Below are 256,080 nucleotides of genomic sequence, written 5' to 3'. Positions count from 1 at the left end.
TTTTAATATGATATTAATTAGGATTACTTTTCTGTCTGAAACTTCCTTTGAAGTAGCCTACCGGAACCAAACCTAACAACGAGATAAATGATGCTTACATTTACAAAAGCCCAGTTCCAAGTATAACTGAACTCATTAAAAAACGCATTGCGTGCGAGTGGCTTACAATAAAATAAAATGAAAAATTACGCTTCTCGGAGAAGGAAGAAACTCTACAACAACTTTGGTTGATTCGGATAATTACTTTATTTTGTATTCGTTTTTTTAAACTCTATCGATATCGCAAATCTACGATCCTCATCAACAAAGAATACCACCATGGAAGAAAGGGAGAGAGAGAGATAAAAATAAGCCTTCTATCTTCGATATCACTTACTTGTGGTACAAAAATGTTCAGAGAGAAACAGTTTGGCATAAAGATAAGAAAAGGCTTTACCAACTCTCCATACAAAATGTAAAAAGCTTTAATAAACGTTTGAGTTTGTGGAATAATCCAGCGAGTTTCCATTTTACGAATCGAAAAATCTTGTGAAAACCCAATCAATCTCCAAACACGACGTAGCGAATGCTCTTGACAAACATAGATCCTTTTGCTAACCCTATCTATTCGAACAGAGAGCGGTTCTTCGCTTTTCATTTTACCAATTACCCATTGCATGATTGCATGAATTGTTAGATCAGTGCTCCATAATTGTAGAGATCTACATCATTAGCGCCATCTAAGCATTTGACAGCTTCGTTTGTCAAGTGCGTTGATTTTAATAAAGTGGTTGCGCCCGTTTTGTATGCCACATGACAATGGGCTCTGGCTCTGGCTCGGGTTCGGGTTCGGGACATCGCTCATCATTAGCAGCAGCGGCAGCGGCATTGGCAGTGGCAGTGGCTGCGTCAACGTAATCGGCAGTCTAACATAAACAACAGCAACAACAACAACAACAGAATTATGAAGAAGAACGACAAGTGTCGCTGTCGCTCGCGCGCCATCAACCGCGGCACGCCGGTTGGCAGTCATCGGTCTCGGGAGCCATCACGCTAATATTTTGACATCACAACGTCAACATCATTATCTACTCAGCTCTCTCGGCACGCTCAACCAATCAAACACTTGTTATTATAGACGAAACCAAGTCGGCGATGTCGTTTTCACCTGTACGAGTGCCAGTACCAGTATTTGCCTCATCATCATGCCAGTCAGACAGACAGACGGACAGATAGACATACAGCCATACAGACAGACAGACAGACTCAAACCTAAGACACAAAACAAAGGCGACCGAACTTGACGTTCCCGTGCCAGCGCCGCCGCTCACGTGCGTTGATACTGATCCGGGTCCGTGGTAATTAGGGGGCTTACAAAGTGCTCGAGATGTACCCCCTGTCACAATTATGATCTCTAATTACATACTGTCAGTTGTCTTTGATTTGCCTAACATTCCCAATTATGCTAATTATGCTGCAATGGAAGTAATACGCGCACATAGATTGGAATCGAGTCACCCACATACGATCACCACACATACGGGGTCATACATACAAGTACTTAATACTAATTGACAACATTCCTCTTAGTTGCGGCAGTTAAAATTTAATTGCTCCACAAGCAAGCCAAAATTTAGGGTTTTTCCACCTCCGACAATTGCCCAACAACAAGGAAAAGTCGTAAAACTGACTGCCTCGACAATCCAATAGATGTACATCTTGTTTTGAGGCGAAAAGAAAGTCTAAATCAACTATCGTTGCATTAACACTAAATGGTTTCTGAGTTTGTAGTTTGTTGGTGAAAACAGTCAAAATATTTAATAGCGCTATTTTACGCCTCGGCGACAGGTCTTGTTTAGGGGTTGTCGCCCATCGCTCGCCCTGATCGTGCAGGAAAGGCGACACCGCCTGGAAAATGGGACATAGCTCGCGTGAACATTTGTATGATGGTGTGTTCCATTTAGTATTACGATAAGAGGGGGAAGGCATGGCCCAATAGGTGCTGCCTATGGTGAAAAGAGTTAAATGAAACAAGTTTTCCCAGAAGTCGACGATCGCATTCCATTGGAAAAACCAACTAAGTCATCGGTCAAATATAGCCGAGTCTCTGCCTTTCCTTTTTTAACAAGTATAATATACTTATAATTACATTGTAAATTGCACTTTTATTGAAAACAAGAAAACTTTAATGTACTTGCAAAGCTGCCTACTTCAACAATCATATTTGGATGAAATATAATGCCGATTTACATATAAGACTATACCGACGTTCTTTAGAAAAAGCTTGCAATTGTCCATCAACTGTTTAGCGCATTTTGTATGGGTGGTACATTAAAATAAATAAAGTAAAAATAATAGGGGCCGAAGTCCTGGTGTGCTATATTAGACTAAAAATACTTCAATGGCGATCCCCCAGGCTGTAAAAAGGCTTCTCAAACATGCTGAAGAGCTTGTCCTTGCAAGTTTCTCAACATTTTCTTTTCACAATCATCACATTTGGCATGATTACCAGGATAAGTTGTTATAATTATTTGGGATGGCGTCCCTGGCTACCAGTTAATATGTTGATCCTGTCAAGAAGACCAATGCAGCCCAATGATTCATATAGCTATCTCATGTAGAATTGTGTGATTCCAAATGCAGTTTCTTGTATCCCAGGAAGGGTAGATTTATATATTTACAATGTCTTTATAACTTTAGGCATAACATATTGACTTTAATGAATTTATGGGTATAGGATTTAGCTTGTATCGCAACTGCAGACAGAGCTGTAAGGCTTTATTGCTTTAAATAAAGACCCTGTCCTATGCTTTTTGGACTTAAGTATGGAGATGGAAAGGATATTCATATTTAAATCGGGTAAAAATTGTAAGCCACTGTAGCTCTTGGAATCACCTGTGATTAGTTTCAAATTGTCAACATCACCATATTGATTTTTCCGAATCAAAGCGCATTTTTCGAGCGAGTAAAAAGAAGAAAATTGGAAACTAACTGTAAAATGCATTGGATATTCATGACGGCAATCAAAAGCATATACAAGTAGTATTTATGCCGACTGGGAGCAATCAAACAAAAATCTGTGGTGCGAGACACTGGCAATTAAATGTAATTTCTAAACTTGATTTTTATGTTGGGTCACGACAACGACAACGACAACAAAAACAACAACCATAACTTAGAAAACAAAAACAAAACACAGAGGTGCTGCAAAGCCCGAAGTTCGATCATAGCTGAGCATAATTATAGAGGCCGACAATAAAAGCATTCCACTAGCTGTAGCAACTACCTAAAACAAGGTTCGAACTTCGAAGACAGGGCACAGTTACAGTTCCCTAATAAAAATACTTAACATAAATTTCTCATAGTGGGTCGATGCACGGAACGAATCTTTATTTATGGCATAATGATCGCCGGGCTACCAATTTAATTCTTCACTCTCCACATGCAGATACAGATACAGACACAGACACAGATGCAGATGTAGATGCAGAGAGGTGCTCGGGAGGGTTACACATTGGTTTACGATCAATATTCATGCAAGTGCCGCAGTCGAAGTAGAAGTCGCAGCGACGCGACGCGACGCGTCGGTCAAATATCATCTGTTCGTTCGGCTGCTTCTTCGATAATTTTTCATTATTTCTTTAAAACTTCACCTTTAATTAAGCACGAAACGAAATTATAAAATTGTACCTGCTTCAACTGTCGTGGCCGTCTCGGCCGTCTTGGCTGTCTTGGCTTGGCCCGGTCCGGCCGTCTTGAATGTTTCAGCCGCTGCCCACGGGAAATTTTTACCTGTGCCGCAGCATTAGCATCGCTCCCGCACCCGCACCAGCACCAGCACCCGCACCCTCTCTACCACTTTGGTTTTTGTGTCCCCAAATTCGATCAATTTAGATACAAACACACAAATGCACACACACGCAGATACACACCACACATTACCTTTCATTAAACTCGCTCGCTCGCTGTACATACATTCTATAAATGTGTCTTTCGCCGCTGACCTGGCGAGCTCTATGTGCTACCTTAATAAGACCTTTAATGGAATATTAGGCAGACCTTCGTCCGAACGAGTCAAAGACAATCAATACCAATATAAGATACAGATACATCCACATCAACATCCACAGCCGCAGCCACAGTCTCAGCCACATGGCGACACACAGAGCCACAAAGTCAACCCGAAGTTCCCTGTTTCTGTGTCTGTGTCTGTAGCTGTAGCTGTTTCTGTGGCTTTGTTGAGTGCGTCGCGCATGTTTTAGACCCGATGTTCAACTTATTTTATATTTTTTTTGTTAACACATACGCACACACACACTACGCCGCACAGACAATAACAACTCACACGGATGCGAGCATCACACGAACGGTAGGTTTTAGTGCTTGGAATGCAATAAATTTAGTTTTTTTGTACGATTTGATTCAAGTTTTATAGTTGGTCTGTTTATTGTGAGTAGGAGAAACCCACATACACACACACACACACACACACTCATGCTTATGTATGTACATATGACAGTATACCAAAAATAAATGACCACATTGTACATTGTTGCAGTAACACATCTCTCGCGTACATTTCATTCCACAAAAGGGAGACAAAAATTCAGAGATTTTATATGCATTTGCTACAGAACTATGCCTATAGGAAGCAACAATCAAACCGCTCTTATTGATAAGAAAGAACCCACACTGAAAGGGTATCTTAACTTCAACATCAGCATTTGAGCAGAGCTATGTTTACAGGAAAGGAACTAAATACTCCTAGAATGTATGCTAATGGGATTATCCTTTGTAAAGAAAGAAGAAGTGGCGCGCACTGAACTGGTATTTTAGCTTCAAATCAAATAATTACTACAGAACTATGCCTATAGAAGAACATATGTTCAAGGTTGTTTCATTGATAACAGAGAACCTCCTCATGATTCACACTAAAAGGATATTTTAGCTTCAATAGCAACTGAAGTTTTGAACATTCAATATTTGACTATATACGAGTATGTTTCAATATTTAGTTATATATTTTATTTCGTCAAATAAAATGTTTTTGTTAACAAGAAATCAATTATGATCTACACTTCAATGCTAGCATATAAGTAGTTACAAATTTAATATGTGTTGTGTTTTTTAAAACGATTTGAATACTAGACTTGTAAAACTTCTATCCAACAACCTTCTATCTAACAAAAACAAAATAACAAAAGAATTATTTTGTCCATCCATTGTAACCATATAACCAGTTTGATATGATTATTTATCCAAGCGGGAAAAATTGGCGCAAATATTTGTAACATACAGTCGGGGTGATAGCGAAGGATCTATTAAAGAGTGCCTGAGTGTGCCCTTTAAATTGTGTAGTTGTAGCTTTTGCTTTTATAATTCTTTCCAAGAACGGTCAGATACTCTTCTATCAACAAACAAGCTTTTTGACTGATATTAATTAAGATATTAATATTTCTCTACAATTATATGAAAAATTCGGAGCTAAAAGTTTGTATCATCAATTTTTATAATAAGTTCTTATACGAAAAATTGTAGTGGGTGGCAGAAGAGTTTGGAATGCGCGCGACTCAGATTTCCACTCAATTCGTTATCTAAAAAATTCCGTGCGACTCCATTAAGGCCCCCAATGCGGACTTTGTCTAAAGATAGACACATGTAAAGGTTTCTTTTTATGTATGCCCCTAGTAAGTAGGTACACACATCTATCAAATTCGTGGCTGTACCATTACTAAAAAGTGCCCGTCTTGCGTTTCTCCATTTCTTCGCATCGTCTTGTGTAATAAATACTTGATACTCGCACTAAATTCGAATTAACATAATTTGATCGAACAACTTGCCGCCCAAGCCGACAGCCGCGCATTTGTTATGCCCGCCCTTACCCTTCCATTGGATAGTTGTTGGTTGTTGGTTGTTGGTCGCTGGTCGCTCCGGGAAATTACTACGAGGAAAACGATACCTTTCCCCTTGCGCGGTAATAAACAAGACAAGACGCTTTCTTTTTATCGGTGAGGAGGATCACAGCGGTTTATTGTCTTACACACACACACACACACACACACACACCACACACTCATACACTTACACAAAAACGAGTGTACAGAAATGAACAAAAACACACCAAATAGACAAATATTATTACCAAAAAAGACTGCAGCAACAAACATACATTTGTACATATGTGACTAAATTTATTCAAAACCGATTCAAGAAACGTCGCCATCAACAAGACGCTGCGCTCTACCCTGTCTTCGTTGATTTCTTAAGATTGTTACACATCCACACACACACACACATACACACACCCACACACATACGCACACACACTTACATGTAAGCGCTATCCAACAATAGATGCTTGCTTAGCCATAGATATTAAGAGGCTGGCATTAGAGGAAAGTACCACTACCTCTGCTCACTACGGAGAGATGCCGTCGCACAGTGGTCCATTTACTTGTAGACTTGTACTAAGTACTAGGTACACACCACTTCCAGATTTCACTGTACATTTAAAACATACATTATGGCTAATGAAATATACATATATATTTATAAACAACCATTAAATACCGAATTAGGTGTAGCCTCGGAGTTTCTTATATCAACTAATTAACTAATGGTTAGTTTTTAATGAACTTGATCTATCCATCGATAGAAAAATCATATTATCCAGTTTGCAGGAGCTCTCTGCTTGGATTTCAAAGATCTGAACGTTCATAGATACGGACATGCTTACAATGGAGTTCTCTTTGCATACATTACGAACTTCTAAGTACCTTTTAACTTTTGTTAACTCCACTTTCTCTTGCATCTCTCTAATTAGCAGACACTGCTACTGAAGAGAGTGTTTCTTGTGTCCTCTTGGTTTCATCATAATACGAATAAATTAATAACAAATGTTATAAGAATATTTATAAATATGATAAGAATACATTTATAAGAATATTTTCAGAATACTTACTATGAACATATTTTGAGAATACATTTTTTCACAATAATATGGCTGATATAAAAAAATCACATTTAAAAAGTAAATTCAAACTGTGTTTAAATACGAACAATTATTCATTTCTACAGCTTTTATTATATGCCAATATAATTATTAAAATAATTACCTAAATTTTGAACACTGAGCATTGTTTTTCCCAAAAAACTAAAGACAAATATTTTCACCTTTACAACAAGTTCTAATCAAACGAACTACTGTGCACCCTCGAAAGCGTCGCAGCCCCAGTATCGTTCTCAATTATTCCATTTCTTCGCATTTGTTTCTGTTTCTCTCTCACGTGCAAGATTTATTACTTTTTATTTGTATTATTTTTAGTTGTTATATGTTAAATGAGGAACATACTCGAGACTAGATTCTTTAATGGCTAATACATACATTATAGTTAGCTTTTTAACGACCCACAGAACAACAGAAATGCTTGGGGATTGAAGACGAATGCGATGTCAAAGCACCCAACACTAATTAAATTGCATGTTGGGCCAAAGAAGGCCCTTTATCGGGATACAATGCCTTGCCTAATTTCAAGGTATATGCATACCTTGGAGTCGAAAATTATATTTTTCAATTTCAAATGGGTAACTTGATGTGTGGCTTTACTATTTATAAAAGAAATGAACGAATAGGTAAATATTTTCAAGAAGTAGTTAATACTTTCTAATCAAATTTTGTGAACATTAAATAATTATCTAAAAATCAATTATCGCATTGGATTCATGATCCAAAAACTGATATTAAATCCAAAGCAAACTAGACTATATGTTTTGGTAATTCATTAAACTTCTGTTAAAACACACACACCACACTAATAATTGAACACAAGAAATATTTAATATTAAAGCTATCTTATTAAATCAAGTGTTTTGTTATTCGACATATGTTTCAGTTATTTAATCACCAAAAATACTACGGTGTACAAATATTTCATTTCTTTGGCAGCTGAATGAAAAGATTCCATTAATCGCGACCTAAACTAAATTTTCGTTGACCGCCCAGTTAGTTAGTTAGATAGTTATTAGTACTGGTCATCGATTCCAACCAATAAAGGTATAGAAATGTTCTCGAAAGTGTTCATAATTCTTAGTTACAAAGTAGTACTCTATTGAATTAACGTTTTATTTGTGTGTTTGTTGGCCTTTTTGAAGTGGTGGTCATCGTCGCTTTTGTTTCTTCTTTATCATTTTTTTTGACTGTCCGGCTTTCTTTGGCTCGGTCATTCCCATTTGTATTCGAGTTCATGTTATGCTAATCGCTGACAGCGACTATGGAGAAGAAAAGGCCAAATTGCTGAGAAGCCTCAGCCTCAGCTTCAGCTTCAGCTACAGCGTCAGCATCGGCTTCGGCTTTACGACAACATTCGACATATCTCTGTATAAAATTAAATATATTTTGATTGCCGAGGTCTCCGTTCCCATTGCTAGTATAGAACTGTGTTCTTACTTTAACTCTTTTTTTGTATTTGTTGTGATTTCATAAAATATAAAATTTAAATAAAAGCAGAAATTTCGAAAGTTCATTGCTCTACTCCAAGTGGTCGGCATGGTACAAAAAAATTGATGACGAAATTATTTTGATGTGCGATACTGAAGGAAGCTGCGCTCATACAGAGAGAGAGAGAGAGAGAGAGAGCGAGAGAGATGGCGGTCATCTGCACTGTCAGCAAACAATGTAGAGTATATGGTATCTCTACCTGATGTTGGCAGAATGAGTATCGGAGCAGGTGTCTGGTGTCCACAGTTTGTCTTTTTCCAGTTATTACGTTTTGCAAAAAGCGCCAGTGGAAATAATTGGGTCGCAGTAAACAAATTTTCAATCCGTACGTGATTTCGCACGCCAGATAAACGCATTCACGTCCCACTCGTCCTGCGCACAGGCTCTCTTCGGGTTCTGGGAACAGCATTGTGTTCCCATTTCTATTACTTTGTGCAGCGCACGTTCTGCCAAATCGGACAGTTTTCAGATAAAGAAACACGCACATTACACATCACACACCACACACCACACATTGGCAACCACCGGGCGACTGTGAGTGCTCAAAGGCCTGTTCTGTTCCGTGCCCTACCTTTGAGATCTTTAAATTGAAAGATAGTGCAACGCCTCCCCTGGCGAGCCGTTCACATAGTTACAATAGTTTCTTATTGGCTGTGCCAATCGATATAATTGAAGCGTATTTAGATTTAAGATTGGCCGAATATTATGCAGGGGGGGCCTTTCCTGGAAATTGCATTTCATTAACCGCTCAGCGAGCACGTCCGAAGAATTGATATTTAGAATTCAGATCAAATGTAAATGCAACCAGCCATAGGATGCTTATGAAATGAAAATGTCGTTGGCCTGCATAGACACATTCATGAAACAAACAAAATGAGAACCTTTGCAATGTGCTTACATTATTTCTGCAATTAGGGCACTATTTTTCGTGAACCGAGTAGCCTAGTCGCAGTTCACTGATCACGACATAAATAAAATGGTCTCAGCAATTAAACGCCGCAACACCGAACACTCGCCTTTCACCTGTTCATTAAAGATGTGAGCGGCAGGTGGAAAATTCTGTTGACTTCAAACACTTTTCCACTCAAATTACGATAGACAGCGGCGAATATTCGTGTGTGTTCGTTGACAGACCCTCATGTGACTCAGATAAATAGATCAGAGATGGAAAAGGCGAATGTTGTATGTACTCTATGGCTGAATAAACTGCGTTGCAATCGAATGCAATCTGAAAAGGTCAAACACCATTTGTCCTTCACATACTCTCAGGTCGCAGTAATTCGATATCAGCCTAAATAAATCATTTTCGCTTAGCGACCACTTCAGTGTATTTGCATCTGGACGTCCTCTAAAGTGCAAACATCCTGTCCAACTGTCCAGCAGCTGGTTGCTAATATGTAGTTGCCAAAATAAATAGTATTTGGTGAGGATCCCACAGTCGATCGTGGCTCCGGAAGAGCATTGCTAATAAACAAATGAAAGTGAAAATTGAAGCGAAAGGACCTGCACACTGAATTAAACTACATTATATTTGTAATTAAAATATGTACATCTATCGCCTGAAATACTGGTGCACTATATCTATACTTCTGAATCAATCAAGGATTGGTTGCTTTGTTCTTCTTGGACTCTAAATTCGAAAAATAAAAAGTTCTTCATACAAAGACTTTTTCCAAATATGAAAATTCCTATGGCAGCTATATGATATAGTCTGATTCTTTTCCTAAATCTTGCCATTTCTTAGGAAGCTCTATTATATTCTTTGTACTCTAAACAAACGCAAACTTCCAATATCCAGTCACAAACAAAAAGGGCTTTCAAAACTGATCGTTTCACTGGCAGCTAAAATTTTTATACCCTGTACCCACAGGGTGAAAGGGTATACTAGTTTTCCTATACCTTCATCGAATCATTGTTATGGACAAAACTTTTCTTTAGCCGATCCTTCCTATAGCCGATTTCTGATATTTAAAATTACATTAATAAAATAAGTATATATGTATATGCATTACATTCGCATTTCGTTTGCTATTAAAAACAACTTTAATTTGAACATTTCTCATCTTGATTTAATTAATTTTGTTCATACTTGTACTTTCACTTATTCGAGTCACAAAAAGGCTTATGATTTAATTAGAATTAATTGTAGATATTCAGACCTATATATACCTTGATGTTTATCTATTTACATACATATTACAGGTAAATATTAGGATCACACCTTTAATATGTAGCTGATGTTATACCTATTATGTATATAATATGTTGTTAAACTTTAATTTCTAGTTTATGTGCGTCTTGCAAAAGTCCATCACATCCATCAGAGACATTTCCAAATTATGCAAATTATAATTATTATTATTAAATTATTCAGTTGTTCAACCCACCCGAAAATGAACGTACTTTCAAAAAATAAGAAAAAATAACAATAAAAAGAAAACGTTCACCTCCCCTGGTCCTAAATCATTTGTACCGGTCTTGTAAACGTAAACGGAAAATGCCAACAAATAACCGAAATATATAAACACAGAAGTTATTTGCCATTGTTGTCTGTGGCAATTGGTGTCATTGTTGTTGTTGTTGGTGGTGGTGGTGGTGTGGTTGCTGGTGGTGCAGCCGCTCGTTGCCACCATAATTCTTTTAATTATATGATCTATTACCTCAAACATAACGAAATACGCACTCACACACATGAAAGTAAATGCAGTCACACGCATATTTCTCGCACACTTGTAACACATTTTACCATATTTTATTAATTTAAATAATTCACGTCCACTGGCCGGCTAGATTAGAGCGTTGCGATAAAGCCACCGACAAGGGAGAAAATCCACAACTAAAAGGGAAATGCGCAGAAGTATGTTCAACGAGCAGTAACGAAATAGAAGAAGCCTCTCAAAAGGTGAAGTCCGAGGGACGGACGGACAGACGGACAAACAGCCGCAGATGAAAGTCAAACGTTGGGCGTTCGAAGTAAACTCAGCGAACCGACGAACTGATCGCATCCACCTCCACATGCCAGATAGTTGTACTCTCTAATAGAATTCAGTGGAAAACTGGCGCGTTTACGAACCATCCCATCCCATCCCAGTCGAGTGGAGTGGAGTTGGCCAAAGCGTAACTGCTGTGACGTCACAGCACAGCACCTGACATACTCGCAGTCGTTAAATGGAAAATACTCGTATTTTCAACCACAATTAGCCACTTCTTTGATTGCCTTGCTACGATCATTTATACAAACCAGTCGCCCAAATAGTCTCTGCTGCCGAGTCGCCACGCATGTTATGTATATAAGGTACGTTGATAGATTTGTCGGCACATTGTTCACTGAGTGGAGACATGACTAATTAATGTCATCTAAACGGTATTCAAATGAAGTCGTCCGACCTCTATAACCCTGTAAGTCCCAGGAACGTCTGGCAATGTAACTCGAAATTTGTGAATACTGGTTTAAGCTATAAATTTATAAATGAGAGATACTTTGAAAACATAACAGTTCCGTTTCTCTGGCAGATCAAGGTTCTCGGAAAGTGAATGTTCTGAATGTGGAGTTTTTGCTTAACCCGTAAGACTTAAGTAAGTTTTCAATCCCTCCCTATATGAAAATGATTTTTTAATATCCGTCATTTCTACTATATATTCCAAGCCTTTGAAATTGCAATTTCTTGATGGCTCAAGAATTTCCAAACAAGTTTTCTACAGGTCTGATTATTCAATTGGATTAAAAGATTTTATAATATCCGCCATTTCTACTATATATTCCAAGCCTTTGAAATTGCAAATTCTTGATGGCTCAAGAATTTCCAAACAAGTTTTCTACAGGTCTGATTAAAAGAATGTCCTCGCCTTACCTGGTGACTCTATTTTGCTATCCTTGATCCTCTAAGTGAATTGTACATAGAATCAAAAACATTCAAGTAAAGAGGTAATAAAGGGAGGTAGAGGATTCCATTGAAAAAATGCATAATCATTACGATATTCCGCCATTTTTAGAGCTTTTCATCTAGTCAGAGAGTCTGTCCGACCCTTCGTGTTTTCAAAAGCAGAATTATTTCCCTTATGCTAAAGACTATGCCAATTAGGATAGAAAATCAAAAGGGTGGGAACTATTGAGAAAAATATATTACATGGAACGTCTTGATAACCAACTTTTATACTTATGATAATTTTCCTTAAAAAAAAGAATGCTAGTTCCATTTTTTAAATGTTTTATTGGCCTCACTTAAGATTCGCGTTTGGCAAACTATTTCTCCAAATGAACACTTATGTACTGAACAACTAACGCCTTTTGTTTAACAAGCTGATTTAGTTTAAGTTTTCTGGCCAGTTCTATAAATACATCATGATATCATAGATACTCTTATTGTAGCTACTTAGCCAGCCAGTGGGCACATTGCGATGATGACCGTTTTTTAAAGACGCAACACAGCCAATCACAATCACAATAACAGTTCAGTTCAGTTTTTGTGTTTTTCAACTCGGTTTGCCGGCCAATTTAGTGACAAACAGATAAAAACAATAAAAATTTAAATATGTACATATCTCTGAATCCGCTTTGCGTTCGAACGGGCCGTGCTGGTACTACTACCTACCAAAGTAGTAAGGCGTATTCAAATGTATTTGTATAATTGGAAGAGCCAACCAAATACGCATAAATTTGCTCTCTTTGTTGAAATACTTTAAAGTTATTTGTACCATAAGATTTCTCTCGTGCGAAAACTAGACAACATTATAGAAAGCTAAGTGTGTAACAGAAATGGGGATCTTATCCCTCTTTCTATTTTTTTTATAACTAATTCGAGAGAAGTGTATTTAGTTTATGGCTTTAGAACAACACAGTATTTCTAATCCACGTGACAAGCTGTCCTTGTACTTGCAGATAGACTTTTCGTTTCTACAATTAGATAATCTTTATCTTAAGTTAAGTCGAGTTAAAAAAGCTTCGAGCGAAAACTTGCGCTCAGCAACAAACCGAGCCCATATAAATAAACAAAATTAATTATCTTATGTTCGAAAGTGTTCCTTGAGAGCTTCAAGCCCACGGGATTCCTTCCTTATCTCTTTGGCGATCCTAAGCTCAGCAAGCAGTTTTATTATTCTTACTTCGGCTTGTGTGGAAGAATTTTTATAAAATTATAAATTGTAGAATTTTATTATCCCTCTCACCCGACGTTAAAGTACACTATAGAAAATAAGAGTCCAATGCTTTATATAAAATAAGTTAATAATTTAAATTGATGATAAATAATTTTCATATGACTATTACAATCTCGTGGTTGTTTGCTATCCACAAAAATGTGGAAGTTATTAAAAATGTGTACTGCAATAAAAAGGGTGTTAAGCTTCAGCTTTTCATTACGTAATTGCTTTATGCAGATGGCCGAGGGAGGGGAGGAATTTCAAAAAACTGAAACTTGTGATGCCTATTGATTAACACATTAAAAGTTCGGTTGCTGTGGGTCGTACCGTTTCGGAAATACAGACGTTCATACAGACAAACAGACAAACTAACCAAAGCATGGACAAAAGGACAACCGAACGGACAAGACTGGAGCAACTATCCTTTCACATTGCTAAGCCGGAATAGAACTTTAAAGACGGAGACAGAAACCACTTTAAGGCTTTAGCCTTAGACAGTAGGGTATTCAAAGAACCATATTGTTACACTGCTTGTCACGTGCATACAAAGAACACATTTAATACACATTCACGTGTGTGAGCGTACTTGAGTGCGTGTGTGTGTGTGTGTGTGTGTGTGTGTGTGTGTGTGTGTGTGTGCAAGTGTGTTGGTGTATGAGCTTTGCATGTAAATGTTCAGAAATTCCCATACACTGCTATGTCTCCACTACCGGGAGCCACGCATCAACACTTTGTCGCAGGACTCCAGCAACTACAACAACAACAGGCAACAACAGCCAACAGCATTCCTCGACAATTTATGAGAAACACTTTGCAACTTACATAAATGGGCAGCGAGTCTCCGAGGTAGAAAAACTAGAACATTGCCTGCACCTTTATGTAAGGGTGTAAGTCGAAGGATATGCACTGAATGGAGCCTACGAAGTGAATGAGAGATCTGTGATGAACTCCTGCCGTCAAGTTGAATGCTTTTGTGGCAGTCAAATAAACCAAAAACCAGAGGCGAAAGACGAAGAGAGAAAAACTAAAATCGACCGACTGAGAATAAAGAAATGTACAGCGAGAGGTAGGAGCGAAAAATCAATTTGTATTAAGCATTAAATTCCGATTTTGCCACGAACACTAGACAGGCAATGACCGAATTTTATGTCTCTAGTGACCGGGCCAGCCACTGAGGTCGCAGCGAAAAATTTATACCGCGGTTCAAGCGAAAAAACTAAAAACGCTAACCAGCACTTTTCATGAAAATTCATATCGGAAAAACTGGCACATACTTTTGCATCCGTGGGGCAGCGTGGCGACCGTGAAATGTGCATCAATGCTTCTGTGGCCTTCCCAAAATCGAATTCAGGCTTGCTGGTGGCATTCACTTAAACGACGAGCACTATTTCCCCGGGGTCTGGCGGAATTAGAATTCACTTATCACCACATGATTAGACTCCCCCTAATTGGGTGATGAAGTACGGCTAGCCAAGAGGACGCACGGCCAGTATGGGCAGTACGGACAGTACGGGAAACTGGCACGCGGACACTTGCACTGAGTTACGGTTAGCGAGATTTTCGGGGCGCACGGCGTGTGAATTTATTTTTTTTCCAGTTCCCTTCTTTGTGGCAACGACGTTTTCGAGATATAATGACGACGACGACGAAACGTTAGCAACTAATTCGGATTGGGGTGAATTGGTGACTCAATGGCTCTACGCTCTGGCGCCCGTATGCATCTCTCGCTTACGTTCCACCACCGGCTTCCAATTCCAGGACAACGAGACACAAACCCCATAGTCGCTTTTGCAACCCCAATCAAAGCTTTCGCCTTCTCAAAGCTTCATATAGCCGTTCGAACAAAGTACTCGTAAATTAAATCATTAAAATAGCACTACAATGCTGCGACAATAACAGACAATAAATCTGTAGGCAACAAATTTAATGGAAGTGGACCCCAACACAACCCCAGAAAGTGTTCAAATAATATTAGATTCTACAAATGAAATTAAAGGCATGATTATCGCTTTTTCGATCACAAGAGTGGGCTAAAATTGCAGCCAAAATTTATATAAACAATTGAAATCATTTTTGTGACTACTCTGCCAAGGTATTTCTCAAAATATGCTTGAATTTTAAGAAGAAATTATTCAGTATGTTAAGAATAGATAGATATAAATAGAAGATTAAGCGAATCGAATATTCTATATTTAGAAACCTCCATTGATCCTTAGTAGGACTGGACTAATGATGCACTGTGAGCCTTTGAAGCGCACTATTTGTACAAAAATTTGCACATTCCTGAATCTATGAGAGCTCACTATCGCAGTTTGACTGTGTTTTCTCGAAAAGTGTGAATCTTTACGTAAATGGCTGCGAATCGGAGATATTTCTCATGATACCCAAAACAACAATCCAGGACCAAAATGCAGTGCAAATATCGGGGAAATTAAGCTCCAATTTATCGCTTGAAGAAGCGTTATTTTCAGTTTATAATTTAACGGACTTAGTAAAGCTCGCGACAAGTCCAGCACACTGCTGAGCACACCAATGTTTGAGTGCAGCATTAATCATATGTACGCCTTCCCAATCCGTGGAAACCAAAGCTCTCCGCTGTTGTCATCACACACGGTCCACAGGGTTCCAGCGCGCAGTGTTGGCAATGCGCAAAGCCGCGAGTAGCACGTGCCACAAATATTGTGGCACAGCAATTCGAGCGGGTCCATCTATTTTACAATGCATTACGCCGTCCAAGTAGCAATTGACTTCGCCAGTACCTCTTCGATGCAGCCAGCCTTGGCTCTGCTTAATTGGAAAACTGAACCCCCTCCCTTGACTGGGGGTTCACAAAGTGCATTTGCACTTTAATCTCACCACAGGCCAAGTGGTTTTCTCGAAGGCCTTGCTCCTATAATGTGACACAAACTCCGCAGCTGCATTTGTATGTGTTTGGCCGCGTGTGAGTGTGTTTTTACTGCTTTCGACTTTCCAAATGGGTTTCTAGGTCATCCCCCAAACTACTTCATCTGCATGCCAAACTATGCAAAATATGCGAATACACTCTGATCCTCAGCAGCCCCCCTAGTGCAGTAATTTAAATAAACTATTTATCTATTTAGAATGCGCACTGTTTCACAACAAGGGTATTTGCAATTATTTTTGTTAATGTTCTACATTTATTTATTGTATTACATTATTACTCATATTTATTATGCCTGTCTATATCACTGATTTTGGGGGAAACATTCAGGGCTGTTTTCATTTCGAAATCGAAATAAGCAAATTCGCAGTCATTCCATTAACAAGGTTATTGTTTTATATGATTGCCATCAGACTCAGATTCCGAAGAGTTCTTCATTATCAAGTTATATCTATCCCTCTACCAACAGAATAAACGGCTATAACAGATCAAAGGGATGCTCATCGTACCGCATAATGCTTACCGACGACGAGACAAATCGTCTGCCATTTTCTTCTGTCTGTCTGTATAAACGCAATGCAATGCATTCTTAAATATTATTGTTATTTTTTCTATTTCATAAACAATTAATTTGTAAGTAAATTAAAAAACATAATTATCAATATACACGTATAATCAACTATTGATTTAGCTGTAAAGAAAGGCTTTAATTCAAGAACATACTTGTACGAATCATAATGTAGTTAGTATATTATATTGCTTAAAAACGTAGTAATAGAATTGTTAAACCTCAAAAAATATTATGGTGTTGACTCATAAATCTTAGTATTAAAATGATTGTTCATAATCGCGTGCCCTTCGATTGTAAGGCTTACATTTTATGCAATTTGTTTTAGGAAATTTTCGCTAAGCTACGAAATTGGAGTATTATTTGGGATGAGCTTGATATATAACGCCTCTGATAACAAAGAAGAGAACCCTTTTCTGTTTAACATTTACGTCCTTTTGTAATACAAATTTATTAAACACTTTCCTAAACTTGTGGATAAAACCGACACACTGTGCAACGGCCGAACTAACGCTATCGACCGACATGTTTGTGGATCACAAAGAAAAAGATGGAATCTGCAAATATGCAGTTTGCTGTGAAGGGGGAATAGGGCCGATCGGGAGCCATATTATCGCAAACAATGCAAATTTCAAAACAGCAGTTTTAATGTTTGCAGATGCTCGCATTTTAATGCAGCTCCGGGTAATTATTCTCGTCCTAATAGCCAAATTTTTCTATGAGATGATGGTCGACTGCAGCGCCTGTGAATCTGCAACAAATAATGTCCTCTGTGCGACGAGGCAAGCATCTTGATTGGCTTTGAATTGGATTTATAGCCTTCCACTATCAACTTGGTCGACTTCGCTGGGGCCTGAAAGTTGGTTGCAGCTCGTTCATAAACAATGCGCAGCTAATGATTTACGGGCTCTAGAAGCAATCAATTTTTGGCATCGACCATACTAGCCTTCACCTCGACGCCGTTAGAATGGTGCAATCAATTCAATGTCCTTGCTATGATATCTAAACCTTGTTGACTTATGAAATGGAGTTTATGTTGGGGATTGATAAACTTCTTTATTTTTTCAGAAAATATTAGGCACAAATCCATTTTTAACAGAAGAATTGTCGTATAGTATCAATATTGTAAATTTTATGGAAAATTATAGAAAATCTTTTGAAGCACTAATTGTATTTCAAACACAAATCATTAATGCATATTTAATAAAGATAATGCTTAGATATAACTTCATAGGTGTATCGACTTAAAAGTTGACAGTAATTCAATCTTAAGAATCGATAGTGCTATACTAATGTGCTAAATACTCATTAATTAGCGTGTTAGTTTATTTGATTTACTCGAACTCTGTGAGTTAACAAAATATCAGATATAGCTCCACAATACTAATGCCGATGGCCAAATCAGTATAAATAATCTAAGGAGGAAAAGGAATGAAATGAATATAAAACTGACTGAATTATTATAACACAACATAAAAGTCAATATTTTCGTGCTAGAATTGATGTCTCGAGTTTTACCAATTTTGTGTGTTATTAAAAAGTATGTCTAACAAATAATTGTTAGCAAATCATCTGCTGGCTTGGCTCACTAAGCGCACTGTGGCCTAAGAGCACAACTGTACTAACATATTAATCTGATCATCACCATTTTGAAAGGCAGCTGAAAGCTAGCGGCATTTTATTCGTCGGTTGGTGGTTTCGTACAATACAAGACTCCATCCATACATATGTACCATACAGAAGCACGAAAGCGTTAGTACATACATACCATGTATGTGTGTGTGTGTGTGTTTGAGCGTTTGTACAATCAGTACGCAGCACACACACACACAACTTAGATACACTAGAGTGTATAGTACATATGTAGGTATGTATGGATATCTTTCCAGTCTTTTGCCAAGTATTTTACATAATATCCATAAATTTATATGCATACGTATATGTATGTATGTACAGCTTGTATATAAACACGTTCATGGCATACACACTAATACACGTACTATTAGTGTCTATTTGCGTGCGTTTTTTCAAAATAAAATTTAATCATAATTAAATTCATGGTTCGTGGTATCTTATATACGCAAATAATAAAAAAAAATAACCGTCTGTGTGATCTTTCTCTCTTTCTGTTTTAGTTCAAAGCGCAATCGTGTGTGTGCGGGCATAGCCGAAGTACATGCACGTGTGCGTGTGTGTGTGATCGTATGTGCGTCGCTCAATTTCAATGTGTAAGTGTATGTGCGCCACCGATCGCCGCAAGGTGAGTCGTCATTGTCGTCTTCTCTCGTTTTAATGCTGTGCGAGTGTGTGCGTCTCTATGTGTAGGCAGAAGCACACCAAGGGGCGTAGCCAGCTATCATTTAGGAGGGGTACAGATTTATTTTGCTACCGCTAGATGAAGCTAATCTTTTAGATACTAATGATATTTTTAGTGATATGTGTATTTCATTCTCAATTAATTCCTATATAATACGTTAGTTCTGTTACAGTTCAGAAAAATCAAGCAAGCAACTATTTCACCGTCTAATTCTTCAGTTTGAGGGCGGCTTGCAAAAAATACTCTTTTGAAACGACAGCTTCCGTAGTTAGTGGGAAATAATTTAATTTGATCCGCAATAATGTTATTAACTGACCGCCTTCACCCCCTCTCCTTCCCTCCTTCGCTGCACCCATGGGCAGAGCCAGAGGCAGGTTGACGGGATGGCGGCAGAAGCCTCAACCTCATGTAGATGGGTGTACACATGTACGAGTATGTATGTATGTATGTATGTCGGTAGGTAGGCGGCTGGCTCTCCACGTCTTCACGAACAACATTTGTAGCTGTTGTTGTTGTTGTAGTTGCTGTTGTCGAATTAATTGCGCCTCCGTTGGCTGAGTTCGTTTACACGAGCATTATGCCGTCCAATCTAATGCCGAGGCGTAATTTAACTTTTGACGAAAGCGCCACCCATTCGCCCGCTATGCGTCTATGCTGAGCCGCCGCCGCAGCCGCCGTCGCTGCCAGCAGAGCGCTGGTACTTCTCCAGCGCTGGTAATTCTGTCGCGCACTTTTCTTTAAAATAATGTGTTGTACTATACAGCTTGATAATTTAATAATCATGTTTCTATTTTTCAAAAAGATAACTTTTCCACGTGGGTTGCCAGCAGCAACACAAACTCCGGAACTGGAGAGCTTTATGAGCCGTTGCAGCAGCAAAAATGTGTTGCATCCACTTCCTCCTCTAGAACAATAAATCAAAAAGAAACGAAACGAAACGAGTCAAATGAAGAGTGATTGCTTTTCTCTTTCACTAGACAAAAAGAACACCCTTTCGATCTTTATTTATTTCAAAAGCTCTTCCAAAATGTTTTACGGGGATTGTAAATAAAAAAACACTATTGGTTGTAATAAATGTAATGTAAGAATTAAAAATAATACCAAAATAATGTAAATAGTTGCAAAAGTAATGATGCTTTCTATTCGTCTGCGATCCATGATTAACCATTTTGCAGGACATGGCGCTTAGCTTGCCGAAACTATCTAATAAATCCCCCCTGAGATCGAGACTATTCAAATTTCTTTTACAACTTTTTTTAACATTTTATTTCTTATGTTCATCTTATTTCTATTAATTTTTAACATATTTAATTCTTTTTATTCTTTTCTATAATTTATATCTCTTATAATTTCTACTTTTTTATTAATTAAATTTTTGTTATTAGGTCTAATTATGTCTCGTTTTTTCCTTACAATTTCATTTGCCCTGGAAATTGGGTCAATTGATCTTAAATATAGAATATATTTTTTGCGAAGTATAAAACATATTTTGTAAAGCGTCTTTGAACATTTTGAATAATGAATTAATAGTTTTGAAAATAATTTAAATTTTACTACTTTTAAGGAGAAACTCTCCTCAAATTCAGTGGTGGTTGTCCGAATAAAAGTCGACTCATCTTGTCATCCTGATCAAGAATATATAAACCTTGTAAGGGCTGCCTGAACTCCTTCTATCTGTTATATACACAATAAGCCATTTACCCTTTGGGTACAAGGTATAACAAGAATTCTTTATAAATTCTCTTAGTAACCAGATCGGTCTTTGCTAGTGAAGTGGTGCTTCCCTATTTGATTAGCTAGTTGGAGTTATTCTAAATATAGGGCAGCAAACGGGAAGTCATTAAGCTAAGATGGTACGAATAAATAAAGTTTTTACCGCAGTTGAGGGTCCAAAAAGCTCCTCACACTACACACATGTACAACAAAGTGATATCCAATATGCCGGCAATGGCATCTTTATTAAATCCGACAAACAGAAAGTATATATTTAGGCCTGAAAGCACTCGAGAAAAGACATAAAATTGTCGCCCCATTGCTATAAACACTCGGATGCAACGATCTGTTACCGATACGATACCTCTGGCAGCGTCGCGGCACCCGCGCCGCCCGCAAGGTGATCTGATATATATGTATATATATATATATATATATACTCATATATACATGCATCGGGCGGGCCCTCATACTCGTAGATGTCCAAAATGCACGCAGCGGCTAATGCATCTAATAGATACATGACAGCACAGATACACGGCGACACATATCGCGGCAAATGCTTCCAGCCAAGCATAAAACATGTATCTCACAGATACATGAGTGAGAAAACGAGAGGGCCAAGTCGACAGTCGACAGTAGACGGTCTATAGTCTAGAGTGTCGAGTCAAAAGTCCCCCTCGCCATGCGAACGAAGCTCGCTCGCTAGCTCGCTCGCTGGCTGCCTCCGCGTGAATATCTAATTAACAATAGGATTGTAGTACACGTTTAATTTATATCTTATTGATGCCCGCGACATTCGTATTTATTTTTACCAACCGCCGCCGCCGCCGCCGCCGCTCTATGCTCACACACTTACGCAGCGCAGTCGCTAGCAGCCCCCCTCCCTGTAGATGGGGGGATTGTCGCGTTGGATTCACTTCCCCATTACCGTGAGTACTGCGAGTGCTTCGATGTTTGGCTGTTTGGCTGTTTTGGGCCGATCGTGTGGAATTTTATTTTTATAAACATTTTGGAAAGCTACAATTTATTCGGAATAGGTGTCGCATCTTCTGCCGTCCCCTCACATTGTTGTCTGCCAGATTTTTGGGTATAATTATTATTGTTAATATTGCCGCTGCCGCAGCTTTTGCTTCTGCTTTCAGCCTCTCTCCCTTCCCCCATCCCCTCATGGTTGCTGTTTTCATTTTATTTATCTACATTCTAATTAAAATATTCGTGTGTTCTGCGTTCGCTTTATTTGCTTTCCTTGGGCTATATAATTTTCGAAAAAGTTCATATCGATGTTCATATATTGTGTGTGTGTGTAGTTGTTGTTTTGATTCTCGACAAGAAGAGTCGTGGGAGATTTAAGTTTATTTTTAATATTTTGTGTGCTATCTGCGCATTTTTTGATTATTTCGTTGCTTCAATGAGGTTTCTAAATACGTTTCAAATATTTTATTATTTCCCATCAGTGGAATCTATCGCAGCTAGTTTTGTTTTTTATATTCCAAGTACCGCTCGCACCTATCCATCCAGTACATCGATCGATCGAATATGTATTACTGAATAAAATAGTCGTGAAGCTTATGGGGATTATTCGCTTTTAATCTATTTCCTAAAGCCAGTCAAATTGCTACATTTTATAATTAAATTTTATAGGGATTAAATGGCGTAATTTGTGGGTTCGGGAGCTCAAAGTTCGATAGCTGATCATTTTCTGTCAAGGACCTAATTTGGTCATCCTTACTCCTTTACTCTTTAAGACCCTAGAGCTCACACACACGAACAAACAAACAGGCTATGTCTCTCTCTCTATCTCTCTCTCTGTCTCTCTCCATTTTGCCATGCTCTTTAGGAAGTTATTTAATTTATGGTCAATTTTAAAGAAATATAACACTAAAATATAGTTTGATATCATTCCGATATTCAACGCCAATGGTAAAATTGATAAACTTGCGAGAAAATAAGCCGGGCTTGTAAAAATTGGTTTAATCGAATTGTCAAGATGCCAGTTAAAAGTTTTGTCTTTTTCTTCACATACATATTCCGCATTGAAATGGACAACACTAATTAATCAAAATAATTCGAAAATTTCGCTAAAACTTTTCCTTTTTTCGTCAAAAATTAATATTTTGTTTAACCTTTTAACCATTTAATCCGTCAACTACTGGACATGAATTAATGTTGCCTTACACTTTGTAAATATTTACATACATACACATACAAATGTATGTGTATTTAACTGCCACGCCCCCCACATAAGCAGTTTCAATAAAACGTATGCGGACGCAATGGCAGATGATTTAAACGTATAACAAAATATAAAAAAGCCCAGAGTCTTCATTTCAATTTTCACCTGTACTTATGTATTTGAATGTATGGTCATACATACATACATACATATTTATGTATGCATATACAGTTGCATTTGTGGCTTTTCGGCCATAGCTTACGTACACACATACACAACTCTGTACATACAAACGTAGTTCAGTGTGCGTGTGCATTAGTCGATAGCCAGAGTTTGAAAATTAGCGAAGCATAGGCTAAAAATGACCAAACGCCTTTGCGTCGAGTCATCGAACATGCTCGCGCAACATGTTCGAAGTCGCACTTTTCCGACAATGGCCACACACAAAACAAGAATCAGTACATTTTCAGCAATCAGGCGGGCAGCAAGTGTGGTTGGTGGTGGTACAAATCGATTGTGTTTTTATTAATTTTGACTGCCAGTCAGTTGCATGTGTGTGTGTTGTGTGTGCGCGCCGCTCGCTGCACATGCAATTGGCAATTGAATAATTGAAAATTACGGTGAATACAAAAGCAAAAAACCAAAAAATATGAAGAGTGAAAAGCATCATTTAATGAAAGCATACAAACAAATAAACAACACGAAACGCTTAATTAACACAATTTATGTATGTACATAGTGAATAGTGTGAAGAAAAGCCGAAAACCAAAAACAAACAACAGCAACAACAACAAATCAAAAAATGAGTGCAAGCTGCGTTTTATTTGCGTATGCTTTTTACAACTTGATTTTTATGAATGAACACACACACGCACACACACAGTCGCGGAACGCAGCAAGCGTCGGAATCTCATCGGCGGATTCGCTTCAATACATACATACATCTACACATACATACATGCAAGTCGCGTGCACAGGAGCTGTGCTCTGCCCCGTCATCACTCTTCATCTATAACCGTAACAGTAGCCATAGCCGTAGCCTGCTGTTTGTCTTATTGTTGTTGTTGATGCCCCTCAAAAATTCAATATTCCGTTGCGTCCGCAACCCTACACTGCCCCCTCACCACCCCTCCACCGCCCTTCACGCCCACATGCCGTGGTGACACATGTGTTCATCGTCTCTGTTCTTGCAATTGTTTTGCTGTTGTCAACACAACCGTGGCCGTCGTCAACTACCCAGTAGGACGCCGTTGCATGCAAAATATAATTTTCACATCATCGTCCATTAAGGCAGGAGGGTGGCGTTCGGAAAACGGAAACATTTTATTAGTTGGATTATATTACAACATTTCCATTACTAGTGATATTGAAAACAATTGTATTTCGTGCGACATACCAAAGATCCTTAACGCATACTTTAAATGGCACTCGCTGTCACTTATTGTAGAGGCATTTCAGATTCCAAAGAAAAAATACAAGAAGTTCCCCAATTCTGTTTACATATCTAGAATATGCAATTGTACATATAGTATTTAATATTTATATATATTATTGCATAAACATGTACTTAGATTTTAAACATACATTTATGCAGAATAGTTTCGCTTTTAGGGGCCAGGCGTCCGCCCACCTCGCAAGGTCCTACTGCGTACTCGAGCTCAAGCCACAATGAACAGCCACGCTACGATTGTCGTTGTTGTAAAATTGATAACGGAAGTTGTGCATTTTGTAATAAAAACGAGACTTGCACATAAAGGCGGCGCTCCGACAAATTGCATACAAAATTCTAATTCTAAATCTAAATCCATGCGCGTACTCTTTGCAATCTGTTTTGTACATACATATGTAGATATGTATGTATTTATGTATGTGTGTGTAGGGTGTATATATATTGGGATATATGTTCACAAATAATTCTCATTGCTTGTAAACAAATAGCCGCGATTCGAAAGTGTTCATGAAAGTATATGTACGTGTGTTATTAAATTTTTACGGCAGAAGATAAAACAAAAAATTGCAATTGATTTCAAATAATCCCGAAGAGAGTCTGAGCCTAAGGCCGAAACGACTAGACTACAAATTGACAGACGTTGTCAAATTCGCCAGCACCAGCGGTAAGTGTATATTTAAAGAATTCTGACAACCAAAAGGTTATTAAATGCTTAACTGCCAAAATGTTACAAATTTCCCGGCCCATGATAAAAAAGTGAAATAAAAATTGGAAAAGAAATTAGAAAAAGTCACATAATCAGGAGCCTTAAAATCAAAATATAATTACAATTAATTGAATGGCAGCATTATATTATCTGTAGAATCGATAGAATTGTTATTTAAAATTCTTGCACCTACAATATGCTTTAAAATCTTTTTTATTTGAGCAACAAAATAATATAAACTCTTCTGGTTTTCCGTAAACCGTTAAAGTTTATATAAATCGCAAAAGGCCTTTATATTTTGTTAACATACATCCATACATACGTTTGCAACGAATCCATATACAACTTTGAAAACTAAGACACTGGCAAGTTTAGATCAGACCCCCTTATGTACTCGTATGTAGCTACTATAAAAGACCCTTTGAAGGATGGATATATGCTTTTAAAATTACTATTTAAACCCAATAAAGATTTTCATTATAACTTCCATTATTTGAGAACGTTTTATTTCCAATTAAAGAAATATTCGTAAAATTTTGAGAATCTATCTAAATTCGCAATTTATTATCAGAAAGATCATACCAATAAATAAATGAGTAAATCTTCGTTTTAAAGAAATATAAAACTAAATTATCTGATTTAGCTAATGATAAAGCTTATTAAATATACTTGGTTATCGTTCACTGTTTCTTTGCCTTACGTATTTTTCACCAAAATGGAGAAATTTCCATTCAGCCAGAAAAACTCAAAAAAATAGCAAAACAAATCGTTGAATTTCCTTTAAATGTGAAGACCGGTCATCCGCAGCTTGTGATGATGAGAGATGATGACTAATAGATAATTATGAATCAAGAATTGAAATACCAAGGAACTATGTATAATGTATTGAAATGTACGAGTATATTAGAATGAAACCCGTATGAAATGTACTCGTATGGTCGGCTTTTGAATTGGCTTGGGCTCTCAGTTTGCAGATCGCCCTAAAAGTGCTACCCTTCGTCTGGTTACGTTAATAAATCACAGCTAAAATTATCATGCGATTTTACTTGCTGAAGTATTTTGGCAGAAAATAGAAATATGCAAAACAACAACAAAATTGGTAATGGCAGTGGTAATAACAGATAATGAACGACCAGCGGCCCTCTTCGTCTTCGCTGGCAGGGTCAATGCGTCAGGTGTAGTTTTCTTTGTTCGTACTTTTTTCAGTTGTTTTTTCCATGTCTGTGGAGGCAAACAATTAACGCGTCGCCTTAATTACGGCGAATGCTGTGCTTGGGACTCGACTGGACGGGACGGGACTAGACTTACAAAATAGTAATCAATAACCCGCTAAAAAGCCACGGCAGCAGCGCTGACATGAGCCCAACTGATTTTATCGGTCATTGAACGTTTGAACAGATTTTCAACGAAATATTTTCTTGACCAAATGGCAAACGCCATCGGCAGCCAAAATCGTCGAATATCTGGTGCCATAAGCTCTTAGGTACCGACTAGAGTCGCCCCTTCTGGCAGCTGAGCGAGGTGTACATGCAAGACACGATCGGTTTTTAGTTAATTACAGTTAATTAACCCGTTAACTGTTACCAAACACAGTCTCAAGAAAAGCAAACGGCCAGAAACGAGCGGCTAATTGCGTAAAAATTTTGCGTGCGAACGGCCCAATCCTCCCACTCCACAGTCCCCCTTCCGCCAACAACCTATCAACTCAACTCCTCAAGTGTAGAGCGCGAAATTGTACAAAGAGGTAAGGGATGACGATTTGCAAACCATTGAATGTAATACCCTTTCGTTAAAGATTCAAGATTAGTAATCAGAATGGCCTTTCCCAACTCTAATCTCCACGGAATCAGCTAAATCGAAATTAAAAATTGTGCTTCCAGCGACCTTCTGTACGACAACTAGTACCATCTTGTGTTTCCAAAAGAGCTGCATTGCTTTCCAACTAACTATTTTATGAAAGCTAGTATAGTTCAATCGCGATAATTCGGTATCTCTCTAGCTATCTGTTGTACGCTGGAATAAGTTTCCTTCATCCGAATTTCACTAGAATTGTTTGGCAAGGTCTTTTTTTTATTTATTTTATGACGACATAGAAAAGACAATATAAAAGATGTAAACAAGTAAAAAAGCTAAAGTCGGGTGTCCCGACTTTGAAATACTCTGTACATATGTTTACAATAATTATAGAAAATAAAAAAAATTAAGAAAATAAAAAAAAAAATTTGATCGATTTTACCTCTCTCGGTATTCGAACTCACGTAAAGGGTGTATAATTGCACATTTACATAGCAATTGCGTCTGTGTGAGTGTATGTATGCCTATGCGCATCAATTCGTGTCTGTGTAAGCATTTTCGCAGTCAACCAAACAGCAACATCAACAACAGCCGCGGGCAGCGCTTGAGCAGCGCTGCAGCAGCGCTGCATCAGCAAATATATTTATGGCTATAACTTCTTGTTAAATCGGTCTATCATAATGAAATTTGGCATACGGACACATAATAACTAACTGGGGGTATTTCCAAAATTTTAGTTCGAAATTCCAAGAATTACGGGAGTTACGATTTGCGGGGTAGAGGGGGGAGGGAGGGGAATTCCAAAATATACATTTTCTGCGTATTCACATAAGGCATCTGGGACTAAAATTTGGTGTTCCTAGGTCTTATAGTCTCCGAGATATAGGCGATTATACGAATGGAAAATCGGGAAAACCCCCATAGGGGGGAAATGGGGGGGAAAATCCAAAAAATAAAACAAACTCGTATAGAATACACACATAACGCATCTTCGTGCAAAATTTGGTGTCTCTATCTCTTATAGTCTCTGAGATCCAGGTGTTCATACGGACGGACAGACGGACAGACGGACAGACAGACAGACAGGGCTAGATCGACTCGTCTCGTCATGCTGATCAAGAATATATATACTTTGTGGGGTCTGCCACGCCTCCTTCTGCCTGTTACATTTTTCAGCTCCCGCAAACCTAATATACTCTTGTACATTTCATGTACAGAGTATAAAAAGCCTTATAAGCTAGTCAATTGGAGGCGCTAATTGACCTATAAACAAACATTTTAAAAATAAAATTCCAAATGACAAGGAAAACTTATAAGAGAAAGGAAACTTGGAAGAAAAAGCAAATAAATTTAATTTAATATAATAAGCAAATAAAATAAAAAAGTTGTATCGAAGATGGGTGTGTGGTGCAAGATTCTTAAAGAAACACATTAACCCTTTCCGGCAGGGTACGGGAACGCAAATGTATTTATATTTATTTGGAAGTGGCGCCTTCGTGTTTTCCTTGACCGCTTCCCACGTAGTCGTCTCGCACAATTTATCATTAAAAATAAAAGTTTTGGCTTTTTACGGTCCTTTTCATTGACCGCCCCAACCGCCGCCCCATTCCAAGCAGCGCCCTCCACGCCCTCCCTCGAGCGCTCGGCGCGTGGCATTGTGAGGCGTTACTTTTGGGAATAAACTGTGCAATGCTGTTGTGATTCGCGCTGTGCTGTGCAGGATCTGCCAGGACATTCGTCGCCATTCTAGATAAATAAGCATTCTTAATTTTCCTTTTGCATTTCGGGCCCATTTAAAGGGCGACACGCTCCTCGCCAAGGAGGACGGGAAGTGGGAGGGGAGGATATTATAAACAATGGAAACCGCGCACTTAATGCGTCCTCTGCTTCAGTTAAGAACAACAGCAGCGGCAGCAGCACCAACAACAACATCAAGTATTTTTCTTCATATTGCTCATTATTATTTTTTGAATTTTTTTCTTCTGCCGCGCTTGGAGAGAGGAAAATGTTTTTATTGCCTGCAAAAAGGGTATAAAATAGCTTCGGGCCAAGCCGTAGCCAACGTCATTAGTCCTACATGCGTGTATATAAAATATATGTATATAGTATACCTATTTACGAGATACACCAAGCAGATCAAGTCTTGGTAGATATTAAACTTTAAGCTATCGGTTGAAAAGTAGTTTACGAGAAACTCACTTCTGCAGAACGAGAATATGGAGTCGACCTCAGTAATGTTTGATTTCCACTCCAAACACTTGGCCGTTTTTTTTCAATTTCGCTCACGAGGATTAACAGGACGCGTTCTGCACAATTGTTCCGTTTTTGTTTTCGTATTGGCGCCTACCTTCGGTTTTTTGTTCGACTGCCAAAATCATGAGTTAGCGATTTTCACAAAGCCTGGGTCCGCCCCTAAATCATCATGTGTGTAGAAAGAACTGTCAACAATATTTCTTCTGGCCTTTGTACCAAGACTTCCACCAAAAATTGCTGACCATGACTTGCAGAGGTCGATCAATTTCTACCTGTAATTACCAATAGGAAGGCTGTCCGGACCGTACTTGAAATTTCATGTACAATTGCTGCTTGAAAATGCAGAAATCAAGAGGAGTGCCTTCACAAATGAAGCCGATATATTATTGAAAGTATGCACAATAGAAACTAGTTTCGTAATAAGGCTAAAAAGGATTAAAATAGGTACTTCTTTGTTATCTTTAAATCTATTCTTTTCTTAAGTTAATAGGTGCGAAAAGATTATGTTTACAAATTTTGTAGATGTAGATTATGTATATAAGAATTAATGGATAATTACTTTTTGATAAAGGCGATTCATATTAAGTAATTAAAATAATAAGTGATAATTTAATTAATTAATTAAACAATGAGAGAAATTTTAGAACTCTAAGAAGTCCATAAAAATGATTCAAAATTGCGAAATATGTGAGATAATTCCAATCAAAGTTTTCCAGCACACAACTAATATCAAAGTCGAGAATCTTTTCATTTGGCTTTCGGTTAGCCCCCAGACCCCCTTAATAACGGCGGGTGGCTTTAGGGAGTGTCTATGGCTTTGTGTGGTTGTGTCTCTGTGTGCGCTTCTATTATAAAATGCAATTTTCTAACGCAGTCGCACTTTCAGCGTTAACACAAATATGTGCGAATGTGTGTGTGTGTGTGTGTGCATGGACAGCCAAAGCGACGCCAGCCGCCCCAGTAGCATGATCAATAACAATAAGGCTAAACAATTACAAATTTAAATGCAAATCAAATGCATATGAGGAGAAGCAAAAGGAAAAACTCAAAGGTGCAGCAACAGAAGGAGTAGGAGCAGGAGGAAATAAAATAACCAACCAGCCTAAAAACCTAAAATAAATTCGAATGCACATTTAACAACAAAGCAGGCTGCACACACATACATACATACATATACTTATGTACATATGTATCTAAACATATGTATCTAAGCGAAAGAGCAAGCGAGCAAGGAAGAGCATGTCAAAGCAGGCAGCAGAGAGTATGGGTCTCGAAGTGAGAGCGAGTTGGCATGCGAACAATAAGTGTTGGTCAAAAAGAGAGCATTTATTCGAGTAGGGCAGAACGGAAAGCTTATGAAATTCTATTAATTTTTGAACAAAACTGTACATAGAGTGCATGCATGCATCATGACACCCCCCTATCCACACACACACACATACACACTCCGCCCACCATCGGGCTTTTATTTTTAACATGGTCAACAGTCCCAGCCCCCTACGACCCAAAAATCAAACAACAACAATGTTGCATCCTACAGTTCTCCTAATCGTTGCCGCTCAGACACACAAATACTGGGGGTTCAGCTTTTGTTGTTGCGTTTTGTTTTTCACAAACACATACAAATATAGACATTGCACGTGTGTGTGCAGACTGCAATAAGCCCAATTCGCAACTCCACACCTTCACCAACGCACATTCATGTTTGTATATATGTATGTGTGTGCGTATTAGGGATGGCCCATTATGCCATTGTGGGCATACGAGTGCTCGTGTTTCACATTCCGATATCGAGCTAATTACTTTCGTATTTACTCAAAAGGACTCCGAAATGCTGGAAATAAATATATATATTGAAAAGTTCTGTCCATATAACCCTTCGATCAATGCGGCATTTTACTAAATCGAAAGCTTCGCGAAACATCGTACACTAAATTATGTCACTATTGTTTTTACAGCGTTATAAGAAATTTGATAATCAGGTTTACCCTCTATTAGAGCTTCTATACTGACAGTTCCACGATATACAAACATAACTGTGCACATACATTCATATAAATAAATAATTACCACTTTCTGTGCATGATTCGATTTAAAAAGCAATTTTTCAATATCCGTATACGAGTATTTATTAATTTCGTGTTGGGCCATGTGCTGACGCGTGTTACGAAATATGTTCGTCGGCTTGGGGACGTGGGGCCGCATCGTGACGGGCCACAAAAAAAGCCGGTCCAAGCCCATCTCTAATCTGCTTGTATGTGTGTATTTTAGGACGTCACCGTTGCGCGCCAAAACGGCAGTACCGCATAAACAATACGCAACTCTAGTGCACCTGCACTTCTCCCCTTCTCTCCACACCCTACCCCACCTCTGAAGCGAATTGACCTCTTGTCTGATTTCGCTCTTTTGTATTGCTTCCTTTTTACTCTCTCATTCTCTACAGCACGCTCTTCCTATCGTCCCCAGCCTTACACCCGACACCTCACCTTCGGCGCCATCGCCAATCGTTGTCGCGACGCGTCGGCTGCACATGCATTGCGATTGTGTTCCCGTCGCAATGTGTGTGTGGCTGTGTGGTTGTTGTTGGCACTGTTGTGGTTGATTTGTGATTTTTGTTTTAGTCCTTTTTTCGCAGCAGTCGTGAGTTTTCCACAAAACAGCTGAAAAAACACGTGTCATCGTCATCGCCTCCATCAGTGATTTTGCCGCTGCCGCCGCAGTCTCTTGTGCTATTTTTCAACGTATTTGTTTTTACTTTAGGCACAAGGCGTACATCATCCACACACACCCACACACAAGCAGAAAGGCACAGCAATACACCAACAACCAACGGTATTCGCTTTTCATGGTCGCCAAGTTGCTCGTTCGCAATTTTTTGGCAATTTCTTTTCGTGGCTACCCACCACTACCCTGGACTTAATGTACATCGAAAGAAATAATACAATTAAATTGGGCGAAAAAAGTTAAACCAATCTTTGTCATATAATTGTTATATATTAGAATATATAAAATTATTCTTTTTTTCATGTTTCGACAAGAAAAACAGGCGTGGGTTGGAAGCATGTCACAATATGTTCGAGTATGTTTCCAATTTTGTGATATGCATATTTTTGAATATTACTATTTGACCAAACTATTTATATTAAATTGATATACAAACTATAACTATTTCTCTCTGTGCATGTAAGAAAGCAGTATATGTATGTATTTCTATGCCTTTGGATGTATTTTCGATGTTGATGCTGCTTCGCGTCTGGCAGGCAGGATAAAAAGGGGAAAGCCGCATGATGATGCTAATTTGGTTGGATGCGATGACAGCCCGGAACTAGTCGGAACCCAACTAACATGTTGTTATTGCCGCCGTGGCTAACGGGTGGTACCCTAGATGCAATATTCATTGAAAACATGTCGCGTTCTTTTGTCGTTATACTATTATTGATTTGGCAACTGGTTTTAGTCGCATGCCAAACGCAGTCTCCAATTGGAATAATATAGCCAGAGCAATGTAGTAGGCCAACTACAATCTCTTTTGAAATCTTTATATTAAAACCAGCCAAAATCTTCAAGTTGCCTCTTTTAAAGCTCTTTCGAATCCTCTTGCTCTTAGGGGTTTTTTTTCAGCTGACTGAGGTTTATTATTGTTTTCTTGTTTATTTGTTGTTTGCCGGTTCGTATGCCATTTAATGAATGATGTTCTCTCTCACACACTCACACACACAACTGGCATTTGTACACCCGCGGTTCGTGTTGGGCACGATGTTGTTGTTGCTGTTGCTGTTTTTGTTGCCTGCACTTCGTGTTGTCTCGAACTTGTTGGATAGCCTTAAGTTTGGCGTACCGTAGAGAGCCGGCAACCATTTGGTCGCATTTTTTGCCAAACGCTCGTTTACCCGAAGGCTAAAAGTTTATTATGAAATCGTTTTGTTGCATGCAACCCGAATGCATCAGCACATCATCACATAGTTAATGGTAGGGAACCTGCAAGACCGTTAGTTAACATTTGGTAAACCCTTACATGAAGAATATTCCTTAGAACTTAATCTCGATTTCAATATCCAATTGGTTTTAAACAATGGTTTTTCAATAGTTCCAATAGTGGTTTTGAAGTTATAATTAGGTTTTTGTATACATTTTATAACCACAAAATATCTAGAAATATGTTATATAGTATAGGTCCCTTGAAGGCATACTGTTTGGCAACGGCTTTGCTCAGCAGATAGCTGGTAGCGCGTAATTTCGAAAACTTGAATAAGTTACTATATATACTATATTCTACTATTCATATGTACAGAATAACTTATTAATACCTAAAGTTTAAAAAAAAACCGCTTTTGAATTTGATGAAATATAATAAATGGGTTAAATACAAAAATAGAATCATAAGTATTGTGCATTAATAAAATAGTTGAAGAAACACGGCCGATATATCAAGAAGCGGCATACGAAGTGTACACGTATGTTCCGACGGCAAAACGCTAAATACAAGTATGACTGCTAACCGACAGAATAAATGAAAGGTGTATAAAAAAGATGTCCAAGCTATGTAAACAATAAACACTGTGTCTATTGTTAAATTCTTAAAGCGAAGGAATGGAATAGGGGAAGAGTGTATCGACGATTGTCCTCTCTGAAGCAGACCTACTTGATGTTACTGATAAAATTAACGAAATTTGAGTTAATATTTCATTGTTATTTGTTGATTTTCGGTAAAAAGTCTAAACGTGGTAGCATATGTACATACATATACTATACTATATGTATCATAACCTCGCCCTACTAACAATTAGTTAAAATAGTGGCGCTCTTACCAAATAAACGAGTATGAGGTTTTCGCAGTCGGATATCATTCACGACTTTATAAGCCCATATAACACAATTTATGGGCCGACCCCTTCGATTGATGGAAGTGCTTAAAGCTTAACACAGTCCGTTCACAATTAATCGAAATTATCCATAAATAAGTTGGCCGTAATTCAAATGGCCGCTGGGTCAGTGCAGCTTGGCAGGAACCGCAAAAATGAAGAAGCGCCGAGGCGGAAATGTTTAAACGCGGTTTGCGTTTTGATTGTTTTGGCGATCGTCGCTTCACGTGCTGTTACCCGTAATTAATGGTCAGCAATTAAAAACAAAAACTGAAGACCCTCAAAAACAAAATAAGGAACGCCAACGAGGAATTACCGCCGAAATGTTGGCAGCACTAAGTAAAAAAGTGAATTACTTGATAAAGGACAGTTGTCGATTCAAGGTGTGTTCCTTCTGCCAATGGCCAATGACATGTTGGGTGTGTGTGTGTGTGTGTTTGTAGGAATGAGTGTGCGCTGGTCAGCCGGTCTGTAAGCGTGAGCTCAGCATGAGGCACTACTGACAACATTTGCGGCACAGTGGTCCAAATAATGCTTCGTTCGATATATATTATTAAATATTTGTAAAATTATATTCAATCCATCTAGAATCTATGTCAGCATGTAGATATAAGTGAATAATATTATTAACATTTCCATAAGTCAAAGAAAACTGTTATCAATTCGACTAGGATATCAGCCACAATGGGACAAATAATAATTGATTATGAAGACACGACAACGAGAACAATTTAGAAAGAATTTGATAATGATCTTCAAATTTAAACAAAGTATATATTTAGTAGAGAGAGAGAGAGAGAGAAAGTAGAGTGTTTGTAAGCAAGCTCTATAGTTATATAAAAATCAAATAACTATTAATTCAAAAACTAACCAGCAAATAAGCAAAAGGCTGATTGTTTTGATGGAAGCACTAAGTGTTACTAAACTAGGCAGTAAAATGTGATAAAAATACAAATATTAATAGAAATGCTCCTCCTGATAATACTCATCAAGTCCTTTTATGAAGACACCCCCGAAGCACTAGCTTTAAAAATTCATATTGTATTTGGATTGTTCTTAATACTATCTGCGCTTCGTTGAAGACGCTCGTCTTACCCGACCCACGGTGCTGAGAACATTACGTCCCCGGGTTTCATGTTCTAGTCTGGATTGCTTAATGTTGTTGTTGCTGTAGTTTCCTGTTAAAACCTCATCAAAGCGTACTTATAGCGTATTGATGGATGGGAAAATGTGCTACAAAACGGGCAATAAACCCACAGTTCCGAAAAAGTAATACCTATATAAGACTGGTCTGGACTGTTAAAGCTGGGCTGTTGTTGTTTCTGTCGAAGGTGATTCACGATTCGCATAAATAAATCGAACTTCGCACTCACTATGTGCTTTGTTAGCTGGATTTATGAAATCCTTCCCGCGTTTCCCACTTCCGCGTCCCATAAGAGCTAAAGAAAATTGCCGCATGCGTACATACATGTGTATATATTTCTATATCAGTATGTACGAGTATACTGGGTGGCTCATAAATATGCAAATGACGGAAGAAGTGCAATTATCAAGCAGCCCACCAGACTAGGGACGGCCATTGAATTAATTGCGAAGGACGTTGTACCTGGTATTTATTTGAAAGTAAATTAACTCCCGGAATTGAGAAGTAAAAAATTTTATTACCAAAAATTACAACGTAGGGTGCAGCGAAATTATTAAACAACCCTCCCGCTAATTGTGTGTTGGCCGTTTGTCGGAGTCGTGGAGGGGGTAGGGGTAGGGGCAGGGGCAGGGGCAGCGGTTGGAGTCCACACAGCTAGGCTCGCGGCCCTTGATCCGATATGTGTTGGTGCGTGGATATGCGTGTATGTAGAATCATATCCTATCGTCAAATAAACACCCTACAAATAAACGAAACTACAACATGGCCAATGGCTGCCAGGTGGGGTGCACACACGCTGTGCCGGTTTATGAGTCCCGGTTTTTTATGTCCATTACGATTAATTTCATTATTAATTCATACATAATCCGTCTACTAGCAGTATTTTCCAAACAAAGGGTAGAAAAGGTGGAAGATTTTTGGGAGGAAGGCGTGACCGAATTCATAAAATATATGCTCGTTTGATCAGCATGTGGCCATCTGTCCGTCCAAGCGCAAGGATCTCAGAAAGTATAACAGCATAGAGTCACAAAACTTTAAAGTAGTATTTTTCTAAGTTGGAGAAAGGACCCATCTGTCTATCTTTTTCATCCTTCGATTCTGCTCCACCTTTTAGGTCCTTACGTACTCGTTAATCTTGGAACTATTCTTAGTTATCGCAATTATTGGTTAAGTGAAACGTTAAAGATTAAAATATTGTCCATTCCATCTTCAGTTTCACAAACATCTAAGTAAGCAAAGCCCGCATAATTACAAATCTCAGACAGAGACAAGGAGAAGAAATCTAAAGATCATTGAAAATCTATGACTTTCGGTAGCTTAAAGGTTTTTATTATTTTTATTTTTTGTTACTCTGCGCATCTCGCGTGTTCGTTGCGGTTGTTTTGTGAATGAGTAATTAATAAACTTTCTCGTATGTCTGTCTGTCTGTCTGTCTATCTGTTTGTGTGTCTGTGTATCTAATTTCTTAAACAATTTCACTTGCATATGTATTTGGGTAAAATTCGAAGTGCTTATGTAAACCAAACGCCGAAAAATCTAAAGACGAGTTGAGTCGCAGCAAATTAACTCACCAAAATGAACAGAAATCAATAAAATAATGGCTGGGGACGGGTGCGTTGGGGAGCGGACTGTAAATGCGAGTTAGTTTCGAATGATTAATATCATTGGACAGAAAAACTTTAGTTGCAGCATTTATATAATTGTTGAAATTAACCATAAGCCACATGCATTCGGGCACTTACTATATGTATGTGAATCGGCATTAGTACATAAATGTACATAAATCTCTCCATTTCGTCATTGACTTGACCGGCTGACTGATTCGTTCATTAACGCCCTATCCCCCTAAACTAGCGAACTTTGCTAGTGAAAGTGTATGTATTGGGGAAAGGTAGCGGAATAGCAATGCTCTAATTCTTAATCATAAGATTCTATGCAAAAAAGTATAAAGGGTGTCCCCCTTTCCACCTGAAACTGCACAGTTAAAATCAAAACTATTCGACAGTTCAGAAATTCATTAAAGGCTGTCCCCCTTTCCTAGTGAATCTTACAGAAGGTTTCAAACTCATTTGACTGTTCCAGAACTTGTACCTATGAACGAATTTTAGCACAAAAGTTACATTTTCATTTTTTGATTGAAATTGAATTTCGAAAATCTGATATACTTTGTAACCAGAGCGCACAGAAATTCCGTTTTGATGGCTGGGGTGTTGATCTTTCGGTTTTCCTGAATCATCCACCCACAAAACAATAAATCTTGTCATTCCAAACTTGCTCCTTCCTTCCTTTTTATGGAACCTTTTATCCTTTCTTTCATAAGCACGCATATTTCGTAATGGCTGAGGTCTTCTCACGTCCTTTACAGCATTCAAGCGGGCACTGTCTTGAAGATTTTGCTCAAGTTTGCTGGATTTCGAGTAATAATTCGGAGCGTCATAAAAATTTTAATTGCTTTGGGTTTGTTTTTTTATTTTTTGTTTTGGGTCAGCCAAGTGCCAAAGCAGATTTGGTAATTAACATTTAGCCGAGAACGTCCGAAAACGAAACGAAAAAAGCGCAAACATTCCACAACAACTCTTACTACTTGTATATAGGGCTGGTTAGTGAAAATGCGGTAACAGAAACCGACAAAAGCACCCAAAAATGGAACGCAAAGATGCGCGAGATGGGAACAATGAAGCAATAAAAATTGCAGCGCAATTCAACCACTCCCCCTCACCGGCCTCCCTCACACCAACATGAACCTAAATGGCTCCCAAAGCAAACCAAACAAACCTTTATCTTCCACGATATTCCATTTGAAATGTCAACACGTACTTGTAATTAGTTAGTTAATTTTAATGCCGCGCTTCAACTCCTTAACGGGCTTATTCCTACTATAGTGAATTGAAAATCTAGTAATATTTTCAAAGCATAACAATAAGCGTAGCAACAATAATTGATCATCGAACGCACCTGAAAGATTCGACATGGTCGGCAACAGTCATCCAATTAACAATAGGCGGTGTCATTCAAGGAATTCTGATGCGGGATAAAACACAAGTCTTGAAATTGAAAATTGAACAGTATTTGATATAACTGGGTCCCAGGTACAAAAAGGCCGACCAAACGTGGTAAAAATGTGCGCAATTAGATAACTGTACGAAAAAGAATAGAAGCCACAGGTAGAGCGTAGCAATTCGGGCACACAGGTAGGACTACGATTGGAAAAAGGGCCAAATCGAATACTTGAAATGGGACCAGAACGTGGCAATAAATTAAGAGCAGATCGACACTTTTATCGCTCGTTGTCGCCCCCCATGAACGATCCATACTTTATAATAGTTCCCATTTTATCCGAAGCTTGCACACAATTTTCTAATGTATTTATTCCCTTCATCTTCTCGCATTTTAGTGGACCCCTAACTAGGAAGTTGTCGTCGTCGAATGCAAGATTTTGTGTACTCTCCAGTCCAATTTATTGAGTAAGTATATCTTTCATGACTATTTTAAAGACATTTAAGTAAAACCCAAGCAGAAAATACTTATTACATAAATATTTTAAGTATTAGGTAAAGTAATAAAGTATTAGGTATTTATTAAACTAAAATTATCTTTTATTTTTATTGTATTTTAACTTTAATTCAGTTTCATTTTATTTTTCTGATTTATTTCACGAAAAATTGTATTTTTTGTTGATTGAACTTGAATTCAATTTTTTGATTTATTTTTTTCCTTTGCCTTATTTTTATAATTTTTTGTTTTCCTTATATAAGTTACTATTTAAAGAGAAAAAGAAACAATATGTTAGTTTTTTTAATTATTCGTTAAAAGAACACCTTGTTACTTATTTCATTTAAATAGTTCTTTCAGTTTCAGTTTTTAGTTTCTTATTTATTTAAATCTTAGTTCCTCTGGAATTTACTACAGTTTAATTAATTTACTTTAATCGAATTATTTATGTACCATTATAAAAAAAAATCTCTCAGCTAATGTAGAAATCTACCTTAGATACAATAATATTCAATAACTGCGGATGTGACTGCGACTTATGGGAGAAATTACAAAGAAGATTCAAAGCTTAAAATACAAAGCAATAAAATATAAATTTGCAATTTAAAATTGAAACAAAACAAGAGGGTATGTCCGCTCCTGTGGGGGAAGATGGACTTTCTGGTCCGGCAAGCTATTGCGGGCGCACGCGACTGAACTTGTTTTTGCTGCGATTGCGAACGGGAATAAAATCAAAACTACAATTAAACATTAAACGAATTTCTTCAAACGACAAACGAAGGCGTATGCCGTCCCCCCGATATCGAATGGTGCGTAATGCCGTCGGGGTGCTTTATTGGCGTCGCCGTCGCCAGCTGGGCGGCAATTTGGGTTTCTTCAATTGTCTGCACTTGAGTTTAATTCTGTCTGCTGGCTGGTCGGCATCATACATACATACTTGTATAGTTATATGTATGTGTGCACATACACATATTTTTTAATATCATAACTACTTAAAAAACTTATTAAGATGCAAATGTACTGCGCAAAAACAAATACCAATCGTCCCGCTTTCCTTTGGCTGAATTGGAAAACAACTAAGACACACCATTCTATGAATAATAAATTCTTGCTTTAGACTTTCAAAGAATAGAGTGCACATATGTAAATTTTTGAAGATCAATAAGTAGGAACAATAGAATAGTAAGAAGACGAGTAAACCATTCAATACTGTCTCTCCACAGTCCTAAGTAATATATTTGAAATCCTGAAATAACTTGACCTCGAGTTTGAAAATAGAGTAATTAAATTAGTTCAGTATATACTGAGAGATACTTTCGGGAAGCAGACAGATGCCTACGTGGGGACTATCGATTAATTGTATAATCGTTGGATCCATCATATCTGCTTTTAATTACAACCTACAATAGACTGTTACCATGTTAGCCTTTCAGCAGAAGTTATAGATTTAACGTGCTTGTATATCAATATATTAGGGAATCGGACTACGCCATAAATGTGATATATGTGATGAGTGACATGTCGGGGACTGGCAGTCGGTTCTACAAATGAAAATTACAGCGACTTAATTACTTTTAATAAAGACGTCCGCACAGTAAATTCTCTTCTTCATTAGCGAAATATTTTTGCATAATGCCTTATTATGGCGATGGGGGCTGGCGATCAAGCTTCGACAGTAAGTCGGTGCCAGATCGCACCGACTGTGATAAAGAGCGGGGCTGGGGGTGGGGCAGCAGGAGGCAACGGACTGGGCGCCTTAATACATACAAATTGAAAACAGATGAGTTTTTCCGGTGTGGCACAGAACGAAGCTTTCAGATGATAAATGCTGTAATTTATACTGTACTCAAATATCAATTAGTCCGGCCGTCCGGCCGTCCGTCCGTCTGCCCTTCTATCGATTGATCAAATGCCAATACAGAAGAAGAATGAAATGAACTTTGTAGGCGGCGGTTCTTCTCTCCTCCTCCTATCCTATCCTCATATCGGTCCATTTCAAGTAATTACTAATGTTATTAAGAACTTCAATTGAGTATTGCGCACTTCATTCATTCCGAATATTCATAATGTTTTTGGTTCGTGTGCGTTGGGGACATCCAAGCGTCGGGGAAAGCAGCAGAGAATTGTCTATTATGGATTTCTAATCGACCATAAACACTTGGAAGCGCACATCAGAACACACACACACACACACATACACATTCTATCTATAAGTAATGGTACAAGGTACTCGCCTGCACAAACCGTCCGTCATTCAGTCAGCCAGTCAGGCAGTCAGGCAGTCAGATAGTCAGTCAGTACGTCAGTCACTCAACCAGGCTGGGGAACGGATGGCTCCATTAGACGTTTGGGGCCAACGCGATTGATTCATCCGCGATGTTCCGACCCGTCCGTCGTTATATTTGGGTATTTGGGCTGCGTATTGGCTTTGAAGTTCGCTTACGTACCCGAGATTCGCACCGTATATGTATCTACTTGTACCTATCTATCTGGGTATGTTAATATGTATGTATGTATGTGTTTGTGTGTGTGTATCTATGTACATGCATAAGTGCTATGTGTTTGTGTACCGCCCGTAAACAATTCAAGCATGAAAGCAGTTTTTCATTTATTTTGGTTGAGCGCTTCATTTTTCTAAAATTGACTATAATAATAACGACGACGCGACCCAGTGCTCGGGTCGGGTGTTACCTTCAGAGTCTGGCTTGCACACCGATATGTGGGAAATTTATAAATTTGGATGCGCCAATGATGGTGCCAGTCCTCTACCTCCTCCTCCCATATAAAGAGAGACGCTACTCTACTCGTACGTACCCCTACCGTACAGGTTTGGGTTTAAAACAAACAATAACACTAAGCAACAAAATAAAAAACTCTTCAAATGCTGCCCTCAAAACCTGCAGAATCAGAATATCAATCAATTTCAATAATAGACCGTTTTCCTATCAGCAACAAGCGTGTTTTTAAAAATCAATTTTTAAGTGTTAACATTTTTGAAGTTGATTCCAAATGTAAACACCAATTTGTGCGTCGAATTTAGAATTTGAACTGAGCTTATCTTACTCTAGTCCTCTAGACTAACATTCAACTCCTATTATCTGTTTTTTCTTACATTTTTAAACTTTATATCCTCGGAGTATAATTTCAAAACTTAAACCATTCGAATATTTGGTAAGGAGTTAACTAAAGCTTATGTACCAATTATTTGCTAATGTACGCGAACATTGTAAAATAATTGCATCCACACAAAACTGTGTTTCACAGTGTATTCAGTCAGTTGGTTAGTGTTATAATTATCTCACCATATAGAGTGCGACACAAAAAAACAACAACAAAAAGGAAGTGCTTGGCTGGGCGTTAAAAATCGAGCAATCGAGTTGCTACCACAGTGAATAATGTGTAAGGGATTTCTGGATAATTTTATGAATTGAATTAAAGACCTGTTTACTGCAAACAATTTTATTTTAAATTTCCTGGTATTTTGTTCATCAACAATGAAACTTTGTTTCCAGCCATCTTTTTGTTGTTTAAGCCAAGTTTGCAGAACAATGAAATTGTTCAGAAAACGGATAACCTATTTTAATTATAATTAGAATGCTGGGGCCGTTTGGAGAGTTTTTACAATATTTTTGGAGGTACACTTTTAGTTTAAATCTGAAGATTTTGAAAATGAGTAATAAGTCGTCTCCAATCGATAAGAAGACCTTCCTCTCTTAAAACCGATCCATATGAAGACAAGTTAGGGTACATAGCAAGTATAAAGCTAAATGAGAATGGGCGTTCAAAAATATCACACTCTTCTTCTTGTCGGCGCATTAATTCGCATCCAAGCTTCAATTGCCAAGTTATAAAGCCACCAAAAAACAGAAAATAAACGACGAAATAAAAGAAGTGCGGCATAAAGGTGGTTGTCTGGGGAGGGGAGAGGATGGAAGGGGGGTATAAATAAATGTTAATGTAAAAACGATCGTAAACTGTTTTATTCAAATTCAGCAAAAGTAGCCGGATAAGTTAAAAATGAATCAGACGAAGGCAACAAAGACAACGGCAACGACAACGGCAACCGAAAACGTACGAGTATGGTATACGAAAAGAGATAATAAAAATAGAGAAAAATAGATAAACGAGTTGGCCAATGAAATTAAAGCAAATTCACTAACGAAACGCAATAACAAATTTCTTGGCCAATACAAGCGGCCACAATGCGTGCGATTCCATTACACATACACAAAGATGGATAGAAGCAAAAGCAACAACAACAACAGCGATAGATACAAAAACACAAATTACAATGAAATTTTAACAAATGAAGGAAAAATATTACACACCCATTAAGTACCATGTGGAAGGAATGCGAGAAACTATTGGAATAGTTGGTGAAGCAATCAATTCTTGAATGTACTCGTATGTATTTAAAAGCCTCTTGACCAACAAAGCACATCGAATTTAAACTGTCTGCCGAAAACTTTATTTTGCAAATTCAGCAATGTAATTGGGTAAACAATACATACTATATGTATGTTATTTAATAATCTGTAAGTTCCTTGCAACAATAGTCAGGAAATGGTTAGTCTTTATGAAAGCAAGCAGTGATTTTTTAAATTTTAATTTGCAAGCAGTGGAAAACAGTGGAAAGCAGTTCAAATGCGCTTGAGAGCTTAAAATGGTTTCAATCAGAAAATGATTTATACCTATAAATGAAATCATACTGTGTGCTCATTATATTTATGTGTACTCTCTTATTTGTTTTAAAATTTCATAGAAATATTTATTGTTTCAAGTAGTTTCCCTCTCTTGTAGACTAACACTTTATAGAAATTATTATTTCAATCAGAAACAACAAATTTATATATGTATAACAAAATAAACAGTTTGCTAATTATTATTTTGGTGGTCACGCACGACTCTTGGCTGGCTTTCAGCTTTTTTGTTGAATATTTTAGTGGAAATATCGAAGATGAAGCTATACGTAGTAGAAGCCAAATGTAAGAGTTAATATTATTCGTATTGTTGTTAGTGTTGCTTTCTCCTCTTGTTAATTATATTCAAATGACGATGCCCCAGCTGCGACTAAGTATTGCGCCGATACTTTTTCTACCACTTCGCTTTACCTAATTTAATTAATAGTCAGTTTATGGAAATTCAATACCATTTAGTTTTAGTTTTTGTACTGCTGCCTCACTATAATAAACAGGCTTATTGAGCAACCATCTTCTTTTTTCGTAGTTTCTTCGCTAGTTTTTATACGCATCTGTGTTCGTTTCTGGGCTCATTAGAATTTTACCTGAGCTTAGTATGTTCTCTCCTTTTTATGTCTGAATAGTACTAATTTGTATTGTGTAGCAAGGGGTTCGTTGACATTTTTTAATACATTTCTTTGAAACACATCTCCCCCTTCGTGCTTTTTTTGGCGAAAGAAAGTGTTGAAGAAACTTTTTCGCAATCGTTTGGCCACAAAACTCGCCACGCAGTCAAATAACCGAACAATTTTCGATACTCCAGAAATGGCATATTCACGTGGCAAGTTAAATGGGTCGGTTACCGATTAAAACTTTATTATATCCGTTCAACGAGCAGATAATTATTTGCTTGGAACATAGAGTACTTATTTTATTGACCTGTTGCCAAAAAGAAATATCAACCGCATTCTTTGGGAAACCAAAACATTCTTAATATTCTTTCTGAAATCAATCCATTCATGCAGACAGACAGACATGTTTTCTCACGCTGAAACTTACTGACATGTTTCCATTTCCGAATTCGATGATTGGCTGAAACAGTTTGAAACATTTTTGTAAATACATAATTCCACTAGCGTTCTCAAAGTTGAATAACTCAATCACTTTTTGATTGGGAACATTAATTAATTCAAAATTCTACAGCATGAATGTAACACTCTATAATGTATTGTTAAGTACAATTTCGAATAGAGGCTTTAAATATACTACATGCTTAAATTTCACACGTATTTTTGGCGACACAGCTCGTGCTCCGGACTTCAGCTCTCGATGCTGGAATCAAAGTAGCTGGATGGCCGTTTTTGAAAATCATCAATGCAATTATGTGACTCGACCGGGTCTTCTCATTTGGCTAATTATTATTTGAATTATTCAATTTAATGTCTCAATTTGAATTTTGAAGCAATTAAGGGAAACATTCCTGTTGCCAATGCTGTTGGCATTGCGCTGGTTTGTCGCTATTGCAGATACTTTTATTGTTATCTAAGTATGTATCTATGTATGTATTTGGGCGAACGTTTTTAGTTTTTGCACGCCACCTAAGTGGCACTTTTCTGGGACATGGGGCGTGGTAGAATTGGATGGTGGTAGAATTGGATGTAACAGAAAAGCAAGCCAATGAAATAATTACAAATTGAAAGTCTAAAGAAATATAAGCGAGGCGAGAAAAATAGAAATTGAAATTCACAATCAAAAACAAAACATTTGTTTATTGTTATCATTCCAAGCTCGTCTTCTATATTAAGAGAGAAGTTTCAACCAATATTGTAAATATCTCCTTTTATATGCGCAATGGCGAACCCCCCATATCTTCATAAAATAAAAACTTATACAAAACCTCTTATAATATAGGCCTTGAAGCTGTAGCGAAGAGAGCCCTCAGATAGTTAGGTATAAAAATGTTGCATCACTACGATTGGAAAAAGTAGACAAAAGGTGGAGGAGGATGCCAAAGAACGACTAGAAAGAAGAAATCGTATACAGGTTTCATTTGCCTATTTATATTAATTGTAAAAAGTTGCGCGATAGCCCCTATCTTTGAGCATTCTTAAGACTATTTGGTCAACAGCATTACTTTTTGCAGCGACGAAAGCCATTATAGGCCACTGTACGCCACTTGATTGGGCTTTAATGATCTTGTGTAATTATTTTGGCATGTAATTCAAAGATCGCCCCTGGCTCCAGCTTGGCTCTGTACCTGTAGCTGTACCCTTTCATTGTTTGCTGCTTGTAAACGGTTGATTTAAATTGATTTGTGTCTAATGCCCCCTACAAATAGCCAGCTCGGCACGGATGCTCGCGTTATTAATGATTTCATAAGACACCACAGAGAGGGCTGCCAAGTGGCAACCAAAAACCGACAACCGACAACCAACAACCGGCAACCGGGAACCACAGCCAACCGCAACCGCCAGAGTTGTTTCGGTACTTAAGTATAAATAATTGGTAATAATATTTAATGATTGAACTTACACATATTGCCTCTGCACTGAGACCACCTGCCGCCTAGCCAAGTGAACCCATGGAGCCCAGTATTTGACCTCTCTTCGACAACAGCAGCTCTTAAGCAAACTCGAAACTCATACGTGGGTCTCTTTTTTCCCCCTTTTTTCAGGCGAAGCAGCAAACCCTCCGTCCATGGCTACGGCTCCATAAATCACATGAAAATGGACAAACCACGCCAGAAATTGCCACATTTTTCGCCAAATTAGCAGAGAAGAAGAAGAAGCAGAAGCAGCAGAGCAAAACTGGAGAGCGGCGACGAGGACGACGGCAGAGTAAATATTTGCGAGCTCTGACAAAAGCGCCAAAAACAGACAAAAGACCATTTGGACCAATTTAATGCTTCCAAACGAAATCGCACACGCAAATCCAAATTGAATTTGTGTTAAGATATTTTCTGAAAAGGCAGCAGAAGGAGTCCATTAATAGCCTCGCACGGCACTTTTAAATGACCGAGTCCACTCAACTACAAACTACGGAGAACAACAACGCAGGCGTAGTTAAAATGGAGCCACCGCCGTCGACGACATCCTCAACGTCCTCGGTATCTGCTTCGCTTGCGGCAGCAACGGCGTCCGGCGGCACTGGCTGCAGTGGCAGTGGCAGTGGAACTGGGGCTGGAGCAGCGCTCTCACCTAATTTAGAGCAGCATCAGCGATCCACATTCCTGCAGTCACCGCTACCGTCGTTGCCACAGCAACATTATGCTCTCAAATGGAACGACTTCCAGACATCCATCCTCAACTCATTCCGGCATTTGCGCGACGAGGAGGACTTTGTGGACGTGACGCTGGCCTGCGATGAGCGCTCCTTCACTGCCCACAAAGTGGTGCTCAGCGCTTGCAGTCCCTACTTTCGCCAATTGCTCAAATCCAATCCTTGCGAGCATCCCATTGTCATATTGCGCGATGTGCGCAGCGACGACGTCGAGAACCTGCTTAGGTGAGTCCCTGGTGATAAAGTCGGCGCTGTGCGTTTAATTTTAAAGCTCTTATTCACTCGCAGCTTTATGTATAATGGCGAAGTTAACATTAGCCACGAGCAACTACCAGATTTCCTAAAGACCGCACACCTCTTGCAAATTCGAGGCCTGGCGGATGTCAATGGCGGCTATCCCTTTGATGCACTCAGTACCACAGCCAAGGCGCTTGCGGCACCGCTGACGCACAACAACAATAATAACAATAATAATACAAACAGCAGCAACAACAATAAAGTTAACTACTTACCAGGAGCTCTCTTCAACGCTTCCAGCAGAAGCAATAACAACGTCAGCGCCAGCAACCACAACAGCCAAAGCTCGCCCTTCAGCACCGGACAGACCCCAATAGTGCCGGCAACAGCGTCCTCGGGTGCGGCGGCAACCGCGTCCAGTCTACCCCTAACCAGCAGCAGCAGCAGTAACAAAAGCAGTAATAACAGCAGCAGTCAAGTGAGCGGAAACACCAGCGGACCACCTGCCGTCCAGGAGCTGAAAGCATCCGCACCGTCGCCCGTAAGAAAATCCAATCCAAATCCCAACAAAGTAACGTGGACTGTTCCATTAGCTTACTCTCGTACCTGTAACTGTTCGCAGGATACTCAAGAGCTCACTAACCACCCATCCACTATTTCGTGCCCTCCCTCTTTCCAATTGCAGGCGAGCTCCAATCACTGGGATCTCGGAGACATGGAGGGTAATCGCAAGAGCCACTTGACACCGCCGCCCCAGAAACGTATCAAGAGCGCCGATCTCTTCCGCGCCCAGCACGGCATCAGCCCCGAACGTTTGCTGCTCGATCGTGAATTCCCTGTAGCCGGACAGCACCCGTTGACACGCAATCGAAGCCGGGATGTCTCCAAGGATCGGGATCGCAGCCTTGAGTTGCGCGAATCCCTGCTTGGTCAAGCGCTGGAGAACAGTAACGGTCAGCAGAGCAGTCAGGTATGTCATTGGAAGCTACCTCTTTTAATTTCCAACCCCCACTCACAAGTCTCTCCTCTATGGAACAGAAACACGATCTCGGACAAAGCGCAGGCGAGGATTCAAACAGCAGCGACACTGAGCCCTCAGATCGCGGCGATGTCCATCATGATGGCACAATGGACGGCATGGACAATCAGCGTTCGCACTCTTTCCCAAGCGCATTCCTGGGGCTGCAAGGCATACCAGGACTGCTGCCCGGACCCTCTGGCATGGGGGCCAACGACTTTGGTGAGTAAACCATCCCATTGGATTTTTATTAGAACGCCAAGCTTGCAATTCGCTTACCATTTTTAAAATTGCATAATTGAATATTTGTGTAATGTATATGATTTAATGTTAAACTATCTACAAATATGTATGTATTTATAATTCGGGCATCTCTTCGAAATACTGCAATGCATTATTTACGTATTATTTGCATCTATACGTAACTAATTAGTCGGCTTCTGATAACTCAGTCTGGAAGCTTTTAAATCCAAATTGGAAACAACAAAAAATTTCAAAACTAAAGTCTCTCCCTTTGGAAAAGACTTGTGATCATTTGTAACTATATCATAGTCGATTATACTATAAGTTGCAAAGCATTATATTTAATTTCATTCAAATATCTGTATGATTCTAGCTTATGGTGAGTTCCCACTCTCTCGATATAGAAAAACGCACTACACATGATAGTTTTGAAAAGAATATGATTTTGTAGTAATGCATCCTTTTACTCAAGTATTTGCGAAGATGAGCTCCTAACTGGATTTGTTCCTATTATTTGAGAAAGAGCTGAACAACCATCGGTTTTTTAATAAATGTACAAAATTAAACTGCTACGAATATTTGTATGTGCTTCGCAGCCGTTGTTCATTTTCAAAATGTGGCTAAAGTTTCTTTCGAATTCCGTTCGACACCCAAATAACAGGAAAATAGTTGAATTCATGAAAAATAACATCGATAGTTTTCAGCTCTAGCGTAGAGGCGTGGAGCGTTGAATGCGTGAAAATCCACAAAAGAAAAGAACCACGATTTTCACACCTCACATAAACTTGGCTTACTAACACAATTGTATTCATGTTCAAAACTGCACAGAACGTATCACGTATTATGGCCAATATATACTTACGAGTATGTTATGGCCCGTACTGCTGCCCAAGATGGTTTGTTCTGGTACAGGGTACAGGCTACTTACCGAAAATGTTTATCGTTTCCCAAATATGATCGAAAAATTTGTCTTTAGCGTTACGCAAGAGATTTGCGGGATGCTGCCGAAAATCGAAGCCAACGTTTGGGCTGAAGGAGTCACAAGGCAACGAGCATTGCCGCCATTAGCGACAAATGTCACGCACCCAAAAGCTGGCAATCAACGCACAGCTGCCCACTAAACTAGCCCCCATAAACTCACTTTGCTGCACCCTAATAGCCATTGGCCATTGGGCATTGGGCATTGGACATTGGCTATCGAGGCATGTCATAATGTACATTTACGTATGTGCAAATGTGTCGAATAATGCACAAAAAAATATTATTATTATTGTTACGAGTATGATTAAAATTGGATATTATGGTATTAGGAGCTCCCAACTAACAGTCTCAAGCCGTTTGAAAAGCACACGCATGCACTAAAAGAAAAAAGTATTAAATACAATGTGCGGAGCGAAGAAACTAAAATCTTACACAAAACCCCTAAAGTGAAGCTTCGACAAATGTTTCTGCTAACAGAAACTAACAGGTTACTGTTCTAACCAAACCGAATTCGATCCCCAATCAATTCCTCGTTTAAATAGGTTTGTGCTACGTAATTGCTTGACTGCTCTACTCAGATGGTTTTTAACATTTATTTGTTCAATTCATTGATTGGAAACGTGTGGTGGAATGGTATAAAATTTTGCTAACTAAATAGCCATTACCCTCCACTGATTATTGTTTAAAGTATTGTCGAAACTGTCCTGACAGTGATGACTTGATGGTTCGAATTTGTAGCCCCTTGTCTTTAAGGTTCTTATGTTCTGAATTCACCCTCAATCAACAGATCCATTTACGATTGTAGAAGTGGGCATCCATGTTTTTAATTGTTTATGATGATAGATACTTAGATGGAGAGAAAACTGCGTTATAAGAAGCATCAAGAAAAGAGATCCCATGTGGAAGACTTATATTTTAAATTTCAAACTAATGGCTCAGAAACTTTATAAAGCGTCAAGCGCAAGAAATTCGGAATTTTCGAAAACAGGTTGCTGTCCGGTAACAATTCCCGATCTGTAGCCACATGACCTCACTAGTGATGATACTCCAAGCCATCCACGAAATATTCAAGCCAAGATACTAAGTGGGGGCAATGATATTGTACTATACGGGTATAAGTAGAAGGATGAACACTAAGGTGGTGTAATGTGGAGTAGAAGTGCCCATTATACACACTTTGTATAGCATCGCCAATGTCGCATTTATAGCGCATTATAATGGTAATAACGCCAATCGTTCGTTCAATTCCACGATGTGTCTAGGCTGGCTACCCAGCTGTCCGGCTGTCCAGTTGTCCGGCTGTCCAGCTGTCCAGCAACTCGGCCCGCACCGGTACCATTTAATATTCAACGCACATAGATCATTGCAGCAAATGTTGGGCTGCTCTCGATTGGTCAAGTAGGGGATGGACGAGGGAGGAGCAGAGGAACAGCGCTCGAACTAGAATGTGTGGCCCTGAAATCAAATTTAATAAAGCATAAGCATTCAATATGACTGAGCAAAGGCGAGACGATAACAACAACACCAACAACAACAACAACAAGAACAACAGGAACGATGGAAGTAATTTGAAATTCCGGGCAGCGGCTGTTGTAACGACAGCGGTAACTGTAACTGCATTTTTTTACGAACTGAGTGGTAGTTGTCCCGCTCGTTGTGGGCCCATACGAAAGCGAATCTAAATCTCCGACGGAATCGGAAATATTAACGACGCCGCCTGGTGGGCTGACAGTGGAAGTGGAAATGGAAATGGATGTTGAATTGGAGATGGAGGTGGAGGCGGTGGCTGCTGCCGGAGGTTGAGAAGTACAAACAGGCCGTCAAAATGGATAAAGTTTTCTACAGTGATAAAAATGATAAGTTTTTGTTTGCTGTTGTGTGTTTAGGTCAACACACCGTGCCCGCCCCGCCTCGCCTCGCCTCGCCTCGCCCCGCCCCGCTCCGCTCACCACTCTCTCGATTGTTTTGGCAACGCCACAAATGGCAAAAAAGGACGAACACACAACCACATGCATACACACAGACATACAAACATGGAGACAGACATGCATACATACATATATTTAGATTTTATTTTATTGCTTTTATGTGAATTCGATTTATTTGCAAGCAATAGGAAAAGTGGACTTGGAAATTGCGCACATGTGTGTGTAAGGGCTTGGTCTTCGCGCTCGTCCTGCCAGTCCTCCTAGTCCTGCCGAGCATTGCTTCTCTTTGCTTTTTTGGCACGCACTCGGTCACCATCTTTTCGAGAGTTCGAGTTCAATAATATGAGTTGGGTTTTTATTTTAATATATGTGTGCGAGTATCTGCCTCCTTTTTGGCAGACAGCAGAGCACAAGCAGTCACGCAAATGTCAGTTGAAAGAAGGCCCACAAAGATATCCTTACTCGCACATACTCGCACACTAACAAACAAATGAGGGCATACTCGTACGTACGAGCGAGCAGAAGTGGAATAGCAAAAACGAAAACACGAAATCGGGCAAAAACTCCAAAAGTTTATTTTGCAAAAAAATGTGCATTGCGCAAATCGAACAGTCGTCTCAGAAAAAGGGACTAATACAAAGGCAAGACGACACAGGCTCTGACCTTTACGATTCGTTCTAGACATCGTCGTTGGACAACATTTTACAATTAAAATAAAAGCAAGGGAATAGAGAAAAACCCAGGAACCTGCCCAATCCTGCCCAACCGGCGCCAGCTGAAGGTGTACTTCTAAGCAGGCGACCAACAAATACAAGTAAATGGCAGCAATACTCGTACAGCAGCAAAGGGAAGGTGTTGTTGGCTCATCGATGTCAAAGGCAACACATGTGCTGTTCCTCCGTAAGACTAGCAGGATGATAGACGGGGGCTGGGGGGCAACACACCACCCCAAGAGACGAATGACAACGGCAATTTCGATGGCGACACTTGTAATGAACTGAAAACAAATGGAAATAACCAAAAGAAATGGCAAGATTTTTGCCACTGAGGCAAACAAGGAAAGGAGAGGTCGATGGAGCGCTTTCATCTACTCTGTCGTCCCTGAGAACAGTTTAGTTAAGATAAAATAAAGATCTTCTAGGGACTCCACTCCAACCTTACAGGTTTCTTTACCCTAAAAGGCTTGGGAATGATATTGCGCCATGCATTCTATTACATCCCGTTGCCATATACTTGTAATAATGGTTTTGGCAGCTCGAAGAATTGAAAAATATATTGCTAAATGCACTGTATATAGTATTGTGAGAGGTGGACTTATTAGAATAATACTGGAACGAAACTAATGCGTTGAGCCAAGCGACTAAGAAAACAACCTCCCATAATATAGTACAATAGAAATGTTGCAGCACGACAGCGCTAGTTGCTAAGGTCGTTAAGTCCTACCTCGAAACATTGATGGGTGGGGTTGTACAACAGCCGCGGAATAAAAGCAAGTTGCGACTAGTAATGGACAATATAGCATTCTACTTACTTCTTTACAACTTGAGACAACAAAAAGGAAAGAATTGGCACGCAAACCCTCAAATATTAGGGATGGATTATTTAAGAGAATAGTTAATTACTACGTATTTTATAAATTAAGGCGTGTCTACTCATCTGCAATTTAATGGAATATTGCAGACACGTCAAATCTCCATGCTAAAGGCTATGGTCACATTAGCAAATTATTGGCACACCAACTCTCAAATATTAGGCAACTTAATTGCCGACGAACAATTAAATGACAACAAATATTATGTAAATACAACAGCAATTATTAAATACAATTTGATAATCTCGTTGCCATGGTATGCCATCGATTTTACGACTTGCAGCTGCAATTGGGTTCGTCCTCCTGTGTGACCAGCTCGGGACCTAGTTTGTGCACAAACCAAATCATATGTGTTTGACAAATGGCGGTAGATTCCGAATTTGCGTGTCTGGTCGCAGATTCGACCGTAAAATTACCTGCAGGCCTTCAACAAATGCGTCCAGAGCCCGCGTCAGCCCGCTTCCTTTATCGGCTGGGCAGGGCACATCCTTTAGTAAGCATATGTGCGTGTCAACTCTGCACGCGTATGTGTAAGGTGCGTTGGTGCGGGGTGCTTGGGGGGTGGAGGGCTGGGGAGGTTGCCTCCTTTTTCGGTCGTTAGCGTGTTTGCATTTAATAAATTCGATTAACAACGGAATAAATACGCTTAAATGCAGAAAGTAATGAAAACTAACAAAAAGCGTTTTATACGTCACCACTACATTCATTTTATCCTTCTCCGCTCCCAACCACCTATCCACACACCCCTCCCCCTCCGCCCTATTCAATCGTTTGTTTCAGTTATTTATTTATTTATTTTACAAGCTGTTGTTATTGTAGATATGTGTGTTTGTATGTAGGTACGTTTAGTTTTATGTATCTAAGTACATATGTACATATGTATTGTTTATCCGTATGTATGTATGTATGTATGCGTGCAGTGCCGTTGTTATTGTTGTTGTAACAACACCCAAATACATTACGTGAATAAACGCACCCGTTACTTCATTTCAACTATTAACGGTGACACGCTTGCTCGATGCTCGATACTCAACGCCCATTACCCCTGCCGCCAATCTACACCCACTCTATCACACACACACACACACACACATAAACACAATAGGGGCGACTAGTGGTTCCAGCTGCCGATTCGATTGTCAAATCAGAAATGTTGATGATAGCGCTCAAGCAAAAGTATACAAACGCTTAATGGCCAGACAAGCAAATAATTTGCACACACATTTTACAATTCTGTGGTACAGAATTCTTTAGCAAATTATAATTTTTCCTTTGTCATATAATTTTCAATAATTATAAAACATTTTTTGTGAAAACTATTCGTCTGTCTGACCGCAAGCCAAGAATCCTATTCTTTGGAATTTACGAGACGGAGTTTTGTGAAAACTATTTACAATTCTGTACGGGCATTTTGAGGACTTTAGTGAGGATTATACAAACATTTGTGTTGTGTAGTCCCCAACCGTTACTTTTCTGTTTCAACTTCATTGATTAAATATTTTTGAATAGCTCCCACGGTGCATTTATCTTACAGGCGATTCTGTTACGATTTCGTGGGGAATATCTCTTTTTTTGCAATCCTAGCTGAGCAGTTTTCTTAACTCTGCAGCTATAACTAAGCAAATGGTTTTTTACCGACCCAAGCAATATACATATATATAACTAAAATCGATTATAAAACTCTTTGCCGACAGCGTGGTTAGAATTTTTGTTGTAAAGCAATTACAAATTTCATATTTCATATTTTAGCTTATTGCATGCCTCCTTCCTGAAAATACGCTCGTGTATGTACATATGTATATTCTATGTGTGTAGTGGATAGTTATAAATCGCTTAAATTGCTGGGAACTACGGTCGCTGATTTTTTGGGAAAGGGCAGTATAGGAATGGAGATAGAGAGAGAGAGAGAGAGAGAGAGAGAGAGTGATGGTTTGGAACCCGGACTGAAAGCGAAACCGCAACTTAAAACTTTTAAGCTAAATTCTCTGTATAATATTTATGTAGATGAGAGATTATGTCATTGTGTGTGGACCAAGAATATCGTCCTTTGCATGACGATAACAACAACAAGTCGAACATACGCCCACATACCGCATCCCCAGCACCGATAGCCTTAACGGCTGAGCGACCCAACAGAAGCCCCCATTGCAACACTTGAAAATTCTAATTTTCTGCGTAAACTTCAAATGAAATTGTTTTTCATAGTTTGAAATAGATGCGATGCCCCAAACTAGACATATAAAACATTATTATTATGTATATATAAATATATATATATATATATATATATATATATATAGATGTACATACACGTACACGTACATGTGTGGATATATAGTATAGCCAAACAAAATCCCCCCACCACCCACCACCCACACCCAGTCCAAGGTATGAGTGCGAGTACGAATACAAATATATATGCACACACACACACACACACACATGTGTGTACACGTATGGGCTCTCAAAATCATTCGGAATGGAGCGAAAGAGACAGAAAAGAGTGGCAAAAGGACTGACTGGATAATTTAGCTTCCGCATGAGTATTTGTTATAGAAAATACATTAAGTTTAAACAAAATTTAAGCTGCTGCTGCTGCTGCGACTGCTATTATTATTACTTTTTGTTTGTATTTGTTGTCGTCGGTGCTGTTGTTGCTTCTACTTGAGCTTAACTACAGAAGTACACACAATTCCCCACACTCGATGGTGTGTGGTACAAGTATGTGTGTATGCAGAAGTCGAAGTCGACCCAAGCGAATGCTAAAATTTTGGGAAACTATTGGTTGGTTGTTCACAGACCAAGAACGCGGGCGAAGAGAAATGGGTGTGGAGTTGAAGGGGGTGGGGTTGGCCAGGGCGGGGCGGGGAGGTGAGGGGCGGTGTGACGAGCAGCTCTTTTTGCCACGCCGTATTTTAAATTCAAGTGGTCGTACGCACATAGTTACACCTACATACACAAACTGTGTGTATCCGTATACGAATCCGGTTCAAATGTATGTTTATTTCCACAAAATATTAAAGTCAAAGGGACGAAAGGGAGGGCGCCGAGCGGCATGGGAAAAGGTCATTTTTGGGCATAAACTTTACATAAATCCATATGTATGCCGACTGGCTCATCCTTGCATGGGTGCTCCTTACACATATACACTTATGCATGTGTGTGTGTGTGTGTGTTTGCGTCTGAGGGTATGTGCGAATGTTCAGTTGTAAGTGAGAAACTGAAGTCGTCGCCAAATAAGAGTCTATTTGAAACCCCTCGCCTGGCCGGCAGCCTTGTGCTGCCTTTCCTTGCCTCACAGTATCTTGAAATTACACGAAGCTTCAGTTGAAGCGACTTGTGTGGCAGCCAGTTGCAAAGAGAGAGCGCTACACTATCAATCTACGATATTTATAAGTAGATGCGCCGGTGGGTGAAATCCTTTCACCCAGCTCCCAACAGAGTGTGCGGTTTTTAAACGAAAGTCCACCACACTGTCGCTGACAAAGACGAAGGCACAGACGAAGGCGCAGGCTACAACAAAAGTAGCGGCTGGGTTGGTTTGTTGGACCCCCCGTACGTCCGCCTTAACCCTCTAAAGCTGACCCTGATTCTGCACGCTTTCGCCCTCTAATATCCTAAGCTTATATGTAGTCTTCGTTTCCATCTGCCGCCTGCTTTGTTTGCGGCTTCGACATCCCTTTTAATTGATAAATTGGTGCCGCACATGCTAAAATAGTTGCGTTCTTCGTTCACCATCGGAAAGGCGACAAGCGGCAAGACGGCAAGACGGCAAGGCGGCAAGGCGTCAAGGGGGGTGACGAATAGCCGGCGCTATATGTGTTGTAATGGCTTGCCGTTTCCTGTCGACTCCCACAAACGTATCTCATCGAGCTTTAGTTGCTTCGCACTTTCTGCTTTCCCATCGATCTAAATCCACTCCATCGACGCAATATATTATTTTACTTGTAATGTTAATCAAGGTCTGCATATGTTCTTGAATTACCTTAAGATTCTTTATCGAAACTAGTCGATTGATAGCATTTGGAATTGGACCTGAGCCTATCTGATAAAGTGGGGAAAAGAGCATTCATATTAGCGCAGGTAGGAAAGATAATGTCAAAATCGAAAGCAGTAGTAACCTAGCACTTAACTGTATGCACGAATATAATCTATTAGTGCAAGTTTTGAGTCTGAGAATAAAAAACGTATACCCATAAAATATAAAAAGCTATTGCGCCTAGGTCGTGTACTACTTGTATGCTGCAGTTATTCAAAGCCATCAATTGAGTATTTCAGTGTATTTATTGATTAGTTTATTGTGAATTGCGATTTATTTAAGCTGCACAGCCCGACGACGCAGGATGTTGGGGTGGAAGTTCTAAACAGCCCAATTCACACACACGTACACACATACACGTACACGTACACACTCATGTACGCATATAGAAATATCCACAAAAGGGTTTTTAGTTTTGTTAACAGAAAATTACACGCAAACAGAGAGACAGGACAAAGGGGAGGCGAATAGCCACATAAAATTACTCATACGCTCAGTGGCTCACGTCCACATGCACAGGAAGGCCAAAAACATAGTTGGCCAACGACAACAACGTCGAACGCACAACCAACCAACCAACCAACCAGCCAACCAACCGTCAACAGAAACGGCAACACCGACGACGACTACAACAAAAAGAATAACAAATAAATTTTAACACGATATAATTTCAATGCAGCACAAAGTTTCTAACACTTCCAAAATACACACATACACAAGCATCAAAAATGTTAATCGAAAGAGAGAGATAGAAATATATATATATAAGTAGCAACAACAATTGCTTTCCGACACCCACACTCTTCCCTTGAACCAGATGCCGCCTCAACTCTCTCGACCGCCTGATGTCAGCAAGTGGCGAACGGCGTGTAATTGGGAACCTAACATTTTTCCATTCCTATCCTGCCCCTTACCGTACTATACCCTGCCTTCTCCTTGCGTAACGCCAGCGTCCTGACGTGTCCCACAGCTTATATCTACGTAAGGGCACATATGTCTACAATACTTCTGCTGCTGAGTTATAAATAAAAGCATTCTATAAAACGGCTCCTTACGGACACACCAACGAACCTCCAATTACCCCTCAAAGATGAATTGAAGGAATACCAGTATATAATTCTTCTAAATAATGACTGATTTACATTGGTCAGATTGGCATTCTTCCCATAATGGTGAGCAATAGTGCGAAAAATATGTTTCGCAGATGGAGAAATTATTTTATTGTTACAAAGGCAATAGCAAGGCTCGCACAATTACTAACTATTTTGGCTTAAACAATGAGATCAGTTCGTCTTTAACCGCCAGATTTCACTCTCATGCTATATCTCAGATTAGATTAGCATTCCTCCAATTATGACGACTTAAACCGGTGGTTATTTTCTTCAGCGAATGAACAACATTTGTCTTTTTTAGAAGCCTCTCAGGTAGAGAAAGATAATAAGTACCTAAATTTGAAGCTGGGATCAACATCCCATCCTATAATGCTCGCACAGTTACTCTGTTCATGAGCCAAACCCCGTCCACTAACCGAAAGGGAACAAATCGTTTTATGGCCATTCTGGCATCACAAAATAGGCAGCGACCACATCGTTGATCACTCCTGAGGGTTACAGTGGGTGTTAAGGACCCATCGACTGATGGGTGGCTCCACAAATGAATTACGCAATCCAAAACTATGTACATTTAATTCAGATTCAGAAAAGTGTACGTCAAACTAACCGTTGCAGACGCACATGGACGCACACGCCGAAGTTGTATTTGGAATAATTTAAACGAAAGCAAATACATTTCAACGCTAGCTTCAGCGCCCAACCCCCTCAGTAGATAGCTGACCGAGCCTGAATCGGACCCAGACCAAGAGCCCAACCCGGCAATGGACATGGACACGGACCACGACCACCCTTCAGGCATGAGCCTAAGCAATGCGCTGTTACAGCGCTGTCTCTTTCATTGCTGTTGCCATTACCCATTACCCATTACCGACACCATTGGCGTCAACGTCAGCTTCCATCGCACATGTCCTTGCAATTGTTCTTGGTAGCTGCCCCCACCCACTGCGATCCTATCCGGCCGCATAGGACAGCGGCAGGACAGCAGCAGCAGCAGCAGCAGCAGCATGAACCCACCCAAGCACGAGTCAAACACGAGAACGAAAAGTCTGTGCAGAAAACAGCAACAGCAACAACAAAAACAGCTATATAAATATACACACAAACACAAAACACATAATATATAGATATATATATATATATATATATATATATATATAAATATATTATATATATATGCATTACATACATATATGTATATGTACTTTGCAAATAGGTTTGTCGATGATGTATTATACAAAATACCCATAAAAAGGCCCGCATGAGTAAACGGCGGGACATGGTGGTGGCCCCCTCCTATCCCCATCCCCCTTCCCCCCACTATCCACAAATGTGCGTGTGTGTGTGTGTGCAAGAATGAGAGCATCCGATGGCGTAATCATCGTTTGCATTTGTTCCAATGTGTGCGTCCTTTCACATCTAAAATGTCCGAGTGTGTGTTTGTTTGAGTGTGTGTGTGAGTGTGTGTGTGTGTGTGCCATGTCTGTCCATTTGTCGGTATGTGTGCATGTGTGTGTGTGTGTGTGAGCCACTAAATCGAAATGCCAAAATGCCTATTTCTATTCTGAGTTGGCCCTGCATAAGCGATACAGACATTTCCTTTTTTGGGGTAATACATCAAACTAGCCCCATCAATAGCATACGCAAGCGAACAGTACATACGAATCGTACTCTGCGTGTGTGTGTGTGTGTTTTTAGTTTGGTTGTATACACACACACACACACACTCTTACACATGCATGAGGCGTGTTGAAATAAAACAGCAATAACAACAAAAACAATAGCCAAGTTTTTCATGTCAGTCTGTATTTGTGTGTGCGAAAGAAGTCTGGGTGGGTGGAAGGATGGATGGATGTTGGTTAGGTGGCCTGGCATGGGTTGGGGGTGTGCGATGGCGATGGTGATGGTATGGGTGACAGTGTATGGAAAAAGAGTAAAATAATTCAAGCAGAAACAAACGAGCAGACGACACGACTGCTGCAATGGACTAAAAGCTCCAGCCACCAAAAGTAAAAGAGATAATCTTGGCCCGCAGCACCGTTGTAGAGTTTCAGTTTCACACAACGCTTCAGTCCCAAGTTGTTGTTGTTGCTGTACGTTCGCCTTAGCAGACAGAATGTTTGCCAAGACGAGAAACTTGTGTACGTCCATACCCATATGCTGGTGTACTGGTGTGCGAGTGTGTGGAATTGGAGAGGGAAGCTGACAAACGAAGGTCCTTCGTGCTGTATTGTAGCCGTGACTGAACTCCATTCTAATGACCGCCAAGATAGAATGACATTTGGGGCTGTTAGCTCTCATTGTTGGAGCTCTCCAGCGCCGCAGAAGCACGTGTGTGGTCCGTACCCGGACAGGCTGACAGACAAACAAACGGGAAGACCGGAAGGCGGGCTGCCAGATGTATGTCTGTTTGTATGCGTACTGAAGAAAACTTTAAGTATACAGAACCGAAGGAGTTGAATTGGTAACAAACCTTCGCACAGTGGGCAACAACAAAAAAAATTCAAGAATGAAATCAGACAGCTACATATTCTGAAATAGATTTATTACCTGGGTTTCTCTGCTAAGCAACAGAAAAGCATGTATTTACAGTAATAAATCTACTTGTTTTGTGGCTTATTATAAATGGAAGAGAAAGCACCTAATAGGAGATACTGATATCAGTTATCAGGGCAAGTGTTAAAAGGCACCTAATCAGCAATGAATTTTCTGTTCTCATTTAGAGGGAACTCTTCAGCAGTCAGAATGCATAGAACCCTAATTGCCAATCAGAGAGGCGAACAAAATAGTAAAATAAAAAGAATTGAATACAGATTAATAACATTCTATCCAATAAAATCTATTGTAAGCAAAACAGTTCTACTGGAATCTTTAGGAATTATAGAAGGCTGATCGTTGATTGCAAGCCATATTCCGTTTTCGATCATTCTACAACAATAAGTTTTAAGATGGAGAATTGACCAACTGACCCACTGTACAAACAAAGGGAAAAGAAAAGGCTACAGCATTGGGGCAATACGACGCCCAACAAATGTGGACCAAGTACGTGAAAATTGATAAATGAGTTATGGGCAAGGGCAGACCAAAGCCGCGTGTATACATTATGTATGCGCGTTTGTATGAGTGACCTCTACACACACACACACACGCACACAAACACACATACACATGAAGTAGTTGGATTTCAATGTGTGTACGTACACACATACGTATCTATACGTCTATATGTACATATGTGTGTGTGTGTGTGTGTGTGTGTGTGTGTGTTTGTATTTGCGTTTTGTAAGTAGCAATGAGTCTGAGTCTGAAGACGTTCAGTGTCTGTCCGACGGAATACTCGCATACACATATACATATGTATGTATATATATACACACATGTATGAACTTTTCTGGCACTTGTGTGTGTCTACTGTATGCATATACACGCACACACACGTGTGTGGATGAGAAAGGATGGGCGCTTTTCAACGTTTGTTGCCGGTAGCCGGGGGCATTAAAAGTTTTTGTATTTATTTTGTAGTCGGTTAACAATATTCCTTCGCGCTCTCCCAGAACGAAGAAGACGACGACGGTCCAAAATGCGGACCCACAAACCGACCGACCGACCGGCAGACGGACATACGGACCGACCGTATGTATGGATGTATGTATGTGTGAGAGCGTTTTGTAATTGTATGCGTGCTTTTGTTTGTGAACGCGGTCGGTAGTAAGTCTTGGATGTGGCGCACATATCATAGATTATATATACTAGAACGCCTAGTATATGTGCGTGTGTGTCAATGTGAGGGTCTCTGTGTGTTTGTGTGTGTATGTGTGTGTGTGTGTGGATGAGGCTCAAAACTTATGTGTAATACATCAATTGCAAAAAGATAGCCAAATGCTGTTAAGTTTATATACAACGAGCGCAAACACTTGGTCCTCTCAAAGCTGTTGCCCTTTGCGTATGTATGTATGTGTGTGTGTGTTTGTGTGTGTGTGTGTGTGCGTGTTTGAGTGTGTTTGTTTGTGTGGGTGGTTGGGTGGTTGGGCGGTTGGGCAGATAGGTGGCTGGGTTCACTTGGGGTGAAGTTACTTACGCCAACGCACAGCAAACTCGTATTTTGCAAGTAAAAGATACATTTATTATGTGCGATGAGCACAAGCGTTTTATCCTTTTTAGCTTTTTACTGTGGTCCTTTCGAACTGTCCGCCCACATGACGTTCGCAGACGCCCCTACCACATCTCTCCTTTCTGTTTAAGTGTGTGTGTGTGTGTACGGTTGCATTGGCATAAGCAGGCATCTATGCGAAGGGTGTGTTCCACAACAACACTTTAGTTGTTGTTGTATTTTGAAAGATCCTGCACTGCCCATCGTGCATCACATGTGCTAAACTTTTCTCATTTCGTTGCTAAAACAACATTATCGCAAGTGACATCAACATTCGTCACCCAAAATAAATTTAAAAGGACCAAACGAGCAAAACTGCGCCAAAACGGACGAACAAAGGACGGCAGAAAAAAAACTGAACAACTCTAGCGCTATTGCTTATGCAGAGGTTTTTATATTTCGAACCGACGACCTGATTCACTGCCACGCCCACATCTGATTTTGAAATACATTTGGCATCACTTACAATGTGGTGTCCCCTGCCTGCTGATACGTACGTCCTACGGCTTGGTTTTTTTTTTGTGTTAAGCAATAGTCAGTAGGCGAGGCACGAGGATAGTAGAGACTCTGAAAATAGTGGCTCCAGCTTAAGTCCTTTAAAGCCCACAGGCTAATTAGATAGGATTGGAATCGTTCCCTGCCACCTATCGTGATCGCTAGAAGTTGCAAAATACGCAAATTTTTGTAATTAAATCAATGCAGCGCGAAATTAGATTGGTTTCCCCCTCCCTTCGGGACATAAAACAGAAAATTTTTACACATTCCCCACACTGTCGGACTTCAGTGAATATGGGAAAAATCGTTGGGGTCAGCAGTGGACAGCTTTATCAATAATTCAATCACAACTTGTCCAGCGTCGCTTAACTGTCGTCATAAAACCTCTCCCCAACTGTTTCTATCTCTCAGATACACGAGTATGTACGTACTTGAGCGATGGATGAGTCGCGAGTATTATGTGTTTTATTGCAAATTTTCTGATACACATACCAGCGGACACAGAAATAAAATGGCTCATAAAAATTAATAAAAACACGATACTTATTTACCATAAAGTCCTGCGGACGATGTAAATAAAACATGTTTTGTTTTTAGTTTTATTATCAAAAATCAAAACCCACTACCCCAAAGACCAGAAAAAATTAAGTTCCATCTAGAAGTGAGGATGGAAAAGAAAGCAATAAAATGACAAATAATTTGGCAGAGTAGCTCAGAAATTGAGGAGTCAACCAAAAGCATTTCAACTTATTAAGCCATAAATTCCAATTAGGACAAAGCGCCAAAATTACAAAAAACCTAGAAATGTTTATGTACGAATACGTCGAATATACGGTCTTATGCAAAGCAAATAGCAAATAGCCATTGGTAATAATAACAGTGACGATAACGATCTTAAGACATCGAAAAACGGCCATAAAGGCCCTTAAACACACCTTACAACGACGCCGAGCATTTTCCGCCACCGCTCCCAGAAAGTCAGGCGCCCATAACGGAACGCAACCTTTTCGATGCGCCCATCTCAATAAAAGCAACAACAACAACAACAACAAAAACAACAAGCAAAAGGCAAAAGCACAGAGAACACTTGGGGTACCTCAGGCTTGCCCGTGCGAGTGATTTATTTCGAAAAATTCATTATTTGCGCCCCATCGGAGGACAAAGTCAATTTTCGAAATGCAAAACGATGACGATAATAGCCGCATGGCGCGAAAGAAAATATTTCAGTTACTTGCGACGACTGACTTGCTTTATCTTTAATAAAGCTAATTTCTATTGTCCTCGGCTACGCGGCAGGACGACCCTAACAGTGCTCCGACATGCAAACGGGCAAGTCGATGAGCTAAAGAAAAAAACAAAGAAACAGATACAACAACAACAATGGCAGCAAAGGTGGGAAAGTCGAATCGGGCGAATTGAATGATTACCGTTCCTTCGCATGGGCTAGTTTCGCCAGTAATTGATGTGGGTGTGGATACTTTTCCAGCTCACCAAGTGGTAGCCGCGGTTTCTTGACTTGTCTCGGACGAGAAACGTCATCCATTTGATGAAATGGTCTGCCCAGTTCGAGCCCATCAGAGCACACGACGCAATGTTTTTTTCGCATTTCCACCGATTACATATAATACCAGAACCAAGTTGTCTCAAAAGTAGAGCCCTTTTTAGATAATCCTTAGATAAATAACATCTCGGGCGTCCACAATGGGTGCTATCACTATTAATATATTATGTGTCGACATTTACAATTGATATTAGTTTGTTAGTTATCACACTTCTTAACATCCACTGTATTCAAATAGTCGAAGCCCCTTCAAAAATGTATGAGTTGAAAAAATGTGGTATGTTTTCCATCACTCTGGTACTCATGAAACCTTTTTATAGTCACAAGGCATGTCGCCAATTTTCTATCCACAGGATAGGTAGGTAGATCCTGAGGTGAAGTCGTATCGATATTCAGTATTTGTGCAGCTCCAATAAATCCATACCACTCAGCCATTACTCTGCTGCTTCTTAACCCACTTGGCTTTGTTTGAAGCTGCCAACTGCAGTCTAGGTGGCCTTTTCTCGACGCATCGGCAATGATGCGGCAATTCATGGGGACAACGCCAATAACTCAAACATGTGCAACATTTGTGGCTTGCACTTTATGTTTCATTAACTATGTGTGTGTGTGGGGGGAGGTGTACTGCGAATAGAAGTGGAATCCTTTCATCGGTTTTAACCCAACCAGCTGCACATCTGTTCGTAGCTGTCTTTTTGGGAGGAGCTGTTCAAAGATGCAGAAAGTCTTACGCTTAATTTGATCGGCCAAGCCATGTACCCTCGCCTACTGAACATGCCCCTTAGCTTTGTTTTCAATCAGCAGTGGTGGAGCAGTGGTGCTCTTCTTTCGGTATTCTCAAACGCTATTCAATATGTGCTTCGCTGGTCAAAGGACCCATCTGGCCCCGCTGCTACCACCTGAACCAAAATGCCGTCGGCTGCATTTAAAATAGACCGAGCACAGCCAGCCGCCCAACCCAGCCGGCTCACGAGCATGCATCGCACACAGACACATTTAATTATAAGTATATTGCACACATATTGCATTTTTAATTTTTAGAATTTTATCTACAAATATAGATATGTATGTATACTGTATGTATATTTTATTGCTCGTGCCATCTACTTGTATGCTATGTATGCTCTGCTCGGCATGCTCCCTGGAGCTGGAGCTGTCACGCACAAAGGTAGAAACAAGCTGTCTAATTTGATTTCATTTTCGAATCCGGTCCGATGCGGTCCGGTCCGGTCCAATGGCTCAATAGTAATCAAATTAGCATTAGGGAGACATCTGGACTTCATGAAACCAAAAAACACACAGACACTTGCTTTGTTTTCTCCCTAAAGCTGAATACCTTATCATTATTATTATTATTATGTAATTATTATTATTGTTAATAAATATTCATACGTAAATGCATAAACATATTCTAAATGTTTGACTATACACTCTTTAATTCAATAATCGAAAGATAAAATACTTATACTTGTGTGTCAATAAACTTATTTTTATTTATTTTATTGCCTGTGCCTTGCTTTTCAATACTTGTATTTCCATCTAAAAACTATATAATATACATATACTCGTATAAACTGTTAGTTCATAGCTACATCTCGGATAAAAAAGTGCATATTAATCGTTTCTGTACTCTGACCAAAAGTATTCAAAGAGTTTTTAGTTCGCACACCTTTACTCTCAAAGATACGCTTTATCTTCCATATTAAACGAGAAATGGGACCAGCTTTTGAGAAATAGATATGGCTTTCATTCAAAAGTTACGTACAAATCTTTTCTGCTCACAGCTTTTTAAAATTCTTTTTTGAATTCAACACAAGCCTTTTCGTTTAAAATGGCGCACTTGATAGCCACCCATAGTGCTTGTGGATTTAGAAAATTGTTTGACTAAATAGTGATTTCAATTTTGTATGTAAATAATTTTATTTGTACTATATTTTCACAATTGAAAATATTTAAGATTCCAGGTGCTTCTTATTGAAATTTTACCAGCTTTATACCACACTTTAAATATAACCCTAGAGAGTGTCAAAAGGGTGCGAATACGAGTTGCAAAAACAATATTGGTTTCGCCATTTCTAACCGAGATAGTAGATACGAGAAATACATACATACTTACGTATACATTTATATTCAAATTTGTTGCATTGATTGAGCTGTAAATCTGTAAACATACTATATAGCTTTAACATTAATTGGCTGTTACTGGACGAACGCTAATTGTGCACTTCCAAGCCAAGTCAAAACATAATTAACTGTTAGAACTGAACAAACCGCAAAAATAAAAAGGAAAATTGAAAAAAATTTCGATTAATTGGCCGCCAGAATGAAAGTGAAAACGTGGTGTGAACAAAATTTTTGTAATCAATATGACACTAATTGGATTCGAATTGATAGACACTATTCAGTTCTGCTGTTGTTTTTGTTATTGCTGCTGGAATCATAGACAGACATACAGACCAACCAACCAACCAACCCAAGTCACCAACCCAGGACATGCGTCAAAATTGAAGCGGACCAAAGAAAATTTTCAAATGCCCTTTTCTTGCTTCTGATTTCTGATTTCAAATTGACTTCCTCTCCCCGCACACTTCCTCCGCAATTGGCTGCCCATGTAGGTACGTTCATAAATGCGACAAACATCAAGGAGGAGATCACCAACGCCAACGACGACGATATGCAGGAGAAGGCGCACGGCGCGGATCCTCATCAGGATCGAGACCGAGATTCGGCTGAATGCACGCTGGCGAAATTGATTTATCGGCCCCAATTGCCACAACATTTTGAGCAGCGCAGCAACAACAACAACACAACGCTTAACAAAGGCCGCTCCGCGAACTCCTCGCCGACCCCTTCGGCCCGCTCCTGGAATGATAGTGAAGTTGAAGACAACTTTGGTGAGGATCGTTTCTCATCGGCTTCGTCAGCAATCTCGCTTACGGTGAAGACGACCCGGCCGGATTGCGAATCAACTCTCTACCAGACATTGCTCCGTAAGCAGGAGCAACATCAGAAGGCACACAATTTACAACAACAACCCCTTCAGCAGCAGCCCCCACATCCCCAACAGCCCAGCCAGCAGATAACGCCCCTGCCCCGACAGCAATCGCGCAACGATTCTGGGCACAAGCATTCCTCAAACGATCACCAAATCCATCATCAACAGCAACAGCAGCAGCAGCAACAACAACAACAGCAACAGCAGTACCTGGACGAACTGCATCAGTCCGTCTCCGTGTCGCACCAACAGCAACTGACCGCCAACCTGTTTATGGCGCGCACCATAGCGCTCAGTCGATCACGAGAATTTCCCGAGCTCTTTCAAAATCCGTCAGCCGCAGCCGTCGCTGCTGCCGCTGCTGTCGCAGCCAGCGCCAGCGCCAACGCCAACGCCAACGTGACGGGTAACAGCAACTCCGCCCCTGTTGGCGGCAGCGTGAACGCCAGCGGTAGCAGTGCCAGCAACTATATGCTTCCCTGTCCACTATGTGAGACGCCGCTGGAGCAGCGAGTCTTCCGGCAGCACCTGGACCGGCATTATCCCCGCGATAGTCCTGTGTGTCCAGTCATCGAGTGCGGGCGCCGCTTTGCCCATCCGAACTCGGTGCGAAACCATATGCGTATCAAGCACACCCTACAGTGGGCAAAGATGAAAGCAATGCGCTCCTCAGGAGGACCCTTCTCTGGCGGGCCCGACTTTAAATGAAACTGTGAGCCGGCCAGCTAGTGTCACAAAGACCGTATTCATTTAAAGCTTTCGAAGTTGCTAAGCTCAGTTAATGAGGACAATAACACACAAACTCAAACACTCGCATCTACCGTAGATAGGTGAAAAATAGCGTAGGTACAAGTATAGCGTTGATATGGCGTCTCTGCTCTACGACCCCCTAGCCAACGGCGAATTTCCTAGAACTTGTATACATCTGTAAGTTATTGGCTCTACATATTTTCAAAGAGCGGCAGTCCAGCTTTGGTAATTGGTATGAGTAGCCAGCCAATTAATAGCTATTCAGGATTTAAAACATAATGAACAATAATCACAACTAGACACACGCCCTAGAATCTAGACTGTAGAAATGCAGTGTCGCCCAGATACAGAAATTTCGTCAATTTGACATTTATTTTCTTATGGCACCTGTCGAAATCCTTGACTAGATCCTAGACTAGATTGTGCAAAAACGAAGAAGGAGTGTGCTGGCAACAACAAGTGAAATGTAACACTGATTTTCGTAATATATGTAGATATATGATATGATACAATATACTATAGAGCTGCTATCAACATATTGCTTGCCTCTTAGAAAACATACCGAACGTCCGATTTTGCCTTCAAGTTAAGTTTCTATGTAGAAGGGTGTCATAAGCTAATCCATCAGCTCTTAAATGACCAATAGTCTTGAACCAGCAATGGGTGCTAATATGTAATTTCTATACAAAATATTTTACCCTTAACCCGATACTCAACTAACTGTCAGTGAATATTCATTTATTGCCAACAAATAATATTGGCTCTACTATGTCCACAGATTTGAAAAACATAAATAAGAAGCTTTAAAGAATTTCATTTCATTCTTGAATAGTAAAACAATGGCAAACGGCATAGAGCTAGTCGAATTGTTTTCAATATATGTACTATATTGTACTTATTATGAAGTCGCCAGCAGTTACGAGTACATTCCGGCTTAGTCGAATAACCAAGACGTACAGGAAATATGCTTAGATTTATAGGAAGGGAAACCGGTTGGCGAGAAGGGATAATGTCTCATTAATTACAATGTTCCTATATTTGATAAATTGGTTTTGAATTTCTGTAATTTTAAAGAGTATGCTTAGATAAAGGAATAATACAAATGTGAATACACTGTAATGATAATTACATATACATATATATACATATATATAATAGGTAATAATCGCAGATTACACTTCCCGGCAAAGCCCATAGTTTATGATTTAATCATTTCTAAAATATAATAAATTTCAGTCGACTCTAGAAGTTGTGGTTATTTTGAAATTATGCTGTTTGATCAAATTCTTTCGGACTTACCACAGCTTGAGTTCTGAATTAAAAGCAGTTGGAAAACAATCTCCTGGAAACTGAAAGAATTTAGACCTCAGTGTCTCAATCTTTGAATAGTATGTCAACCAAACTTATTGATGCAAAATCCCAAAAGTATAAAACCAAATTCCAAATTGTTTGTATATTTTATTGCAAGTGTTATGTATACTCTTTCTTTTCCTTTCTCATCAAAGACATACAAGTAAAGCGAAAACCAAATGTGTAGAGAATAATAAATAAAATGCAATATTACATATACAAAAAATATAAAAAGTGCATGAGAAACAATTTCAACATATATATATATATATATATATATATATATACATGTACATATAGTATGATACAAGTATGTATGACCGAAAGACATGAAATGAATAAGTGGTATTATATACTATACACAAATATTTATGGAGCTCTGCGTAGCTAAAAGAAATAACGGAAAGGAAAACTAAAAGCATACGTTCAAATATTTACGACGTATAATGAAACAAAATAGAATGTGCCTGCATCAGATATATATATTAAGCTAAACTAAAGTTGATTATAAAGAACATACAGTAATATACAGATGAGTTTGTCTGCGAATGTATGTAGTATATGCGTGCGTGTATACCTAGTGTACCTAGTATTAGTGAATGCGAAATGAGGAGCTGAGAAATATAGAGTCCTACCTACTACTATATTTCAAAGAAGCCAAGAAGCTAAAAATGTTCACATTATTCCATTGCCGATTTAATTTGGACTTCACTTCCTCACTTACTTCAGTATTTCAATGCAGAAAGTAAACAGATAAACAACACTATTATATATAGAATATATATAAATACATACGTAAAACGGTTCCTATAATGTTAATCAAAAAGCGCATTAAGTAGATATCGAGCGAATCGATAATGTATTTGTACCATTATGTATTTCTATGCCGACAATTTTACAGTTGTAATTTATAAAGTTCACCCAAAACTTACAGTATATGGAGCAGAAATAACAACACTTTACTTGGTTAATATACTTCAAGCCCTGTTTCTACTAAGCAACAATTTCAACAATGCCTTATAGTGGAATGTTGCCAAATTAATTTAATTAGAGGAAAAGAACTGAAGATCATTTCAATACTAATTATTCTCACTCATTATTCTAAAACTAAATGTCCTTCTGATCTACAATATGTTCTTCAAAATTGTTATCAGGCAATTTTCAGTCTTACCCCTCAGCTTTGGAACTAGAAATATTGGAAATTACAATATTTCCGCATCATATATTTACCGTAAATATATTTTCAAACCAATTGGATGACAAATATAGATGCTGAGTTTAAATGCCGGATTCCTGTTTCGATGTAAATGACAATATCTTTAAAAAAAAAAAAGAAGCAATGGTGCTCAACAGCCTCTGTTTATAGTTCTCATATTTCCAACTAGAAGTTAGAATGTTGTACAAGTATAAGCGATATTAACGCCAGTGTGTTATGTAAACTTGAAAATATTTAACTTTTTTACTAAATTCATTTCAATTTCGAAATCTTCGAAATGAATGTTGAAGTATTTAATGTCTGATGCTGTATTTACAAACAGTTTATTAACCTGTTCTAATGTGTGTGTACCAAGACTTTAAAACCATCTACATATTCTCCATAATTTGGCATAGTAGAAACACGGCTTTGATAAAATGTGGTATTTCCAGTATAAATAATTGCAACTTCCTGGAAGAGCCTGAAAATGGTGAACTTCGTTTTCGCAATTGTGGTGGCTATGTACGAGAAGAAAAAGAAAAAAACGTTATTTCTGTTAGCCAATTTGTAGCACCGCTGTAAGAGTATGAGGTAATATGAGATGGCAAATACATATATTTTGGTGATTAATAAAGACCTAGGCATAAAAAGTGCACAATTTTATTTCATTAGCAGACTCAAAACATTTAGAAGGGTGGCGGGAGAGGGAGTCAGAGACCGCAGAAAAGAAACCAATGCTAATTCGCGTAAACCTTTCTTCTTTTTCTCCCCCTAGTTTCCAGACGTTCGATAGAGATGCGTGTGCGAGCCACAGACCCGAGGCCGTGTCCGAAATGTGGCAAGATTTACCGCTCGGCACACACGCTGCGCACCCACTTAGAGGACAAGCACACCGTCTGTCCCGGCTACCGTTGCGTACTGTGCGGCACCGTGGCCAAATCCCGAAACTCGCTGCACTCGCACATGTCTCGCCAGCATCGCGGCATATCGACAAAGGATCTGCCCGTTCTACCCATGCCCAGCGCCTTTGATCCAGACCTCGCCTCCCGGCTGTTGGCTAAGGCCGGCGTGAAGATATCGCCCGCCGAGCTACGCGCCAGAGCTTCGCCCACCGGTGGCAGCGGCAGCAGTGGCGGTGGTCAGCAAAAAATCGATCTGAGCAACACCAGTGGTGGCGGAATGGACGATGCTGAGGACTCCGATGACGATCCAGAGGATCTAACCACTAGCAATGGCGCAGGAGCTGGCGTTGGCGCCAGTGCCAGCGATCTGAGCCGCTATCACGAGAGTCTGCTCAGTAATTTCGGCCACGCCAACACAACTATTTCGCGTATTCGCAACGAAGCTGCCGCCGCCGCAGCCGCTGCCATCGGACAGCAGAAGGAGTTGGGCGGCAGCGTCCAATTACCTACAAGCACGGCCGCGGGTCAGTCCTTGCTGGACACCTACCTGCAATTTATCACAGAGAACACCTTTGGTGAGTATACCAGAACCTAATACCTAATAATTACCGCTCTAATGAACGGGGTTCATTACAGGTATGGGCATGTCGCAGGAACACGCGGCTGCGGCAGCGCTTCATGCCGCCAAAATGGCACAACTCAATGCCATGGGGCATGGACTCGATAAGCTGCCCGGAGCGCACTCTCAGTTCGACTTGTCAAATTTGGCCGGAAACAATCCGGTGGCGAATTTTTCCAGCAGTCCGAGCAGTGCCGGCTTAACTATCGAGCCAATACTGCGCAGGGACCAGCAGTCCACAAACTTCTCGCCAGAGAGGAGCGGCCCCGTCTCCTTGCTGACTGTCAGTCCGTCCGCAGCCGAACCGGACCCAAAACGCAGCTCGGCGGACCCCATGGATCTGGGCCTCGAAATGAATCAGTCGGGCAGCAATAATAATGAAGCCAACTCCGATGGCGAGGAAAATTATTCCGAGGACGAAGGGGTGCACAATACATAGACGCCGCATCTGTAATTTGCAAACTGAAGGAACTGGAAAGGGAGAAAATATTGACAGAATGATGCTAATATCGATTGGTATCAACTGTATTGTATACCTATATTTAACAAATTTGTAACGAGTAGCCTTATCCTAATGTATACTATTTATTAGTTTATATATCGTCGAAAACTTTATAAAAACAACCAGCAGACATACGATATATAATCATTTAGAGAAGCATATTTACGAAATTTGTGGACAGGTCTAGAAGAAATTTATGTCGTGCTTTGCAAAAACAAAAAACTAACACAAAGCAACCCCACTCTATACCTAAATATACTCACATATACACTTTGAGAAACATACACATACATATATAGTACACAAACCTAAATCTAAACCTCTACACCGATAAATTCTAAATACCTATACCTATTGATGTATACGCACATAATCATGTACCTGTTGTTGTGTGTTTACGCATACAAAGTACGGGAATACAATAATAGCTGGAATTGTAGAATTATTTTAAAGCATAAGTACGAGTATTGTGCACGACCTTCAGGAAATGAAACCTTAACCCCTAGATTAATAATGTTAACAATAACAATACTGATAAGTGAAAATATGTATAGAAAGGATAAACGTAGTTCTCATGCGCAATATGGAAATAGTACTTAAAGCACCAGAACGTGATAGAAAACTACGGATACTGTGTGGATACCCGCCCAAAGGGTTCTTCCAATTCAGAGCAACTTAACACCTTTGAAGAGTGACTGCACAATTGAATGTGTAAAAGGGTACACATACAAGCATATAGTATACTATAATAGTATATCAAACTTTCTCTAGATGTCAGCATTGATTAAAATTAATTCAGCTGTGCCATGCCGCTTATAGCGCACATGACTATGAAGATTTTTACAAAACACGCATAGTTTGTACCTATTCTTCCAATATCAGTTCCCAAATCACCAACAACATATATAGTACATACAAAGCTGTATGATTTGCCGAAGCTACCTAACATTTCTCAGGAATACGCACTTTAGTGTAACAGCCTTCCAAACAAACGACCGGAAGACACCGAGCAACCGAACTACCTCAATCAGTTTGTACGTCCATTGTATTTGTATTTGTATCTGTATCTGTATTTGAACACACCAGCATCGTAAACCGAGTCATCCAAATATTGTGACCAGACTTGACTCGACTCGAATCGACTCGACTCGACTTGACTGGACTTGTCTCCTATTGTTGTACAAGAACTTGCCAATTTTGCCGAGCAGAAGTCTTCTGCGTAGTTTAGGATTCTACATACATACATACTATTATACATACATACATAGTGCAACCATTTCTTATTAGCAATAAGTTACGGATCAATATCAAATAAATTTGCCAAGCAACGGAAAGTGTATGGATATTTTAGTAAATACCGAAGTACAGCACACACACATACATATACATACATATATATATGTAATATACACATATATATGAGCATTTGCTGATCGATCGCTGCGCACCTACTATACATATGAATAAATTATAAACAGAAAACCAGGCAGCACGATCCATGATGATTCGTACTTACAACTCATATTTCTTGCGCATGCTTCAAAAGTACATATACTATATATGTATACTTTTGACCTTATACCAAGTTTGAAATATTGTTTATCTTAACGGGCATTTATGCTGCCGCTACTAGAAAGCCCAATAATATTTGGAAGAAAATAGCTCCACTTTGATGATAATTTGGCGTTTCATTGCGACTTTCTAGAGGCGTCGGCCTAAAAGCCAAATTAGTCAAATCAATTATTTTATGTTTATCGCAGTTTTAGTTTCGAGTACACTATAAGTTCAACTTTAGCTACAATAATGACGATTAATGAAGATTAACTCTCCAAGAGTTGACCCACTTGCCTTATTAAATATACCTATGTATGTGTTATTAATTTTTCTACCTCAATTAATTTAAATGTACATGCACTTAAATTAGGAACTTTATTATAAATATTTAGTTTGATTGGTTTACCTTAAGAGAATTATTTACAATTTGATAATAAAATTTATATACATACGTACATAGATATGTACATCGATTTGTCATAATATACACACATACAATTTTCTATGTATGTACATTGTATAGTATATGTTTTGCTTCGCTTCAGTTTACTTCCATCTTTTTTTCCTTTTCTGATACTTTGATTGCATTTAAAAAAAGAGAGTGCATTTTATTCGAAGCGCAAAGTAATTGAATACAATTGCTAGATTTAAGCAAGTTAGTTATATTAACGACGTACGTAAGCAATTTAAGTAGACATTCATGTGCTTAGAAGGTTATTCATATTTATAGAATTGCAATAAAGCAGCGTTATAAAATATTTTTGTTTTGCATTCGTTTCTAGTAAATCTAGTAAAGTTGCCCTGAATCAAAGCTTTACTATCTTACAACTACTGGTTAACATTTAGTTTTACTCTTTTCAAGCTCGTAATAAACATGATCAACAAGCCATCGAGGTGATGGTTAGAAAAGGCTAAACACAATATGTGGTGTCTGTTTACAATATAACCATATATGTAGCTATGGCGATGGCACAAGCATTTACTATCAGAGATATTTTTCTTTCTATAACCGTTTAGACTAGAGTGAAGGGGTACGTACCTGTTTCGAGACTATTTTCAAGTTATGATAATTTAAAAAATAGAGAAACTTCGACGTAATATTCTAATCTCGTATGATCAAAAGCCTCCTGTTCTGCAACACTTTCATTTAAACGTATGCTGATTGGTCTTGTGAGCGCTGGAAAAGCATAGAAACTTATTAATACTCTTGTGAATTACAATGTCAACATTTCATAGTATTTCAAAAATTAGCTGCCGTTATCGATAAAAATATCTTGCAGCAAAGTATCGTTATGTTGTCGAATAGTTTTGTGTAATTTTCAAAACATCGATATATCATTATTTTCTTATATTTGCAACAGCCATATTTGTTGGATATTATTAGCCTGGGCCTACATACATATGTCAAAAACTATTTTTTATTTTCTACTATACATATTCTAATTATATGTTTCCTTTTAAGAACTGTGTCTGACACGGCGTTGCCACACCGAACCAACGAAAATTGTTATCAATTTAATTACAACTTAAAAAGTTTTTTCTATTTATAAATTACAGAGCGGGCTTACAGAAAGTTAATTTTGGCCTCCTGCCATTTTAGTAGTGGGTGTTATTAGATGTCAACTCATATCGATAACCACTGAAATACTCGATTTAAAAGAAATTCAATGGCCGCTATGCCATAAGAAGAAGCAGTCGACTCGCGTCGATTATAAGTTTGAGCGCCATTTGTTCGAAAGTTTTTCGACTTTTCCATTGCAAAGAGATTATAATCAAATTATAAATTGGCATACATTACATTGTGATATTTTTGTTCTATGTGTTTTTTTTGTGATTGTGCATACAATGTCTTCAAAAAGTTCTGTTCAAGTCTGCATTAAGGTGCGCCCGTTCGATCGAGAGCACTGTTTATGGCAAGTAAGAGACGGCCGAATATATTTGACAGACGTCCAGGCAGAGCCCTATGTGTTTGGTATGTTATGTTTACAATAAATACCATTGATTCTTCAAACTAGAATAATGTCTTCCAGACCATGTATTTGATCAGGAATCCACCAATCAGGACGTTTTCGAGCTGATGGCAAAACATATTGTGCATGCATGCTTGCAGGGGTTCAACGGCACTATTTTTGCGTACGGCCAAACATCGTCAGGTAGATATGTACATGCTGTTTACATTTACAATGCAATAAGTGATTGGATCCTATAATATAATAATAAACGCTTGAAACATATTTAGGAAAAACATATACTATGATGGGCGATGAGCACAATCCCGGCGTTATGGTGTTGGCGGCGAAGGAGATTTTTAATCAAATATCACAAATTCACGATCGGAAGTTCTTAATACGGGTCGGCTATATTGAAATTTATAATGAAAAAATCTACGACTTGCTTAACAAAAAGAACCAGGATCTTAAAATACACGACTCCGCTACAGGGATCGTGAACGTAAATTGTGAGGAGTTCATCATAACTACGGAGGAAGATTTGCTCAACTTCTTGTGCATGGGCAACAAAGAGCGCACTGTCGGCGAAACACATATGAACGAACGGTCCAGTCGATCGCATGCTATATTTCGAATAGTAAGTACACAAATGTAACAACAACCTCGTGAAAATGATGCAATTGCAATTTATGTAGATTATAGAATCACAAAAGTCGGATGCCGCTGAAGACGATTCTGTCATACAAAGCGTGCTTAATCTTGTGGATTTGGCCGGCTCCGAGCGCGCCGATCAGACGGGTGCTCGTGGTGCTCGGTTAAAGGAAGGCGGTCACATCAATAAAAGTTTGCTCTTCTTGAGCAATGTAATTAAAAATCTGGCTGAAAATACGGATAACAAATATATAAGTTACCGCGATTCGAAATTAACACGCATTTTGCAAGCATCTCTAGGTGGCAATGCGCTTACTTCAATTATATGCACCATAAAGCCCTCAATACTGGAGGAGTCGCAATCAACAATAAATTTTGCATTGCGGGCAAAGAAAATTCGTTTAAAGCCACAAGTAAACGAGATTGTTTCAGGACCCACGATGATGAAACGACTAGAACGAGAAATAAAAACGCTTAAAGACAACTTAGCCGAAGAAAAGCGTAAAAACGAAAGCCAAGTCAAGGTTCACCAACTCCAGGAAGCAATCAAACGAGACATGTTGAAAATTATAAGCAGCAATTCGTTAAACAACTTAAAAATTCAGAAGCGGCGGCGAACTTGGTGCCCTGCCACTTCAGTTATAGATGGTGATAAAGGAGAAAAGACGCAGCCCGTAACGACTTTTGAAAGCACTTCACGCTTGCAGCTGCCCAAACCATGTATGTTTTCGAAAGTTACCCATCATAAAAACAACCGCTCCAAAATCTGCCCCGAGACTATATCTGTGTTTAAAAGTTTGAACCTAGAAAACGTTAAAGAAGAATTCACTCCAATTGATCGTGTCGATTTTGGTTGTGAACCGTCAGATTTTCAAACACCAAGAGCTCAGGGCCGCAATATAATGTCCATCTCTTTGACACCGGAAGTGGAACAAATGGCAGGAAAGAGGTAGGCTCCGATTTGCTTTTCATACAATACTCCATCAACATCATTCACATAAGCATTATCACTCACAAATTATTAACTATGTACACCCAAATAGCTTAGAAATGGTCGAGAAAGAATTGTTTGAATTGCAAATGTACACCAGCTTGGAAAAGCAATTAGATGTGAAATTTGATCAAAATAAGGTCCTGAAGGAAAAATTGGCATTGGTATCGGCACGCCGAGATGAACTCGAAGCCGAGCGCCTAGAATACATACAACTAAAAATCGATCTCGATGTGTGCACTAAGAATCAAGTCGACTTAGAAACACGGTAAGTAAGCGTTTCAAAACTAGATGTCAATACAGCATAATAAATACTGACGTGCCTTCAGTCGGCAAGTTCACAGCTAGAATACTGACACTATGGGGAAATTGCTAACAATATACTTGTCTGGAAGTTATATAATGTAACGTAAATGTGCTAAACATCGTGCTTACATAATTCCTTGTCCCACTGTGATATTCTTCAGTTGCTGTAACAATGGGTTTCGAATTTGCCACAGAACTGTGATCGCTAATCAATTTACTATGTTAACCATAGGTATTTAGTCCAATATAGTAGGTATTTTGTTTATAAATAGATATTTTCAGAAGATAGTTGAAGAAATGTTACCTTCTATACTATATATGTATGTTTTGTGGATTTAAAACAGGATTACATCAGTTTCACACACTATGCACCTATTCATACTAGTTTTGAGATTTGTTTCCTTTGAGATTTACACTTCCCTCTCAATATATTTTCTAGCTGTGACCTTCTGCAAGCCGAGGTTGATAAGCTTACGGCTTTAAACCAAAAGATTAATGCGATGAACGAAAACTACGAAATAGAAATAAATAGACTCAAAGATTCTATGAAAGTACTTGAAGCGGAGAATCGTGAGGCGGTGAGCATAGAGTTTCAGTATGAAAGTAATAAACAAAAGTCAAAGCAGCGAGAAGCCGAACTTTTGGAGGCGCTTTTAGAGAAAGACGGTGCGATTGATAGTTGGAAAAAAACGGTTGATGAACTATCGAAGAAACTTCATGAAAGTCAACAACAGAGTGAAAGTAAAAGTTTCAAAGACAGTGTGATTAATAATTTGGAAAAAACTGTTGATGAACTATCAAAGAAGCTTCTTGAAAGTGAACAACAGAGTGAGAGTAAAAGTAGCCAGGATGAGATAAATTCGCTTAAGGTCCGCGTTGAGGAGACTCAATGCAATCTCGACAGAGTTTCAAGTGATCTTCGGCACAAAGAATGCGAGCTGAATGAAAAGATTTCATTTCATCAGTCAAAGTTTGATGAACTACAAAGGGAATACGATGATCTCTCTAACCAGCTGCTGGAGAGCATCCAGGATGGTGATTTGTTGCGTGCAAGATGCAAAAAACTCAGTGATTTTCTCAAAAAGCAGCCCATGAATATAATATGTAGTCAGTGGTGTAATGGCGAAGCAATGCCAGGTTCAGAACTCGTTTCTAATTTCAATAACAGCAGTTTATACTCACAATTTGCAAAGTTCTTGGAATCCCTTCATGAGATTGAACTAGGCGATATCGGTTACTCTCGGACTTTTAGAGCTATCACTGTGAATGAAATTAATGGTGCAGGACATAAGCTTCACCTAAACTTCACGGAGAAGATACTTCATCCATCGTTTGATGAATCGATCTGCCTAGAAGGCGTGCTGCAACAACAAAAGTTTCATATTGTGGAGCTGAGCGAAAATTCGAAGGTCGGAATTCAAAGTTTGCGAAATTATGTTGATCAGCTCGAGGCTGAAATTTTGGAGAAAAATGTATTGCTGGAGACCACCGAACATACAATCAACGAAATGAGAGAGCAGATGACCACGCTAGAGTGTGCGCTCCTTGAAAAATCAGTTATTATTAACAAGGTAGAAAATTATCAAAAAAAGATCGAAACGTTAGAAAAGCAAAACGCAGAGATGACCATCGTTTGCGAAGAGCTACAAGAAAAGGTCAAAGAATGTACCATGACTGAGAGCCTCGATTGCTCCAGCTGCAAAGGAGCACCGAATTGCAATCAAAGCGAGATGTCCGAAAAATTACTCGAGCTGGAAGCTGCGCTTGCATCATCCAAAAGTGAACTAGAATCTAGGGAGAAAGCCCACAAGGAGACAAAAGATTCCATCGTTTGGGAAGAGTTACAATGTAAGGTCAAAGAATGTACCATGACTGAGAGCCTCGATTGCTCCAACTGCAAAAGAGCACCGAATTGTACTCAAAGCGAGATATCCGAAAAACTACTCGAGCTGGAAGCTGCACTTGCTTCAACCAAAAGTGAACTAGAATCTAGGGAAAAAGCCCACAAGGACGAATTAAATACTCATAAACTGGAATTTTTGGAGAAACTGGAACTAAGCAAAACTGAATATCGGGAAAATTTGCGTAACTACAACATGAAGTGGGAGGAGAGCAGGGACCATTATGAGCAAACCTTATCTAAAATGAAAGAGAATCTGGCCACAGCTGAGGAGAAATTACGATCTTACAACGAGTACCATTTAAAGTACGAAAAGCTAAAAGAGGAAAAATGTGCATTAGAAAGTGTCATATCAGATTCAAAGCTACAAATTTTATCTTTAACCACGGATCTGAATGAGCAAAAACAAAAAAATGAAAAAAAAGACGGGGATTTAAAGAAACTTAATCAGCAAGTTGAAATTCTAGAATTAAGCAAAAATGAATATGTGGAAAATATGCGTAATTACAAGATCAAGTTGGAGGAGAGCAGGAATCTTTATGAAGTAGCCTTATCTAAAATAAAAGAGAAACTAGCCACAGCTGAGGAGAAATTAGGATCTTACAACGAGTACCAACTAAAATATGAAAAGCTACAAGAAGAAAAATGTGCATTAGAAACGGTAATAGAAGATTCCAAGCTACAAATATCTTCTTTAACCACGGATCTGACGGAGCAAAAACATAAAAATGCAATAGATGAGGAGGATTTAAATAAACTTAAACAGCATGTCGAAAATCTGGAACTAGGCAAAAACGAATATCAGGAGAATTTGCGTAATTATAAAATCAAGTTGGAGGAGAGCAGGGACTTTTATGAACAAACCTTATCTAAATTGAAAGAGAAACTAGCCGTAGCTGAGGAGAAGATAGGATCTTACAACGAGTACCAATTAAAGTATGAAATGTTACAAGAAGAAAAATGTGCATTAGAAACGGTCATAGCAGATTCCAAGCTACAAATTTGTTCTTTAACCACGGATGTTAAGGAGCAAAAGCATAAAAATGAAAAAGATGAGGAGGATTTAAAGAAACTTAAACAGCATGTCGAAAATCTGGAACTATGCAAAAACGAATATCAGGAAAATTTGCGTAATTATAACATCAAGTTGGAGGAGAGCAGGGACCTTTATGAACAAACCTTATCTAAAATGAAAGAGAATCTGGCCACAGCTGAGGAGTACAAATTAAAGTATGAAAAGCTTAAAGACGAAAAGTGCGCATTAGAAACGGTCATAGCAGAATCCAAGCTACAAATTTGTTCTTTAGCAACGGAACTGAAGGAGCAAAAACATAAAAATGCAATACATGAAGAGGATTTCAAGAAACTTACAGGGGAAGTTAAAAATCTGGAATCAGCCTTAAAACAGATAACTGCATTAAAAACTGCTGCAGAAGGCAAAATTGAGCAACATGGTACAGAAAGTGCAAGACTTAATGCCACAATATTGTGCCTCTTGGAAGAGAAGAGCAACCTTGAGGAAAAATTATGCACGATGGAAGATACTATAAGAAGTCTGGACGCAGAGCTGGTTGCGTTCAAATCGGACAAATCTGTTAAGCTTTTTACCGAATTGAATACATCCAACACACAATTAACGGCGCGCAAAAGTCTCGATCGAGACGACAGTCTAACGAAGGTAAGAATGGGAATAATTTTAAACAGAAAACTATATACAGTAATTTCTTTTTAGAAAAGACCCAATACGGATTCTCAAATGCGAAGAAGTCGCCGTTTAAGCACTCACGATGAACGTCGACGGCAATGCTGGAACGAGTCCTGTGACGATGGATCACTAAATGATGCCGGAGGTATGTTTCCATAAATCTAAAAAATTACTTTGAAGACACTGATAAAAATACTTGCTTTCCAATTCTGTTTGTTAAGAAATGGCCGAACTTAAACGCAAATTGGAAGACTGCCAGAGAGATTTATTCATAAGCCAAAGCAAAGTAACAGCATTAAGTATCGAGCTGAAAAATCATCCTCTCAAAGAGGAAACAGCCCAGTTAAAAAAACGCCTTCAAGACGAAAAGGAGAAGCAGCGCAATGAATTGAAACGCTTTAAGCAGAAAAACCATGAACTTATGAGTAAAGTTAATGCCCTGACTGCAGCGGCCGCTTTATCTACGAATGCTGCGGACGTATCGTGCCATCGAGTCGTTGACAATTCCTCACTAGTCACTTCTGGAACACAGACAGAGTCTGATCTGGAAACGGCGCACAAAAAGCTAACAGAGAAATACGAAGATATGCTGGAAGTATGTCGTTTTCGTTACAATATAATTAAAAATCAACAGGAGCAGCTGAAGCAATTTGAAAATATTGATACTTCCAATACTTCATCGTTGACGGCGGGCCAGATATGTGCCCTAAAGGTAACTGATTTCCCCTAAACTGCTACGAAATTATTTAGTTTCGATTTGTTCTTTTCTAAAGGCCCAGTGTGATCGGCAGAAAGCAGAACTATCAGCCCTCACTGAGAAGTACGATATGGCAAAGAAAGCACTTAAGATGCGTAAAGTTCAAGTAGAGGACCTTCGAAAACAGATGGCCGACCCCAGTGGCACCCACTCTTCGTAAATATTAGTATTTATTTTATTTATTTTCATGAATGCTTTATTGTTTAATGTTTAATTGTTGTAATAAGTGTCGTTTTGCCAAACTTAACTACACGAATGGTAGTGATCTGGAAAGTGAAAGAGGAGGGCATTCTCCAAAATTATTTATTTATTTATTCATCGGCAAACAAAGTTTGCCATGTGAAAAAAAAAAACGAGTCACTGTATAACAGCGCTTTTATGGCCTGTATCTGAATGTTGAAAGGTGTAAAAATTCATAATGGCAATTTAGCAGAACTCTTATATATAAAAAACCCAACCTTATTCATCCAATTTCTCTTTGAATACAACAAACTTTAAAATATTACATATCATTTAGAATAGAATATTCAATAGGTTAAAGAAAAATGTAACTCTAACCAGCAGCAAAAAATATTTTCTATCAAATCGATGAAAAAACATGTTTTCTTTTTATTTATTTCTTCAATTACAAATGATTAGTTATAAAACTAGTATAGCCCTTCACCCTTTGGGTACAGGCTATAAAAAACGAAATTTATTTGATAATTTCACTGATAATATGAGAGAATCTCTTTGTTGATAACGCCATTGTAGCTTGTATATTCGGTCGATGTGCCATTGAGTGCGATAAATTGTTCGGCCACTTCAACGGCAACACGGACCTGAGCTTCGGATGTGCTGGCACCCAAATGGGGGGTTGCCACGACCTTCGGATGGTTGACAAGCGCCTTGGTAACTTCAGACTTCGGAGGCTCTTCAATGTAGACATCAATAGCAGCACCTGCACATTTTCCGCTCTGAAGGGCCTCAAGCAGAGCCTTTTCGTCTATAATACCACCCCGTGCAACATTTATGACTCTTACGCCCTGTTTACACTTCGCCAACGTCTCGGTAGATATGAGATCTGTTAAACGGATATAACATGGTTTACAACCAAATATTACATGCATATGTGGGAGAATAGAATTTACTTCTGGTCGCTGGTATTAGCGGGGTATGTACAGTTATATAATCAGCCAATGGCCATATTTCTTCCAAAGGGAGCATCTCAATGCCTGCGGCCTTGGCCTCGGCCGCCGTAGTGATAGGATCATAGCCGATAATCTGAATAGTAGAATAATTAAGAGGCTTTGCAAAATATTAGTTTGGGCTAACCTACCCGCATGCCCCATGCCGTCATACGTATAGCCACCTCGCGTCCAATTCGACCCAAGCCCAGTATGGCCAAAGTCTTTCCGTAAAGCTCGCTGCCACTGTATAGCTTTCTGTCCCAGCGCCCTTCTTTCATGCTCTGAGTTGCCGGCGCAACGAAACGGGCCAGAGTTCCAATAAGGATACACGTTAACTCACAAGCTGATATGGAATTTCCGCCAGGAGTGCTGAAAGAAGCGGTAAAAATTTCATTTTATTTAAGGGCTCATCTGGCATTACCAGTGTGGGATTTACTTTAAAACGACGACATTGTGTTTTGTCGCTGCAGCTATGTCGATGTTGTCCACTCCTGCGCCTGCGCGACCCACTACCTTGAGACTTCCAGCACCCGCAGCGAGTACTTCGGCAGTTATTTTTGTATCCGAACGTACAATGACAGCATCAAAGTTCTACAAAACGTGATAATTTTATTTAGGTATTTGCTTTTCCAAATTTAGTTTTAACTTCTAAAATGCTTTAAACTCCCTATTCGTTGCAACTTCATTTAATCAGGTTTTTAATTTAATACTTTTCACTCAGCTTTATTAATTTAGAGCTGCACGTCTAACTTTAAGAACAATCAACGAGAAATCAACTTTACCCGAAAGGTAGATGTATAATAGGCTTGTGCAAGGTGTACAACAGGAGCTAGAATAACCAAACTTGGAAATCAGGTTTCCTTCAGCCCTAGGCAGCTTGAGTTTTTTTTTTTTTTGGGGGAGTGACCACTGGGTATATAAGAATAAGCATTCCTTTCTTGTCTTATTATTTGACACCTAGCAAGAAAGGACTTCCAAAATCTCGACTATTGCTCAACATAGTAGTACGACCTTTAAACGGCTGCGGTCAAAATCGCATCATATATCGATAGTCAAATAAAAAACCAAGTACATACTTAAGTGATGACAATTCGACAATTAAATTTTGGAAATTCCAATAAATTAAATATAAATATTGTGATCGCCGTCCTCTGCGATTCTCATATCCAGTACTTAAGTGATGGCCAATCGAGAACTAAATTTTTTAATTTCTAATGTTTCGACTTTTAAATCGATTATGGCAGTCAACTTTTGTTATCACTATTTGAGAAACTGACCGCAAAGCGTTCATAATAGCTAGGTCGTTTGTTGTTGTTTCTTTGTTTGCAACAAATGTCTATATTTATTCCAAATGTATTAAAAATCTTACCTTTACTTCCTTTGTCAGTTCATCAAGTGGTATTTTTAATTTGTAAACAACCTGAAAATAAATACACGTTGTTTATATAAATATGAATTTAATTTGTAAAATCTTGCCATATATTTAATATTATGCTTCCCTCCTATTGTTGATTTCTTTTATAATGTGATATACACACATACATACAAGTATATTATAGCTTAACGGGAAAACGTTGACTTGTTATTTTATGGGTGGAAAAATACACCAATTTGAAACTTAAGGTGTCACTGCACTCAGAATATTTAATCTATGGATTTTAAAAAACTTCCTATATAAATAAAAACCCATATGGTATACATTTATATTATTAATACGACGTACATAATAAATACACATAAGAATACGTACATATGTATATGCAGTTTAATACATACATATGTAGCGAATTCGTGTGTATATAAACATATGTACACATATGCATATACAAGTATGTAGCTGTGATCACAAAGTGGCGATAGCCGGTAATCTGTGTATATATGTATGTATGTACATACATGCATATCTCTTCAAAGCTTGAATTACATACATACTATACATATACATACATACTATACATATGTAAATTAAACAAGGCTTCGAAGAGCTTTAAAGCCAATCTTGAAAGACACGTGTAGAAAAATTTCTTCTACTGATGTACATATTTGATTAGGCAGTTGCTATGCACATTTCTACATTTGATGTTGTAATATATTGTAAATACGTAGATATATACATATGTACATATGTGTGCAAAAGTGCAGTTAAATGTGTATTCAATTAGTTACAACCAAATACAAATATAAGTACATACATTCACACACATACATATGTATATAATGTATGCAAATATGTATTTCCTTTTAAAAGCAACTAATTTTTTATTCACTCACATTAATGCCGTGTTTTTTCAAGAGTTCAACACACGCATTATCGACAGCATCACACACTAGAACGTTGCGAATTTTCAAAGGCATTTTCACAATTGATGTATCTTTGTATGTACGTATGAATTAAATGACAAAAGCCGCGAGCTGCAATTGCACAATGTGAGCTTCCAAATACAACTGGTTATCAGTCTGGAAGTCATCAACCAGAGAGCCTACAAACATGCACATACATACACATACGTACACAAATATGTATGTATGTACAGTAGCTCCTAGCCTATTTGAACTGAACCAGTTTTAATATTCAACGCTTTATAATTTCGCACTCAACAGAGATATGTGGAAAAAATACAAATGCAAAATTGTAGTTGTATGTTCAAATTTCATTTTAAATTAATTCTGATATATAAATTAAAAATAGTGGAAAAGCCTATACAAATTGTGATTTTTATGATAAATTAAATTAAATAAAAATAAATCGTTGTGGCCGCCATCCTCTGCGATTCTCGTATCAAGTACTTAAGTGAGATTTAAATTGTGATTTTTCTGATAAATTAAAAAAATATATTAAAAAAAATATTGTGGAAATAAATTGTGCAATTTCTGATCAAATAAATTAAATAAAAATATTGTGACCGCCCTCCTCTATGATTCTCATACCCATTACCTAAGCGATGGCAAATTGAGATTTAAGCTGTGACATTTCTGATATATTAAATTATATAAAAATAAATTGTGAATTTTCTGCTAAATTAAATTAAATTAAAATATTGTGGCCGCCCTCTGCGATTCACATACCAAGTACGTAAGTGAAGGGATTTAAATTGTAACTTTTCTGATAAATTAAAAAAAAAAAATAAGAATTGTGGAAATAAATTGTAAAATTTCTGATATTTTACAATATATTTCCACAAAATTTTTAAAATTAAATTGTTTAATTTAATTTATCAGAAATTTCACAATTTATTTCCACAATTTGTATACTCTGGACATGAGTAGAAGAGTATATTAGGTTTGCGCGAGCTGAAAAATGTAACAGGCAGAAGGAAGCGTGACAGACCCCACAAAGTATATTTATTCTTGATCAGCATGACAAGACGAGTCGAACTAGCCCTTTTTCGGTCGGTCTGTCCGTCGGTATGATCATCTAGATCTCCGAAATTATAAGAGCTAGAGACATCAAATGTTTCACACAGATGCCTTATGTGTGTCCGCAATACGAGTTTGTTTTATTTTTATGATTTCCCCCCTCCCCCCCTTCCCCCTATGGGGGTTTTTCCGTAACACCATTTGTAAAATCGCCTGTATCTCAATTGACAGTTTTCACATACTGAACACACAAATAATAAAAGTAAAAATATTAAAATGGCTGAAAACCAAAACACACAAAATACACCACCAAGAACCCCACAACCAACCGATTCGCCAACACCAGCAGGGTGGACATCAAATTGTTTTTTATTCTTAACATATGTACAGAGTATTTCAAAGTCGGGACACCCGACTTTAGCTTTACTTGTTTTTTTTTTTTTTAATTTATCAGAAAAATCACAAGTTAAATATCGTTTGCCATACTTGGTATGAGAATCGAAGATATTTTTTTAATTTATCAGAAATTTCACAACTTATTTTTATTTAATTTATTATAAACTTTAAAATTTTAAGCTCGATTTGCCATCACTTGGTGCTTGGTATGACAAGGAGAGCGGTCCCAATATTTGGGCAGCAATTATATTTATGGCTATGACTTCCTCAATACTACTTGCCAAATTTGAGTTTGAAATTCCAGGAATTACGGGAGCTCGAGAAAACCAGGATTTGTGGTGGAGAGGGGTGTGGAGGGGAATTCCAAAAAACACATTTCCTGCGTATTCAGTTAAGGCATCTGGGACTTCAATTTTGATGTCCACCCTTCTGGTGCTGGTGAATCGGTTGGTTGTGGGGTTGTTGGTGGTGTATTTTGTGTGTTTTGGTTTTCAGCCTTTTTATTGTTTTTACTTTTATTATTTGTATGTTCAGTATGTGAAAACTGTCAATTGAGATATAGGCGATTTTACAAATGGTGTTACGGAAAAACGCCCATAGGTGGAAGTGGGGAAGGGGGGAAATCATACAAATAAAACAAACTCGTATTACGTACACACATAAGGCATCTGTGTGCAACATTTGGTGTCTCTAGCTCTTATAGTCTCTGAGATCTAGATGATCATACGGATCCTGTGGAAAATTCGGGACACGAGACGGGATGTAGTTACCAAATTTTAGTTCGAAATTCCAAGAATTACGGGAGTTATGGAAAAAAACACGAATTGCGGGAGAGTGGGGGGGTGTTTAAGAATAAAAAAAAATAAACTATATCTAGAGAACAAAATTCCAAGAAATACGGGAGTTACGGGAATTATGGCAAAAACACGAATTGTGGGGGGGGGGGGGGGGGGGGGGGGGGTGAATCAGAATAGAAAAACAAACTTGATCTGCCTAGGGCTCAGGGGAACCTGAATACCAAGTTTGGTCATTCTAGCTCTTGTACCTTCTGAGATAAAAATTATAGAAATAAAATGTGAAATTTCTGATAAATTAAATTAATTAAAAATATTGTGGCCGCCCTCCTCTGCGATTCTCATACCCAGTACCTAAGTGATGGCAAATCGAGATTAAAATTGTAAAATTTCGGATAAATTTAATTAAATAAAAATAAATTGTAAAATATATGATAAATTAAATTTAATTACAATATTGTGGCCGCTCTCTGTGATTCTCATACCAAGTACTTAATTGATGGCAAACGAGAATAAAATTGTGATTTTTCTGATAAATTAAAAATAAGAAGAATGCTAAAGTCGAGCAAGCTCAACTCTTAAATACCCTGTACCTCCCACCAAAAAGGAAAAACAAAAACAAAATTTTGTTAAATAGTTTTAAAAAAAAGTATATTAATTAAATTAACCTTTCACCCTTTGGGTACAGGCTATAAAAATATTGTGGCCGCTCTCCTGTGCGATTCTCATACCTAAGTGATGGCAAATCGAGATTTAAATTTGTGAATTTCTGATAAATTCAATAAAATAAAATAATTGCGATCGCCCTCCTCTACGATTCTCATACCAAGTACTTAAGGTTTGGCAAATCGAGGATTAAATTGTACAATTTCTGTTAAATTAAACGAAAATATTGTGGATAAAAATGCAAAATCATATCGTTTTTATCTACCGACACAAACACGTTTTACTATCACAATATCTACACTTTCTGTCATAAAGAAATGAGAAAAATCTCAACAAAAAAAATGGTAAGTAGATTATTTTAGATCGATTGCTTAAAAATTGTGCAGTTTATTTATTTATGAGCTTAATACGCTTCTTTCAGGCGTTACTTTTCAAGGGCGTTACCAGAAGGGAATCTGAAATGCAGAGTGGAATTTTTTATACGGATCATTTCTAACTTTTAAAAAACACGTACACGTTATACACGTACATTCCTACATGAATATGATGCATGTGCATATGAAGCTGATAATCAAAAGTCGCGAGGTTTTGTTGATCTAGTACTCCGATTTCAAAAACACACTTGGGCATACATGTAGTATATGCTACATAAATACATATGACTGCGAACAGTGGTGCGCTCATGTGGGTTTTTATTTCGATATACATCCAATCAAAAATAATAACATGTGTAAAATTATAGATTCTGCAGATTTTATCCAGCAGTTGTCAGGCCAATTAAGATTAAAGAAGCGATCAAAATTTGAAATCCTAACAAATGTAATTTGGAAATTTCTGTTTTTGCTCTTTTACATAGCAATTAGCCAATTTCAATAGTAGGCTAAACATTTCCTGATAACACGAATATCTGACTCTGGAAGAATACTTTAATTTTTACCACGAAGGTGTTGACATATCTCATAATGAATACTTTTTGGGTTATAGTCACCCTTCATTTTTATCTTTTCCGATCGACTGGATAATTGAAGAAAAAACACATAGCCTCTTAATAATAATTTTTTATTACACTTCTCTAAAATACATTTCCCATTTCATTTTGATTAGATTAACAGATTTTTCCGTAACTTTAACATTCTTAGAAAGATGAAGAGTAGCCATGTATTGGTTCACATTTTTAATTGGAAGTTGTTGTTGAGTGCTTGCCAGCATTCGTAATATTGACTGTCTATCTTTTTGCACGTTTCTTCTCCCCACTTAGTTACAGCCAAGCTTAGTGAAGACTCGAACATAAACGCCTAGTGAATTTTACAAGAAGTTAATGCTTTTTGATGCTAATCCTGAAATCATATGGGAAACCAACCTGCGTGCCCTCTGCAATACGTTCAGGTCGCAGATTATCTTTGCTGGCAGCCTCGTAACATTTTGCGTCTGGTCCGTGAGGAGTCATTATGGAATGCAGTGTAGCTCCACCTGCGACAAAGCCTTCCTCCTTAGCCTCGTACCGACCCAAAATAAGTCCCATGAATTCACTCATGCAGTTCCCTACAAGTATATGTATCATTAAGAAAAGTTGATCAAAGCCAACATATGGGCTACTATGTGCTACTCACGGTGATAATATGGAGGTCGAAAGGTGTGTTCTTGTACAGACCACCTGGGTGGAAAGATTACAAAATCCGCTATCGCTGTGCCTGGCCGAGAGCTCGGACAAGTAAGGACGGTAAAAATACTTGGATCGCAGTGATCGAAGCTAACCGAATTAATGACCATAAAATTCGAAAGATCGTACTTATAGGGTACATAGTTTCCATGCCAGGCCACAACATCAAATGCGCTATGATTTTGTTTTGCCACAAACAAGCTGCCCTGAAATTTAGAAATAATCTGGAAATCTGCAAAAAGTATTGATATACACTTCTTTCAATTATTATACTATACGCTTACCAACAATTTGTCTATCATCGAACCAGGCCACAGGTGTTTTAAAGTCCCTCGGATTAGCTAACCCGTTGGCCCCAATCGGTCCTAAATCTGGTATGCGGAAGTGATTATCGTAGACCTCTAAAATGTAGCCCCTGCAGAATGGAATACAAATAGTTCTCAGATAGTTATAGTTGCAGAGTCCTTCCAATCATTTCACTAACCTGGTTGGGCCCTCCACATCAACTGCAAAACGAATACCTAGTGGTATAACACATATTTCATTTGGCGCCACACTCATTTTACCAAGCTCGGTTGTAATATTCAAAACCCCTTGTTGTGGTACTTGAAACCAAAAATTCATTCAAATGTAAGTATATTTATTAACTGGAAAGTTGTTAGGCTGAGAGTTTCTCTCACCGATTAGGAAATCGCCATCACTGTTATAAAACGCTGTATTTTCCATTGACTTGTTACACATATATACGTGCACCGCTAGGCCATGTCTACCTCGAGTATCCCCAGCTCCGCAAACGGTATGTAATCCCTCCACAAATGTCACCGGCTTTTGTACCGGTATATCGAATGGCTTCCAACGTAGCTAATTAAATAAGGTAATTCGTGTTAAAGAATTTATTATATATGTAAGAAAATGCTCACTTGGTTAGGGTTTGGTGGCCTCTCATCCCAGTTTTGATTCAGATACTGGCAATCCTTATATTGTACAAACGGCTTGTGCACGGCACTGGGCACTTTTCTGTACAGCCAAGTCCGTAAATTTTCGGTACGAGGGGCTGTGAATGCTGTACCAGACAATTGCTCAGCATAAAGGCCGTAGGCGCATTGCTGAGGCGAGTTCTGCCCTGCAGGCAAGGCATTGGGGCACCTGGGATCTTCAGACGAAAAATGAGAGCCAAAACCGGTAAGATACTACAAATTGATAAATATTTGAGATCAGTGATACGAACGGTACTTAAAGATTTAGAGCCTATGTAATCAAACTAAAAAGTAGCTTATTAAATTTACAAATTCCAAACGTAACCAGCTCAATGTCTCAGTAACCACAATTCTAACAAAGATTACTGAAGCGCATCAAAAGACGAGTCAATTAAAAGGCTAAGTATTTTTTCAAAAACTTTAATGTATTTAAAAACCACTCGTGCTCAGTCTAAAATTATTTGTAGACTTCCACTAAGCTGTCATTTAACGCATTTTTTAAAATGCACGTTTAAATATTTATGTACCCATTGTTTTATAATTGTAGTTCAATTTAAAAGTCCTCCAGAGCACTGTTCACATACTGATGCCAAAACTGTACGTTCTGTACACAGTTTCGCATTTTTCCATTCGTTTATAATGCGTGTAGTGTGCCAAGGGTACTTTATTTCCAGTTTTGAAGTAGATCATGCAAATGTTTTTTGAATTTTGTTTGTCCTTTTTGTTAATTCTTGAGCAATCTCTTCACTATTTTACAAATAGGGTACACTTGGTGGAAACACGACAAACTTCATAGTAAGCTTGTTTACTAACTTAAATAGTTCCTATGTATATTTATATTTGAATTGTACCTTATTTTTGGACATTATTTATTTCTGTATATTTGAATCACTAACTGAAGCAAACGTTGACTGAAATCGCTTCAGCGAATAACAATTCTATTTATATACGGTCCGCAAAGCAAACTAAAAACATGGATGCATAAGTACTTGATTATACCTTTGTATATGTATAACTAATCTGCATATTAAAAACTGGTTGTGACAAGTAGCTGACCGGCCTCCTAAAACCAAGCGAAAGCAAGCACCTGTTAACTAACTTTGTTTATCTCGAAATGCTCTAAGCAAATAAACATCCTCTGTGGAATTTTGCATAGAAGTTAAACTAGTTATCTTGTGTTTTCGATAAAGCATGACTAGTAAATTTATGTAGTTGGAATAATTCAACCAAATCGGGCTAATTTTTATTTTCACTGAGGGAGATACTTAGTTCTGGTTTGGTGAAACTCTCAACATGTATCGATATTGTAACGAAACTACTACTAATAATCTGGAGCTCAAAAAACACCGATCAAAGAAACAAATCCTAATAAAAGCCCCACAGTGGTGCGCTTGTGCAAAATACTTTTCCCAAAGTACTTAGAATTGATTATTGACGTTAGGAATAAAGTGTAAGCAATCCATACGTCGTTCTACACCAATGTTGTCAACATAGTATCTGGAAATTATTAACCCAGCATCCCCATTCCAACGGTCGAAAGCAGATGTGTAGTTATTAATATATAGATTTAATAGTTTTATGCTGGTATTCGTTCTAGAATATTACAAGTAATTTAATCAAACGTCGAAGGACAGACTTACATATTTATGTATAGTACACATAACATATATACTTGAAGTTGAACTCTGCCTTTTTAAAGAGTTCAATATGTGTCTATGTGTATAGAGATAGTACAAAGAAATAAAATATAATTTTAATTTATGTAATACAGAGATACATATGTATTTAATACTTTAAATAAGTAGCAGAACTTAAATTACATACATGTTTACTTAACTCGCCTAATGATTGCCGTAACGAACGGAAAGAGCTAAAAGTAATATTTATTCCGGTTCACTACTAAGAAGTAAATCAATTAATACTTATTAAAAATTAAAAAATGTAAAATCTATAAAGATGGGAGGGGTGCGGATCAAAAGCAAGCGTATGAGCAACACTGGCATGTTTTTCAAGATGGAATAAGAATGTGAGTAGATACAGAAGATAATAATGATGTATTATATATTCTAGTCGTGTGATAAATTTAGAGCGTCGTCAGCCATACTGGTTTTAGGGATTTTGGCTGGTGGCGGCGCAACTAAGTCGGCCACCGAAGCAAACTCCATTCGCTTCTTTGGCAGGGCACTATTCAGGAGTGCTGCTGGTGGGGCCAAATCGCCATACAAACGACTCAAGTCTACGGGCGGTGTATTCGATGGTCGTCGATGCAACGAGCTGTTGCTGCCGTCAGACGGTGCAGGCGACGGTGTGTTTGAAGGCACACTCGATATGGCCAAATCGACGGCACTAAAATTGTATTTCCCGGCGGTGTTGGCATTGTTACTAACGGATTTGGTGGGAGTTAGGCGCTCCAATGCTGGGGAAGCCGACGACTCTCTTGTGCGCGCCGATGAAGGGGTGGTGGATTTTGGGGGTTTCATCATCATGGCCGATAACGATTCCTGCTGGATTTTAAACAGTGCCGTTGGCGACATAAACATGTTGTTGGCCGCTAACGTCGACTTCGATAGGGGATCAGGTATGCCGTACTTGCCATGTTGTTGCTGAAAGAATGCGGCATAGTCTTGCATTTTTTCCTGCGCCAATGCGTTATAATATGCAGCTGGGTTGGACAAAGGCGAAGGAGCACCTACAAGGCCGCATCCAGAGCTGCTTGATTTTGAATTCGATGCTGAGCCCCCGCCCGATGGCGAGGTAAACAATGCGTCCAGTTCGGCATTAGTCTTGCTCTGTCGATAAAGGAGCGCCTTTATTTCGGAGTCTTGCTTTTCCAGTTGCAGCAGCTGATTAAGTACATCCGATTGAATATCCTTCTGCTTTTGCTTTGAATTGCAACTGCCGCTGCTGCTGCCACCCGTGAGCAGCGCTGAGAGCTCGTTGTGGGAGCCTGTCAAGTGCTTGCCCGTCGCCAGGGCAGCGAATTGATTGTTCGGATCGAATAGCTTCGTATATGTCTGCAAAAGGGCGGTATAGTCGGCTTGAGCGGCATTCTGTTGTTGTTGCTGCTGCTGATGTTGCTGTTGTTGTTGCTTCTTAGAACTATTACTCGTAGGGACAGATGGCGGCTGTATAGCGGCGGCGGCGACAGCGGCCATTTGCTGTTGAAGAAACGCATTAAGGTCGTTGTTCTGCTTGCTTTGCTGTTGCATGTAGGAATCGTAACCAAGTAGCTTCGATGCTTGAATGAGATTATTGTAGTCCGCATTGAGGGCAGCTGCGGCAGCCGCTGCTGTTGCAGACGTTTTGGGGGACTTATTAGACGAAGAGTTCGATACACCGGTATTGGTAACAGAATTTCCTGCTGACATGCCGAGTCCGGCACCAGTAATATAATTAAAATCCGATCCAAAACCCAAAGTACCAAGCGTAGTGGCGCCCAGCGCTTCGGCTTGTTGCAGCAACAGTGCTGCGTATTCTGGGGAACGAATCAGCTCGCTCATCTTAAGCGGGTCGTTTTTGAGTTCGTCCAGCTCCTTCATGAGCTTTGTTTTATAGGAATTCGATGAGGAGCTTGAGTTTGATGACGACGATGATGATGAAGACTTGGACGATCGTTCAGACTTCGACTTGCTGCTGTTATTGCCTACTGAAGGTAGTGGCATATTGAAGCTGTTGGAATACGCAACCACTGCTGCAGCAACATTGGGATCGCTGAAATCTCCCAGTCCGGTGGATGATGGAGTGTTGCTGCTCGTAAGCTTCTGGCCACCAACCTTAGCGGCGGCCGCCGCCAGCTGATTAAGTGAAGAACTACCGTAATCTTTTCGCTGTTGTTGGAATAGAGATGCCAGGTCGGTCTGAAGAAAATTGGGCGGCAATTGTCCGGCAAGATGGGCCAAACTGGCCGCCATCAGGTCGTTTGCAGTCGGTAGACATGCGGCTGACGGCGGTACTAGCTGTGCTGATGGGGTCTCATACTTATTGGGTGTTATACTCGGACTGTTACGAGCGATATCGCTGACGCTGAACTTGCCTGGACTTGGGGCCGGTGAGTTACGTGTGCGAGAAGTGTGCGATGAAGTGTCAGATTTTGCAGGTGAAGGCATTGGTCCTTCACACTTAGCCGGACTGGCCGAATTCGATGGTATAGTTATGGGGCTGTCTCGTGGCGAGGCGGACGACGCAGATGTTGTGGTAGTTATTTGACTTGTTACTTGAGCATTGGTCACCACAGGCGTGTGTGGGGGAAGCAGCTGATTCGCAACTATGCCTTGCGATATAACAGGAGTTGCTATGTTTGGCAAGGCCGGCGTGTGACTTGTTGGATTGGGTGTAGCGAGTGGAGACAACATCCGAACTGGATTCATATTGAGGCCGGAAGGCATGCATAGCTGCTCTTGAAGTGACATAACTTTGAGTTCGCTGGCCTTTTGTTCGGTTTGTGCAGTTTCTTCGTCGAGTTTGCGAGCGACTTCATCCATCAAATTAGTGCTATCTATAAGTAGCTCTTCTTTAGGTTCCTCCAACTTAATGTTACTCCCAGAATCAGAAGGAAGTGGAGCCTCCATTTTAACCGCATGCTCTTCATTATCAATAATTTTGATTGTTTTGGGTGGCACAAAGTCGTCCTCCTGCTCGCAGTCCAGAACGGCACAAATCCAATTCCACAACGCTTTGTCGCTCTGCTTAGACGGAAACTTCGGATATAGCGTGTTCTTTAACTTCTCAATATAAGTAACATCGTTGTTATATATGTTCGGAAACTTAACTATCTCTCCACGATATTGGGAGTAGTAATCAACACAAGATTGGATTTCCGTGCGTACGTCCTCTGGAATCTCTTTATCTGGTAGTACCGAATACTGCATAAGCATAGGCCGACCATATTCCATCGAATGCTTGTTCTCATTAGGTGGTACAATCCATATGCACTTAACTACGGACTCCAAAGTGGGATTTTCGTCATAATAAGGTGCTGGAGACAAATTATATAAGTGGAAATTTGTCTAGATAATAATTTGTATTAACGCTTACATAAAATTAGTGAGACACATGGCGTATAGGTGAGATCACTAGATCCACGCATTCGTATCTGATAATCCAATTGTGAGTCGCAGTCACGTAAAGTTGGGTCTGCCTGGAACTTCGGATGGGAATGATACCAACCCACAAGTATCAGTTGGTCTTGAATCATAGCTTTTTGAATATCGCGCTCCACTTCTGCAGCCCTCTTTCGGTCAAAACGTGTGTTTCGACAAGGATATGTTTTAGTAATCGCTAAAGCTAAAAAAAAAATAAAAAATAAGCAACGCATCCGATTGGCATTACAATGGCATATTAATTAAATTTGACGAGCCAGACTCACTGTGCGAATTCATGTCCCACGTTCCACCAAAATATCCGCACACCTCGCGCACTGTCAAATGACTATGAAAATCAGCTAAAAGCAATGCCGATGAGGTAATTGTTAATAAAAACGGCTGCAGTTTTCCAACGGACGTAAAGGAAACAGCCTCGATGAGCATATTAGCATCGCTAAAATTTAAAAATTACTTAGTAATTAAATTTAACTACCGGTATTAAGAGAAACTTACTGAATTACATTGCGATTAGGCACGCTATTGTGCGGATATACTGTGCGTTTCAAAACTGTTTCGGATATATCCGATTTGCGTTCAGCATCTGTAAAATGATTATAACGTATTAATTTAAATCATATGTCAGATATAAAATATGTGCTTACATACCAACGTCACCATCTTCAGGCGTGGACTCCTTTTGCAAGGAACACTTTCGTAGATAAGAATTTTTGTACGCGTCCAGCTTTTTCCCTTTATACTTCACCGATGCCCAACCGCAACCGCTCTTTTTGTCGGGTTTAATAATACGTTTGCAGTGCATGGCCCACGCACTGGGCGTTAAGAATATGGTTTCAGTCTCTTGAGATTTTATTTTACCGTCCGGCAATAAATCACCCACAAACTTCTGCCCCAGATATTCGATGGTCATACACGATTTGCCTGGCTGCAGCACATTTGCGGCCATTAAGGTCTGCAAAGTTATGGTACGACCTGTACCATTAAAGCCCTCGTAGTTCTCTTTTGTCTGTCCATAAAATGAACATTATAGTTGTGGCGTCCCATTGGCGTAACACAATCGAGCTTACCTCATCGTCGTTGTCATCATCTGCCACATCGCTATCCACATCCTTTTCATACAAACTATCCTCAAGGACTGAAGTGGGTGATGGCGCTGATATTTCCATCGAAATTGGCTCCACATCTGCTTCATAGCCGTCATTCGGTATTGGTGGCGGCTGTGGCGTCGAGGCCGCGTCACCCTCACCATCTCCATCTGTGCTACCACCCAACTGATTTTCACTAACTCCATCCACTTGGTCCCCGTCGGGCAATACGCCGTTTTCCATTCCGTTTTCCATGCAATTTTTTGCTATAAATTGTTGCAATCAAACCACAATTTATGTATTTGGTATATGTATATATGGCGTCAAAACGATTCTACTCAGCCAGTAACTTTGTACTCGATACCATTAACTACGATGAATGCAGTATTACCTTTTATACGGCTGGTAATGTTGTATTTTCTCAAACTTGAATTAGATATTAAATACCAAAAATTACTGATATTTTCCGAAAAAGTTTAATTTAAAATTAACACATTAAATGAAAAAGGATAGTCATTTTCGAATAATTTTAATTACAGCCAATTTTATAAAATTCTTTTGTTTTCCATTAATAAGCTAATTTGTTGTCTCAAAAAAGCTATGTATGTATATACATTTTCAAATTTGAACTGAGTCATTTTTTGTATGAACGTTTTTGAGTCTATATAAAATACTTGTTAGCAAACGCATATGTATGTACTTATATGCCTACATACATATGTATATTTGTATACAAATTAATAAATAAGTAGCAAGCCAATCAACACAAACTCAAAAGAACTTCAATTATTTTTTGTAATTATGCATTCGAAACAAATTTTTTAAATTGAGTGAATTTATTGTAAAATGTGCTTTTTATTTCTAGTACTACAAGTAATTGTTAATTATTTCATCTGCTGTTGACCGCTTAAGCAACTAGGTATCGCTAAGATTTGGATTTAGATATAGTGCTTTCGGGTAGAACTTTAGCTACCTTGCGCGGCTCCTTAACGGAGGACTGTGGGCATTGCATTTCACCCCAACCTACTGGCACCATAGGTATACCAATTCTGCGCATATCACTGGCACATGCTGTCACAACACCAAGCTCGTTTTCCGCAGTGGTTATCAGAAATGATTGCTGCTCTAGTTGGTTCAAAACACGCGCCAGAATCACATCTCCTGGCTTGAAACATTTATATATGTCTACACGATCCTTTTCCGTTTCACGAACGTCCTCCCTCCGTAGAAGCCCTCGATAACTGCTTTCTAGTTGAACATCCCGAACACAAAATATAGCACATTTTACGAACCGAGATGTCGTCAATAGAACGCGGGCGGTAACAATGTCTCCAGTTGTCGGTATAATTATATGGCTACCAGGCTTATACACGCTGACAACTTGGTACTAAAATAAAGTTTAAAATGAGAATTTTGTATCAAGATGTAACTAAGTATTTAAATGTGAATACATACGTTGTCGCCGGAATTGTCGATATTAACTATTCCAGATTTAGATGCAAAAATGTATCCATTCTGTTCATATGTGCCGCTGCCTAGTAAAATACTGCCTTCTGTTCTGCACAGTCTTTCCCCAGGCAGGCACATCAAATTGGCGCCATCTTCTTCCCCCACATGATCGACCATTATTCTATTTTCATCCACAGTCTTCATTTGCATCAATTATATGTAATCTACGTCTATTTGTTGTTTTTAACGCGGCACATGTTAATAGATGGGGGTATGGGTTACAGCTGTCAATCTATCGACACAATCGATATTTCTATTTTGAATTCTGAACCGGCTCGGTTAGTGCGGTAAATATTATTTTTAAAATATTTTGTGAACAAATTTAGTGCAACACAATTATATATTAATTTATAATTGTATTTACTCCACCAAAAAACTATATTTTAGGGAAATTATTTTGAGAAACATTTATTCAACCATTGTAAAAACATCGCATGCTATCGACTACTTATAATTATAACTCCGACATGCTCGAGAAATCGGAATTTTCGTACAGCCCTAATTCTTCATACACATACATACATAGCTGCGACCGATGCCGGCGTTCTTAGTTCTGTAGTTTGGAATTAATACTTTTCTATAATTATTATTGTTATCATGAATGCCAATATAAGTTATCGTGAAGTAGTCCCGCGGAATATAATCCCGGAAGACTGGACCGAACTGCAAATAAATACAGGTATGGCGCTATAGTTTTTACGAGGAGCCCATGTGCATGAGCATGGAACCTTGTTAATATTAAAGAAAGATTTTTATACAACAAAAAATTTATTTAGGCACGCAAAGTACCTTGCAGGACATCAAAACATCCGAAAAGGCTGGTGGTTTCTGTTATAAAAACTTCAAAAATATTCAAAAGAGAAACCGCTTTATTTATTGGTAAGACATCTTTTTACATATATTCATAATACATGTCTATAATGTATATATTATGTATGGTCGATTCCTTCTCAACCTAGGCGCACTTATCAAGATGTACTGGAACTTTCAGAAATCAGTTTGGATATTTCGCTTCTTCGGAACCACCTTCGTATGCGCTTCACGGACTCGGCTGTACTTAACGTTTCGGTTTCCGAACAAAATCAAAAGATCATAGTTTTAGTTGTTACTGTGAACAGCTTGCATCTATTTATGTTCCCGTTCAAAAAGGAAGATCTTGTCCATTCGTCTACATCGACCACCAACACCAGCACAATGGACGACTCGGAGTCACATTCCATATTTTATGATGCAAACGATTGCTTGAATAAGACCAGCACTTACTATATAATCGATGGAACGGTACCACACAATTTGCCTCACACTGCTGCTTCAGCTATGCTTTCAACCAACAATGAAGCATTTTTCGCCGTCGCTTACCAATCCAAACTAATGCTCTACATTATGAATTCTACAACTGGTCAAACGACTTCCTTTGAAGTAAAAGAGACACACCTGATGCCTCGATTTCTTTCAACGTTAAAGGGCGCACTCATGTAAGCCACCATCATTATTAATTATCTCTTTGAAACCTAATCGAATTTTTGTTCAGCGGCCGTGGAGAAATTTTAGAATCAGCCATAGAATTAGCTTTCAGTCAAATAGAGGATAAAATGTATTTGCTGGCCCTTTATCGCAATGACGACCTACGCCTATGGTCTGTGGATACACTGCAGAACGTTTGTATGATTAGATGTGTAGGAACACAATGCGCCGGTCGAGCTCAAGGGCGTAGGTTTAAAAAGCTTATTTGAGATTAAAAACATTTATATATATTATATATATATTATTTATATACAGCCCAAATCAACTTACTGCGTAAAATAGATGAACACAATTACTGCATTTTCCTGTCCCACGACATTGGAGCTGAATTTATTTGCGTCAGCATTGTGTCTCACACAACAGAATCGAACGCACAAACCCTTAGCCTGGTTGTTCAATACATTGTACCTGCACCTCAAATGGACTTGGCGGATTTTAATGCAACCCGTTCTTACATCTGGGCACTATGGAGTAATGCTGAAGGGGAATTTTATGTTTCCACAATTTTTTTGAGCTCCGACATGACCATTAGATGGGTTTCCGCGGCACTGGAGCCACCACCAGAACGATATTGCCTGACAATAAAGCAGGGCGTCGACCCGAAAGAAGCCTATTGCTCTTACATATTTCATCCTGGTCGATTTGATCGCAATGTGATTGCCAAAGCTCTCTATGTAAGTATTGCTTTACTAGAAGTAAACTTTTAATTAATTTTGTATTGCTTTTGTAAAGATGTTTCGCCGTGTCATAATGCGTTTCGACACTAAGCAACTAACGATGGCATTATTAAAGGAACAAATTTGCCAGGCTGTCGATGATGAGATCCAAAACGAGATCAAAGACTTTGTGGTCAGCGACGAGGAGTATTTGGATATTGCAACGCGACTATGGGATCGTTTCTACTCTTGTTGCGAGCAATACCACCTTAAACTTTCCGAGCCAATCGGATTGACTATATTGAATGGTATGGATTCTGTTTGTGTTGTCAGAAAACAATCATTTACCTTGTTGCGGCCATGCGAAATACTGGAACACCTCATGCTGATCGAAGATCATTCGGATGAGGTTGCGACCTTTGTGGCCGAATATTGTCCCAATGATATGTCCGCTGCAAAGGGTTTTGTTGAGCTGATGAGCGTTATTACTCAACTTGAAAAGCTACTTTCTGAGGACATGAAAATGGAATTGGATAGGAAATTGTACCAACAAGAATCTCCCATTGATGTGGTATCTGGATTGGTGGATCAAATAATTACCGGCGACGAGGAAGGCACGATTCTGCCCCCAAACAGCGTTCAGCAAATACGTCAAAAACTACAGCAAATTCCCAATTTAGAAAGTGCAGTTTACCTGCTGCTCGACATACTTTGTATCGTCGACTGTGAAGAGTTCGCGGAAGAGAACCAAAGTATGTTTTACATAGGAACTATTTCACCTTATCAAACAATAATGTATGTTTTTTTCTTAAAGCTCAATTGAATTTGGGGCGATTTCATATGTCATCTGGTGCATTATTTGGAAGCGAGTATGGACTGTCTATTCTAGCAGAGACGGTCAAACAAATGGCTATGATTCGGTGAGTTCTAACATAGTTTCTATATGTTAAAATGGGTTAAATAAATATTTTTTTCACTCATTGCAAAATAGATTTGCCGTCTGTCGTAATCTTCTGATACTACAGTATATGTTGCATCGTCAGCAACGGAAGGAGGATGCTATCATTCTCAGTAATGTGAACTTCCTTAAGTCCTATTACACACTCGTGTGGATAGCGCAGACACCGATTGGTCTTAACGCTTCAGGCAATTTGTAAGCACATTTGTTTAGCATTTACACAGGAATATAAATATATTTGTATACATTTGAAGTGAGGCCTCAATGCAACGGCTGAGTCGAGCGCAACTCCTTAGTGGGTATCAGCGTCCCTATACAAGCAACGGACGTCTAGCTGGTAATACCACATTATTATACCTATTCCTGCAATCTAAGGGACTGTGCAGTGCGCTTCTGTGGCTACCGCAATTTAAAGAGAGTTTTGAACAGCCAGTGCTGCGTCAAACGCTCCTACAACTCGTGTCCATTGTTAACCAATTGATGTAAGTACCCACAACTATTATTGACAAACTATCTTTCCTGACTTTTCTCCCTTGAAGTTGGCCGGATGCTTCGAATAACATATTTCTTGAATGGATTTTTGGCACTTGCCACCACATCATTATACAAGATTACGTACGCATTCTGTCCAGTTGGAGCGAAAAGAAATCTTTTGCACGTAAGTTGCTTTACTTCATTAAGGCCTTCCGCAATGAACACTTATTTTGTATTGTAGATCGTTTTATTCTTGCCGTTTCGTTTCTCGATTGTGGCGAGTACCAGAAAGCGGTATATCTGTTCGAAGAAACTGCAATGGGTGTGGTTAAAGATTCTTTTCTCTTTGAGCATATTCTAAGAAATACACCGCTGTATGAAAAATTGAAGGGAATCATCACTCACGATAATATAGTGACCCAGCACGACATAAAACTGATAATAGTCCACTATTACTTGAAAGTTATACAACTCTTTGAACAGTATTCTGCTCTAGACTATGTTATCGTATTGGCACAAATGGCAATGAGCAATTTAAGCCAGACAGATCCACACCTTCCAATGTTCCAGTCGATTGTCTTTAACAATCATTTGCGTCTAGAACATTATGAAGAGGCCTATCATGCCTTGATCGACAATGCAGACACATCACGACGCAAGGACTGTTTGCGTCAATTGGTGATAACATTGTTTGAGTGTAGAAACTTTGATTTGCTCAATCAATTCCCATATACTGGGCTGCAAGAGGAGTTTGAAAGTATTGTTGAATCAAGCGCCCGCTCCAGAAACATAGATCAGAATGAGGTATACAATTTCTTATACGCCTATCATGCAAACAAGGGGAACATGCGAAAGGGTAAGTAACGGCCCTTAAAGTTGTTACAAATTATTGCTTATAATTATTTATTTTATAGCTGCCACAGTTATGTATGAGCAGGCGTTGCGCTTACAGTTGGATAGCGATGCATCCAACGCCTTGGAGAAAAGATGCTCAGCTCTATTGGTCTGTATTAACTCGATGCACTTAGTTGATGAACGTTACAGGTGGATCGCTAGGCCTACTATAGGGGATGAGCAGACGTCCACTAGCAGGTACAGGGACGAGATCGCAGCTAGAAGCAAGAAAATAACCGTTCTTGAAATGGCCGACATACGAAGGGAGCTTCTGCATGCGGAAGCTTTGAAAGAATTGTCACATCATCGTAAGGATAAGAGCACATATGAACTTTCCGGCGCTGAGGAACTTTCCTATCTACTGGCAAGCTGCGGTCTCTATACGGCCGCATTAAGGCTCACCCGTGGTAATGATTTCTCAGTTGTGCCAATTTTCGAAAGCTTAACAGCCGCCTGTGTCGGTGCGACGGACGAAAAGGCGAAGGATGCCTGGCTGTGGTTGCAAGAAAATGATTTAGCCGGTAATTTACATAAATTAAAAATTGCTTATGATGAGATGCTTAATGAATATTCATTTGTTTTAGATCTTTCCCATAGAAACTGTGCCGCAGATATGGCTTGGACCCTACTTCAAAAGCTAGTTGTTGATAATGAACTGAACAAATCCACCTTAATAAGGAAGTGCGTTGTAAACAGACTGCTGAGCTTAAATCATTTTATACCACAGTGGCTTTATGGCTCCTACAAATTGGCAAATAGCCGCGAACTTCTTAAACTTTTTGTCAAGCATAACAGATTGCTGGAGGCTTCTGAGCTGGCTTGCGAAATGATTTGTGCCATGTTGGGTGCAGGCAGCCAGTATTTTGATTTTAAACATTCTTTGGCCGTCACAAACCAACAGCTTGCATTCCCGGTCAACACAATCAACATACTGATGCAGGGACTCGGTTTAAACGGCAAAAATCATATCGAATACGAAATGGTGCGGCAACAGAATTTTTTACAAAACTGAACTATATATTTGTTTATATTCTTGCAGGCCCGCGACAAGCTGCAGGAAGAACTGGAGAGATACATAGAGACCGTGAAACGCATCACTGATGACAAGATAAAACTAGCTATATTGCAAAACCGCGAAAATCTGCAAGTATGCTAATTATTTTCCATTATTTTTATTTGTGTATGCCTAAATAAATTTTATTATGTTAAAAATCATCAGTCATGATGAGTTCTGAGACAAACTGCTTGTATATGTTCATAAACTGAGCCACAAAGGCTTCCAGGTGAAATATATGTTTGGCTCCATTTTGCATTCGATGTTCGTAGAGCGCAGCAAACTTGAGCGTGTTGGCCTTGAGCGACATATCGCAATTGCACACCAGTTGCTGCACAAGTCCTCGAAAGATAAGGTTTGGTGGTACGCCTTGGGCCAACAGCTCGTAAAGTCTCTCTCGAATCTTCTCAAGCTTCGCTGGCGTTTGTTCACTTAGAATTTGGTTGGCTGTTTCATGGAGGAATGATTGCCAGTCCAGCTGTGGTATCTCCTGTTGTGCTGTGAAAGGATACTGCTGTACCTTAGATGCTTCAAGCATGAGCAATGCGCGCCTTAAATTTCGCTCTGATTTTAAAGCCACACGTTTAGCTAACTCATTTGGCAATGACAAGCCTTCCCGCTTACAAGTGTTTTGCAAAATTGTCGTTATTTCGGCTTCAGTGGGCGCAGAAATGCGTACACCCAGACAACGTGAACGTATGGCCGGAATTATCCGTGACGTGGAGTTTACTGATAATATTATTCGACAAGTTGCCACGTACTTTTCCATAGTTCGACGCAAAGCGTGTTGGGCATCCTTTGTCAACTCATCCCCTTCAGAGATGACAATAACTTTAAACTCTCGCTGACCAGTAATGTCAATTTGTTGCGTCTGTGCCACTTGTTTAATAAGATCTATGACAACCGTGCGATCATAAATGCCCGCATCCGAGGGATTTAGCTCCAAGTGGTAGTTGCTGCTAACAGTCATAACTTCTATTTTGCGGCCTGATGTTGTTGTGAAGCTCATATTCTCGTTTCGCAAGCGCTCCACGCCGGCTCCGTACATTTCACGCAACAAGCACATTATACGCGTCTTCTTTCCGGACCCGGATGGGCCATAGAACATTAGGTGAGGAAAGTCTGTTTGTTTGCAAAGGTTGCGAAGGTCTTCCGCTTGCTCCTGTTCACCATAAACCGTTAATTAAACAAAAAGGCATACAACAATTTTATAATTACCTTGTGGTAGTCAAGTTTTGTTAATTCACGAGGCCTATATTTATCAACCCAGAGAGCCATTTCAAAAGTTATTCGCTATGATAAACAAGTTGCAATAAAATACGCGCCCTTTTCTGATGGAAAGAGCCCAATGTACGGGCGAATTCATCGATAGTTTTATTATCGTGCTACCTTCGATATTTTTGTCACTATCGCTTAATTAATTAATTTCAAGCTTAGTACGATCTCCATCAAAAATAAATACTTATCGAATCAAATAATTCCGCTACAAATTGACCAATTTACAATAGCTTTATGAGAAAATTGCTAGAAAAATGTAAGGAGTGGAGTAGGCGAGCTGAAGAAAATCACTCACTAGTCTAGAATCGCTTGTTATATGCATAAGCTGATTTCAGATCCTGTAATCATAAAATTATATCTTCAATATCGTATGCTTCTACCTCATTTTTCTTTTACCTAAATAAAATGAATGATTAGATCAGCTATTAGCACGTAGTGTTCTATTCCAATAGTTCTCTTCCAATAGCGAGCGAACTTACAAAAAAAAAAATACTTTAAGTGGTCGTCAGTCCACCGTGCAAGCTCGATTTTCAGGAGGATTTACTTATAACTTTAGCGGCGATTTTTGTTATAGATTGTGTTGTAGTGCGCAGTGCTGGGTTAGATCAACAGGATTTTATGGTTTTTGACCTATACTCGAATTATTTCTACCAAAACTGTCCGTAGATTAATGGTGGCTATGGGTTTTAACCATATGAGCCACTACTTGTCCTATAAATGTTGCTATAAACAAACTTATTTACCGTCTATTCATTTTATTACGGGTTTTTGTGCATATATGTAGGAGGAAACAATTGCTAACAATTAAACAACGCCACAAACATCCGTACATCCTACATTTAGATGAATACAACCAGACCTTAGTTACTTTTTCCTGTTTATTTCATTCGGATAGAGTGCACGAAAACATAACTTTTAATGGCCACTACTCAATTGAACTAGACATTATATCCAACTATATGACGCTTGCCGATGCATTCGCCAATGTAGAACCAGAAGATAACCTCAGCGGTAACAAGCGTGTTCAACCAAGCTTCGCGTACCGAAAGGTTTTTGTAAGCACCGGTCCTGGCACTTTTGATTAAGTTGCCAAGGCCCTGACGAATAGCTGGAATGTCACCAGGAGTTGGCGGGGTTAGCTCCACCTTGGCGTATTTCAAAAACACATCAAGTTGAGGTCTCGCCTGAACGAGAAGTCCTAGAATAAAATGTGTGTATATTCATACGTGCATAAGTACATGCAAAGTTGAAAATTACATAACTATAACTTCAAGAAAACTTACGGTTTACTAATCCAGAGCCTTTTGTTGCTAGTCCCGCCATACTGAGAGCCTTAAGATAAATATTTTGATTAACGTAAGAAGATTTTATAAATGACTTAAAATTACTTTTCGTTTTAGTTCGCTTTACCTTTCAATGTGCAATAAAACAGGGTCGTTAAGAAAAATAAGTTGGTAATGGTGGATATGAAATCGATTACACATTCTTATCGACTCCCGATTCCGTCGACAATGTCTGATAGATGACGTCACAACGTAAGAAAATACTCGATAAGTTTTTTTTTGTGTGGGGCGATAACTCCAATACCTTTTCATATTAATGAAGATTTTCAGATATTGCTAGGAGAAATAAAATAAGTAAATAAAGTACTAGTGGAAATGAAAATGTGCAAGTCTATTAAAATGTCATAAAGTGGTAAAAAAGAAGGCATTGTTTTCAGAAACGGAATAAATACACAAAGTTAATGAAAATATCACAATAAGACAAAATTTGTGAAGGCGAGATACAGCGGATGACTGAACTGCTTTACCAGTAGTATATGTAATGCTAATATAGATGTTTTTACTCTAGTTGGGGTAAGATAACATTTACTATTATCAAAATTTATTGGATATTTCGTGGGTGTGGTCGTGGTCCAGGCCGTACTTGTTATATGAATGTTGTACGTGTGCATGCACATACAAATGTACATACATATATCTATGTAGATATGTGCATACATACATATCTACTTATACATACATACATACTTATATGTGTGCTCGCAGCATGTAAAAACAGGGAGTATGCAATGTGAGCAATTTTGGTCTATTTATTTCTCCAGCGCATGCGAATATTGCAATGCATACATATGTATGTAGTACGTGTTGTACATACATACATACATATGTACATATATTGTCTAGGGTGCTGTCTGATGGCATTAAAGGCAAACATACCTGTTCGTCCATGCTTTTAAATATATTTAAATTTGTATATGTATGTATATGTGTTAATTTGCATTTTACATGAGTACAGACGTAGTTATGCTTTGTGGATGTGAGAAATTTCAATTCTCTAATATATGTACTTATACAACGTGTGTTTGTGTGGATGATGATATTTAATTCATTTTCGCACATTTTGTAAGTTTATATGTAAATTACTATTTTCTTTCTTACAGCATTAGTGCGGACACCTAATTCACAAGCGAGATATAATCAAAATTAGATATTGGCCATGCCACTTCCCAAGCGATCTATAGAGCCTGTGCATGTTGCACGTTCAGTATACCAACAGGACGAGTTGCAGTCCGTGGAGCTTGAGACCGTGACGAACACCACGTTGACAAATATCATAAGACAACTGTCGTCGCTATCGAAGCATGCCGAGGATGTGTTTGGTGAATTGGCGCGAGATGTGGGCAGTATTGGAGAACGGGCGAACTCACTTCAGGCGCGCATTGATCGGCTCGCTATTAAGGTCACCCAATTGGACAGCACTGTAGAGGAAGTGCCGTTAACTGACATAACGCGGAAGAAGGCGTTCAAGTCCGCCAAGGTATTTGACCAGCAAATATTTTCGCGGGCCACAATGCCAGCCCCCATGCTGGAAACGTATACGCAGTGCGACAAACCACCTCCGCTGGACAAATTAAACATATATCGGGACGATGGAAAGGATGGCCTAAAGTTCTACACAGATCCTAATTACTTCTTCGAATTGTGGCGGCAAGAGATGCTAAAGGACACGGAACGTGTGATGCATGACAAAGGTAAAAAGATGCATCGTCCACGCCCAGATGGCGGAAGCAGTAATGTTGGAGGACGGGGCCACAAGAAACGTGTGCGAACTCCACACAACACGCGGGAGAAGCAAAGACAGATCGCAATAGGACACGGCGAAACGCTGATGCCCAACAACGTCATCTATCGCACGCCCAATTCAATGACCAACGAAGAAGCCGGATATTGCAGTAAGTAGTATATTTAAATAGTCATTTGATTGATAAGTATGATATTGAGTAGTCAGTGCTCCAGTGAAAATATGTATATTCTATGGAGGATTGTAAAAAGTCGACTAACCGAATTGGCTTATCCTTCTTATTTTAATTTCTTTGGGTATATTCGTGTATAGACTCATGCTTGAATGAAATGAAAGTATTGCAAACATCATGGTAACATTAAATAAATGCACCAATAAACCGACAGATTTTTGCCACATTTTCTATTTAACGAAAATGTTTTTCATGCAAAGACTTCTTAAAGTATGTGTACTTGTAGTATCTCTCGATTTTGAATAGTGATTGGAAAAATTGTTCGTCTGATCTCCAATTAAAACTGCCTAATTTTTATTCTGCTTTTGAGCTTAGACCATTATAAGTTTTGTAGAGTAGTGTTATTACAAGTCAACACCGAAATCAAATGGTTTATTCATCATAAATACTATTATTTCATTCCAATTTAAAATTTCATTTTATTTGAAGTTAGATTGATTGTAGATTTTATTTGTAATCATAAACAACCCCTCTTGAGAGACCTTTACAATCGCCCACAGCTTGTAAATCTAAACGTTCATTGTGCATAATCATTTCATTTACAGATAAACCATATAATATGCTCTCACATTTGGAGAATAACAGTAATCTTATAAAACAAACCGCCGTCGCGATTACAGGTCAGAGCAAAAGCAAATTACTGATTATGATCAACTTCTATCTATCCTACAACTAAAAAGATTTCCAGTGCGCTCTAAAGCTCTTAATTTAAACGCAACTTTTTGCTGTTACTTAGTCCGTTGCTTTCCAGAAAGCTGTATGTTTGTGGGTCTTCATACCTCTTCTCAAAATTATTACAATCCTTCAGGATAACCACAGATGAAGCTAAAAAGAATTGCTTGGCCTCGTGCCAGAGTTTAGAAGAGGAGAGATGGGCTCCATTACACAGTTTCTTTTTTATACTGTGTTCTTTTTCCCAAAAAATGTCTCAAAAGATTTAAATAAACTTTAATCGCGATTTTACCCCATTTTTGGGTCGAATTTTGGGACCCCTTGAAAACTCATCTTGTTGTGGGTGACAGCAAATTTGGCGTCGAGATTCGTTTATACAACTTGAAAATCCAAAAAGTGGCCCGTTCTGGACAGCGATCGTTCCCCCACTTTACTCTAATACCCCTCTAGAAAAGCACGCAAAACACGAAAGAGGTTCTATTTCTGTTCATTTATTTTCTATGATTTATAAAACATGAATAAAACTACGGAAGATTTTAATTTATTTGCAATGCATTGGCTATTTTTTGTGTAAATGTATTTTAATTGATTTTAGTTTTCCTATATTGCGTATAATTTATTTGTAAACACGTAGTATATTCCCTACGTACGACTTGTGTGTCTAAGACTCATTTTAACGATTTTGTAGGCATGGGAGTTTATGACACACGTCCTCCAAGACCGAACTCGATCGAGCTACGGCGCAGTTACCAACCGGAACAGGTGGACGGCACCAACTATGGCTACGGATCTGGCACTCCACAAGCAACGGCAGGCCAATATGCCACGGCCTATGGCACAAATGGAGTAGCTGGTGGACAACAGATGCACCAGCAACCGCACCAGGGAGGAGGGCTACAGCACCACCAGCAAATATATGAGGACACTTTCTATCACCAGTCACAGGCATTATACGGCCATACCGGACAAGGTCCGATGTCGCCGGAGCCAATCTATGTGCCTGGCACACCTGGACGTACTAAGCCAAGGCCGTCACAGCCGCCGCCGGCTCCCCCCTCAAACGGTAGTGGTGGCGGTACTCCCAATGCGTCTAACGGTAACACACCCACACGTGGTCGCAGTATGTCAACTAGTCGGGATGCCTTGCCTCCCCCACCCCCTGTGCCGGACGCAATACCTATGAACGGAGCTCCAAGCGGGCATATTACAGCAAAGCTGCTGGGCCGCGCAAATAGCACATCGCGAGCTGGTTCTCCACAGATGGCACCCAGCAACAGCACTCAGGATGCAAACGCACTCGTAATGGCTCAGCTTAACAGCACAATCAACAGTTTCAACCACATTATCGTATCCGGGAATCAGCTAAACTCGATTAGCGACCTACCGCCGCCACCACCGGTGTCTGAGCAGGTGAGTCCCAGAAAATTTTGTTATGCCGAGAATATAGGCTTTCCTGTTTGATTTACATATATTATATACATTTAACATATGTCCGACGAATAAAGTCTGCGACTGTTTCTAACGGACCAGGTAGGATTGAACCATTTCAGTAATTCCGACAGTAAGAGATCTACGATATACACACGGTTCAAATAAACACATTTATAAAGCATAACCATGCTATCGATGTCATTTACATTGCCCTAGATCTTATAGAAACAGAAATATTGCTAACCTAAAAGAGACATTTGTACCTCGTCCATAAGAGGTACTAAGGAAAGTTCTTTAAACATATCACCATGTTCAAAACGAATGGAAAATTTGTACCGCGAATGAAACAAATTAAAATATCAAACTGTTACTTATCAGAAACTGTCATTTGATAGAAAAGTTAGGTGGAAACATAACTTTTGATTTGATTTTCATGAAATTCTACTTTTTTACTGCAGCACTCGCCAAAAATATCTCCACCCAGTGCAGCGCCACCACCACCACCTCCGCCACCCCCTCTAGATGAAAATAACAGTGGTTCGCAACTACAGAACTCGCATCATATGCGTTCAAAGGTGCTCGCAAATAGCAACGAGCTTCAGTTGAATCAGCTAAATGGTGGCATTGTCGTTGGCCCCAATACTCAACATATTTTGGCCCCAAAGAAGTTGCTACCGCCTTTCCAGGATCCTCGCAACGATTTGATGAAAGCTATACGCGATGGTATGTAACCAGCAACTGCTTCACTTCAACCGTTTTTTACGCTTCTGTATTTTGTTTTCAGGCATTACTTTGCGGAAAGTCGAGAAGTCCGAACAAAAAGAGATCGATCGCAACACAGCTCTGCTCGATGTAGCCTCAATACTTGCCAGACGTGTGGCTATTGAGCTTTCCGAGTCGGAAGACTCGGACAGCGAAGATGACAGTGAAGGTTGGATGGAGCCTAATGAGGCCTCGACTTGATCCCTTTTCGCCTCCTTCAAACAGGAAAAGGCTATAAATATAAAAAAAAGAGGAGGAACTTGAATAAAAAAAATGGCTCCCGTGGGCTATTTTGCAGTAAGCCTATATTTACTCCAATCTTTTTTCTAAAATTTCATAGAAAGTATTTATTTGTAAATTTGATATTTAATATGCGATAATACCTATTTACATGCGCCAAAATATTTTGCATAATTCCATAGGAATGGGATATTCGTATTATAAACGCTATTATTCTAAAAATGAAATAATCAAATGTACATACACTTAATCATATATAATTATATAACAATTATATGTATTTGTATAATCAAAGAAAGAAACAACTAAGTTATGTTTTAAAATAACCGTTTAAGAATGAACGGCTACATCAAGGAATTCCATAGGCTTAACAGATCGAACAATACTCTGGGTGTTCGTGGAATTGCATTTTGTTATCAGATTTCTAACATATTCGAATCATTTTTATATATGACATACGTATGACACCGAATACTTTAACTAAAATAAAATTCTTTTTGTTTTTGTCAAATGCAGTTTTCTAAAGTGTAACAATATTTGGGATAAACAGACGAACTTGACGTCTTAGAGCGAAGGACTATACTATATAGCCAGATAGCAGGCAACTTTTGCCCTATATCTTAAAAGTTGTAAAAATTATTCGAATATTTCTAAGCAGAAAAAAAGGACATTAAAAGGCCTCCTTAGGAAATTGAATATTAACACCAAAAAAACCGTATAAGTATAAAATAAGACGAATGATTACAACTTGCAATTCTTTAAATTATATCAGATATTAAGAAGACATTAAATTCATATCAGAACAATTTTATTTCAATTTCCACTTCACGGCCCATCCAGTCCTCTCGTTCACTGTAGTTTCAGACACTCTGACGGAGCTATAAAAATGCAGATACAGATCCCGAAAAGCGCAAATACTTGACTCTTAGTAAATTCTCCACAAATCCAATTCCTTTTTAAGAACCAACACCTTCAGGTTTGAGAAACCGAAATGTGTATGTATACGGAAAGTATCCTAGCGATGAGGCGGTGCAGATACTCCAAAGAACAGGAAATACCACATACATTTTATATAAAGAACAGTGTTAAAAGATATAACAGTTATGTTGAATATATCTTAAAAAAGAAACATAAAATTAAAGGCCCATAGTGCAATGCAATGCCAACAAATAAGCAAAGAAATATAATTTTATACTTGGTTTTCATTAGCTAATCGAAATATATCTATCATGCAATGGAAACAATAAAATACCAAAACAAATATTAAAAAAAAATAAACATAAAATTAGATATCTGAAACACCCTTTTACTCCCGATGGAATCAGAATTTTGAAACGAAAGTAAAATGAAAAGCGACGTTTATTTAAGTAAGAAATTACATTTTTGTTATGTAAATGAAAATGTGCAAGTTCTCCAGAACTTAAAATAAGCTTAAATATTTCACTGTTTAGTGAAGTTCCCTTAACTGAAGCAATTTTGTTCACTTTCAAAACTTATATAAGACTAACTGACATCTTTATATGTCATTTTAAAGACAAACATTCTGGAAAAGTACACTACTTTTTGAGATAAGCAGGTAGAATGGCTGTGAAATTGATGGGTAGATTCTTATATAACTTATAGATAATACAATTGTTTTTCCAACGCACTCTCAGGAATTGCATGTAAATTAGTGGCGACAAGAGTAGCCAATTTCTTTGCATATTGGCAGACAGCCGGAACGCGAGTAGTTCCCGACCAGTTATAGTAAAGATGGCACATCTTATATGTTAGCTTCTGGATCTGATCTGGGGATAGTCCAATTGTGCTATACACTACGTTGTAGTTGGTGGGCGAAACTGTGCCTTGGCGTACTGTCTGCGATACCACATAAAAATCGAAGCGTTCCGGCTGAGTAACAACGTCGTCAACAATAGTTCCAGCCGGCGGATTTTGATAGGAATCGGTAAAAAACCGAGTATTCGAAGATTTTGTAACCACGATATATGCCAGCATCGGTTGTGTGTTTTCCCCAGCTTTTTGATACTCCTGCTTTAGCTTCTCGGCAATATCTTTCACTTCGTATTCCACGAGTTGCTTCAAAGACCCTGAACTCACGCCGTCACGATAAAACAAAATTCGAGTGGGAAGTTTGTTGTGCTCATAGCGATACCGACGCAGTGCCTTGGCAAGCATTAGCCATAAATTATTTGCTAGCACATCGTAGGCACTGCATTCGGCAACGGTGCTAAAAAAGGTGGAATTCTCCTTTAGATCCATAGAGGCGACGAGACCGCCATATGCTTTGGAGCGATCACGCGAACATTTTGCTATGTCAAAGCCAACGGTCATAAGTCCCGAAAGCGGCAGTTCGATCATCCAAGGTGTGTAACCGAGCTTGCAGTTTATCTGTATGGCAATTTTAGTAGCTATACTCATTAGACCCCGATTGTTGGCCACTCGAATGGTCACTACTTGTGTAGGAATAGCTTTGTCTATACAGCCTCGCTTCTTGATCGAGGAATATCTGAAAAATGGTTAATGTAATTATAATACAATCTAGGGGGCGAAATGCGATCTATAGAGTACTTACCGTTCTACATTATTATTGGGCACTAAGCACAGAACCAGCATCGGATCTAGACGCGCGCAATCATCCATTGCTCGCACATACGTGCCGGTACGATCATCTCTAATCTTTAACCTTTAAAGAAAAGATACACAGGTACTATTAAACATATTGAAGAATATAATGTAATAACATATAGTATATTATTGTACTCTTATTGTAGTCAACGTTTTTTTTATTGGGTAAGCAGGTATAAATCCGTATCTTTCTCCGCCAGAGTTCCTAAATATTTAAAGTGATTCTTCCTAGGGCAGCTATGTTATATAAATCAATGGGGATATAAAATATATGCCATAAACAAATGATTGACAAATGATAGATAAACAAGGGATAGGCTTTTTTGCGGGTGTGATTTGATTCCCACCCACTTTACTTACTCTGTGGGGTTACTGATGTTAAATCCCATACCCCTGCCCACACGCATCAGACTCTCAAGCAAGGTTCTCAGCTCGCGTGAATTCCGTTCGGGTGCAATTACTGCCCAACGGCTCAACCCATTACGTGGTGTTGTTAGCATGGTCGCAGCACGAAACTCCCGTGTCCAGTCCGCTCCATTTCCCGCCGAAACCCTGTAACATAAAAGTTTCTATATTTTCGAGGTATAAAAGGAAATCTGCGAAAACTACTTGTTTGCTTTGAAAACGATTTTCTGAGGTGAAATAACACGACCGTTCAGCTTAATTAGTTGTTCTTCCAGTCTCATGTCCCAATCAGTCAACACTTTCACACTTTCTGGCGTATTTTGTAGTCGACGATTAAAGGTATGTAGTCGCTCGATACGTCTCTGTGGGTTCATCCGTGTGTGATTCGACATAGCGCGCATGAGACTAAATATATAATGTAATTATATTTTGATTTTTACTTTTTTGTATTAATTTACGTACCCAAAGTCGTTACGCATGTTGTCGGTAAGGCCCGTAACACGACAAAGCTCTGGTATTAAAATTACCATTTCATCTTTCTGCGTGTTTTGGGCTTTGTCTTTATTTTTTGAAATCAAGAGGGGCTGCTTTTGATCACGAATGCGAATATTGTATTTCTAAAAAGGGGGGTAATTATTTTTATTTTTCGTAAGAATTGTTTTACTGCTCAACATACCGAAAGATAATAGTCCACGAAACTGACATCCTTTCCCTTGCAGCTGAATGTGGACCGTGGCGTTTGACCAAAGTCTACATCGTTGATGCGATAGGTCCTGTTGTTGTAGTCGGTAAGTACGACCAAACCGAGAACGTTAGTGCGGAAATCCTCTTGGAGGCGTGCCGGGTTGTTGATGCAACGCATAAGAATATCATAAACTGTTTCAGTTCGCATAACCTTGTGGGTTATTTCGGTGCAAAGAAGAATATCCCTTTCATGCTGCCGTATAGAAGTCTCATAGCCTGGCCATAGCTCCATGTGGTGTTCCCGTAGCATAATCTTTAAAATAACCATATTTAAATTACAGCACTACATTGGTGGTTCCTGAAAATACCTTTGCATTCGGATCGAAAAGATTGCGTCCAATCAATTCAAGCTTTAGACCTTTCATAGAGCGACGTAAAATAAGGTTTAATACTTGAAGAAAGCGAGATTCCGCGGTTGAAATAGTTCCCACGTATTTAATAGTAATAGTATAGTTTATTTCGGTTTTTGAAGTTCCCTGTAGACGAGTAAGGTCTTTTTCCAACTTTTTAGTCGTAAATAACTGTTTGCCATCAAATATGAATGCCGATCCCAGCACATTTGAATGATCCGACAAAATGCCACGGCGAACCCGAACCATCTCAATATCGGGCTCGAACTCAACATGATAGTGATAAATCCGCCATTTAGGTGTTGTTATTAATCGAAAGAAGTTTGTCTGCAGGCGAATCTGCATTCCATCGGTTCCCTGCTTTGTTACGACGTCAGATGGTCGCGTGTTTATTATTTCATATCTGAGGTCGTAACGACTGGGCCTTCCACTGCCGGTTGGTGCGCTACCAACGGTAGTAATAGCAGTACTTGATCCGCTGGGCCTTCCACTGGCGGTTGGTGCGCTACCAACGGTAGTAATAGCAGTACTTGATCCGCTAGCTTTAAATACTTTCGGACGCTGTTATAAAAATTAATTTATTGACATATTTGTTCACTTTATAATACATAACATTTTAGTAAAGGGCGATTTTTTCTTACATCTGATATTTTTTATACAGGAATAGAGAGCCATGGCATGAAGCTGTGTCATACAAAACTAGTTGCATACAAAAGGCCTCGATTTCAAACCCTATTTAGTTTTCGTCGGTAAGAAATGATTACAATTTAAAAAACCCTATACAGTTCACATTTAATGTCCACTTAATTATGTTTTTACACGGTAGATTGGTTCCAGAAACAACCGTGTAAAAAAAGACATTGATCATATGCAAAAATAGGTGATTGGCTCCTTATCTCTAAAGAAATATATAATTTTCAAACCGTGTTATATCATAATCGTGTAAAAACAAAATTAAACAAACAAAATCTGTATATTAACATTAGTATTAGTTCTTTGACGAAGAATCTAATATGAGAATTAAGTCCGATCATCAAAGAAAAGCTCGGCAAGCATATTACAAACACTGTTGTTTTTGAAAAAAAAAAAAAAAAATCAGTTTCGACCGGCTTTCATGATTCTCCAGCCCTGGACTATTGCTTTTGGTAATCTCACCACTATAAGTCCTAGAGTATATGTATGTGTGCACTGTATATACTGCGTATGTATTAAAAACAAACAAAAAATAAGTCTAGAAAAAAGATGAAAGAAAAATGTAATTTTTAACCAAAGCCAAAACCAACGCAGCTTTACACTTTCTAGACTTTAGGCTTATTGCGTTTACCTAACAATATGTATATATTTATGTACATATGTGTGTTCCGCCGCCACTGTAACGGAACTTTTCTGTTACCGACGCCTTGCAGTAAAATATATTTTTGTTTGCGTTGCAGAATTTCTAAGAACGGCATCATGTTCATTCGAACGTTGTTGGATTCACATGCATACGTATGTACGTATATATGTATGTTGTAAATAAATACATACATATGTGTATATGTACATTGAATTTAGATATTATTTATTATTTTAGAAGTCTTGCGTTAAGATCAGCTTAATAATAAATGTGTTATTGACACATTACTTACCGGTCCTTGCTCACTAGATGAGCACGGATCGTCGCCATGCCCACTCAGACGCCGGCGTCCTCGGGTTTGATCAGACATTGTTACGAACTTCGAAGGAAAACAACTTCACTCCACGACTATTGCAGAAAGAATGGCAGACGAACTTCGTCTGCCGAAGTGATTCAATGTACTTATTGGAATGGAATGAAAAATAGAACAGTATACCGTAAAACAGGATGCATGGACGTAAATGCATATCGATTGCTTTAACATACTTTATAATTTTTGAACGTATAGCTACCTGTCAGAAAAGGTATTAGTTATTTTTGAGCCTTGTCATATGTCATATGAGTATTGCAGTCTAACGGGGAAACTTAAATTCTTACTTTCCAGACCTGTTTCTTTTCTTTCGTTTCTATTCGATTTTATTTTGACTTCTGATTCAAATGATTTACCGCTTGCGATGGTAAATAATAATCGGCGTAATCGACGAGAAATAATTCAATTATCGATAAATCGATACAAATCTACGAAAACACGAATCTGCGAAAACAGCCAGCACGTGCTGAGCGTCTATTTGGAAAATACGTCATGGTGTCGGCAGCGTGGGTGTAGAAAGGTATCAGGTCTGTGTTGTGAATTATTTGAATGAAACCTGTAACTTGGATATATCCATCAAAATTTAAATATATTTTTTTTGTTATAAGCTGTGACATTTTTTAATAACGGCATTTTATTACAAACCCGAATTGCAAAAATAATCGAAACAAATAATTTTCGGAAGTGAATCTGCATTTTAGTTTTACATTTAAATCGTTTGTGTCATTAGTAAACATTTTATACAGTTACATATTTCAAAAAAATAATAGCAATGCACCGATAGTAAAGTAAACATTTCTATTGGTTTTTTAGTTTGCGATTGGCTTTTCTGCTTCAATTGCTTCTCCCCACATTCTTCACTTTGGAATAGGCCTGTGGCAAAGTCGCTTATCATCGGACAATTTGCAGCTCTCAATTATATTAAGCCGCGGGACAGGTCGGAGTTTATATCCTTCTAAAACGTAAGTTGTTGTATGCAAAATCATTCTCCTTTAAAATGTTAAGGGTAATATCAATTTGTGTATACATACATATGTACATATGTATGTAGATACATGTGGCAAATAAGCGCTACCATGTGTTTTATTTGCCGCCAATTTTTTTTTCGAAGTAACAGTTTGTATGGAGTAAAGCCATATCTATGTTATACACCTGCAATGTTTTAGAATGCATGTGTATGTAAAATATATATTTATGCACATACATACATACTATACACATATATTTACATACATATATGCATTTTCTATGTACCCAGTAGGAAAGTGCGCGATAAATGGGGCTTACAACACAGCTTTACTTTTCCATGGCCATGACCGCTTTTCACAGACTTTTTCACAAAAAAGAAATGCAGCCTGAAACGAGGTCATGCGCTCCTTCGCAAGCGTGCATTAGTATTTCCGAGTCGTTTATAAACTTCACTACATCCGCTGGCACAACTTTTTCAAGCATGTAATGATTGGTCTTAATCAGGTCAAGCCCTGTCGATTTCCATTAGCGTTTCCGTATTGTGTTTAGTGTTGTATTTATTGTTGATATATATGTATGTATGTATATGCATATGATTATATTGAAAAATGCATGCATTTTCCTCACATTTGTAGTCTTGTTTTTGTTAAAATAAAAACGCAGTAAGAATGAAGGAATAGTTGTAAAGGACCAATTACAGACGGAAAGTGCCAAATCAATTTTTTTAGAGCAATTATTTTGTAATAATAGCATTTAAACGTTATTGTGCGATGGCACAATATTGTGTATTTCCTTTATTGTTCGATGTATGTAGAAGTGTGGTGGTGTTCCTTCGTTGTTTTCGTTTATTTCTGCGCGATCAGCTCATCGTACAATTTCCTCCTGGGTGAAAACCCCCATAGATTTGTAGATGATAAACGTTTCCTTATAGGTCTTTAAAACAGTGTTCATTGTTCAACAAAAGAAGTAAAATACACTATATGTATGTATACATTTGTTTACTACTTACATAAGTTCGTTCCCAAATTATTCACAGCTTTACAACAGTTTAAGTTCGTTTTGCGAGCATAGCTTGTGCTATCCGATCTGTATGAAGCAAATTACGAACTTTGTATATGAAAAAAAAGGATCGAAATGCGCCATAATACCAATTCCAACTTCACTCAAAACTATAATAATAGTAACAGCAACAACAATAGCAGCAACCGGCATCAAGGATCTTCGGCCCGCTACTGCAGCGTTGATAGTGCATTAAATTTTTACAATAATGGTAGGATTGCGAACGATCAAAGGTGGTGCGGCAAAGTGTTAATGTCGAGGAACACTCCGGAGAAAGTCGTCTCATGTAACAGAGTAGATTATCAAAGCGATGCCAATTGCACATTTGGTATAAACAAAATCTTTCTGAATGCTCCATCTGCCGAACGCAGTGCCTATGCGAACCAGCAACTCCAAACGACAGCCGCACATAAAGCTCCACATTATGTAGTTGGGAATGGGGCTGGCAACTTTGAGCACTTGGAGATGAAATTTTCCCCCGTGTCGGCTCGTATTCGATTGGACAATGAAGGAACTAAGCGTCAAGCTCGAGCTCGTACACGTTTTCGCCGGGAAATGAGTCCTGCCTATCACCAAACCATTTCAAATTCACTGGAGCCCACATGGGATACGATACTGTAATTTTATTCAAATTTTACCCCACATCTAAATATTTTACATACATAAAATTTCTATAAGAATTACACGAGGTCCGCCCTTTTAACATATTTTTATTTGACCCAAACATATTTCTTGACAGCCAGTTTCAGTTAAAACACCAACACAAATTATTGCTAATTTTAAAAAATGCTGGATTCTTGAATAAATTGATTGTTTATCTTTCAGCTCTGAACATCCGTCGCCCTCTACAGATCAACACTACGAGCATTACTTCTCATATTTCTACAATCGCGGGACAGAAACTTCTTCCATTATAAGACACAATTTGAAACCAATGAATCGGGTTAAAGAATCGCAGTGCAAGACCCATAATTCTCGGGCAGAGGTCACAAATTTATCATTGTCTAACAGACGTGATCCCTCCAATGATAATCAAAACACATTACCTTACAAGCATGTTGTTTTGAAAGAGAAGCTCACCAACAACAATATGCCATATGATGAAAGCGAATGGTATGGCGACGATTTTAAAAAGTCCGGGCTGATCAAAGTTGCCGGAGAGCTCGATTTGAAAGATTTTTACGATAGCAAAGAACACGTCGACTGCCAGGTAGACCCACGAATCCCGGTCCATCGTCAGTATGTGAGGCGCGTTGAAGCCAATGAGTTTGGTGCTGGAGATGCTTCGGCAGCAAACAATAACAATAACATCAAGAACGACGAATCAACGACATGCCAGAACAGAAGAGATTTATCCCAGACAGCACCTCGATTACCCTTGACTCCGAAAAGGGTCCGAGGTGGGTCTACATCAAAAAAACTATTGCCAACAGTACATAGGGTCTTATTATACAACAGTCAAAGTCCACGAGCGTCGCGAAAACAACAGTCTAGTTCCTTTCGCTCTCAAAATGCCAAACAGCAATCATCTAAAGCTCAGGCAGGAGTATTATCGACCGTTATTCTAGTCGAGCCAGATGCTAGGGTTGCACTTAACAAAAGCCCCATTGATTTCGATCGTGATGATGATATAGATGAAGACGATGATCTCGACAATAGTAAGTTAAAATATTATGATTCCATTGAAGAGTTAATTATTATGTGTCTTTAAATTCCAGTTTCGAATTTTGACGAATCCGATACGGTTAGTGTCAGCTCAGACAACGAAGATGGGTACCGAGCCCATGCATATAAGTTGACTCATTCCGTGGATCGGTTTTCAACGCAAACCTCGCCGAGCATTCTGTCATCCTCCTCTGAGGATGATATGAAAAACCCCGATTCCCTACTAGTGCCGAGCCTTTTTCCTTATGTTCCGCCCTATTTATCCTTCTCATCGAACACCAAAAAAGGGCCCAAAGTGCCGGCAGAACTCCACAGAGTACTGAAGTGGCGGATGACCAACATAATGCCAAAAGTCGTGCGACTTATCTTGGCGAATAGTGGCATGCGAATGCTTAAAAGTGTGTCTAAGAGCAATATTAAGTATTTCGGAAATAATAATAACTCCATTTATTTACAGAAACCAACGATTGGATGGGGGTGTGGGGTAAACATCTAAAATCGCCCTGTTTCAAAACAATTCGCTCGTATCAAAAAATCAATCATCTGCCCGGTTCGTTTCGTATTGGACGCAAGGATTCGTGCTGGAAAAATTTGCAAAGGCAAATCAACAAACACAGCAACAAAGAGTTCGGATTCATGCCAAGGACCTATATCATTCCGAATGATTTGGGCACATTGCGAAAGCATTGGCCAAAATACGCACAGCGGAACACTAAATGGATTATCAAGCCTCCAGCCAGCGCACGCGGCACTGGCATACGTGTTATAAATCGCTGGGCCCAGATACCAAAGCGTAGGCCATTAATCGTACAAAAGTGAGTGACTAATATAAAAAGACAACTATATACTTCGTTTTCAAACAATCCTTTTTATTTTTAAGATATATAGAGCGGCCGCTTCTTATTAACGGCAGCAAATTTGATTTGCGTCTTTATGTGCTCGTAACTTCGGTAAATCCACTAAGAGTGTATATGTACCACAATGGCTTGGCCCGCTTTGCCTCCGGTAAGTCGGAGTCCGGAGTCGGACCTCTTTAGCATTGGCTAGGGTGTTAAGCAGCTCTGTGCACAGTTCTATTCCCAATCCAATACAAATATTTTCAATTTTGGTTTGTTTACAGTGAAGTACAGCGCTAAAACCGACACATTGAACGATCGCTGCATGCATCTAACTAACTACAGCATTAATAAGTTCAGCTCGAACTATTCAAAGAATGAGGACGTTAACGCCTGTCACGGACACAAATGGACTATTAAATCGCTGTGGACCTATTTGGCTAATCGCGGGGTACACACAGACTCCCTATGGGAGGCCCTGCGAGGACTTGTGCTGCGCACAATTCTAGCTGGGGAAAACGGCATGAATAGCATGATCAGAGCTAATGTGGAATCAAAATACAGCTGCTTTGAGCTTTTTGGGTTTGATGTCATTTTGGACTCAGACCTTGTACCTTGGTTGTTGGAAGTGAATATATCGCCAAGCCTGCATTCCGAATTGCCACTGGATGCGCACGTGAAAGCTCCTTTGGTTCAAGGTGTTCTTAACACCGCACTATACAATGTAAGCAGCTATAAGAACTGTCAAAACAATTTTTTTTAAATTTAAATATATGGTTCTTTCAAAAGGTACCACCTAAACTAACCCAAGAAAAGCAAAAGGAGCTAGCCGCCGAGTACTCGTTCCCACCAGAAACACCACTGTGTTATGATAAACGATTATATATTAATTATTTGTCTCGCGATGAAAAGGCCAAACACAATACTTTCACACGCAAATCAATGGAGCACAGAGAAGAGGTCAGTGCAGAGCTTCAAAATTAATAATGGCAATTGAAAATATAAAATAAATTTCAGTACATTGATTCGATCTTGCAAACTCTTACACCCGACGATGTGCGTTGCCTGATAATCGCTGAAGACGAATTGGCGCGATGCGCGCCGCTAGAGCGAATTTTTCCAACAGATCGGACCCACAAATACCTCAAATACAACGACAGCCCGCGCTACTATAACCGCCTACTTGATGCATGGGAGTCGCGTTACGCCAACAACCGCATCGAAGGCATCGCTCTCTTGCGGAGCTATTGTCAAAATAAATACCATCTGCAAGTTCCAGCGCCCCCTGCGAAAAAGGTAAGAAGTGTTCAATATCATTTCATCTATTCGGACTACTGATTATTACAATCAAATACATATGTATCTATCTCAAGACCTAAAGGGGGAAACAAGTGGAAAAGCTTAAGCTATGTGTAGAATAATCATATAAATTAACAAAAGTGGAATTATAAGTACATACCTTAGTTGGGAAAATTTCGTGTCTCTAGCTCTTATAGTCTTTGAGATCTGGATGTTCACACGGACAGGCAGACAGGGCTAGATCGAATCGACTAGATTCATATTCTCTGTGGGGTCCGCAACGCCTCCTTCTGCTTGTTACATGAACTTCCCGCAAACGAAATATGGTACCAGAGTATATTTAGGTAGGTAAGGTGCATGAAAACACAAAGGTTTTTTCTTTTTCAAATTTTTAGTTAAATGAAACTTTTCAAGTTTAAAATCAGATTTTGAATTTAAAAAAATTAATAATTCTCTTAAATCTGTGTATACGAGTATGGGCTAAAGTTCAGTGGAGCTTCCAGACCCATTATTTCTCCAATACGTTGTACGCCGCATATATTTTTGCATTCATATGTAGGTGCCGGATTCCCTCGGATAACTTTTATTGTAATATTTTATTTATATGTGAGATGCGCCCCAAACTAGGAAATGTTTTTAGATATAACTGTAACAAATAAAGTTTGAATTTTTAGCTCGTATTTTGGGTGTTGGGGGGAAACTTTTACACAAACATATAAATATCTCCGTTTTGATTAAAAAAAGTTCATATTGGTTATGCCTTTTGTTGAATTTTGAGGACTGTTGGCAAGCTGTTCAATCGTTCTATTGGCGCTGTCGTGCACTCTACTATCGTAAGTTAATTCTATCATGCGTGATCATATTAATACCAGTTGCGAGTATACATATACTTGGGTACATAGGTTTTATATGTTTATACAATATATACAAGTATTATTATAATGTACTTTGGTTTTGTTCTGTTGTTAGTGACATTTCAAATTTATGATGGAGAACTTAGCCGGCTCGTCGTTCTTATCGAAGATACAATGTTGTATTTCATTGTAAATCATTTTAGTATAAACATTATGTTGAGCAGAACAAGATAATAGAACATTTATAAATGTAAAAAAAGGAACCTACAGATCATAAAATCTATGTAGGAAATGAAAATGATTTTAATCACGTAGTATATCCACAAATTTTTTAAAACGTGTAAGGTTTCCAAAACAATGCGTTGCTATGATTTTTCCGTTCTTATAATTGAAGTAATATACTGATAAATACCAAAATGGTTGCAGTTTGTTGCAATTTGAAGGCAATATGAAGATAACTTCTGGCTTTCAAAACAACAAATTTTCTGCCAATATCAAGTAATAACATAAGCTTGATTGTTTGATACGTATATGGAATTTTTTATGGAATTCCGTTCTTTCTGCAATTAAAATTGCACCAATAAGGTTGAAACCTACCTTACCTATCAAAAATGAAATGTTTTTTGCGATGAATTCCGCCGTGCTGTCAATAGAAAGTATGCAGTTAAAGGAGGAGACAGTTTAGCACAATATATTAACACATGTAGATTGTATTAACTTCTTTTCTGAACTGAACTATTAAGCCTGCATATAATTGATAAGTGCAGCCCTTCTGTTTTCGAACGTTAGCTAACTAGATTCGTTAACTCCCAACACGCTGTGATAGTTCGATTCCCCTTTTGTTTTTAGAATACACAAACGTAATATCGAAATAACCTTGTTTTTCGTATAAATATACATATAATGGATCGATCAGTAAAAAAGTAGTGTTCAGTGCCTTATAGTTGTATTAGTTTGACTTAATAGGAGTTGCTTAAATAAAATGTATGGTCAGATTCGAAGCTAAATTAGTTTTTTAAGATCAACAGTAAAATGGATAAATGTAATACATTTAGAGATATTATTTCCGTTACAGTAACTTATAAATGTTTGTTGTTTTTTTTTTTAATATGTTACAAAACGTAAATATAGTTAATGGCAAGATTTGAAAATACAAATCAATTTTAAAACCGATCGAGTAAAAACGCGCATTCCTCCCACAAATAAGCTAGCGCACATCGAGTTGTTGTTGGCGCCATTTGTCGTATGTACTTATGTATGTTTTCCCTTATTCGAAACCATATGGGAAACAGATTTTCTTTTTTTTTCTACCCACCGAGCCGAGAACTGATTTCGAAAGCTTTTAGTTTCTTTTAATTTTCAATTGCTTGAAATTGCAAGCACTAGAATTTTTCTGAGTAGACCACGATGAAAATATATTGTTTGTAATTTTAAAATTGCAGGACTACATTCTCAAGTTTATGAGATGGATCTTAAAGTAATTATGGCTACCATCGTATAAGTAATTGAAGCGTTACTTACTGTTAGCACAATTTTACTCGTTTTAACTTTAAGTTTATAATATACACTGTATATTGTACTCGTATATATTTGATACAATAATATTCAGGTGTTTCATAGAAATCATATTGAACTTATTTAATAAAATTGTTGAATTCGTGGCGCCACACAAAGAGCCAATCAGTGATTAATAAATGTTACTTTGTTCAATAATACAAATTAGTAATTTAAAACTAAATTTAGTTGTAAATTTAAAATAAATGTTGTCTAGAAATTGTGTAAACAAAAACTTCCACCTACACATAACAATTTATTTATTTATAGCATATTTTGTATCGGCGTATAAAACTTATAAATTATTGCGTTAGTCTCTTTATACACCTAGATTGATTATTAAATAGACATCTGTTGGAAAATTTAACACTTTTGGATACTTCTTCGTCACTCAATAGAATATTATTTATCCTTTTGTGTCCAGTGTTCATTGACTAGCGCTATAATTTATGGGTTTTTGTTTGTTGAAAAGGTGCTTGTAGGAGAATGTTATAAACAAATAGATAGCTATGCTAACTCTGCATTCAATGCAAAACTTGTCAACTAAATTGATATATAAGATATATTAATTTTTTAAAGAAAATAAGAACTATTTCAAAGAAATACAAGACCTGGTAGATAGTGTTGGGTAAAGTGTATTAAATACTGTTAATAGTTTTAACAAAATCAGGACCTTTTCGAAAGCTATTCAATTTATCCGGGTAATTTTAAAACTACGATTCTAGGAAAATCAAAATATGATCTCTAAGACTTACTTTTTGGGGTATTAGAAAAATTGAAGGACTGTGGCATTCGACATATCGAACATGTAAATTGTGAATTTGAATAAGATAATGTTATAAATCTATCATATGTTGATTTGGATATCCCTTCCATACGCTATATAAGTAGTAGATATAAAATCGAACCATTGATTATCTGGCTTTTCAGTATAGGAAGGTTAAGCCAGGTTTTTTATCATTTATTTCAACAAAGTAATCATCGTTTTGTTAAATTTCAATCGGGTTATCAAATCCAAAACCAATATCTTCTGTTTGAAAGCTGCTGGGCTAGTGCGGCAGACAATGTTTGCATCTATCGTGTTAGTGGATGATGGAAAATATATTTACAGAGTACAATGTTGACGAAAGTATTCTTGATGAGTGTTCTCAAATTAAGATCGTGTTACCGTTAGCCACTATGTTGGTGCTAACTCCTGTTACTTTCACTTTCTAGTCTTGTAGTTGTTGTCTCCTTTATCGGTCGAAAAATATGGCTACCGTTTCGATTTGGCTCTTCCAATTTGCATTATTAGACGACAATATGACTTATCTAAGCAATAAAAGGTAGACGCTTTATAGGTTACATGAGCAAAAGGGTCTGATAAAATATTATTGAATGCAAAAAATATATACCTTTACGACTACAAGAAACACTACGGACAGATAATTGGTCCAATTTTGCAATTATGTCATATGATGTGTACTATTATATTATATACATATTTGTAGTAGATCATTTTTGATCAATATTATGGTATAATTATAAAATTCGTCCAATTTCTCTGTCTGTCTGACCATTCTGTAAAAATGTTATGAAGAAACAAATTTAAAGATAATTATGTTGCTGTTTTATAAAATGTTAAAAATGGAATTAGGTATTCTAGAAAAATTATTATATCATTTGTAATTGTACCGTAGTGATATACTTCAAGATGTTAAGGTACTGTAATCTCAAAAAAATACGTTTTGTAATAATTATGTAAACAATACATTTGTGGATTGGCTAGAAATTGTCAAATATTATCAGAACTTGTCCAACCTGTTGTTATATCTCGTGCCCATTTCCAGTAAACACGAATTTATTTGTTTGTAATACAGATCATAAAACGGAGTAAGTTTCTTCTATCTCAAACGGATTTACTTTTCCTTCTTAAAAATAAATTACTTATGCTGTGCATGCAACTAGTATTTATGTAGGAAATGTTTATTTTTTTTAAATTCGAAAGCATCTTTTACAATGATTAATGTTTTCAGTTATATTATTTACTATCACTTATTGTCTTTATTAAAATATATTAAAGGTAAGAATAAATTCCATATTTATTGTAAACAAAATGTTCTAAGCAGCTATTTTTAATTATTATTTTAAAGTTTGAGTTGCATTTAAAAACATTTTGAAAATATGTTTAATATTGAAAATGTGTGGCCGACATCATATTTACTGATAAATGCATTTCTTTTAGCAGATAGCAGATGTAAAAAAGAGTTGTACTTCTAAATTGTTTGTTTTTGGTTTACATTAATAGAAAATACTATTATTTTATCTATAAAAATGTTAATTTCCTTATACAAGCATTTATATATGAATATTTATTATTAAAGAAAAAACATAATCGCATTCAATTGGAAGTGTTCGCTAAATTTTTAGATGAGCTACCATTTTGGTTTTATAGAACTGTTCTAAGCGTATTGAAAATATATACTTCAAATTTATCCGCTATATATTGTTTAAATATCTGATATACTAATTTTGTTTACGTCATCTAGGTCTCGAACGCTAGTGGCGACCACATTAGCGTCAATACAGAGATGCCAGTGCACACCTAAAGGAATCATCCAGTGAAGATACCAAAGTTTTGGATATTTATACTGAAAAACCATGTCTTGCCGGCGCAGAAAATGAAAAATATCCATTTATTTTACGTATATTATTTATGTATGTACTATATGTCTCTACAAATTTATAGCATACCAATATTTCTTTAGTAATTTTTTAACTTTTCGCTCTTATAGGTTATTTATATTTTTCGATTTCGGAAAGACTGGACGAATTCTGTAAAGCTGCCGATGTAAATTAGGTATTTAAATAAGAAATGCATTAGTTCGATATCTAATCAATTCTTTGTAAGCTAGTAGTTAGTCAGTCAGTCCATCTTAGTAAATCTATTATGTATATATTTGTATCTACAAGTATACCCAAATTTAAGTGTTCAAAATGTAATAAAAACACTGTTAGTGGATTATTGAAAAAGATTTTAACAACTCAGGATTCCACCAACAGATACATTTATAACAGTGGATCAATTATCAATTAAAAACAACAGGTAGGATATAAGTATGGCGCTTTGGCATAGCGACATAGCTCCGACGACATACCTCCACCTAGTACACTTTTCCGTCGTAGATATTGTAGCTTAATTGTATTGTTTTGAGCTGAATAAATTAATTAAAATACTTCTAAAATGTATAGAAAACATTAATTCTTCGACCCATAAGGAATTACGCCACCAAAGTGAGCTCAATCATCAGATAACAATAAATAGACTTTAATAAAATGTTTGTTCAAGACATTTTCGCTTACTCTTTGATCTTATAAAATATACATGAAAATAAGCTATTAGTCTGATCGATGGCACTAGCCAACTAGACGTTGCAATCGGCTTTGAAGTTCCTTGAGGGAGTACTGTAATCTGTCCGTATCCGGCTTCTGGTAGCAAATATTCAAACAAACAGCCACAATATCTTGAGCTTTTCCAACAATGCGACGTCTGAAAATATAACAGTTTATATTGGTAAACAAAATAAGTTAGGGATTCGTTTTCCGTTACCCACTTTGAACGATACCAGATTGCGTGCGGATTATCAGCAAGGAGTGAAACGACCTTTACGGCGGACTGGATTAGATGCCACTCGTTGCCTTCGTTGGCCCATATTCTTTCGTTGATCGAAATCATTCTACGTTATACAAGTTATGTTGAATAGTTGAAATGGTAAAAGTGCATTTGAGTCACTTACCTAGAGTAGTATTCCAGCAGTAGTTCAACGTCCAAGTTCATTGCGACTAATTTTTCAGGGACTGTACCCTCACGAAGGCGTAGCTGGCAAGCCTTTAGTTCCAGCTCCCGTATTAGGAAACCAAATGGGAAACAAGCTCCTGACTCGCCAAACTCCCGAACTAGTAGCTCTATTTTACTGAATAGCCTGGTGCTGCGCTCCTGTGTCGAACCTGGGCTTTCCACAACAGATTTTATGATATTACCCCACACGGATTCAATCAGAAGCGCGTCGTTATGGTGTGAGCAATTAAGGATCGAAAGTTGACACTCCCAAAGATCAAATGGCACAGCAAAGTTCTGATAGAGCTCCGATATATCATATAATGCATAGTTAAGTTCCTTCACAGCCACACTAGCCTCTCGATTTGTGTGTGCCAACACCATCATATCAACCAATACCGCTTTCTGAATGCGTGCAATGTCTAACTACAAATTTAGATTAAATAAATAATTGGAGCAATACGTATTAATAACTTAGTAATTAAACTCACGTTGTCTTCCAGCTCCTTTAATAATATTCCATTCGTTATGGAGGAGCCAACGTTCTCGTTTCGCATGCACATAACAGCGCGCACCAAATATTCAATTCGCACGTCCAACGATATATTTTCACTGCGTGTCTTGGCAAGATTATCTAATATTTGTGCTGCACGCGAGTGATGTCCATTTTTCTCGTAATACTTCCACAGCAGATCAATTAAATTAACATTCTCCGGATTGCGACTAACGCTGCGGCGCAAGAACTCGCCAAGTGAAGGCTCAATTATATCCAACAATTCACTGAGCATGTCGTGCGAGAGAAGCCACTCATATATGGTCACATGCAGCAGTGGATCCTTGATTCGCAAGGCTTGCGCAACGATTTTTGCTATTTTCTGATTTGGCCCACTTTCAGTATCGTGGGCTTCCAATGCTGAAAAGCAATCAGATTGATATGTCTTATTACTATCTTGATCCATGTTGCTACTGCAGACTGATTGGTATATATGGTCGAGCATCAATTGCACCTCCTTGTAATAATTCATTCTGTAAATTGAGCAAAGGATTAGTCGTATTAGAAAAGGTTTCAGAAAGAATTTCTACCGTGTTGAGAAGCAAGTATAGCCTTCGCGGTCGTCTGAGGGCTCATCGTTGTTATAATAATGTATACCGATGTCCTCTGGATCGCTTTTGGCAGCGCACGTTGAAGAAAGATCCACAACCCCCTCGTAAAAGCCTGCCGCGATGAATTGCTGACAAATGCTATGCAATGGCAGGGTGGGGGCCGCATCTTTGCACATTTGTAGTGTGGTGCGAAGCTTTTGATCCTTTTCCAATGCAGAAGTACAGCTTTTAGCACTCAGGAGGGTTTCAGTGGCCTTGTATGTGATGGCATCCTCATGTCGATATAAATTGGGGCATAATTCGCGCAAGCTTGTCGAAACTTCGTTCAGACTCGCTTTGTCTTTCAGATACAGATTAATAAGTGCGATGATTAGGAATGCACACACCTCGGAGCGGGTTAGTAACAAATCCCTAAATGTGCAGCATCGCAGCATTTTTTGATGCTCGGCAGTAAGTTGTAGGCAAAGAACTTGAAACTGATGCTCGTTTAGAATGCTCCACAGTGCGATTACCTCACAAGCGTGCCCTGCAAAAGCAACAATTAAACAACATGTTAAATATCCATGTTTTTAAAACTTACTAATGAAATGATTAAGCGCTGAAAGGGATCGCTTCTCCTCGATTTGCGCCTGCTCTGTTATATTCCGATTGTTAGCCATCATTGCAAGTGATATATAGCCGTTAGTCCTACTTAAATGGCTGTCGAAAGGCAGGCGGGTAGTAGCTAAAAGTGATTGGTTTTAGCATTTAAGTATTTCCTTTATATCAAGTATAGACCTACACGAAAGATCATGAACAGAGTGGGTTTCCAGAAAGCATCGCAGAGACCGCAGTTCCGCTAGAAGTTGCGCGCAATCGTTAGGGTTAAGTGTAGAGCAGAGATCTTCATTTACGCAGTGCATTTGCCAAATGGATCGCAGCATGCGGGACACATATAAATACAGACCATCATGTTTGGCCGAATATACAATTGTGCTGTTGTCATTTCCAGGGGCTAATGAGGTTTGCGGATGATCAACTGAAACGGTCATAATTATTAAACGTCATAGTCAATTGAAACGTGTTACTTACTAGGGCTAAGTGGTAGGCTGGACTTCGCCGCAGATGATAGGCAGCCAGATGGACTGATTTGGCCCATATCTGGCATTGGTGTGGACATAAATCTTAGTTGACGGTCTCTGCCAAAGCTGGCGCCCATAGACGGGCTCTGCAGATTACGATTGACAGCATTCAAATTGTTTTGAAGGCACGGTTCGCCGCCATACAGCAAGAAAGCCTGGGCGGCCCACATGGCAATGTCACCGCCCAAATATTCATCTGATGTCGCCAGCAACAAGGCAGTGGCGCATGCCTCTCGCTCTGACTGTGTTTGAAAGAACATTTTCACAGCTTCATGATGTGGACCGTTGCAAGCCAGCAAGACCTGCTGCAGAATATCAGCAGACTTCAGCAGCTCTATAATGTGCGTTCCCTGATTAGTGAGCAGAGCAATTTTTCGAGGAACACGATCATTTTTGAGCAACGACTTCCTTTGCGGCCTGAACGCATCAGGGTACTCCGACAAAGACCACACTGTGCCGTCCAATGCTTCCAATGCAGTGGACTCGACGAGGTATGAAAAGCCGGTGAAGGGTGCAGAGCTGACCGACCAAAGTAGGTCCTGCTCTTGTTGCTGCGTCGTGACCAAAAATGTAGTTCCATCAGTATAGTGTGCTGTGTGCACTTGCTTTGGCTTATTCGTAGTCGAGTTGGGAGTATAGCCAGGCGGGAGACGGACATGCAATAAATACAAACCGTTCGGTGATTCACGTTCTCCTTGAAACGTTGGAGGCGGAAAAGGCTGATTAATGCCAAAGGGCTGTAGCGGGCTGTTTTGCTGATTTTGAAAATTCAATGACTTGGTAGAGAAGTACAAACGTACTCCGCTTTGTGTTACTGCCACAAGATGCAAATTGTCGGAATCATCTAACGTGAGAGGGCAAATGGCTTTGATACACTTGAAGATTGAAGGGTCGACCGTCCTAGAATTAATAAAATAATAATGATAAGTAATTATATAAAACATACAAAAAAGCAAGCCTTAACTACTTACTTGATTAAATTGATAGCTTGGCCAGCAATATCGCTTTGAGTAATTTTGCAAAGTCGTCGAGCGTTTGTGTACTTCGTACCCATGTCCCAAGCTTCGATAGAACTTTTCTCGGTCAGAATATAGAGTAATTTACGACTGTTGTCAATCGCAATTCGGACGATGGGATCAACCTCCTGTCAAAATAAGTAGAGTTTGATATAAATGATAAATGACAATTGCGTGACTAACTTAATACGCACCGTGAACAGTTTTAAAAAACTTGGTACCATATAGGATGCAATACCCTGTGATAAATTTATCTTTTTGCATCGTTTACCAAGCCAACTTGATTCCACCTGGTAATAAATTTCATATAAGCAACCATCCCGACCACCCAAAAAGATACGACCATCCTCACTGCCCTGGATAACATTTATGGAGACATTGTCCGTGCCCAGGACAAAAATGGGCTTATTCATCAGCTGCATTTGACTGTATTTTTGACTTTGTGGCAGCCTTGATCCTCCACTATTATTGTTATCTTCTCCAAAAGTGGCGCCTAATATGATTACCTCAATTGGGGTTGTGAGCAACATTAGGTACTTAACGTCCTTTACAAAAACACCATCTTTGGGCTTAACCAAGCCAACACTGACAATTAAATGGCTCAGACCATCATAATAGGCAATGTCTTTAGTACTGCCAAAACTCCAGACATATATTTCCGAATCGATTGTCAGCCATGCTCGCCCGATCTCAGGAAATAGTCCCATTGTACAGTGACATTTGATATCTACACAAATTCTGGATTTAATTATGAGAAAAATAATAAATTTTGCTGAAATATTTACGCTTAAAATGTTCCAAGATTTCATTTGGAATTGCTGATTTGCTCACAGTCCGTAATTGTTTGAGTTTATAAGCAGGGTCCGAAATTAAGCTCGCCAAACTCTGGTAGTCGTAGTCATTGAGACCGCTCATTGTTGCTCTGCATTGTTGACTGATTCCAGTCAGCTAAAATACACATTTATATGATCATATGTATACGTACATACAGATATTTTGCCTAAATTTCAGTTCTTAAATTATAAACCATGAGCTCACCTCTGAAAGCCCCGGCTTGTGTCTGTCACAATTGTCGTGCCATTCAAGCATATTTCCAGCAGCCAGCAGCAGGTCAACTTGCACTTGTGTTTCATTCATTGCTACTGCCTTTTCAAGAATATGTCACTAGATGGGATTTGAGGACGAACCAAATTATTGTAAATAGTAAATTTGCCGAATGTTACCCACGCCACTGCAAGTCCCGCCATTAAGTGTTGGAAAATACTTCTAATCTACATTTTACAGCTATGCACAAGGAAATAAAATGAACGAACGAACTTATCGAATAAGTTCCTTTTGTCACTGATCTACTATTCTCTATTTTTATACGGAACAAACGAACTTTCAATTTACTACTTTTGACAAATTATACATTTATTTTCAGTAAAATTTCGGTACGGATCCGATACTTTTGTCGAATACATACGTTCGGACTAAAGACCAAAAGGAATGGTGGGACAAAATATTTATATGTATCTGCAAATATTGTGTTCCGTTTCTGCATTAAGTTGATAGTGAATGAAAAATAGTTCGCATCGGATGTTGTTTGCAATTATGTATTTCGATATATTTAAAGCTTTATAAAAATCCCTTGCCGGCTCGGTGATATGGCAACGCTACTATTTGGAAACGTCAAAAATTTCCTTTCTTTTCCCAGCCTCTTTCCGGTCGGTGTAGAGGTGTGTAAGTCGTATACAATATTAATTGAATATAATTTTAATGCATCGAGTTAATGTTCATGCTTAAGCAATTGCTAGAAGTATCAATCTTGTGGCAAAACATATTTCCACATAACGAACTGCTTATTTTCTTATTAGTGCAGTGTTCATTGATGTATCTAACAAGTGTGTAATATTCCCTGATTTTACTGAAGTGATATGTATTTACATATATGCAGATAGTTTGTTTACTGCTAAAAATAGTAGATTTGGGATTGAATTATATGTATTCCTGCGTAAAAGTGGCAGTATGACCTGTTAACGAGTGTTCGTTCAATAATAAGCTTTGTGTTTATTTATTTTCAGTGTCGTCAAGATGCGAACGATCAACTCAAATCAGTGCGTTAAAATCCCAAAGGATATTAAAGCCTCCGTAAAGGCTCGTGTGGTAACAATTACCGGCAAAAGAGGAGTTCTGAAGCGCAGCTTTAAGCATCTGGCTTTGGACATGTACATGTCGGACAAACGCACGCTAAAGGTGGAAAAATGGTTTGGCACTAAAAAGGAACTTGCTGCTGTGCGCACCGTTTGCAGCCACATTGAGAACATGATCAAGGGTATGTGGGCTGCGAGTACATTTGTTCCTCTTTATCTAACTAATTTGCTTTTGTTTTAGGTGTCACATTCGGGTTCCAGTACAAAATGCGTGCCGTATATGCTCATTTTCCAATTAACTGCGTAACCTCCCAAAACAACTCGGTTATTGAGATTCGCAACTTTTTGGGTGAGAAATACATACGCCGTGTGGAGATGGCGCCTGGTGTCACTGTTGTTAATTCAACAGCCCAAAAGGACGAACTTATTGTGGAAGGCAATGATATCGAGGCCGTATCTGGTTCTGCTGCACTTATTCAGCAATCAACCACCGTTAAAAACAAGGATATCCGTAAATTTTTGGACGGTCTTTATGTATCTGAAAAGACTACAGTTGTGAAACTAGAAGCTTAGAATTACATACGAGTTTCATCCGAAAAATTCTATAAATAAATTCGTGTTGGCCGAGACATTCACAACGTATTTAATTAAATAACAAAACTTGTTTCCTTTATAAGCGCGCGAAGGCCAACCAGGACAAACCCGAAGCTTACATGCCTCTAAATGTATTCCACTGTCTTTAAATACTATTCCACGTCAGTTTTATGGCATCGTGGTCCGACCTGGCTTTAAATGTGTAACATCTTGGAGAAACAGAAAATCAATGTTCTGACAAACCCGAAGCTTACATGCCTCTAAATGTATTCCACTGTCTTTAAATACTATTCCACGTTAGTTTTATGGCATCGTGGTCCGACCTGGCATTAAATGTGTAACATCTTGGAGAAACAGAAAATCAATGTTCTGTATTAGTAGTTCCGCTTGTACGGCTGCCCTATGACAGCTCAGTCTTTTTGCTTCAGAAATTGTTTCGAGTTTTCTTTTGATAAAAAAAATAATATATTTATAATACAAAAATTATATATATTATAATAATTATAAATCATATATATACATAAATATACTACAAATACATATGTATGTTGCAATGTAAGTGCATATGTAAATGATAATTTAGGATTTTGGTAATTCAAACAGCAAAAAATATCGTCTACGATAACTAACACGATTTATCGATTGTATTTTGCGTAGTATCGTCTTCATCGGTCTTGATACAGACTCAACTTTAATAACAAATTAGCCGCCTGTTTCATGAGTTGCGAAAATAAATGTAGCGAACCTACGAAAAAAGATATTGAAATCAATAAATTCAAAATTTCATTTATAACAGCAGAATGATCCATGATTTGATACTTTCATGTCTGGTATTTACCAGAAAGGGTTTGAGTATTAAAGGAATTCTCGTAAGTATATATTAACATATGTTCATGTATTTGCTTTAGATATAAATATGTGCCATTAAGGATTCCACAGCTATCGACCACTTTGTGCATCCTTGTGAACGTGAAACGTTCGTTGAGATTCTCAACATATTAAAATATTTTAATGAAGTTGCAAGCTTCGTGCAGAAATTTGATATTTCTAAAAACCCCTGCTCCTCCATTGAAACTGATGGTAAGTAAAATAGTTGACGGACTACATAAACATACATACATACATACCTTATGGTATTGCTTGCAGAATTTTCAAAAGGATCTTATCTAAAAAATTTTGCAAGTGGTGTCGGAGATGCGCTTGATGACCATTATAATATGATAGCCCAACTGGAAGAGGTTTACTACAAGAGCTCCACAAATTCGCTAATGTACGTGTACGATGCTTTGAGAGCACAATTGCCCGTTGTATTCTTCCTGCGAAAGCTCATAAGGGATACGCAACTTCAAAAACTGCATGGCTGTTGTCTGCTCCAAAATCTCTATCAGCAATCGAATCACGGAGATATTAGTCTAGAAAGAGCTATAATCAAGTAAGATGTATGTGATTAATTGTGTGTATCCACCTATATTAATGTTACTATGCAGAGTCCTGACTCCAGTGAAATTGTCGTTTGTGTCCCATCTAGCTAACTGGCTAATGTTTGGTATAATCGACGACGAACACTCTGAGTTCTTTATCAAATTTACACCTTGCTTCAACGATAGCATCAGCACTGGTGGGAAATCGGCAGCTTCATATCCGGTATGACTCCCCAAAAAATCAACTTAAACGTCCATAAGTTGTTTCGTCCTTAGCGTCCAACGTGTTGCTGTCAAAAAACGCAGTTGGCCGAGTACAGTCAAGTCGTTGTCGCATGACCCCAAACTCAAAATATTCATATATTTACGTATTTGTTTATATTTTAACAGGACCAAAGTATTAGCTGCGATGATTATATTTGGCAATATGAAATCAATATGCAGCAGCTTCCGGGATTCATCTCAACCAGCTTAGCGGAGAAAATTGTATTTGTTGGCCAAACAGTGCTTGTCTTTAAAATGGATCGATCCTCTACGAACGGAAACAAGACTGACCTCTGGCAAATGACTCTATGTGAATCAACCAGAGAAAATATCAGTGAACTTTGGAGTGGAAAACAATACATTTTTCAAAAAATGGTTGAAGAGCTCGCTAACGATGATAAAATCAGCGTAGTTCACTTCGAAAAAGTTGTTTATGATATTAAAAAATATGTTAGCATGCGGCTCTCAGAAATTGCCAAAAATAAGGTTAATTTGGAGCATCAAATGGAGTTGATAAAGGACTTTTACCTGTTAGGACGTGGCGAGTTCTACCTTGAGTTTCTTCGACAACTAAATGGTGCCACGAAGGGCAATTCTGAACTGCATTATAGAAATTACACCAGATCGTTTGAAGTTAGTTTGCAACTATCTAAACATGTTTGTTCATATAAAAAAAGTGTTTTTATTTCTTACAGGTGGCTGCACATATTATGGGCATGACAGACGACTTGGAGCACTTTTCTCTAATCGTGCAAAATAGCAATGTCGATTTCGACGGATTTTGCGAATTCGATATATTTCAAAATTTTTACTTGAAGTATATTTACAAATGGCCATTAAATCTTCTATTTTCGCCAAAAGTTGTTAAGCAATATAACAAGGTTTTCCGCTTCTTGCTGGTTTTAAGAAAGCTGCAATACGATTTACACCTTGTATGGGCAAACCACACGTCCGCCGCCAAAAGGAAGCAACCAATAAACGGAAACGTATTGAAAATGCGCAACTATCTCATGTTTTTCTTGGATAATCTACAATATTATATTCAAGTAGATGTTGTAGAAAGTAAGGGAAAGCCTTACCAACACCTTTCTCTTATGCGCTCATAAGTTTTTATATTTTAGGCCAATTCAGCATTTTAATGGACACTATAAGAAGTAAAGCAGATTTTGGAGAAATCCAAAGGGCACACACCGTATTTCTCGCTAATGTCCTTTCGCAGTGCTTCTTGCTTTTTGATGGTGTTGAGATGAAAGTCGACATAAATCAGTCTACATGTTGTTCGGACAATTCAATTAATCGAATAATAGTTGAAATTTTTTATATATGTGGGGAGTTCATCACCATAAACTATACGGAGGATACGACAGAAAACACTTTGAAGGATGTGGAACAACTAGAAGAAAGGTACAGAAGAAATTTGTAATTGCCAATTATGGCGCTTTGTTCAAAAGCTAACACCAGCTACTTTCTTTCCAGATTTGATCAATCGATTGCGAGCCTAATGAAAATGTTGGATACAAAATCAGCATCAAATTTGGGACCTCTAACACAGCTTTTATTGAGACTAGATTATAACCATTGGTTCAGTCGAAAAAGAAGTCAACAATGAAATTTATATGAGTATATACATTATCAGATTCCCTCAGTGAGATTTAAAAAGAATATTAAAATAACGCGTGCCATATGGTTCAGCCTCTTTATTCATTTTCTATAACATGCTTGCACTTAATCTAAATAGGGCATTATAACTTCTTTAATAACAAACTTGTTGGTGTGCCACGATAGATGATGAACGAACGGCTTTATAACAAATGTTATCTTTCCTGCATCCTCAAGTATTTTCAAGCCTATAGCGTCTGTGGTGTAAATTTCTCGTTTATTGAACGGAATCACATTTAACGATTCATCGTAATAGCTAAATAGGCTAAAAGTTAAAAATATAAGATAATTTACCTTGATGCAATGTAACGAATATGATTTTGATAGTTAAATACGATCATCAAATGTTACTACTTGAAGTATTTTCACATTTAAATAATTCCTTTGTATGATCAATTGAACAATTAAAACAGCATATACTCGTATGTATTTACGGATTTACCTGGACTGCCACGGTGTAATTACTCCGTCATTTGGACCCCCGATTAATATCAACCTGTTCAATCGTGTTAAGCCCCTTTTAAAAAGTGTTGAATTCGGGCTTATCCGTTCGTTGTTGATGATTGGCAGAAACTCGCTGTATTTCAAATATAGTTCATGCTTATGCGGATCATTCCAATATCCACCAACAGAAGTGTGTTGGCCCACTCTGGAGTAAAACAATTCAAAAGCAGTTTTGGCAGCAAGATCAGGAAAAATTAAGTGCAGAAAGCTTGCTAAAAATAGAGAAACAATGATGCCTTTTAAGAACGTCACAATCATTAAATACATTTACTTCCGTATTGCCCAGCTTGAGGAGACGACAATGAGACAAAGGTTTTGACGTTATGATCGGGTAAACTTTGAATCGCTGCTCTGGCCAAGAGGCCTCCTTGAGAGTAGCCCAAAACAATTATGCCTTCGGTGTGCAGTTTTCCAATTTGATCTATGTAGTCGCGTACTTGTTCTACTTGCTTCCATGCATTTTCTAGACTATACCAACCACTGAATCTATCGAAATTATACACCTGGAATTAAATTATATTATTTTTGCTGGACCCCGAGTCTACGACGATTTTCAGCCATGCGTCAGCTTGCTTTGTTTGTTTTGAAAACAAATGCCCTTTTTGGGCAGTTAAGGTTACCGTACTTTGTGTTTTACCGTAACACAAAGGTGTTCTACATTCGTATGTATATGTATGTATGTATATACATACATATATATGTACATACCTTTGTACCAGGATGGTGCTGGAAATAGATAGTGGACTATTATTTCTTCATTATGCACATATTAAACTTTAAAAACCTTTTCTATTTGTTGTACTAATGATACCATTGATTCAGCGCCGGACAATATTCCATGCAAAACTACCACCGGCTTATAACCCAAAGTCAAAACAAAACAAATACTTATAACAAAAAAAAACGCTGGTCTCATTGTCGATACTATCTTCTTGTGCAGTCAATTTATAGATCATTCGAATATTTATTTGCCGTTGCTATCGATTTTTGGACTTATCGATAATATCGCCGTCACTAATGCACACCAATACCAATTTTTATTTACAATTGAGATATATTGCAGGAGTACTGCTTTGTCCTCTTTTTCAAGTAGTTCAAAAACATAAAAAAATAAACAAAAAATTGGGTTTATTACTTACATGATCTATCGTAAACTTATTACTAATAAAGAGTTCGAAGTTATTTTGAAAAGCCTACAATAATTTATTGTATTAAAAATTTAATACAATAAAGCAAGCTAGGTACTTTCAGTCCAATTTGGCGAGGCCCAATCCGGTAAATCAGTTTCGTACTCCCACCCGGGACCCTAAAAAAAAGAAAAGTACAAGCGACCTTCGAAAAGTATTATGACTATATAAAAAATACCTTATATTTCCAAGCATGTAAATACATACTAAGTTCCTTTGGGGTGGGATCCCGATAGTTAATCTTACACTCGTTACAATGGGGGTGTGTTGTCATTTTATTTGGATCAAAGTATTGGTCTGGTACCTCAAGGCCAGTTTGACTTGATACAGCGACCTAGCAAGCCGCAAAAGTGAAATATAAAAAAAATTAATAAGTGAAATTTAATAAAATATATAACTAAACTAGGTACATACCGGCTTTTTATTGGTAGTCTGGAGCTTGGAAGAGTCTAGATTTGCTGCGTCTAAGTCATTTGAATTACTAACAGGGATATTAGGATTGAAGATTGCTAAAAAAATATATTTTATTTTCATTAAGTTTTTTAATAAGCATGGTCCTACAAACCAGATTCTCCGTTGGAAGAATTAGCACCCTCAACAGAGTTCACAACTGGTAAATCCGAGTCTGTATCAATACCTAACCAATTTTCAGCGTTGTGAACATGGATCAGATCATTAATTAGCTCTTCGTCGCTTTTTCCACCTATATCACCGCCTCGCCCCTTTAAACATCCAAACACTGTGTGATTATATAACGGATCATTGGCGATTGGATAACCTGTAAATTAAATGAAACGGTTAACTATTTTTCCCCAAGTATATTGTATATTTATATATCTACCCAGAAACTGCAAGTGTACTCTAATCTGATGCATTCGTCCCGTTAGTGGCTTGCAGAGAATAATGCTCCAGTTTCCAACTTGTGATATCTTTTCAAATGTCGTTTGACAGTCCTTCCCTGTGGGTGATACTTTGCACACACCAATCTTGTAGCTCACTACTGCAATGGGTTCCTTACACTCAACCACGCCACTACAAGAAAAACTTTTATAATTTACAAAATCGTAAGATTGTTCTATATGATACTCACTCTGGAAAGTTTCCTTCGACTCGACAAACATATTCCTTCTGTACTTGTCTATTCCTTATTTGCTGCTCAAGTTGGCGGGCTTTGTTTGGAGTTCTTCCAAATAGTAAAAGTCCTGATGTAAGCCTGTCTAAACGGTGGATTGTACGTAAGTTCCTCAAGTTAAATTCCTTGGCAAGAATAAAAACCACAGTATTATGTCGATATCGCCCACAAGGGTGCACCTTTGCAAAAAGGTAAGAATAATTTAGTCGAGTGATCTTTAGAAATGCTTAAACTTTTGACTTACTGGTATAGATGGTGGCTTATTAACAACAATTATGTCTTTATCCATGTGTACTATCTTAATGGGCTGCGATGTGACTGGAACTTCATGTCTGCAAGGAAAATGATTTTCTTTTTTAATTTAACTGTGAATATAAGCTATTTGTTGTTAAAATGCTTTCGATTAGGCGCTTCGAATGAAAACCGCTGAAGATAAGTGTATATTCGATTTTCCAATTCGAGATTTTATTATGGAATTAAATTTGTTTATCAATATTTTTTTAAATAAATTATTAAATATATGCATACCTATGCACAGTATTGGCCAGCAAATCGTTATGCTTAAGCCGATAATCTATAGGCACTTTTTCATGATTAACTGTTAGTGTGCCAACCTCTATAGAACGTTTATATTCCTCTTCTGGTTGCGCTCGAAACTCACGCGCGAACACTTCCAAAATTTTTTCGCCTACCCATCGTCCCTTCGTGTATGTTGTGAATGTAAATAGGTAAGGATACACCTTACGCAGATCTTTGTAAAATTAATTTATTATTGTACAATAGTATAACATTTTGCATTATATTTACCATTTTCCATGTAATAAGATGTCTCCTCGTACTTTTCATTATCGTTGGATTCCAATTTAGGCTTCTTCGAAGTAATTAAATGCTCTGCATTATCTGGCTTTCGTTTCTCAAGAATCTGCTTATGTTGGCCGTCACCAGCTTTTGATGACAAGAACTAAAAAAAAATTTAACAAACAGGCATATGTTAGAAAACAGTGTTTGTTAATATACTCTTATGCATTCTTGTTTATCAGGTCACCTGCCATACCTGTAGTGTTTAATAAAAACTAAGGGCACCCTTTTATATATTCATGGTCAAATTAAAAGAAAAGTATATCTCATTGCACTTAATACATTGCACCATATGGACGTTGAGATTTCACATCTGGGAACCTTAATGGTGTCGCCGCTTTGTGTTCGCTTCCATAGCAAAAATTGTCTCTTTTTAAGTTTTGAACGTGGGTTATTATAAGACAATCTGAAAACAGTTTTGAAAGTTATAGGGTTGCCAGATGCCAAAGATTTGCATGGTGCACCCTATATACATATGTATAACACCCCATCTGTACTTATTAAAAAAATTATAGCACTTAATAACAATAATAATAATGAAACATTGACATTATGAAAAATAACATTTATTTGATAGCTTGTTTCTGTTTTATTCATTCATATTTTAGGAAAAATATTTGCAAATTTATATTCACTAGTTTTACGGGCGGGTGAATTATTTGATTGTCCACTCCCAATCGAAAGGAGCTTAAAATTTAGTACAAGAACTCCAATGCATGTTTTCACATGGCTTGTCTATTTAGTCATATATAGTATGTACTTAATCAATATACATACATACATATATCTTCATATCTAGCTCTTAAGCTTTACCTGATCATTGGTAGTTGACAATAGTGATGGGTCTACATCGTAAAACCACGTGCATTGTTCATCGCTTTTCTTTAATTCCTCTTTGAGCATTGCCTTGTGCAGAAAAATATTATCTAAGTCTAGAGGTTCCGCACTATGTTGGGTTTGAGCATGTCGTAAGCTCTTGTGTTGTGGTATTGCCATAATTGGTAAAGACGACCCGCTCCTACACTTGTGTAATAGTGTCAATTTATCTGGTATTATTAAGTGGTTCTTGCAAAGTTCGTTAGTCAAAGTGACTCTGGGATCACTAGCAACTAAACCGTGTGTATTCGGAAGATATTTTTTAGCAGAGTTCTTGAACCTTTTGAAACGCGTAGCAGTTGCCGAGCGGATAAAATTCTCCAGTGTTTTGAGAAATTTCATGAGGTTCTGTTTCTTTTAGCTATTATTTATTTGCACAACAGTAAATTTTAAGGTCGCTTATACTAAGCTATAAAATTGTCGATGATACTGCCGGCTGACTATCGGTAAACAAACAAACCACCAACAAAAAAGACTTGCAATTGATGGAAATGCTATTTATAGATACAAAAAGTACGATGGCCACTAAAACATAATGCTATCGAATTGTTGATAGTGTTATCGGTAGTCTGTCAGCTCTAATTTAGCAACTAATCATTCTTTGGATTACATACGTGTCCACATTGAAAATGAATTGGAATTGCTTATATTTGGCAATAATAAGTTGTCTATTGCTTTTGAATAGTGTAAAAGCTGAAATAATAAATAAAAATGTTGAGAGATATTTGGATCTAAGCTCGCAGCTCGTAAAAACAACAATAAAAATAAACGCTGAAGACTCAGCCGGCGTACCCATAAAAGAGTACGTCTTTACTGCTAAGGAGGCAAATATTGCTTATATATCGGCAAAGGATGCTTTAAATAATGATCTCAAATTACGAAAAGAGCAAAGTAATGATGATCAGAGATTTGTGCTTACTTTTGAAAAAGCCTTGCCTAAGCAAACTATTCAAATTGAAACAGTCTCAGTGGGAAATGTGAAGCCATACCCTGAAGAAATCAAGCAAAACGAGAAGCAGTTGGTCAAATATGCCGGCTTATTGTATTTATATTCAAAGTACAAAACGGTGACGCAGAAAACACAGATTAAGCTGAGCTCGTCAAATATTATATCATACACTCAGGTGAAACCGTTTTCGGTTTCTTCTAATAAAATAATATTGGGGCCATACGAGAATATAAAAGGTATATCCAATATGAACAACTAATTCATTTTTGTAATGTCTTCTTTTTTATTTTCTTGTAAATAGCTTTATCAGATGAACAGTTGGCAATTCATTATGAAAATCAAACACCCTTTCTAACAGTCAATTCCTTGGAACGCACGATTGAAGTATCTCATTGGGGTAATATTGCGGTTAAAGAGTCGATTGAAATGATCCACAGCGGCGCTAAACTTAAGGGATCGTTTTCTCGTTACGATTTTCAAAAGGATGGCCGTCAATCCGGTCAATCTGCAGTTAAGTCTTACAGAACATATTTGCCGGCATCTGCTACAGGAGTATACTACCGCGATATGAATGGAAACATTTCAACGTCTAATATGAATGTTCAACGAGACTTCATTGATCTAGAACTAAGGCCTAGGTTTCCCCTTTTCGGCGGTTGGAAAACGCAGTATATCCTGGGCTACAATGTGCCCTCCTATGAATATTTATTTAGTGCTGGGAAAAATTATCAGCTGAAAATGCGGCTAATAGATCATGTCCATGATAATATGGCCATTGATAAAGCTGTTATAAATGTAATTTTACCAGAGGGATCTTCAAACATTGAACTAATGACTCCATATAGCATTAAAAGGCGACAGAACGAATTCATCTACACATACTTGGATACTACCGGACGTCCCATGATTTCGTTCTCAAGGTCCAATTTGGTTGAAAACCATATTTCAGATTTTACATTAAAATACACATTCTCCCGAGTATCATTACTACAGGAACCGTTTCTGCTTATTGGGTTCATATACTTTATATTCATTCTGACTATTATATTTTTGAGATTGGACTTTTCAATAGTCTCATACCACCACAATAAGTCAGAATAAAAGACTACAGATACAAAAACATGTTGGAATTGTAAAATATATTTCAATCCTGTTTAAAACAATAAAACAAATTTTCAACATATTTTTTTGTCCATTTGCTTTACATCTTTTTATAATTGATTGTACACAACATATACTACATTGGTTAATTAAAAGCCCCAATGATTTGTTGAATGTTGCCAAATAGAAGTGCTGCCATAAAATGTGCGCAACTTATAACTGCTATAAGAAGGGACCAAAAATCGGGAAACTTTGAAGGAGCAGCCAGAACAACGGAGGCCATCACAACAGTTGCCATTAAGAAGTTTGAAATATTTTTGATGGAATGAGTTTGCACTATATTTCTATCTTCATCCTTTTCATTCCAAAAAATATTGTAGACTATATAAAAAATAATTGCTAATGTTATGGATGGTAGCAATAAATTGTCTTTCTTGAATAGCGGCACCATACTGAAGACGGCGGTTTCCAAAAACCACATCATTTCCCGTGGCCACCAATTGAACAATAAACAAGCAGGCAACACTACAAGCAAAATAGTCTTTTCGTGCACCTATGTACGTATATAGAAAATAGTTGAATATATATACATACATATGCAAAACAGTAAATGATTGTCTGTACTTACTTGAAATGAAAAAAGGTAGAACGCGGCCGCGGTATTTAAAAGAGCCCATAGGAATGACATTTTATTTCGGCACTTCAGAAGTACGACATTAGTAGGAAGAGCAAAAAATAGAGTGGCGCCCATGCAAATGAGTGCCATTTGATGATTTAGTAACTTGTTCCTATACAAATTAGATCAAAATAATTTAATTATAATAAAATGTAAGATGCTTTTTAATAAATACGCACTTGAGCTTAAAAACAACGTTAAGAGAGCACCAAAAATTCGCAACTTTGTCTTCGAATACACCACGGCTTACTGGAAACAGTCGATTCAGTACCTGTGAAGTGGACCCCAATGAATGTAGCCAGGGGTACCACAAAAGGATAAACGTTGCGACCACGGTTGTAGCTATTGCTATGAACTTGGATGCAAGTGCTGACACGCTGCAATTATAATTTTCCGATATTACATATGTATTCATATTGAACTCCTTAAAAATAAATGTGTGTGTACCTTTTTTGGGACAAACATTGGCCCAGAAGGTATGCAAAGAACGGTAAGGCATGGTACAATTCCATTTGTTTGTAGTTTAAAGCTAGCGTAAAGGCAAATGCAGCCAGATAGTGTCTGTCGCGGAGGATTGCTGCGATAGCCATTATACACAGACCAAGTGATATGTTATTGTACTGAAAGTGGCCATTGTCGATCAACAACTGGGCAGGGCACAACATAAAGATTATAAACAATTCAAGCTTTATATTTGTTTGAAAGGTACGATCCAAACATATGCACATACTAAGGACAGCCGGTATATAAACCAAAATATCCGCAGCAAGAACAGTTAAACGCATAAAGCTTTTGTGATCCCCAGATTCAATGCCTTTACTCGTGCCTAACTCGACGAAGCTCTCATTTACTTTTCTCGCCACTTGGCCCATGATATAGCTGTGGTATGCTGTCAAGGGCGGATAGTCCAAGCCCCAGTACAACAGGTCGTTATTCGTTCCATTCTTATACCACTCACTAGCCTTTAAATTAACTGTCACCTCCTGCCAATGGCGTTGGGCTTCGTAGTCGCCAAACATTGGGGCTACGCCAAAGCCAGAATAGGAATGTAGCGAGATTATTGATCGTATGGCCAACCCTAAGCAAGCTATGGCTAATAACTCCACATTCGTCACAGATTTCATTGTGAAATAAAATAAAACAATACGAAAATGCACTTCTGCCGCCGATGCCGCCAGTAAGTATAAACTACATATGTTTACCCAACAGTGTGCTAGGTAGTCAAATCCCCTTTTACACTAGTTACTCTCAGGTAACTAGCTCTTTCCCATTCAATCAAAAATAATTGTGTACCGCAAAAAGAACCAATATATTTATTTACTATCATAAAAGGCGTAGTACCTTCGAAGAGAGTTAAGCTATGAAATCTGTGTTCAAAGTTAAAAAGCTGAAATAAATTCGTTTCCTGTGCCCTTCTGCGATTTATGATATATGGTAAAGTTACCCAGATTTGAACGAGCCGTTTTTGCTGGGATGCTTGATAAATAAAATAATTTGAAAAAATGTGAATTTTAACGAGTTTCCTTCATCCTTTGACTAAGATGAAATCAATGAAATGAATCCAGTTCATTTGGAGGCATACCACTATATCTATGACGGCTTTTCAAAATAGCTACATATACTTGTATGATATTTACGTGCGATATTGATATTAATATCGATATTGATATATCGATATTTCCTATCAAATATATCGATACTCGATTTAAAACGATTAACATTCTTAGAACGCGCACAGCAGACGCATAAACCAGAAAAAAACAAAACTGCATGTAGCTGTAGTTTTGTTTATAACTTTCCTTAAGAAATGAAATGCGTTAAAAGTTCAAAATAGAGGTAGCAAATTGCATACAGATTATGTGTGTGCAATTTAGTTTAAATATTAACTGGTAAAAGAAAACCTGTTTAAAACTGTAAAATTTTAGGATAAATAAGCTCTTCGGACAAATTTTTATTGTGATATTGTGATATACATATGTATGTATGTATATTGTGTGCAGATTAAATAAAATTACCATGAGAGTATGAATTAAACCATAATATTATAAATATAATTATTAATATTAAAAATAAGTATTGACTAGAAAAATTCATTTAATTTTATTGTAATAAATTAGGGTTAAATTGCTAAACATAAAAATTATAGCCCAAAATTTGTTATATTTTTTCCGACTATAATATATGGATTTTTGTAGAGTTTTATGTATTTACAAGCTGCTGAATAATAATTAATTTAAAACAACGAATAAACATATGTATACTTAGAACTACTGTGTGTAAATAATTTAAGGAAAAAAGAAGCATTTCTAATGTTTTATGTATTACTGTTTTTTGTTTTCTAGTTTTTGGTCTTTAAAGAAAATTCATATTGTGGTTTTAATTTTTAAAAGTTTCAAAAAAAATTTTTTTTTTTTTTGTTTGCAAAGGGACATATACTTCGTAGAGCATTTTTTAAAGTTGATTTCTTTTTAAATTATTAAAGATTGTCGTTAAATTTATTATATGCATCTTAATGAGTTATCTTTGTTAGACTTGCTTAAAATATATATATATATGTACATTGCTAACATTTTTAAAAATATCTTTGTGATGAGAAAGTTAGACGTGACAGTATTACCAATTTGTTAATAGCAGAATAACTTTTCAAATTTTAGATGAAATGGAATAGTTTTGCGTTTGATTGAAAATCGGCCTGGCTATTTATAAACATATGACTTTTTGTATCACTATCTCTCACACTTCCGATGTCTGCTGGCCGGAGTATTAATTACTTTTGAGTTAAAATAATCTCAATTAGTGTCATAATTATATCCATCTACGTCTATTTGTCGCTACACTCAGTTCCGCCTGAGGACTCATATTCATCTTCTGTAGTCATGCCATTTTCTGATTGAGAAGCAGTCTTATTCGTATCATCCGCTACTCCTAAGCATCTTGAGCAGATTCCGAATTCTCCTTGTCCAAACGTCGTACTAGAATTATTAATAAATACTTTTCCACAGCGAACGCATTCATCCTGGGGATCACCTGAACAAAAAAAAGAAAAAAAAAAAGAAATGGTTTTTGAAATTAAACTAAAATATTTTGTATATGTATATCTTTCTTTGTTGGTAAGATTTATACCTTCATGTGTCTTCATATGAGCGCGTAAGTTGCATGCCAAAGCGAATCTCTTTTTGCATAATTCGCACCCGTGTGGCTTGTTTCCTACAGACATATGTATACAGAAAGGTAAGTTTTTGACGTTGAACCTTTTGTTAGTTATTAGTAAATACTAACCCGTGTGGAGAAAGAGGTGGTTCTTCAAATTCGTTTGCTTTGAAAATCCACGGAAGCATATATTACATTTGAAAGGCCAGGATCCACTGTGGACATAGGTGTGGGACTTTAGATCTCCAGGTGTTGGAAAAGATTTGGAGCACAAGGTGCACTTATGAGGTTTTTCCTATTATAAATGAAATAAATACATTAATTAGTACTGCAGTGGAAACTGAACTGAACTCAAGTAATAACTTGGGAATTTCAATATTCAAAGGGAGAGAGAAGTGACAGTTTAAATTTTTTAATTTTACCTTAATGTGAGTCATTCGATGGTAATATAGGTTAGAACTAGCTGTAAATCTCTTCCCGCATACTTGACATTCGTGGGGCTTCTCACCGGAATGAATTCTTTTGTGTGTATTTAATGAGCTGGATGTGCTAAATCCTTTACCACAGACCATGCACACATGTGGCTTTTCACCTATTTGGGGAAAATAAAATGTTAAATCGTTGTAAATTAATTACAATTCAAAAATAAGATTGTTATAGTTTAGTTTTCCCTATTGTGAAATACTTGGTACCCTGCAAACTAACATTAAAGATCCACTGCCAGACAGTAATTGTTAAATCAATTACCAATAGAAATAATTAATATTCGTTTTGAGGGTTGGAGACATTCCTCTATGCTTGTTACGTAATTTGAAGAAACCGTATTTCCCCTCTAACCATACGGATATGTTTAAAATGTGATGGAATCATTGAAGATTTTGTAAGCCCTCTCTAAGGCTGGCCTAATACTCGTCTATTAATATTAATATTCAACCACCTCCCATATCAGAGCAGCGCAATATTTACTATTCCCAGCACGGAAATAAAAATTTTGATTTGTCAACCTTAATCAATGTAAAATCTCAGTCTCCTGTTCGCGATTGCTCTCTGGCTTCGGTCTAATCTCTCAAGTCTAGCGCAAACAAAAGATTCAATACGTTCAGATCAGTCTATCAGTCTCGCCAAATTTGCAGGAGTTCCACAAAAATGATCGAAAAATCGGCTGTGTAAGACCCCGGCGGCTGGGATGACAGCGAAAGAAGTCGGTGATTGTGGGCAACATATCATTTATGAGATATTGCTGGAAACTTCTTATTTATTGCAGCTTTTCTTAAGCTCCCAATTTTGATTACTTACCCGTATGTGTCCTCATGTGTCTTTTCAAAAGACTCGGTCTGTCGAAGGCCTTTCGGCACACATCGCAGGGTAGAAGCAAACGTTCATTCTTTACAGTTGGTTTCTTCGGAGTTTGGTTTTTAGTATTGTTAACATTAAGTTTTATTGATTTTTCAGTACTTTTGGTACTCAATAGTTGATCAACAAAATTCATTGGCGCACTTTTAAAATTATCATTGATGGTGTCGTTCAGCGATAATAAGGAACCAGATGAATCACTTAATATGGATTTTTGTTCATCCTCGCTTGCTGATGGAGACACTGGCAGGTTTGTGACCGTATGCATTAGTGATAAGGAGAGGTCTAGGGGAGTATCTTAAATATAAAAGTAAACAATGCTTTTGAGAAGTGCATAATACCACAAATAACATATGCATGTGTAGTACATACATACATATATTAAAAGATAGATTTTGCGGAATATAATAAAAGCTATTTTGCTATATAGTATAATAGTCCGTACCTTGTAAAATGGAATCCATTGTTTGTCGATAAATTGATGAACGTAAGCGTAAGAATATAATCTCTTCTGGACGTTCGTTAATATAATACACGAGCAGCTCCTGATGTGTCGTTATTGGTTTAATTGCCTCATATATGGGATCCCCTTTAACCTTTGTACATATTAAATTGACGCTGGAGTCGTATGTGGGAGCAACTCGAAGAAATCTGATCCAATTGCAATACCTTACTGGCTTTCCATAATTGTATGACATTTCATCATAAAGTCCAAATCTATACCGTATCTATCAAGCAGAAAGATCAAATTGTAAAATAAAATTTAGTATCTTGTTGAATTCTGCTGGCTTGTTAAATTCTGCCAATTTGTATACTAATTATTTACAGACCAGACCAAATCAACCAATCTATTGGTTGGTTTAATAGAATTTGATTCTACCAAAGCGAGCAACAGGAGTAAAATATTAAAGCGTGGATTCGTAGCAAAATAATCGGATAAATTAACAAAATATCAGCAGGCACAAAAATCTTGTTTTTTTCTTTTGAGGGGCATATATCTATACATAATATGTATATATGTACGTATTTGCTCTTAACAAAGGTGATAGTTAAGAAATACTTTTCAAGTTAGGAATATATGTATACTAATTAAAAGGTGAATAATAAATCTGCGAATAGAGTACAATCATATCAAAATATAAATATTCAAACTAAAAAGAAGCTATGTTATTAAAACTATCACTGGCTTGTAAGTTTCAAATGCGATCAATTTCACCCGTTGCGACCGAAGTTCTTTTTAAAGGACTTGAGATATCGCAGAAAATTCCATCTACAAATCAATTTTAAGTTGATTGGAACACATACTCGTATAAATATGCGTTACATCCACTGAAAATTAAATGCCACTTCAACATATGGCTCCGATATGTGTACATTCATAATTCTCCGATCTGACTTATACTTTGCAACACCATAAAGTATAGCACCAAGGTTGCCAATATCTGATAAACAGGTCCGATTATTTCGAAGTGTAAGTATACAATTTCAATCCATCAAGCCATTCAATAGTTTCTGTGTCTATAGTTCACCTGTGAATATGATATAATATTCTGATTCGCATGGCCTGCACCTACTACATTATTTGCCTAAGGGAATAGGTAATTTCCCCACAATTATAAACGAGTTTATGTGCTATTTGTGAAAGGTTGATGTTGCTTTGAACAAATCTGTTAACCAAAGCTATGGAGACTATTTTTTTGAACGTGTATTTTGCTAGACTCCTGAATTGCACTTGCTAGAAAGTTTACGGATTCCCATAAGAAATCAAATAAGTTTCTTCAGTTTTCTTAATACGCATCCTAATGGGCACAAACGAAAGCAACACTTTAAGTTTTGATCTAAGTAGCGGAAACAATTTAAACATCCGACCAGTAAGAAGTTAGCCATTATGCATAATAGTGTGGGAATTTATTTCCTTGCGTACATGTATGTTGACTCCCAGGTATTCACGCATATATGCAAGTACCCAGCGATTGTATTATGGTGCTTACTCTCCCATGACGGTGAGAACTCCTTAAGACGGACCCAAGCAGTTAAAAAGAAGTTCTCATAGTTTTCTTTAATGCTTCACCAATTGTTCAGAGTGAGTGGGTAAAAATTCATAGGGGGGGCTCACCAACGTCTGTAAAATTCTTCGGCAGCGAACCGTGAACGTCTTGCATACATACTTGTATGTATTTAATGTAGGTGTGCGGTCTATCAAAGAGGCAAACCTATTGTCACAATTAACTGCTGGTCCTCACATGTAAGTAGAGTAGCGTGAGAACTTTCCCACAAGTATGTGGGATGAAATTTAGACGAAGAAACTTCCAAGTCCACTACAACCATCTTAAGGTATTTATTAATGAGATTTAAATATCTGTTATCCTTCTATCTTATTTACATTTGATATTTTATGTACGGATATTTACTTACATCATCATCATCTAGATAGTTCAAATTTTCTAGTTTATCGGTGCGAACGGTGCCTTGAAAGGGATAAAAGAGTGTCCCTTTGTCGATGTCTTTCGTTGACCAAACAGTTATTTCCGATCCGTTAGTGGTCGAAAGAGATGTTGTGACCAAAGCGAATGATTTTGGTATTAAAACACACGTATCCATTTTTGTTTTATGAAAAAGTTCAACTCTTGTTTTGTGACAATTTAAACATTTGTATGAATTATTAACAATTGAGATTATAGCTTTGAGGAGCTTTCCTTATATTTATAAACATATGTATGCACTATCAAATAAATACAATACAGTATAATTCTTTTCACGAAGAACCTTGCGCACCCATTTCTTGTAGTGCTCAACTAATACTACCTGATCAGGATCGCTTAAGCTAGCCATGACCTTCTGAGAGGAAAACTGCAAACACCTGAAATACTAACACACCATTCACACACACACAACTACATGGAAAGAGGCAGATAAGAAGACAGGCGGCCAGTGCGCGCGGCCAACAAAATAAAGAGTCAAACTCATTTAGCTCAATGCCCCGCTACGTTACCAAAACAAGATCAACATTACACAACACCGTGGCTATCAATTGATCTCAAAAAAAACTCGTCTCGAACGCGCACACACTTGCGCTCAATCAAGAGCACAAGCACAAGCACGAGCACAAGCACCTGTAACACCAACGCTGCTGCTGCGCGGCTTCTGCTGCTTCGGCTGTGGCTGCGGTAGCCAGCGAGCTCGTCAAGAGCACTCTCATTCACATACATACAATCAACAGGCACACACTCGTATACTTCATGCCATACATAGCCGCAAGTCGCCAGCAGGTTAAGAGAAGAGAAGGGGACAAGGGACCAACCGGGACCATAAGTGTGCGCTGCTGTATGGTGCTGTGCTGTATATATGGTCCATTTTCAGGTAGCAGATTGACTTTTCGCCAAGGCATATATTAAACAAAAGTCGCTTTAGAAGTGGTATTCATCCATCACCTGTTGCTTTGTTTGGTGCGCTGGTACCGTCGATCGGTGCGCTTTCATTGTTTTAGTTCCCTTTAATGCTGTTCGTTATTATTATTTTTGCTCTTCTCTTCTTTTTTGCAGTACATTAAAGCGATCGTAAATAAGCATTTACTTCGGATGCTTTGAATGAAATAATAAGACACTCTCAATTACTACAAAAAACGAGAAAAAATAACAATCTCCCTCTTGAAACACTTGCTCAACTCGTTTTCTCTCTCTCTCTATCTCTGGGCGGCAGCCGGTATACGCGGTTATTGTTGTTGTTTTTTTTTCTTTTCGATTGAGACAAACTCAGGGTAACTTTTTACGTCTTGCCCAAAACAGGTGAAATGACCTGTTTTATCGTGCTACTATATCCCATTCATGAACGACCATAATCATTTTTCTCAAGACGCTAGGCATTGTGACATCGCCTACAAAGCCATTGAGTAAAAAAGTTCAAGAATTGTTGGTCGGCCTCAGTCTCAGTGTCTTTGCATCTCGCTCGGAGTCATCCACGCGAGTGAGTCGAACACTAAGCTCCGCCCAATTTCTTACCTTTGAGCTCACGTTCGAGACGACACTTTTTTTGTTTTACTTTGATACACTTACAACATCTACATGCATACATCATATATGTACATACATACATACATGCATATACATATGTGTGCACCAATTATGCAGAAATACCCTAAATGAATTTCTTCGGCTTCGGTGGCGGACCCGTTTAATGGATATTTTGTATTAATATTATGAAAATAATATTGTGATTAAATGTTGAGAATTACTAAAATAATATTTGTAGAATTATTGCAAGCTTTGAGGTTTAAATATTCACTATACACTATATTTACGGAAAAAGAATCATTGTTTCTCTTTAGCGACAAATATTCTCGAACAAATGATTTTACTAAGATTTATACATTTTTTGCTAATGTTAATACTTGTTATGTTATAAGTTCATGTGGTTAATTTAATATTTTAATATTTACGAGAATATTCGTGGCTTGTGACATAGTTTGGCAAATCTATCGTTAAAGAATTTCGACATCTTTCCTTTTATAAAGACAAAAACATAGTAATATCTTTGTGCGATATACCCATATGTCGGTATTTTTAAGGTTCAGGGTATTAATACATAATAAGTAAGCAACCAATACCACTTGTCATACAAAACTCGTCGGCCAAATGCGAAATGGTCTCAAATAGAACCGCAGGCACCCTTATGGTCGATGCCATGTATTAAGGGTTTTCACCTGCTATCAATTTGAAGCGTGGCTCTGAAACCAATGCAGGTATTGGCTCACAGAAAACAAGTACGTGCTGACCTGCTGAGCAACAGTGTCTTGCCTCGAAAACCCAACAGAGACCGAAGAATGCCTTCTGTTGTGTGTGTTGGCAGATGAACTCTAAGGGTTACTTGTTGTGGCCGTCGTTGCACGTCATTATAAGTTAACAGGTGCAAAGGACATACATATGTACATATGTCTATACCTACCTATATTTGGCGGGAATTCAAATCACATATGCTGCCACATGAACTGTTTTCGATCCTACCAGAAATATTTAAGAAATGGACAGGAAAATATGAACATTTATTTTAGAGGCAAGTACAATTTAATAAATACAAGTACAAGGTCCGATTTCTCAGAATACTAGAGTCGTAACAGTTCCGTAGAACAGTGCCCGACATTTTCCTTAGCTATTATGAAAATTGGTTTGGGAGGAAATCAAAAAATAAAATAAACTCGTGTTGTCTGGATATTAGAAGAGGCTACTTGCCAAATTTGAATGTGGGCCCAACCGTCTCCGAAATCCATGCGTTTATCCAAACAGACGGACATGGTTATATCGATTCGTCTCATCATGTTGATTAGGAGTATATATAGTATATATGGGGTCGGAGATGCTTTCATCCTCCTGTTAGATACTTTACATAAACCTAATATTTCCGCTCGGGTACACAGTATAATAAAAAATACAAAAGCTTTGAATATTTAAGTAAAGAGGAGAGTCGAACAGACAGGGTTTGGGAAAGCTTTGTACTTATATTCATATGTATTTATATAAATCAAATACACATGAAAGTAATACATCTTTGTATAAAACAGTTTATCGTGGCAATTTTGGCAAGATTGGCAATCATTGCACAGCCTTAACGGCAAAGACTAGAAAGCTGAACTGTAATTGTGCTTGGCGCATGAGTTTTTCGAGTTTTCCTGTTGAACATATGTACATATAGTACATATGTATATGTAAATATGGAAAAGTTCATTGCTTTCAATCATTATATAAAGCTCACAAATCTTTTCAACGATATCTGTGCAGTTTTGACACAAATTGTTATAAGTACTATATATAGCTCATATACAATGAATTCATTTTTTAAATATTTAAAGCACCGCCCTCCTCCGTCCTTCTCAAACTAAATAAAATTTGGTTTTTAAACTAATATTAGTCTAGTATTAGCTGCAATATTAGTTTATTAATCAGATTTCAAGTACCGCTCTCCTTCACGCTTCTTTTACTACTAAGCACTTTATTGAAGCCACTTTGGAATTTATAAAATCAAATTTCAAAAACCGTGCTTTTCATACACTTAGCCAAAACCACTTTTTACATATTTAAAAATTAAAGTTCAAGTACAGCTCTCCTCCGCGATTCTCATACTAAGCACTTAACCAAAGGCACTTTTTTAATATTTAAAAATTAAAATTCAAGTACCGCTCTCCTCCGCGCTTCTCATACTAGGCACTTAACCGAAGCCTTTTTTGTTTATTTAAGAATTAATGTTCAAGCGCCGCTTTCCTTCACGCTGCTCAGATTAAGAACTTGGGCACTTTAATACGTCGATTTAATGCAATGTGTATCAGATTGTCTTTAATCTCGATCTTCCACCTTTTAATTACCGCATAATATTCCAATAATAATAATATTCCATAATATTCTTTCGATCCTATCAAGGGGCAATGAAGGCAATGAAGTGAATTACCGGCGGCATAATTATTTAAAACGGTGACACTTCGATTAACTAACAAGCAATTTGATAGGACATTGATGGAATGATCCCCTTAGGACACTTTAAGTAAATAAAATAATGAGTAAATAGAATTTGGTTCACACACATATTTGGATGCTTCACGGATTAATTAAGCGGAGTTTAGAAGGCAGTCCAAAGATATGCATTTTAATTATTTATTGAAAGCACTATTATAAACTAATCATATTTAAATATATACATATATATATAATATTTTAATCTAGCTTAAGATTATATATATATATATATATATTATATATATAGTATATATATATATATATATACTATATATATATAACGTATTTTATTTGTGAATTCAATCGCTACAGAACTTCATTTGTTGTTTGTATTTAAAAACTGAAGCACTACATTGCTCACATAAAATGAACTATGTTCTATAAATATATATACATATGTATATAAGTAAAGCACATACATAAGTTTATATGTATTTACAAATTATAGGCAAGCATTTGCCAGTAGACGGAATAAAAAAAGTCGAACGATCAACGAGAATGATCGTTTCCGTTCTTGACTCGGATAATAACACGTTGCTTGCTATAAAATTGAAAGTACAGCGCTACTGTATACGTGCATCATGATGGGTCGCCCCTCCCCGCAACCCGCACACTGCTACTGGTATCTGCATCTACTCGTACTGACCGACCAAGTATCTGCAGCATTTCACGCGTTAAATAAATATTGCTACCTGGAGGCTTCTGCAGGTAGTATGTATGTACGGGCAGCTTCCTCTCAAATGAAGTTAGTTTTCGGCACAGCCTCCGCACAGTGGTGGGGTTCGCCGGAAATGGCGGCAAAAATACACACACATATATACGAATTAATGTGAAGATTAATTTTTTAAAAACGCAACTCTTTTTAAAAAATATTATTTCCTCATCCAAAGAACCAGATTCTTATTCTTGATTAAGAATTGATGCAGTAATATTATACATAATCCATTCGCTTTTAGTATAAGCAAATAAGTCTTTTATTGACTTTTAAATCATCTCGATTCTATGACACTTTTATAATATACTTGTGCATAGTGGTCTCCTGTTCTGATCGTTGCAGCAATTTGGAGCTTTGGCGCAACGTTTCAAATTGAGGGCGGAGTAATGATTAAAACAGACAGACAGAAAGACATCGCTATATGGATTCATACCTCCACACCAAAAACCATATACTCGTACACACCACACAGATAACTATCGAACATACAACACAACAAATCTGCAATTCAAAAACTGCGTCTAGTATGAATTATGAAAATAGCTTGTCTTTGCTCACCGCTTCAAAGACTGTACAAACTACATACATGTTTTTTTATATTTTTATTCATTTCTAAAATTCAGTTTTAATCTTTTTAATTCGTTGTATGACAATTGATTAGAAAACTAGATAGCCAATTTATACGAGTAGTATTATTAATTCATTGTGTAGAAAACAGTCAGTAAGAAATAGGTGATTTTTATACTACAAGTACTTAACTCATCCTTTCCACGAACTAGCTAAATGGCTAGTCTAGTGCTTAGTGCAGTGTCATAGGGACTGGCTGACTCGCAAGATTGCTAAGATATGAAATGTAGCTATGATTAAAGGATGTGTCTGGAGCGGCAGTCTGGTGTTCACACCAATGTGGGTAATACCATATATTAAGGCAGAGGTTTGTTCTGGCCGATGATAACTGTAGCATGCCAGTTTCTGTGCTTTGTCCGTTTCATGTAAGCAACAAATTGCACTCCCTGCGGCGAGAAAGAAAATTTGTTGACTGCCGACTACCTTTTCAGTGCAGAAGCAGCTACTTTAAAATTTCTGCTGCCCGGCATCCGCATTTGTACCTTACAACTACAGCGTTCTACTTGCCGTCGAGATAAAATGCAATCAACTTACGATATTCTGTAAGGTTGAAAAATAAAAGTCTTAAAAATGGCCTGCGCTTGGTAGTGAACTACTCAAGATTTTGATTCTGGTTGGAGTGGATAAAAGACAACATATACTACACTCATGCCTATCGGCAGGCAAGCTTGTTTATACAGACATGCTGGCCCGGCCCGGCCCGGCTCGGCCCGACACCGTCCGGCCCCTGCCGTTCGTTGCTATGCCTGAGCTTGAGCCCCGAGGTATTTCTTGAACATTTGGTGCGTTCGGTCGGTCCCCAAACAACCGTCCCGTCCGCTCGTTTGCTGCTGCTCTTAATCAACGACAACTTCCGCTTGAACCTGCTATTGATGGACTGCGTAATAAACCAGCCGCCGGACAGCGAAATGGGCAGGTTTGGCAACTACCTTATTTTCATACTGCACAGAAGAATGCAGGTTGATTGACGGCTATTAAATTTTAATTATATTTTTATAAAAAGAACTCTTCACATACGATACGACTAATATCTTTACATACACATATGGTATGTGTGCATATAATCTTATTTTTAATTAAACTGATAAAAAGCGTTTCTTATATTTTACCAGATTTGGACACGTGTTGACTTCAGCGTTGTTCTTGATTCCTTTGGCGGTATAAGTCGTCACTTATATAAATAATTGCATATAGGAGTATATTAGTAGATAAAGTAGCTTGAAACGATGATCAAATTTATAGCAATCCATCAGTCAGGTAAATCGTTTTCCAAAGAGCCGACTAAGGCCCTAATTTAAACAGTATAAAACTTAACTAAAGCCATTGTAAGCTCAAAAATGTAAATACCGCTTTCCGCGCTTCTCTTACTAAGCACTTAACCTAAGCCAATTTTAAATATTTTAGAATTAAAGTTTTGCGATTCACATACTAAGAAATTAAAATAACACTCTCCTCCGCGCTTCTCATACTAAGCACTTATCTGAAGCCACTTTTAAATGTTTGATAAAGTTTCTTATACGAAAAACCTTACTAAAGCCGCTGGAAGCTTCATAATTGGTTTAAAAATCAAATTTCAAATACCGACGCCACTTTTGAATATTAAAAAATGTAAGTTTAAGCAGCCCTCTTCTCAACCTTTATTGAAATTCGGCCTTAATATCGAGTGTTGAAAATAAAATAAATTTAATAAATGACAAAAATTTTAAATTTGAACTAGGTTTAAGCGTTCTTTAGGCAAAACTCCGAAACATCCATGCTAATAAAACCTGCCGTATAAATTCAAATTTTATGATCGTACTGAAATATAACAGGACCATGGAATACATTCTATTAACTGCCGAAAGCACCAACACATACAAAATAATTTTTATCGTTTTATATAACAGATTCCGTATAGGCGAGGAATAGTTTTTCGGAATAGTAGTTTTTCATGTCAAAACCCTAAAGGGTTTGAATATAAAAAGTAAATAAAATACAATTTATTTTAGTTTTTTAGAAGATTTTTTTATTTAAATAAAAATATTGGGATATACATTTAATACTAAGGAAACATTTTTTTGAGAATTTCTTAACGTTGAACATTTTTGAAATAATAACATCATACCAAATAATTATAAGCAAATATATAAACAATTTTCGATCTTGCCACCGATATCATAAATAATGAATGAATATCCAACAGTTTTTTATAACAGACTTAACTCTACAAATTTGAAAAAGCTAGTTCTGACATTTTTAGAGGATGCGTTAATTGTAAAATCAGTTTCAGAATTACTAGGGTGGAATTTGTTATTTTTTTTCTTCAGCAATAGTGCTTGTTTACTTTTAAAAACAATTTTTTTTACTGAAATAGGAAGTAAATAAAAGGTTTAATGCCGGCCGTAAGGTATTCCTGAAACAGTATTTCCGGTCAATTCCTCATTTCTACAAGTTTTGCGGAACACCCTTTATGGAGTACATTATTTAGGACATTTGAAATATGTTTGGAGCTATTAAATAACCCCCTTTTTGCTTACTACTTGATTTCCGTATAAATAGAAACGAATCAAATATTTTAAAATAATTTTTACAATATTTATTCCGATATCATAACATAAAATTGAAAAAATATAATTTGGACAGTTTTTAAGATGCTCTCGCTTGCCCACCTTATCACGCTTTCAACCATGTATGCATTGTTAATACGAAAATGCAAACGGTGGGGAACACCTGGGCAGCTGCTGACACCATTATCTGTTCAATTGGTTAGCGACTATTTATTTTATTGACCCCAAATGGTGGATAGATCCCATACTTTAATTAGACGGTCCTGGCCCACAGTCAGCAGTAGTTTTCGCTCCTCATCTAGGTCCATATATACGATGGAATGTTTAGCGTCATGAAATGATGCTAGAGATGGACGCTCCACTGTTTGAAGTTGTTTATAACAAAGATCACAACAGCGAACGTCAAACTCGAATCCCATAATTGGTATATTTATGCGGTTGGTCGAACAATTGTCGCAAACGGCTTTGCCACAATGACGACAATGGTGCTGTCGAATTCCTACAATTCTGGTTAGAAACAAACATATATAGTCATAATTCAATATTACACACCCAGTTGTTTTTGATCCATCATTGAACGGAAGTTCCAAAAGAATGGTCGCGAACACAACTGACAGTTGTTGTTTTCTATCCAGCCCGGCACTTCTTTCCGCATAGCGTTCATCTCCCAAAATACCACCACGGAGTCCTCGCCGCAACTTATCAATTGTTGAGTGTGGTTGGCATAGGCAAGTGCCGAAACTTTGTTACTAGAAGAATATATACATATAAGACTTAATAGAGCTTTAAATATTTAAACTCTGAGTGTACCTACTTGTGGCCCTGTAGTTCATAAATGGTCCCGCGTTTGCCTCCAACATCCCAAACGATTACTGACTGGTCACACGAGCCGCTAAATAGCAACTGGGGACCCTCGACCCATATTAAGCAGCGGATTCCGGCTGTAAGAGGGGAATAGTTTTAAAACGCACTTGATCGCTGTTTTTATTTACTACATGTGTGTCCTTTAAAAGTCGTAATTAGCTGAGAGCCTTGCACATCACATCGTAGCATTATAATCTGGCCCGCTTGATCGCCAATAAAAGCATATTTAGCCAATGCGTCGAATCTGGGTAGCTTTAAAATTTTAATAATAAAAAATTACCGGTGTTTTCATTGATACTTACTGAAGTGCTGTGCAAGGAGTTTCAAAGCTGTATCCGCCAACTCGTCTAGTTGTGTTGGTACAATGATACGCAAACTGCTTATCCTTCCCTGCAGATAATATCCAGTTGTGGGCTTTTGAGAAAATTACGGCTATAACGCGGGCTTGGTGTGATAAATAGTCCCGAACAAATGACAAACGATTGCAATCCTCAGATAGTGTGTATAGCGTTACTGTCCCATTGTCCTGTCCAACGTACAGCTGTCTCGTCTCCGAAACATACTCAATTGCCGTGCAACCCGATGGCATGTACTGGCAAATGCTTGGCCAATACTGTCCAGAGTCCCGCTTAAGCCATACACGAACAGTTCTATTAAATAACAATAGATCGTAAAGTGTAGATAATATGTATGCAGTAAAGCAAATACAATTGTGGGCGTAGCAATTAGAACAGAAATACTGTTGGGTACAAATATATAAAAACAGAAATACGGGTGAGTGCAAATTTGTAATTTCTCAGCAACTCTTGTATGTACTTTTGTAGAAAATGTGCTTTACTTCGCACTAATGATCGTTCGATCTGATGAACGAAACTTCTTGTATATCACTGGATTTATTTCGCAAGTGGATTAAAGTTTTCGACCGAGGAGTGCGCTCTGCTTCTTACATTCAGGGTAATAATTGAAAATTTAAACAATATGTTTACACTTTCAACGAATTTGTGAAGAGCGAGGAACCTTTGTTTTGCATAAGTGCTAAACACAATACAAGTATATGTATGTATGCACATACATAATATAAGCGATATCGGGCAAAGTGATAAAAACTCAATAAAGAAGAGCCACAAGCTCCTATGAACTTAAAAGAAATTGACAAAAAAATAACGTAACGTATATAAAGACACGCATTTGATAGACTTATTTCTTATTTTTTTTATTTTAGCAGTACATTGATATGTTGAAATATGTGTGTACAATAGGCTTAACAATATAACATAATACATAAGTATACCTCATTCAAATACTGAACGATAACATCCTTCAAGTATTCATAAAAGAATACATTTGTTTATTAAACTGCTTATGTATGTTGGAGTAATACGTATACAATAAGAGATAGTTAGTAACACAAGAAAAACTGCTACTATCTGGCAAGTTCGACCGAGTTATACCCTTTTCCAAAGAAAAAAGAACTTTGCCATTATTATTTGTACATACTTATATCTTTGGCGCACATAGTAGCAGAGAAACAAATGAACCAAAAACATGTTAACTAGTGTTATCTAGAAATACATATATGAGTTATGGGGTCAGATCTACTTCATTCTGCCTACATTTGCAAAATCCTAAAATACCCATTAACAAAGTAAAAATTACGCAGCATTTCCTGTTTTTTCTGATAATTATTACTGGTTCATATGTGTTAGTCAGTCTTTTGGCTGCCTTCTACAATTCCGAAAAGCGGGCCTGCATACTATTCTTCTGGCGTAATCGCAAATGTTTTTATTTTCACATACGAGTAATTCACAAGTCTGCTTGTTTATATTGTCAAAGTCAAATAAACAAAAGTTGCGCCCTTTCCGAGTGTGTATACCCAAAGCACTTCATCCTAATGTGCAACAAAATGAGACAGTAAGCAGGGACAAATTCAATATACTTAATTTGAATTCGTTTAAATTGGTTACAATAAGCCGGCATAGCTGACTTTGTACAATCTACTGTATTTTCTATGCATTACAAATATTAGAGTAAAAAAGGTAAATAAATGTATATATGTATATGTGTATAAGTAATTATATAGGCTTTGGTGCGATATAACATAACACCGAGTTTTTATCTCAAATCATAGAGGTACGGAAAACAGTTGTACTTACTTGTCGTCGGAAACGCTAATCACACCATCTTCCCCTGGAATTAAAATTGCAGCATTTACATCGTCGGCACTTCCCTCTAATTTGCCAAGTAGTTCTGGTTTCTTTGCACTGAATTTATCATTATTGGTACGTTGCGCTGGTTTTATTTCGGCAGCCATAATCAAATTGTGTTAGGTCTTGGTAACTCCAAAACAACTCCCCTTTTTATTTTCTCACAAGAAAAACCAATCTTTTCCAGCCCGAACTAGGGATGTGCGAACCGAACATATCTAGATATATCGATCAACGGAAGGTATTGCACGTTCTATTCCGCTATTCCGTGAATCTATGCATTTTAGTAGCTTAGCTGTCGGGATCAAACTTTGCCGAAGTTGTTTTTACCAAAACATTATTTACATATGTATAAATTATCGTTTTATATTTATCTTTATACTTAAATTTGACTTTATATCTGATCTATCGATAGTGAGTGCATCGATGTATACTATCGATTCCACAGCCGATAGCTTTACAACTCTGTAAATAAAGTATTTCTATTTATTTTGTTTGGTGAAAATACATTAGGCTAATGGATTTGGATATTACAAAATCGTAGAACCATATGGAAGACTGTTAAATATATTTCCCAACGACATTTGTACGTTCATAAACGCAAGACAGATTGATTTAATAATCAAGCAAGACAAACAATATACACAATATAAAGCAACGTAAGAAAATGTTTTTTGCACGCTGATTGTTATAATATATGAATACATTGCGCGCTGACCTACTAATGATTTTGTTAATTACTGTTTTAGTGTTAATCACTTCTGTATAGGTACTTCATGTACCCAACGCATTTAGCCAAGAATAAAGGAAATTATGTACAACGCCGACTGTATTCCTATCAAAGACATTAAGCCGGGACTTAAAAACATCAATGTCATATTTATTGTGCTAGAAGTGGGCGTAGCCACCTTAACCAAGGAGAATCGAGAGGTACGCAATTTTAAGGTGGGTGATCCCACTGCCAGCATAAATGTCTCAATTTGGGATGAGCCTGGCAAGCTAATCGCACCCGGAGACATTGTGAGGTTGACAAAGGGATATGCCTCCATCTGGCGTCACTGCCTAACATTATACTCAGGGAAAAATGGCGAGGTCTTCAAAATTGGAGAGTTCTGCATGATCTTCAACGAGCAGTTGAACATGAGCGAGAAGCGTGTTGAACAGCCAACGCCTCCACCAGCTGTTATGGCACAGCCGGTAGTCCCAGCCGGTGTCGTAGTTCCTGCTCCTGTACAGCCCGTGCCGGTGACAACAGCACCGGTAGTAGCGCCTATCACACCACAGACTACCAAGCAAGGCACTCGAGGAGGACGGGCTGGAGCCGGACGTGGAGGAGCACTTAAGGCAGAGCGACGTTAAAGGATGTACGCATTTCCAAATAGTGTATTATTTAGAAAGCAGATGAGCTACACACCTATTAAGTTATGTGACACAATTTGTAGCAATTCGAATTAAGTGGTATTTGTCAAACATTCACGTCTCAATTATTTAGCAAAATAAATGCATATTGCTGTTTTGTATTAAAACTAATATCCCTTCTTGTATTTACAGTGTACATATTAGTGAAGAGTTTTTAAGAAGTATAGAAATAAATACAAGTCGATAAATCTTTTCATCGATAACTAATTTTGGAATATTTCCGATAGTTTCGGGCGTTTATGAAGGTGTTTATAGAACAAAGGCCAATTAAATACTAGTTTGCTCGTATCATGATTATATTGGCTTTGTATTTAATCTAGCAAACTTTGAAGCCCAAAACTTGCATAGTTTAATTAGGTGCCAATTCGATTAGTACTAACAAAAAATACGGTATTAATCGACAGTCTGTTTAGAGTGATAAATGGAAAACTGTTTACGGAACAGTGACTGGCAATTGTCATAGAATAAGAGACAAGGTGTTTCTGGGCAAAGTCAATAAAAGAATAGTTCATATACATAAATGTCTGTATCCTCAAGTGCAATATAAATAAATAATTCACGATATTTTAATGTGTGCCATTGTATTATTATTTAATTGTTCCCCAACATTTTTAATCAAACCGAAATTTCTTTTATGGACTTCAATTAAAAAAATCGATTTTTCACATATCCGAACTCGAGGGTGGTAATAATTCAATAAAACGGTATGTGATTGTAACGAGCCCTTTTTTCATAACATACAGTATATATATTTGAAATGAAAGTGCATCACTGTTTCAAGATGTGTATATTTCATATAAACATATACCGACATATACTTGAATGTATGTTTATACATGTATATTTAATTGTATCTTGGCTTATAGTTTGGTCCACTTATGTATGTACACATACATATGTACATACATAACCTGTATGTATACGTAGTCTTACAATTACACGAGCGGTTTTTTGCAAGTTTTTCTTTCGGCAAGAGTTGTAGAAACGCTAGTTCGTTCTTATGCCTGCTAAAAACTCCAAATGTAAATGCTAAATGTAAACTTTTGCAGTTGCTATTAAATATAATTCCAAAAATATGTACATACATATGTAGTTACATATGTTTATATGTATGTAGATACATACATATATTCATATGTATGTACAAACATGTACATGTTACATATTTACGTGCATGTATATGTCCATACGTATATTTTTACATATGTACGTATGTATCTAAAACATTTCTTCAATACATACAGACACATGCATATGTATACAACCGAAACAATAAGTACTACTGCTAGCGAACTCTGTATTTTCGTATTATTATTCTTGCAAGAATATATAAAAGATAATATGTAACAATCAGTCAGCACGAAACACTACTAATAATAGTACCTTGGTCCTGGTCCTTTCATTTGGCCATGCTGATCAACAATATATTTCTGTACATCTATGTGTACATATGCATGTTTACTTCTTTGTGGGGTCTGTTACGCCTCTCTCTTGGCGGTAAACATATTCTTAACTATCTCTACAAGTAAGGCGCTTTTAACCTTTGGTTTCAATACTTTCACGCTGTTATTGCCGTATCGAGAAGGATTGCCTCACCTTCTATTTTCCATTGTTATTATTTATATGTTTCGACTATGGCTACTCTTTTTTTTTTTTTTTGTATGTATTATAAAAACACTTCAAATTTTCATTTTCTTATTCATTTAATCAAAAAAACATTTTGTTTAGATAAATATGTTCTTTTCATACTAAAAACAGAAGAACATTTAACAAAATGGCTGGCCAGCAACAACACTATACCGTTGAGGTCGGCGACACCAATTTTACGATACTCAATCGGTATATAAATTTAAGACCCATCGGGTCGGGAGCTCAAGGAATAGTTTGGTAAGTAAAGAATGAATAAAATGTATATTTCGTAAAATATATTAAACACCGTGCAGCATAGTATGTTCCAGCACAATTATTTATTTATTGCAAATAACACACTTAATAGAATATATGTACATATGTATATCCTATATGTATTTAAAAGAAAATAACAAAATTAGTGAACTGAGATAGTTATCTTAATATAATAGGAAACTACTGTTTGAAACCTTCAAGTAATCATTCGCCTTTGTTTAATTTAAAATTACAAACTCCTTTATGATAATACATATTTAATGCCTTTCTCACAAAAACCTATACATTTAAATTTTTTTTAGTGCTGCCTATGACACAGCTACTGAACAGAATGTGGCCATTAAGAAGTTATCTCGACCATTCCAAAATGTGACCCATGCTAAAAGAGCTTATAGGGAATTTAAGCTAATGAAACTTGTAAATCATAAAAATGTAAGTATAAAATTGTATACATATTCATTTATGATATTCAGAGTATTGGACAGTACCATTAAATAATGAAAAATTATTGAAGTTGCGAATAAGTGTTCAATGGAGATAAATTAATAACATTTGTCATTGAAAATATAAGTTTAATGTTTTGATTATATTTTGTTTTCAATCCTTTAAAAATCCTTTTTTAATAATTAAGTACTCTCACAATTTCAGATTATTGGTTTATTGAACGCTTTTACGCCTCAGCGTAATTTGGAGGAGTTTCAGGATGTATATCTTGTAATGGAATTAATGGACGCTAATCTTTGTCAAGTCATTCAAATGGATTTAGATCACGACAGAATGTCTTATTTGCTTTATCAAATGCTGTGTGGAATAAAACATTTGCATTCCGCGGGAATTATACACAGAGTAAAGTATCTAACCCATATATGTACATACAAATATATTAGGGTCGTAAGCTTTAGCTTAAGTTGGAGATGTCCTACGAATCGATTATTAATTATTGCTGAACACTTAATTTAAATTGAATTAATTTTACACAAACATTTTTAAGTCAACATTATTATTGAATTTTTTGGGTTTGTAGTGAAGGTTCGAATTCTAATTGATAATTTTTTCTTAATTCCTATAAACATATTCAGTTTAGGGTTTAAAGGTGCTAAAAACAGCATGTTTATTCCTTTCCCTGAATACTTAAACTTGCAAAGTAATCGAGCTGTGGCAATGCCCTGTGTTCTGGAATATAGTATTCAATATTCAACTTCTGATTTATTGATTTACCTATTTCTGTTTGGATATTATTTTTACAGGATTTAAAACCATCCAACATAGTAGTTAAGGCAGACTGCACATTGAAAATTCTAGACTTTGGTCTGGCGCGTACGGCTGGCACAACTTTCATGATGACCCCTTATGTGGTAACTCGTTATTACAGAGCACCTGAGGTAATTTTAGGTATGGGATACACTGAAAATGTTGACATTTGGTCAGTTGGATGTATAATGGGCGAAATGATAAGGGGTGGAGTCCTTTTCCCTGGAAGTGATCATATTGATCAGTGGAATAAGATTATAGGTAGGTGTGCTCATTAAAACTGCGATTTTAGAGCCAAGATAAACTGTTTTTTTTTTTTGTATATTCGTAGAACAATTGGGCACTCCGTCCCCATCGTTTATGCAACGCTTGCAACCAACTGTGCGAAACTATGTTGAAAACCGACCAAGGTACACTGGATATTCCTTCGATAGACTTTTTCCCGATGCCCTATTTCCTAATGATAATAATCAGAACAGTCGAAGAAAAGCTTCAGAGGCCAGGGACCTACTGAGTAAAATGCTAGTTATTGACCCAGAGCAAAGGATCTCTGTTGATAAAGCTTTAAAGCACGAATACATAAACGTTTGGTATGATGCTGAAGAAGTTGATGCTGTAAGTATTCTATGCCTTGATTACATTGAAAATTTATTACATTTACAATCTATAAACTTAAGAATGTAACCCTTAAACAAATTGGGGGTAACAAAAATACCCCTTTTAACGCTCATTTTATCCATTCATTTTTATTAAGGTTAATTTTAATTGGGATAATCTATTGCAGCCTGCCCCGGAGCCATACGATCACAGTGTCGATGAGAGGGAGCACACTGTGGAGCAATGGAAGGAACTTATTTATGAAGAGGTTATGGATTACGAAGCACACAATAATAGAACACGATAGAAGAGTAAGAGTAATTCCTCAGCGTAATGTGTATGCTATAGTTTATCAGCAATGCTTAATGTATAATATATAAAACTTACTTATGATAAACTACTATAAATACATAATTGTATTGAAACATATATTAAATTCTCTAAAACACGTTTGTTTATGTGTCGTTTTATAATGCTTTTACTTTAAGGACTCAAATTCTCAGCTGTTTCCGTGCCATTTATTCATTCTTACTTTTATGACACGAAAATGTGGAGGTCATGTTGGTTGGAAGACATATTGGTTTTTATTTGTATTAAACTTAAAGCTATTTAAATAGCTGACTGTGCGACAAAAGATATTATGACATGAAAATACTCAATTGTAAACCAGAGCCCCAGTACTTGAAAGATATAAAAATGTTCTGATTTTATTTGGGGGTACAAATATTGGCGAAAACTATTGCGATGGAGTTAACTAAAGGTTTGTTTCTAATACGAAAACAAAGGAATATGAACCAGTGAAAGAAAAACAAATATTCTATCAGCTTGCAAACAAATTGTTGTAGGTAAATTATATGTATGTATGTAGCTAAAAACTAAAGTTGTACGTTTATACAAACTACTTAAAAACTATAGTACCGCAAATACATACATATGTATGTATGTGGAGTGGCTTATAATGCGGGTAATACTTTGTCATAGGGTTGCTAAGAGATTTAGAATTAAAACGATTGGGAAAATTTTGGAAGTGCATACAAATTCTCCTGTTATAATATAAACAAAAAAAACTTTAATGCTACTAATGATTACAAACAAATCAAAGCAAGCAAAACCACCAACAATTATTATTATAAATGATTACAAAAGGTGACTATCGAAAACATTTTACAAAGCACATTCGATAGGTTATTTTGATTGGCAACGTGGTAGCGGGTTTGGTATTTTAATTATTTACTTGCGGTTTTGCTGGAATAAAGCAAAGAACATTGTCAAAAATTATTTTATCTTTAAAAATATAAAAACTACATTTCTTTGGTCTTTCAGGCTCAATGAACATTTGTATGTAGTAAAAAATTTAGGCGTAAGCAAATGGCAATTCTAAGAATACCCAAACTACATTCAATTTCATAAAAAGTTACTGGAAGTGTTAAGTACGTTTCCTTGATTAAAATTTTTCCAATGCAGTAAATTCTAAATCTCTCTGTCTGTGACTAGAACGCCTTGTTTAAATATTTTTAAGCTACAACACCTTATAACATAATCATCGAAAAGACAACCAATTGGCAGTAAAATCGCCAATATCGACAAAGGCATATTAAATAACTGCTTAGTAGCATGACAATGAAAATTCATAAAAACTGTGTAGATATCTGTCGACTGTCTGTCTGCCGGCTTTGCATTTGATTAACTTAATTGCAAAGAGAATAAATAAAATACTCTTACTCATACTTGAAAGTTGCAGCCCAAAATTAAAATCGATCAACTTACCTATCGGCCCTCGGTAATTTTTTTATCGAATTCTTCCCGCCTTTTCTTTATACATATGCGGCGTACATTTGGTGGTGGAATTCAGACACATTTTAAATTGCAGAATTTTAATAAAAATCCAAAATGCTTAAACAAAAACAAATAAAACCATCGAAACTGTTCGTTATAAAACGCGGTAAGTAAATTCTGAACTTGTATCAAAGTTTTAGAGTCTGATTGTGTGTATTTTAGATGGAAGGCAAGAGGAGGTTCATTTTGATAAAATCACCTCCAGAATCCAAAAGCTATGCTATAATTTAAATATGGATTTTGTTGACCCGGTAAGTAATGTATTTGTGGGGTTATTATTAATGTCTACCAAGTACAATAATGCAAATGAATGGATATTCATTATTCATATATACATACATACATGTGTATTAAATATGTACATACATACATATGTATGTATGCAAATATGAAATTTGTTAATCATGTTTATTTAAAGGTGTCAATTACTCTGAAAGTTATAAACGGTTTGTACTGCGGCGTAACAACTCAAGAACTAGATAGCCTTGCTGCTGAAATCGCCGCAGGCTTAACCACAAATCATGCAGACTACGCCATTTTAGCCGCCAGAATTGCAGTTTCCAATCTCCATAAGGAGACGAAAAAAGTATTTTCTGGTAAGTTCTGCTTAAGCCGGTGTACTAAAACTTATGTAAACAGCATGTACAGGCTTTAACATGCTATATAATCAGTAAATTTAAGAAAAAAGTTTAATAATATTGTTTTATCTCAGATGTTTTCGAGGATCTTTTTAAAAATATCAATAAGGAGACAAACTCTTCAGCACCTATGGTGTCAGAGTTTCATTATAATATCGTCAAAAAGAATGCGGATCGCTTAAACTCAGCTATAATTTATGATCGGGACTTTGGATACAACTATTTTGGATTTAAAACGCTTGAACGTTCATATTTATTGAAGATAAATGGGAAAATTGCTGAACGCCCACAGCATATGTTAATGCGTGTGGCCATTGGAATACATGGCGAAGATATCGATGCGGCAGTTGAAACGTACAACTTGCTTTCCGAGCGATATTTCACCCATGCTTCGCCAACACTTTTCGCGGCAGCTACAAATCGGCCGCAACTGTCGTCGTGTTTTCTTCTTACGATGGTGGCTGATTCAATTGAAGGAATATTTAAATCCGTCGAACAATGCGCAATGATATCCAAATCAGCTGGTGGAATCGGGATAAACGTTCACTGCATTCGTGCTAAAGGTACTTCGATCTGTGGAACTAATGGAACTTCAAATGGTTTGGTGCCAATGCTAAGAGTTTTTAACAACGTGGCTCGCTATGTTGACCAGGGAGGTGGAAAGCGTCCTGGTGCCTTTGCAATTTATTTAGAACCTTGGCATTCAGACGTGTTTGAATTTTTAGACTTAAAAAAAAACACTGGCAAGGAGGAAAATCGTGCCCGAGATCTTTTCTATGCTTTATGGATACCAGATCTTTTTATGAAGCGTGTTGAAGCTAATGAGGATTGGTCATTGATGTGCCCACATAAATGTCCTGGCTTACATGATGTTTGGGGAGAAGAGTTTGATAAACTCTATGTCAAATATGAACAGGAAGGCCGTGCTAATCGAACAATTAAAGCGCAATCTCTGTGGTTTGCTATAATTGAGTCTCAAGTAGAAACTGGTACTCCATATATGCTGTTCAAAGATTCCTGTAATCGCAAAAGTAATCAACAAAACGTTGGAACCATTAAATGCAGCAATTTATGTACCGAAATTGTGGAGTATTCCGCCCCTGATGAAATTGCTGTTTGCAACTTAGCTTCCATAGCCCTCAATATGTTTGTCACTCCCGAAAAAAAATACGACTTTAAAAAATTGAAAGATGTAACAAAGATTGTTACAAAAAACTTGAACAAAATAATTGATATCAACTTTTATCCTCTACCAGAGGCTAAAAAATCGAACTTAAGGCACCGTCCTATTGGAATTGGTGTTCAGGGCTTTGCCGATGCACTGATCTTAATGCGGTATCCTTACGAAAGCGATGAGGCATCTCTTCTAAACCAGCAGATTTTCGAGACAATATATTTTGGAGCGCTCGAGGCAAGTTGCGAGCTCGCACAAGAACATGGCTACTACGAAACATATGAAGGCAGCCCAGTGAGTAAAGGTATTTTACAGTATGACATGTGGAATAAAACTCCAACAGATTTATGGGACTGGAATACACTTAAAACGTCAATTAAGAAACACGGCGTTCGCAATTCTTTGCTTATTGCACCAATGCCTACAGCATCCACTGCCCAAATAATGGGTAATAATGAATCCTTCGAGCCGTACACATCTAATATTTACACCAGACGGGTGTTATCTGGTGAATTCCAAGTAGTAAATCATCACCTACTACGAGATTTGACAGAATTGGACCTATGGGATGACGACATGAAGAACCAAATAATATCAAGCCGTGGTTCTATTCAAAACATTGATTCTATTCCTCAACACGTCCGAGACTTGTACAAGACCGTATGGGAAATCTCCGTTAAATCAACAATAAAAATGGCTGCTGATAGGGGTGCTTTTATAGATCAAAGTCAGTCCTTTAATATTCACGTGGCAGAGCCCAACTATGGAAAACTGACTTCGATACATTTTTACTCATGGAAGGCTGGGCTTAAAACAGGAATGTATTACTTGCGAACAAAACCTGCTGCAAACGCTATTCAGTTTACTGTTGACAAAAGTCGCATTATTTCAAATAACGCTGAAAATGATTCAATTGTTCAAAATGTGTCATTTAAAGAAGAAAACTTATCCCCGGAAAAACTTAGCTTGGAACGTGAGCGAAAGATGGCTGAAATGGTCTGTTCTCTGGAGAATAAAGACGCCTGCATGTCATGTGGTTCTTAGATTTCATAATTTTAAACAACTATTTACTTAAACCAAATTAAACACTTGCAGTGCTTTATATTTATTTATTCAGTGTCTTTCAAACACTTGTGAAAGAATTTAATAATAAATGAAATTCTGAAACTGCTTTTAATATGTGTATGTGTACAAGATCTTTTGTAATTACAAATGTTTTTTCGATATAAATTCAGAAGACAAATTGCTGGATCCTAAACGAATCACTTAAAACAGATGAAGAACCGCTGATTCACAACTAGACAAGTCGTTTTAGAGTACTTGGGGAAAACTTATTTACAGAATGCAGAGTTTACTGCATTTATTTTATTATCATTGCAATACAATAAATGCCTCCATTTCTAAGCAAAACGAAATAATTTATTGAATATATGTATTTTCTTAAAAAACAATCCATTGAATTGTAGTATATTTGTGGTATATTTTTGCAAGGGATATTTAGTATATTGACAAGGTAACTCGGTAGCCCTAGTTGGTATTTATAAATATACATATGTATTTAGGTACACGAAAATACATACATTTTTTGAAAGAATCAAAATATAGCTGCGAAAAATACATGCAACTAATGTGAAAATGTCCCAAGGAACAGAACTAAACTTTAAGACTAAGAAGAGTACGTGATAAATTTATACACACATAATTACATACAACAAATATGAATCAACTGCGATTTTTGTGTCATTGTTTTATTAATTGTTAAACTTGGAGCTAAAATTTATAATAGTGATAACTAAATTTTCAACTCATTTGGTTACTATAACATGCTTCGATTACCTGGGGTAGGACTCCACAAGCTACTAATTAACTGTGTGTATGCAAACAATTGTACATATGTTTTTATGTTTATGCCTTTGTGGGTTTACATACATATGTATGTATGCATATGTCATATGAAATTTGTATATACATACATATGTACATACACACATTTAAGAGAAGCGAAAATATATAGTTATAATACCGGGCGTTTCGTTAACTTTAAATTGTGCTAAATTTTTTATATCACCCTGATTAGATTCAAATTGTATAAGAAAAATGCTCTTTATAGAAAATATACGGCAGGTTGGGGTAGATCAGGAGCTACAGAATCCATGCCAGATTTGCGCGAATTTATATTGATATCAATTAATTGATGAAACGACCATTATAAATAGTTGAAAATTAAAATGCAATACCGAAGAAAAAAAGGAAGCGGTTGTTAAAAGCTTTAACAAATAATTTATTATAATCAAAACTACAAAAAAGTCCAAGTAAAACAAGAATAGAAAGCTGGAGTCGAGAGTGGGTTTAACTCTTCAATATTTTTATTAAATTCATTTTTATTCAATAACCTTATATGTTATATTATCAAATTTAAGTAAAAAGTTCCAAGTATTACTGGAGTTATGAAAACAAAACTAGCAAAACGTTGTTTAATTTGTTCATTTCTACAATTACTTCATGTTTTTTTTGGTAAGCAATTGTAGATAAACTCATTTTGATTCAATTTATAGGTTCCGAAAAAATATCCGAAAATATACACATTTTTGCGAACGATCCGTCATTGGCTTTTTTTCGGATTCAGGAACATGTCCGTAAAGTCCTTCCGGCAATTTTAGAGAAGCGAACAGAGGTGCTGACTTTGCAAAATAATCTTCAAGGACATTGTTATGATATGGAATACGGTGTTCAGTAGGTGTAAAGTTTTTCTACGCATTTAACAATATTATTTAAAATGTATTATATTACAGAGCTTTAAAATCAATAGAAAACTCAAAGCAAATATTTCAAAATATACAGGAGATCACAAAGACGTCAATTTTTCTTAAGCAGCAGCTGCAGTATGTAGAAAATAGAAATAAAACTAAAAAGGACTCATCTAGGAATTCTGTGTATAAACGGTTCTCAGCCCATTTAACCATAGACCTGCCCGAACTGCCTGATTTTAGCAGCCACTTTGGCCGCGAATCCACACATCGCTTGGAAAGTACAACACCAGGACGAACCGAAGCGGCCTCTATTCAAGGAAGCCTCACAGAACTTCAAAGGTCGCATACAACGTTACATTGAATACCTATTGGTTTTCAAATTTCTACACACTTTCCTCTGCTCCACTATTAATATTCTAAGTTTGTATTCAAGTGTATTATAAGTACTATCCCTACTTATAGGCAAGCATTAAAAAATAAATATATACTATACTATATTTAAGCAATGCCGCCGAAAAGGACCTCTCCGAGCCCTTCGGCACCGTTCGTGATTGCAGGAAAGGCGTGCGACCACTTTAACTTCCTGCTGGAGAGTTTATTGCGCAAGGCTGGTGGACCAGCGGGCCGATTTTCTTTAAAAGCGATGATATAGACATCAGATGGGTGGCACCCAGCAACTATACTCTTGAAATGGTAAATGATTGTGTGCATCTTAGCACTGTTACCACAACCAACAATGTAAACGATTGCGTCAAGTCATAACCCGATAACGGGTTGGAAGACCAGTTAATATATAACGTATATCCTAAATTTAAAGTAATAAACTTAACTAAAATATCGTTATTGTTTTTCAATTTGAAAACTATATAGGTATTCGAAAGTACCTTTGAACCGCCTTTGCCAAATTTTCTTAAGGGGTCATGACGTAACTCTTTGCAACTTGACCTTCAAGGGCCATGGTTATCTCGGTGGTAAACGGAATTCTAATTTACACACACATACATACATATGTGTGTGTTTAAGCCACTGTGCAACGTCATGGCAAGCTGAAAACGGACCTGCGCAGTATAGCTACAAAGAAATGGTAAATTTTTTTGTACTGTTAACTTGGCAAGGGTCAAAGCAACGACTCCAGCAGGAAAATAAAATACGCATGAAAATATAAATGTTAAAAACAGCATGGTTTAGACTACAATCAAACAATTCCTAAAAGAAAATATGTTTGATTTTTAATCTCGGACTAGTAAGTACATTTTTATAACAAGAAAGTCATCTATAAAGGCAATTATATTAAAATAAAGGTTATAACTATAAATGTTATGCAGTAAGCATCAAAATGCCAATTGGAAATATAATCAAAAAGGCATCCAGCTTAATACTTGGCGACGAGAAGTCAAGTGAAAAAATCGATATGGTCTACGAAGACAACGAAATGCTTTTCTGCAAAAACAATGTGTGCCTTCATCCGCCAACAGTGGCACGCAAAGAGTCCGATATTGTACATTATCCTGGTTATTTGACGTGCACAACAAAGACATTTATTGACCAGTACAACAGGGCAAAGCGGCCTACATTATTGCTCACGTGGATACCCAATTCCTCTTTGTGCAAATGCTCACACTCAAATATGGAAATACGTGTAAACTCCGAGCATAAATCTTCAGAAGGCAGTGGGCAGGGCATACGAGGCGATGATGAGAACACAGCCGATATGCAGGATCTTAAAAATGAGTTGCAGCCGCTTCTCGGCGGACAAACTGCAGCCATCGATAATTTGGCAGCCCTGCTGAAAAAAAATCCCATTACTTCGGTAAACATAACAATCTCCAATCCCCAAATTGAGAACACAAATATACCACAGTCCTACAATTGTATTGTGGTAGATCCCGATAGGGAAAGCAGCGACAATGGATGTCAAGGACAACTAAACTCTGATGGGTCAGCGTCGGATGACAATAATCCGAATTGGATGACACCTGAACTATTGGCCTTTAAGCATAACTTGGTGTTTCCGGATAGTGCGAATGCTACGCCTACAGTACGCCGAAAGGCGGTGATGAAATGCCGCCGCTTTTCAGTCGATTTGAGCCAAATGCGGTCGTTAAGATTGTTTTTTAACGACGACAAATGCACATCCGGTCAGTTAGTTATAGCATCAAGGGAGTCGCAGTACAAGATACTACACTTCCATTACGGTGGGCTAGACCATTTGGCCCAGGTGTTACACCAGTGGCACTGTTTTTTGCACAATATTACGTTAGCACCGGGTCAGGAAAAACAAAATTTGCCGTACAGGCATTTTATGGTTTGTCGACCCGAAGTTAAGAAATCGGAAATGCACCCAGATGAGGGTAATGTAAAAAAGATAACCACCAACTTCTTCTACGGAACGCTGTTGAACGAGAAAGGACAAATTGAAGATGACTTACTCCTGCGCAAGTGCGTCTTTTTTGGTGGTCTAGAGAAGAGCTTGCGGAAGACTGTCTGGCCTTTCTTGCTGAAGAGCTATTCATTCTCTTCGACGTTTGAGGACAGAGCCTTGCTTATGGATATCAAACGACAGGAATACCAGGAAATAACAAGCAAGCGTTTTTATTCGATGTCGCCAGAAGAGCAGGTCCATTTTTGGAAGACGGTGCAGAGTGTGGTAGAAAAAGATGTTGTACGTACTGATCGATCGAATCCATTCTTTTGTGGCGACCAAAATCCTAACACGGAAATCATGAAAAACATTTTATTGAATTATGCTGTGTACAACTATAACTCTGGCATATCCTACACTCAGGTAAGTTAGGTGTTTACCAACATTAATAGTCTACTATTAAAATTGTACTCTTCTTTTACTCGGTTCCAATCGCAGGGTATGAGTGATCTATTAGCGCCGGTATTGTGTGAAGTTCAAAACGAATCGGAGACTTTTTGGTGCTTTGTAGGGCTAATGCAACGTGCATTTTTTGTGTGCACGCCCTCCGACATTGACCAAACTCTTAGCTACTTGCGCGAGTTGATTCGAATTATGCTCCCAGCTTTCTTTGCACACCTGCAGCAGCATGAAGCCATGGAACTACTCTTCTGCCATCGCTGGCTATTGCTTTGCTTCAAGCGCGAATTCACAGAAGCCGTAGTCATCCGCATGTGGGAGGCTTGCTGGTCAAATTATCTCACGGACTACTTTCATTTGTTTCTCTGTCTTGCTATTATAGCCGTATACGCTGATGACGTAATTGCCCAGAATTTACGAACTGATGAGATGCTGCTGCATTTTAGCTCTTTGGCGATGTATATGGATGGGCAACTCATTTTACGAAAAGCTCGTGGAATGTTACATCAATACCGCCTGTTACCCAAAATTCCTTGCACTTTGAGTGGTCTGTGCAAGCGATGTGGACCTGGCATGTGGGACTCGGAGCACCGTCCTGCTTTACAATGTGTCGGGCATATGGATGACGAAAAGTGTACCTTAGCTATGGACTAGTTAACCAAATCAAATATATATGCATATATAACCATAATAATTATCCAATATTAACTGCTTTTTAATAAACTGAATTTAATTATTATACATTTCATTACCTTACTGTTCCATATGTGGTTTTAACAATGTAGTATTAATTATTCAATTCTGTTGAAAAGAATAATTCCCGAAATTAGGCGACTAATGAGCATGATTATTTTTCTTTGTTTATTATACTTTCACATTTGTGGTAGCTGATCGATCGGCGTAGTGAACTTAAAATCATCTGGAAAGAGTTTTGCTGCATGTGGGTACATCAGCTTATAAGACTGTCGTATAGTCACATCAGCGACACCAGCTATATCGCCAATTTCTTTTTGACTGCGCTTATGCTCGGACGCTTGCGATGCCATATAAATAGCAGCGGCAGCCACCGATATGGGCGAACGCCCAGGCACAATGTCCATTTCGACTGCCTTTTTAGCTATATGCGTGGCAGCTCGCTGCACCATATTGGGTAGATCTAACGTATGAGAGATAAGAAACGACAGCGATCTTATATTTGAAAATACTCATTAAAAAGGGCTACCTACCAAGGTTAGCACAAAAGCGACACATAAAGTCAGCAGTGGTAATTAAATCCACACTTGTCTCAAGGGCTTTCAGAGTCAGTTTGAAACATCTTCCGATTTCCTTTTTACTGATTTTGCTAACTGCGCAAATCTCTTTGAAAGTTCGAGGAACTCCTTCTTGGCGGCATGCAATGTACAAGCACGCAGATGCCTTTGCATCGTTGGATCGTCCCTTTAGGTTCTTACCATCGTGTACCTATTAAATAGTAAAGTGTATTGATAAAGTGTTCACATAATCGACTAAAGGTATCAAACCTGTTTGAAAAGATTGTTTGCGCGATCGACTATAGTCTTTGGCAAATTGATACGATCAGCCATTGATGAAATTTCCTTAAATGCTGATATAAGGGAGCGATCAGAGCTGCTCATTGTGCGCCTGTTTTGATATTTAGGCGATCCGAAAGCGTCAAAGGATGCAGATCCTGTGCCTGGTCCAATTATGGTCGACAAGTCACCACCACTTAGCAGAGGATTTTCAGGACCGCCGACACGACTAGGGTCCACACCACTTTTTTCATTGCTAAAGGTACGCCACTCAGAACCAACATCAATTACTCGGTCTCCAACTACTAGTCCGCATTCTGAGCAGATCATATCTCCAGCTCGATAGTCTTCAATTAACGGTGACTCTGGGTGTGCATAACAGCACACCTTGTTGTTTTCCAGTCTGGAAAGTGAATAAAAATATTTTTTAACGAAATTCAGATTGCAATTTACTTACATACATACATATGTATGTATGTATACATATTTATGAATAAATGCATGTGTATATAATGCATTTCAGTCAATATTAATAAACAACAAAAGGAAGCAATGTACATATGTAACGCAATTAAAATTACGTTTTTACAATACAATTAAAACGAAATCATATCTTTATATCGCAAAGTAAAATATACAGTAATTATTCCGCTAAATCGTATAACTGACGAAAAAACAGAGTGCTTTCATTAAACGTGAAGTTATTTAATATTGCTTGAAATTGAACAACACAACTGAGAGTTTATATTATATGTACGCATGTACCTCGACGTGGAAGCCATTTAGATTTTCAGTTCGTCAGCATTTACTTTCTTAATAATTCTGAACCAGTGATGGACAAGCAAACAATAATAAAACATTAACATACATGTATATACAGTGCTGCTTGAGTTGTTTATCGATTACATTTATGCGTCTACCTTATCAGCTGCTTTTGACTAACCCTTCAACTAGCAGGAAAAATATCGAACAATTGCTCCCAACATGACGAGCAAGCATATTTATTCCACGACAAATTTAACAGACCAGCAATTAAAAGAACAGGGGAATTGTCTATTTGCTGCGCGGAAGTATGATGACGCCATTAATTGCTATTCTAAAGCTATTGTAAGTATTTTTATGCTTCCTTTTAGGGAGCCAAGGTTCATAATCCTGTGTTGGGATATACATGTATGCACTTGTAAATATGCATATATATGTAATATGTATGTGTGGATGGTATTTACATATACATATGTTTATTCTTATAATAGATAAAAAATCCCACAAATGCAACCTATTTCACAAATCGGGCCCTTTGCAATCTCAAACTTAAGCGATGGGAGCTTTGTTGTCAGGATTGCCGGCGGGCCCTAGATATCGATGGTAATTTACTGAAGGGACACTTTTTCTTGGGACAAGCACTAATGGAGATTGAATGCTATGATGAAGCTATAAAGCATTTACAGCGTGGTGAGTAGTCGCAGAAAAGTGTCCCATAATTTGAGTTAGTCTAATCCCAGTCCTGTTTAGCATATGATTTGTCAAAAGAACAAAAGCAAAACTTTGGTGACGATATCACATTGCAGCTGCGCCTCGCAAGAAAAAAACGTTGGAATGTTTTGGAGGAGAAAAGAATACATCAAGAGATTGAATTACAAAGTTATTTAAATCGGTACGTACATTAAAAGCAATTTGTAGTAGACGTTCGTTTGACGGCCGAACTTTAAAAGTATGTATCATTAAGTTGTTAATAGTTTCGATAATCTTTACACAGACAATATGTACACCTAATTCTGTTTTTAACACGGTTTCAAAATCAAGAATTTTAATAATGGTGGCAATTTAGCACGATTCAAAATAACATATGATCAATGTCTTTTTTTACACTTGTTCTGGAACCAATCTACCGTGTAAAAACAGAATTAGGTGTACTTATTTGACTGTGTAATAAATCTTGCGGAATCTGTGACATTCTTTGCAAAATATATTACATATCATTCAAGGCAAAAAAAAATTTGATCGAGCTTTTGACTATATAACAGCATCATCTAATTTTGTTACTTAATATTCTACACAGCCTAATTAAAGATGATATGGAGAGTCGTTTGTCCAACTTAAAGTTGAATGATAATGCAAATGAGGAGCAAATAAAGGAAAAACAGCAGGAAATTGAACAAGAATGTGTATGTTTTTCACTTGTTATTAATTAATGTAAGTCAATTTTGATGAATTTTAATTTCAAAGGATGATCACATTAAAGAACTTAACAACATATTTGCCAAAGTTGATGAACGCCGAAGGGTAAGCCAACACACTGATACCAATGAATTAGTAGAAATTTCATATAGCCTCGGTTTCACCTATCCCGTTCAGTAAACTCTTGCTTCAAGTTTAGTTTAAACATTGAGGCATTGCCTCCGTTCACTTGCCACTCAAGCTCTGGCTTTTGCAAAGATTTACTGTGCGAGATAACGAAAATAAAACTTAAATGAGCAGTCATTTATTTACTTCAATTTTTCTTTTAGAAACGCGATGTGCCGGATTTTCTCTGTGGTAAAATAAGTTTTGAGATTTTAACAGATCCTGTGATAACTCCATCGGGTATCACCTACGAAAGGAAAGATATCGAAGAGCATTTGCAGCGCGTAGGTCATTTCGATCCCGTCACGCGGGTGAAGCTGACACAGGATCAGTTGATACCAAATTTCTCAATGAAGGAAGTTGTAGATACATTCATTGCTGAAAATGAATGGTCATTAGACTACTAATTCCCATATTTTATTTGTAAAAGAAGAATGAAAAACTATGTATAACCTGAGAAATTGGAATGGATTTTAAATTGGTTTGATTTGTTTAAAGTTGCTTATCGTGATGTTAATAAAAATTACTATATAAAGTTTCTTTTCATTGTATCTTTTTTTAAATAATTACTTGCTGTAAAGTTTAAAATGAATTTCACTCGAAAAATATTTTACTATAGCTGGTTATTAGCAGGCGATCCTCAATGTTGTCTTTTCTTCTTCGTATTATGTAAATAAATTTACATGTATTTCATAATTATATGAAATCTATTCCCAAATCAAATATTTAATTTGGAAAAAAAACTGCAAGCACTATATTAAATTTTTCCACATATAGATAAAACTCCGAAATTTAAAATAATAGAATGCAAACACTAAATTAGAGTAGGTATGAATTTATTTTTGTTATTGTACACTGATATAGTAACTTAGCTTTCCAGCGAAATCATATCGCGACATATGAAGAATGCAGAAACTAGGGCTGCTGTTTGTGCCCCTTCAGTGCAGCCTTTTGTTAAACGCTCTTCAATTTGTGCCAGCTTGATTATTAATTTATTCATTACGGACATTGGCAATTCGACTAGATAAAGATTACTACAATGATAACTTCATTTTTTAAATTAGTTTTTTTTTATACTTACGTCTCATTACAAAAAGGTGCAACTCTGTGAGAATGTCTTCCAATGCCAGGCCTCGTTTAGATTTAGCCTTCTCAATTGCTGAAATTCAAGTATATTTATAAATAATGTCCTAAGCCAGAACTTCTACTAACATACTATCGAATGCTGTAACGAAGGTGCGCGTCGAGAGCAGTGTTTGTAGAATTGTTTCTATATCAGACCGCAACGGATATCCAACACACATGTATACATTATCCTCATTTACCAAGTCGAAAGCCATGACAGTACTCTGCAACACGTTTAAGACTTTTCGCATATCGCCCTTTGCTAGAGTCAACAACGCCTTCTTTCCATCTTCTGTAATTTTAACCCTACAGTGTTTTAAAAGAAAATACAATTTTATTACCGATAAATAGACTTTACCGAAGAACCTACGCTTCTTCTTTAATAATTCTATCCAGGCGCGGCAACATTTGTTCTGGCGACAGCGGTGCGAACCGAAAGCGAGTGCAGCGAGATTGCAAAGCAGGTATTATCTTGCTTAAGTAGTTGCAGATTACACAGAAACGCACATTCTCTGTGTACTTTTCGATGATCCTTCGTAACGCATTCTGAGCATCGTTGGTCATGGCGTCTGCTTCGTCAAGGATGATAAGCTTAAAAGTTCCACAAAATATTGTCCTCGTCGAAGCAAAATTTAGTATTTGGCCCCGCACTATACCAATACCACGATCATCAGATGCATTCAGCTCCAACACCATAGATTTAAACTGGGCTGGTGTATATAGCTGCCGCGCACATGCATGTATAGTAGTAGTTTTGCCAGTTCCTGGCGGCCCGTAAAAGAGCAAGTGGGGAAGCTGCTTGTTGCCGATGAAACGATTAACTGTTTTTTTTGTAAATGCGTTTTATAAAGTTTAGGTTGCAATGCTTCTTAAAAAACCTACTTGTTGATATAATTTCCTCGTGGGAAATCAAATCCTCCAAAATTTTGGGCCTGTACTTTTCCACCCTGTAAAATCAAAATGTCATAGTTGTTTTTTATTGGAGGTTTAATTACTTACCAAGGCACGCGTATGTTGTCATAATCTGTTTCCATTTCCATTCTGTATTTTGCAATAATAATACAATTCCGAACAAATCGCGCTCTTTTGCTTATCGATTAGGGATGTGAAAAACTATAGTTCATCGGGCATCGGCGATTTTTCGAATGATTTGAATGGAATGTTAAGTGTTTATAATGAATTAATGAATTTAATAAACATTACATGCGTTATGCTTTGTTCGTTTTTCAATTAATATATTAATGTCATAAATATACTCGATAGATATTAATTTCGAAAGAGTTTCCATATATTATGGACCAGGCTTAGTGGTGCAAAAAACATTGATGGTAAAAAAATGTGAAGACAATCGTACTATCGGTAGTGAATTCGATTGCATACCACCACAACCCTATGATACATTTAAGCGTCCACAATACATGCAATAGGGGATAAGGATTCATTTTTTAACAATGGTATTTATAGATGCAGTGCAGGGTCTTACATTTTCATATTTATGTGCACCGTTCTACTTCATTACAGCTACCATTATCACTTTTAAAAACGGCTCAAAGTCACCCGATGGTAAGAACACATAACTACATGGGAAGCTTCCTAAATATTTGTCTCATTCCAGCTAGTCGAGTTAAAGAACGGCGAGACATACAATGGACATTTAGTTAGTTGTGACTCATGGATGAATATAAATTTACGGGACGTAATTTGCACATCAAAGGTACGTAATAGGCACATTCCCATACATATTGTGAATACGATGTCTTCCACTTTGTGTATGTAGAATAGGCACATTAGTTTGTATATCTATAATGTCAACCAAATCGGCCAGATTAGCTGTATTATATAGCCAGTATAACAGTGTACCGCTCTTTTATTAAATTAAGTAATATTGATTTCATTTACAGGATGGTGACCGGTTTTGGCGCATGCCCGAATGTTATATTCGAGGCAGTACGATCAAATATTTGCGTATTCCTGATGAGGTAATTGATATGGTGAAGGAAGATTCCCAGGCGAAATCACGGAACCGCATTGAAATGAGTAAAAATCGTAATGGTAGTGGAAATTTGCCGCAGAACCCAAATCAACGCGTGGGTCGTGGTGGAGCTAGGAATAACATTGGAAGTCGTAATAATCTAGGAAATCGTCAACTTATACAAGGCAGCAAAAATAGGAAGTAACTAATAAAATAGTTTGCTAAAAGTAGATGAATTAAAATACCCTTGATTTAATAAAAATTTTAATGCATTTTTTTATTGCCGGGTTGTGTAGAGGAGCAAATTGACACCCTATTCTTTCGATATTTCCTAGCTCGATTTTATTTTGCATACTTTTAGGGCTTTTTGACTACAACTTTTGTATCAATTGGAAGTTTTGCAATATCGACAACGTTTTTATTAATTCTTTAAAGAAAAAAATACATTTACTACAAAACAAATCAATGGGTCTATCAATTCAATCAGCTGTAGAAGGTTTACCAATAAGAGTATTTAGCACAATAATTTAAAAAATATCAATCAAACAAATTGTAGTCGCGGTATTTCCAGATAGGGATGATATTTCATCGATAGACTTTGGTATTTTGTACATATAACAAATTCTACAACTTCTAAAGTCTCGGCGAGAGATAATTTGTATGTAAAGTGAATGGCAAACTTGCAGGATTCCAAAATTCTGCCCGTACATACAAATAAAGAATGAAAATTGTTTGACAGAAAAGAAAATAAAAACCTAATGTTACCATAATTATTTGTTGGTATTTTATGGTATGGCCATTTTTATTTTCATATTTTTTTATATTTATCAGTTTGAGCGTTTCGCTAATAGAATTTTAATTAAGCAAGTGAAAAATTTTTTTTGGAATATTAAGTAAATAATATTTCACATTGCAATAAATGAGTCACTTCCTATCGGGAAATCGAGTACTTTCTAGTCAATATCGATGTTAAATAGTAACCAGATTGCTTGGTTTTGGACATTCGTGCTCAGTACTTAGTTAAAATCGTCTAGTGAAACTAATTACGTATATGAAGTTATTTGGTGATTTTATCTACACTTGTATATAATTATATTAGACAGTGTGACCTGTAAAATTGAAAAACATAATTTATAATACCTAAATAAATCGTCAGTCGAGAGGAGGAAGAAATATTGGTACGCTAGGTATATATGTACGAACATTCATATATGAACATACATGTATGTATGTATATGAGTGTATTTGTGTTACGTGTACATACATACATATACATATGCATTCACGCATAATACTTTTTCTTTTTACTCTTTGATACACATGTATGCATGCACATCCATATATACACACAAAACGAGTGTATTTAGTTGTTTCTTTTCTGCGTTTTATTCATCGTAATACCTTGCCATTTGGCTTTATTAAAACTACCCATAATAGCAACCAAAAGGAAACTGTGCTCATTTTTTGTAAACACCTTGTGAAAAAGGATACGGTGTCGAATAATAAATATGTACGTACATATGTATGTGTATATACGTACATATGTTCAATTTGTACATATCCACATCTTTATATACATATGCATATTGTATATATGTACATACGTATTTATGTGTACGTATTAGTGATTACCAGAACTGTGGATCAAGTAAATATGTACTTATGTATATCGGTTTAGTACATAGTACATAGTATATGCATACATATGTCAGTATTTTCAGCAATTTAACTTTAATACAAGTTGTTTACATTTTACTTTTTATAAATGCTGCATATTGTTCAGAAGTTGAAACAACCATTGTTTAAAGCTGTTATTTTGTCATTAATTTCAATTATTGGAAGAATTTGGAATAACACTCAGCATTAAATCCAAAATCCAAGTATGTGTGTATGTTCTTTCTTATCGATTCAGTAACACGTTTTCAACATTTACATATTTGTTGTAAAAACTACTGTTTCAAAATTTAATTTAATGTTTTACTTTTGTGCAGCAGCTTGACGGTGCATGCGTATCAATACAAAAAGCGAATTCACAGAGTCGGGAATTTATAAACCAAATATATCTTTTCTACGCAATTTATAAAAAAAGAATAAAAATATATAAAATGATCGGTTTAAATAATAACGAAGATTCCGTGGAGTGTCCATTGTGTATGGAGCCACTTGAAGTAGACGACCTCACCTTTTTCCCATGCACTTGTGGATACCAGGTAAGAAACGCTTTGTCTATATGGCTTCGTTCTTCAGGGCAATGACTTTATTTCAGATTTGTCGATTCTGCTGGCACAGAATTCGTACGGACGAAAACAAACTTTGTCCAGCATGTCGGAAGGAATATCCAGAGAATCCAGCGGACTTTAAGCCTTTAACTCAGGAAGAAGTGAGTAAAATGCTTACGAATTAAAATTTTGCACGTGTCATTTGTTAAATATTCGCTAACACTTTAAATATATATATGTTTGTGTGCTAGATGATCGCTTTTAAGTCGCAAAAGCGCCAACGCGATCAGCAGCGAAAGCAAAAAATTACTGAGAACCGAAAACATTTGGCTAATGTTCGAGTTGTGCAAAAAAATTTGGTATTTGTTGTTGGTTTGCCCCCTCGATTGGCGGACGCCGATGTAAGTAATTTATAGAAATTACTTAATTTCAAAACCTTAAATGTTGCATTCGAAATTCAAGATATTGAAGAAACACGAATACTTTGGGAAATATGGGAAAATTCATAAAGTCGTCATAAATCCGAGTACAACCTATGCGGGAGTGCAGGTGAGTACCGGTTGCTGTTGCTGTATATAGACAATTCCCAATTCCTGTATCAATTATTAATTTGAAGGGGCCTTCAGCATCGGCGTACGTTACATATGTACATAATACGGACGCGTTGCGGGCTATACAAAGTGTTAACAATATTATGATAGATGGCAGGTTGATAAAAACCAGTCTAGGAACAACAAAATATTGTAGCCATTTTATGAAAAACCAACAATGTCCCAAAGGTGATTGTATGTACTTGCATGAGTTGGGTGATCAAGAAGCTAGTTTTACCAAGGAGGTAATTATAACCACTTAGAATCGAATTTTATCTATAATGCACTCCTCGTTTAATACATGTAAAGGAAATGCACCAGGGAAAGCACCAGGAATACGAAAAGCGTCTGCACGACGCATTGGTAGCAAATGCCGGAACAAGTTTCACATCTATAAATAGTATTGGGGGTCCAGTGAGTAGTGCAGCTTCAAACGTTAGTGGAAATTCGAAACCTAATGGTAACACCGCTTCTACAACTTTAAAAACCCATATAATTAATATCACTATTTCCTGAACATTCAGCATCAATGTCATCGTCATTATCTTCAACCACATCGTCGACCTCGTCGGGGACTGCGTCAAATGTTGCTTCTTCGAATAGTAATCAGCAAAAGGAAGCATGGCCCAGTTTATCTGTTTCTCCTGTTAACAGTAAAGAGACTTTGGGTAACGGAAACTTATCGAATGGAAAAAATAAAAAAGACAAATCTCGAAACGATAAAAGTCGTTACGACAGAAACAACAAATCGAAATGTAAAAATACAGCTTACAACAGTTCTTCGACTGCATCAAATAAAGAAAGCTTTACATCGGATTCCAAAGAAAATGCAAATGCCCCAGCATTATTAACAGCTTTATCGTCAGATGAAACGATCACGTCAACATCTAAATCAGATACAAGTAATGGAAGTTCCAGATCTAGAATCGAGCGAAACAAGGAAAACTCGTTGCACGCACGTACAGCTATTTCGAAGAATCAGCATCAAAGCAAATCTGTCGTGCTAAGCAGCAATAGCTCCAATAAGACGTCGGAGCAACCAGAAGAGAAAGTCCCGCTTAATAATGTCACTGAAAGCCACTATCGAACAGTCTCGCCATCCCGATTAGATTGCAATGAAAAACGATCGCCCAGCTCTACGAGTGAAAATAGTGCTGACCATGGCTCGGAAAGCAGGACAGACGCGAAAAGTTCGACAGACACTGAGTGTACAATTCCTAATGAAGATACCCTGGAAGCGCCATCGGTTGATAACGATTCTGTGGACGAAAATGATGATGTTATCTTAAACGATTTGACTTCGTCAAAACAGACAGATTCCGGTAGCATTGTCTCAGACTTAATATCCACAGCAAAGCCAGATGCTAGAAAATTGGAAACGTATTCGAAAAATATTGATAAAAACATCGCAAACGTGACATCTGAAGGCAACCCAACTAAAATTGAAGATAATAGTGGAAATACGGCGGAAGTAGCATGTATGTTTGTTTATATGTAATTGATAATATCAATTAACTTTATGTCTTTGAATATTATTTGCAGCCGCATTTGATAATTTAAGTCTGTTCGATGATAGCAACAGTTTCTTCTCATCGTCGTCGGCATTCCAGCAATCATTACTATTAAAAAACAAACTTGAAGCTGAATCGCGTCACAATCAGATGAGCAATGCAACATCTTCCCATCTGCCAGACTTGCTCAATGGTGCGTTTCTGCCAATACCTCATACATATAAATTATGTGTTAATTCTGAATTAAATGTATTGTCTTCTTATCTTTACTTCTCTCACCATAACCACGTCGGCAAACATAAAACTGGCAATAACTAGGTATTGACGAATACCAAAAAACTTCGAACACAAATGGTATTTAAAAATTCTGATATATATGTATTTAAATAATTCTCATATTTTATTCATTCAATAATGGATCTCTATGCAGAATGGGAAGAGGCTTTCAAAAACGTTATGATTCGAAACAACAGACATGTTGAAGAACAATTGTTGCATCAACAGCATCTTCAGCAGCAACAACAACACCATCACCAACAAGTATTGCAGCAACAGGAAGAGTTCCTTCGCATGCACGAGATGCAGAAAAGAAACAACATTGCAAACAATATTGGTATGCCACAAATAGGCAGTGGGCCAAATGGTATGATTAAAGTTATTAGTCATTTCATTGCGTTTGTTTTGTAACTTGAATTTTATTGAATATTGATTTCAGACATCTATAGCAACAATGTGGACTTAACTAGGGCACAGGCACAAGCACTTGTTCAGCAGCACTCACAACTTCTACAGCAACAGCCCAGAGATAATATGCTGTGCCACAGTGGGTTCTTTGGTGGAAATATGACAAAGTTTTTCGACTTTCATAAAAGCCAACAACAGTTACAACATCATCATTATCTCAATTCACATTCGCCTCAAATAAATCGGAATGCTGCTTTTCTTGAGAATGGTCGGCTTAATCCACAACTCGTCGATAATGGTAAATAATAAGCACTCTTACATATCTTCATACATGTGACTCTAACATCATTGTAGGAATTTTAACACCCCAGTCGCAGGTGCAAAAACAGAGGTTACATGGAATGTTTGAAACAATGGTGAGTATATTTTATATATAAATAGTTACGGAAATAATTACATAATTCCAGTTTAAATGTCCAGTTTAAAAAATTCTAAATACATAATTAAATCATTATCATATTATTTGTGAAATACAATAACTTGAAATTAACAGAATAAAAGGCAATAGTTATTACTCCTTGTTGTTGTTTCTTGAAATTTACATTAACTTTTAGTTTGGATTGTGCCTCCGTAAATTAAAAATTTTCAAACATTTTTATATTTCAGCCACAAAACCTGTCTCAAAGCACACAACAGCAGCAGCAGCAGAACCATCAGAATATGTTTGCACAAAACTCTATTGTTGACGATGATTTGGGTGAGCATAATCTAATTATTAATAATTTGATCAAGGAAATGAAGCTTTCATTGATCCACAATATAGGGTTTGATCCTTTTATTGAAACGCAAAAAGGATTGGCTGAGCTCATGGAGAATGAAATTGTTCAGCAGCAAAATATAAATGGCGGAAACGTTGGTTCAAAAATGCAGACGCAGCCCCAACAAGTCTCGCAACAGCAACTGATTGATAACATCAACCGTGCTCGAATGCCGCCCCCAGGTTTCAATTCGATGAACACATTAGGCATTAATGGCTCCCGCTTGCCGAACACGAATAAAATGGCACCATTTGGCAATAATGTTGGAAATGCCAACATCCTTGGTGGACACCAAGTGTCCTTAGAATCCAACTGGAACCCACATTTGCTTCCGCACCAGGGACAGTCGATTAATGACACTAAACTGCAACAACTAGCTCAGACTGCAGGCCCTCACAGCAAAGGTAAGTTCTACGCAATCTATTAAACTCAACTGTCAATTCCATTCAATTCGTTTTCTATAGTCTGAGCTTTAAATTAAATAGTCATGTGGACTTTGAAATAACCAAATTGCTCTTACGTGACAGGAAATCAATATTTTCGTAAAAATAGCAGTAGAAGAAAATGCGTGAACGAATAGGGCTAGAAGAAAAGCTTTGAATCTGCGTGGTTACTATTTGCTGCAATATTTTTATATAAATTGTACAAATTTCATCTAAATAACTGTCCATACTTTTATTTAACCCATTGCTTAGGAAACCTACTATAGATATCGTAATAAACAATCAATTTATTTCACTCAGATTACTTTTTGTCTGTCCACAACAATTCTTCTTAAAAGTGTCAGTATCGATATTTAAATTTTGGTTTCTCTATCGTCATCTGTGTTCTTGAATCTGGAGTTTTCAAATACGGCTGCTATTTGGACATTGTTTTTACTACCGTACAAACAGATCCAAAAATTTTCCAACTGCTTATAATTTAATGTGTAAATTGTGTAGCGAATCAAACGAACCGCCTTAAAAGTAGTTGAGTAAATTAAGGAAGTATTTTAATTTAAGACAAGTGTCATTAAAATAAATTCATTGTGATGGAAATTTAGGTAATAGCACTAACGATTGGACTTCAATGGATCCCGCAATACTTTCATATCGGCAATACTCATCTTTTCCACAACAAGGTCAAATGCTAACTCACCCACAGCAGCAGCAGGACATGTTTTTGCACCCCTTTGCGCAGCAGCAGAACACACAAAGTAAGTAAATAGTAATTATTTATTATCGGTTAATTGCATATATGTATTTCTACTATTGACTAGGATTTACTGGCCAGACCCAACAACCACCAGTCCTTCCTGGTATGAGCATGTCCAGCAGTCTACATAATGGACCGCAGTCGTCACAGCCACAGGTTAACGCAAGTGTTCAAGGCATGTTAGAGTTCTTGAAAAATCGTCAATTTGTTTAATAATTATTTAAAATATAGATTTATATAACCGTATTTTATTGATTAATTATTACAATTCATATATTATATAAATGCAATTTTGAATATGACAAACAAATTTAAAACAAAAACAATAAAGAAGTATTTAATTGTCATTATTTTAAAGGAAAAAATGTGAAAACATTGATATCCATAATTAACTTCCGCAAAAACGACGATCCCAAAACAATATGTAGTCCACAGCAGCATAGAAATCATATAACACTCATTTATACACTTTCGGATTCCGGAATATTCCAGTTGAAAAAACATATGGTAAATCACGTTTTCTTAAGAAAATAATTTGGGAGCTTCATCAGTTTGATTCCATTTCACAACCAAAGTATATTTCAATAATCTGAAATGTAAGCTGTTCTTCCTATTCTATGGTTACTTTATTTGTTCATTTTGATCAAGTGGTTGGATTGAAAATCACCTGGATTTGATCCTATATCAAATATGTAGCAGACAGTATCCGACTTTTACACAATTATTATAGTATTTACGTTTTATTTAAAGTAAACTTCGCAACTTTCGAGTACCCTCAATAATATATTTTTAATAATTATAATGATTCGCGTTTGTTCTTAGTGATTCAAAGAAAAAACACTTTAGTTGTATACTCGTATTTATTTTCAAAGTTTTTAGGAAACGTTAAGGTTATAGAAGAGTCGTTAAGATTTTTCGTAAGTTGTGAGTTTCATTCTGCAGAGCTGTTTCAATTACATTTTTGTGGGCTCGTTTGTCTGAAGAGTCATTTCTTTATTCTAGTTGGTCTTAGGCTTCACAGGATTTTTCAAGTTTATAAATATATTTTTCTGGGTTCCGGTGAATGCCTTCTCGCTACCTGGAGGGTATTTTCGCATCTGAAAAGTGTTTATAAATATAAAATAACGAAAATTAAAACATTGTAGGAAAACAAAATATGTTGAATCTTGATAATATACATTAAGTGAATTTTTTTAGCATACTATGTATGATACCTTCCTTTAAAAAATATTCATCCTTGGTGCAGTATAAAAACAAGTGAAAAAGCTAAAGTCGGATTCACCGACTTTAAACTGTGTACTCTGTATTTGCGTGGTCGTGTGTAAGTATGCGTGTAGTACAGAGTTGAGCCAAAGCAGGAACAACAGCTTCTGGCAGACCTTGGGCAGAGAATACATTTATGCCTATAACTTTCTAGATAATGGCCTATCGTGATGAAACTTTGCAAACGGACATGAAAGCACTAACCGGAAGTAATTGCCAAATTTGATTAAAATTGAAATGTAGTTCATATAGTCTCTGAGATTTAGTTGTTTATACGGTCGGATAGACAGGCATTTTTCACTTTGCACAAACCAAATATAATAGTACCGTTCAGGTACAAAATATAATTAATAACAGCCAAGCATATTTAACTTTTCCTCTGAAAAACTCTTTTGCGCTGTTACTCAAATGTTTTGAAAACATTTTGTAATAATAGATGAGATTATTGTTTTAAAATATATTCGTTTTTTTTTTAGTAAAAGCTTTATTTATGATTCGTTATCCATAACCAATTTGATTTAATTTGGCTATATAGATTCCTACTATATACTATCCAACATGGAGTTCATGAAATTTGTATACTTCCGCTGGAACCTCATGAATCAATAGTTGATCAAAAACGTTTATTTCAGTTAACTTTATAATATATCAGGTATTATTTGTTATTTAGCGAATACATTAGTGTGTAGATGTCCTGTCGTGTAAGACACACAACCTGCAGTGCGGAATAAGTGTGGTGTATTTTGTGTTAAGGTTTTATTGTGTTTATTGCAATATGAGGGGTTCGTCTTTGGCGAAACGTTTCTGTAAATAAATATAACTATAGATTAGTACCAAATATATTACATTCGATTTGGCATTATGCGATAAATGACAGAAGTAAGGAATTTTGCTCTCCTATTTGAATGTAAAAATAAATATGAAATTTATTTGTTTGTTAGTATTTGATTGAGAACATCATTAAGAATTCAGAATGAGCTGATTTTATTTATTAGTTAGTGGCGACAGACAACGAAAATAATAAGAAGAAAATTGGTCTAAGGATGGACCGCAGACTTGACTAAACTTCGTAAGCCATACAGATAATCAAAATGGTAATTATGGAAATGTATAGGGTTCTTATTTTCCATCTTTTAATCGCCACATTTTGAGTATCATTTCTGAATAGTATGAAGATCATTTTGGTAGTGAAGCTTTGTATAGTGTAATAGAACTAATACTGATTAGTATTGATTTGTTGGATAGACATTTATTAAATTACTTTGTTAATGTACAGATTGTTTAGTTTCTGAACTCTATAAGAAATAATATTACTAAAGCATTAACAAGAAAAATAAAACCAGCAAATGTAAATGAGAAAGATGAGTTTTCATAGAAATATAAGTACACACTACTACCACTAGTTAAATACTGATATACCTAGATTGCTTACCATTATTCTGTGCTTTTCCTTGCATGCATAAGTTGATTCGTCGATGTCGTCATAGCAATCAGATTTATAATCTGATGGCAAATCATTGCCATCGTATTCACACAGCTTATGTAAAGGTCGGGATCTAAAAGAGGAAAAATCGCATTTAGTACTATATATCCATAATAATTTATTATTCAAATTTATACCCCAGGCATTGTTACTTATTTTTTTTTTTTTGGTAGCATTGCTATTTTGGTTATTTGTCTTTATTGCACAGTATTAAAGCATTTACCAAATATCTGAGGATTAATGCGAAATCCATTTCGTATTTTGTACACAATTTCCCTTCATTTCACGTTAATCGTCGGAACTTTCCGACATTAGTTTTATATATTACATACATAAACTTCCACTTACTTGACTATCAGCTTATTCATTGAGGTAGGTTTTCGCATTGGGCAATAGAATACATCAGGCGTCCTTTTATCAAAAACAATGCTTTTACGCATCATATCCTTTTCTTTATGTGTAAATTTAGAATTTAAATTAGCTGAAGCAATATGTAAAAGTGCAACCAAAATAATTGCAACAATAGAAAATACTTGTTTTGTCATTTTATATATGAAATACTGAAAAGAAAGATAAAAAGTACAATATTATCTGAGCTTTAATTTTATAGATTTAAATTCCGTTGATAATCATTTTTCATCCGTTCTGTTATTGATAGCTACTTTAACATCATTGTCTTCACATATTTCTCAAATATCAGTAAAAATTTATGTACATTAAAACAAGAAATATGTACATGCTCTAAATGTATATGTATGTATGTACATATAGTATGCGCGTTATGACATCAGCTTTTCGGTAAAAGCGTACATATTTAAATCGTTGCCACAGCTTATATTTTATATTTCTATAATGAAATACATGCGTCACACTTCGAAGGGAAATTATAATAGTTTTTCTCGAATCTTGTAAATAATCCATATGTATGTACATACATATGGCTTTTATCCATATACATATGGCATATGGGCATATGCATGGCTACAATTAAAAAACAAACTAATTAACAAAGAAATTAATAATTCTTCATTTCATTTGTGTATAAGATGCCTGAATGCATGTACTTGTAATAATTTAATAAATGAATAAATTTATACACGAAATTAAATATTTTACCAAATAAAATTACATTCAGAAATGAAAAGCAAAAAATTACACTCTCTTGATTGGCTTAAAAACGTAAACTGTTTGTGGATTTTGGCTGAGCTTTGTTGCTGAACATGAAACCACTAACATTTACATCTACATACATACAAATGTCTGTATGTATACGCATGTTGTATGTAGAAATGTACATCTTCGAGTGAATGAGAGAAAAAGATAGATATAAACTTAGTCAATATAAATATGGACAATATTGCTAAACCAGTTTTGTGAAGACAATGGTCTGAAAGACACATTTTCATTTAAAAGGTTGAGTTGGTTGCTTTTAGTTGGCTAATATTGCCACTTTTAAAATAAATTTGGCCTATGATCTGGTCTTTTTTTATAAAATTGTATTTACATACATAAGTCTTATAAGAAATATAGCCAAAGAAAAATGTAACACATGAATTAAAATTTCGAAAAAACTATGTATTTCGTGTTTTTATATATGTATGTAATTAAATGTGACTGTGGTGTCTCACAGTTGGCGGAAGTTCATTTAGAGACGAACGCTTGGCGGCTAGTCTGAATCTATTTACCTTATTAGCAGCATATTTTAGTTTAGTTTATAGTAAGAATTATGGGGACTTTTTTAAATTAATTATTCGATCTGTAAATAAAGTAAGTGGGTAGAAACTACCAATGTGTGTATGCTTAGATGTTTTTGAAATCATATTTTTAATTTACATACTTCACCTAATAAAAGTCTAAAAGCCGACATTTACCGTACGAGGGGTTGTTAATGCTCCGCTGATCAAATTGTCCACAAAGGACGTCCTTCTCACTCCGTTTTCAAAGGTGTTTCAAATTGCACCAAAGTTTTTGAAGAGTATGCGAAAACACTTCTTCTAATTAAATGGAATTGGTAACATTCCGCGAAAGAACTGGACTATGGTGTGATAAATGCTGTATTATCCGTTTTCTAATAACAATAATGTATTGAAATATTTGCAATATGCTAGAAACCATTTAACTTGACTTGAAAACAAACCTTGTGTTTATCAAAACCAGCGGAGAAGCTAATGTCGGGTGTGCTGACTTGGGACTACTCTGTACCTATGTGTAAAATGGCAGAATTTTAAAATACACTCGTACTACGTACTCACAGTTTACGAATGGATTACAGATGAAGTAGTTCCGTGTAGAAATACAAACCGCTTTTTCCCAAACTCATCCCTATTATATGCTTTCAGAAGTATTTGTAATTAAAAAATGTTTAATGAAGATACATATTTATTGGTTACATTGTGGGTGAAAATTCCACACGGTAGAAAACTTGTTGAACACCATTGGCAAAGTTTACAAATTAACTACATCAATGTTTAGGCTTTTGTACATAAATGTTAGAATATCAGTGGATTCCTCAATTCTTTTAGACGTCGGCTTTCCAGCGCCGTGGCCAGCTTTCTTGTAAACGCGCAATAACAATGGGTTCTTCTGAACATCTGAGGCACGTACAGCCTCTTGAAGTGCGGCAATAAACTTCAACGAATGTAATGGACTAACGCGATCATCGTGGTCAGCGGTCAGTATTAATGTAGAGGGGTATTCCTTATCCGTTCCACATGGCGTATGGACATTGTGCAGAGGTGAAAATTTGTATAGATTCTCAAAATGGTCCTTTTCTGAAGGATTTCCATAATCAGAGCACCATGCATGTCCAATGGTAAACTTATGAAAACGTAGCATATCCATTACCCTGAGGAATTTATTTTATGAAAATTTGAAGATACATCATAAAGCCCTATACGTACCCAACTTGTGCAATGGCTGCTCCAAATAGATCGGGACGTTGATTTATACAGGCTCCGACTAGTAAACCACCATTAGATCCGCCCTGAATAGCTAATCGGTCTTTCGTCGTGTACTTGTTGTCAACTAAATACTCAGCAGCTGCCTGAAAATCGTCGAAAACATTTTGCTTATTAAGCAATCGTCCTTCATTGTGCCACTTTTCGCCGTATTCCCCGCCGCCACGTATATTTGGATAGGCCAGCACGCCATCGAAAGTATCTACAAACATAAGACTACGACATTGTTCAGAAAAAGTGTATTTATTTTAATATGCAATGCTTTTAAACTCACCCAGTCAGTCCAAAAGAGGGCAGCATACTAATATTAAAACCTCCATAGCCGTACAGAAGGCAGGGTCGAGGCTTTATGGTTTCGCGTTTCTTTCGAATTATGAACATTGGTATTTTAGTGCCATCTTTGCTATTGTAAAAAATTTGTTCAACTTTATAGTCATCTTGTCGGAAGCCTTCCAAATTTAGTTCAATTTTTCGAAAGATTTCAGGTTTCTTATCTGGTTTTGAAAAGTCGTAATGGTAGATTGTGCCAGGATTGAGGAATGACGAGAAATTGTAAAATATTTCCGAATATTTCTTTTTTCCCGAGGTGCCTACAATAGTTCCAATGTCTAAATCAAACTGCTGTGTTAACTCTCCAGTTTCAAGTGCATGAACTTGCAAAATGCTCTATAATTGGATTATGTTAATAGTTGTTGATTACTATTAAAGACATTAATCCTACTTTCACGTCTCTTATATAGCAAAGCAGAAGCTTATTCCCACTAACGCATTTTACCCAGTCCAAGACATCTTTTTCGTGTTCCTAAACGTACAGAACATATAAGATAATTGATGTAGCATTAATCTTGTATTTACAACTTACCGAAACAAGAGTGGTCCAATTTTTTTCGTCGGGATTCTCAAAATCAATAATTATTACTCGGTAGTTCGGCGCATTTTTATTTGTTCGAAAATATACTTTGGATCCTTCATTAGTTATGTACTGGAAAAGAAAAAAATTAAAACTATTCAAACAAAATTGCATGAAATCTTATCCAAATCTAAAACATTTTGCATGCTACATATAGATTTGTTTCGAAGGTTAGGGGAAATGGACATTGTGTTTGCTGTTTTAAAAAGTAGTCTTCACCTAAACTAATATTACAAGTTATAATACAAGACAAGGCAAAGGTTGAAGGCATAGCAGACATAAAGGCAGAAAATTATGTTAAACCTTCTGCTCTATCAATATCCAAACAATTTTGGATGAACGCTCAGACAAATTTTGGTAAAATAAGATTTTGTATCTTATATAAAGAGCTGAAGTGATTAAGGCAGAACTCCAAACAGTTATAGTTGTATAAAATTGATTCTTTCGAAAATAAATACTAGAAATTGTCCTTAACTTAAGGGGTATAGAAAATGTTTGTTTACAAATTATTTAACTTCAATTACATATATTTGGGCTGAGCCGAATAGTTGGTAACTATTACGGAAATAAATTAGCATTTTGCTCATCAACTGAAAATTGTTATACACTTACATCGTAGTCGGATTCAAATTTTGTGACAATTTTTTTAACATTCAATTTTGAGGTAATGTCCTTTCCTGCGTCGAGGTCCGCATAATACACAATATTATCACGGCAGTCCTTAACTATTGCCAAAATCAAATACTTTCCACAGTCAGATACCACAGATTGTCTTAAAAATAATTCGAATAAAAAACGTAGTTAATTTCTTAAAAAAAATAAAACAGTATATTATTACTAGAACGTAGTTGACAGACTAATAAATATAATGGGGCTGTCTGATAATAGATCGGAGTTCAAATAAATCATTTAATATGGGCCATTTTTTGCCTCGCAGTTTTTTTTTTATAAACTTGACGATATTGCGAGGCGGATTTATTATCAGGCAGCGCCCATATAACTTACCTTGCGTCAAGTTAAAATTGGTAAAAAAAAAGGATAGAAATAGTGAACTTTTTCAATTTGGACGCTAGCAAGACATTAATAATTATTGGTTTTTTAAGTCGTCAAGCAACAAATTCTTCTGGTACAAGTATTTCGCTAGATTTTCAAAATATATATTTGTGCTGCAAATTTATGTTTTTATTCTTACATGCGCCATGAGGGTTCTTCTGGAAATTCTGCAACCAGAACATCATTATCCTGACTTTCGCCAATGCGATGATAATATAATTTTTGGTTTTCGTTTTGTTTGGTTTCGGAGCCATCGGTTGTGCCATCTTGGTCTGGGTATCTCTGTTTTAAAAGACACATTCAAATTATGTATAACAATCGAAGTACTTTAATTTGTGTAGACATACCCCATAAAAGAAACCTTTGTTGTCTTTTGTCCATGATATTTCGGTAAACTTCACTTTATCTAAAATTTCAGGAAAATCTTCACCAGTTTCTGCATTTCGAATGCGAATCTTTATCCAATCTGAGCCACTTTCACTCAAACCGTAGGCCATGTAGTTACCATCATCAGAAAAAGATTTCTGGGTTAAAGCGATCGTACCATCTGCAGATAAACTGTTTGGATCGAGAAATACTTTGCTTTCGCCTTTTAAAGACTTCTGCTGATACAAAACGCTGAAAATACAATGGAAATTAATATACAGCATAGGACATGTTATTTATAACGTACCTCTGATTTTGCAAGCCGGTGTTCATAAAATAGTAATAATAATCTCCATATTTCATTGGACACCCATATTTGGGATAGTTCCACAATTTTGTGAGCTTTGCATTAAACTTTTCCCATTTATCACAGCCTTCAAGAAATGGTTGGCTGATATTGTTTTGAGCGTCCACAAATTTTTGTGTATCATCGCCATTTGGATCCTCTAGCCAACGGTAAACATCTTTAATTTTGGTGCCATGAAAATTATCCTCAATTTTTTCATCCTTTTTTGCAATAGGATACATAAATTTATCTTTCATGATTTTAGATGCGTTCAAGTTCTGAATATTTGACAAATATCTCACAAATATTGGAGCTGTTTTAAAAGAAAAAATTATTTTCCTAATGTTTTAAAGACGAATATTAAAGTTTAAGGTATAAATATAAGTATTGATAATTCTGCTAATGGATATGACAATTTTCCACGTACTGTGGCAACAATATTTTAGCAGAATTTGAGCTCGTCACCTTTCTAACTACTGATTCGTCTTGGTCATGCTGATCATTTAAGATGTACATATAACATCGTAAGCGTTAAAAATATGATACTAATTATAATACTAATTTTTGCAAGCTTATAAAAATGTTTGATCTCGCTGGCAGGTACAAAGTCCTTCGCATATGTACATACAATGTAAAAATTGTTCTTTGCCGGAATAATCACTTACATACATACATATACATATGTATATGCACATATGTACATATATCAACCGCACGAAAATTAAATAACCTGACACGAAATACGTCTATACAGGTATTAAATGTACACATGGTAATTTATAAGTATAAACATATGTACATATATGTATAATAAAACCAATAATTTCATAACACATATCAACAATGACTTTACAATTCCCCCGACTAAGCAAACTTATAAAACCCGAACCACAAAATAGGTAAGAAATTACTTTTGCTTCTTCGGACATTAATAAACGTAAAAACGATCCCGAATAGAATATGTAAGTTGACTCTGTGCTTACAGTTTGAAAATTTGTTAGGAACAATTACTTTGTTGTGGTTGACCACCAAATTACGAGCGATCTGGTGACTTGGACGTGATAAATACAAAAAGTGCCTCATTGCCGGAGGCACCTTCGAAAATGTTAATATCTAAATATCGATATATTAAAAATATTGCTACCAGTGACAGCCTTTGATGTGTCTACCGGTAATACAACATTCACATTGCTTCAAAATTGGAAAGTATAAATAACAACAATTTCCATGATTAAAATTGGAACAATGAGAACAATGCTACCCAGTTGTGATTGTTAGTACTAACATCATATTTGAACGCAAATGTTGATGCAGTTTCGTTATAGAGAGAATAAACAATAGGCCTCACCTCACAAAAATGTACTCTAAAAATGTAGTCTTTGCATAAATACCAATTTTTTACTTTAATAATTAATATACGAATTTGTAATTTCCAATTTGGCCGTTTTGTTATGTTGCTATCTCTACTTTACTACTAAAGTATTCAATATGGTGGTATAAGGCTTAGCAGAATGATGGGCTAGCACTCGATAAATTATATTGCGACTCTATATTCTTATGGCAGCACTTCCTGCTCTGTTGTAATTTCCTTCTTTCGCTATTGTGCTGCTGCCGGACTAAGGTTAGTAGATTTTATTTTTTTTTATTTTTAATGGTTGAAAATAAGTTGGTAAGTCGGTAAATGACAATGAAGTATTAAGGGCTTATTTAATTGTCTAATCATACCGGTGGAATGGTATTTTTGCGGAAATATTGAGACTTTTTTCGAGTTGTACATGCGTTTCGTGCATTGTCTATTTGTGCACACGTTGTACACACACATGTGTTGTACATAATTATGTCGATGTAGTGTTTTCAAGTGGTGAATATATGTATGTACATGAAATTGTTTCCTAAATACATTCATGTAAATGTTTTTATATTGATGTATTATTTATAGAGGTAAGTAACACCGAATAAAAATGGCATTGTGAATTTTCAAAAAAGAAAAATATGCAAATGAATTTAGTGCACATGTGTTAGTGCGTAAGATTTAATACGGTTCTGAAACACTTCATTCGTAAACTATCCGGTTTATTTAGCTTAGCTCTATATCCGGGCGATATTTTTGGATTATAATATACATATATGTATTTTTTGAAAATTCTATATGCACATTTTGTGAATGATATTTGTAAATAAATCATCTCTTTTTTGCAGGTAAGCAACTATGCCGCAAAATGAGTATATGGAACGCCACCGTAAGTTGTACGGTAGGCGGCTTGATTATGACGTGCGTAAACGCAAAAAGGAAGCACGTCTTCCTAAAGACAGAGCACGTAAAGCGCGCAAGCTGCGGGGCATTAAAGCCAAACTATTCCAAAAGGAACGCCGCAATGAAAAGATTCAAATGAAAAAGAAGATTCAAGCCCATGAAGAAAAGAAAGTCAAGAAACAAGAGGAAAAAGTGGAAGAAGGAGCTCTTCCGCATTATCTTCTTGACAGAGGCGTCCAGTCGTCTGCAAAGGTCTTGTCTAATATGCTAAAGCAGAAACGGAAGGAAAAAGCTGGAAAGTGGGACGTACCTATTCCAAAAGTTCGTGCGCAGTCAGATGCAGAAGTTTTCAAAGTTCTAAAGACGGGAAAAACCAAGCGAAAGGCCTGGAAACGTATGATTACCAAAGTAACATTCGTCGGCGAAAACTTCACACGAAAACCACCAAAGTTTGAACGCTTTATCAGACCGATGGCGCTTCGCTTAAAGAAGGCACATGTCACACACCCCGAACTAAAAGCCACTTTTCATCTGCCTATCATTGGAGTGAAAAAGAATCCAAGCTCCCCAATGTTTACTTCCCTTGGAGTTATTACAAAAGGTACCGTAATAGAAGTGAATATCTCGGAACTGGGCTTGGTTACACAGACTGGCAAAGTTGTTTGGGGTAAATACGCGCAGGTTACAAATAACCCGGAAAATGATGGAGTTATAAATGCTGTGCTTCTAGTATAAACATTCATTTTGGAAAACGTACATTTAATAATTTTGTAATTAGTTGTAGCAGCAATATTTTCGTAAATATATCATGATCAGTGGCCTGCGCAAATGTGTTTCTATTTAATTTAATATGTGTATGCATAATTTACTGATTGAATAACAAACTTCTAATTAAAACACTTATTCGTTTTTCAGTTTCTTGGTAACGGGAGTCCATAATGCAGATTTTCGTTAAGACCCTAACGGGCAAGACCATCACCCTTGAGGTCGAACCTTCGGATACAATCGAAAATGTCAAAGCCAAGATTCAGGACAAAGAGGGAATTCCTCCAGATCAACAACGTCTGATCTTTGCTGGCAAACAATTGGAAGATGGTCGCACTCTGTCCGACTACAACATTCAAAAAGAGTCTACATTGCACTTGGTGCTCCGCCTCCGTGGTGGTGCCAAGAAGCGCAAGAAGAAGAACTACTCTACTCCCAAGAAAATCAAACACAAGAGGAAGAAGGTCAAGCTAGCTGTTCTTAAATACTACAAGGTACAAATCCAGTATAAATATTGATCGGATGGAATTCTTGAGTCGTGAACTTGAGCTTTTGACTAGAAGTGTTTATCTCTTTTGAAGCGGACGCACATTTATTCCTTTTTGTTCTTTAACTCTTTTTTTAGGTTGACGAGAATGGAAAAATCCATCGTCTCCGTCGTGAGTGCCCAGGTGAGAATTGTGGTGCCGGAGTGTTTATGGCTGCCCACGAGGATCGGCATTATTGCGGAAAATGCAATTTGACTTTTGTCTTCAGCAAGCCTGAGGAAAAGTAGGGCATTTTAAAATGTTCAATCTTAAATAAAAGATATACATTTTTGAATTAAAATAACTAATTTTGTGTTGTTATTTTGGTCTATGGTAAATGCTAATGCTTCGGTTTTTATTGAAGAAATACTTGTTCCGTTTTGTAGAAGCAAATTGCAATTATATTTTCGATTCTGCGTTGCCAGTTTGCACACAAACAACAGTTAAATGTGCATTTTATAATTCTGAAAAAACAAATAGTCAATAATTTAATGGCACATTTTGCGAATGAGTTATCGCACGAACGCGCATAAACTTTTGAAGTAATACTTTCGATGAGTATTTTTTAATGAGGTATTTTTAAATCTTCGTTACAAAACAACAGGTACGAAAATGTACTCATCTCTATTTATCAGCTGTTGGTTGTATATGTGAGAACTAGTATTTTAGATTGGTGTATTTATTCACTTAAAAATTGGGTAAATAAACGTTTTTTACAAAGCTGACTAATCCGTTCACAAGAAACCTGTTGTTGAATACGCAGTCACTAAAAAGCGACAACTGTGTAAAGAGGTGCTAAAGTGGCATATATACTGATGTGTTGTACTCATACATATTTACATACATAAATAAACACATACATGTCATGTTAGGAGCACCCGTTACGCGCAACTGCAATAGTTTCCTTAAATATCTTAAAATTAAAGTGCAATTTTGCGAGGAAACGTATAAACTCTGAATTTAATAGGTAAAAATTTTCCCTAAATGTTTACATTTTGATTGCCATTTTACGAACAATAATTTTAAATTGACTTTGTTATAGTCCGAAATTTCGTATGTCGTGTTTTTCAGTTCACAAAATTGTTGTTATTATTTTGTAGCGGAGGAATCAACTCCGTCTGCCCCTGTTCTTATAAAAATAGCAGGCAGATGGGAAAACCTTGAAGCACACCTCCCATACAGCCAAATTGAAACTATAACCGCGATACCCTCGGCGACCACAGTACTGCAGAGCACCAAAAAGTTGTATAGAGTTTCTAAATACATTGCCAAACAGAAAAAGCCTTCATAAATCAGATACGAAGCATTAAAGCCTTGAGGAATAGTGGGAGAATAATGCCGATCATATTATTAACAATCTAAAATCTTAGCAGTACTGATTAACATTATATATTAAAATACCACCATTTGTCTTTGTATCAAAAAATAAAGTTTTTAAATGAGTTTATTTTTAACTATTTGTAGGTTTTCAAAGCCAATATGTTAGCTGACAATGAGATTGATGACTCGGATTGTTCGGTTCGAGTAGCTGTAAGGTAAGTGTGTTTGTTGTAAAATCAGTCGTCCTCGGCGCTTTTCATATGAAGTACTTAAGCAAATCCCATTTCGCTACTGAGCTGATTTTTTATTCGACGATTAAATTTAAAAATTGAACCAAAAGCTGATGCCAATTAGTTCTGCATACTACTATTTACGATTAATTGAAAAACCCTGCCCTGCTCCGCGCTTTTCGTACGATGTACTTAACCCAAGCCAATCTTGTGTTTTATTTGTTAGAATCCGACCGCAGAATCCACGAGAGCTTATAGATATGTGTCGTATTTGTACAACTGTGATACCTGGGGAACATCAAATTATTCTGGGATCAGATAAAGCATTTACATTTGATTATGTTTATGATACCAGCTCTATACAGGTAAGAATGTGTATATAATAAAAAGCTTCTTTCATAAACATTTATTTCTTTCTTAGGCTGATATATACAATGAGTGTGTGGCGCGCTTAGTGGAGGGAGCTCTTAATGGGTACAACGCGACGGTACTAGCCTATGGCCAAACAGGGTCTGGAAAGACTTATACGATGGGTACCGGTTTCGACCACGCATTTTTAGACCATCAACTTGGCATTATACCTCGTGCAGTTCGGCATTTGTTTGCCGGAATTGAAAACTTGGTGCTGAGTATTGAGGAAATACCGACCGAACAAGCAAAGTCTGAGTTCAGTGTTGCTGTGCAATTCATAGAACTGTACAACGAGGATATTATTGACTTGTTGGACCCATATAGTAAAGGAAGGAGTTTTAGGATACAGGAGAGCAGTAATGGAGAAATTGCTGTTACTGGTGCTACTATCAAAGCAATATATGAACCACAGGATGCATTAAAGTAGGTATACAAACGTTTTCTCGTGGAAATAAGAAACAAGGTGATAATTAGAAACGTTTAACAGATATCTTCAACAAGGGGCTTTAGCGCGAACAACTGCATCAACCAAAATGAATGATCAATCATCGCGGTCGCATGCAGTTTTTACAATACTTATTCGCAGGCAGCGTCTTCTTGCTTCGGAATCTAACTTCGCAGAAAACGACTTGGAAACATTGACTTCAAAATTTCATTTTGTTGATTTAGCTGGCTCGGAGCGTTTGAAGCGCACATTAGCTACGGGCGAACGAGCACGTGAGGGCATTTCAATAAATTGTGGCCTGCTGGCTCTTGGAAATTGTATTTCCGCACTGGGAGACAAATCTAAAAAGTCTACCCACGTGCCGTACCGAGACTCAAAGCTGACACGGCTTCTTCAGGATTCGTTAGGTGGCAACAGCAGAACATTAATGATAGCCTGCGTATCGCCGAGTGATAGGGACTTTATGGAAACTCTTAACACCTTGAAATATGCGAACAGGGCCAGAAATATTAAGAACAAAGTGCAAATCAATCAGGACCAGAGTTCGCGGACAATTTTGCAATTGCGAAGGGAAATTGCGGCACTACAACTGGAGCTCCTGGAATATAAGCAGGTTAGCACAAATACATATATATATATACATATATTTCAACAAATCACAAGATAACGAATCTCATATACTTGTAGGGAAAACGTCTTATAGACTGCGAGGGAAATAATTATATTTCGGATACGTTTAACGAAAACGCGATGCTGTTGGCTGATAACAAACGATTGCATCATCGATTGAAATCAATGCAGGAGACGGTTCAAGTGTTATCAGAAAATAATGCAAAACTAAAACTTGAAAAGGTATCTCAAGAATGGTCGCAAGGCGATAATTTTGATTCCGTACTAACAAACATAGTTGGAAACTATCTGAGCGAGATTGAAAAACTCCAAGCCAAGCTCATTGAATCGGAGGAGATGTACCAACAACTGAAGAAGTCTAACTCCAATTCCAATTCACCACGGGTTTCCAAACCACTCTATGAAGGTACATCTGACTACGATTTGAAATCATTAATTTACTAATAAGACTCATGTAGATCCAGACAAAATTATAAACATGGCGAAGCTCGATTTAGAAAAGGAACGGGGACTTTTAATGGCTCGCTCTTTGCCCGGCGCACACGATGAAAACCTAAATTTGGAAGATCCTGAACCTTCTGAAAGTGAAAGTGACTCCGAAGGTGATTAAACAACCAAGGCTGTTGCTAAATACCATTTCTAAAAACGTAGCCCTTTTTCAGAGAACGAAATGGAAGCAGACTTGAATGACATCAATTCAGATATAGAAATTAAAACTAAGCTTATTGAACAATTGGAGCTGTCGCAACAAAGAATTCAAATAATGAGGCAGCAGTATGAAGAAAAATTAAATGTGCTGAATTGCAAAATATCAAACACACAGAAAGAACGAGATGAAGTGTTGTCCAATATGGGTATATCTATTATTTAAAATTTTGGTTAATTTGGATTTTAATATTCTATAAATTAATTTCAGTGTCCAGTGCGTCAGTTCAGTCAAAAGATAATGAGAAAAAGGTGAAGGCAGAATATGAACGTAAGATAACTGATATGCAGCGGGAACTGAAGCGGCTTCAGTTTGCACAAAAAGAACATAACCGGCAACAGAGAAAGCTTAAAACACAGGAAATAAAACTACAGAATCTGCGACTGGAACTACACGAATTGAAAAGTAGCAAGGTACTAAGAAGCTTCATTTTGTATAATATTATAGGTTGTTGCTTTGTTTTTTAATTACTAACATTCTCTATTTCCAGATAAAATTGATGAAAAAAATCTCTGAACAAGTTAGTCGTTATAAAGTGGAAGATAATAAGAAATCAAAGGAAATCGCTCAGCTGAGAAAGGAGCAGCGACGCCAACAAACTGCTGTCCTATCTTTGCAGGCGAAAATGAATGCCAAAGAGCAAATATTAAGGCGAAAAACCGAGGAAGTCTCTGCCCTTCGAAAGAGTCAAAGGGGAGTTCGTGGACAAAAAATTTCTGTTTTGGCATTAAACAATAAGAATCGCATAAATACACGTACTCGTTCAGCGCACGTAAGGTGGGATAATCTTATCCGCACAATATCTCATGCAGCAAGGAATAAACAGTTTATTATTCAACTGGAAAAAGAATTGGGGCGACTTATAACGCAACGGGAGGATCTTAGTGCCGATTTGGGCAACATAGAGAAACGTCGGAGCTCCAACAAAGAATGGGAAGATTCCAATGAAGAAGACAATTTGAAGATCAACATAAGCTATGTACAGGAAAACATCGAACATGTACAGCAAGCCATTATAGCGTTCGAAGAAGGCAAGGAGTCTCCGCAAAACGATATGCAAAAAATTCAAAGTCTTTTAGATAATGTAACCACACTTGAAGAGGCGAAGTTTCTTCTTCAACGATTGTCGGACAATGCCGTCTATTTAACCTGCACATCTGCTATAAACGAGGGTCAATTGCAGGAGTATAAAACATTATTGAACGAAGCAACTCAAGAAAGTAATATTCAACAGCAATTACTGCAATATTTCCTCTCACAAAACAGCAACGTGCAAATATGCGATTTATTTGACTCACTCAACCTTGGAAATGTTTGTAATATGGCTAGCTTAAGCCGAAACGGCTCCGAAACATCTTTAATCAGCAATGGTACCTACGACATTCCAAATGGGGAGGTACCAGAATCCCTAACCTGTTCCGGTGTACAGACTGGCGAAAGTATGAGCTCATCGACAGCAATTAACCTAGAATCGTAAGAATAAAACCTTCGGAATTTAAATCATAAATTCGATAAACTTTCAAACTTTTTCTATAATAATGTATATTATATTTTAGTGGCGACAAAGGCCTAAAAATTCGTAGGCACACTGCGAGACAACATGATCTGCTTTTCGGAAGTGAGGAACTCAAAACAACTGTAAAATCAATATCACTTTAATGTCATAAATAATGTAAACGAAATATTATTTCATATTTAGAAGGATCCAATCAGGAACCAATCACACGAGCCTATGAATCGAAATATTATTCCAAACATACGAGTATCAAGTATTTTGGGGGCTTTAAAGTAAGTGTATTTTTCGTGATTTTTTATACCTGTGGAAAAAATTATGATTTCGGTGTCGCTCCAAAAAGCGCCTTCAACACCGCCTGTGTAAAGCGTTTATTAATCTTATTTTTTTCAGAGAATCAATGCATTCAACAGAAACTCCAACACCAGCCCCAATAAAAATGCCAGACCAGACACTGTCTTCCTACCTTGACCAAGGATTAGAACCAACATAAACATCCGGATTGGAAGTTTAGTTTTACAATATTATAAATAGCAAAGAATATTTTTATATATATTTCGCTCAAATTTTGTTTAATAATAAAGGAATTGTTATATTGGTGAAAACTTGATCATTTTAATTCAAACATTAATTCAAGGCAAACATTAAAAAAATATATAGCCAGATGCCTCCGTTAGTGTATCGGCTATAGTGGAAAAACTTGTAGCTTGTGGAAACACCAATACGACTATTAAGATTTTTGGATATGTATAAAAATTAAATCTGTATAAATAACTATGCGGCTGAAACTAATAGTTCATATATTAGTTGTTTAATCAACCATTCCTCATATACAACTGTCGAATTCAAATGGGTTCTAAAACAAATATTTCCGTTCAAATTACAAATATTAAAAAAAATAGATAAATCATGAAATTGTCCCAGACTATACATATATTATCCGCGATTCTTTAGAGTCACTGTAGTACAACTTCAGATTAGGAGTTCATTGGAAGTGAACCTATGACGGAACGAAAGTACAGTAGAATCTCGAAAAAGTTAACTCGCGCAAAAGTTAATCGCTCGGGTTAGTTAGCCGCATTGCAGCGTCCACATGCCGCTCTAAAAAGTGTCTTTTCAAGTTAACTTTTCTGAGCGTATGCATTTTTCAAATCAACTGTTCTTATAAAAGCGTGGAATAGGATCAAAAAAAGGTATAATGATCAATGCGATAGTGAAGACTACATTCCGTTGTCTGAATTAATTAAATCAAGTGCTTACGAATGTACCGTTCGAGAGGTTCATCAAAAAAAAGCAAGCACCAAAAGCATCAATACCTTGATAAAACTAAGTCATTGAAATTTATTTATTATTGTATTTTTTTCAAGTATATAGTTCGACAAAGGTTATTAAATTTGAATATTTCGGTTAGCTTATTCGAGATTCTACTGTACTGTAAATAAAAACATTTTCGTTGAGTATTTTGGTGACCTTCCTCATAGTTATTTTTATTGTTTGGCCGGCTCGAGGTCAGAGTAAGAAAAACCAATTTATTTAATTTTCTTTTCTTTTTCCGATATATTTCGGTTACGCCACGGTAACCGTCTTCAGGGCAATTATTTAAGCAAGTCTGCTCTGTTTGACTTGTTAGTAACTCCAAGTCAAACAGAGCAGACTTGCTTAAATAATTGCCCTGAAGACGGTTACCGTGGCGTAACCGAAATATATCGGAAAAAGAAAAGAAAATTAAATAAATTGGTTTTTCTTACTCTGACCTCGAGCCGGCCAAACAATAAAAATAAAAACATTTTCGCTAAATTAGTTTCTGTGGGAGTCATTTTTGTTATTTGTAGACCATGCATGCAGCCTGAAATCAATCAAGGGACAGTCAAGTTTTTCTAAACTAATAACCTTTGACCCAAATAATTCCTTCTAGTGGTCGGTATTTACTAACGCTTTGGTGTCATTACACCTTTTATCACTAGGTCATTACCTAGTGATAAAAGGCTTTATCCACTCCACATACTATTGCAAAAAATATGAAAATATGCAATTTTTGGATTCGAAGATAATGTATTTACATACTATACACACATATGTATGTTGATATTGCTATGCAATTGTTTCTCCTACATATTAAATTCGTAATTTCGTTTTGGGTTTTCACGTACATACATGTGTATGTAGTATGTATTTGTGTTTTGTACATTTTCAAAAAATGTGTGCATAGTCTCAGGTGTATTGCATTTTAACAAATTAATTATAAAATGTTCCATTGCACATTTACCATAAAAATCAAAATTGTATGTATGGTACATATGTATGTACATACAAACATACATATATAAAAAGAATATATGTATGTACATCCATACACACATATATTTTGCCAAGGAACGTGCCAATTCGTGCATGGTATTCTGATTTCCATGCTCTCTTTCCATGCAATCTTGCGCGTTATGATAAAGAGCGCTTAGTTCGACAGCCTGGAATATAGTCCATTGGAAAAAGATGGGTTTTGTTCGAATGAGAAACATTGAGAATACATATTTGTGGCTATCGCCTTTTCAGTCTCCATAAGGCACTTCGAATAAGAAGTTTCATACGTACGGTGATTCGCATTGCCGCTGCATAGCAGAAATATGCATTGTGCGGACTTCTGTATGAATTAATGTTCGGTTACGGTAGCTGCGAAGCGAAATACGGGCGAATGGAAGTCGCAATACACAAAACGTTTTAGGACGGCCGACCTGGAATTCAAAATTGTATATTTTCTGAACAAATGTGACTCCGTGTGTGGATGTTCAGTGAACCTAAGTATGTGCAATAAATACATCCGTTTTAGTGCTTTCCTGTTGTGTTGCAGCGAATCCAGCAATTGATTTTTAAGTTTTAATTTCTGCAATTTGCCCCGACCTACCCAACGCTTCGTGTATGGGTCAGTCCATAAGAAAAGTTGAAGTTCTGAAAAATTCCTAGTGGGAAACGTTGATGGCTTGCGTGTGCATCTACGAATATTATATAAAGTTATACACATGTATGTATGTATGCAAAATCTACGCAAATAACTGTGGGTGTGACAATATTTGAATTTATAATTGTACACAAACACACAAACTAAATGTATGTATGTATGTATGTATATGTATCTAATGTAAAAACCCTGTGGTAACATCCATACATATATTTGGGAAGTTTTCGCATAAAATATATTATGCAGGCTCAGAAAAATTAAAAAGTTAAAATGAATTTCTCACTAATTACATAAATTGATAATAACTGATGTGTAACGCATAATTGACGTGCAAAAAATTGTTTCATTCGTCAGACTCGACCTTCGGATATCAGCACGAGGAGTTTTAATTAATTCATTAGAACGCTTAGCTGCTTCAAAAATGTTCCAAATGAAAATATAAATTTAAAGTAATGCTACGTTTCGCTCAAATGGATAAAATCAGTAAAAGTATTATAAATACAGCAAGTGAGGACTTCAAAACTTGAAAACATTATAATGGATCCAAAAAGGAGGCATTTGCACTTACCTTGGTTTTTGCTTTTGCTCAGTACCTTTTTATGCAAATATACATATTCAGGTAAGCGTTTGTTGCTCGAAAAAACCAATATGTTTTAATTAATGATTCCTTTTATATGTGGTCTTGAAAAGTAGCTATTTCGCAAATTAGATATTTAAAGAAAAATATTTTATATACTTGTATATTTTTTTAATTTATATTTGACAAAGCCAAATATTATAATTATGACAAAAACAAACATCTAACAAAAAGGGCATAAGAATAGTTTACAAAATGAAGAAAATAAAACTCGATATACAAATTTAAGACAAACAAAACAAGTCATTAAATTAGAGGTTAGTTACCACGCCGTGGAACACCCTGTACCGAAAAGAAAAAACTTCCCCCGCTGGTATGTGCCCAGGGCAGGAAAAACAAGATGAAGAACGAAAACAGCTGCTGCAGCAGCTTGGTGGCGTAGCTAAGACATACAAATATAATTTGTGTAGTTTCGGAGTTGTGGCCAGTAATGATAGCGATGTTGTAGCGAGGGTGGGGGATGATCAGGAAAAGGAAATTAAAAAAAAGCTCTCTAACAAAGTCTATATCTTGTGAAATCGACGGATATGTCTCTAGATTGTATTGTTCCGTATTGTGGGTCTTATTGTTATTGATGTAAAACGTATAGTAAGCAGAATCACATACATACATAAATGACAAAAAAGTTGAGCACTATGATAAAAATCGTTCCACAGTCAAATATAATAATTTTTAGAATAATAAACAATGTTTTTAAAAAGTATGCATGTGGTTCTTCTTTTATTCAAATGCTTGTCTTTTTGAGCATATACAGAAAATTCATAACGTTTTTCCTGGCCTAATTTTGTTCATATTTCTTATTTTAGATGTTGGAAAATTTACATCGTCTCAGAATCTTTTTGGAAATTCCGCACATTCGCAATTTACCACAAAAAACAACACTCGTGTTATTGCCCAAAAAGGTGGTCTCGCCATTTTACCTTGTGTGGTGAAAGTTAATTCTCCGGCTACGGTAAGAACAATTTATTTTTTTTAATTTGTAAAAAACATGATGTTCCAAATGAGTTAATACTTAAATAATAAGTTAATCCATCCTTTTTTAATATTCCTAAGGTTTCCTGGATACGAAGAAAAGATTTTCAGTTACTTACAGTAGGACTATCAACCCATAGCAGCGATAAGAGGTTTTTAGTTGAACATACCCGACATATGGGGCACTGGTCACTAAGAATTAAGGCTGTGAAGGAGGATGATAGAGGATTCTATGAGTGTCAATTGTCGATCTACCCAACACAGTCAATTTTTATAGAGCTAAAAATAGTCGGTAAGTCATAGAAAGAGCAACAAATTAAAAAACAAAAAACTAAAGCTTGTAAGCAATGGCAATTTATTATTGAACTTGTATTCAATGAATTAAAATTATACATATTAACTTACATATTTACTTATTTTGAAATATATTTTGAAATGTTATTATTTGCAGAAGCGGTAGCGGAGATTTCTAGTGCACCGGATTTGCACATTGATGAGACATCCACCTTGCGTCTGGAGTGCAAGTTAAAGCGTGCTACGGAGAACCCATCCTTTGTATTTTGGTAAGACCTTATTCAAGTGGAAAAAAGAGAGATTGTTGCAGCTTAAACTTAATTTCTTGAAAGGTATCATAATAACAAAATGGTAAACTATGACGCCCAGGGTGGGTTTTTGGTGACATCGACTGGAAACAGCATGCAAACAAACTTGGAGCTCAACCAGCCTGTTCCAATAGCGCCAAGCAGTGAAATATCAAAGTCTCGAGGGTACAAGCTTGCTGCCAATTCGAATACTGTCAACGGCAGTGTGATTCCCACAAGGTCAACCAGTCAAACTGAGTCCACAGATGCCGGCTCGGTGTCTCCACAAAATCACCAATCATCGTATTTGTTGACGCCATCAATGAGTGTGCTAATAATCAAAGAAGTGCACTTCCACCATGCCGGGAACTACACATGTGCCCCATCCAATGCGCGACCCGCTAGTATTACCGTGCATGTCCTGCGAGGTAAATGAGACTTAATTGTTAAATATAATGCGGCCACTGTAATAGACTTTCGGATGTTTGTTCGCAGGGGAGAAGCCGGCCGCCATGCAACATGCCAATCGCAGCATTTTGGATAACGAAAACATCAGCAATACTAGTCTGAGTTTGAACAGTGTGAATGGAATTAATAGCGGAACTTACTGCCTTTATATGCCACGCTCGACTCTTCTAATAATTATATCTTTGCTGTTTCTTATGGCAAAAATAAGTTTAGATGAACGAATTTCTCCTCTTGAAAATAAATGACACCATTTACACAGCTGAAACGCTGTGAAATACATGGAATAGAGCTAACGCAATCAATATATATAAATTTACATATATATATATAGTGCGTGGATAGACTTTCATAACTAACAATGTACAAGTACCGAATTAAAAATTCTACATGGACGTTAGCATTGTAACCATAACCCTAAAAAACCAGAGCTGCCAATATCTTTTAATATCCTCTCCCCGGTCAAAAGCTAAACTTAGGACGCTCGTTATCTATTCCGCAGACTGAAAGAGACGTAGCAGACCCCCTGTTATAGCCATGTCTGTCTTCGTCTGTCCGTCCCCATAAACGTCGAGAATCTTTGAACCATAGAATGAGTGGCATGTTGCCTTTTCGTTTTCAAAGGCAAGCCGAGTATTGAAATCATAAATAGCCTCAATATTTTGTTTATTAACTGCCATAAAAAACCAACTTTATATCAATGTTATTGTATTATTTTTAAATGTACTTTATTTAATAAGCAAAGTTTTCTAAAAGGCTGATGGAGTCCCCAGGGTGGTGTTCCAAAGTTTCTGGTGGTCCAGACAAGCAGAGCTAAGCTTAGCATATTTAAAGGTTCTACAAGTTAATTTCATAATTTCTTCCAGACTGGGTATGAGGATAAGGCAAAGTTATAGGAATTTTAGTGGTATAAGGATAAATGAAAAAATGTGTTGTTCGAAAGTTAAATTACAGGAAAATAAATATAGTAATACATTAATAGTGTTCTAATACAGAAGTATTAAAACTGTCAGCCCTGTATGGGAGATATAAGCGAAAGCAAATATAGTTTTGGAATGCTTCCTGTCCTTTTAAGTGTTACATGCAATAGGAACTTTTGTCCTTCGGCTAAAGGGCTTACAAACTACAAATGTTTTAATATGTCATATGTTTCAACAATAATATATCATATTACAATCAAGCAAAAGTCAATTAAATATACTGCAGCTCGTACTTAACCAACATATTAATTATTAAATATTTTTTATAATGTGTATCTTTAATTTGTTTTATGTTATGAGATTCATTTTGTTTTTGTAAAAGACAAGAGTTTTAGTTTCAGCGCACTTTTAAATAACTTTGTAAGTCTATTGTTTATTCACCATTTACTTGTATTTGTTATACTTTATTAGAGTTACAACTGTTTTGTCTGTTATGTTATAATTTAAATTCTCATTCATCTACTTAACTACGGGGAGGCATTAGACTACTACAATCTTGCGATCAAGATGTCCTTTACTATGACTTCCTTACGATTCGGTTTCTTATTTCCCAACCATGTTGAAGTTTTACTGAATTTCAGTTTATAAATGCCACTCAATTGGATCTATTGTCGGTAAATGCTCAGTAATGGAAGCAGGATGTGATTTTTCTTTCTGTGATTTTTGCAAGCACATACATTTTAACATTAGCATTTGTTTGATTCATTTTAAGAGAGAGTAGGTTTTGAGGCGAGTTTGAGATTTTAGAACTCATTGATTGAAATTGGCAGTTCTGGGTTAAGAAATGTTTCGTATTTTGTTGACTCGTGTAATTAGAAAGTTTTAATATAAGAATTGACTTCAAGACCGATTGTTTTATTTGTGAATAAGAATATATCAATATACATACATATTCCTGTAAATATAAGTATTGGCGACAAGGGCATTCAAGAAATTTGTTCCATCAAAGCATTTAACTTCTAAAACCAGTTGGGTTAACCACGCATTTCGTGTTATCAGATACGCATGTGAATCTAAGTAGCACAGTGGATCTACGTAGTTACATAGGTATATAACTACAAACGTATATCAAAGGATAGTAATGTTAAACTGTAAATAATTTATAAATATATAATTATTATAAGTACTAAAATAATAAGACCAAATGTAGAATTCTTTTAATTGGAAGTACATATATATTGATTCAAATTTTTATACATATACATACATCCATACGTACATACTATATATACACATGGGGGCTGTCTGTTTAACAAACATAAAAGAGGCAATAATCCTAGTGGGCTTGCCTCAGAGATATGACTTTTCCTCTTTTCTGAATTTGCGTTTGATTTCTGCCAAAGCCCAGCATAGTATGCAAGTGACCCTTCGCTCGTAGATATTTCAAACTTTAAAACCAGATGCCGTCTTTGGCTTCATCTGGATTCCCCTGTAGAAGCCCATTCAATTTCGGTGAGTGATGTTGGATCGATCTTTCTTCCACAGTTATATGAATAACATCCTTTTTTAAATGCAACAAATGGAAATATTTCTTAATGATTTTATTTGATCAGCCACATAAATCGTTAATCTCGCCTGTCGAATTTTGGTTTTGATAAAAAGTACTGCAGAGGCTCTATAAAAATACTTCGATTCGGCATTGATATCGTCTTTCCTAACATTTTCTAAAATATTAAATTAGTGCACAATATTAGAATTGGCAGCCGAATGCGAAACGTAGCGAGACTCTTTCAAATTTCGCAACTCACCGACTCCAAGAAAAACATGTTTTAAAATATTGGGAAGGATGGTGTCAATGCCGATTCCATATCAGACAGCCCTCTTATAACTACAAAACAAAAATGACAATTTTGTGAAAGATACATGGAAGAATTTGATGATATTAGCTACATACTTACATACATACATGTATGTATGTACACAGATACAATACCAATGGCGTACAGATTGAAGTTGGGTACCTTTGTTGCACTTAATGTAAAATTTGTTTGTTTTACTCAAAAGGGAAATACATTATGTTATTTGCAATAACAAAATCATCGTTTTTCTCATGTTGGCGAAGACGGCAAGCTGACAACTTCTGCAGTTCCTTCCCTTTAAATACAGAGTAAAAAAACAGTTCCTAAATACATAGTTACCAGAAACTGCGAAATTGTTTAAATTGTTTACACAATTTGTGACCTCCCCTTCCACCAACTGGAGATCATGAGGCTGCTTTCTGAATTTGTTGTACTTGCTAACAAATCCAGCTACCTTTGAAATAGTTGGTTATTCTCGTACTGCAGTCTGAATATTATTTTCAGTTTATCACAACGTTTGGCTAAATAAAATTTCGAAATATTTTTCCGTTTTAAATTTCAACATGTCGACGAACCGCAGCTATAATTTCTGGCAAAAGAACGACGAGGCTACTTGTTCACAGGTATCTTTGGCATTGTTAATGTATAGTAATTTCCGGTTCCATAAAATGTTTCCTTAAAGCAGATGGGAATAGGGGCCGGCAGATATAATACTGATGGAACTAATTTATATGGTCGTCAATGGGCAGGAAACGGAAATGGCGGAGTGTCTGTTCCATACTCTTCAATCCCACGTGCCATGTACGCTAATCCACCAATGCCTAACTTCCAGTCCGATAATGTTTCGTCACCTCTTCAGTGCCCCAATTATTAGTAAGTAAATTAATAGTAGTTGCTTTTGCGTTACACATACATAACTTTATTTCACTCATAGCTTAAATCAGGAAGGGCCAGTTTTGGAAAATGGAGAAGCGTTTGCCTTTTATACAGGTATTATTATTACTTAAGTTTACATTAGTGTACCTGTCGCCAATAAATGACTGCACATTTTTACGCGACTTTTCGTCATTTACTTGGGACATTTAAATTGACTTGAGTTTCGGTATTTATTCTTTAACACACATAAATATATTTCCTCTTGACTATTTACAGGAATTAATATGAATATGAACACTGCCATGGGACCGAATGGAGGGCAGTCTTTCTGGTAATACAAAAACGGATAAGGGAAATCCATTCTAGGAAATTCAAATAGCATACATGAAAGAAAATCAATATGAAAGTTAGTCCTCTTCGTTCATATATCATTTATACGATGGCTTTTGTTTTGAGAATAGCTGGGACTGCAATCAAATGCACGGAGAAAATTCGTAGCGAAAATTATTTTGCGTGGCTTATGGGTTTGGAATTAACAAAAATTTAGAGCACAAATTATTGCCAATTTGTTTACACATACAAGTACATTGTACAATAAATGGATTGACGATTAAAATTATATTAAATTTCACCAGTTATTGCCGTAAAATATGGTGGATTGTCTTTATAAATTGTTCTGTACCTTGAACAAAACGAATGAAGGTAGTGCAGTCAGATTCGACCCAAATAAAAGATTTTTAATTCAAATTATTTAATATGGCGGATAATCATTTAGATAGTATTTGTTATTTAATTTTAAAATGCCGAATCCGTTTAGGAAAAGTAGAAGTTTGAAATGCCACAAAAAGCTAAGACTAGTGATTTATGCGACACCCCTGGTTATGAGCTTCAGGAAATAATTCTGATGGCACCCATATAATTACAAGCAAATGTATGTGAGTAAACAATAATAAAATGAAAAATAATGAATTATAGACATCATTTTTCAAATCATGTGAACTCAGTATGAAATTAAAAAAATATATATTAACCTTCAAAGTTTGAATGATAAAAAAATGTATGTGCAGTTTTTTGTAAAAGCTTCTATGTAAATATATACTTTGGTTGATATTTTTCTTCAAAATTAATTTTTTTCATGGTTGGGAATATTTCTTCGAATCTCGCAGCAATAAGTTCATAGATATATGTACATATATATGTATATCCTCGCCAAATTGAAGAGTGTCTAAACTTCAACAAGCATATTAAGATGCATCAATAGGCTTAACGAAGCAATTCCACTAATCCCCATAAATGCAAATGTATACGTATACATACTTGTACATATGTATGTGTGAGACTCTCATAAAATTCAAGCTGCCTCTTGAAAAGCAGTTTAGAATCACTTCGGCTTGGGTTGTCATCAAATTTCTTCGATAGCTCGTGTGTTTGCTCAGAAGATGTTAGGTTTTGCTCCCTTTTTCTTACTTGCAGTCCTTGGTTCTGTTTTGTCGGCTCGTGTGAACTGTAAGTAATACTCGTACATACTGTCTTTCGTATATGCAATGCGTTGAAATTTACTTTATGTTTATATTTAGATCGAGAATCATTGTTGGCTGATCTATTTTCAAAAAATGAGCCATGTTTAAGACCTCTGCCAAAGGGAATGAAGATCGATTTAACTATATACTTAACGCTGATACACTTTGAATTCAGACCAACAGATGGGAACTTTCATTTCGTGGGTCATTTAGATGTGGTCAGTAATATTGATTGATGCTACTGTTTAAAATTAATGTTTCCATGTCTACCCAGAGTTGGATGCATACGAAACTGAAATGGAATCCCACGCAGTACGGAAACATAACGCATGTATTGGTGGGACAAAATCTAGTTTGGGTTCCAGATTTAGAATTGTATAACAATGCACCTAACAAAATGATCAGTATGCATAAAAAAGGAGTGATTACATTAGCCCATGACGGCAGGATCGATTGGATGGACACTATAGATATGAGCATATTTTGCACTGGAAACATGCAGGAATATCCATTGGACAGCCACAGTTGTAACCTAACTATGGGTTCCTGGACATATGATGGCCTAGACATAGATATAAATAAGAAGGGCTTGAACAGATCGATAAATTTTGATCAAATTGATCAAACCAACATGGGATACAAAGTTACAAATTTTACTGCCATGTACGTTTCTACATTATATTCATGCTGCACAGAGCCATACATTACTATAAACTATTCAATTCAATTGGAACGAAATACAAATATGGTTGTAATATTCCGGGCATCCGCAATATGTGTTATTGTACTGGGACTTCTTTCCTCCATTGAGAGCATTGAGCTCCGGCAAAAAATTTTAGTAGCTGCAATTGCGTATTTTACCATCTTCCTCCATTTGCAGCACTTTACGAAAACCATTGGCCAACACAGCCGCATAACACCGTCTATTGGTAAGTAACCAAAACATCTCCACGATAATCATGAAATATAATCACATTAAAATACACATATGGTTACTGTAGAATATGATTGACAGCATTCAACTTTAAGTATATATTTTATGTTTTCTTTCAGTTAAATTCTACGCCTACAGTTTGGTTATCATAACATTTACGACAATAATGTCTGTAAGGTCGAAAGGTCGAATTCTATCATCTGAACGTACTATTTACTTTTCTCTCCGTGGTAAACGTTTATCATTTATTTTTGCAATAGCTTTGTACTTTTTATGTTTTTTAATTTATCATGTGTAATATGACTTCATGTACCTAGCTGTAATGCAATTTTATTCCCAAATAAACAATCAACCAAGGAATTCCCATTTATTGATAGAGTACCATTTCAAAATACAGGACGAAATAATCTTCAGTAACGGTTCGACTCGCAGTATATTCATTGGGAAAACAATATATTGTTGAACGCAATGGTGATACGATAATGTTTACCATATTAAAATTTAAATTTATTCAGTCTAGACCTAATAGCTTAATGATCTGTTTCTTCAGCTTTCTATGGGGTCTTTCCCAAGATCGTTAGTTTCTGCTGTTGGGCCTTCACTCATTATTAATCATTTAATTTCACTAACAGCCAGTGACAAAAGGATATGTTATGGAAAAATGTCGCAGATTGTGATTTAGTAACTGTGGCGTTTAAGTACCCGTGACAATATTGATTAAGTTGTTGTCGTTCATCTCTAAACCCTACAGCAAAAATACATTAATATTAAACAATAAAGCTATGAAATGTGGAAAGCTAAAACGAAATTTTTGGCTTTCTGCCGAAATAGAGTGTATGCTAAGCTTAATAAAAGAGTTAAGAGCGGAACAGACGAGGTCGACAACAACAACTCACTACACTTTTACTCAAATAGCTAATAAAATGAAAAAGCGTGGGTTTCCAAATAAATCTCCAACGCAAATACGAAGGAAGTGGTTTCAGATGAAGTCTGCATATCTTTGCTACAAAAAAGGCAATGTTGAACGATTGTTTCTCATACCTGAAAAGTTCCGCAGTGATATTGCACAATTTGTAGAAGACGGCAACAAAATTGGCCGGCCACGACAACAGCCTCAACAGAGTGGTGGTGCACTCAATTAAAGCATTAAATTCTCCTTGTATTATAACATGTATATTTATTTCTTTGCAGATTATAAAAAGGTAAATACTCCAATGGATAACTTTGTGAACCAGTTAAATCATAACAATACTCTTCTAATTGAGGATTTCAATAGCTTACAAGAGTCTTTGATGCACTATGAACATAAATGTCAGTCCTTGCGAGACTATAATATTATTAAATATATTAGTACATAAAATCAAAAAAATGTAATATATATTTTTATTTTAAAATTGTCCATTGTCTAAATATAACTAAACTTTATTTGTTAACACTATTTTAAAAATAAATTAAAATGAGACCTAATTAATTTAACGATTTAATTGTTTTTTTTTTTATATGTTCCGCAGCATGAAGATAAATGTATTTGTATTTTTGAGCTAAAAAAGTAGTTTTAACTACATATAGACGAAATGCCGTCGGCTCAGTGGTGCAAAGGAAAATATTTGTGAATAAATATTTGTTTACATTTTATATTAGATTTTGTACATCGACAAACACAAACAGCTGCTTTTGCGGCTCCCATCTCTAGTTTACACAACATGTGTACATATCAGATGTACATTTTCGTTCAGTAGAAAATCGCACTAAAATGATTTAAATAAGGAATAAAGTGGCACCAATAAACCAATTATGATTGGCGTATTAGTTAGAAGAAGTACCTGGGACTATTTAGCAGCACCATCGTCTAAATGTCAATTAATAAGGGTAATTAATACATGCGGTGGAGGGATACCACGATTACGCAATGATGTCAAAATAACTTTATTCTAGCTTACCGCTACAGTCAGTAGACGTCCCTGGGAGGAACCCTCAACTCAAGGAGTCTCTTCATGTGGAAACGTAAAGTTACTTAGCTCTATTTCCTGCAAGAACTCATCGAGCTTAGCGGGAGTAAAAAAAGAACAAACGCGATGCGGCCGCTTAGAATACCTGGATTGGATGCCAAGCCCTTTTACAAATGCGGGGAAAACAATGAGCAATTACAAAAAATTGTCGAAATTCCGACTAACATGTATGTATATTATGATATATTCAATGGATACAGTACTCATTTACATAAAATATTGGTAAAACCTTTCGTTGCAGCGTTAGTTGTCATTACGGCAATGGGAGGTTATGCCATGGCGCCAGCAGCGTTCGATATATCCACTTTCGCGATGTGTGCACTGGGAACCGGATTAGTTTCTGCGGCAGCTAATTCTATTAACCAATACCACGAGGTTCCTTTTGACTCCCAAATGTCACGAACGAAAAATAGAGTCTTAGTTACTGGACAGATGACGCCCCTTCATTCAATTGGGTTTGCGATTGCGTCAGCGTCCACTGGATTGTGCCTTTTGTATTTCGGAGTTAATGGTTTAACAGCAGCCTTAGGAGCGGGCAATCTTCTTTTGTACACCTGCGTTTATACACCCATGAAACGCGTGAGCATTCTAAACACGTGGGTGGGATCAATTGTTGGAGCGATTCCTCCATTAATGGGCTGGGCTGGCTGTGCAGGCACTCTCGATGTTGGGGCGTGGATACTTGCTGGTTTACTTTATGCTTGGCAGTTCCCACATTTCAATGCGTTGTCATGGAATCTTCGTCCAGATTACTCTCGGGCCGGCTATCGAATGATGGCCGTTACCAATCCTAGTCTTTGTCGACGTACTGCATTACGTTACACAATGGCCATTAGTGGCCTATCACTATTAGCGCCAATTTTCGATGTCACAAATGTCTGGTTTGCTTTGGAAACAATGCCTCTAAATTTGTATTTTTGTTATTTAGGTAAGTGGCATGAACTATTTTTATTTTTCAGTTTATTTAGCCGTTCATTACTAAATATTATTAATAAAAATTCATTTTTTTTTAGCTTACGAGTTTCACCAAAAATCCGACAGTGGGAGCTCCCGTAAGCTGTTCAGGTTCTCACTCTTACATTTACCCGTGCTGATGCTGCTGTTTCTTGTTAATAAGAAAAATTGGTATTTTACGAGTTCAGAACAAGAGGAAACCACAATAATGGATAACAAAACTATTTCTATACATCCTCCGACGTCTGGTCTTGGCAGTGTATTGCCTGTCGCCGTAGCAGCTGTTCCTCGGTGACATCCTGAAAAAAATGGCTCTTAATATTTATAAATTATAACTTAATTATTGAATAATACAGTAATGTACATATTAGACTCTTGCGGAAATGCATTCGCAAGCACATGCATCCAAATAAATGTATTTTACTTGGTACCAAAAGCAAATCTAGGACTGTGAATTAGGTTTATTTTAAGCAATCAAACCAACTGGAACAGATACAGAAGTCGTCGTACAACCACAATTGCCTCCACTCAAAGTTTGAAGGCCGCAAAAACCAAAATTCAAAGCGGTTACAACGACACGATCGGCAAACTCAAAATACTATCCACAGATTTGTTTGGTATAGGTGTATCCTGCTTCCAAATAGAAAGCTTTGGGAAACAGTAGCGCAAGTAAAATGCCCTGATACTTTATTGTCCAACGAGCATTACGTTTAATGCCAAATATTGATAAACAAATTAGACTTAAAATCTGGCAGCACCATGCCGAGTGCACAGTTAGATGGCTGTGGCAGCATAATTTTTGTGAAACCCAATGTTGAGAGCTACAAATTGCTGGCGTAAAACAAAAAATTACCCTGTTCCATAAATAAAGTACTAAAATCACGCCCTACAAGTAGTATAAACGTATGTTGCTTATTTCAAGAAAAAATATCTACATAGCTTTCGGCATAAACGCAACACATATCGCAGTGGTGGTTCTCTTGAGTGTTGATTAGATTAGATAAGATGAGTCGATGAGTCGGTGGTATGGATCGAATTCATTTTCTGTTACCCACAAGCGCAAAAGCGCACGTATTTATATAAACTTAACTCATTTCGGTTAGTCTGGCCGCAACCAAAATGAAAATTAGCAGAAGTAAATACATTATTTTGGCTTGTTTTATGGTTATAATACCAAAAGGACACTTGATAGATGGCTCTGACGCAAACACTACGCTCTCTACAGATGCGGTAAGTTGCTTAAAATTGTTACACCTGTCGCTTTTTTTTTTGTGGTTTCCATCTATTTGTTAAAGTCCTGTTTGATTTATGTACTACTACATATATGTCGTGGGGAAATGTGTTTGCTATAAAGTTCTAATTACATTTGAATGCTATGAATGCATTAATATTTATTTGGAAGCTAATAATACTTTCGCAACCTAAGTACACAAGGTTCAATTTTATTGTTTCTTCATAAACAAACGCGTTTATATTGAATACATATTTTAATAGAAATTGGAAAGATTCGAATAAATATTACTTGAATGTCTGACCATGCATCGATATCTATGGCAATAATCATTTTTTAATCAGTTCCAAGTTATTCTATGATGATTCATATACAACTAATGTATAATGTAACGCAAAGTTGATAAAACCGTGTTATTGCGTGTTAATACATAGGTGCAAAGGTGGGTGGGGTTGCATAGAATTCGGAAAGTGCAAAGAAATATAAAACACATATGAAGCTAGCAATATCGTCTGAATCATATTACTATACTTATATGTATATTTGTTTTTATTTTCAGCCACAGATTAATGTGACGAAAACTCAGATATGCACGAAATGTACTTGCGATGTGGATAACAGTCTAATTGATTGCACCGCAAAACTAAAAGGCTGGTTTTCCGAAGCAGAATGGAAACTTCTTCAAAATGGTGGAGTTATCTTCGAGACGATGAAGCTTGAACACAATAACCTGACTAATATTCCTAAATTGCCAACGTACGGTGTTAAAAATTTATACCTAGGTTTCAACGAAATTGAAACCATTGAGACGGGTGCTTTTCAAAATTTAACTCAGCTCACAATACTTGATCTGTCCCATAACAAGATAACGTCGAAAAGCTTGGTGCCGGATGTGTTTAAAGGATCGTACTCACCCTCAGATTATGAACCGTTGGCTAATTTAAAATCACTTAACTTGGGATACAACGATTTGCATACTCTCAATGATGATTTGTTCGAGCATGCCCCGTTCATTGAGGAATTAGTTTTATGTTCAAATACGTTTCAAACGATTGACAAATTAACAGAGACCGCACTTTCCGGATTAGCACATTTGAAGGTATGATACTATTTTCACAAGCCCGACTTTAATCAAATAATGATTTTCAAATTGAAGACTTTAGATATATCGTACATGGAAATTAATAGCTTGCCCGATACCTTACTGCATGGCCCTCGAGATCTTGAAACTCTAATAGCAGTGGGAAATTTGTTTACCGAATTGCCAAAAACCCTCTCTTCGGCTGTGAACTTGAAAAGCCTGACACTGGATGAGAATCCTATTCAGAACCTAGAGAATAAAAAGTAAGTTAAAGTTGCAGGCTTAAAAACTAAACGAGTTTTATAATACCTCAAATTCCCTTTTAGCGTTTTTCCTGAGCTGAAATATTTAAAGTATCTTAGTCTCTCTTATATGCCGGAACTGTATAAAATCGGAAAAGGAGCTCTGAGTTCACTACAAAGTAAGAATGTTAAAGAATTTAAATCTCATAATCTTCAATATTCACTTTCCCTTATTATATCGTAATCCAATCTGAATCAAAGAAAATAATTAACATAAAGAACTAGTAAAATATATACATATGTATATTGATTTATATATGAAACTTGATATTCAACTTTGCTTTATTGATTTGTCTTACAGATTTGACTGAATTAATTCTAAGTGATAATGGTAGGTTGGCAGAAATTGACAGTCTGGCATTGGCAAATGATGTAAAAAATGGAAACTTTTATGAATATCCTCCTCTAGAAAAGGTAAGGCAGTTGAGAAACAACTCGCATACGACTAATAAATTGTGTTAATCATTGAAATATTTGTTATTAGGTATATTTAAACAGCTGCAACTTAACCAGCCTGCCAAGGAGTTTACTTGTTCGTTGGGATAAGCTTGATGTAATAGACTTGCGTTTTAATCCCTGGAATTGTGATTTCTCCAATAACTGGATGTCGACCATACTGTTACCACAGATCAATAAAACGAACCCAATTTTAGCGAATAATGTGGAATGTCGCTCCCCAAAGGAACTCATTGGCGTTCCCGTAATACGAGCAAACAGTATAGACAATTCATCGCATGGTGCTCTTTTCTGGCTGGTGATTTTAGTCATTACTGCAATACCAACGGCCTATTTAGGATTCATAATATATAGACGTGGCTGTTTTGGCTACCGAACACGTGGAGATACATCCCACCGAGCTTTATATGACCGCGCTAGTTTCACTGACGACTTTCATATTTAATTGTATTTCTAAATCAACCAATTACGTACTTTTAAACACAATATATTATTTTTATACTTGAAATATGAGTTGATTGTTACAAACTAAACATTCCAAGCCAATACGTTTTCAATCTGCATTCACATGTAAAATATAAAACCCAACACACAACCTGCCTTTGGCTTTAATCAACATACCACTCCAAATCAAGCAACAACAACTTCACACAACGATTGCCAATGATCCTTTGATCAATATCTGGAGCTCCATTTAGGTTTGGCTACTCTTTTCCTCTAATGGATAAAATAAATAATTGAAACGATAGGTGGCTAGTTGACAGAAGAGCTTAAAGCTGTTTTTTGATAACATAGCATACTAAAGGAGTCCTGGACCGATGGCAACACCTCTTTGGAAGTTTAGGCAAGCGTATATGAGTATGAGTAATACCCTGGTGTGACATACCCCTCATGATCATTATGCAAGAAGAGTCCATATAATCGAGCGTTTTTCCGTCGGCTTTGTAAAGTATATTTTATATTTGCAAGCCTATTGGTGAATAAACACCAATGTACTTTTTATTGCTCAGGCTATTTAGACCTAGTTGTGTACGTATCACACAAAAAATTACTTGTTTAAAAATTTAACAGTTCAGGTAGTCTCCCGCAACTAATTCTCGTGTTTTATACTTTAACTTCCAAGGAGACTTGCCTGATTTCAGATCAGCGTTTGATCTATAATAGGAAATATAAAAATGTGAACTGAGTTTTGAAATCTGCGCTCGTATTATCAATATGTGGACTACATCTATAAATACATACATGCACCTTCGTATGTTCGTGTGTGTGTGTGTGTGTGTGTGAAACACTCTATGTTCGTTTGTGTGTGTGTCGCAGTCTGAGCTGCACAATAACCTTGCCTTTTTAAAAATAAGCTCGAGTATGTGTTGCAGTTTTTCTTTTGCTTATGTTTTTTCATTAGTGCCTGCATCATCGCTTTTAATCGTGATAGTTAATTTTTTGTCGAATTCATTTTGTATTTTGCTTTAATTGCATTTGCATGCACAAATTCTCAGATGAATGACGGCGCAGCAATTTATGTGTATGTGTGTTTGTAACCATATACGTATGTATGTGTTTTTACAGTCAAAACTGGCTATGTTATGACAGGTGTGTAAATTTGCGTTACAAAATATTTCAGCTCTTCTGTGCAAAAATTCACCTCAAAAGGTGTAGAAATGTTCTTAAGCTGTTAAACAAATTAGCCGACATAGGAGAGATTTATTCATATGTGCCTTCCCTCTAGTCTCTTGTATAGACATTTATTGTATATATACATATGTATAGCATAAATGGAGTATTCGAAAGAAGTCTAGGGTCTGCACAAATACGAACAAGCTTTGCCCGTCCTTGAAGCACCCGGTGTCGAAACGAAAATACCTTTTTCAGCTTCAGACGGTTATCAAACGTTTGTATATTAGTTTCGGGGATAACTTATTAGTTAGGAATAGTTGATTTTGATGATTAAAAAAAGAGGAGATAAATCATTACAATACCTTTTTTAGTAGGCAGGGTGAATAAAATAAAACACAAATTAAATAAATATGCATGAAGTTTGATCGATTTGGGTCGAACCGTCTCCGTATTAGAGTTAGAGGCGTTCTTCCGACAGACCTGTGTAAATCAACTACCTTTCGATCAAGAATATTTTATATACATACGTACTTTATGGCGTCGGATGTCCTTCCTTTAATTTACGATCGTGGCACATGCTGCATTAAGTCTTCCGGGCACAGGTTATAAAAACTATTGACCACAGAGATCATTTGGCAGTTCTGACTGTATATGCATTCGTATGAGGGCATAAATGTACATACATATACATATGTATGTACCCTCATACATATACATACATATATAGTATGTAGGTTCTTGTGCTTTTACATATATATATACGTAAATACTGTATATGTACATACATACATATGGGTTATTTTACTTATACGGCTGTCGAATTGCATTCTGAATACATACATATGTATATTTATTCGAATATTAATGCAGGCATAATTGGGTAAAGGTATGTACATATGTACATAAATGAGTTTAATACTTATCCATAAGATCAACGTATTATAAATACTCCCCTGCTTAGCAGCATTTGAAGTAAAAATGCAAATTCGACGCAATTGTATTGGTATTTTGCAACAAAGCATTTTCCGATTGGGTGTTCGAAGAGGTCGCATCTACAACTGCCTACCGCGTGCGGCCGCGTCGAGTACTTAAGTATGTGTATTATTTTCCAGTACAGCACAACAACAAACCAAAAGATCGCATACACACATACCTACATACATACATATATATGTCCGTATCAAACAATCATGGATTATATGTATATATGTACATATGTGTAGCTATGTACACATACATATGCCTTATTCGCTGAAATACTAGCAATTGGGTACGTAAGTGTTCAGTAGGGTCTAAACACGTACGTGCTATTTACTACATACATACCTACATACATATTCGTAGTACATACTCGGATGCTGTTGAAAAGTTTCTTCTGTGATTGTTGTTTGGCTTCGCTTCGCTGTTACTATACCATTTAAATAACAAATTAAAACGAATGAGTGTTTTTGAAAATTCCGTCGGCAAAGATATGTAAGACGCGAAGTCATATATTTTTTTAAACTTAATCCGTGTTTTTATTTTGATTTGGCACCTTTGATAAGGACTTATGAGTATTACATATGTATATACATACATATATCTCAATCGAATTTTAAACTATTGAGAATTTTATATTTATTTGTTTGGACTATAATTGGATTCACTTATACTTGTGCCAAAGTTATCCCTACCAAAATCGTTAAAAAAGAAAGTGTTAATGCGCGTTTAAGTATTTCCATTAACCCAGAACGAATTTCAGGACTTATGTACATATGTGTTTTATAACTCAATAGTTTTTTCAATATTCGGTCTTAGATTGGTGATTAAACTACTCCGACAGATCAATTGCATAAAAGAAGTGCTGTTTGCTTAATTGCTTTTATTAACTGAGAGCGCCTTTATATATATATATGTATATATTAAAAAGTATATGTCCGATTCTTATATGCTTAAGTATAATTATTGAGTTTCAATATAATTTCAAAAGTAAAGTGCCTTGTGAATTTCTCTAAAACAAAATTGAAATGTGCGCAATAAAAAAGAGGCAAAAATGGAATTTTATACAGGACAACAAAATAACTTATTTGGTCGCATCGTCAATTTACTACTTTCTAAATGGATGACGTGTTTTCACATATTTATAGCAATTTTCTTGGTAACCTTTTTTTTAGGCAGCGCTCTCCTTCATCGGATATCCCAAAAAACTCCAAACCACCATACAGTTATGTAGCACTTATCGCTATGGCCATACAGGTAATATTCCGTTTTCTCAATATATACTAGTATATATAGTTGGTAAGAAATTTTGTAGTCTTGAAGAAGAAGTCCTTCGTTAAAGTCTTTATTAATAAAGTAGTTTTAATACCTCATTTACTTAGAATGCATAAACAGTGTTATATATGTATTGGCAATATTGTATGAATCGAGGATAAACTGAAATATTTGTAATTATATAATTAGATATTATTTGTTTCCAGGTGTATGTGTAAATCACCCCTTTTTACTTTCAGAGTTCTCCTTTGAAAAGGGCAACACTAAATGAAATTTATAATTTTATTGTATCGAAATTTCCGTATTTTGAACAAAATAAAAAGGGTTGGCAAAACTCAATTCGCCACAATTTGAGTTTAAATGAATGTTTCGTGAAAGTCCCTCGTGAAGGTGCCGGAGAAAGAAAAGGCAATTACTGGACGTTAGATCCCCACTATGAAGATATGTTTGAAAACGGAAATTATCGAAGAAGACGTCGAATGAAACGCCCTTATCGCTCTATTGGTCAGTTTTCGAAAATAATGTCTGATATATATTCAGTAAAGCCAACGATTAGCGCACTGCCATGTCAACCATATTACAGGTATAGCCGTTTAAAACTCTTCTTTCACCTTGATGTATGTATAAACATAAACTATACTTTTTAGCTCACAATGGATGGGATCCCAGACAACACCTTCGTACAATACATGCAGTGCAAGAATTAATTACACCAACAATTACTCGGTAATTTATTTTTTATTTGCCTCTTTGCTGAACCATCTTCATTTCAAACATACCCCATAAATTGATTATTGATTGATTATTAAGTGCATATCAGATTCGCAAAAGTGAGCTTATTTCAATATTTTCAAAAATGTATCTTCCTCATGACCGTGGGCAGAATTTAGTTGTTGGTATATGACCGGCGGCTTTCCAAAACTAGGTTAAAGTGAATTAATTTATTTAAATACTGGGCCGTCGGAAGGTACTCAGTTAATTAAAAAAAAAATACAATGATCTATACGTTGGGTTTTGTGATAATTGCAAAGTCAAGGGCTCATACTACTGATAGTGTGTGATTATGGCAATTGAAGGAACACTAACTGACTTCATTTGAAATATTATGTATGTATATATGTTTTCATATTTACAGATATACTCACCTCAGGGAACCTTAAATGCTGGAAATACCTATAACAGTTTGGTAACAAAAGGTAATGATTATATTTATTACTTTTACACTGTGCATAAACATATTACAAATGTATTTTAGATAATGTTCCTGCAGCTTTGCCTGTTGAAGGCCCTAAAGTATGTAATGAAAATTCAATCCGCTTCTGGGACTCCACAGGTTGGTAATAAAATAATAAAAAGATTTATAGCAATTTGTAAATTTAAATATGTAGAGGTCCTTATCCATAAATCAGTTCAATAACACGATGGTGTTAATTATATTTTAATTTAAAATCGAAATGCTCTCTGTTTTAGCATCCAGAAATATAATGGAGGAAGATCCTTATAGTTTGAATGTGGAGCTATCACCGATTGCAGCGAACTATGGGAAGCCGTTTTCAGCTCCATAATGATTAATACCCTTTTTTGTACCATTAACTACTTCCTGTAATTTAATTCTATTCTATTTAATTCTATGATATGTATTATTACATATTATTACTTTACAAAATGAATAAATTGATATTTAAGAATGCCATATTTCCACTGCATGTCAGCAGTGAACATTCAGAATTTTCTTAAATGTGTGTATATAATCTACTATATAAAAAGCTGATTAACGGTAAGTATGGCGATATAATTTCTATCAAAAGGGATAGCAATTATTTTGTTATAAGCCCAGTCAATGCTAGAAAGTTAATAGAGAATATTAAAAATAATTCATTTATGTATATGAATTCTTGTAATCCAGAGAATCAATGACTCTCCGCACACTTGACATTCCAATAAGAGTGTTTTGCGGTGTTTTGAGTAAAGCTGAAGAACCCAATTGTTTTGTAGTTTTGGTTGCTTACATGTTGTTAAACAATATAAATCCGCACTTAATTGTTTAATAACCTTTGCGCTTTATGAAGCATTGTTAAACAACATAAACCTGCATCTAATTGTTTAATAGCCTTTGCTCTTTATTTATGCTTTATGAAGCATTACTCGTATAGCAGAGATTAAATGATTAGAGATACTAAAACTACATTTTGTTTCGTGAAACTGAAGCCAAATTTGTAACCTCATTTTATCATAAGCACAATTGAAAAAAAAAATAATCCCCAACCATCCATGATGATTCGCAGCGTCATTCGTATACCCTGCTAGTCCAAATCAAAAAGTAAGCAAGCTGGCGAGATTCAAATTCTGAATTTAAGCAAAAATCAGGCGTAACATGAAAAGGCTCCATGATCTTAACGGCATAATCTGAAATGCAAGCAAACTTGGGGTTCTCCTAGTGGTCATATTTATTTTGTGTGTTTAAACTAAACAAGCAACCGTCCACAGTTGATTTGCCTTTGCTTTGTTATGTTACCCTGGCAGGTAATGATTTTAAAATTCGATAGTATTTTCTGGTTTTAGTAGATCAGGCATACTGTTGTGTTTGTTTTTTGTGCACACCAATATCATGACAACCACAGGCTCACATAAATGAGCAGCAAGAAAACAAGCCAAGACTGAAATTATGAATGAAAGCAAAAAAAACTGTAAGGCAAATGGCTGTTTGCCCATAACGGAGCATTTCCAAACAGCGACTGCCCTCTATTGGTTGAATTTGGAATGTGAGCAAAGAGGTTTAATGGCCGCCAGAAGTTCGTAAACGTGCATTGACAAATATAATCAAATCTGCAGCACCACTCCGCTTCTAAAGAAGCTCCACCTATTCCAATAGAAATAATGTTCCCAAAATGTTTCCAATATTTCCAAATGTTTTAAAATTTAATAAGTATACGTTTATTTCAGTTTACATGTTTAATATAAAAAATTCGCTAAAGCAACAAACATACTAATATACAAAATATGGGATTGGTTGGAAGAACGAGCCTTTATTTGTATCTGATTTAAAAGAACTTAAGGCACTGTTTTTTCATCGGCATTCAATTTCAATTTAAATCAATTACGCCAGATGTATGCACACCAGAATTTTCACAGACGCTTTGGGCTATCAACGACATCTCCTTGTTAAGTTCTTGGTGATAGCTGGAGGTAGCGTTCCGCAAATTCATTAAAGCACGATCTGATGCCTGCAATAAATGAATATTAGACCATTAATTACTGGTATTTGAAATTGCACGTGAATATTTCTAGCTTGTGCGTACCTGTAGTGTTAAAGCTTTCGTCAAACTAAGTTCATGGTTAGCTGTGGGAAGGTTCAGCCTAGTCGCTCTGCTCGCTCTAGATTGGGTGACTATCATAGCATAAATGTCTATTGCAGCATTAGCCAACTTGCTTAATGTAAACTGCTGGTGAACAATGTTTTTGTTGTATTTTAACAACAGTTCCTCTACGGTCTGCCCAAAAAGATCTATGCAGGCTGCCGTCTTTTTGGCATAGGGCTGCAGTTCATCAATTACATATGGACTTAGATCGGTGCCACCAAGACCAACGGTGGAAGCAGCCCGCTTTGAAGCCTCCTTGAATATAAAACCCAAATTAGCGGTCGGCTTTTTAAGTGCACGCTGCACTTCTTTTAAATGGGATCCTGCGTATTGTATTCCAGTCAATGCCACAAACAAACGCAGAATATCATTCGTGCCTTCAAAAATTCTGAAAATTCGCAGATCTCTTAGAACTCGTTCTAATCCGGTTTCTTTCATAAATCCCATGCCACCAAGAATTTGAATGGCTTCGTCACAAACATACCACGCACACTCCGATGCATAGACCTTTGATATCGCAGCTTCTAAATGATAATCCTGGCTGCCTGAGTCCATATTCTGGGATATGGCGAATGCCATTGACTCTGTAGCGTATTGAAGAATATTCATTTGCGCCAATTTCTCCTGAATGGCGCCATAATTTTTTATCTTCTGTCCAAACTGAACGCGATTATTTGCGTGCTCAGTGGCCTTTTTTATGCATTCTTTCATAGTGCCAGCCAAGGTTGCGCCCATTCCAAAGCGGCCATTATTTAAGATATTCATTGCAACCTTGAAGCCTTCTCCTTCTTCACCAAGAATATTTTCGATTGGAATTTTCACGTCCTCGAAGTAAACCTCTGCAGTATTAGATGCTTTGATTCCCATTTTCTTTTCTGGAGGGCCACTTGTAACACCTCCAAAGGAGCGCTCAACAATAAAAGCAGTCACCTTTAGTCAGATACATAAATATAAGCACCTAAACACCTTTGGGACTTTGCATTTGGCTTACCTTATCCTTCTTTTCGCCGGTCTTTTTATCGGTTTGTTCAGTTTGTGCAAAAACTGTCATTATCTCAGCCATTCCGCCGTTCGATATCCAAATTTTGGAGCCATTAAGTACGTAATGTTTGCCATCAGCACTTTTAACTGCCCGGCATTTAATAGAGGCAGCATCTGAGCCTGAACTCGGTTCAGTTAGTGCGAAAGCTGCGTACACTTTCTCTGATGCTACTTTTGGCAGATATTTCTCTTTTTGTTCAGGTGTTCCGAATAACAAGATACCTTTAAAGCCAATGCTTTGATGTGCTCCAATCGTTATCCCAAGTCCTAAATCGTTGGCTCCAACTATTTCGCAAAGCCGCCCATATTGGGTATTATTGAGACCCAAGCCGCCGAAATCGGATGGCACTTGAATTCCAAAAGCGCCGAGCTCCCACAGTGCTGTTAGAGTATTATCGTCGATTTTTGAATTTTCATCATTACGCGCAGCATTATTAACTTCCTGAAAGTATATATTACCATGTAATTTATATAATAACATTTGTAATATGGTTACCTTTGCTATAATTTTAATTAAAAGAAAATGGAACTTACCGCAAAAAAGCGTTCAAAAGGATCTATTAGACTGGCAGTTAGTTCTTTTTGTTCACTTGTTAAGACGTCGGGATAAGGAAAGACCTGAGTTGGGACTAGAGATCCACGGAAAATGTTCGCCATAAATGATTCATTTTGTCTAGCCGGTCCTTGCGCAATATCCTTTTCATGCGCTTTCTTAGAAGCAACTGCCGCAAAGCATCTATTTGAATACAAAAGAGTATTTGGTTGGAAAAATAATTGAATATGTTGGGGAAAGTTGGAGTCCATTGAAGACATTCGGGTATTTTATATTTATGACTTCTAGTTTCCCATTCGTTCCTAAATGCGCATCATGTATGTATATATCAAGGGTATAAATATATATGTATGTATTTAATTTCATCTCAAAAACTGTGAGTTTGATTTGTGACGGTTGATCTTTGACCCATTACCGTGCAGTCTGTGACGTACACAAGATTATTTTTACATGCACAGCTATGTATGTATGTACATGTGTGCAGTTGATCTTGGCATTACATTATTGACGACAATTCATGAGTCCCTGGCGTTTGCAATAGGTAATACATACATATTAACTAATTAAAATATTTAAGCATTGAGCATATATATACATAATTATACTACATCCATATGTTATATGTATGTGATTCTGTATCGCATCAACATTATGTATTATTACATCTGCGTAAATTTATTCTAAATGTGATTTACCTGGAATGCAATGCATCCAATTTTTGTATATTTACACGAGCAAGTCTCAACATTACTGCGAAACGGGATTATTGCTATATAATAAAAAATCTCAAATATTTACTGAACAATGGAGCTGTAGAGATGAGCGATAACACTTGCAACAGTGATTTGTATCGGATAATTAATATTTAAAAAAACAGGTACAAAATCACAGTCCGGGTCATGGTCCGCTACTTTTTGTGATTTTAGTCATTTTGGCATCTTTTAGATTGCTTGCTGATTATATTTCAAAGATGTTCATCAATCAAAACAAAGCACTCTTTCGATTTAGAAAATACTATTTTGGGTAGGATTTTTTCCAAATATAATTGTCATTCTATTCACCGTGGTAGCTCTATCAATGTGCTTACTCAACTCCACCATTTTCACCATATGGGGGTTTTACTAGAAACTAATAAAAAAAATGTAGGCAAAGGTCAATCATCAAAAATGTATAGAATAGCACATTTTCATCCTTATTTTTACAACAGAAACCCCTTATAAATATAATTGAAATGCAAACTATGCACACAAAGGACAACTATCGAAATTTATGTCCAGTTTTATATAGAGAAATACATTTTTATTAATATTTCTACAACTTAATAACTTAATGAATAAATATCAAATTTTGTCTATGATAAATAAAGTTACGGCAAGCAGCTATTATTTGAACACGTTCCGCTCAAGTCGATTCGGATTCGTCCCACTCCGGGCGAGCCCAGTTTGGAAGCTCGGTTTCATATTCCCAGTCTGGGCCCTGTAATTCAAAAATGTATAATTAAAATTCAAGCCTTGGTACTTTAACTTGTTCAAATTATACCTTATACTTCCATGCATGTAAGTACATAACAAGGTCCTTTGGCTTTGGGTCCCGGTAGTGCACTTTGCACTCATAGCAGTGCTTATCGTCTGTCATTTTATCCGCTTTAAACATTATGTCTACTGGATCTTCTGTGCTTTCCTGAGTGAGCAGCAGAGGAGCTGCATTACACATCCTCTCGGTGATTTCTGTGCTTTCTTTCTGAGTCCAACTTTCCTTTTCAGAAAGAGGACTTTCTACGCTCAGAGGAGTGCTTTCTGGAGAATGCGTACCAATACCAATATGAGCATCATTGTGGTGAATTCCTTTAATAACAACATTTATATTTATACACATACATACATACATACATGTGTAATACTCTTCGACAAGACTTTGTTACAAGAAGGATGAACCCAATTTAGAAACACAGCTCTTTTAGAAAAAATTGACGCTACTTATTAATTTACTTTTGAGCGATTCGTAAATAACTACAAGATTTATGTTTCTACTCAAACAGTAGACCTGATTTAACAAAACTAAGGAATGGGCAAGCACATTCCTTGTTACAAAAAATTTCGATTTTTTCGACAAGTGAAATCAATAGTTTCCCAGTTTTAGCAAAGGCAGGCAGCTTACCAGAAATTTGATCGGTACTGAGGCTTTCTCGGTCCGCTTCATCTTTGGTAGTTTTAAACAATGATATGTCTGAGTCACTATCAATTCCCAGCCAATTTTCAGCATTGTGTATACAAATGAGATCTCTAATGAGTTCATCATCTGACTTGCCGCCAATATCGCCTCCACGGCCTTTTAGCGGTCCGAAAACTTCGTGATTATATAAAGGATCGTTCACAATGGGGTAGCCTACCGAAAAATACTTATATGTAAGTCAGTTGTAGAATAATCTTAAGTATAGCTTACCCAAATATTGCAAATGTACCCGTATCTGATGCATGCGGCCGGTGAGGGGCTTGCAGAGGACAACGCTGCTATTGTCGTTTTGTGAAAGCTTTTGAAATGTTGTAGTGCACTCCTTTCCTCTCGGAGAAACTTTACAAACCCCGATTTTGTAACTGACCACTTGAATTGGTTCGTTGCAGTCAACGACCCCACTAAAATATAAATGGATCCATTACGAAGAGTTTCTCTTAACATTACAAAGCGGAGCAGCTTACTCTGGAAATATACCATCCACTCGGCACACGTATTGCTTTTCCACCTGTCTGTTACGTATCTGTTGTTCCATTTGTCGCGCCTTTTTCGGAGTGCGACCGAACAACAATAGACCCGATGTTAACCGATCCAGGCGGTGAATTGTGCGTAGATTCTTCAAGTTCAATTCTTTAGCGAGAATGAACACAACTGTATTGTGCCGGTAGCGACCGCAAGGATGTACCTGTAAAAGAAAAAACAATCAATTTTGTTGTTGCCAGTATAGCTAATTTGATGGGAGATTGGGGGTAACTCTAACATATAAAATATGGCTGTCAACAATGCCACTTACAGGTATCGAAGCTGGTTTATTTACAACCACAATGTCCTCATCTATATGGACAATCGTGATTGGCTGACAGGATACTGGTACTTCATGTCTGTAAGAATTTTTACGAAATAAATTATTTAAAAAGGCTTTAAAGCAGGCATCAAAAAATAATATCTTCTAAGAACATTTTCCAAAGCAGTTCGGAAAAGGAAAGTTAAGTTATCGCTAATAATCGGTACTCATCCGTTTTCTGTCTATCTATTCCAATTCGAAAAGTTATTTTTAAAACTAAAAGTAATTTACTGACTTCTTATTGATTTATATAACATTTGAAACTGTTAGTCGCAGATATATCAAAATTCATTATACCATCCTTTTGAAAAGTAAATACGATACAAATAGTTATTCAAGCATAATTCCGTCTCGGGAAAATGCTCCCGTTTGCTTAGATCGATAATACTTTCCAAAATATAGAAGATACATTTTACTGATTGATTACCTGTGAACAATATTTGCCAACAAGTCATTGTGTTTTAGGCGGTAGTCCACGGGCACTTTCTCGAAATTTACTGTCAGTGTTCCTGTTTGAATACAACGCTCGTACTCCTCTGCTGGATGGGCTCGGAATTCTCTAGCAAATATGTCTAAGATCTTTTCACCAACCCAGCGCCCTTTAGTGAACGTTGTGAACGTAAAGTAATAGGGGTAGACTTTCCGAAGTCCTAGGGGAATTATAGAAGCAACATTTTGGCATTGTAAGCCTCGTTTATTTTGGAAACTTACCGTTCTCAATGTAATAGGATGTTTCTTGATATCTTTCGTCCGTAAAACCAGGCCTTTTTGCTTTCAAAGCCTTTGTCTCTAGTTTAGCCTGAAATAAGAAATATGTATCCGGAGCTGTAAGCGTCTACATTTTATATATTTCGTGCTCAGTTGTTGGTACCTTTTTCAAATCCTTTATTTGGTCAGAGTCTTCAGTTTTCCGCTTCTCTGGTACCCTCAGTGTTTTTTTTCCAAAATCATTTGGAGAAATAATCTTTTTTAACAAAGAAAAACAAGGAACAAGGAAACAACATATAAGTTTCTAGGTACTTGGCAGAAGGAAAATAAATATATATATGAATATATATGTATTATATTTATCCCATATACGAATAGTGCCTTTGAATGTGTATTCGTTGGAAAAATAAACATAGTGTATTCTATGACCAAACGCATACATTATAAAGAAAAGAGTAGATAAGCGACTTAGTCTAGGGCCCCTCATAATTATGGGATCAGTCAGAAACTGTTATTTAGGATTTCCACATTTTGTAATCGCCCACATTATCTATGTAAAGCATATAGTAAGTGAAGACTCAGGATCGAGAATCTAATTTCGAACAATAACCCCAAGTCATGTTACCTTGCACAATGATGAGGACTAAACTATTATTTTTAAAGAACACTTTAAGTGAATCAAGGTGTACTGCTTGCGGTCGAATAAATTATAATTTAATCAGCTGCCATATTTCGATGGCCACTTGCCTCGCCTGCGACTAATTAGCGGTGTTTGATATAAGTTCTGGCTTGCTTGTTGGTGATCGTTTTTAACATAACTGTCGTGGTTGCCACTGTTGCTGTTCTTCTGTATGATGTTGTGGTTGCAAATGTTATTGCGGTTGCGGTTGCGTTTGTTGTTGCGGTTGCATCACCTGTTATGATTGTATGTGTTCTTGTTCCGTTTGGCCAATTTTTATTCGTGGTTATTGCCGTTTTTAATTTGTATTTGCTTGCGTGTTGGTTTGATTAAAAATAAGAATTTCGTTAAAGCATTGACCGAACCTCTCACCCTCTCACCAACCTCACCAACCTCACTCGACCAGATGACCAACATTTTCCATAGCTGGTCTCACTTGTCATCAATTTGAAGCCTAACACCTGTAGACACAAACGCTTTGTTTTCAAATATCATTCGCAGATCCTAAGCTCTGCTGTCAAATGTCCCCTTATTGTTCCGAAATATTAGGTGCCCTAATTTGACATTACTTACTTCTCTGTAAAAATTAAAATCGAAATTTATTGTCTGCTGCTCTTGCAATTGTAAAATTATTCCACGCGATTTTAGATTGCTAGTCCCAATGATTAAGGCCTTGAAATTTGATTACATGTATACAAAATTTAACTCTAGAGCTCATCGAAAACTTCTTTTGAAATCAAGTGCAAATTTCGTACCATCTAGGTTAACAGACAGACTAAAAACTGGGTCAATACAAGTATTGTGTACTTCTATGATATGTGTGAAGAATTTATCAACTTCATACGGGTAGTTCTGTTCAACAGTATTTGAATTAGAATTAGAGAGGCACATGCCTCGCTAATTTTAAAAACTTGTAATTGTAAATGGGTCTGTTGGTGGCAGTACTCACAGTCCTATTGCTGGGCAAGGCTGCAGTGCTTGGATTTGTTTTGGCTCCATAGTTTCCCAGTGCCAGTATTCCTAAATTAATGTTCATCGATGTGGCAACCTGCGGGTGCTGTGCCTCCTGAGGATATACCGATATACACTTTAAAGGCGGCTCTCCATAGGTCGGCTGTTGGGGCAGCACCCCGCCGAAGGATGTTGTTCCAGCTGCCGCCATGCAGGAAGCTAAGGACAGCGGCGACAGCATGGTGGGATGCAGCATATGTGTGCGGGCATATCCTTGAAGCGAGCCTTGAGTTGCCTGTGCGGCCACTGCGTATCTTGTCGCCGATTCCTGCAGTTGTGCGTGTGTGTTTAGAAGTGAAGGCGTAAAGTTGTAGGCTACGGAAGGCGAGGGTGTGGGTGTGGGTGTAGGGGTGTGTGGGCGCTGGTGGGGAATCACCGATGGCTGCTGCTGGGAATGCTGATGATGTGGTCGGATATGCAGATTGGACTGCACCTGGAGAGCGCCCAGTGGGTTAAGCGCCGAGCCTGGGTAGACGCCAGAAATTTTGTCTGAGACTGGTGTCTGCAGAGCCATTACCTTCTGCTGCTGACCAGCCAAAGGCCACGGAAAGTACCAGGCGCACGATGAATTGTGCATGTCGGCTTTGCCAAAGATTTCGAGGGACTACTGAGATGATAAGTTTACGAGCTTATCATTAATCAAATATTATAGCTACGCCAACAATCGAGTGGTAAACATTTAATTTATTTGTTAAATCGCACACACGAGCCCGCTTTTTGCCGAGCAATTAATGCACACAACACTTACGAAATCTGAGGAAAAAAGCAATAAATGTATATTTGTGATCTTCAAATGGTAAATGTTATATTTTTTCCAACCTGTTTGTTTATTTTTCAATATGGCCGGGGGAAAAATGCATAAATTTAGTTATGTTGCTGGTCAAAACATCTGATTTCAATTGCGAGTACGAGTATATAGTCGGTATGCAGAGGCAGCTACTTATTTACCTTCGAAGTGCTGAAAAAGTTTAGAATTAAATAAACTTAGACTGCGCTGTGCGATTGTGTGATTGTTTGGTTTAGCTCTTGGTGAGTCGATTTGAGCTTTGCTGCCATCGGTTTACAGACGCAAAACACGAATACATACATACATACAAGTACATACAAATGTTCACTTCGGCTGGGTGTGTTTATATTTGGGTGAGTTCATTGTTTAATTATCGACATACTGTCAAAAATCACCTTAGCGGCCCCCATCTGGCCTACTCGCGAACGGCATACTACTTTTTATTGGCCATCTAGCCATCTAACAGATTGTTGGGCAGCTATCTAGCTACCGGGCCGGCAAGCCCTAAAATGTGGTGCAATGAATTTGAAATGTACATGAAAGCTGATAGCCATGGCCAGAAGAGTTGGAGTTGGAGCAGTGTTTTCATCCTACAGTGGTAAGGTAGTGTCCGTTCTAATCGCATGAATTTCACGTTGAAACAAATTTAGTTTCCGAAATCATTCATGACACACAAATGATGTGTCTGTCGGATGTCTCAGACGAGGCGTCGTTAGCCGTCAGCCATCAGCCGTTTGCCGCATAATGGACGCGGCCAAATACAATATGCCATGTTGCGATAATAGAAATAAACGCACCGCCCGCTTCCTATCTCGCCTGGTCGTGGTCGCCACTCGTGGCAACTGTATTTGGGAATAGATTTGTTTATTTTCAGGGGCTTTCTGCTAAAATAAGTCTGATGTATTACTAGGCCCGCACGTTTTCAAGAGTTGGCCAACAAAATTTTCAAAATTTTATCTTTTTCATGTCTTCGTTTTCTTATACTATTCCTCTCTTTTGTTCATATAAATTGGTATACGTTTAATTCTTATTGATATATTGCCAACAAATTTGTGGCATAACAACAGTTTTTGAAAAAAGTGAATTTCTTTTCTACACCAAAACATCATTCGGATTCAGAATCAGAATCAGAACCAGAAGCACAGCGTACAAAATTATTAAAATTAAATGAAACTAAATGGAATTGACTATCCAATTTAAAAGTAGTTTCGGCGCAGATCATTAAATCTATGTAACATTTACACCCCTTCAGAAAATAACAAATTATTTTAATATACCAAGAGCCGAGCACCCGTGTCTCTGGCGTTCGGAATTCTTTTTTGAAAATAGATTCACAAACATACTCTCAGTGACGTATTTTCTTAAACATCAAAGCATTCGATCCTATGGACATGTTAAAACTGGATGTACTATGGACACAGTATATGTATAAGTATCTGGGACTACACTTTGCGGCCGGAATATATATAGTGCTTCTACTAGTACGTAGAAATGAAGATAAAAGCAATCATCTTTTATTATGAGATGTCAGTGGAGTTTATTTTGTCGCAGCTAGTGTTCCAATAACAAAACATTGAATTTCAAAGTAACGAAATAAAAATAATAACAATCGCGGTGCAGAGCCTACACGGAGTGAACATACTTGTAGATCGACCGACCATAAATAAGTATTAAGAACAAAAACTGTATTGTAGACTAGCTTCGTGGAATTGATGATAAATTTGTGCCGCCTTTGCGTAATGTGGGAACGGTTCCTGTTTAAAAATAAAAAGTAACAGAGGCAGTGGCCGTGCTTACACAATTGCTTGCAGCAGTTTCAGAACATCAAAATTTTCGGGAGTGGTGATGAGTCGGGCGACGAACTAGCGACGGACTAGCCGACTAGTCGGACTAGCGACGTTGATGAGCGCAAGGGCATCAGATATGTTGTTAGACTAGCGAAATTACTTTGCATATTCATATTTTACATCGAGCTCTTGCCAAGAAAATTGTACAAAGAATTTAAATTTTCAGAACAAAAGCTATTTGTGTACGATAAATGGACTCTTACGCTGTATGGGGCATATTTTTGGTACAGAGCCATGCGTAGCCACACACGGATAGGCACACGCACGCACACAAGCAGAGTCGCGAACACACACACTCTCATATAGTTGTACATAATCTATTCAAGAAGAAGTCGTGGGATAATATGTCAAAAATGGACCACTTCGTAGTTAGTATACTAACAAGTATTTCACTATCCCCACCAATGTCGCCGTAAGACGGGCGCCATTTTCTCGAACAACACCTATGTATAAACAAACGGATACACACATACATGCATGCATATGTATATAGTACGAGTCTGTAAATATTCTCATAGAATTTAGTTTAGATAGTATTTACAGAAATACGTACACATACTCGTACAAGTACATACACTGATAGAAAGAATGCCCTCATGATCTAGCAATAGCGGGCCCCTTATCACAATATTCTTTACTGTTTTCATTCATATTGATTGAACCATCCATCCATCCATTTACAATTAACAAAACTTATGTTTGTTTCGTGACTCTATTCAAATATGTTGCACCAAATGGGGGCAGGTAATATAGAATTTTGTGCTACTGCATCCACTAACGGATTTATGAGCACTCCTTCTAGATCTTTCAAGCGAGAGCATCGATATAGTTCACCATTTGGGTGCAGGGTATGAAGCTTGCCCAACCTTGGAGCTTACGCTATTAAAGTTTCAATGTTCCAATATCTTGGAAACAGGACGAAAAAAAAAAGTTTTTAAATTAACAATTAATTAGTTAAGCACCATTTATGCTAGTATAAGAGCAGGAACTTAGTTATTATATTTGAAAAACAAGCAACTGCAGCTTAAAATATTAAAGATAATCGGCCAGACTCGAACATTTCGAAGCTGTAGAGGTTTACAAAAATACAGGAGTTATTCCGTTCGGGCTACTAATTTTAACCATCAACCAAAAGGACTCGAATAACTATTCTTAATAAACATAGTTATTTTGGTATACCGATCAGCTTTTGCAAGGATGCAATCGTCAACAACATCACACTGTTTACTCTTCTTCTTTCAACACTTTGCTTTCTTTTCATACAACAGGCAGCAAACAGCTGTTATTGAAGCTGCGTGCGTCGGTTAAAAACTACTGCAGGCACACACACACACTACACGCCAAACTTAAAGTTGGACATTCTTCATGGATTGTTTTTTTCCCGACTAGAGATACATACATACATATATGCCAATGCTCTTTATTTTGCTATTCAAGGCTGGAAAAGAGCCAAAGCTCTTTTAGAATAACAATGAACAATTCACTTTTTTCACATGTGTCTGAGAGTCGGTGGTTATACTACATATCCTGAATATTTTGTAAGCAAAACTGACCACATGAAAAGAGTTTGAATAGTTTTCTTGTGGTGGTATTTACGCGTGTTGGATAACATAAACTAGGTTTATGTAACAAAACGGCAGTTGTCCAGTTTAAATTATGCAGAATATTGTTCATATGTACAATATTATTTTATTTATTATTACGAAACTTTTTCATTCATGTTCTTAGCTTACAAAAGGTGTTAACAAAAGCACGCGTTTTGAATACTTTTGGTTTCGGGTGAAGCTTTTCTGAAGAAAGCGGTGACGCGACGACCGACCAGGCTGGAAACAAATAACAAACTGTTTTTACACTATGCACCACCTGAATTTTTCGGCTGCACATACAACATGTTTGAACTCGAACCCGTTATTCGATTCAAACTCATTATCGCCAGCAAACACGCTGCTGTTAAGTTTCTGTTATACGAAAATAATGTACACATGTGTTTTAGCATTATTCCGTTAAACGATATTGTTTATAGAGATCTGAGGAAGGTAAAACAATGGGGGATTTTTAAGGTGCAAATCAATAAAGTAAATAAAGTCTCGCACTCCACAGGGTTTGTATGATGAACGCTACTAATAATAATATTAATATTGTGAATATTAAAAATTACGTTTTTAAGAGTCTATATTAATCAATTAGATAATTTGAATATAAAAACGGCTCTGAATATTACTATCATATCTGGCCCTAAAGTTTTATGTAATTCTCAAGAACTGTTCCTATGCTTTTCACATATATATAAAGAACATCAAACGCTTATGAGAAGTTCTTTAGCTTACCCAATAAAATGATCAAAAATATAAACCATCAACTGGTTACTGATGGAACAACAAATGTTAGAAAATATTCTATAAGCCGTCTGAGAATGCTTTATTCCTTTTTTATTTAAAATATACATATATATATATACGTACGCACATATAGTATATAGTCATAAAAAAGACACGAACAAATATTTTGGCACACCTCCAAATAGAAGACAATTGAAATTATATTTGATTAAATAAGAAATATATACATATAAGCATGTTTAAACATACATACATGAACTCGTAATTCATTTTTTTTTTTTATATTTCGAATACAATTTTTTGAGCTATAGTTCAAATGTATAATATAAAATAGCAACATTATAAACATTTTTCCTGCCAGAACAATGATATTTGAAACTGAAAGGGAATTGCATATATTGTGATACTACATTCATATAATTTGCCACCACCACATACACATAGACTGCTAAATAGCTGAGCGTCCCCACATAATATTGTTTATGTCCATGTTCATGCAGCCAGCTACTAAATTAAGGCCAAACTTGTTTTAGCGTGCCATTCTATAAGAATGAGAAAGGCACGATGTCGTCATTTTTGCCTTCGTCCGACTATAATCTATTGAATATAGCACTCCTACCGACTTATATTCATACACTGAAGCAACTCAAAAGCTGAAGCCGCACACGCTCTATTCGTTGGTTTCCGAGCGCCGAAGCTCATATATCCTTGCAAAGTCTCTGGCAGCTATGTGTGTATATGGTGGTCCCATAGCCCCAATGACAAACTTCTCAATATCCCCGAACGTATACAACATCTAAGCCGCACGATATATATTTTTGACTGTTAGAAACAAATGACTGGATATAGTGATATCAATTTATTCCAGTTCCCATTTAACTTCTCTAGATATTTAGGATGTTTTGCCTTCTTCTGCCTCTTCTATGTACAGGTATTAGTTCCTGAACAGGGCTTCAAAGAAATGAGTGCAACCAATGGCAATCACATGGCAAGAATGCCAAACTCCTTCACAAATTCGTAGCATTCCTTTCGAAAGAGTAAAAGTGTAACATTTGAGTGCACACACCTACAACCTATCGTGCTGATTTAATCACTTTCTTTGGCGTGCGTCAACTTTCACTCCCATAAGCACGCACACCTCCACAATAGTTGCGGCGGGGAAGTGGTCATTTAATGTTGTCCTAACAGGCGAAGTAACGAAAAAGCCTTTTCTTGGTTGGACTACGGACGAGGTAGTTGGATGTTTCAATAAAGTTGGAAAATGTTATGAGGGTTTCGGTTTCGTGACCGAGTGCTTTTTAAAGAGGACTTCGTGTATATAATAAACTGGGCGATGGCCTATATAATATGTCACTTTTGTTGCGTAATAGAGTCACGCGTTATATAAAAATGACCAATCTCCGTTCCAGACGCGTCATGCCGATGTAAAGATACATACACACAAGAAGACCATTACTTCAATTATATTTAAAATATCATCTAGAATAGCTCGATTTTCTGTGGTAAACTATATAATATTCAAAATCATGATGATGGAAATGTAGGATGTAGGTATTGGAGAGAAGTAATCAAAATATTACATTTTATAGCAAACTTGCCACCAAAGTATGACGGATACTGTACTTATAACAAAGCAGTTCACACTTTTCATGATGATGAAACCATTGCATACTTTTAGGAGTCTACTGATAAAGATAGTTTTTAAGTTTTTAGTAAGATTTGATTTATGGAAAATTTGAAACAGAGACTGAAACGAGTAATATTCAGGAGGTAGCAGCTCAATTGTTTCCTTATTTTTGGAAGTAATAGGAACAGCTAAGTTGTTAGAAACGTAGCCACTGATTTCAATCAAAGTCGAACTGAAAATATACTTTTGGATCTTATGCTTAGGAAGTATTTTTTATTTTAAATCGTTATTTATAGGTTTTAAATACCAAATTGGCTACAGCTGGTTTACATTTATTTAAAAGTCGTTAATGGAAGCGTGTGCGTGCAGGAGTAGCAGCAATTAGTCCGATAGTAATTATGGTTGCACAGCTTCGCCTGCAGAGCCCATTGGCAGTTCGCGAATCGATCTATGCAGGCAATCGATGTATCATTATGGAGCTGTTCGTTCTTGTTCTCTATAAATAATATTACAACCATTGAGTATTCATCAAACTTCTTTTGAATACGAGCCTATTTTCCGACTTACCTTCACATTTTTGGGTATTACAATTACGAAAGATGGGCTCGCGAACTGCGTACTGGCATTCGCTCGACTCTTGCAATGCATTCTGCCTCTCATCATAGGACAGACATTTCACCGCTCGCCGCTGTGTCCCACCATCGCATGATTTTGAGCACTAAAGGTTTACAGAGGAAAATCATTTTAAAGTATAATTAATAAAAAACAAGAAAAAAAATTAAGAAAAAAATGCGTATGATGAACAGCGTTGAAATATTTATATTGTGTTCGGAATTCTATCGTTTTAATCAAAAAAAGTGATTGATAGGTGGCGGCTAAAGAATAAAGCGTTGAAGAAAAGCGTTGACTGCTTCAAACAACCAATGGGGAAAGCGGTCAACACAAACACAAAAGAGTATTTGTATAAAAATACAGTTAAAAAAGTTACTAATTAGATAGGATCATAAAGCTGTCAGAATTGATACATTAAAAACAATTTGCTTATCAGAATATCATTTGAAGCAAATAGTTATAACTATAATTAAAATTGTCATTGTGGATATTGTTTTATTTTTTTTACTTACTTCTGACCACGCGGAATAGTGCCAGCGTGGTGCACAGTATTCAACCTCATCATGGGAGCACATTTTAAATGACTGCGGCTTTACGTCCGGCAAACATTCTTCCTCGTCAGTTATAAGCTGATTCTTAATGCAGATCACCATTCTACTGCTCGTCAAATTGAAGCAGTTTCCATTGCAAGGGGTCCAAGGGCCAGTAAACCAGTCTCCGAAATCACACGAGCGCTCTGTTTGGCACGGTCTTTTGATATCTGGAGCGTCACGTTGATTACAACGTTCTGAGCTGAGTTTTGAACGATCGCAGAAAATCGTACGGTATTCCACACCCGTGCCGCACTGTGCTGAACAGTAGTTATTCCAGTTCGACATAAGCCAAGCGGACGTCCTGGTCTTTTTGTGGGCATTGTACTGACTGTGAGTGACATTTTTGAAATCTGAGCGGTTATGTAAGTGGTTGTGTCTTTGGTTCTTTGGACACTCGCATTCCTTTTGGGATGGCGGCTGCGTCTCTAAGCAGGCGGAGCGATCCACGTGTATAACAATATTCGATGCAAGCTCCTGTACGCAACTGAGTTCACGATTGCGGAACCCCTGTCCGTGGTGACAGCGGCAGGGGCCCCATTCATTCGGACGCCAGTAGGCCGGACACGGTTGGGTGTTGCAACGCAGAAGGTTTTCATTAAGAACCGGCTTCTCCAAGTGCAAACAGCGACGCTGAGAGTAGTAACGAACGGGGTTTTCACGACCACATCGAAGAATTGGTGATTGAGTACCACCTCCGCAAGACTTTGTGCAACCACTGAAACCAATTACCTTCCAATTATACTTCCGTCTGCGCCCAGGACGCGAACTGCCCAGTAAGCCCTCCTTTAAAACGCCACCGCTATACTCTAATGGCAACTCATTCTCCTCAGACTCAGATATTATAGGCAACAAGTACTCATATTTGATACCTGGGTTGGCTGTTTTAGTATACACCTGTAAAAAAAATGTTGGCACTTATTATGAATGCTTATCGAATTTTAAAACAATATTACCAAGAGGTCCAATTGGGCCGTTATTGGACCAATGGCAGTAATCCATTCCGTAACTCCTTCGCCTTGTTCGACTCCATCGATTCTGTGATAATCGAAAGTAGCCCCTGCTACCTCATACGAGGCGCTTTCGGACACCATATTCTCACCATTGAATACGTACTCCAGCTCCGGCACACGCAAAGCTGCAATCTCGCGGTTATCACACTATTTCCTCACAAAGATATCTGCTACGTACCCAGTAAATTTTCGCTGTTCTTTAATTCGGTAATGGAGATATTTGAGGCACCGGCGGGTATGGTTGCTACATGAGTATAAGTATCCACTGGCAAGGGGTCACGTGTGAAGATTCCCGCTACTGGCCGACATAAAAGCCCTCCACAGCTTACCGCCTTGCTGTTTGCATAAAAACCATTAATGGCTCCATTTGCGTGTACGGCCTTCAAGCAAATCAGAAAATAAAATACGCATTTAATAAAACAAAACATTTTTAGTTGACTTCATAACTATCAATGCCAGTGATATACATAGTCCAACGGTCTTTGAGTTCTCACTTCGCAATAAAAGTTCACTGGTTCTTTAGTTCCTCGTTATCTGTAGCTTATCGCTCCTTCAGTTCTTAGTTCACGAATGCAGTTCGAATGTCGATATATTTGTAAATTATCGATCCATAGTCAATTAAATTTAACGTTACATTTATATTTGTGTATGATTTATATTATTTGTTATACCTAAAATATTTGCAAAAATAGTTTACCTTACAAATTCCGTCGACACAAATAGCACGGCTTGAATTATTCAAGCGATAATATTCAGCCGGACGGGAGCAAGGTGTACCATTAAGTACAGTCTCATTAAGAGTGGCAAAGAACTTCGTTCCCACGGGTCTACAGTTAAGTTCACACTCGGCATCGTCTGGAATCGAACAATAAATAAAATATACGGACTCTCTTAAATTGAATACCTTTTATATATGGTATCCAGCTGTAATGAACTCCATGAAAATTGAATTCATTGTACATGGCACATTGGATCGCTCTAATGTCTTCAGATCCCTTTAAACAAGGATGATCATTGCAGAGCTTATAACGCTTGATAAGACCCACGCAAGTATCGGTCGTATATCGTACTCCCGTCAATATATTGCTGCAAATATTTAAAATAAACATTAAGCTCAACACAGAATCTTCATATATAAAAATCCGAGATCAAAACGAAATTTGTTCGACTCACATTACAGGAATCCCATAAACAGCAGTCCATATATATCTATTTTGTTACAAATTGCTTATTTTAAAGTTTGGATAAATCTACTCACCGACTTATGCACTTCCGTGTTTGGTGCATTACGCCACCTCCGCATGCTCGCGAGCACTCACTCCAATCACCCCATTCGCTCCATTTCGGGTATTGTCGAAGTCTTGACTTGATCCTTTTAGTGGTTGTTGTTAGTGTTGTTGTTGTAAGTGTTGTTGTTGTTGTTGGCATATTTGTCGTTATTGGCAGTGTGTTCTCCATAAAATGTTCTGTTGCATTTAATATTCGAGATTCGTTTACTTTTGGGCTCATACTTGTAGAATCGTTTATAATTATCGGTGTTGATTTTCTCATTTGACGATCATCATATTTATTTTCAGGTGTGACTTCGTTCTCTGGGTACACCTCATTGCTGTTCCATTTTGAATTAGCTTTTTCATATGAACGCTTTCCACTGAAATTTTCAAAGGCCGTAGTGTAATTTCTTACTGAAGGCGGTACCATTTTCAACTGATTTCGTTCTTTTAACCATTTTTGGTGTTTCTGTAACGAGCGTTCATCAGGTAGCAAAACGTTGACAGTTTTTCAAAGAATATTAACTCACCTTAATGCGTTCAATAGTTGATGAATCCGCTTGTACCAAACAGAATAAAACAGTCGCATATAGAAAAATACTGAAATGAGCATTTTAGGATGTTGATTAAAGTATAGAACACCTTTGGACTTACTACGAGTTAAGAATCAATAAGCTATTTTAAAATTATATAGCTTAACCGAGATATTTACATTTTTTAAAACTTGTTTAATAATTATAAAACGGTGAATTCGATATCAAAGAGTGTTCGACTATATTAAAAAAATTTTTGTTACCTGATTATATATTTAATATTATTCATGGTCATTATGATCAAGTCCTTCCCTGAAAGAAAGTGAAATATGTGCATTAGTTTATCATAACAAGTCGACAAATTTGGTCTTGTGGGGTTGGCCACGCCTAACTGAAGTTCTTTATAACTATTGAAAATAAGTAAGGTGGTCAACTTTCGTGCTTTAAAGCACCATTCGTCTTAATTTAAAAATGAAAAGGCATTCAAAGCGGTCGCATAACTTTCAATATATTGAAAATTGTTGTAATTCCTAAATGTTAAATCTATTCAGCTGGGTTGCGTTGTGGTTTGTAAGGCCTAACGATGGCATACACATTCATGTACAGAGTATACAAATGGTAAAGAATAGATGAATTGGATATGAGAGTTGCTTTTTGTATTTATCTCAGTTCAATTTTAAAAGCGAAGCCCTGATCTCTTATCTGGTAGTATTTCACGCAGCGTCGAGCCAGTCACGCCCTACTGTAATGAGCTCATTAGAACCGAATCGACAGTTCAACGCTAAAATGAAATATTGTCTATCAATTAACCCAATTTAATTTGCTGGTGGCTGAGCGCTGAAACCGCTTCAGAGTCTCGTTGGAAACAACGAGGATTGCGATGAAAAAAATCTTAACGCCGACACATTGGAAGTCATAAAACAAAACACATGAGTTCGGCACCATAGAAGAGCGCCCCCCATATACGAGCATGTTAGGCATTTGAACATCCAACCAAAAAATAATTATAAATAAAAGCAACCAAAAAGCGCGCTCTGCGCATTAACTCTAAGCAAGCAAGTCGCGCGTAACGTCGCGAAAATTATAGAGCTGCACCCCCGATTCAAGCATGCACAGTACATACCTACTCCCATTGTATATGTATGTACTTGTATATACATATAGTATATGTATATACTTGTATATATAGTGTACGAATGTAGAAATGTACAAGTTAGATTGTTGACACAAAAAGGTCACTATAATTCTATTAACCTTCATGGCGATTAATTTTTGAAGAATTTACGATATTTTGTGTATCTAATTATTGATGTGTACATACATTTGTATATATGCAGATGTATGCATGTACATACAAGTATGTAAGTTATGAGGTGGTCGTACATGCGTATATATTTGTGTACGCAGATTCAAATTTTACTTCTTTTTAATTGACTTTAATGGTTTGATATTTTTATGTGTACTACGCATATAACATAGTATGTGTATATTCTTGATCAGTAGAATGGGGGGTACTTACACGTATCTAAGCATGTCTATCTGTTCAAAAAATCTAACTCTACAAGTATATGCTACAAAATATGATACAAGTATATGCTGTTCGCAATGCCAAAACTAAACAAACCAAATATTACATTTGTAAGTATGTAGTTCTGTATTATTATTAAGCATTTCACCCATATAGGAGAACCCAAAGAAATTACAGATACAATTTTACACTAGCTGGTTTCACAGGGTATTTCATGGTCGGCTATACGCGAGTGCAGCATTCTCTCTTGTTTTAATTATGTGTAAAAATGTTGAAATGTAAATTTGTTAATGTACATTTGTAATTGAGAGTTGCCGTCGTTTGGAAACAGAGTTCTTTCGGAACCATTTCCACCAAATGCAATATTACATACAAGTACGAGTGTAAGAGGTATTGCATCGCAAGAACGAACGGGTGAACAATTGCTGTGGTAAGTGGTTTCACTGAAAAGTTTTTCAAATGAGACACTTAAGTGGTGGGAAAACCAGAAAGAAGGAAACATCAGCTATTAGAGTGGTTGTGTCGCACGAGCTTGTGGCTTATAAGCCCTGTATCATCCTAATCCCATCTAAAGCTTTCGAGATGAAAATCATTCCAACACCGACACATTGGAAGCAAACACAAAGAGTGCTCCCCAAATACGGACATGTTAGGCATCCAAACAACCAACCTATAAAAACAGCAACAAAAAGGTGCGTACAGCGCAGTCGCGCGTGACAATGCGAAAATTGTAGGCCAATTGATTGTGGTAAGCGTTTGGTTTCCATGACGAGCTGCGCCTCGGCTATTGCATCTATTTAAAATTCACATAAAGAACTATAACCATGGACGGCAATCCATGTAGCGGCATGACGCCAACTACCCGTAATATCTATTAAGCATTTTCCAGTTTTCTACATATATTTATGTACGTGTATACTGCGACAATCAAACTTCAATCGAAAAGTGACGAAATACACAAAACTGTATTAATGAACCGATCATTATGACCATAACAGTCGATCTCTATATGTACAGACGCCCAAAAGTATATGCTATTTATCCGTTAGTTATTCCTGTTTGTAGTGGTTCGCCAGGTGCCCCTATTTTGAAATACTCTGTATCTATGTGTACAATAAATATAGAAATTTAAAAACTTAAGAATACATAACGCAATTATAATAATAAAACTGTGTCTATGGGGATGTGCAGACTTGAACCAAAGCAGCAAAAACATCAGCAGCTGCGGGCAGAGCCTGGGTAGAAATTATATTTATAGCTATAACTTCCTTTCGATTTGAAGTGTCATGATAAGAATTCGCATACTGACACATAATCATTAAGTAAATTCCAAGAATTACGGATGTTATGGAAAATCAGTATTGGCGGGGGAGTGAGGAGAAAGAGGAAAAAACAAGCTTGTACTACACATACTACATAACGCCTCTGAGATCCAAGTGTAGAATGAATTAATCATTTTATCTTGGGTATATATAAATGTAAGTATTGGAACTTTGACG

General features: G+C 37.1%; 47 protein-coding genes and 1 long non-coding RNA gene across 71 annotated transcripts; 27 read left to right on the top strand and 21 right to left on the bottom strand.

The window, feature by feature from the left end:
- The first annotated feature begins 46,681 nt into the window (after positions 1-46,681).
- Positions 46,682-68,005, top strand: LOC115631407 (protein abrupt-like). The gene is made up of 6 exons (XM_030528130.1): positions 46,682-47,175; positions 47,239-47,728; positions 47,873-48,157; positions 48,226-48,427; positions 66,918-67,422; positions 67,711-68,005. The coding sequence occupies exons 1-6, from the start codon at positions 46,682-46,684 to the stop codon at positions 68,003-68,005; spliced, it is 2,271 nt and encodes a 756-aa protein (XP_030383990.1).
- A 2,829-nt stretch (positions 68,006-70,834) lies between these two features.
- Positions 70,835-73,387, top strand: LOC115631552 (protein abrupt-like). The gene is made up of 2 exons (XM_030528338.1): positions 70,835-72,069; positions 72,131-73,387. Exons 1-2 carry the CDS (start codon positions 71,388-71,390, stop codon positions 72,550-72,552), a joined length of 1,104 nt encoding a protein of 367 aa, XP_030384198.1. The 5' UTR covers positions 70,835-71,387; the 3' UTR covers positions 72,553-73,387.
- A 2,570-nt stretch (positions 73,388-75,957) lies between these two features.
- Positions 75,958-99,656, top strand: LOC115631479 (kinesin-like protein KIN-7I). Its single transcript, XM_030528235.1, has 10 exons — positions 75,958-76,141; positions 76,200-76,322; positions 76,409-76,755; positions 76,814-77,718; positions 77,813-78,028; positions 78,506-81,644; positions 81,699-81,816; positions 81,893-82,383; positions 82,445-82,584; positions 99,528-99,656. Exons 1-10 carry the CDS (start codon positions 76,015-76,017, stop codon positions 99,592-99,594), a joined length of 5,673 nt encoding a protein of 1,890 aa, XP_030384095.1. The 5' UTR covers positions 75,958-76,014; the 3' UTR covers positions 99,595-99,656.
- LOC115631483 (D-3-phosphoglycerate dehydrogenase) lies at positions 83,014-86,014 on the bottom strand. The gene is made up of 6 exons (XM_030528238.1): positions 85,869-86,014; positions 84,967-85,017; positions 84,034-84,188; positions 83,747-83,966; positions 83,559-83,691; positions 83,014-83,491 (listed from the first exon to the last, which is right to left on the bottom strand). Exons 1-6 carry the CDS (start codon positions 85,950-85,952, stop codon positions 83,136-83,138), a joined length of 999 nt encoding a protein of 332 aa, XP_030384098.1. The 5' UTR covers positions 85,953-86,014; the 3' UTR covers positions 83,014-83,135.
- LOC115631481 (homogentisate 1,2-dioxygenase) lies at positions 89,854-92,353 on the bottom strand. Its single transcript, XM_030528237.1, has 8 exons — positions 92,299-92,353; positions 91,391-91,660; positions 91,151-91,331; positions 90,955-91,075; positions 90,755-90,885; positions 90,421-90,702; positions 90,171-90,352; positions 89,854-90,105 (listed from the first exon to the last, which is right to left on the bottom strand). The coding sequence occupies exons 1-8, from the start codon at positions 92,311-92,313 to the stop codon at positions 89,977-89,979; spliced, it is 1,311 nt and encodes a 436-aa protein (XP_030384097.1). The 5' UTR covers positions 92,314-92,353; the 3' UTR covers positions 89,854-89,976.
- Positions 93,258-97,930, bottom strand: LOC115631480 (MPN domain-containing protein CG4751). Its single transcript, XM_030528236.1, has 6 exons — positions 97,614-97,930; positions 97,195-97,552; positions 97,042-97,129; positions 96,813-96,982; positions 96,482-96,730; positions 93,258-96,422 (listed from the first exon to the last, which is right to left on the bottom strand). Exons 1-6 carry the CDS (start codon positions 97,884-97,886, stop codon positions 93,514-93,516), a joined length of 4,047 nt encoding a protein of 1,348 aa, XP_030384096.1. The 5' UTR covers positions 97,887-97,930; the 3' UTR covers positions 93,258-93,513.
- LOC115631484 (exosome complex component CSL4) lies at positions 98,449-99,346 on the bottom strand. The gene is made up of 2 exons (XM_030528239.1): positions 99,087-99,346; positions 98,449-99,018 (listed from the first exon to the last, which is right to left on the bottom strand). Exons 1-2 carry the CDS (start codon positions 99,288-99,290, stop codon positions 98,557-98,559), a joined length of 666 nt encoding a protein of 221 aa, XP_030384099.1. The 5' UTR covers positions 99,291-99,346; the 3' UTR covers positions 98,449-98,556.
- Positions 99,657-99,676: 20 nt separating the features above from the next.
- Positions 99,677-104,887, top strand: LOC115631477 (nuclear pore complex protein Nup160 homolog). Its single transcript, XM_030528232.1, has 14 exons — positions 99,677-99,819; positions 99,917-100,019; positions 100,100-100,615; positions 100,672-100,850; positions 100,920-101,338; positions 101,397-102,072; positions 102,135-102,240; positions 102,312-102,473; positions 102,533-102,760; positions 102,818-102,936; positions 102,994-103,608; positions 103,667-104,167; positions 104,231-104,628; positions 104,686-104,887. The coding sequence occupies exons 1-14, from the start codon at positions 99,738-99,740 to the stop codon at positions 104,800-104,802; spliced, it is 4,221 nt and encodes a 1,406-aa protein (XP_030384092.1). The 5' UTR covers positions 99,677-99,737; the 3' UTR covers positions 104,803-104,887.
- On the bottom strand, positions 104,748-106,040 carry LOC115631478 (replication factor C subunit 3). Its single transcript, XM_030528234.1, has 2 exons — positions 105,919-106,040; positions 104,748-105,862 (listed from the first exon to the last, which is right to left on the bottom strand). The coding sequence occupies exons 1-2, from the start codon at positions 105,976-105,978 to the stop codon at positions 104,852-104,854; spliced, it is 1,071 nt and encodes a 356-aa protein (XP_030384094.1). The 5' UTR covers positions 105,979-106,040; the 3' UTR covers positions 104,748-104,851.
- A 798-nt stretch (positions 106,041-106,838) lies between these two features.
- Positions 106,839-107,489, bottom strand: LOC115631439 (ATP synthase subunit g, mitochondrial). Of its 2 annotated transcripts, none has more exons than XM_030528179.1 (3): positions 107,389-107,489; positions 107,262-107,310; positions 106,839-107,176 (listed from the first exon to the last, which is right to left on the bottom strand). In XM_030528179.1, the coding sequence occupies exons 2-3, from the start codon at positions 107,299-107,301 to the stop codon at positions 106,917-106,919; spliced, it is 300 nt and encodes a 99-aa protein (XP_030384039.1). In that variant the 5' UTR covers positions 107,302-107,310; positions 107,389-107,489; the 3' UTR covers positions 106,839-106,916. The 2 variants fall into 2 exon arrangements, with proteins under 2 accessions (XP_030384039.1, XP_030384040.1); XM_030528180.1 differs by lacking the exon at positions 107,389-107,489 and adding an exon at positions 107,367-107,387.
- A 76-nt stretch (positions 107,490-107,565) lies between these two features.
- Positions 107,566-112,914, top strand: LOC115631438 (wiskott-Aldrich syndrome protein family member 3). 2 transcript variants are annotated; one of them, XM_030528177.1, is made up of 6 exons: positions 107,566-107,834; positions 108,422-109,213; positions 109,840-109,914; positions 110,655-111,376; positions 111,856-112,120; positions 112,182-112,914. In XM_030528177.1, exons 2-6 carry the CDS (start codon positions 108,478-108,480, stop codon positions 112,358-112,360), a joined length of 1,977 nt encoding a protein of 658 aa, XP_030384037.1. In that variant the 5' UTR covers positions 107,566-107,834; positions 108,422-108,477; the 3' UTR covers positions 112,361-112,914. The 2 variants fall into 2 exon arrangements, with proteins under 2 accessions (XP_030384037.1, XP_030384038.1); XM_030528178.1 differs by lacking the exon at positions 109,840-109,914 and having other exon boundaries at positions 107,569-107,834.
- Positions 112,915-113,740: 826 nt separating this feature from the next.
- On the bottom strand, positions 113,741-118,277 carry LOC115632032 (protein piwi). Its single transcript, XM_030528984.1, has 8 exons — positions 118,152-118,277; positions 116,482-117,084; positions 116,106-116,426; positions 115,892-116,046; positions 115,634-115,834; positions 115,385-115,576; positions 114,972-115,082; positions 113,741-114,905 (listed from the first exon to the last, which is right to left on the bottom strand). The coding sequence occupies exons 1-8, from the start codon at positions 118,227-118,229 to the stop codon at positions 114,017-114,019; spliced, it is 2,550 nt and encodes an 849-aa protein (XP_030384844.1). The 5' UTR covers positions 118,230-118,277; the 3' UTR covers positions 113,741-114,016.
- Positions 118,278-118,643: 366 nt separating this feature from the next.
- Positions 118,644-129,477, top strand: LOC115631833 (tubulin polyglutamylase TTLL4). 4 transcript variants are annotated; one of them, XM_030528674.1, is made up of 12 exons: positions 118,644-118,756; positions 119,043-119,191; positions 120,235-120,874; positions 121,083-121,915; positions 121,976-122,320; positions 122,380-122,737; positions 122,803-122,927; positions 123,043-123,482; positions 123,548-123,718; positions 123,776-124,054; positions 128,994-129,162; positions 129,240-129,477. In XM_030528674.1, exons 3-11 carry the CDS (start codon positions 120,333-120,335, stop codon positions 129,051-129,053), a joined length of 3,153 nt encoding a protein of 1,050 aa, XP_030384534.1. In that variant the 5' UTR covers positions 118,644-118,756; positions 119,043-119,191; positions 120,235-120,332; the 3' UTR covers positions 129,054-129,162; positions 129,240-129,477. The 4 variants fall into 4 exon arrangements, with proteins under 4 accessions (XP_030384534.1, XP_030384536.1, XP_030384537.1 ...); XM_030528676.1 differs by lacking the exon at positions 120,235-120,874; XM_030528677.1 differs by lacking the exon at positions 120,235-120,874 and having other exon boundaries at positions 118,692-118,749.
- A 279-nt stretch (positions 129,478-129,756) lies between these two features.
- Positions 129,757-134,905, bottom strand: LOC115631832 (nuclear pore complex protein Nup154). 4 transcript variants are annotated; one of them, XM_030528671.1, is made up of 13 exons: positions 134,747-134,905; positions 134,562-134,687; positions 134,309-134,471; positions 133,718-134,250; positions 133,479-133,651; positions 132,458-133,407; positions 132,168-132,404; positions 131,967-132,110; positions 131,366-131,912; positions 130,774-131,308; positions 130,242-130,708; positions 130,059-130,181; positions 129,757-129,994 (listed from the first exon to the last, which is right to left on the bottom strand). In XM_030528671.1, the coding sequence occupies exons 2-13, from the start codon at positions 134,658-134,660 to the stop codon at positions 129,862-129,864; spliced, it is 4,104 nt and encodes a 1,367-aa protein (XP_030384531.1). In that variant the 5' UTR covers positions 134,661-134,687; positions 134,747-134,905; the 3' UTR covers positions 129,757-129,861. The 4 variants fall into 4 exon arrangements, with proteins under 4 accessions (XP_030384531.1, XP_030384532.1, XP_030384533.1 ...); XM_030528672.1 differs by having other exon boundaries at positions 134,751-134,905; XM_030528673.1 differs by having other exon boundaries at positions 132,168-132,380; positions 134,562-134,758.
- A 681-nt stretch (positions 134,906-135,586) lies between these two features.
- Positions 135,587-136,286, top strand: LOC115631834 (60S ribosomal protein L9). Its single transcript, XM_030528678.1, has 2 exons — positions 135,587-135,837; positions 135,897-136,286. The coding sequence occupies exons 1-2, from the start codon at positions 135,597-135,599 to the stop codon at positions 136,226-136,228; spliced, it is 573 nt and encodes a 190-aa protein (XP_030384538.1). The 5' UTR covers positions 135,587-135,596; the 3' UTR covers positions 136,229-136,286.
- Positions 136,287-136,853: 567 nt separating this feature from the next.
- LOC115632010 (gamma-tubulin complex component 4 homolog) lies at positions 136,854-140,040 on the top strand. The gene is made up of 8 exons (XM_030528940.1): positions 136,854-137,118; positions 137,179-137,329; positions 137,396-137,681; positions 137,737-137,893; positions 138,061-138,567; positions 138,630-138,996; positions 139,056-139,338; positions 139,411-140,040. Exons 1-8 carry the CDS (start codon positions 137,050-137,052, stop codon positions 139,541-139,543), a joined length of 1,953 nt encoding a protein of 650 aa, XP_030384800.1. The 5' UTR covers positions 136,854-137,049; the 3' UTR covers positions 139,544-140,040.
- LOC115632015 (lysosomal thioesterase PPT2 homolog) lies at positions 139,612-141,145 on the bottom strand. The gene is made up of 5 exons (XM_030528947.1): positions 140,882-141,145; positions 140,806-140,823; positions 140,369-140,600; positions 140,036-140,309; positions 139,612-139,858 (listed from the first exon to the last, which is right to left on the bottom strand). The coding sequence occupies exons 1-5, from the start codon at positions 141,011-141,013 to the stop codon at positions 139,660-139,662; spliced, it is 855 nt and encodes a 284-aa protein (XP_030384807.1). The 5' UTR covers positions 141,014-141,145; the 3' UTR covers positions 139,612-139,659.
- A 63-nt stretch (positions 141,146-141,208) lies between these two features.
- Positions 141,209-144,576, bottom strand: LOC115632011 (RNA pseudouridylate synthase domain-containing protein 2). 3 transcript variants are annotated; one of them, XM_030528941.1, is made up of 10 exons: positions 144,088-144,576; positions 143,224-143,377; positions 142,945-143,167; positions 142,661-142,748; positions 142,375-142,595; positions 142,126-142,328; positions 141,850-142,062; positions 141,699-141,793; positions 141,463-141,618; positions 141,209-141,403 (listed from the first exon to the last, which is right to left on the bottom strand). In XM_030528941.1, the coding sequence occupies exons 1-10, from the start codon at positions 144,490-144,492 to the stop codon at positions 141,335-141,337; spliced, it is 1,827 nt and encodes a 608-aa protein (XP_030384801.1). In that variant the 5' UTR covers positions 144,493-144,576; the 3' UTR covers positions 141,209-141,334. The 3 variants fall into 3 exon arrangements, with proteins under 3 accessions (XP_030384801.1, XP_030384802.1, XP_030384803.1); XM_030528942.1 differs by having other exon boundaries at positions 142,126-142,316; positions 144,088-144,575; XM_030528943.1 differs by lacking the exons at positions 142,945-143,167; positions 144,088-144,576 and having other exon boundaries at positions 143,224-143,250.
- Positions 144,577-144,761: 185 nt separating this feature from the next.
- On the top strand, positions 144,762-146,282 carry LOC115632014 (dolichyl-diphosphooligosaccharide--protein glycosyltransferase subunit 1). Its single transcript, XM_030528946.1, has 2 exons — positions 144,762-145,335; positions 145,401-146,282. Exons 1-2 carry the CDS (start codon positions 144,780-144,782, stop codon positions 146,198-146,200), a joined length of 1,356 nt encoding a protein of 451 aa, XP_030384806.1. The 5' UTR covers positions 144,762-144,779; the 3' UTR covers positions 146,201-146,282.
- LOC115632013 (probable dolichyl pyrophosphate Man9GlcNAc2 alpha-1,3-glucosyltransferase) lies at positions 146,268-148,001 on the bottom strand. The gene is made up of 4 exons (XM_030528945.1): positions 147,324-148,001; positions 147,056-147,253; positions 146,829-146,988; positions 146,268-146,753 (listed from the first exon to the last, which is right to left on the bottom strand). Exons 1-4 carry the CDS (start codon positions 147,998-148,000, stop codon positions 146,346-146,348), a joined length of 1,443 nt encoding a protein of 480 aa, XP_030384805.1. The 5' UTR covers position 148,001; the 3' UTR covers positions 146,268-146,345.
- Positions 148,002-149,697: 1,696 nt separating this feature from the next.
- Positions 149,698-153,980, bottom strand: LOC115631406 (zinc finger protein 2 homolog). The gene is made up of 7 exons (XM_030528129.1): positions 153,795-153,980; positions 151,825-152,107; positions 151,323-151,676; positions 150,356-150,618; positions 150,156-150,321; positions 150,000-150,083; positions 149,698-149,903 (listed from the first exon to the last, which is right to left on the bottom strand). The coding sequence occupies exons 1-7, from the start codon at positions 153,978-153,980 to the stop codon at positions 149,698-149,700; spliced, it is 1,542 nt and encodes a 513-aa protein (XP_030383989.1).
- A 7,791-nt stretch (positions 153,981-161,771) lies between these two features.
- LOC115631522 (WD repeat and FYVE domain-containing protein 2) lies at positions 161,772-165,032 on the bottom strand. 2 transcript variants are annotated; one of them, XM_030528292.1, is made up of 6 exons: positions 164,785-165,032; positions 162,934-163,281; positions 162,763-162,875; positions 162,582-162,708; positions 162,320-162,516; positions 161,772-162,266 (listed from the first exon to the last, which is right to left on the bottom strand). In XM_030528292.1, the coding sequence occupies exons 1-6, from the start codon at positions 164,940-164,942 to the stop codon at positions 161,983-161,985; spliced, it is 1,227 nt and encodes a 408-aa protein (XP_030384152.1). In that variant the 5' UTR covers positions 164,943-165,032; the 3' UTR covers positions 161,772-161,982. The 2 variants fall into 2 exon arrangements, with proteins under 2 accessions (XP_030384152.1, XP_030384153.1); XM_030528293.1 differs by lacking the exon at positions 164,785-165,032 and having other exon boundaries at positions 162,763-162,883; positions 162,934-163,047.
- Positions 165,033-165,346: 314 nt separating this feature from the next.
- On the top strand, positions 165,347-166,365 carry LOC115631660 (SOSS complex subunit B homolog). Its single transcript, XM_030528475.1, has 2 exons — positions 165,347-165,494; positions 165,585-166,365. The coding sequence occupies exon 2, from the start codon at positions 165,649-165,651 to the stop codon at positions 166,192-166,194; it is 546 nt and encodes a 181-aa protein (XP_030384335.1). The 5' UTR covers positions 165,347-165,494; positions 165,585-165,648; the 3' UTR covers positions 166,195-166,365.
- A 448-nt stretch (positions 166,366-166,813) lies between these two features.
- On the top strand, positions 166,814-170,459 carry LOC115631132 (stress-activated protein kinase JNK). Of its 2 annotated transcripts, none has more exons than XM_030527800.1 (7): positions 166,814-166,958; positions 168,013-168,141; positions 168,462-168,591; positions 168,808-169,005; positions 169,407-169,671; positions 169,742-170,025; positions 170,195-170,459. In XM_030527800.1, exons 2-7 carry the CDS (start codon positions 168,029-168,031, stop codon positions 170,312-170,314), a joined length of 1,110 nt encoding a protein of 369 aa, XP_030383660.1. In that variant the 5' UTR covers positions 166,814-166,958; positions 168,013-168,028; the 3' UTR covers positions 170,315-170,459. The 2 variants fall into 2 exon arrangements, with proteins under 2 accessions (XP_030383660.1, XP_030383659.1); XM_030527799.1 differs by having other exon boundaries at positions 166,819-166,958; positions 167,983-168,141.
- Positions 170,460-171,823: 1,364 nt separating this feature from the next.
- Positions 171,824-174,825, top strand: LOC115631091 (ribonucleoside-diphosphate reductase large subunit). Its single transcript, XM_030527739.1, has 4 exons — positions 171,824-171,949; positions 172,006-172,094; positions 172,262-172,439; positions 172,556-174,825. Exons 1-4 carry the CDS (start codon positions 171,898-171,900, stop codon positions 174,697-174,699), a joined length of 2,463 nt encoding a protein of 820 aa, XP_030383599.1. The 5' UTR covers positions 171,824-171,897; the 3' UTR covers positions 174,700-174,825.
- A 396-nt stretch (positions 174,826-175,221) lies between these two features.
- Positions 175,222-177,244, top strand: LOC115631687 (BLOC-1-related complex subunit 8 homolog). Of its 3 annotated transcripts, none has more exons than XR_003996227.1 (4): positions 175,222-175,330; positions 176,211-176,388; positions 176,448-176,825; positions 176,909-177,244. XR_003996227.1 is itself a non-coding variant. In XM_030528507.1 (4 exons), the coding sequence occupies exons 1-4, from the start codon at positions 175,291-175,293 to the stop codon at positions 176,637-176,639; spliced, it is 342 nt and encodes a 113-aa protein (XP_030384367.1). In that variant the 5' UTR covers positions 175,222-175,290; the 3' UTR covers positions 176,640-176,762. The 3 variants fall into 3 exon arrangements, 2 of the variants coding, with proteins under 2 accessions (XP_030384367.1, XP_030384366.1); XM_030528507.1 differs by lacking the exon at positions 176,909-177,244 and having other exon boundaries at positions 176,448-176,537; positions 176,606-176,762; XM_030528506.1 differs by having other exon boundaries at positions 176,448-177,244.
- Positions 177,245-177,741: 497 nt separating this feature from the next.
- On the top strand, positions 177,742-179,965 carry LOC115631107 (TBC1 domain family member 16). Its single transcript, XM_030527766.1, has 2 exons — positions 177,742-179,190; positions 179,266-179,965. The coding sequence occupies exons 1-2, from the start codon at positions 177,742-177,744 to the stop codon at positions 179,878-179,880; spliced, it is 2,064 nt and encodes a 687-aa protein (XP_030383626.1). The 3' UTR covers positions 179,881-179,965.
- Positions 179,966-180,068: 103 nt separating this feature from the next.
- LOC115631108 (transcription initiation factor IIB) lies at positions 180,069-181,607 on the bottom strand. Its single transcript, XM_030527767.1, has 4 exons — positions 181,521-181,607; positions 180,747-181,158; positions 180,453-180,687; positions 180,069-180,382 (listed from the first exon to the last, which is right to left on the bottom strand). Exons 1-4 carry the CDS (start codon positions 181,535-181,537, stop codon positions 180,099-180,101), a joined length of 948 nt encoding a protein of 315 aa, XP_030383627.1. The 5' UTR covers positions 181,538-181,607; the 3' UTR covers positions 180,069-180,098.
- Positions 181,608-181,712: 105 nt separating this feature from the next.
- On the top strand, positions 181,713-183,639 carry LOC115631691 (E3 ubiquitin-protein ligase CHIP). The gene is made up of 6 exons (XM_030528513.1): positions 181,713-181,862; positions 182,009-182,207; positions 182,268-182,409; positions 182,815-182,920; positions 182,982-183,038; positions 183,263-183,639. Exons 1-6 carry the CDS (start codon positions 181,740-181,742, stop codon positions 183,503-183,505), a joined length of 870 nt encoding a protein of 289 aa, XP_030384373.1. The 5' UTR covers positions 181,713-181,739; the 3' UTR covers positions 183,506-183,639.
- Positions 183,640-183,917: 278 nt separating this feature from the next.
- On the bottom strand, positions 183,918-185,421 carry LOC115631723 (replication factor C subunit 5). The gene is made up of 6 exons (XM_030528558.1): positions 185,223-185,421; positions 185,106-185,170; positions 184,594-185,044; positions 184,315-184,529; positions 184,180-184,257; positions 183,918-184,118 (listed from the first exon to the last, which is right to left on the bottom strand). The coding sequence occupies exons 1-6, from the start codon at positions 185,261-185,263 to the stop codon at positions 183,967-183,969; spliced, it is 1,002 nt and encodes a 333-aa protein (XP_030384418.1). The 5' UTR covers positions 185,264-185,421; the 3' UTR covers positions 183,918-183,966.
- Positions 185,422-185,603: 182 nt separating this feature from the next.
- Positions 185,604-186,457, top strand: LOC115631759 (U6 snRNA-associated Sm-like protein LSm4). Its single transcript, XM_030528593.1, has 4 exons — positions 185,604-185,677; positions 185,745-185,786; positions 185,839-185,937; positions 186,125-186,457. Exons 1-4 carry the CDS (start codon positions 185,675-185,677, stop codon positions 186,398-186,400), a joined length of 420 nt encoding a protein of 139 aa, XP_030384453.1. The 5' UTR covers positions 185,604-185,674; the 3' UTR covers positions 186,401-186,457.
- Positions 186,458-187,222: 765 nt separating this feature from the next.
- LOC115631455 (putative uncharacterized protein DDB_G0277255) lies at positions 187,223-193,457 on the top strand. 2 transcript variants are annotated; one of them, XM_030528202.1, is made up of 17 exons: positions 187,223-187,373; positions 188,187-188,405; positions 188,462-188,575; positions 188,666-188,815; positions 188,877-188,963; positions 189,031-189,249; positions 189,314-189,464; positions 189,529-190,482; positions 190,547-190,708; positions 190,834-190,869; positions 190,946-191,158; positions 191,231-191,497; positions 191,554-191,615; positions 191,866-191,956; positions 192,023-192,421; positions 193,060-193,212; positions 193,276-193,457. In XM_030528202.1, the coding sequence occupies exons 2-17, from the start codon at positions 188,301-188,303 to the stop codon at positions 193,422-193,424; spliced, it is 3,312 nt and encodes a 1,103-aa protein (XP_030384062.1). In that variant the 5' UTR covers positions 187,223-187,373; positions 188,187-188,300; the 3' UTR covers positions 193,425-193,457. The 2 variants fall into 2 exon arrangements, with proteins under 2 accessions (XP_030384062.1, XP_030384063.1); XM_030528203.1 differs by having other exon boundaries at positions 187,230-187,373; positions 188,190-188,405.
- Positions 193,458-193,993: 536 nt separating this feature from the next.
- LOC115631861 lies at positions 193,994-196,459 on the bottom strand. 2 transcript variants are annotated; one of them, XM_030528709.1, is made up of 3 exons: positions 196,306-196,459; positions 195,907-196,030; positions 193,994-194,308 (listed from the first exon to the last, which is right to left on the bottom strand). In XM_030528709.1, exons 1-3 carry the CDS (start codon positions 196,398-196,400, stop codon positions 194,210-194,212), a joined length of 318 nt encoding a protein of 105 aa, XP_030384569.1. In that variant the 5' UTR covers positions 196,401-196,459; the 3' UTR covers positions 193,994-194,209. The 2 variants fall into 2 exon arrangements, with proteins under 2 accessions (XP_030384569.1, XP_030384570.1); XM_030528710.1 differs by lacking the exon at positions 193,994-194,308 and adding an exon at positions 194,962-195,278.
- Positions 196,460-198,301: 1,842 nt separating this feature from the next.
- Positions 198,302-202,686, bottom strand: LOC115631033 (prolyl endopeptidase). Its single transcript, XM_030527656.1, has 10 exons — positions 202,573-202,686; positions 201,551-201,902; positions 201,225-201,495; positions 201,017-201,159; positions 200,437-200,596; positions 199,777-199,896; positions 199,636-199,716; positions 199,189-199,580; positions 198,858-199,130; positions 198,302-198,802 (listed from the first exon to the last, which is right to left on the bottom strand). Exons 1-10 carry the CDS (start codon positions 202,670-202,672, stop codon positions 198,403-198,405), a joined length of 2,292 nt encoding a protein of 763 aa, XP_030383516.1. The 5' UTR covers positions 202,673-202,686; the 3' UTR covers positions 198,302-198,402.
- A 495-nt stretch (positions 202,687-203,181) lies between these two features.
- Positions 203,182-205,439, top strand: LOC115632050 (ubiquitin-40S ribosomal protein S27a). Its single transcript, XM_030529023.1, has 3 exons — positions 203,182-203,210; positions 204,759-205,102; positions 205,234-205,439. The coding sequence occupies exons 2-3, from the start codon at positions 204,782-204,784 to the stop codon at positions 205,381-205,383; spliced, it is 471 nt and encodes a 156-aa protein (XP_030384883.1). The 5' UTR covers positions 203,182-203,210; positions 204,759-204,781; the 3' UTR covers positions 205,384-205,439.
- LOC115632049 (ribosome biogenesis protein NSA2 homolog) lies at positions 203,789-204,672 on the top strand. The gene has a single exon (XM_030529022.1). It carries the CDS (start codon positions 203,799-203,801, stop codon positions 204,576-204,578), a length of 780 nt encoding a protein of 259 aa, XP_030384882.1. The 5' UTR covers positions 203,789-203,798; the 3' UTR covers positions 204,579-204,672.
- Positions 205,440-205,783: 344 nt separating the features above from the next.
- LOC115631032 (kinesin-like protein KIF21A) lies at positions 205,784-210,995 on the top strand. Of its 3 annotated transcripts, none has more exons than XM_030527655.1 (13): positions 205,784-205,833; positions 206,600-206,670; positions 206,912-207,050; positions 207,107-207,519; positions 207,584-208,154; positions 208,229-208,577; positions 208,630-208,773; positions 208,834-209,025; positions 209,088-209,290; positions 209,368-210,350; positions 210,434-210,515; positions 210,580-210,665; positions 210,784-210,995. In XM_030527655.1, the coding sequence occupies exons 2-13, from the start codon at positions 206,615-206,617 to the stop codon at positions 210,881-210,883; spliced, it is 3,318 nt and encodes a 1,105-aa protein (XP_030383515.1). In that variant the 5' UTR covers positions 205,784-205,833; positions 206,600-206,614; the 3' UTR covers positions 210,884-210,995. The 3 variants fall into 3 exon arrangements, with proteins under 3 accessions (XP_030383515.1, XP_030383513.1, XP_030383514.1); XM_030527653.1 differs by having other exon boundaries at positions 210,577-210,665; XM_030527654.1 differs by lacking the exon at positions 205,784-205,833 and adding an exon at positions 205,988-206,102 and having other exon boundaries at positions 210,577-210,665.
- Positions 210,996-212,972: 1,977 nt separating this feature from the next.
- On the top strand, positions 212,973-217,253 carry LOC115631104. Of its 2 annotated transcripts, none has more exons than XM_030527759.1 (7): positions 212,973-213,406; positions 213,698-213,962; positions 214,787-214,932; positions 215,034-215,244; positions 215,404-215,515; positions 215,579-215,961; positions 216,029-217,253. In XM_030527759.1, exons 2-7 carry the CDS (start codon positions 213,881-213,883, stop codon positions 216,244-216,246), a joined length of 1,152 nt encoding a protein of 383 aa, XP_030383619.1. In that variant the 5' UTR covers positions 212,973-213,406; positions 213,698-213,880; the 3' UTR covers positions 216,247-217,253. The 2 variants fall into 2 exon arrangements, with proteins under 2 accessions (XP_030383619.1, XP_030383621.1); XM_030527761.1 differs by having other exon boundaries at positions 212,973-213,410.
- A 2,003-nt stretch (positions 217,254-219,256) lies between these two features.
- LOC115631105 lies at positions 219,257-220,291 on the top strand. Of its 2 annotated transcripts, none has more exons than XM_030527762.1 (4): positions 219,257-219,400; positions 219,460-219,650; positions 219,712-219,767; positions 219,930-220,291. In XM_030527762.1, exons 1-4 carry the CDS (start codon positions 219,341-219,343, stop codon positions 219,986-219,988), a joined length of 366 nt encoding a protein of 121 aa, XP_030383622.1. In that variant the 5' UTR covers positions 219,257-219,340; the 3' UTR covers positions 219,989-220,291. The 2 variants fall into 2 exon arrangements, with proteins under 2 accessions (XP_030383622.1, XP_030383623.1); XM_030527763.1 differs by having other exon boundaries at positions 219,296-219,400; positions 219,463-219,650.
- A 965-nt stretch (positions 220,292-221,256) lies between these two features.
- Positions 221,257-222,405, top strand: LOC115631405 (neuronal acetylcholine receptor subunit alpha-4-like). The gene is made up of 3 exons (XM_030528128.1): positions 221,257-221,391; positions 221,448-222,102; positions 222,227-222,405. The coding sequence occupies exons 1-3, from the start codon at positions 221,299-221,301 to the stop codon at positions 222,403-222,405; spliced, it is 927 nt and encodes a 308-aa protein (XP_030383988.1). The 5' UTR covers positions 221,257-221,298.
- A 461-nt stretch (positions 222,406-222,866) lies between these two features.
- LOC115631821 lies at positions 222,867-223,564 on the top strand. Of its 2 annotated transcripts, none has more exons than XM_030528659.1 (2): positions 222,867-223,232; positions 223,299-223,564. In XM_030528659.1, exons 1-2 carry the CDS (start codon positions 222,890-222,892, stop codon positions 223,463-223,465), a joined length of 510 nt encoding a protein of 169 aa, XP_030384519.1. In that variant the 5' UTR covers positions 222,867-222,889; the 3' UTR covers positions 223,466-223,564. The 2 variants fall into 2 exon arrangements, with proteins under 2 accessions (XP_030384519.1, XP_030384518.1); XM_030528658.1 differs by having other exon boundaries at positions 222,867-223,235.
- Positions 223,565-223,816: 252 nt separating this feature from the next.
- Positions 223,817-225,511, top strand: LOC115631495 (protoheme IX farnesyltransferase, mitochondrial). Its single transcript, XM_030528255.1, has 4 exons — positions 223,817-223,976; positions 224,043-224,283; positions 224,358-225,044; positions 225,130-225,511. Exons 1-4 carry the CDS (start codon positions 223,902-223,904, stop codon positions 225,363-225,365), a joined length of 1,239 nt encoding a protein of 412 aa, XP_030384115.1. The 5' UTR covers positions 223,817-223,901; the 3' UTR covers positions 225,366-225,511.
- On the bottom strand, positions 225,057-229,289 carry LOC115631496. The gene is made up of 2 exons (XR_003996218.1): positions 229,027-229,289; positions 225,057-225,369 (listed from the first exon to the last, which is right to left on the bottom strand). It is a non-coding gene; the product is annotated as an uncharacterized LOC115631496 (long non-coding RNA).
- Positions 225,992-228,737, top strand: LOC115631494 (leucine-rich repeat neuronal protein 3). The gene is made up of 6 exons (XM_030528254.1): positions 225,992-226,300; positions 226,861-227,400; positions 227,458-227,645; positions 227,709-227,803; positions 227,986-228,098; positions 228,169-228,737. The coding sequence occupies exons 1-6, from the start codon at positions 226,190-226,192 to the stop codon at positions 228,583-228,585; spliced, it is 1,464 nt and encodes a 487-aa protein (XP_030384114.1). The 5' UTR covers positions 225,992-226,189; the 3' UTR covers positions 228,586-228,737.
- A 1,872-nt stretch (positions 229,290-231,161) lies between the features above and the next one.
- LOC115631719 (forkhead box protein D5-A-like) lies at positions 231,162-233,702 on the top strand. The gene is made up of 7 exons (XM_030528554.1): positions 231,162-231,227; positions 231,908-231,989; positions 232,247-232,590; positions 232,655-232,733; positions 233,143-233,203; positions 233,263-233,340; positions 233,478-233,702. The coding sequence occupies exons 1-7, from the start codon at positions 231,193-231,195 to the stop codon at positions 233,570-233,572; spliced, it is 774 nt and encodes a 257-aa protein (XP_030384414.1). The 5' UTR covers positions 231,162-231,192; the 3' UTR covers positions 233,573-233,702.
- Positions 233,703-235,013: 1,311 nt separating this feature from the next.
- LOC115631077 (very long-chain specific acyl-CoA dehydrogenase, mitochondrial) lies at positions 235,014-237,787 on the bottom strand. Its single transcript, XM_030527723.1, has 5 exons — positions 237,656-237,787; positions 236,942-237,143; positions 236,358-236,849; positions 235,307-236,296; positions 235,014-235,231 (listed from the first exon to the last, which is right to left on the bottom strand). The coding sequence occupies exons 1-5, from the start codon at positions 237,706-237,708 to the stop codon at positions 235,091-235,093; spliced, it is 1,878 nt and encodes a 625-aa protein (XP_030383583.1). The 5' UTR covers positions 237,709-237,787; the 3' UTR covers positions 235,014-235,090.
- A 445-nt stretch (positions 237,788-238,232) lies between these two features.
- On the bottom strand, positions 238,233-246,891 carry LOC115631320 (RNA pseudouridylate synthase domain-containing protein 2). 3 transcript variants are annotated; one of them, XM_030528038.1, is made up of 12 exons: positions 246,802-246,887; positions 243,254-243,392; positions 242,373-243,187; positions 240,908-241,000; positions 240,748-240,835; positions 240,464-240,686; positions 239,986-240,073; positions 239,657-239,877; positions 239,403-239,593; positions 239,118-239,345; positions 238,500-238,804; positions 238,233-238,436 (listed from the first exon to the last, which is right to left on the bottom strand). In XM_030528038.1, the coding sequence occupies exons 3-12, from the start codon at positions 243,009-243,011 to the stop codon at positions 238,362-238,364; spliced, it is 2,151 nt and encodes a 716-aa protein (XP_030383898.1). In that variant the 5' UTR covers positions 243,012-243,187; positions 243,254-243,392; positions 246,802-246,887; the 3' UTR covers positions 238,233-238,361. The 3 variants fall into 3 exon arrangements, with proteins under 3 accessions (XP_030383898.1, XP_030383897.1, XP_030383899.1); XM_030528037.1 differs by having other exon boundaries at positions 238,310-238,436; positions 246,836-246,891; XM_030528039.1 differs by lacking the exons at positions 238,233-238,436; positions 238,500-238,804; positions 239,118-239,345; positions 239,403-239,593; positions 239,986-240,073 and having other exon boundaries at positions 239,675-239,877.
- A 2,384-nt stretch (positions 246,892-249,275) lies between these two features.
- LOC115631549 (thrombospondin type-1 domain-containing protein 4) lies at positions 249,276-251,699 on the bottom strand. Its single transcript, XM_030528326.1, has 5 exons — positions 251,428-251,699; positions 251,193-251,374; positions 250,159-251,133; positions 249,602-249,752; positions 249,276-249,530 (listed from the first exon to the last, which is right to left on the bottom strand). Exons 1-5 carry the CDS (start codon positions 251,675-251,677, stop codon positions 249,367-249,369), a joined length of 1,722 nt encoding a protein of 573 aa, XP_030384186.1. The 5' UTR covers positions 251,678-251,699; the 3' UTR covers positions 249,276-249,366.
- Positions 251,700-256,080: the final 4,381 nt, after the last annotated feature.

This window comes from Scaptodrosophila lebanonensis, unplaced genomic scaffold, assembly GCF_003285725.1.
Source record: "Scaptodrosophila lebanonensis strain 11010-0011.00,11010-0021.00 unplaced genomic scaffold, SlebRS2 tig00001412-arrow-pilon, whole genome shotgun sequence".
NCBI classification, from domain to species: Eukaryota; Metazoa; Arthropoda; class Insecta; order Diptera; family Drosophilidae; genus Scaptodrosophila; species Scaptodrosophila lebanonensis.
This window is presented reverse-complemented; position numbering and strand designations above follow the sequence as displayed.

What these genes read in the sequence shown, in the direction of transcription:
- LOC115631821 (XM_030528658.1), top strand. Translation starts at nt 222,890, where the DNA reads ATGAAATGTGGAAAGCTAAAACGAAATTTTTGGCTTTCTGCCGAAATA. An exon ending in ACAGCCTCAACAGAGTGGTG is followed by an intron (nt 223,236 to 223,298) that starts GTGCACTCAATT and finishes ATTTCTTTGCAG; the next exon opens with ATTATAAAAAGGTAAATACT.
- LOC115631719 (XM_030528554.1), top strand. Translation starts at nt 231,193, where the DNA reads ATGAGTGTTTTTGAAAATTCCGTCGGCAAAGATAT. An exon ending in TTATCGCTATGGCCATACAG is followed by an intron (nt 231,990 to 232,246) that starts GTAATATTCCGT and finishes TTTTACTTTCAG; the next exon opens with AGTTCTCCTTTGAAAAGGGC. An exon ending in CCGCTTCTGGGACTCCACAG is followed by an intron (nt 233,341 to 233,477) that starts GTTGGTAATAAA and finishes TCTCTGTTTTAG; the next exon opens with CATCCAGAAATATAATGGAG.
- LOC115631483 (XM_030528238.1), bottom strand. Translation starts at nt 85,952, where the DNA reads ATGCCTTTGAAAATTCGCAACGTTCTAGTGTGTGATGCTGTCGATAAT. An exon ending in TGAAAAAACACGGCATTAAT is followed by an intron (nt 85,018 to 85,868) that starts GTGAGTGAATAA and finishes ATTTATTTTCAG; the next exon opens with GTTGTTTACAAATTAAAAAT. An exon ending in CACAATGTCGTCGTTTTAAA is followed by an intron (nt 83,967 to 84,033) that starts GTAAATCCCACA and finishes CGCTTCTTTCAG; the next exon opens with CACTCCTGGCGGAAATTCCA.
- LOC115631132 (XM_030527800.1), top strand. Translation starts at nt 168,029, where the DNA reads ATGGCTGGCCAGCAACAACACTATACCGTTGAGGTCGGCGACACCAAT. An exon ending in CCGCGGGAATTATACACAGA is followed by an intron (nt 169,006 to 169,406) that starts GTAAAGTATCTA and finishes TTATTTTTACAG; the next exon opens with GATTTAAAACCATCCAACAT. An exon ending in TCAGTGGAATAAGATTATAG is followed by an intron (nt 169,672 to 169,741) that starts GTAGGTGTGCTC and finishes GTATATTCGTAG; the next exon opens with AACAATTGGGCACTCCGTCC.
- LOC115631107 (XM_030527766.1), top strand. Translation starts at nt 177,742, where the DNA reads ATGCCAATTGGAAATATAATCAAAAAGGCATCCAGCTTAATACTTGGC. An exon ending in CTGGCATATCCTACACTCAG is followed by an intron (nt 179,191 to 179,265) that starts GTAAGTTAGGTG and finishes TTCCAATCGCAG; the next exon opens with GGTATGAGTGATCTATTAGC.
- LOC115631522 (XM_030528292.1), bottom strand. Translation starts at nt 164,942, where the DNA reads ATGGCTGCCGAAATAAAACCAGCGCAACGTACCAATAATGATAAATTC. An exon ending in ATTAGCGTTTCCGACGACAA is followed by an intron (nt 163,282 to 164,784) that starts GTAAGTACAACT and finishes GTTATTTAATAG; the next exon opens with AACTGTTCGTGTATGGCTTA. An exon ending in GATGGATCAAAAACAACTGG is followed by an intron (nt 162,267 to 162,319) that starts GTGTGTAATATT and finishes CCAGAATTGTAG; the next exon opens with GAATTCGACAGCACCATTGT.
- LOC115631477 (XM_030528232.1), top strand. Translation starts at nt 99,738, where the DNA reads ATGAATGCCAATATAAGTTATCGTGAAGTAGTCCCGCGGAATATAATC. An exon ending in CGAACTGCAAATAAATACAG is followed by an intron (nt 99,820 to 99,916) that starts GTATGGCGCTAT and finishes AAATTTATTTAG; the next exon opens with GCACGCAAAGTACCTTGCAG. An exon ending in TGATTGCCAAAGCTCTCTAT is followed by an intron (nt 101,339 to 101,396) that starts GTAAGTATTGCT and finishes GCTTTTGTAAAG; the next exon opens with ATGTTTCGCCGTGTCATAAT.
- LOC115631484 (XM_030528239.1), bottom strand. Translation starts at nt 99,290, where the DNA reads ATGCAAATGAAGACTGTGGATGAAAATAGAATAATGGTCGATCATGTG. An exon ending in TCGACAATTCCGGCGACAAC is followed by an intron (nt 99,019 to 99,086) that starts GTATGTATTCAC and finishes ACTTTATTTTAG; the next exon opens with TACCAAGTTGTCAGCGTGTA.
- LOC115631438 (XM_030528177.1), top strand. Translation starts at nt 108,478, where the DNA reads ATGCCACTTCCCAAGCGATCTATAGAGCCTGTGCATGTTGCACGTTCA. An exon ending in AACCGCCGTCGCGATTACAG is followed by an intron (nt 109,915 to 110,654) that starts GTCAGAGCAAAA and finishes ACGATTTTGTAG; the next exon opens with GCATGGGAGTTTATGACACA. An exon ending in CACCACCGGTGTCTGAGCAG is followed by an intron (nt 111,377 to 111,855) that starts GTGAGTCCCAGA and finishes TTTTTACTGCAG; the next exon opens with CACTCGCCAAAAATATCTCC.
- LOC115631077 (XM_030527723.1), bottom strand. Translation starts at nt 237,708, where the DNA reads ATGTTGAGACTTGCTCGTGTAAATATACAAAAATTGGATGCATTGCAT. An exon ending in CTTTTGAACGCTTTTTTGCG is followed by an intron (nt 236,850 to 236,941) that starts GTAAGTTCCATT and finishes ATATACTTTCAG; the next exon opens with GAAGTTAATAATGCTGCGCG. An exon ending in CGAAAGCTTTAACACTACAG is followed by an intron (nt 235,232 to 235,306) that starts GTACGCACAAGC and finishes CATTTATTGCAG; the next exon opens with GCATCAGATCGTGCTTTAAT.
- LOC115631759 (XM_030528593.1), top strand. An exon ending in CGGCTCAAAGTCACCCGATG is followed by an intron (nt 185,787 to 185,838) that starts GTAAGAACACAT and finishes GTCTCATTCCAG; the next exon opens with CTAGTCGAGTTAAAGAACGG. An exon ending in ACGTAATTTGCACATCAAAG is followed by an intron (nt 185,938 to 186,124) that starts GTACGTAATAGG and finishes TTTCATTTACAG; the next exon opens with GATGGTGACCGGTTTTGGCG.
- LOC115631833 (XM_030528674.1), top strand. Translation starts at nt 120,333, where the DNA reads ATGCGCCATAATACCAATTCCAACTTCACTCAAAACTATAATAATAGT. An exon ending in AGGCCATTAATCGTACAAAA is followed by an intron (nt 122,738 to 122,802) that starts GTGAGTGACTAA and finishes TTTATTTTTAAG; the next exon opens with ATATATAGAGCGGCCGCTTC. An exon ending in CAGCGCCCCCTGCGAAAAAG is followed by an intron (nt 124,055 to 128,993) that starts GTAAGAAGTGTT and finishes TACGTCATCTAG; the next exon opens with GTCTCGAACGCTAGTGGCGA.
- LOC115631105 (XM_030527762.1), top strand. Translation starts at nt 219,341, where the DNA reads ATGTCGACGAACCGCAGCTATAATTTCTGGCAAAAGAACGACGAGGCT. An exon ending in CTTCAGTGCCCCAATTATTA is followed by an intron (nt 219,651 to 219,711) that starts GTAAGTAAATTA and finishes TTTCACTCATAG; the next exon opens with CTTAAATCAGGAAGGGCCAG. An exon ending in AGCGTTTGCCTTTTATACAG is followed by an intron (nt 219,768 to 219,929) that starts GTATTATTATTA and finishes GACTATTTACAG; the next exon opens with GAATTAATATGAATATGAAC.
- LOC115631479 (XM_030528235.1), top strand. Translation starts at nt 76,015, where the DNA reads ATGTCTTCAAAAAGTTCTGTTCAAGTCTGCATTAAGGTGCGCCCGTTC. An exon ending in GTACGGCCAAACATCGTCAG is followed by an intron (nt 76,323 to 76,408) that starts GTAGATATGTAC and finishes AAACATATTTAG; the next exon opens with GAAAAACATATACTATGATG. An exon ending in ATCACTAAATGATGCCGGAG is followed by an intron (nt 81,817 to 81,892) that starts GTATGTTTCCAT and finishes CTGTTTGTTAAG; the next exon opens with AAATGGCCGAACTTAAACGC.
- LOC115631552 (XM_030528338.1), top strand. Translation starts at nt 71,388, where the DNA reads ATGCGTGTGCGAGCCACAGACCCGAGGCCGTGTCCGAAATGTGGCAAG. An exon ending in TATCACAGAGAACACCTTTG is followed by an intron (nt 72,070 to 72,130) that starts GTGAGTATACCA and finishes GGTTCATTACAG; the next exon opens with GTATGGGCATGTCGCAGGAA.
- LOC115631494 (XM_030528254.1), top strand. Translation starts at nt 226,190, where the DNA reads ATGAAAATTAGCAGAAGTAAATACATTATTTTGGCTTGTTTTATGGTT. An exon ending in CTACGCTCTCTACAGATGCG is followed by an intron (nt 226,301 to 226,860) that starts GTAAGTTGCTTA and finishes TTTTATTTTCAG; the next exon opens with CCACAGATTAATGTGACGAA. An exon ending in AATATCCTCCTCTAGAAAAG is followed by an intron (nt 228,099 to 228,168) that starts GTAAGGCAGTTG and finishes ATTTGTTATTAG; the next exon opens with GTATATTTAAACAGCTGCAA.
- LOC115631480 (XM_030528236.1), bottom strand. Translation starts at nt 97,886, where the DNA reads ATGGAAAACGGAATGGAAAACGGCGTATTGCCCGACGGGGACCAAGTG. An exon ending in GCCTGAAGATGGTGACGTTG is followed by an intron (nt 97,130 to 97,194) that starts GTATGTAAGCAC and finishes ATCATTTTACAG; the next exon opens with ATGCTGAACGCAAATCGGAT. An exon ending in GTGGGACATGAATTCGCACA is followed by an intron (nt 96,731 to 96,812) that starts GTGAGTCTGGCT and finishes TTTTTTTTTTAG; the next exon opens with CTTTAGCGATTACTAAAACA.
- LOC115631549 (XM_030528326.1), bottom strand. Translation starts at nt 251,677, where the DNA reads ATGTTTTGTTTTATTAAATGCGTATTTTATTTTCTGATTTGCTTGAAG. An exon ending in GAACAGCGAAAATTTACTGG is followed by an intron (nt 251,375 to 251,427) that starts GTACGTAGCAGA and finishes GCGAGATTGCAG; the next exon opens with CTTTGCGTGTGCCGGAGCTG. An exon ending in ACTATTCCGCGTGGTCAGAA is followed by an intron (nt 249,753 to 250,158) that starts GTAAGTAAAAAA and finishes GTAAACCTTTAG; the next exon opens with TGCTCAAAATCATGCGATGG.
- LOC115631108 (XM_030527767.1), bottom strand. An exon ending in CAAACAATCTTTTCAAACAG is followed by an intron (nt 180,688 to 180,746) that starts GTTTGATACCTT and finishes ACTATTTAATAG; the next exon opens with GTACACGATGGTAAGAACCT. An exon ending in TCGCTTTTGTGCTAACCTTG is followed by an intron (nt 180,383 to 180,452) that starts GTAGGTAGCCCT and finishes CTCATACGTTAG; the next exon opens with ATCTACCCAATATGGTGCAG.
- LOC115632050 (XM_030529023.1), top strand. Translation starts at nt 204,782, where the DNA reads ATGCAGATTTTCGTTAAGACCCTAACGGGCAAGACCATCACCCTTGAG. An exon ending in CTGTTCTTAAATACTACAAG is followed by an intron (nt 205,103 to 205,233) that starts GTACAAATCCAG and finishes CTCTTTTTTTAG; the next exon opens with GTTGACGAGAATGGAAAAAT.
- LOC115631405 (XM_030528128.1), top strand. Translation starts at nt 221,299, where the DNA reads ATGAAGATCGATTTAACTATATACTTAACGCTGATACACTTTGAATTC. An exon ending in TCGTGGGTCATTTAGATGTG is followed by an intron (nt 221,392 to 221,447) that starts GTCAGTAATATT and finishes ATGTCTACCCAG; the next exon opens with AGTTGGATGCATACGAAACT. An exon ending in CCGCATAACACCGTCTATTG is followed by an intron (nt 222,103 to 222,226) that starts GTAAGTAACCAA and finishes GTTTTCTTTCAG; the next exon opens with TTAAATTCTACGCCTACAGT.
- LOC115631495 (XM_030528255.1), top strand. Translation starts at nt 223,902, where the DNA reads ATGATTGGCGTATTAGTTAGAAGAAGTACCTGGGACTATTTAGCAGCA. An exon ending in GTCGAAATTCCGACTAACAT is followed by an intron (nt 224,284 to 224,357) that starts GTATGTATATTA and finishes CTTTCGTTGCAG; the next exon opens with CGTTAGTTGTCATTACGGCA. An exon ending in TTTGTATTTTTGTTATTTAG is followed by an intron (nt 225,045 to 225,129) that starts GTAAGTGGCATG and finishes ATTTTTTTTTAG; the next exon opens with CTTACGAGTTTCACCAAAAA.
- LOC115632011 (XM_030528941.1), bottom strand. Translation starts at nt 144,492, where the DNA reads ATGAAATTTCTCAAAACACTGGAGAATTTTATCCGCTCGGCAACTGCT. An exon ending in CTGGCCAATACTGTGCATAG is followed by an intron (nt 142,749 to 142,944) that starts GTATGCATATAT and finishes TTTTCCTTGCAG; the next exon opens with ACATGAAGTTCCAGTCACAT. An exon ending in AGACTACCAATAAAAAGCCG is followed by an intron (nt 141,619 to 141,698) that starts GTATGTACCTAG and finishes GCGGCTTGCTAG; the next exon opens with GTCGCTGTATCAAGTCAAAC.
- LOC115631032 (XM_030527653.1), top strand. Translation starts at nt 206,615, where the DNA reads ATGTTAGCTGACAATGAGATTGATGACTCGGATTGTTCGGTTCGAGTA. An exon ending in AAGTGAAAGTGACTCCGAAG is followed by an intron (nt 208,774 to 208,833) that starts GTGATTAAACAA and finishes GCCCTTTTTCAG; the next exon opens with AGAACGAAATGGAAGCAGAC. An exon ending in ACAGCAATTAACCTAGAATC is followed by an intron (nt 210,351 to 210,433) that starts GTAAGAATAAAA and finishes ATTATATTTTAG; the next exon opens with TGGCGACAAAGGCCTAAAAA.
- LOC115631407 (XM_030528130.1), top strand. Translation starts at nt 46,682, where the DNA reads ATGACCGAGTCCACTCAACTACAAACTACGGAGAACAACAACGCAGGC. An exon ending in GACGTCGAGAACCTGCTTAG is followed by an intron (nt 47,176 to 47,238) that starts GTGAGTCCCTGG and finishes ATTCACTCGCAG; the next exon opens with CTTTATGTATAATGGCGAAG. An exon ending in ACGGTCAGCAGAGCAGTCAG is followed by an intron (nt 48,158 to 48,225) that starts GTATGTCATTGG and finishes TCTATGGAACAG; the next exon opens with AAACACGATCTCGGACAAAG.
- LOC115632032 (XM_030528984.1), bottom strand. Translation starts at nt 118,229, where the DNA reads ATGTCTGATCAAACCCGAGGACGCCGGCGTCTGAGTGGGCATGGCGAC. An exon ending in TCGTGGACTATTATCTTTCG is followed by an intron (nt 116,047 to 116,105) that starts GTATGTTGAGCA and finishes CCCCCTTTTTAG; the next exon opens with AAATACAATATTCGCATTCG. An exon ending in CCCAATAATAATGTAGAACG is followed by an intron (nt 114,906 to 114,971) that starts GTAAGTACTCTA and finishes ACCATTTTTCAG; the next exon opens with ATATTCCTCGATCAAGAAGC.
- LOC115631687 (XM_030528506.1), top strand. Translation starts at nt 175,291, where the DNA reads ATGTCCCAAGGAACAGAACTAAACTTTAAGACTAAGAAGA. An exon ending in AAACTTTAAGACTAAGAAGA is followed by an intron (nt 175,331 to 176,210) that starts GTACGTGATAAA and finishes TTCAATTTATAG; the next exon opens with GTTCCGAAAAAATATCCGAA. An exon ending in GATATGGAATACGGTGTTCA is followed by an intron (nt 176,389 to 176,447) that starts GTAGGTGTAAAG and finishes ATTATATTACAG; the next exon opens with AGCTTTAAAATCAATAGAAA.
- LOC115631691 (XM_030528513.1), top strand. Translation starts at nt 181,740, where the DNA reads ATGACGAGCAAGCATATTTATTCCACGACAAATTTAACAGACCAGCAA. An exon ending in AGGAAATTGAACAAGAATGT is followed by an intron (nt 182,921 to 182,981) that starts GTATGTTTTTCA and finishes TTAATTTCAAAG; the next exon opens with GATGATCACATTAAAGAACT. An exon ending in AAGTTGATGAACGCCGAAGG is followed by an intron (nt 183,039 to 183,262) that starts GTAAGCCAACAC and finishes TTTTTCTTTTAG; the next exon opens with AAACGCGATGTGCCGGATTT.
- LOC115631091 (XM_030527739.1), top strand. Translation starts at nt 171,898, where the DNA reads ATGCTTAAACAAAAACAAATAAAACCATCGAAACTGTTCGTTATAAAA. An exon ending in ACTGTTCGTTATAAAACGCG is followed by an intron (nt 171,950 to 172,005) that starts GTAAGTAAATTC and finishes TGTGTATTTTAG; the next exon opens with ATGGAAGGCAAGAGGAGGTT. An exon ending in GACGAAAAAAGTATTTTCTG is followed by an intron (nt 172,440 to 172,555) that starts GTAAGTTCTGCT and finishes GTTTTATCTCAG; the next exon opens with ATGTTTTCGAGGATCTTTTT.
- LOC115632049 (XM_030529022.1), top strand. Translation starts at nt 203,799, where the DNA reads ATGCCGCAAAATGAGTATATGGAACGCCACCGTAAGTTGTACGGTAGG.
- LOC115631660 (XM_030528475.1), top strand. Translation starts at nt 165,649, where the DNA reads ATGTACAACGCCGACTGTATTCCTATCAAAGACATTAAGCCGGGACTT.
- LOC115631406 (XM_030528129.1), bottom strand. Translation starts at nt 153,980, where the DNA reads ATGGATACGTGTGTTTTAATACCAAAATCATTCGCTTTGGTCACAACA. An exon ending in TCAGTTCAGTTTCCACTGCA is followed by an intron (nt 150,322 to 150,355) that starts GTACTAATTAAT and finishes CATTTATAATAG; the next exon opens with GAAAAACCTCATAAGTGCAC. An exon ending in TCATATGAAGACACATGAAG is followed by an intron (nt 149,904 to 149,999) that starts GTATAAATCTTA and finishes TTTTTTGTTCAG; the next exon opens with GTGATCCCCAGGATGAATGC.
- LOC115632014 (XM_030528946.1), top strand. Translation starts at nt 144,780, where the DNA reads ATGAATTGGAATTGCTTATATTTGGCAATAATAAGTTGTCTATTGCTT. An exon ending in GCCATACGAGAATATAAAAG is followed by an intron (nt 145,336 to 145,400) that starts GTATATCCAATA and finishes TCTTGTAAATAG; the next exon opens with CTTTATCAGATGAACAGTTG.
- LOC115631455 (XM_030528202.1), top strand. Translation starts at nt 188,301, where the DNA reads ATGATCGGTTTAAATAATAACGAAGATTCCGTGGAGTGTCCATTGTGT. An exon ending in AAAAACTTCGAACACAAATG is followed by an intron (nt 190,870 to 190,945) that starts GTATTTAAAAAT and finishes ATCTCTATGCAG; the next exon opens with AATGGGAAGAGGCTTTCAAA. An exon ending in AATAGGCAGTGGGCCAAATG is followed by an intron (nt 191,159 to 191,230) that starts GTATGATTAAAG and finishes TATTGATTTCAG; the next exon opens with ACATCTATAGCAACAATGTG.
- LOC115631723 (XM_030528558.1), bottom strand. Translation starts at nt 185,263, where the DNA reads ATGGAAATGGAAACAGATTATGACAACATACGCGTGCCTTG. An exon ending in GACAACATACGCGTGCCTTG is followed by an intron (nt 185,171 to 185,222) that starts GTAAGTAATTAA and finishes TTGATTTTACAG; the next exon opens with GGTGGAAAAGTACAGGCCCA. An exon ending in GCACCTTTTTGTAATGAGAC is followed by an intron (nt 184,119 to 184,179) that starts GTAAGTATAAAA and finishes ATCTTTATCTAG; the next exon opens with TCGAATTGCCAATGTCCGTA.
- LOC115632015 (XM_030528947.1), bottom strand. Translation starts at nt 141,013, where the DNA reads ATGAGACCAGCGTTTTTTTTTGTTATAAGTATTTGTTTTGTTTTGACT. An exon ending in TCAAGCTGGGCAATACGGAA is followed by an intron (nt 140,310 to 140,368) that starts GTAAATGTATTT and finishes CTCTATTTTTAG; the next exon opens with CAAGCTTTCTGCACTTAATT. An exon ending in ATTACACCGTGGCAGTCCAG is followed by an intron (nt 139,859 to 140,035) that starts GTAAATCCGTAA and finishes TTTAACTTTTAG; the next exon opens with CCTATTTAGCTATTACGATG.
- LOC115631861 (XM_030528709.1), bottom strand. Translation starts at nt 196,400, where the DNA reads ATGATGCGTAAAAGCATTGTTTTTGATAAAAGGACGCCTGATGTATTC. An exon ending in ATGAATAAGCTGATAGTCAA is followed by an intron (nt 196,031 to 196,305) that starts GTAAGTGGAAGT and finishes TTCCTCTTTTAG; the next exon opens with ATCCCGACCTTTACATAAGC. An exon ending in AGGAAAAGCACAGAATAATG is followed by an intron (nt 194,309 to 195,906) that starts GTAAGCAATCTA and finishes AACACTTTTCAG; the next exon opens with ATGCGAAAATACCCTCCAGG.
- LOC115631834 (XM_030528678.1), top strand. Translation starts at nt 135,597, where the DNA reads ATGCGAACGATCAACTCAAATCAGTGCGTTAAAATCCCAAAGGATATT. An exon ending in CATTGAGAACATGATCAAGG is followed by an intron (nt 135,838 to 135,896) that starts GTATGTGGGCTG and finishes CTTTTGTTTTAG; the next exon opens with GTGTCACATTCGGGTTCCAG.
- LOC115631439 (XM_030528179.1), bottom strand. Translation starts at nt 107,301, where the DNA reads ATGGCGGGACTAGCAACAAAAGGCTCTGGATTAGTAAACC. An exon ending in AGGCTCTGGATTAGTAAACC is followed by an intron (nt 107,177 to 107,261) that starts GTAAGTTTTCTT and finishes ATTTTATTCTAG; the next exon opens with GACTTCTCGTTCAGGCGAGA.
- LOC115631478 (XM_030528234.1), bottom strand. Translation starts at nt 105,978, where the DNA reads ATGGCTCTCTGGGTTGATAAATATAGGCCTCGTGAATTAACAAAACTT. An exon ending in CAAAACTTGACTACCACAAG is followed by an intron (nt 105,863 to 105,918) that starts GTAATTATAAAA and finishes TATGGTGAACAG; the next exon opens with GAGCAAGCGGAAGACCTTCG.
- LOC115632010 (XM_030528940.1), top strand. Translation starts at nt 137,050, where the DNA reads ATGATCCATGATTTGATACTTTCATGTCTGGTATTTACCAGAAAGGGT. An exon ending in CTAGAAAGAGCTATAATCAA is followed by an intron (nt 137,682 to 137,736) that starts GTAAGATGTATG and finishes GTTACTATGCAG; the next exon opens with AGTCCTGACTCCAGTGAAAT. An exon ending in TCAAGTAGATGTTGTAGAAA is followed by an intron (nt 138,997 to 139,055) that starts GTAAGGGAAAGC and finishes TTTATATTTTAG; the next exon opens with GCCAATTCAGCATTTTAATG.
- LOC115631320 (XM_030528037.1), bottom strand. Translation starts at nt 243,011, where the DNA reads ATGCACAATTCATCGTGCGCCTGGTACTTTCCGTGGCCTTTGGCTGGT. An exon ending in TTGGCAAATATTGTTCACAG is followed by an intron (nt 240,074 to 240,463) that starts GTAATCAATCAG and finishes AAATTCTTACAG; the next exon opens with ACATGAAGTACCAGTATCCT. An exon ending in TACATGCATGGAAGTATAAG is followed by an intron (nt 238,437 to 238,499) that starts GTATAATTTGAA and finishes TTTGAATTACAG; the next exon opens with GGCCCAGACTGGGAATATGA.
- LOC115631104 (XM_030527759.1), top strand. Translation starts at nt 213,881, where the DNA reads ATGGATCCAAAAAGGAGGCATTTGCACTTACCTTGGTTTTTGCTTTTG. An exon ending in AAGTTAATTCTCCGGCTACG is followed by an intron (nt 214,933 to 215,033) that starts GTAAGAACAATT and finishes AATATTCCTAAG; the next exon opens with GTTTCCTGGATACGAAGAAA. An exon ending in AACCCATCCTTTGTATTTTG is followed by an intron (nt 215,516 to 215,578) that starts GTAAGACCTTAT and finishes ATTTCTTGAAAG; the next exon opens with GTATCATAATAACAAAATGG.
- LOC115632013 (XM_030528945.1), bottom strand. Translation starts at nt 148,000, where the DNA reads ATGAAATCTGTGACGAATGTGGAGTTATTAGCCATAGCTTGCTTAGGG. An exon ending in CAATGTTTGTCCCAAAAAAG is followed by an intron (nt 147,254 to 147,323) that starts GTACACACACAT and finishes TTATAATTGCAG; the next exon opens with CGTGTCAGCACTTGCATCCA. An exon ending in AACGTTGTTTTTAAGCTCAA is followed by an intron (nt 146,989 to 147,055) that starts GTGCGTATTTAT and finishes TAATTTGTATAG; the next exon opens with GAACAAGTTACTAAATCATC.
- LOC115631832 (XM_030528671.1), bottom strand. Translation starts at nt 134,660, where the DNA reads ATGAATGAAACACAAGTGCAAGTTGACCTGCTGCTGGCTGCTGGAAAT. An exon ending in ACAAGCCGGGGCTTTCAGAG is followed by an intron (nt 134,472 to 134,561) that starts GTGAGCTCATGG and finishes TGTGTATTTTAG; the next exon opens with CTGACTGGAATCAGTCAACA. An exon ending in GTTTTTTAAAACTGTTCACG is followed by an intron (nt 133,652 to 133,717) that starts GTGCGTATTAAG and finishes TTATTTTGACAG; the next exon opens with GAGGTTGATCCCATCGTCCG.
- LOC115631481 (XM_030528237.1), bottom strand. An exon ending in TGATGGCGATTTCCTAATCG is followed by an intron (nt 91,076 to 91,150) that starts GTGAGAGAAACT and finishes TTTGGTTTCAAG; the next exon opens with TACCACAACAAGGGGTTTTG. An exon ending in GATGTGGAGGGCCCAACCAG is followed by an intron (nt 90,886 to 90,954) that starts GTTAGTGAAATG and finishes TCCATTCTGCAG; the next exon opens with GGGCTACATTTTAGAGGTCT.
- LOC115631033 (XM_030527656.1), bottom strand. Translation starts at nt 202,672, where the DNA reads ATGAGGCACTTTTTGTATTTATCACGTCCAAGTCACCAGATCGCTCGT. An exon ending in ACAAAGGTTTCTTTTATGGG is followed by an intron (nt 201,160 to 201,224) that starts GTATGTCTACAC and finishes CTTTTAAAACAG; the next exon opens with AGATACCCAGACCAAGATGG. An exon ending in AATTTGAATCCGACTACGAT is followed by an intron (nt 199,897 to 200,436) that starts GTAAGTGTATAA and finishes TTTCTTTTCCAG; the next exon opens with TACATAACTAATGAAGGATC.